The 235,629-nt window shown below is 51.3% G+C and overlaps 3 protein-coding genes, 1 long non-coding RNA gene and 1 pseudogene across 9 annotated transcripts; all 5 read left to right on the forward strand.

The window, feature by feature from the left end:
* Positions 1–29,272: 29,272 nt before the first annotated feature.
* RAPGEF3 (Rap guanine nucleotide exchange factor 3) lies at positions 29,273–123,121 on the forward strand. 6 transcript variants are annotated; one of them, XM_037888015.2, is made up of 28 exons: positions 29,273–29,700; positions 29,855–30,061; positions 98,373–98,426; positions 98,785–98,891; positions 99,699–99,820; positions 100,842–101,010; positions 101,890–101,974; positions 102,625–102,685; positions 103,379–103,455; positions 103,842–103,988; positions 106,342–106,457; positions 106,938–107,026; positions 107,991–108,069; positions 108,893–109,043; positions 109,561–109,643; positions 110,287–110,326; positions 110,594–110,675; positions 113,250–113,396; positions 114,041–114,138; positions 114,643–114,768; positions 114,897–115,078; positions 115,244–115,418; positions 116,160–116,210; positions 117,743–117,830; positions 118,575–118,639; positions 119,255–119,309; positions 120,975–121,101; positions 122,590–123,121. In XM_037888015.2, exons 1-28 carry the CDS (start codon positions 29,695–29,697, stop codon positions 122,594–122,596), a joined length of 2,796 nt encoding a protein of 931 aa, XP_037743943.1. In that variant the 5' UTR covers positions 29,273–29,694; the 3' UTR covers positions 122,597–123,121. The 6 variants fall into 6 exon arrangements, with proteins under 6 accessions (XP_037743943.1, XP_037743941.1, XP_043389168.1 ...); XM_037888013.2 differs by having other exon boundaries at positions 29,275–29,700; positions 120,975–121,046; XM_043533233.1 differs by having other exon boundaries at positions 29,275–29,700; positions 115,244–115,334; positions 119,255–119,418; positions 122,590–122,609.
* A 29,190-nt stretch (positions 123,122–152,311) lies between these two features.
* LOC114021623 lies at positions 152,312–157,515 on the forward strand (annotated as a pseudogene).
* Positions 157,516–157,843: 328 nt separating this feature from the next.
* LOC122461354 lies at positions 157,844–160,851 on the forward strand. The gene is made up of 2 exons (XR_006286777.1): positions 157,844–158,991; positions 159,096–160,851. It is a non-coding gene; the product is annotated as an uncharacterized LOC122461354 (long non-coding RNA).
* Positions 160,852–190,904: 30,053 nt separating this feature from the next.
* LOC119564810 (maestro heat-like repeat-containing protein family member 2B) lies at positions 190,905–194,699 on the forward strand. Its single transcript, XM_037888042.2, has 3 exons — positions 190,905–191,019; positions 193,705–193,856; positions 194,398–194,699. Exons 1-3 carry the CDS (start codon positions 190,962–190,964, stop codon positions 194,563–194,565), a joined length of 378 nt encoding a protein of 125 aa, XP_037743970.1. The 5' UTR covers positions 190,905–190,961; the 3' UTR covers positions 194,566–194,699.
* Positions 194,700–194,921: 222 nt separating this feature from the next.
* LOC119564811 (maestro heat-like repeat-containing protein family member 2B) lies at positions 194,922–200,403 on the forward strand. The gene is made up of 8 exons (XM_043533165.1): positions 194,922–195,119; positions 195,997–196,089; positions 196,565–196,634; positions 196,752–196,865; positions 197,607–197,680; positions 197,950–198,072; positions 199,316–199,399; positions 200,063–200,403. The coding sequence occupies exons 1-8, from the start codon at positions 194,922–194,924 to the stop codon at positions 200,213–200,215; spliced, it is 909 nt and encodes a 302-aa protein (XP_043389100.1). The 3' UTR covers positions 200,216–200,403.
* Positions 200,404–235,629: the final 35,226 nt, after the last annotated feature.

Here is a 235,629-nt window from a genome sequence, read left to right on the forward strand (position 1 = left end):
CCCCACAGTTCTGGCACCATTTAGCTGAGTTGCTCTGGCATCAGCATGCACAGCCTATCCCTGGCTTGCCCACCTGTGGGACTTCTCCTTCTGCTGTGTGAGCTGATGCTAGAGCAACTCAGCTAAGGGATGCCAGAACAGGGGGAGCCAGGGGGCTGTGGCCCATCACTTTTTTCCTGACTTAAGGGCGAGTGATTGGGGGAAGGATGGAGAGGAGCAAGTGGCTGGCAGAGGGGGCAGGGTCGCTGGAACAATTTGTATAGTGGGGGTGCTGAGAGCCATTGGACCAACCTGTAAACCCTGTACATAATGGAAACCATTCAGGCCAAGGGGAGCTCCCGCACCCCCAGCATCCCTAGTTCCAGCACCTATGGAGGGGGGACTCGGGGAAAAAGGCAGAGCCTCTTGGGTCTTGGGGGGGAGCACGGGCAGAGCCACAGTCCGGGTACCAGGGCCCCTCTGCTTCTAGGGAGCTTCCGGTGGTGGCGTTCCAAAGGTGGCAAGCCGGCATGCCTCCAGAGGAGGTGACCCGCACCCGCATCTGGCATTTCTTGCCCCCTGCATGGCCAGCCTTTTTGGGGGAGGCTTAGCCTCCTCAAGCCTCTTATACGTGCCACCCATGCTCGAGTGTCCCTAAACCTCTGACCGCCAGAAGCTAGAAGTGGGCAACAGGGGATATATCACTCGATTATTTCCCCTTTCTATTCATCTCCTTCCGACTGGACACTGTCGGAAAACAGGACGCTGGGCTAGATGGACCATTGGTCTGACCCAGTATGGCTGTTCTTATGTTCTGGGAAAGTTCCTTTCCAGTCCCATTAGCTCCCAGTCTACTCATGCCCTGAAGCAGGAGGTTTCTAGCTCTGGCAGAGCTTTTGTTTATTTCAATATTGACTGTTTTAAATGGATATTCATGTCATCCATCCAAATGTCCAACCTTGTGTGAACCCTGCTAAGGTGTCCCAGTGATTGCAGACTCTCTTTGCCTCTGCGTCACCATTGCCAGTTCTTATACATCTCACTGAGAGCCATTCCCTGCTGCCACACTATCATGCTGTAGCACTAACACATGGCATTGGCAGGTCATCCCTGTGACAGAATATACCCGTGTCCACTGTTGTGATAATCTTTATACAAGTATGCCTTATGAGGTATCATTTGAAAACTCATAATTTCTGGTCATTATTGTCCTGGTAAAATATGTGTGGTAACTGTGTCTGGAAAGTTATAAGTTTCCACTGTGTGGTGTTACTAACACATGTTCCAAGTCTAGGGAGTGACCAAACCAGTTCCTCAGAGACAAAGGGCAAGCTGACACCCCAGCCAGATGTAAACAAGGCCAATGGGCCATTACCTTCTAAATGGCCATTCTTTGGCAGAAAAAGGGGCATGGGTGAAAAATCTATATCTTAGCAAAGAAACAGCATGGAGGTCCCATCCACACAGCCTGTCGCCATGCTCCCAGCTGGAAATGCTTCTCAGAGAGGGAACAGGACTATAAAAAGAAGGGGCAGACACCCTAACACTCTGAAGCATGAAGGGGCATACAAATGTTTAGCATAACTGGCACATAAATACCTTGCAAAGCCAGCTATAAAAGTGCCATGCAAACACCTGTTCTTACTTTGAGGTGACATTGTAAATAAAAAGCGGGCAGCATTATCTCCAGTAAATGTAAACAAACTTGTTTGTCTAAGTGATTGGCTGAACAAGAAGTTGGACTGAGTGGACTTTAGGTACTAAATTTTACTTAGTTTTGTTTTTGAGTGCAGTAATGTAGCAAAAAAATTCTACATTTGTAAGTTGCATTTCCATGATAAAGAGATTGCACTAAAGTACTTGTATGAGGTGAACTGACAAAGGAGGTGCTGTCGTCATCATGAATAGGTCGGAATGTGAACAAGAGGCTGCTAGGCAGCTTTCCAACACCACTTTCTACAAGCCATTACCCTCTGATCCCACTGAGGGTTACCAAAAGAAACTACAGCATTTGCTCAAGAAACTCCCTGAAAAAGCACAAGAACAAATCCGCACAGACACACCCCTGGAACCCCAACCTGTGGTATTCTATCTGCTACCCAAGATCCATAAACCTGGAAATCCTGGACACCCCATCATCTCAGGCATTGGCACCCTGACAGCAGGATTGTCTGGCTATGTAGACTCCCTCCTCAGGCCCTACGCTACCAGCACTCCCAGCTACCTTTGAGACACCACTGACTTCCTGAGGAAACTACAATCCATTGGTGATCTTCCTGAAAACACCATCCTGGCCACTATGGATGTAGAAGCCCTCTACATCAACATTCCACACAAAGATGGACTACAAGCTGTCAGGAACAGTATCCCTGATAATGTCACGGCAAACCTGGTGGCTGAAGTTTGTGACTTTGTCCTCACCCATAACTATTTCACATTTGGGGACAATGTATACCTTCAAACCAGCGGCACTGCTATGGGTACCCGCATGGCCCCACAGTATGCCAACATTTTTATGGCTGACTTAGAACAACGCTTCCTTAGCTCTCGTCCCCTAATGCCCCTACTCTACTTGCGCTATATTGATGACATCTCCATCATCTGGGCCCATGGAAAAGAAGCCCTTGCGGAACTCCACCATGATTTCAACAATTTCCATCCCACCATCAACCTCAGCCTGGACCAGTCCACATAAGAGATCCACTTCCTGGACAGTACGGTGCTAATAAGTGATGGTCACATCAACACCACCCTATACCGGAAACCTACTGACCACTATTCCTACCTACATGCCTCCAGCTTTCACCCAGATCACACCACACGATCCATTGTCTACAGCCAAGCTCTACGATACAACCGCATTTGCTCCAACCCCTCAGACAGAGACAAACACCTACAAGATCTCTATCAAGCATTCTTACAACTACAATACCCGCCTGCTGAAGTGAAGAAACAGATTGACAGAGCCAGAAGAGTACCCAGAAGTCACCTACTACAGGATAGGCCCAACAAAGAAAATAACAGAACACCACTAGCCATCACCTTAAGCCCCCAACTAAAACCTCTCCAGTGCATCATCAAGGATCTACAACCTATCCTGAGGGACGACCCATCACTCTCACAGATCTTGGGAGACAGGACAGTCCTTGCTTACAGACAGCCCCCCAACCTGAAGCAAATACTCACCAGCAACCACATACCACGCAACAGAACCACCAACCCAGGACTTCCAGTCATCCGGGACTTCCCCCGTTCGCCACGAGTTTTCAAAGATAATGGCCAATGGCTCTGCAATCACATCCGCCAATTCCTTTAGCACTCTCGGATGCAACTCGTCTGGCCCCATTGACTTGTGCACGTCCAGCTTTTCTAAATAGTCCCTAACCACCTCTTTCTCCACAGAGGGCTGGCCATCTACTCCCCATGTTGTGATGCCCAGCGCAGCAGTCTGGGAGCTGTCCTTGTTAGTGAAGACAGAGGCAAAAAAAGCATTGAGCACATTAGCTTTTTCCACATCCTCTGTCACTAGGTTGCCTCCCTCATTCAGTAAGGGGCCCACACTTTCCTTGGCTTTCTTCTTGTTGCCGACATACCTGAAGAAACCCTTCTTGTTACTCTTGACATCTCTTGCTAGCTGCAGCTCCAGGTGCGATTTGGCCCTCCTGATTTCATTCCTACATGCCCGAGCAATATTTTTATACTCTTCCCTGGTCATATGTCCAACCTTCCACTTCTTGTAAGCTTCTTTTTTATGTTTAAGGTCCGCTAGGATTTCACCGTTAAGCCAAGCTGGTCGCCTGCCATATTTACTATTCTTTCGACTCATCGGGATGGTTTGTCCCTGTAACCTCAACAGGGATTCCTTGAAATACAGCCAGCTCTCCTGGACTCCTTTCCCCTTCATGTTAGTCCCCCAGGGGATCCTACCCATCCGCTCCCTGAGGGAGCCCCAGTTTTGGGTCCCATACTACAAGAAGGACGTGGATAAATTGGAGAGAGTCCAGCGAAGGGCAACAAAAATGATTAGGGGTCTGGAACACATGACTTATGAGGAGAGGCTGAGGGAACTGGGATTGTTTAGTCTGCGGAAGAGAAGAATGAGGGGGGATTTGATAGCTGCTTTCAACTACCTGAGAAGTGGTTCCAGAGAGGATGGTTCTAGACTATTCTCAGTGGTAGAAGAGGACAGGAAAAGGAGTAATGGGGAAATAGGTTACTTTGCATAATGACTTAGCCACTCCCTTAGGCTTGAATAGAGACTGGGAGTGGCTAAGTCATTATCCAAGGTAACCTATTTCCCCTTGTTCTTTCCTAACCCTCCCCCCCCCCCCCCCCCAGTCATTCTTGTTAAACCCTGGATTTGTGCTGGAAATGGCCCACCTTGATTATCATACATATTGTAAGGAGAGTGGTCACTTTAGATAAGCTATTACCAGCTATTACCAGCTTATTACCAGCTTATTAGATAAGCTATTACCAGCAGGAGAGTGGGTTTGTGTGTGTGGTGGTGGTGGTGGGGTGAGAAAACTTGGATTTGTGCTGGAAATGGCCCAACTTGATTATCATACACATTGTAAGGAGAGTGATCACTTTAGATAAGCTATTACCAGCAGGAGAGTGGGGTGGGAGGAGGTATTTTTTCATGCTTTGTGTGTATATAAAAAGATCTTCTACACTTTCCACAGTATGCATCTGATGAAGTGAGCTGTAGCTCACGAAAGCTCATACTCAAATAAATTGGTTAGTCTCTAAGGTGCCATAAGTACTTCTTTTCTTTATACTCCTAATAGAATCAAAATTAGCTCTGATATTCCACAGTGGAGAAAGGAAGAAGTACAATTAGCATGTAAGGCCCTCACCTAGGGGCCCATGGCACCAAATATTAATACTTGTCCCCAGCCTTTCTCAATTCACAGAGTTTTGGAACCCATGACCCTTGCCTAGCGAGTGCTACTTAGTTGATGGTGAATCCCTCCATCATAACAAAAGGCCAAGTACAGTTCCAAGCACGGTTCCCATAATCAGGGAATAACAATTTATTCTTCCTGCCCCAATAACAGAGACACTGGGGATCCCACAGCAGCCAAAGTGACCATTTGGGCAGCTATGGCCTCATTCTAGGTGGGGTGGTGTGCCTATGCAAATGAGATCGGCCCCTGAAATTCTTTTCCACAACTTGCCACACCTCACCACCAGATGTCAGAGTGGAGCTCATCCTGACATTGCTTACACTCAGATATTCCACATTGGCTTGTGAGCTGCGATCACAGTAACACCTCCTGTGCACACCCAGCCACAACAGAGGTAAATGCAGGTCCTTACCACACTGCTAAGAGATGAGATGTCTCCCTCTTGTCATGGAGAGTGTGGAGGCTTCAAAGAAAAGCCCAGAGGTGTTAGGAAATGGGGCCCGTCAGCAAGTATTCACAGTTAGTTCCTTGTCACACTCAGTTCCACCCACGGTTTTTCCGAGCAATAGATTGCTGTTGTGTGACATATAGACATGCCCTCTCGCTGATTCTGGTCCCACTCGCTCTGTCTAGCTCCTGTCACATCAGTGAACTTACTCCTGCTTCACCCCAGTGTAAGTGAGAGCGGGACCAGGCCCTGAGTGTTTTGCTGCCCCTAGAGCAGAGCCAATGCTGTTGAAGTTTCTAATAGACTTAGACTTGTAGAATCATAGGACTGGAAGGGACCTTGCAAGGTCATCTCGTCCAGTTCCCCTGCACTTTCTCACCCTCCGGAGCTTTCTCTTGGTCTCTGCCCACATGCCTGACCTTTTAATCCAGCATTTCCAAGATGTGGAGTGCTCACAGATCTAATCCAATGCTCTCTCTTGGGTACCCACCAGACTTGTGTGGGAACCAACCTCTAGATCCCATGTGCTTTAAGCATCCAGAATCTGAAGAGAATCCAGGCACTGCCCCATCTTGGAGTCCCTAGGCACACTCTTGTGGTATAGACCCTCTACCTACCACCCTCTTGAGAACTTAGACCCTGAGATCCAACTTCCTAGTACTCGGGACTAATGCTGACTTTTCAGATTCCCTATAGCTTAAACACATGCCCTCCCAGAACTCCAGACGTGAGGGTGTTCTGCATTCACAAGGCAACTCTTCAACGGTGTGTGGTAGTGTAAAAGGGTGCTGGCCAGGAGGTTCTGAGCCAGGCCCCTGTTAGCCCAGCCCCAATTAAGGAGTATTAATTGGTGCTGGCTGGGTATAGCTCGCCTAAGGGCTTCAGCAGAAACGCCTGCTGGCCTGCTCAGATAGGGCGCTATATAAAGCTGGCAGAAAGGAAGCTAAGAGGGGAATTGGAAAGGGAGGAGTCTGTGGCTGTAGTGCCCTGCTAGCTGAAGAAGCTAGCTGTTCCCTAGGGAGCTGTGTGGAATGGACTGTATGTAATGGTGGTGGGAACTGACACTGTGAATAAAAGGGCACTGGTGCTGGCATGCTAAGCAGTCTCTGACTGATTTGTGGCATGAGCAGTGAAGGGCTCTGTTACAGGTAGGTGTAGTACATAAAATGCATGGATGCTTTGCACAGGACTAACAACATTGCTCTTTACTTAACTGCACAAGAAATATACAGACCTAGACAAAAATAACAAACTCTACATATGTTCCCCTGGTTAAGTTTCCTCACCATTCCAGAGCATTCTTTGGGCTAGAGCCAGGGTCCTCTGGGGCAGCCAGGGCCCTTCTGCTGCAGCTCATGACTTATCTTCCCAACCATGGAGCCTCTTCTCTCTCTCCAGGTCACCTGGCTTTGACCTTGGTTGGTCTCGCAGCTAAACTAGGCCCCCTCTTAAAAAAGAACTTGCCTGTCAGTGGGACAATGGGGCCTGTGACCAGACCCTCCTATCAAGTGGGGGGCCCTGGAAAAATGGGTGCCCCAACACCCTGACCCACTCTGCCTGCCTGCTAGATGCTCCTGCTGTGGAGTGGGGTTGGGGTGCAGCAGCTTGCCCTGCTCTGCCTGGTACTTGTCAGGAAGTGGGGAAAGCCCCGGTGCCCTGACCCTGCTCCCTAGCAGGAGCGCCTGGTGTGGGGCAGGGCAAGCCCTCACACCCCAACCCCATTTCCCTGGCAGGAGTGCAGGGAGGTGCAGAGGTGCCCCCTTCTGCTCTGGCCTAGGGCCCCACAAAAGCTTAATCCACCGCTGTCTCTTCCCCTCTCCTGCCTAAAACTTCTTGTGTGGCTCTGAGTCTTTATCTGACTCATCCCACTTCTGTGGTATTTGAAGGCTAGCATCAACACCTTGCTTTCTCTGTCCTGCTGTTGGTAATTTTCCACTCCTCAAATGCCAGCCCCTACTGAGGGGTTGGGTAAACTTATTTCTCCTGGTTTCAGCCAACCTCCTTAGCACACCCATTGTGTGGTTAGAGTTAACGTCTCTGCATTGTCCCTAGTCCAGTGGGTACGTGCTTACAAGCCATACCAGCATTCATATGTTGTACAGAGATTCCCCAAATCATCACAGGGTGCTGTCCTTAGGGGGTGCAAAGGACTAGCTGGGCATTGGACAGGCCCCTCAGTTAATCTCCAGAAGGTTCATTTTCATTTTAAAAATTACTCTAGCTGTTCTGGTCGCAGAGAGACCTTGAGAACATGATCCAAGTCTAAAGGATGCAGTGATGGCTGCCTGAGTTTGCAGAGCCTGAATGATATTTAAATTTCAACATTGAAGAGTCATGAAATAATTAACAAAGCATGTGAAAAAGAAGAGGGAGGGTGAGATTGCACACTCCACTCTGAAGGAGCCCTCATTTATTCAGCCCTTTAACAATTCATGGCAGGCCAGATGGGGGCTGCATTGTTTCATTTTTCTGTTGAGGGGGTGTCAGCTTCCAAAACTTTGGGAAAGGCAGTTCTTACACTAATATCATCTTCATAGTCCTTCCCTGGATTTCTTTAGGACTAGTACCTTGCTGCGAATGTCCACTGTGACAATTGCCTTTCCCAGGCTTGCTGCTAGCAAACAACAGTGCTCGTGGAGATGCACAGGAACGGTGACCAGGGGATACAAGAGTGCTATTACTATTACTGCTGTTTTCCTGTGAAGAGGGGCTGGCAGCCACTGGAGGCTGTCGCTCTCTGCGAAATGCTGGGAAGCAACTGCTCCCTGAATAACGTAACCACTACCTCTAACTCCCCTCCTTGAAAAGGCTGTTAAGAAGCTCGTGTTGGCCCAATCCCATCAGCACTTGGCTTCTGTGGGCAACGTGGAGGCTGTTGCTTTTCTTAGCTAACAGAGATGTGATGAGAAATACAAAGCCGCTCTCCTGCCCCCTCCCCCCATGTCTCTCTCTCACCCTCAAAGCGGGGACAGCGGGTGAATGCTCTGCCTGCGAGAGGGGCCACATCAAAGCAAGAGTTGCAGGTCTTCCTGCTTCAGAGAGCCTGCAGCAAGAGCCTGCAGTGAGAGACACAGAGCAGAGAAGGGGAGGCTACCAGCATTTTCAGGGGTCCTGGCCAGGCTCACAGGGCCCCCGTAGCTCTCAGAAACAACCAGCAGGTATGTTGGGTTTGCTTGGGGGGTTGCAAACTGTGAATGGAAACTGCAGCTTGACTCTGGGGTCAAGACAGGTGCACCAGTGGCTCCCCTCAGTACTAGGCGCACACACTGCAGAGGGGCAAACGCGACACCTGGGAGCCATCCCTCTGCCCCAATCGCTCTGCAGCTAGTGGGGGGTGGTCTGTGCCAGGGAATCCTAACTATTTGGCATGCAGGTTCGCTGCCCTCATCCTGGTCAAAGAGCTCTGGGGCATACATTCCTGCCTTTGGAGCAGTTTCTGAGAAAAACAGGGGATGTGAAAAGCAAGGCAGGCTATTGAGATCAATAGTAGAATTTCCCTGAACAAACTCAAAGTGGGGAGGATCTCCCTGTCTGCCTGGTCCCACTGTCTGCCACTGCACTCAACCAGCAGCCAAAAGCCTCAGTGATTTTCAACAGGCTTTGTGGATACGCTTTTCATTATTCAGCAATTATGGATGATTTGAGAGGAAGAATGGGCTGACTTGGGAGAGCAGGGTTCTGTTCCTGGCTCCAGCACAGACTCCCTCTGTGACCTGGGCCTCTGCTCCCCATCTGTGCAATGGAATGCCCTGCCCTGCCCTGCCGCACAGGACATGGGAGGACAAATGCATTAAATATTGGGAAGTGCCCAGCCACTGTAGTGATGGGGGCCTGATAAGTGCCTTAGATTAATGGTTTATTGATCTTTCAAACATCCAAAAATGTACTAGGTGCGTCACAAAAACAAGTTGAAGACTCAGTTCTTGTGCTGAAGAGTTGCTAATCTCTGTCTGACCTGACACAACTAGCAAGGACCATAAACAGGCAAGAGTGATGTATGGAGGAAGGACAAGGGGGGATAATAAAACAAGGAGGATGATCTTGGGCTCTGGAATGCGACCCTGGAAATCTAGGTTAAATTTCTGGTTCTGCCTTAGACTCCCGGTGGAATTCTGGGTATGTCTGAAAATCTGGCCCTTAAGGGGGAGGGAAAAAAAAACCCTCCATGTGCTTCAGTTTCCCCATTTGTAAAATGGGGATCATGTCTTCAGTCTAATAAGAGAGTTGTGAGGGTCCAGTCACCAATGTCTGGGAGGGACTTAGAGTTTAAGGCCAAAAGGGACCATCAGATCATCTATTTTGATCTAGATCGAATAGCGACTCTTGCAGTGAAAGCAATAACTTGGGTTTGTCTAGAAAAGGAAGATGGCCTCAGCGGCCTTGGCAGTGGTGGAACACGAAGTACCTGCATAGACAGAGCTCTAGGGGCCCCCAGCGCCTCAGGACAGCATAGGCTTATATTACTGCTTCTGGTGGCATTTACGATATTTTTTGGTATTTTGCTATCTTTTTGCTGAAAACTTTATATGAAAATTCCAGCCTAGTGGTTGTTTCACAAACTGTTTTTGTTTTACTTGCTCATTACTTTTCATTGTCACTGGGGAGCTCATGATTGGTCACTTGTCACATGATGTTTCCATTTTAGATGGCCTGTGTGACCCAGGAGCCAAAGTGCCCTGGTCTGAATGCTCAAGGAGTGGGGGACTAGCAGTTTCTTGAACAGACCAGATTGAAGTGGGGGCTCATCTGTGCACGGCCAGCGTGGCTGGCTCAGTTTGCGCATGGCCCCATTCTTTCTGCTGCGGGACTCTGTCCTGCCATTAAACGTCTCCTCCCACCAGCTCTGTAATTGTCCCTCCAAAGAAGGACAGATTCATAAGAAATGTCTGGGCCACACATCAGAGATTTGTCCGGCCTAGGATGTGCAGGGGTTGTGTGTCAGAATGAAGTAGTAGCTAATGCTTTCTAACAGGTCCTTAAACAACGTAGGGCGAGACAGAGGCTTTGACTAGCTGGACAAGTTGAAGGATAGACTCCCACTTCTCAGCTCCAGCTCACTCAGGTAACCCACGTTAAAGTTTCTGCTGCCTTGTCTCCACTAGACCTTCAGAACAGGGCAGTTTGAGTGCGGTACTAACCCTTCCTACCAGCTAGTCAGGGCAAACCTAGACAGCCACACAACGGGCAGCCCTCTCCACAGTGCACAGAACACTATTATGGCACAAGACATAGCCCTGATGGCATGGATCCATTTGCAAGTGGAATGGGTCCCCTGGGAGCTGCTAGCTAGGGCTAGTACCAGCTCCTGGTTGTGGGAAAGGCCAGGTCTGGAGCTATAAAAAGAATTCACTCTGACATGTCACAGGCTTTATTCAGTGTTGACAATGCGTGTTTGCTGCTTTTCCCACAGAAAGCTGGGACCAGCCTGCTGTGTTCCTGGGAGGTTATTTTATCTTGGACTTGATTTATGAAAGGGCCCAAGAGAAAGCTAGAAGGCTTTAAAACTGGTTGAAGAGATCTCACCATTCAGAGGGTGAAACACAGGGGAGGGGCTGGGCAAACTCTCCAGAAAGGATAGTCTGGCTTATCTCTTGTGGGGCTCAGAGGAGCACTCACTTCCTGCCAAATTGCCTCTTCAGTGCTCCCAGGAGTCCCAGCGTGAAACAAACCCAGAGTTTATTTAGGTCTCTGGTGGTGGCAAAGGGCAGTACCCAAAACCTGTGTGAAGTCAGGGTTCAGCTTGTGTGCACTCCCCTGCAAAGGCAAGAGAGTTTGGGACTGCCGTGTGAATTGGCTAGGCAGAAGAGTCCTGCTGACAGCAACTAGTCTGGAATCTCAGAAAGGGTGAGAGGTTCTTCTCTCTCCCACCCCAGCATCAATCAGAAGTAGCTCCCCTGCCACCTGTGGAGTCACCCTGGTGTAAGATTGGTTCAAGTGAGATTGGATTCAGGCTCAGTGGGTATGCCTACACTGCAATTAAAGGGGCTGTTTAATTGTGATGTAGATCATAGGACTGGAGGGGACCTTGAGAAGTCATCTAATCCAGTCCCCTGCACTCATGGACTATATTATCTAGACCATACTTGACAGGTGCTTGTTTAACCTGCTCTTAAAAATCTCCAAAGATGGAGATTCCACAACCTGCCTAGGCAATTTATTCCAGTGCTTAACCACCCTGACAGTTAGGAAGTTTTTTTCCTAATGTCCAACCTAAACTGCCCTTGCTGTAACTTAAGCCCATTGCTTCTTGTCCTGTCCTCAGAGGTTAAGAAGAACAATTTTTCTCCCTCTTCCTTGTAACAACCTTTTATGTGCTTGAAAACTGTTATCATGTCCCCTGTCTTCTCTTTTCCAGACTAAACAAACCCAATTTTTCAATCTTCCCTCATAGGTCATGTTTTGTACACCTTTAATCATTTTTGTTGCTCTTCTCTGGACTTTCTCCAATTTGTCCACATCTTTCCTGAAATGTGGCATCCAGAATTGGACCCAATACTCCGGTTTTTATAATAATCAGTGCAAAGTGGAGCGGAAGAATTACTTCTCATGTCTTGTTTACAACATTTTGTTAATACAGGCCAGAATGATGTTTGGTGTTTTTTTGGCAACAGTGTTACCCTATTGACTGATATTTAGCTTATGGTCCATTCTGACCCCCAGATCCCTTTCCGCAGTACTCCTTCCTAGGCAGTTATTTCCCAGTTAGTATGTGTGCAACTGATTGTTCCTTCCTAAGTGGAGTACTTTGTGTTTGCCCTTATTGAATTTCATACTATTTACTTCAGACCATTTCTCCAGTTTGTCCAGATCATTTTGAATTTTAATCCTATCCTCCAAAGCACTTGCAATCCCCCCTGGCTTCATATTGTCTGTAAACTTTATAAGTGTACTCTCTATGCCATTATCCAAATCATTGATGAAGATATTGAACAGAACCAGACCCAGAACTGATCCCTGTGGGACCCCACTCAATATGCTCTTCCAGCTTGATTGTGAACCACTGATAACTACTCTCTGGGAATGGTTTTCCAAACCGTTATGCATCCAGCTTAGATGTTCAGGCTCATGCTGGAGACCACACTGTAGGATCCTGTGAGGAGGGAGGGTCCCAGAGCTTGGGCTGCAGTCCGAGCCCAAACCTCTACACTGAAATTAAACACCCCTGCTGCAGCCCAAGCGCCACCGTCACCCCGACCCCAAGTCAGCTGGCATAGGCCAGTTGCGGGTGTCTAATTGCAGTGTAGATATACCCAGAGTTTTTCTCTGTGGGGGTTTGAAAAGTACTTAGCTGTCCTGGGAACTCCTCTCTGGTCAGCTACTCCAATCCTGTTGGAAGCTGCTGGTGTCCCATCCCTGCAGAGCTCCTTGTTTCCCTGGAGAGGAACACGGAAGTGATGCATGCTGTTCAGCACAGCCGTTCTGTGTGTTGGAGTTTCTCGTGCGAAGAACAGGGAGGGTTTCTGGCTTGCAGGAGAGGGCGTATCCTCACCGCAGCTAGGTCAGGGATGTAGGCTCTGTTCATAGCAGGACTGTGGGCTGGGTTCTGAATACTGCAGCTCTCTAGTGTCAGTGTCAGTGTGTCCTGCTCACCTGGACCCTCTTCCAACCCCCATGCTGGCAGGGCCTCAGCTTCCCTATTGGTGGAATGGCCCAGCTGAGGGCTGGGCTGCACATGGGAGCTGGTTTGGGTGACTTTATCCCCTTTGCCTATTTGTCAGACTCTTGTGAAAGCTGGAAGTGACATTTCTTCCCCTGGTTTGGTTTCCCCACTTGGCAAACAGTCCCCTCTCCATGCCTGCCTCCCCATAGATCTGGATGCTACATTATTGTTTGCTTTCTTTTGGGGAGCGCTCAACTGGCACTGCCAGATATGAGAACGGGCCCCACATGGCATCGTGGAGTCCTGAGTTAGACTCCTCTCCTGGAAATGCATGTTTCCTCCTGAATACAAATAGAGTACGAGATAATGGTGTTGTAGCGTGTCAGTCCCAGGATATTAGGTCTGGTCTACACTACAGCATTAGTACATCAACCAAATTCTTGTAAGCGTCAACACTAAAATGTAGCTCCCACTGACAAAAGTAACCCACTGCACCGACCTAATAACTCCACCTCCGTGAGAGGCGTAGTGCTTAGGTGGATATAGTTAGGGTGCAATGTCCGTGTAGGCACTGCACTACTTACATCGCCTGTTGGCTGTTGCCCTTGTTCAGGGCTCACAGCTGGAGCCCCCCCCCCCCCCCCCCCTTGCTCTGGGGCTGACAGCCCAAGCTCACTGCTCAGCCTGTCAGCTCCTGGTGGCAGAGCTCCAGCTGTCAGTGCCCCACACAGTTAAGTCAGTGGAAGCTCCTGGTAGTGATGTGCATCACCAAGGGAGGGGATGTAGTGTGGATGTGATACAGCGCTTTAATTACTGCAGGGGTTGTACATCCAATTAACTTTTTTTTTAAGGTTTTTTAAGGTCAGGCTTGACAAAGCCCTAGCTGGGATGATTTAGTGGGGGATTGGTCCTGCTTTGAGCAGGGGGTTGGACTAGATGACCCCCTGAGGTCCCTTCCAACCTGATATTCTAAGATTCTATGATTAACTTAATCAACTTAACTTTGTAGTGTAGACATGCCCTTAGAGAGACAGGTAGGTGAGGTAATATCCTTTTATCTTATGATATCTTAATAATGATACATATTTAACCCAAGCTGTGGGACCTCCCACTTTGTACGGTCCTAGAGCCTGGGCACCAGCCCGAGCCTGAACATCTACATTGCAATTAAACAGCCTCTTAACCTGTGTCAGGTGGCATGGGCCAGCTGTGGGTGTCTAATTCCAGTGTAGACATACCCTGTAAGAAAGGCCACTCCTGGTCCCACCATTCTGGTGCAGCTACAATGAATTGGGTTGGCAGCATTCGCTTTGACTCGGAGGCAGAGAACCTGGCGGGGGAGACAGGGCCCTGGTGGTTCAGGCCTCGCTGCCTCAGGCTGCTGTTGAGACTTACATGGCCTTGCACTGGCCTGAGAACGTGCCCTGGGGCTTATGCCCCCCACCCTCCCTCTGCCCCCGTCTGTATGGCATCCTGGGGGAGGGGCAGTGCGGGGTGTGTGTGCTGCGGGACAGGCAGCGTGGAGGGCGTATGTGCTGGGCAAGCGGTGGGGGGCGGTTCTGGGGAAAGGCAGTGTGGGAGGGCATGTGCTGGGGAGGGGCAGTGGGGGGGGTATGTGTGCTGGAGTAGTGAGGGTTGCTGGGGGAGGGTATGTGCTGAGCAAGGGGCACTGCAGCGGTGACCATGAGGGCCAGGTTTTGAGCCACATGGGCACATTCTGTAAGTCACAGACAAGAGACTTTCCAAGCTTGGTTTGTGCCCTTGTGATAAAGTAACTCATGTGCAGTGTTCAGCATCCCACCCCTGTGGAGCAAGCAGCTCCCCTTCCCGAGATCCAGGCAGTCCAGGGCAGATGGGATAAGGCACAGGCCCCAGGTGCAGTCACCAGGTAGCATATCACCTTCCTCATCCTCTACAGGGAAGGAATGGCCTCCTTATCTGACCCCCAGGGCAGAGGGCACCCCCACGTTGGGTGCTGAATGGCCTGCCCTGTGTCAGAGACCAGCTATCTCCTATCTCGCTCCTCTGGTGCAGAAAGCTCCTGGGCATGGCTGGGCCAGAGGAGGCTGAGGGTGGTTTGTCACCAGGAGGGTGATCCAGGCAGGGCTCAGTCCGAGCATGGCTCCCACTCACCTTAGCACCTGACGGAGACAAAAGGGGTCACCCCTGTGAAAACCCTACCCCCTGTGGTACTGCACTGGTGGCAGACGGGAGGGCTCTGCCCAAGACTGGGCCAGCCCTAGGAGCAATATCAGCAATGGAAGCGGAGTGGCAGTCAGATGGGGAAAGGGCACAGGCTGGGGCACCCCTGCAGCTTTCCCCTGACCTATCTCATTAATGGGGCATGCAAGACTCAGAATAAGACAGGCCCTTTCACAGGGTTCCCGGGACAAAACCAGGACAACGCTGGCAGGCTGGGGGTTACCCTAGTGCCAGCTTTCCCTGCAACACTCCCTGCTCAGGGCTGTGTCTTCAGTGTCATCAAACCCTCACACCAGCTTTCCCCCAACAGCCCTTCGCACCCTGCCGCCCTCCGCCACATTTGCCTTTGCATCACCTAGTGACATCAGAGGGGAACACCTTTAAAATTGGTCAAAGGAAATACTTTTCACGTCACACAATTAGCCTGTGGGACTCTCTGCTACCAGATGTCATTGCGGAAACAAGCTCAATAGGGTTAAAAGAAGAATGGATGTTGTATCCCCGTTTCATTGGAGAGGGTAGAAAGGGTACAAGGGCTATAAACCCTACTGCCCCTTAGGTCACTAATGGAGGGGGTTAAGGAGCCATGGACAGGTTATTCCAGAATTGCCCACTAGAGGGTTTCCTTCAGCTTCCTCTCAAGCAGCCAGCCCTGGCTTGTGTCCCAGACAGGAGCTGGATTAGATGGACGCTGCTCTGATTTGCTACAGCAACGCCTGTGTTCCACGGCGGGTGCCAGGGCATTGTGTCTACCTGACCATATGGGGAGCTTGTTGTGTGGTCCAACAAAAGCCCCTGCTGGACACAGGCTTCCTCCTCCCCCTCCCGTGGGAGGAAGAGGCAAGCAGCTTTAGGGCCAGACTGGAGCCACACAAGGAGCCTCATTCTGGGTAAGATTCTCAGGTTGGGGGCAGGAATTTCAAACTTTTCTCTGGGAGAAAACTGATCTCTTATCTTCAAATCTCAACTCAGGCAGGGGCTGCAACTGTGTCTGGACTTGGGTCAGCAGCTCCCAGCCAGCAAGGCTGATTGTGACGAAGTGGGACTGTTCTTAATGTTTCCTCTGAATAGTGTGGGGGTGCCTCAGTTTCCCCTATGCAGTTCTTAAGTATCTAGGGGGTGGGATAAGGGTGTATGATCACTGCAGAGCCCTAGAGGGCAGGTGTGTGCAGGAGTCTGGACACAGAGAATGGCCGACACCCTGTTTCCTGGCAACTGATGGCCTGGCCCTTCCCCCCTGCAAGGTGAGAGCTAAAGGGTTGGAGAACAAAGGAATCTGGTCCTGGGAAAGGGACAAAGCCCAGAGGAGGAGGGGCTGGAGGGAGTTTCAGTTTGGGGCTGGCTGGGACATGGAGTGAAGGGCAGACATGGTTGTCTGGCTCACTGCCCCCAAAATGGACCCAGCTGAGGGGTCCCGTTCTCTGCACCTACAAGCTCTGTGATAGACCATGTTCCTGTTGTCTAATAAACCTTCTGATTTACTGGCTGGCTGAGAGTCCAGTCTGACTGCGGAGTTGGGGGGTAGGACCCTCTGGCTTCCCCAGGACCCTGCCTGGGCGGACTCGCTGTGGGAAGCGCACGGAGGGGCAGAGGATGCTGAATGCTCCGAGGTCAGACCCAGGAAGGTGGAAGCTGCATGAGCTTTGTGTCCTGAAGACAGGCTGCTCACAGAAAGGAGTCTTTCCCAGAGTCCTGCCTGGCTTCGTAGGGAGCAGTTCCAGAGCATCGCCCGGGGACTCTGTGACACTGATATCCACAATCCCCTATGTTTTCCAGGAGCTCTGGTCCTCTGGAGCCGGTCCCGGCTCCTCCATTGCAAATCTGTGTTACCACCTGCGGGTCAGTATACCATCACCATGCCCCGGCAGGCTCCGAGGCGAGGGCAGTCTGACACAGAAGACACCCCCAGCTGAGGTGAGGGGGTGGCAGGGAAGAGCACAGGTTACAGCTATGTGCTGGCTGGCGAGTAGAGGGCATCTCTGCCTGTTCACTGACCCAGCCACCCCACGTGCTCCCCTGTGATTGTCTCCTCTCCTAGAGATCAGCTGCCCCTGTGGATCAAAGTCCCTTCCCAGAGGCCTCTGGGGTTGGTGCTGATGATGAGTTTGCCTTGACATGTCAGTGGGTGCTGGGGCTATTGCCCCATAATCGTTTCAAAGCTGAGGAGGAATTTCTCCCTCTTCCAAGGACTGCTCATCTGCTACAGCTTGTGGGAGGGCTGGTTAAAGCCAGACAGACCAGGACCCACCCGCCCTGGCCTGGAAGTGCCCAGAAGACTTGGCTGTGCCGCAGTGAGATGGAGGTGCTGCTTCCACGCAGTCAGGACGTTTGCTGGTTTATGGCTGTGAATGCCATGATCAGCCAGATGTGACAGTCCAAGGGGGCTGGCGTGACTCACTGCCTGGAGCAGGATCCCACAAGGAGCAGGAAGCCCCTTGTCTCTGAAGAACATTTTCTTATCCCCACTCTGTGCTGCTAATAGGAGCGAACTGACCAGCCATCGGCCCTGAAGGAGGATCCTCCAGAGTTGTGCACAAGGCGGCTGGATAGGGAGAGTAGGGAACCCACAGCCTCTATTACTGAGATGCTGCTGCAGGGTTAGCAAAGCCCTAGAGAGCAGAGAGCACCTACCTAAGTGCCTTTGTCACTGGGTGGCTGCCCTTTGAGGGATCTTAGACCTGCCTCACCTGTGTCTGATCAGCTATTTCCAGCTGAGATGCTAAAAACCAGGGATGAGCTGCAGGAAGTGGCCTGCCCTGGAGCAGCAGGAGGGGTGCGAGGGTAGAGGCCCCTGGGCCTGCACTTTGTGCTACTTGGTGAGTTTGTATTTGAAGAATAAAACTGCCTTGCAGGTAGGGCCTGAGCAGACTCTGGGTCTGGGGTAGTCCTTCCGGGGCTCAGGAGCCAGGCCAGCAACTTCCAGCCTTGTCGTTAGGGTAAGGAGGGTCACTGGTCCATGTATGCTCAGCCATGCCCACAACAGATTCCTTGGGTGCCCTGCCTATGTACAAGGTGAGGAGGCTGGTCGGCAGGAGGTTCAGATCCCCCCTGCTCAGGTTTGCTATGTTCATCAGCTGCCAGGACCCTAGACTGTGAGCTGCGTATCCGTGCAGCGCAGAGCCTGCTGGGGCCTGATCTCTGCTAGGGGCTCAGGCTCAGCTACAACCCAAATTGCTGCCAGGAACCAGCGCCCATGAAATCCTCATGCTGGAGTGTAACAACTGGTGTTCCCCATGGTGTGATCCCACTCATTGCTGGCTGCTGCTTTGTAACTGGAGCTTACTGTGAATGGATTGAGTGTGACCTCCTGGGCAGTTGTGCAAGGGGGTCAGGGGAGTCTAGACACAGGGAGGAACTGCTAGTCCTGCTAGTGTCTCAGGCATACAGGAAGGGCAGGCAAGTCATGCATTCCCCACCCCCACCTTGAGAGTTGCTTACTGGAACACATGTACTCAGCCTCCGCTTTGGCCATCTCTCTGTTACTGCTCAGCGAGCCCCCAGCCCACTGCTGTTCCATCCCCCCCACCCTGCTGCCAACAGTGGCTGTGGAGAGGCTGGCAAGACAGGTGCCTGCCCAGCAGCGTAACCTCCCGATCCACATACAGCACATGAACCACAAGGTATGTTTAGATGAGAGCCTCAGATCTGAGTGCCTGTTGCTTGGGATGAGAGATGGGACTGAGAGACTTTCAGCCATGCAGCCCTGGCCTGGTTACCTTCCCTTCGGTGCTGATCCCAGGGCTGCTTCAGAGATTAGCAGCTGGGGTAGCCATGACCCACCGCGTGCCCAGACAGTCATGGCTCCCCTGCATTAGCTTGGCTGGTTTCAGTATTGACTGCTTTGCTGCAGTAGTTATTTGCATTTTCCAAACACCCCTCTAGGTGCCATTCAGTGTGTGGGCACCAGTTCCATCACTCTCAGTTCACTCTGTGAGGACTGACCACAGGTACCCCCGCTGCCCACACGCTCTTCAGCAGCCTCATCCAAAGGAAAGATGAGCTTGCAGGCATGCCTGGAAGGTAATAAATCAAGGTGCAAGTGAAGCTAGGAGCAGTGAGTTCCTAAATTGATGAGCCCCTCAGCCCAATGTGAGCTGCCCCCAGCCCTCTCTCATTTATGCTGAATGAATGCAGTGGTGTGGATTCACACCAGCTGAGAATCCAGCCTGCAATGTTTCCCCTCTAATGCTTGCAAGAAATAAAGACCAGCAACGTTATAGCCCCTGGAAACAGGCCTGTGTAAGGCTTCTCAGGTCTTCTGGTAATACACTCTTCTCACCTCAGCCCTGCGGCTGCCCTTTGCACTGCTCGGGCAGCACAATCCCTGGTACTGCAGAGCTCGGCTCCTAGCCCCCAGCCCAGCATAGGAGTTGGGGGTGTAGCCAGGGAGAGGGGTGTGGCAGGAGTGCCAGTGCTGTCTGGAAATCCCCTGTTGCCAGAATGGCTCTTGGGGACTGACACAGCTGGGCACAATTTGGAGGAGCCCTGAAACTACTCACTTGTGCCCCTCCGATATGCTGAGAATGACTCTGCCATGGCAGACCCTCAGTGTGCTGCACAAATTACTGGGAGCAAAGGCAAAGCTGGTGGGGGGGGGGGTGAGATGGCATGGGCTGGTATGGGGCAAAGAAGGGACAGAGAAGTATCATAGAATCATAGAATATCAGGGTTGGAAGGGGGACCTCAGGAGGGATAGCTCAGTGGTTTGAGCATTGGACTGCTAAACCCAGGGTTATGAGTTCAATCCTTGATGGGGCCATTAGGGATCTGGGCCAAAAATTGGGGATTGGTCCTGCTTTGAGCAGGGGGTTGGACTAGATGACCTCCTGAGGTCCCTTCCAACCCTGATATTCTATGATTCTAAGTCATCTAGTCCAACCCCCTGCTTAAAGCAGGGGCAAGCCCCAGTTTTTGCCCCAGATCCCTAAATGGCCCCCTCAAGGATTGAGTTCACAACTGTGGGTTTAGCAGGCCAATGCTCAAACCACTGAGCTATCCCTCCTCCTCAAGTAGCTCAGTCCAGAACGGGTCAGAAAATGGGAACCTGTTTTCACAAAAAAAAAGATAAAAAATTGAAAATTTGGAAGTTGTTACCAAAGGTTCAAATCAGATCCATTTTCTGTTCAGTCAACATTTTTCAAGCACTTTTTGAGTTGTGTAGAGTTTGGAAAGCATTTGGATAATAATTGCAATAATATTGTGGGGGGAATCTCAGAAGCATGACATTTTTCACGTAAAATATCAACAATCCCTCATGGAAAAGTTTTTTTTAAAAACGTGGCCATTTTTCAATGAAAACCATTTTGTTCCAGAACCATTGACAGACCGCTACACTTTGGCAATCCAGAGGCATTGGAACAATTCCACAGAGCAGTAAAGCTTTTTCATTTTCTGGGTGGGGGGTGTGTGTGTGTGTGTGTGGGGGGGGGCAGCACCAACTCATTTCCCGCAGTTCACAGCCCAGCAGGATGGAGAGTTCCCAAGCAGCAGGTCCCAGAAGAGGGAGAGAAATTCCAATATGTACTTCAGACAAAAGGCAGATTAGTCTGGGGCCAGGCCCGGCTGTTTCAGGAGATTAATTATTAGTCAGGTGCAGATAAAATGAGCAAGTTAAATATGGTGATAAAGATTTAGATAAAGCAGAACCATTATACATGTGTTTTATGGCAGGGCAGGAGCTCTGCGTAATGGGGTACCTAGAAGTAACCAGCTTTTGCAGCTGTTCGTGCTCTAAGCCTGTTTATAACTGAGTGTATGAAACCTGAATTTGGTGACAACCTGAGCATAAGGTGAGCTGCAGTGGCTTCAGTGCAGTGTCTGTGCCCTGACACCATCACAGCCTGCCCCACCTAGCACCTAAGGTAGGCTTGCAGATGTTACCATCATGGGAATGCTGCATCTTGTGCCACCTCACACCTGGCACTGAACTGCTAGGGAGGCCAAGGGCTGGATTTTCAAACCAGTTCAGGTCCATGGAGCTCAGAAGTATGCACCCCCAGCAGCTCCAGCTGTGCTGTTTATGGGCAAGTTTTCCAAAGAGCCCAGCACCTGATGCGCTTGGTCTCAGCACTCTGAGCTCTGGCAAATCTGGCCGTGACTGGGGTCTGAGGAGAATTCTGTCCTGGCTGCCCAGACGTTTGGAATAGACCAGCTGCCAAGAGGACATGGCCATGCTGTTTTGTGCGTGTTTCAGGGGCTCCCTCTTCACCAGCACAGCTGCACCAGCCCAGGCCGTGACCTTGGAAATGTTTACAAGCTAAGTACCGCTCAGGCCTGCTCTGTTCTCAGAGAAACGCCCAGGAATGCATGAGGTGGGGCAGAGTGGGGGTTGGTAAATTAGGTTCTTCTCTTTGATTGTGTCGAAATTAGGGAATTCAGGAGCCGTGATTCCCCACTGGTGCAGGCAATGACAAAGGATTCAGGTATTTTGTATCCCTGCTCAGAGCAGATCTGGATGATGTCAAGGTAAAAGCATCAGTGGCCAGTCCTGCTTTCATGGTTGCTAGCTTGGGGAGAGAGAGCTGGGGATGGGGATGCCTCCAATCCCCAAGGGGATGGGATGCCTCCAATCCCCAGTGCAGCCAAGCCCCTGTATCAGGGCTTTGTTAGCATGTTGCATTTGACCTCAGCCTTCAGGATAGATCCCCTAAGGGCAAATGCTTTTTTGAGTTACCTCACAATAGATTAGCTTCTTTCTGCCTTTTCCTCCTTTAGTATGTGTTTGTAATTGCTGTCAAATGCATGGGTGTGTATCTGTGAATTTCAGTGCTCTTGGGCACATATCAACAGTAGCCAGGTGCCTGGCTAAGGTAGGAGAGCCCTTTATGTGTGAACTTGGCACATCCACATGCATTATACAGCCAAGAGTATTTACTTTCAGGGACGGGGAGTTTTCCAGAGGGGTCATCCCCAGCAATATCTGTGCAGCATCGTCCTTCAGAGCAAGCTAATGGTAGGCCCTGCAAACATGAGTCACTCACGTTGTGCAAGTGGCAGCTTCTATTAAACTGTGAGGCACCAGACCTACGTGGGCAGAGTTCCCCCTGCTCCCCTGGGCGATCTCTCGGTGAGGGGGTTCCTCTGGAGACAGTGCTGCATGGCTATTTTCTAAGGCCCGCCCATGGTGCAGGCTGGAGGCAGGGCTTTCTGACATGGCAAACACACCAGGGGAGGAGGCCCCCTCGCCATGTCTTTCATGTTGCAACAAATACGGGTGCTGTTGGTTGCTGCAGAGCCTTCCCTCAGCATGTCTGTGCCTTTGAGGCTGAAGCAGAGCCAGGAGAAGAACAGCATTAAAGGTTTCCTGTACAATGGGTGAGGGCTGCAGGAGGGTCTGCCTGGAGCTGGACGGTGCAGCTAGTTCAGTGCAATGTTCGGGGCTGTTGCACACCTGACACCACAGATAATAGGAACTGAATAAACAATAATCAGGTAATGAATGCTTTAGTGTATTTCTGTACTAATGTCTGAGTCAGGCTTTACAAATCCCTCCCAGCTGCTACAGGGTTATGCTGGCGGTGCTGGGGTGGGGAAGGATTCTGCAGAGATTTAAATAGAGAGAAGGCAAGAGGTGAACAAGACTCTGCTAGGAAATGTGTTTGCTTGATGCCTAGTGGAGAGGACACCTGCTGGCGGCACTCACAGCACCACTGGCACGACAGTGATTTACACTCAGTTGGATCCATCCGGGAAGGATGCCAGTTCCCGCACGGGAGAATGGAAGGAGGTTTGTGCCTCCCTTACTCATGGGCTCCTAGGGACCAACGTGACTCCTGGTGCAGGCCCTATGGACCATTTCAGGGCACAGAGTCACCAGCCTGCAAGAATATCCTTGCTATGCCCCTGGTCCATGCCCTCCCACATAACATACCCTGCACTTGGGGCAGCTGTGGAGTGGGCAGAGCTGGCAGAGCCAGTTCTTTGCTTGGCATAGAGGCCCCAGCTTGGAAGGCTGGAGGTATTCCCTGAGACCTGGCCTACACACCCGATTCACCAACCTTTGTGTCACAAAGGAGCTGTGAGGCAATGCTGGCCCTTCCCAGCCCTGCACCTCATGTGTAATTTACACCAGTTTACAGTGGGTGTAAAATACAACTCAATCAGAACTCTTCCCTCACACCTGTCCATGTGCACACTGGATTCACCTATGGCTTGCACTCCACTGGTGTCAATAACATAGCAGGTGCCAGGTAGGGGGACTCAGGCCCATCGTTACAGGGATTGGGCCGAAGCAGACAGGGCAAAGGTTTGCCAAATTGCCGGGGCTGGGGCAGGGAGGCCTATATTAAACAGGCTGGATTTAGAATCTTGCTCTCTGCACCTGGCATCTAAAGGGCTCTCAAGGGTGGCAATGCCAGGGGCCATCCCATACTGTGCTGAGTCACTGGGGCAGACAGCACGTGCTTCCAGAGCCGCCTGCTGAAGCTGATGACATGCAGGGGTAAAGCATGGTGATGTGCTGCATCCCAGGCCTGCTGGTGCGGCAGCCACCTCCGCTTCAGTCCCTAGAAGGTCTCCTTCCAGTGCAGCCCTGCCCCACGGGGCTCAGTCCCAGCAGCAGTCCTTCTCCAAGGCTGCTGCGGTTTGAGGTGACTGAGCTGTCCGCTTGCAAGTGGAGGGCGTATCCTCACCCCAGCTAGGTCAGGGATGTCGGCTCTCTTCACAGCAGGACTGTGGGGCTGGGCTCTGAATGCTGCAGCTCTCTAGTGTCAGTGTCAGTGTGTCCTGCTCACCTGGACCCTCTTCAAACCCCCATGCTGGCAGGGCCTCAACTCCCCTGCTGGTGGAATGGCCCAGCGGAGCCCTAGGCTGCACTTGGGAGCTGGTTTGGGTGACTTTATCCCCTTTGCCTGTTTGTCAGACTCTTGTGAAAGCTGGAAGTGACATTTCTTCCCCTGGTTTGGTTTCCCCACTTGGCAAACAGTCCCCCCTCCATGCCTGCCTCCCCATAGATCTGGATGCAGCATTATTGTTTGCTTCCTTTTGGGGGGCGCTCAAGTGGCAGGGTCACAAATCAGATACCCCCAGTGCTGATGTTCTTAAAACCTGCAAAACACCCTGCCCCACTACAAAGAATTCCCTCTCTGTGCCCAGGGAAGAGAGAGAAAAACACCTATTTGTGCCCAGCCTTTGTGACAGGTGTCACAAAAACAGTGAACCCCCAGAGACGGCTGGAGCATGCAATGCTGAGAATAACACTCGGTGCAGCTTCTGAGCCCGCAGGGGCGCGCACAGCAGTTCCAGCACTGGTTTTATGGAGGCCCTAGGGAAACCTTGCTCGTTGTGCCATTGGTTTCTGTGCTGTCAGGACTGTAGTAGCGTCATTTTCTGTTTACTGTGAGTGTTACAGGGTCTGATTCCCCTTTCCAGTTTTACAGGGGTAACAGTAGTTTGAATGAAGTTATTCTCAATTTACACCAGGAGAATTAAGACCCTTGATGTCAACAGAATCACTCCTGATTTACACCAGAGTAGGTCAAAGGTGAATCAGGCCCTTTGAGTGCAGGGACCAACCCTGCAGCAACTCCCTGTCAAGGTGGCTCTCTGGCCACATCCCAGCAGAATTCAGCCGGGCACTAAGGGATTTGTATTTACTAGACCCTGTGAAGCAGGGAAGTATCATGCCCATGATGCAGCTGGACACCGAGGCTCAGAGAGATGCAGTGACTTGCCCAGCCCAGCACCTTTCCACCAGAATATCCTTCCCATCATCCAGGCTTGCCACCTTGGACTCCTCTCCTCCATTCCTGTCTCAGCCCAAGGCCCTCCCCAAATCCTGCCTTTACCCTTGTTGCTAAGACAGGGGTGGGCAAACTTTTTGGCGTGAGGGCCACATTGGGATTGCAAAACTGTATAGAGGGCTGAGTAGGGAAGGCTGTGCCTCCCCAAACAGCCTGGCCCCCGCCCCCTATCCACCCCCTCCCACTTCCTACCCCTGACTGCCCCCATCAGAACCTCCCACGCATCCAACCCCCCTGCTCCTTGTGTCCTGACCACCCCCTCCCGGGACCCCAGCCCCTATCCAACCTCCCCTGCTCCCTGTCCCCTGACTGCCCCGACCCCTATCCACACCACCACCCCCTGACAGGCCCCCCAGGACTCCCACACCTCTCCAACCCCCCCTGTTCCCCATCCCCTGACCGCCCGCCCAGAACCACCGCCCCATCCAACTGCCCCCTGACAGGCCCCCTGGGACTCCTACACCTATCCAACCGCCCCCTGCTCCCTGTCTCTGGACTGCCCCCCGGGACCACTGGCCCCCTTACCATGCTGCTCAGAGCGGCATGTCTGGTAGCCGCGCCGCCTGGCCAGAGCCAGACACACTGCCGCGCTGCCCTGCAGGATCACGCAGCCCCACTGCCCAGAGCACTGCCTGCAGGGCGGCATGGCTGCGGGGGAGAGGGGGAAGGGGCTGGGGGCTAGCCTCCCTGGCAGGGAGCTCAAGGGCCAGCCTGTGGGCCATAGTTTGCCCACCTCTGTGCTAAGATGAGAGTCCATACTCAGGGAATTTCCCACCTTCACTATCACTGGCTTCTCCTGATCAGGGCTAAACCAGTGCTCAGGCTGCTCGGCTGCTCTTGGCCTGGGGTGGGGGCAGAGAGTTTGTGGGGAGGAGGTTTTCAGAGTTGGCGAGTTTCCGGGGCCAGAGAGTTCAGGGAAAGAGGAACATTTTGTGTGGTTAATAACGTTGTTTAATGCTCCATTTATAAGATTGGGGGAAAACATGAGTTACAGTCCATGGGTGGGAGGGGGACTGCCACCACCCATGCACACTGCTGGGAGATCAACTGGATCTCTGGGGGTGGGGTGGGGGGGGTACCCAGAGTGTGTGTGTGTGTGCGCGCGCGCATCCCAAGGGTCCACAAGCGAAGATACAAGTGTAGCACCAAGAAATTGGGACTTTTGTGCCAATTCCTATACTGTCCTCCACTCTCACCCTTTTGCTGTAGGGGCTTCAGTTTAACCCACACCTCCTGTGTTCCTCATGGGACTTCAGCCAGGGACACATTGAGAGCTGTGTGATCTCCTCTGCTTTCACCTCAGAGCCTAAATGCCAACAACGTTCACAATTAACTGTGAGACAAATTGCCAGCTGCCTCCAGCAGGCACCCGTGTCATTGTGCAGATTCCAGCTCCATGGCAGTCTCTCCCACCCCTGGGCTCTGTTATGGCCCACCCAGAGCAGCGGCCACATTCTGCCCAGACGTTGCTGCAGGGGAGTGGTGGGTGAGTGATAGATGTAGCCTATGAAGTGCTCTGAGATCCAAGAAGCCTTCAGGACTACTGAAGGGTGCCAGGAATCTGCATGGATCTGCTCCTTAAAGGGATGCACAGCGAAGACAATTACATGGCAGGCTTGGGCTTTTGACTCAGATGTTCCAAGCACACTGACAGCACACAAGGGCAGACTCCAGGCCTGGTGTAAGAAGGTGTCTTTGGGCAAGGTTATGGAGAGGCTGTTATAAATATAAAGGGAAGGGTAAACACCTTTAAAATCCCTCCTGGCCAGAGGAAAAACCCTTTCACCTGTAAAGGGTTAAGAAGCTAGGATAACCTCGCTGGCACCTGACCAAAATGACCAATGAGGAGACAAAATACTTTCAATGCTGGAGTGGGAGAGAAACAAAGGATCTGGGTCTGCCTGTGTGATGCTTTTGCCAGGGACAGAATAGGAATGGAGTCTTAGAACTTAGTAAGTAATTTAGCTAGATATGCGTTAGATTATGATTTCTTTAAATGGTTAAGAAAATAAGCTGTGCTGAATGGAATGGATATTCCTGTTTTTGTGTCTCTTTGTAACTTAAGGTTTTGCCTAGAGGGATTCTCTATGTTTTGAATCTAATTACCCTGTAAGGTATTTATCATCCTGATTTTACAGAGGTGATTCTTTTACTTTTTCTTCTATTAAAATTCTTCTTTTAAGAATCTGAATGCTTTTTCATTGTTCTTAAGATCCAAGGGTTTGGGTCTGTGGTCACCTACGCAAATTGGTGAGGATTTTTATCAAGCCTTCCCCAGGAAAGGGGGTGTAAAGGTAAGGGAGGATTTTGGGGGGAAAGACGTTTCCAAACGGGCTCTTTCCTAATAATAATAATACCGGTTAGACGTTTGGTGGTCGCAGTGGAAGTCCAAGGGCAAAGGGTAAAATAGTTTGTACCTTGGGAAAGTTTTAACCTAAGCTGGTAAAAGTAAGCTTAGGAGATTTTCATGCAGGTCCCCACATCTGTACCCTAGTGTTCAGAGTGGGGAAGGAACCTTGACAGAGGCATAATTGACAACATTGATGGTAGTGGTTGTTACTTCGTATCGTAGTAGTACTTCGAATCTTCAAACAGGATGGGGACCCCCTGGCATCAGGTGCAGCACAGACAGCGAGAGGCAGTCCTTGTCCCAAAGAGCACACTCTCACTAGACAAGACCGAGGGTGGAAGCAGGAAGGTCAGAGCCCCCATTTCACAAAGCCATTCAGGGACTGGTCCAGGGCACACAGGGAGTCTTGTCGCAGAGCTGGGAATTGAACCCAACTCTCCTGAGCCCAACATCTGGTGTAAACTGGGGTGGAAAGGACTGTAAGCAGCAAAGCAGAGTAATGTGCTGGAGATGGACTTTGGATGTGCAAAATGACCATAAATCACATGGCAGGAAAACAGAAGGGCACAGCAGGAACAACAGGAAGGAGTGAAATTTGGCAGTTCTCATCCAGACCATGTACTTGGGGCTGTATGAGCTAGTGTCTGCCCAGGGGAGGAGTAGAGACAGTCCCAAAGTCCAGCCTCATCACACATCCAGAGATCGACAAGGCTTCAGTGCCAGCCCATGGCCCCACATGCTGGCCCTTCCCATTGCCCTACATGCTGGCTCAGTGATTTGTTCTGCTGCACTCTTGGGGCCCAGCCTCCTCCCACTCCCACTGGTGTCCAACGGGAATAGCAGCGCTGATGTCACTGACTGATTCTGATGTAAAACAGGTGTGAATGAGATCAGAAGTAGGTCCTTGGCGTGTGCATTGCACTCATTTGGCAGGAGGCCAAAGCCAGCATCTGTGTCCAGTCAGCATCTGTGTCTGGTTCTTGGGAGACCAGGAACCAGAGAGTAGCATCTCAGCACTGGGTTCTAGATACTGCAGTGATGGGGGCCAGGTCAGCACCATGGATGGGGTTCCTGCATGGCAAGGAGGCAGGGCTGCTGGCTGCTATGCTCCTAGCCTTGGGCTTAAAGGGCACACTGGGGTTGTTACCAGGAGCAAGGGGACATGATCTAAGAATCTCTCTCACAGAACTGGCTCCCTCCAGGATTAGAGAGACACAAATGGAGCCTTTGTCCCACAGCTGAGAATCTGGGTCTTAATGTCACTTGGCTATTTTATCATGTCAACGGTTAGCTCCGCACTCCCATTTGTTGTCATTGGTACAGTCCCACCTGTGTAAAGGGCAGCCAGCCAGCGATGAGAGCCTTGGAGCACTCTGGTGAGTCCAGGCATTCAATTCACAGCACTGGATGGAGTACAATAGCTTTAACCAGTGAACTGTCCCGGGGGGTGCTGCTTTCGCTCAGCCCGGGAAGCACTCAGTCTCTAGCCCAGCAGCCAGTTTTGTTTCATGGGACGCTGGATATTTTGTTTTTAAATTTCCAGAATAAAATTAATGGAAACAAAGTTTCTGGATTTTGAAAAGTGTTTTTATACATTTCAGGTTTTTGTTGATTCACCAAAACACAGGAACATTGTGATCCGGATGAAGGTTCACTTTGGCTGAAAGGGCTTTTTAAAAATTTTCCTGGTCAAAAAAAGGTAGAGGGAACAATGGAAGTGACCCCTAGCTCTGGGGTCATTTTGTATCCTGCAGGGCACGTGCAGCTCCAGCTGCTTTTAAGTTTGGGCCAGAATTTCACCTGCACAAACTTTAGAGCGAGGCTCCCACCCCTGGAGCCCGACAAAGGGAGCTCGTTGGCTTCTGCTCTGGGCCCCAGCCGCTCGCAGAGGGGCGCGGCGTCCTCCCCATCCCACTGGGTGAGCCGGGGGCAGCCCCACCCACTCCTGACCCCTGGTGGGGAAAGGGAATCCCCGGCCCTAGATGGGGCCATGGCAGAAGTCCCCTCCCCCGGCCCGCTCAGCCTGCCCCCAGCGCCCGGTCCCTCGGCGCGCTGCGCAGGGAGGGTTTACACGGGCTGGGTGCGCACCGCCCCGGAGGCGTGGCGCTCGCAGGCCGGGCTGGAGGCTTTTTCAGCTGAGGAGTTTCGGGTCCTGTGCCAAGCGCTGGAGCGTCTCCTGCGCTCGCTCCCAGTTCCCCGCAGAGGGGAGGCGCAGCAGCCCGGAACGGAGCGTGTCTCCAGCCTGAGACAGGGCTCAGGGAGCAGGATCCCGGCCCCCACTTGTGCCCGAGAGCCATGGCTTTGCCCAGGGCATCCCCGGGGTCCTAAGCACTCTGACCCAAAAGGCGGGAGTGGTGGGGCTCTCCGCGTGCCAGTCCAGCTGTTCCTGGCACCCCCCTACTGGCTGGGGCAGCTGGCGGGACACCTGCCGGAGCCGGACCCTATGCCAGGCTCAGCCGCGGGCCATGCAGGTGGGTGAGGCACCGAGAGGGGACGGGATACAGAGCGAGTTCGCTGCTGGCTGCGATTCATGCTGGGGTGGTGGAGGGCGGGGAAAGCGGAAAGCCTGGGGGGTTGGCCAGAGCCTGCCCCGGCTGAACTCCAAGGGTTTCTCTCTGCACACAGGTGGCCTGGGACAGGCAGGGCAGATGGCATGTCGGACCTCTCCTCGAGGACTTGCCAACACCTCCAGGTGGGCTTGGAGACCCCACTGCTGAAGGGCATCTGCTGTACCTGCTCTTGAGGAAGATGCACTTGTTCCGGAGCTACAGCTACCAGATCCAGCTGGAGGGTGAGGCGGGCAGCCTGCCCAGGATACAGGGCATCCGATGGGTAACTACTGAAGCTGCTTCACGTTGCCTTGCCTGGTGTTTGTGAGAGCTGCAGGTGTCAGTGCCAAGGTGCTAGCAGGGCTCTGCTAGTGGGGAAGGGCGGGGAGGGGACGGTTTCTTGTGACAGGCTCTGGGTGCAGGAAGCTGGCACGGAGTAATGAAGGTTAGTCAGGTTGGAGCAAGGTTTTGTTTCATCCCTTGAGCCAATCGTGTAGCAATAACTCACTCGGTAACTGACTAACAGAGCAAATTGACCTGGACATTGGCAAGTGCTTGGTGCCAGACAGTGGAAAGCAGTTTCCAAGGACTCTATGGACAATTGTCGTTTCTGGGGTTTAAGCAGCCAGGATTCTCTGAAACGTGTTTGACTGTGATATTCCCCTAGGATTCCGAGTCTAGCCTAATTCAGTCCAGCAGGTAACAGGGCAGAGTTAAATGGGAAAGGTGCAGGAATGCCACCTCTGCACCAATCCTTCCCCCACTCCTCTCCAGAACAGACACAAGGGCTGCAGTTGGGTAGACTGTCTCCATGCATGAATCCTTCCCTGGGGTGTGATTCTGTGTTTTCCTGCAGTTTGGGGAGCCATTTATACTGTCAGCGCACATTCTAATTTGGTGGTATTTTACATCCACATGGCACTCGCTTTGCATGGCTGCACCTGACTGCACCAGGGCCAGGCAATGGGGAACTGGCCCCAATCCAGAGGGGAGAAGGGAGTTAGTCTCCGTGGCCCAGTCAGGGCTTGGCCCCTCTGCTGAGACAGTTATTAGTGACACCCAACTGAGACCCAGCAAACTTAGTGAACAGAAAGAAAAGGAGTACTTGTGGCACCTTAGAGACTAAGCTAGTGAACAGAGGGGCCTTCAAATCTGGAGTCAACAGTAATTTGTGGCAGTTTCCACTGCACTTCTGCTACATCCTTCATAGTGTGTTGGGGGTCTCAGGACTGGTGCCTGAGGGCAGAGAGCGTGGGCTGGGGGTGGCACGAGGCTGATGGGAAGCAGTCAAGAGGCAACGTGTGCTGGGCGCAAAGGGAATAAAACCTCAGGGAGGGAGCCTGCAGAGTGATGTTCATGTGTGAAAGGTCAGCCATGCCTGGGATCCCTCAGCCAGGTTCAATGCTTTCCCATGTTAACAGCCCCTTCTCAGCAGAGTGTTCCCGCCCAAGCTGTTCCTCATGTCTGTCAGATTCAGGGGGACTCTTGTGCTTGCTATTCCTGGAAGCCCTGCGGAGCCCTGACTCCAGGGGAGGAGGAGGGGTGGGAGTGGGGTGGAGGGGTCTGTCCAGCACCATTACCAGGTCTGTGGTGTGCCAAGCCAGCAGTATAGGGGTGGGGGGGATGCATGGGGGTCTCTGAGGGCAAAACTTGGCCTGCGGAACCTTAATTCCTGGTGACAGCACAACCAAGGGAAGATCCCTGGCGTGACTCTCTGGTCCCCGGATGGGGGGCTGCAGGGTCAGCAGTCAGAGAAAACAGCCTTCCCTTGTACACCTAAGCAAGGAGTCCTAAGGTGTCCCTTTTCAGCACAGAACTGCACTGACATTTCCAAAGACAGTCTGATCTCCATGTGCGAGTCTCCAAATGGCCTAGGCCCTGGGCTGGGCTGGGAGAGCAGCATGGTACTCACTCCCTGGTGCTTCTTTCATGTTGGGTGATTTGGGGCAGGGCAAGGGACACCTCGGCAGACATGGCCTTAGCTGTTAGTGAAAGCATTTCCCAGGCGATTGCCCCAGCTTGTTCTCCAGGTTCAGCTCTCACTGAGGCATGAAATCAGACCTGTGCTATTGTGCTTCAGTGCACAGCGGCTGTAGTGAGTGTTTAAGCAATCTACTTGACCATGTCTTAGAGTATGTGAACAGGAAACACCTCTACACCAATCTCGGCACCAGCAAATAACCCACACTGTCTCTGCCACACAAGACATTTCATGGGCAGGATTTCCCTTGAGTTTCTGCTTCTTCCCCCTTAATTTTAAAACTGCTCTAATTTATGCTGTGCCTCTTATTATCCTCTTTGTGCCCTGGGAAGCAGAGAATAGCCATAGTGCAGTTCACCTCTTCCCCACCCTCCTCACTCCTGGCTGGTCCCTCTATGCCAGCGGCTGGGACCAGGGCTGTACTCTGGCAGGGAGAACCCCTGTGCAGGTGGCATTCCTGGTGTACATGAGAACTGGATCCCACAGCTTGAACACTGACTCAGCCAGGGCTGTCAGGTGCTATCCTGAGCACAGATTCATGGTGGCCTGGAAGGGTGTAGATATCAGGGATGCTCAGAACACATGCTCTGTTAACTGGCCCGTCTCTCAAGTGTATCCATGTCTGAATTTCTTTGCTTCAGTTTCCTCCCCCCGTGGTAAGAGGAAAGTAAGAGCTAGTGACATTTTTCAAACAAGTTTTTCATTAAAAAAATGGCTATTTTTTTCCCAAATATTCTTTTTTGTGGAAAATTGCCCACTTTTGTGATTTTAAAAAAAGTCATTTAAAATATTTTTGTTTCTTGTTTCCTTCCCCCACCCCCCAGGTCCTTTAGAAAATACATACAAAATGATGGGTCTAAATTAGCTGTTAACACTCAAGAAAGAGATCGTTGAGTCATTGTGGATAGTTCTCTGAAAACATCTGCTCAATGTGCAGTGGCAGTCAAAAATGCTAACAATGTTAGGAACCATTAGGAAAGGGATAGATAATAAGACAGAAAATATCATATTGCCTCTGTATAAATTCATGGTATGCCCACACCTTGAATACTGTGTGTAGTTCTGGTCATCCCATTTCAAAAACGGTATATTAACATGGAAAAGGTACAGAGAAGCACAACTTATATGATTAGGGGTATGGAATAGCATCCATCTAAAGAGACCGTAAAAAGACTGGGACTGTTCACTTTGGAAAAGAGACGACTAAGGGGGGATATGCGAGAGGTCTATGAGATAATGACAGGTGTGGAGAAAGTCAATAAGGAAGTGTTATTTATCCCTTCACATAACATGAGAACTAGGGGTCACCCAATGAAATTAATAGGCAACAGGTTTAAAACAAACAATAGGAAGTCCTTCTTTGCACAACACACACTCAACCTGGGGAACTCATTGCCAAGGGAGGTTGTGAAGGAAGTATAAGTGGGTTTAAAAAAGAGTGAGAGAAGTTCATGGGGGACAGGTCCATCAATGGCTATTAGCCCAGATAGTCAGGGACACAACCCCATGCTCTGGGTGCCCCTAAATCTCTGACTGCTAGAAACTGGGAGTGGACGACAGGGGATTGATCCCTTGATAATTGCCCTGTTTGTTCGTTCCTTCTGAAGCATCTGGCACTGGCCACTGTGGGAACACACGATACTGGGCTAGATGGACCATGGGTCTGACTCAGTATGGCCGTTTTTATGTTCTTAAAATCATTCGCCATGCACCCCTGAAAATGCCTAGGTGGGAGAAGAATGGCAAAAGGAGGGGAAAAGATGGTGCTTTATAAGTTTATGAAGGGGCTGATATGGCGGGGTTGCCTGTGATAGTAGGGGACTGGATTTGATGACCCCGTCCTGTGTTCCTGCAGATGTGGAGGTGGCAGGGGGAGAAGGCAGCCATGCTGCCTAAGGAGCTGGCTGGGCCTGGCATGGGAGCAGCAGCTTCCCCTGTGTTCTCTGTTGCTCTGGGAGACCCATCCCTTTGGAGCTGCCCTCGTGGCTCTGGGTAAACACCACAATCTTACCCTCTCTCTCAGCCAGCTTTTCAGCTTTGAGCATTTGCAGTTGAACATCAACCTATGTGCTTTTCTCTGCCTGTCATTGTGGGGGGTGGGGAGGGGAAGTCATTTCAGAGCATCCCGTCAGGCTCTGGGGGTCTGAGATTCCCCTTGCCCCCACATGTATTTTGTCATGGCCTGGAATCCCTGAACTCTGGGATCTTAAACAGCTCCAGGAGAGGCGCAGAGCCCTGGTTGAAGGTTCTGGGGAGGGTCCCATGGCCCAGGGCTGCAGAGGAAGGCACCCCGCATGAGTGGGCCTTACGCTGATTTCTTGCCATCCTGTTTGAGGCTGCGGAAGGGCGAGGGCCTTCACAAGAACCTTAAGGACTGAAATAGCTTTGTTATTGTCCCTGGGATCCCAAACAAAGGCCAGCGCGAGAGCAGAGCCGCGGTCCCAGGGCCTGGCCAGGTGCCCAGAGCTGCCGGATTTCTGGAGACAGACAGGATCTCGAGGCCCTTGCAGCCAGGCAGCAGGAAGATGGAAAAGGGTGACTCCTTAGGAAGCTGCCTGGAGACAGCAGCTGAAATGCTGGGACAAATTGGGCAGGGGCCAGGTGGGGATGCTCAGCAAGTCAGGGAGGGAGTGAGGTGAGCAGAGCAGGAGTCCTTGCAGAGAAAGCTGGGGCGGTGGCAGTGGCGGGGCAGGCAGGGCTGGGCGGGCGGTGGCCGGGCGGCTGGGGGCGGGGCAGGCCAGCTGGGCGGGCGGTGGCTGGGCTGGGCGGGCGATGGTGGGGCTGGAAGGGCAGTGGTGCGGAGAGCCAGCTGGGCGGGTGGAATTGGAGCACCCAGGCACTGGGTAGGGGTGTTTGGTAAGTGCTATGGCAGCAAAAGGAGAGTGGCACAAACCTGCTTTGGACACAAAGGTCCCTTTGGGCGTCCAGGGAAACCACTCACTGGGAATGTCACTAGAGTGAATGGGGGACAGTTCTAGAGCTGGTTGAATAATGAGAAAATCCTGGGTCTTCTGTGAATTAAAGCGCCCACTTCTTTTCCTTGTTCCTCACTGGATTCCAGGTGGCTGCTGGGCACTGGTCTGGTGAATACATTTGTGAATCTTGAAAAGTTTCTCTGGTTTTAGTGCAGTGCGGAGTTATGTGAAAACCCATGCTGGAAAGTGTGTTAGTTGCTCTTCTTTTTAAAATGGTTTCAGCTGGTTTGGAAAGGAGGAAGCGATTCGATCAGGGACTGGCAGCCAGGACTCCTGGGTTCCATGGCTGTGTGCCTTTGGGGAAGACACTTGTACTCTCTGTGCCTTGGTTTCCCCATCTCTAACATGAGGATAATGCTTTCCAGCCTCACAGGAGGTGCTATTTCTGAAGCACTAGTGGCCTTCTAATGAACAGCACTAGCACAAGGCAGGGCATTGTTCTGTGTTTGTGGAGAGTTGACCCCAGGAGCTTAGCTACCGCTCCTTATCCCTCCAGCTGCCCCAGGGGGTAACTCCTGCCCCATCGCAAGCCTGCCTCTTATTTGTAAACATTTGCTTTATAATTAATTACAGGTGCGTTTCCTGCTCCATAAACCAGTCACGAGCTCAGGAATGTTTGTACAGGGAGTGACAATCTTGGTACCCAGAGGGCGACTCAGAGGCTTGGGAGAGCTGGAGGGTTTGGGGAGCTGCTGAGCATGGGGGTGTTTGGGGGCTTGTTCCCAGGTGCCTTGCCCAGGCCAGGTGGGAGGGGAGGTGAGGGGTAGAGTTAGGGTCCCCCAGACCTTGTAAAACATTTTTTTGAAATCTCAGTTTTTCACTCTCCATGAACGCTTTCCTCCTCCCCCACTGAGCAGAAACAGCAAGGGCCATTTGGCTCCTATCTGAGGATTCCCCATGGCTCACTGGAGCAGTGGGCTCAGTTTTTGCTGCATTCATTGACACAGCATTTGTGGACCCCAGCCATGGGTCAGGCGGGGGAGGACAAGAAGAAAGGAAAGGTTCTTTGGGTAATTATACTTGCCTCTTGACATCATTAATTGGAGGGTCCTGTAACCCCTCTCCCCCATCTGTCTGCTGCTTACTTTCTCTGTCTCTCCCTCTCCCCTGTCCTTTAGGCACCCCCATGACAGTCTAACACAGTGGTTCTTAACCTTCTGGGGTCAGGACCCATTTGTCAGTGTTGATGATCTGTTGCGACCCAGTAAATAGTCTGTGGGTGGAGGCCCTGGGATGGTTTCAGTGAGATCCTGGGGGGTTGGGTCCTGCCTGCCACTCATCCCACAGTGGCGGCTCCTGCAGCTCCTGTGCTGTGGGGCTGGGCTTGGCTCTCAGCTCCAGGCATTGCAATCTCCGGGGCTGGAACACCGCTCGGCTTTGGCCCCATCCCCCTGACTGGACCCAATGTGTGTGAGTGGAGTTGTGACCTGGCTCATGGGGTTGCAGTGCCACTTACTCACATTTGGCCTACCCGGACTTCCGTCATCATGACAGCTGGGCCAAACCTGAGTGGTGCCGGGACCCTGGAGGTTGCAGTGTCTGGAACAGGGAGGCGAGCCCAGCCAGCCCCATGGGACAGGAGCCACCGGAGCTGTCATGCCACTCCTTGAAACATTCTGGCGACCCAATTTCAGGTCTCCACCCCGGGGTTGAAGAACCCGGGTCTAACAGGTGGAGTGAGGGTTGGTGTGTGTTGCTCTCCATGGAGGCTGGGTCTGGAGAAGATCAGAACAATGCTTCCCTCCGACAATGGAACTGCGGGGGATGTGGTGGAGTGGCCATGGGTGAAAGGGGACCAGATAGGGGCCGGGGCCTTTTAGCCTCTCCAGCACTGTCCTGTCAAAGGACTAGATGGGCCAGGAGCTGCTCACCCACCCTGGAGTTCATCGCAGACACTGGAGATGGGAAAGTGCCAGGAAGCTGTTTTCTCCTTCCTCTAAATCAGTGATTCTCAACCTGCAGCCGAGAGGCTGCTTGTGGCCCAATCAGCACAGAGCTGCGGCCCATGTGACATCCTCAGATCCATAGAGATAGTATTGGATGCGGCCCACATAACACATTGTGGGCCATATATGCAGCCCACAGTGGTAAATAGGTTGAGAATCACTGCCCTAAATGATGTTTCTAAGTGAAGTTTGAACTTGCAATACAATTTTGAAGGGCGCTCCAGATTCTGCCTAGCCCAGTGCCTGTGCTGTGTGCTGCCGGCACTGCCTCTGTCATTAGCATGAGAGACAAGGTGGATGAGCACCAAGGAGTTAATGAGGAGGCCAGTGCATAGCCAGTGTGAGACCCCCATCCTGGGTTGGGGATCCCTCTTGTGCTCTCTGGGTTAATGTTAGAAGCTCACTCCAGTCTTGTCTAATACAACACATAGAAAACAGGTCTGACAGGTCCCTTCAGCTCTGCTTCAGGCCCTGGTTTACTCAGCGCACGTTGGCCCCAGCTGGCGGTAGATGAAAGGTGGTATTTTTACAGGACACACTGATGTTCAGCAGGGATAAGTTAGTGCAGTGGTCCCCAAACTTTTTAGGGTCGTGCATCCCCTTCCCCCCGTCTGCGGCCCCCTGCAGCCAGGACCAGGAACAGGGCTGTGGCTCTGGGGGAGGGGAGGCATGGACAGGATGGGATAAGGGGGCCTAGGCTGGGGCCACAGCTGGGGATGGGTCTGGGTCTAGGACTGGAGTCATGTCCAGGGGCCAAGGCTGGGGGCAAGAGCAGAGTCACAGCCGGGCTGTGGTGGGGGCCTGAATCGTGCCGAGGCTGGGAACGGGATCAGGCATGGGGCTGGGAGCCGCAGCTGGGGGCAGGGCGGAGTTGGGTGGTGCTCATAGTTTGGGGGCCTCTGCATTAGAGACTGGAGACATTGGTGAATGAGTGCACCAGGGCCCCTGAGGAGCTACACAATGGCCTCGCCTCTGAGCCGGGTTCAGAGGAGTTCTTGAAGTGAACCTGAAACCAAAAATACTTGGGGCTGTATTGTGAGCTCCCTGTGCACGTGGATGAGCACTGCCTTCTTCGCTGGGTCTCATGGTGTGAATAACTGCTCCCCCTTGGGGCCAGACTGTGCCCCACAGCTCAGCCCTGTGTAGGCCAGCACAGTTCCAAGCGCTCCCCGCTCCCATTTGCTTAGGGTGACCATATTTTCCCAAAGGGAAAATGGGACAATCCTGGGCTGGCCCGAGGCCTCCCTTCCCCCGGCGGGCGTGAGGCTGGCCTCATGGGACTGGTGGTCCGAGCCTCCCTGCTGCCCACCCACGTGTAGGGCCACTCCGAGCCAACCCCCCCCTTCCCCCCCCCGGCCTGCTGCCTGACTATGCGCAGGGCCGTCTGAGGCCCCCCTCTGTACACGGGGTGGGCTGGCCAACCCAAGCCGCTCTCCCTAGCCTCCAGCGTGCTCCCCCTCCTCGCCCCAGTATGTTCCTCCACGTCCCACTAGGGATGATCAGGTGGCAAGAACAAATGGGACAAATGTCCCATTTTGTCAAAAAAGTTGGGACGGCTGTGACGGCGCCTAAAAAAGGGACTGTCCCGGCCCAAACGAGATGTATGGTCACCTGCTCTGCTCTGGGGCAGGAGTAGGTCACTTCATCCTTTCCAGGGCACAGTTTACTGCCCCTGCAGGCCTGGACAGGGAGGAGGGATAGCTCAGTGGTTTGAGCATTGGCCTGCTAAACCCAGGGTTGTGACTTCAGTTCCTGATGGGGGCCATTTAGGGATCTGGGGCAAAAATTGGGGATCGGTCCTGCTTTGACCAGGGGGTTGGACTAGATGATCTCCTGAGGTCCCTTCCAACCTGGATATTCTGTGACAGCTCTGGCAGGGGAGGGCTGCTGTGGGCACCGACTTTTATTTTTCCCAGTGGGGGCTCCACCCCTACTCTGCCCTGAAGCCCCATCCCTACTCCGCCTCCTCCCGTAAGGCCCTGCCCTCGCACCACCTCTTCCCACACCTGTTCTGCTCCTTCCCCCGAGGCCGCCTGCCCTCTGATTGCTGCTCTCCGCCCTTCCACGAGTGCCTCTCACCGAACAGCTGATGGGTGGTCCTGCCGAACAGCTGTGGCTTGGGGGGTGCCTAGCACTCCCCCCTTTTTTTTTCTGAGTTGGAGTCTGAGCCTATGGCTGTGGGAGAAGGTCACAAGTGTGAAGATGGCCTCGCCCACGGGGGATGGAGAGAGCCTGAGTTCCCCTCAGTAGTCCTCCCACCATATGTTCCCACAAGGATCTGGAGCCTGGGCATGGCTGGGGGACTCCAGCATGGCGCAAACTGCATAGAAGCTATGCCTGTATTGCAGCCACGACCTGCAGTGCCTGTGGCAGATGGGAGGCACGTCAGGTGATCACAGATAACGATTTCTGAGTCATCAGGATGTTCCTGGGCCACGCCCGCTCTGCTCATAAAGGACTGGCACATGATGCTGCTTGGGCAGAATCAGCAGAACCGATGCTGTCATGCCACGCATGGGGCGGCGGGATCAGGAAGTGCAGCTGCAGCTGGGAGCCTTGGTGCTTCAGCAAGGAGTGAGGGATGAAGCCGCGCCTGATGCTGGTTGCAGGGATTTGCAGTTAGTGGGGATGGTCAGAGTGAGCTCGATGGAGCTGTGTGTGCAGAGCCTGCTCCTGGAGTGGAAGCCCACCCCAACTTGGCTTGTTCTACATGTTATTTCAGTGCAGCTGGAGAGGCACCATTTCAGATTTGGAGGAGAGGGGCAACTTTAACCGTGATTCCAGGGGCTACGTAGGCACCTGAAAACTCCAGTTGTTTTTTCAGATAATAACAGAAATAAGCTGACAAGAGCATTGTATCTAATTCCTATATAAGGAAAGAAAAATAAATATTAGACCCACTCAGTTCTAATACTAACATGGTCTGACAGCTTGTGTCAAGTTACTTAAGGGTCACTGGTTAGGTTTAAAATTGTAATGTATATTCTTACTTTGTTACTACCTCTTGAATACAGTAGTTGAAATAATTATAGAAAAATCTAGAAGACTTTCTATCACTTTTTTGTAGTTCACAAAGCTTGGAATAGATCATTTAACTTTTGGAAACATCCTACTAGGGCAAGGCCCCGTGAGTTTAGATTGCACCTGCCTGGGGCTCTAGGGGTGCTGCCCAATACAAATAATACACTAGAAATTCACTTTAAACAGGAGTGAAACTGACACTTTAAAGTCATTTTCAAAGTATTGTCAACCCAAATGTTCAAAATCATGAGTCAGGCTCACCAAAATCATGAGATTGGCTTTAAAATCATGAGATTATGTAAAAACAATAAATCTGTTGAGGGGCCACAGGGACGTGCCAGCTGCTTTCAGGAGTGGTGCAGGGCCAGGGCAGGCAGGGAGCCTGCCTTAGCCCCACTGCGCCGCCAGACTTTTAGCCCCTAAAATCTCCCAGGTTTCAGAGTAGCAGCCGTGTTAGTCTGTATTTTCCACTGAATGCATCCGATGAAGTGAGCTGTAGCTTATGAAAGCTTATGCTCAAATAAATTTGTTAGTCTCTAAGGTGCCACAAGTCCTCCTTTTCTTTTTGTAAAATCTCCCAGTTTGGCTTCAGTAGGAGATAGGGCCTGATTCCAGGAGACTCCCGGTGAAGCCGGGAGGGTTGGCAACCCTACACAGGGACATCACAACCAGCCATCTCTGGAATGTAAGAGAAGTTCACAGTCTGTCCCTCACATGTCCCAGGCCTCCTGCCCAGGCCCTGGCTGCACTGCAGGGATGCTGCAGGTTCATCACTCACTCTGGCTGTGGCCACACGCCTTCAGGTTCTAGGTGGCAGGACCTTCTTCCCAGCATGCCCCCCCCCCCCCCGTTGGGGTTACGACCCACCCCCAGTCTGGCCTGCAAAGCCCTTTGGCTAGGGGCATCTCCCTGCACTGGGCCCACTGCCCAGGGTCCCCCCCTTTGCTCTCCCCTGCTGCTCACTGCACCCGGTTCCAGACTGCTCCAGCCCCAGCTCTACTCTGCCTCCAGCTCAGCTCCCTGGGCTGCTCCTCTGGCCCTGGCCGGTGCAGCTCTGCTTCTCCAGCTCAGCTCAGGCTGCTACTCTCTCTTTAGCTCAGCTCTGCTCTGTTCCAGGCAATTCCAGTACATACAGAGGACGGCCTCTCCTGACTGCCTCATTAGCCTGCCCACCCTGTCAATCAGGCTGACCTAGAGCACTGATCTCTCCCCATTGCCCCTGGGGACTGTCAGTCTCAGGGTCCTGGCTTCCCATTGACCCTTCCCCTTTCTTTTGGTACTGGAAGATCATAGAATCATAGAAGATTAGGGTTGGAAGAGACCTCAGGAGGTCATCTAGTCCAACCCCCTGCTCAAAGTGGGACCAACCCCAACTGAATCATCCCAGCCAGGGCTTTGTCAAGCTGGGCCTTAAAAACCTCTAAGGATGGAGATTCCACCACCTCCCTAGGTAACCCATTCCAATGCTTCACCACCATCCTAGTGAAATAGTGGTTCCTAATATCCAATCTAGACCTCCCCCACTGCAACTTAAGACCATTACTCCTTGTTCTGTCATCTGCCACCACTGAGAACAGCTGAGCTGCATCCTCTTTGGAACCCCTCTTCAGGTAGTTGAAGGCTGCTATCAAATCCCCCCTCACACTTCTCTTCTGCAGACTAAATAAGCCCAGTTCCCTCAGCCTCTCCTCATAAGTCATGTGCCCCAGCCCCCTAATCATTTTCATTGCCCTCCGCTGGACTCTCTCCAATTTGTCCACATCCTTTCTGTAGTGGGGGGCCCAAAACTGGATGCAATACTCCAGATATGGCCTCACCAGTGCCAAATAGAGGGGAATAATAATTTCCCTCAATCTGCTGGCAATGCTCCTAGTAATGCAACCCAATATGCCGTTAGCCTTCTTGGCAAGAAGTGCACACTGTTGACTCATATCCAGCTTCTCGTCCACTATAATCCCCAGGTCCTTTTCTGCAGAACTGCCGCTTAGTCAGTTGGTCCCCAGCCTGTAGCAGTGCATGGGATTCTCCCTTCCTAAGTGCAGGACTCTGCACTTGTCCTTGTTGAACCTCATCAGATTTCTTTTGGCACAATCCTCCAATTTGTCTAGGTCACTCTGGACCCTATCCCTACCCTCCAGAATATCTACCTCTCCCCACAGCTTAGTGTCATCCATGAACTTGCTGAGGGTGAAATCCATCCCATCATCCAGATCATTAATGAAGATGTTGAACAAAACCAGCCCCAGGACCGACCTCTGGGGCACTCCGCTTGATACCAGCTGCCAACTAGACATTGAGCCATTGATCACTACCCTTTGAGCCTGACGATCTAGCCAGCTTTCTATCCACCTTACAATCCATTCATCCAATCCATACTTTTAAAATTTGCCTGCAAGAATACCATGGGAGACCATATCAAAAGCTTTGCTAAAGTCAAGATATATTACATCCATCGCTTTCCCCATATCCACAGAGCCATCTCATCATAGAAGGCAGTCAGGTTGGCCAGGCATGACTTGTCCTTGGTGAATCCATGTTGACTGTTCCTGATCACCTTCCTCTCCTCCAAGTGCTTCAAATGGATTCCTTGAGGACCTTCTCAATGATTTTTCCGGGGACTGAGGTGAGGCTGACCAGTCTGTAGTTCCCCGTATTCTCCTTCTTCCCTTTTTTAAAGATGGGCGCTATATTTACCTTTTTCCAATCATCCAGGACCTCCCCCGATTGCCACGAGTTTTCAAAGATAATGGCCAATGGCTCTGCAATCACATCAGCCAACTCCCTCCGCACCCTCAGATGCATTAGATCCGGACCCATGGACTGGATCACCTTTGAACCTGCTGCACTTCATCTGTAATTTCCAGGAAAACATTATAAAATAGTTATTTAAAACCCAAATAAAACGCTGATGCCAAACAAAGTGGTGTCCCTGGAGCTGGCTTACAGAGCACAGGCAGTGCTTACTACCAGGCAAGGACTCTGGATGTTTTAGTGTCTTGGGGAAACTGCAGGGTCCCTGCAGCTTCCTGCGAGAGGAGTGGGTGCCGTTCTAGATGGTGTCTCTTGCTCAGTGACCAGCTGGTGCTGGCTCTCCCACTTTCAGTAACCGACGTACATCCAGCAGTGAGTCTCAAACCAGACCTCCAGGAAACGTGAACTTTTCCTGAAAGAAGTGGGCTGTGCCATCACCAGGCATAAAGGATGCACAGATAGAGCTAAATGGGGAACACTTTCACTAGCAAGCACAGGGGCTCCATGGATCTGTGGCATCTTGTCCCCACTACTGCCCATTCTGTACAGTGCCAGCGCTTTGGGCTACCTCACTGAAAAGGGACATCTCTGGACATGAACCAAAGGGTGGGAAAATGCTTTCCAGCAATTGAACTCACTCAGTGCTTCCTTCGCTAGCTATCTTCTGACCCCCACTGCCATGGTCAGCACTCTTGGAAACCAGGAGGACGAGAGAGAGAGTATTTGTACCAGTGGGAGCTGAAGAGGGACATGGTGTTGTCACATGAGGAGATATCTTGGCCACGAGTCCTCTTTTCATTTCCTCTTTGAGGAAGAATGTATCTTTCAAATCGTCCATGCAACTTGGGAGCAACTCAGGGCCCCACAGGATAATTGGCTTTGCACTCACATCATTTCCTCCTCCTCCTCCCAGGAGCTCTCGGAAACTCCGATGCTGTGTGGAGTCTGGCTGCAAGCCCTGCTTAGGGACGGGGCAGTGAAAACATCTGCATCATGGCAGCACTGCCAAGGGGCTTGCCGAGATCTGGTAAATCAGAGAACTAGGAGATCACGTTATCACTTTCTCTACCGCTTCTGAAATGCACCCTTTTGTGGGGTATTTGAGAACTTCACGATGATGAGAGTAAATGTCCTATAGCATTGTTTGCAGCCAGATGGAAAGATGCCAGAGACAGAGCTGAGTTCCTTGGAGCAGAGTCATTCGTCCCAACACCACTCTACAGGCTGCAGGACCAATGGGCCAGATCCTGCACTGTGGTGCAGTGGCAGTACAGATTCTGGATGGCCCTGGTGATGTGCCAGGTCTAGGCTGCTGAGTCCATGAACTGACTAAGTCACTTCTTTCTTATGCTGGTTTTCCATTGGGCCAGACCAGGGGTGGGCAGACTTTTTGGCCTGAGGGCCACATCCATCCTCCCCGTGGAAGGAAAAGGACGGGGCAGGGACCGTCGAATCGTGGAAGTCAACGAATGGCTACGCAGGTGGTGTCGGAGAGAAGGCTTTGGATTCTTTGACCATGGGATGGTGTTCCATGAAGGAGGAGTGCTGGGCAGAGATGGGCTCCATCTTACGAAGAGAGGGAAGAGCATCTTTGCGAGCAGGCCAGCTAAACTAGTGAGGAGGGCTTTAAACTAGGTTCACCGGGGGAAGGAGACCAAAGCCCTGAGGTAAGTGGGAAAGCGGGATACCAGGAGGAAACACAGGCAGGAACGTCTGTGAGGGGCGGGCTCCTGCCTCATACTGAGAATGAGGGGCGATCAGCAGTTTATCTCAAGTGCTTATATACGAATAAGCAGTGGGGGAGGTTTAGGTTGGATATTAGGAAAAACTTTTTCACTAAGAGGGTGGTGAAACACTGGAATGCGTTACCTAGGGAGGTGGTAGAATCTCCTTCCTTGGAAGTTTTTAAGGTCAGGCTTGACAAAGCCTTGGCTGGGATGATTTGATTGGGGATTGGTCCTGCTTTGAGGTCCTCATGACCTCCTGAGGTCCCTTCCAACCCTGATATTCTATGATTCTATGAATGCACAAAGTCTTGGAAACAAGCAGGGAGAACTGGAGGTCCTGGTGATGTCAAGGAATTATGACGTGATTGGAATAACAGAGACTTGGTGGGATAACGCACATGACTGGAGTACTGTCATGGATGGTTATAAACTGTTCAGGAAGGACAGGCAGGGCAGAAAAGGTGGTGGAGTGGCACTGTATGTAAGGGAGCAGTATGACTGCTCAGAGCTCCGGTACGAAACTGCAGAAAAACATGAGTGTCTCTGGATTAAGTTTAGAAGTGTGAGCAACAAGAGTGATGTAGTGGTGGGAGTCTGCTATAGACCACTGGACCAGGGGGATGAGGTGGATGAGGCTTTCTTCCGGCAACTCGCAGAAGCTACTAGATTGCACGCCCTGGTTCTCATGGGTGACTTTAATTTTCCTGATATTTGCTGGGAGAGCAATACAGCGGTGCATAGACAATCCAGGAAGTTTTTGGAATGCGTAGGGGACAATTTCCTGGTGCAAGTGCTAGATGAGCCAACTAGGGGGGGAGCTTTTCTTGACCTGCTGCTCACAAACAGGGAAGAATTAGTGGGGGAAGCAAAAGTGGACGGGAATCTGGGAGGCAGTGACCATGAGTTGGTTGAGTTCAGGATCCTGACGCAGGGAAGAAAGGTAAGCAGCAGGATACGGACCCTGGACTTTAGGAAAGCAGACTTCGACTCCCTCAGGGAGCGGATGGGTAGGATCCCCTGGGGGACTAACATGAAGGGGAAAGGAGTCCAGGAGAGCTGGCTGTATTTCAAGAATCCCTGTTGAGGTTACAGGGACAAACCATCCCGATGAGTCGAAAGAATAGTAAATATGGCAGGCGACCAGCTTGGCTTAACGGTGAAATCCTAGCGGATCTTAAACATAAAAAAGAAGCTTACAAGAAGTGGAAGGATGGACATATGACCAGGGAAGAGTATAAAAATATTGCTCGGGCATGTAGGAATGAAATCAGGAGGGCCAAATCACACCTGGAGCTGCAGCTAGCAAGAGATGTCAAGAGTAACAAGAAGGGTTTCTTCAGGTATGTTGGCAACAAGAAGAAAGCCAAGGAAAGTGTGGGCCCCTTACTGAATGAGGGAGGCAACCTAGTGACAGAGGATGTGGAAAAAGCTAATGTGCTCAATGCTTTTTTTGCCTCTGTCTTCACTAACAAGGACAGCTCCCACACTGCTGCGCTGGGCATCGCAACATGGGGAGTAGATGGCCAGCCCTCTGTGGAGAAAGAGGTGGTTAGGGACTATTTAGAAAAGCTGGACGTGCACAAGTCCATAGGGCCGGACGAGTTGCATCCGAGAGTGCTAAAGGAATTGGCGAATGTGATTGCAGAGCCATTGGGCATTATCTTTGAAAACTCGTGGCGAACGGGGGAAGTCCCGGATGACTGGAAAAAGGCTAATGTAGTGCCAGTCTTTAAAAAAGGGAAGGAGGAGGATCCTGGGAACTACAGGCCAGTCAGCCTCACCTCAGTCCCCGGAAAAATCATGGAGCAGGTCCTCAAGGAATCAATCCTGAAGCACTTAGAGGAGAGGAAAGTGATCAGGAACAGTCAGCATGGATTCACCAAGGATAGGTCATGCCTGACTAATCTAATAGCCTTCTATGATGAGATTACTGATTCTGTGGATGAAGGGAAAGCAGTGGATGTATTGTTTCTTGACTTTAGCAAAGCTTTTGACACGGTCTCCCACAGTATTCTTGTCAGCAAGTTAAAGAAGTATGGGCTGGATGAATGCACTATAAGGTGGGTAGAAAGTTGGCTAGATTGTCGGGCTCAACGGGTAGTGATCAATGGCTCCATGTCTAGTTGGCAGCCGGTGTCAAGTGGAGTGCCCCAAGGGTCGGTCCTGGGGCCGGTTTTGTTCAATATCTTCATAAATGATCTGGAGGATGGTGTGGATTGCACTCTCAGCAAATTTGCGGATGATACTCAACTGGGAGGAGTGGTAGATACGCTGGAGGGCAGGGATAGGATACAGAGGGACCTAGACAAATTGGAGGATTGGGCCAAAAGAAACCTGATGAGATTCAATAAGGATAAGTGCAGGGTCCTGCCCTTAGGACGGAAGAACCCAATGCACAGCTACAGACTAGGGACCGAATGGCTAGGCAGCAGTTCTGCGGAAAAGGACCTAGGGGTTACAGTGGACGAGAAGCTGGATATGAGTCAGCAGTGTGCCCTTGTTGCCAAGAAGGCCAATGGCATTTTGGGATGTATAAGTAGGGGCATAGCGAGCAGATCGAGGGACGTGATCGTTCCCCTCTATTCGACATTGGTGAGGCCTCATCTGGAGTACTGTGTCCAGTTTTGGGCCCCACACTACAAGAAGGACGTGGATAAATTGGAGAGAGTCCAGCGAAGGGCAACAAAAATGATTAGGGGTCTGGAACACATGACTTATGAGGAGAGGCTGAGGGAACTGGGATTGTTTAGTCTGCAGAAGAGAAGAATGAGGGGGGATTTGATAGCTGCTTTCAACTACCTGAGAGGTGGTTCCAGAGAGGATGGTTCTAGACTATTCTCAGTGGTAGAAGAGGACAGGACAAGGAGTAATGGTCTCAAGTTGCAGTGGGGGAGGTTTAGGTTGGATATTAGGAAAAACCTTTTCACTGGGAGGGTGGTGAAACACTGGAATGCGTTACCTAGGGAGGTGGTAGAATCTCCTTCCTTGGAAGTTTTTAAGGTCAGGCTTGACAAAGCCCTGGCTGGGATGATTTGATTGGGGATTGGTCCTGCTTTCAGCAGGGGGTTGGACTAGATGACCTCCTGAGGTCCCTTCCAACCCTGATATTCTATGATTCTATGATTTTATGATCTGGGTATGGAAATTGTATGGCGGGCCATGAATGCTCCCAAAATTGAGGGTTGGGGGGTGGGAGAGCCCCAGCTGAGGGTGCGGGCTCTGGGGTGGGGCTGGGGATGAGGGGTTGGGGGTGCAGGAGGGTGCTCTGGGCTGGGACCAAGGGGTTCGGAGGGCGGGATGGGAATCAGGACTGGGGCACGGGGTTGGGGCATGGGAGGGGGCCAGGCTCTGGGTGGCGCTTATCTCAAGCAGCTCCCAGAAACAGCAGCATGTCTCCTCTCCGGCTCCTACGTGGAGGTGAGCCCAGGCAGCTCTGTGCGCTGCCCTGTCCGCAGGCAGTACCCCTGCAGCTCCCATTGGCTGCAGTCCCAGGCCAATGGGGGCTGTGGGGGCAGCATGTGGAGCCTTCTGGCTGCCCCTACACATAGGAGCCAGAGAAGGGACATGCGGCTGCTTCCAAGAGCTGCATGGAGTGGGGCGAGCTCCCAACCCTGCTCCCCAGCTGGAGTGCTGGAGCAGGGCAAGCCCTAGACACTGCTCCCCAGCGGGAACTTGAGGGCTGGATTAAAATGCCTGGAGGGTCAGATATGGCCCCGGGGCCGTAGTTTGCCCACCGCTGGGCCAGACCCTCCTTAGCTGAGGTAAATAAGTAAAGTCTAGTGAGGACAGGGGAGCTAGAGGGCCTTACACCAGCTGGGGATCGTGCCTGCTGTTTGTCTTTATGAGATGAGAATCAGGCAAACTGAAGCAACTGCTCAGGCTGGTTATAGTGCAGGAATCTCCCCCTGCCCCCCCACCCCAGTGAGCGAAAAGCAGATAAATCCTTGTCGCTGGATGATGTGACCCAGCAGAGACCAAGAGCTGATTGTGCAAAGATTGAAGTCAGTGTCTGAAGTTGTTGCGGGGTTGCCATGGGAACTTGGGATTGACTCTCCTTTCTCTGCTCTTTCCAGTTTGCTCCTCATGCCGGTTATGTGGGAGGCAGGGTGTGCTGTGCCAGGGTGTGTGCTTTGCTGTCCTTTGGGCCCGTTATAACCGGAGGGTCGTTTGGATGCACTGTGTAGCCAGGGCTAGGCTGCTGTGTTATGCCTGGTTTGTTCAAACACGGAGGGTCTGTCTCCACTGCAGCTGCGTGTGAGCCATGAGCCTGGGTAACAGACGCATGCTAGCTCTGCCTGATACTGAAAACAGCAGTGTGGATGTTGTGGCATAGGTGCTGGCTCGGGTTAGTCACCCGAGTACGGAGCCAGGGAGTCAGGTAGGCTTGGCTCAGACGGCTAACCTGTACCGCAATGTCCACACTGCTGTTTCTAGTGCCCTAGCTCAAGCAGAACTAGCGTGTGGCTGTCTACCCAGGCTGGGAAGCTCATGCCCATGTGCAATGTAGACATACATGGGGGGCTCCTAGCATTGAGCTATACCAAGCTCGCCAGGCTAGAACATGTCATCGGCTCAGTCCATGTTACTTCAGCCAGAAGTGCTGGGCTGGGAGCAGGGACCCCGTGTTAGATTCTCTGGGCTGGGGGAGGGAGAGGGAAGACAGTTCATTGAGGCTGGTCACTACAGTCCTTTTCAACCTCAGACTTTGCACGTCTGTGCAGAAATGCAGTTACTTCAGTACTGCAGCTTTGCGTTACTTTGCACTGTGCACATTGTGGAAAGTCTTTGATTATTTGTCAGCTTGGAATGTAACCCTTCTGTCAGGTGGAGTCAGCAACTACAAGGGCCGGGTTCAATAACTAGGGGTTTGTCCTAACAATACAGAACAGAACTTGTTTGAGCCTCCACCCAGAAATCTGGGAAAATTAAACCCCACCTGTGGGTGTCTCTAAGGCCAGGTCTACACTATAGAGTTTTGTTGACCAAAGTTATGCTGCTTTAATTAAACCGCTGTTGTATCTCCTTGTGTCAGCAGAGTGCATCCACACTAGCAGCTCTTGCATCGATACAGAGAGCAGTGCACTCTGGGTAGCTATCTCACTGTGCAACGGGCTGCAGGGTGCTTTGGGAAAGGTTTACAATGCCTCATGGGGCATTACAATGCCTCACATGATGCAGTGAGAGACAAAAATGCATCCTTTTAAAAAGTGGAAGTTAAATCTTGGGGAGGAAAATAGAAAGGAGTGAAATGTAAAAATATAATTAGGAAGGCCAAAAAAGAATTTGAAGAACAGCTAGCCAAAGACTCAAAAAGTAATAGCAAAATTTTTTTTAAGTACATGAGAAGCAGGAAGCCTGCTAAACAACCAATGGGGCCACTGGATGATTGAGATCATAAAGGAGCACTCAAGAATGATAAGGCCACTGCGGAGAAATTAAATGAATTCTTTGCATTGGTCTTCACAGCTGAGGATGTGAGGGAAATTCCCAAACCTGACCCATTCTTTTTAGGTGACAAATTTGAGGAACTGTCACAGATTGATGTGTCATTAGAGGAGGTTTTGGAACAAATTGATAAACTAAACAGGAATAAGTCACCAGGACCAGATGGTATTCACCGAAAAGTTCTGAAGGAACTCAAATGTAAAATTGCACAACTACTAATTGAAGTTTGTAACCTATCATTTAAATCAGCTTCTGTACCAAAGGACTGGAGGATAACTAATGTGATGCCAATTTTAAAAAAGGGCTCCAGAGGTGATCCTGGCAATTACAGGTCAGTAAGCCTGACTTCAGTACCGGGCAAACTGGTTGAAACTATAGTAAAGAACAAAATTGTCAGACACATAGATGAACATAATTTGTTCGGGAAGTGTCAACATGCTTTTTGTAAAGGGAAATCATGCCTCACCAATCTACTTGAATTCTTTGAGGGGGTCAACAAGCATGTGGACGGGGGGAACCAGTGGATATAGTGTACTTAGATTTTTCAGAAAGTCTTTGTCAAGGTCCCTCACCAAAGGCTCTTAAGCAAAGTAAGCTGTCATGAGATAAGAGGGAAGGTCCTCTCATGGATTGGTAACTGGTTAAAAGGTAGGAAAAAAAGGGTAGGAATAAATGGTCAATTTTCAGAATGGAGAGAAGTAAATAGTGGTGTCCACTAGAGGTCTGTACTGGGACCAGTCCTATTCAACATATTCATAAATGATCTGGAAAAAGGGGTAAACAGTGAGGTGGCAAAATTTGCAGATGATACAAAACTACTCAAGATAATGAAATCCCAAGCAGACTGCAAAGCGCTACAAAACTGGGTGACTGGGCAACAAAATGTCAGATGAAAACATCCCAACTATACATATAAAATGATAGGGTCTACATTAGCAGTTACCACTTAAGAAAGAGATCTTGGAGTCATTCTGGATAAATCTCTGAAAACATCCACTCAATGTGCAGCGGCAATCAAAAAAGCTAACAATGTTGGGAATCATTAAGAAAGGGATAGAAAATATCATATTGCTTCTGTGTAAACCTATGACATGCCCACATCTTGAATACTGCTTGAAGATGTGGTTTCCTCATCTCAAAAAAGATATATTGGAATTGGAAAAGGTTCCAAAAAGGACAACAAAAATGATTAGGGGTATGGAACAGCTTCCATATGAGGAGCAATTAATAAGACTGGGACTTTTCAGCTTGGAAAAGAGACGACTAAGCGGGGATATGATAGAGGTCTATAAAATCATGACTGGTGTGGAGAAAGGAAATAAGGAAGTGTTATTTACTCCATCTCATAACACAAGAACTAGGGGGGTCACCAAATGAAATTAATAGGCAGCAGGTTTAAAATAACAAAAGGAAGTATTTTTTTCACACAACACACAGTAAACCTGTGGAACTCCTTACCAGAGGATGTTGTGAAGGCCAAGACTATAAACAGGATTAAAAAAAGAACTACATAAGTTCATAGAGGACAGGTCCATTAATGGCTATTAGCCAGGATGGGCAGGGATGGTGTCCCTAGCCTCTGTTTGCCAGAAGCTGTGAATGGGCGAGAGGGGATGGATCACTTGGTGATTACCGGTTCTGTTCATTCCCTCTGGGGCACCTGGCATTGGCCACTGTCTGAAGACAGGATACTGAGCTAGATGGACCTTTGGTCTGACCTTGTATGGCTGTTCTTATGTAGGTTTCTCAATCCCATTGTTCCATGGGCATCCTACTAGATTGGTGCCAGCTGCTTTTCAACTGAAACATATGTTGGGGGGGAGAGTGTGTGTGTGTGTGTGAGAGAGAGAGAGACCAGAAACAGGGTGTGTGTTGGGGAAGTGTATGTGTTGAGGGAGAGTGTGTCAGCATGCTGTCTCTAAATTCAGACAGTAGCCTGAGCAACCAATCCGGGGGTGGAGGGAGACCTCCCCCCTACATCAGCCCCCAGCTCTGCACAGCACAGCACTCTCCCCCCACCTTCCCCGCAGCAGCAACCCATTCTACCTGCCTGCTGCTGTGTTCCTAGTGCTGGGAAGAGCAGGATTCCACATTATTGTTTCTTTGATTCCCTCCGAGTTCTCCCATAGCCTCCTCAGCTGCCAGGAGCGGCATCTTCAGTAGCTCTGTGAGCTCTCCTTGCTGAGGAATGTCAAAGCTTCCAGCAGTGAGCAGAACAGTCACAGCGGGCATTATGGGATACTGGGGGAGGCCAGTTATGTAGACATAATGAACGGCAGCATCTACACTGACATGTTGTCACTCTAACTTTGCTGCAATAAGCTCTATGCCTCTTGTCGAGGTGGTTTTATTTTGTTGGCAAAACAGCAGAGTTTTGCCACCAAAAGTAGCTTTGTAGTGCACTCACCTCCCCTGTTTTGTTGGCAAAAGCTGCCTTTTGCCGACAAAACTGTGTAGTGTAGACAAGGCCTAAGGGGCAATACTTCCCCACTCACAAGTCTGTGAAAAACAAAAGAAATCTTCTATTAAAAAGGGAAACATAGTGACAGATGATGTGGAAAAAGCTGAAATACTCAATGCTTTTTTTGCCTTGGTCTTCACAGACAAGGTCAGCTCCCAGACTCCTGTACTGGGCAGCACAGTATGGGGAGGAGGTGAGCAGCCCTCTGTGGTGAAAGAACAGGTTAAGGACTATTTAAAAAAACTGGACATGCACAAGTCCATGTGTCCAGGTCTAATGCATCGGAGGGCGCTGAGGGAGTTGGCTGATGTGATTGAAAAGAAAAGAAATCTGATGAGGTTCAATAAGGATAAGTGCAGGGTCCTGCGCTTAGGACGGAAGAACCCAATGCACAGCTACAGACTAGGGACCGAATGGCTAGGCAGCAGTTCTGCGGAAAAGGACCTAGGGGTTACAGTGGACGAGAAGCTGGATATGAGTCAGCAGTGTGCCCTTGTTGCCAAGAAGGCCAATGGCATTTTGGGATGTATAAGTAGGGGCATAGCGAGCAGATCGAGGGACGTGATCGTTCCCCTCTATTCGACATTGGTGAGGCCTCATTTGGAGTACTGTGTCCAGTTTTGGGCCCCACACTACAAGAAGGATGTGGATAAATTGGAGAGAGTCCAGCGAAGGGCAACAAAAATGATTAGGGGTCTGGAACACATGACTTATGAGGAGAGGCTGAGGGAACTGGGATTGTTTAGTCTGCAGAAGAGAAGAATGAGGGGGGATTTGATAGCTGCTTTCAACTACCTGAGAGGTGGTTCCAGAGAGGATGGTTCTAGACTATTCTCAGTGGTAGAAGAGGACAGCACAAGGAGTAATGGTCTCAAGTTGCAGTGGGGGAGGTTTAGGTTGGATATTAGGAAAAACTTTTTCACCAGGAGGGTGGTGAGACACTGGAATGCGTTACCTAGGGAGGTGGTAGAATCTCCTTCCTTGGAAGTTTTTAAGGTCAGGCTTGACAAAGCCCTGGCTGGGATGATTTGATTGGGGATTGGTCCTGCTTTCAGCAGGGGGTTGGACTAGATGACCTCCTGAGGTCCCTTCCAACCCTGATATTGTATGATTCTGTGATTGCAGAGCCATATGCCATTATCTTTGAAAATTTGTGGCGATTGGGGGAGGTCCCGGACGATTGGAAAAAGGCAAATATAGTGCCCATATTTTAAAAAAGGGAAGAAAGAGAACCCAGGAAACTACAGACGAGTCAGCCTCACTTCAGTCCCCGGCAAAATCATGGAGAAGGTCCTCAAGGAATCCATTTTGAAGCACTTAGAATCATAGAATATCAGGGTTGGAAGGGACCTCGGGAGGTCATCTTGTTCAACCCCCTGCTCAAAGCAGGACCGATCCCCAATTAAATCATCCCAGCCAGGGCTTTGTCAAGCCTGACCTTAAAAACTTCTAAGGAAGGAGATTCCACCACCTCCCTAGGTAACGCATTCCAGTGTCTCACCACCCTCCTAATGAAAAAGTTTTCCCTAATATCCAACCTAAATCTCCCCCACTGCAACTTGAGACCATTACTCCTTGTTCTGTCATCTGCTACTACTGAGAACAGTCTAGAGCCATCCTCTTTGGAACCCCCTTTCAGGCAGTTGAAAGCAGCTATCAAATCCTCCCTCATTCTTCTCTTCCGTAGAGTAAACATCCCCAGTTCCCTCAGCTTCTCCTCATAAGTCATGTGTTCCAGTCCCCTAATCATTTTTGTTGCCCTCCGCTGGACTCTTTCCAATTTTTCCACATCCTTCTTGAAGTGTGGGGCCCAAAACTGGACACAGTACTCCAGATGAGGCCTCACCAGTGTCGAATAGAGGGGAACGATCACGTCCCTCGATCTGCTGGCAGTGCCCCTACTTATACATCCCAAAATGCCACTGGCCTTCTTGGCAACAAGGGCACACTGTTGACTTATATCCAGCTTCTCATCCATTGTAACCCCTAGGTCCTTTTCTGCAGAACTGCTGCCGAGCCATTCGGTCCCTAGTCTGTAGTGGTGCATGGGATTCTTCCATCCTAAGTGCAGGACTCTGCACTTGTCCTTGTTGAACCTCATCAGATTTCTTTTGGCCCAATCCTCCAATTTGCCTAGGTCCCTCTGTATCCTATCCCTACCCTCCAGCGTATCTACCTCTCCTCCCAGTTTAGTGTCATCTGCAAACTTGCTGAGGGTGCATTCCACACCATCCTCCAGATCATTTATGAAGATACTGAACAAAACCAGCCCCAGGACCGACCCTTGGGGTACTCCACTTGATACCGGCTGCCAACTAGACATGGAGCCATTGATCACTACCCGTTGAGCCCGACATCTAGCCAGCTTTCTATCCACCTTATAGTCCATTCATCCAGCCCATACTTCTTTAACTTGCTGGCAAGAATACTGTGGGAGACCATATCAAAAGCTTTGCTAAAGTCAAGATATATCACATCCACCGCTTTCCCCATATCCACAGAGCCAGTTATCTCATCATAGAAGGCAAACAGGTTGGTCAGGCATGACTTGCCCTTGTTGAATCCATGCTGACTGTTCCTGATCACTTTCCTCTCCTCTAAGTGCTTCAGAATTGGTCCCTTGAGGACCTGCTCCATGATTTTTCCAGGGACTGAGGTGAGGCTGACTGGCCTGTAGTTCCTAGGATCCTCCTTCTTCCCTTTTATAAAGATGGGCACTACATTAGCCTTTTTCCAGTCGTCCGGGGCTTCCCCCGATCACCATGAGTTTTCAAAGATAATGGCCAATGGCTCTGCAATCACATCCGCCAACTCTTTTAGCACTCTCAGATGTAATGCATCCGGCCCCATGGACTTGTGCACGTCCAGCTTTTCTAAATAGTCCCGAACCACTTCTTTCCTCACAGGGGGCTGGTCACCTCCTCCCCATGCTGTGCTGCCCAGTGCAGTAGTCTGGGAGCTGACCTTGTTCGTGAACACAGAGGCAAAAAAAGCATTGAGTACATTTCCTTTTTCCACATCCTCTGTCACTAGGTTGCCTCCCTCATTCAGTAAGGGGCCCACACTTTCCTTGACTTTCTTCTTGTTGCTAACATACCTGAAGAAACCCTTCTTGTTACTCTTAACATCTCTTGCTAGCTGCAACTCCAGGTGTGATTTGGCCTTCCTGATTTCCCTCCTGCATGCCCGAGCAATATTTATATACTCATCCCTGGTCATTTGTCCAATCTTCCACTTCTTGTAAGCCTCTTTTTTGTATTTAAGATCAGCAAGGATTTCACTATGAAGCCAAGCTGGACGCCTGCCATATTTACTATTCTTTCTACACATCAGGATGATTTGTCCCTGTAACCTCAATAAGGATTCTTTAAAATACAGCCAGCTCTCCTGGACTCCTTTCCCCCTCATGTTATTCTCGCAGGGGATCTTGCCCATCAGTTCCCTGAGGGAGTCAAAGTCTGCTTTTCTGAAGTCCAGGGTCCGCATTCTGTTGCTTTCCTTTCTTCCTTGTGTCAGGATCCTGAACTCGACCATCTCATGGTCACTGCCTCCCAGGTTCCCATTCACTTTTGCTTCCCCTACTAATTCTTCCTGGTTTGTGAGCAGCAGGCCAAGAAGAGCTCCACCCCTAGTTGGTTCCTCCAGCACTTGCACCAGGAAATTGTCCCCTACATTTTCCAAAAACTTCCTGGATTGTCTGTGCACCGCTGTATTGCTCTCCCAGCAGATATCAGGGTGATTGAAGTCTCCCATGAGAACCAGGGCGTGCGATCTAGTAGCTTCTGCGACTTGCCAGAAGAAAGCCTCGTCCACCTCATCCCCCTGGACCTGGGGGTCTATAGCAGACTCCCACCACGACATCACCCTTGTTGCTCAGGCTTCTAAACTTAATCCAGAGACTCTCAGGTTTTTCTGCAGTTTCATACTTGAGCTCTGAGCAATCATACTGCTCTCTTACATACAGTGCAACTCCCGCACCTTTTCTGCCCTTCCTGTTCTTCCTGAACAGCATATATCCATCCATGACAGTACTTGGAAGAGAGGAAGGTGATCAGAAACAGTCAACATGGATTCACCAAGGGCAAGTCATGCCTGACCAACCTGTTTGCCTTCTATGATGAGATAACTGGCTCTGTGGATATGGGGAAAGCGGTGGATGTGATATATCTTGACTTTAGCAAAGCTTTTGATATGGTCTCCCACAGTATTCTTGCCGGCAGGTTAAGGAAGTAGAGCTGGATGAATGGACTATGAGGTGTATAGAAAGCTGGCTAGGTTGTCGGGCTCAACAGGTAGTGATCAATGGCTCAATGTCTAGTTGGCAGCTGGTATCAAGCGGAGTGCCCCAAGGGTTGGTCCTGAGGCTGGTTTTGTTCAACATCTTCATTAATGATCTGGACGATGGGATGGATTTCACCCTCAGCAAGATCGCGGATGACACTAAGCTGTGGGGAGAGATAGATACGCTGGAGGGTAGGGATAGGGTCCAGAGTGACCTAGACAAATTGGAGGATTGTGCCAAAAGAAATCTGATGAGGTTCAACAAGGACAAGTGCAGAGTCCTGCACTTAGGAGGGAAGAATCCAATGCACCGCTACAGGCTGGGGACCGACTGGCTAAGCAGCAGTTCTGAAGAAAAGGACCTGGGGATTACAGTGGACGAGAAGCTGGATATGAGTCAGCAGTGTGCCCTTCTTGCCAAGAAGGCCAACAGCATGTTGGTCTGTATTAGTAGGAGCATTGCCAGCAGATCAAGGGAAGTGATTATTCCCCTCTATTCGGCACTTGTGAGGCCACACCTGGAGTATTGTGTCCAGTTTGGTCCCCCCACTACAGAAGGGATATGGATGAATTGGGGAGAGTCCAGCGGGGGGCAATGAAAATGCTTAGGGGGCTGGGGCACATGACTTACGAGGAGAGGCTGAGGGAACTGGGGTTATTTAGTCTGCAGAAGAGAAGAGTGAGGAGGGATTGGGTAGCTGCTTTCAACTACCTGAAGGGGGATTTCAAAGAGGATGCAGTTCGGCTGTTCTCAGTGGTGGCAGATGACAGAACAAGAAGCAATGGTCTCAAGTTGCAGTGGGGGAGGTCTAGGTTGGATATTAGGAAACATTATTTCAACAGGAGGGTGGTGAAGCACTGGAATGGGTTACCAGGGGAGGTGGTGCAATCTCCATCCTTAGAAGTTTTTAAGGCCTGGCTTGACAAAGCCCTGGCTGGGATGATTTAGTTGGTGTTGGTCCTGCTTTGAGCAGGGGGTTGGACTAGATGACCTCCTGAGGTCCCTGCCAACCCTATGATTCTATGAAAGGGAACCCAGCATTAATTTGGCAAAACACAACAGCCACATTCAAAAGCCCATAACCATAAGCAAACACTCATTGCGGAGTATGTTCGGGGGTGTTCTTTGCCTCAATTTCCCACCTTGTGGTGTGAGAGTCCAAACAAATGGCCCTTTAACATGCCGCTCCCCCTTCCCTCAGCTGCTCCCCACTCACAACTGGTTGTCCTTTGCCTCCATTGCTGCTGCTGACTCTGCAACTATCCCACTGGCAACTCACTGCTACTTCTGCCACTGTTGTCTCTGCCACTGCTTGACGCTCACTAACACTTCCGCAATGCTGCATTTTGAGGTTCCCCGTTTAGGCCAGCTCTTAGTGATTTCACTGGATAATGGGGAACCAGCCCTGTGCTGCTGCCTCTTCATTGTTTTTCACTGCAGCACTGTCCCCATCCCAGATCTAAGGCTTAGTCCTGCTTATCAGCGATCACAGTACTGGTAAACACTGAACAGAAACAAGGGCTCTCCATTGAGTCCGAGCAGTTCTATCTTCAAACACTAGAGAGGGATGAATCATAGAATATCAGGGTTGGAAGGGACCTCAGGAGGTCATCTAGTCCAACCCCCTGCTCAAAGCAGGACCAATCCCCAACTAAATCATCCCAGCCACGGCTTTGTCAAGCCTGACCTTAAAAACCTCTAAGGAAGGAGATTCCACCACCTCCCTAGGTAACGCATTCCAGTGTTTCACCATCCTCCTAGTGAAAAAGTTTTTCCTAATATCCAACCTAAACCTCCCCCACTGCAACTTGAGACCATTATTCCTTGTTCTGTCATCAGCTACCACTGAGAATAGTCTAGAGCCATCCTCTTTGGAACCCCCTTTCAGGTAGTTGAAAGCAGCTATCAAATCCCCCCTCATTCTTCTCTTCCGCAGACTAAACAATCCCAGTTCCCTCAGCCTCTCCTCATAAGTCATGTGTTCCAGTCCCCTAATCATTTTTTTGCCCTCCGCTGGGCGTTTTCCAATTTTTCCACATCCTTCTTGTAGTGTGGGGCCCAAAACTGGACACAGTACTCCAGATAAGGCCTCACCAATGTCGAATAGAGGGGATCGATCACTTCCCTCGATCTGCTGGCAATGCCCCTACTTATACATCCCAAAATGCCATTGGCCTTCTTGGCAACAAGGGCACACTGTTGACTCATATCCAGTTTCTCGTCCACTGTAACCCCTAGGTCCTTTTCTGCAGAACTGCTGCCGAGCCTTTCGGTCCCTAGTCTGTAGAGGTGCCTGGGATTCTTCCGTCCAAAGTGCAGGACTCTGCACTTGTCCTTGTTGAACCTCATCAGATTTCTTTTGGCCCAATCCTATAATTTGTCTAGGTCCCTCTGTATCCTATCCCTATCCCTTGGAGGATTGGGCCAAAAGAAATCTGATGAGGTTCAATAAGGATAAGTGCAGGGTCCTGCACTTAGGATGGAAGAATCCAATGCACCGCTACAGACTAGGGACCGAATGGCTAGGCAGCAGTTCTGCGGAAAAGGACCTAGGGGTGACAGTAGACGAGAAGCTGGATATGAGTCAGCAGTGTGCCCTTGTTGCCAAGAAGGCCAATGGCATTTTGGGATGTATAAGTAGGGGCATAGCGAGCAGATCGAGGGACGTGATCGTTCCCCTCTATTCGACACTGGTGAGGCCTCATCTGGAGTACTGTGTCCAATTTTGGGCCCCACACTACAAGAAGGATGTGGATAAATTGGAGAGAGTCCAGCGAAGGGCAACAAAAATGATTAGGGGTCTAGAGCACATGACTTATGAGGAGAGGCTGAGGGAGCTGGGATTGTTTAGTCTGCAGAAGAGAAGAATGAGGGGGGATTTGATAGCTGCTTTCAACTACCTGAAAGGGGGTTCCAAAGAGGATGGCTCTAGACTGTTCTCAATGGTAGCAGATGACAGAACGAGGAGTAATGGTCTCAAGTTGCAATGGGGGAGGTTTAGATTGGATATTAGGAAAAACTTTTTCACTAAGAGGGTGGTGAAACACTGGAATGCGTTACCTAGGGAGGTGGTAGAATCTCCTTCCTTAGAGGTTTTTAAGGTCAGGCTTGACAAAGCCCTGGCTGGGATGATTTAACTGGGACTTGGTCCTGCTTTGAGCAGGGGGTTGGACTAGATGACCTTCTGGGGTCCCTTCCAACCCTGATATTCTATGATTCTATGATTCTATCCTCCAGCATATCTACCTCTCCTCCCAGTTTAGTGTCATCTGCAAACTTGCTGAGGGTGAAATCCACACCATCCTCCAGATCATTTATGAAGATATTGAACAAAACTGGCCCAAGGACCAACCTTTGGGGCACTGTGCTTGATACTGGCTGCCAACTAAACATGGAGCCATTGATCACTACCCGTTGATGCTCAAATAGTTTCTACGATTCTTTCAGCAGCATCCATCAGGTGCAGGCCCCCTCCTGCTGTTATCCTTATTGGCCTCTGGCATCCCTACCCTCTGCTTAGCAACTGAGATTCAGTTTAGGGGGAACCCCTCCGGGACAGGCTAAGTAGAGTCCTGTTGCCCTTCACTCATTCAGTCAAGATAATATTTCATTCTTCTGCATTCAACATGCTACTGTGAATTGTAACCCAGCGCCAGACAACATTGATCACTTTGCTAAGCAGGTCTGAAGAGCTCTGTGTAAGCCCGAAAGCTGATCTCTCTCACCAACAGAAGTTGGTCCAATAAAAGATATTACCTCACCCACCTTGTCCTGCTGAACACCTCGACAGAGTAGGTGTGTCTGTGCAAACAGGGTCTGTTCCTGAAGTCTTTTCCCCCAGTGTCTCAGTTGCTGTCAGGGGAGAGCTTTTCAGGCTCTGCTTACAGAAAGAAACCACTAAGGATCCCATCAGTGTCCCCTGCTTGTCAGATTCTGTCCTGGTCATGCTGGTGCCCCAGTGACAATGGGGTGAGTAGCAGAGGAGCGCTCTGTGAATGCACGTTGCCCTATTGACTGGGAGATGTGGATGTTTGGGTGCCAGACGGGTGTTGCTATCAGCCAGGCCATGAGGCTGGAACTGCTGTGTACCTCGCTTAGCCAGACATCTGCACACAAGGCAGGGTAACAGGGCTTGTGAATCTCCTGGCAGAAAGGGAAGTTAGAGTGACCGTCCATGCGTCTCTGAGCTGGCTCATAAAACCAGCTTTATGACCCAGACCCTGGCCGATGGTACCCATGGGCTAGTCTTACTCTGGCAGGAAGGAACCTGTGTGTGAGGGGGAGCCGAGCAGAGGAGCTCCACTGCCCCACAGTGGAACAGGCCAGGGCTTTGCTGACCTGTCCTAGCATTGCCCATGCTAGGGCGGCGCTGCCTCAGCCTAGGAGCAGCATGGCCTCAGCAAGAGTGTTTGCTTGTGTAACCCTTCTGCCCATCAGAGTTGGCAGCAACAAGGGCCGGGTTCAGTATCTAGGGGTTCCATTCCAATAACAAAATGCAAAACCGGCTCGAGCCCCCACCCAATGACCTGGGACAAATATATACCACCCCCGCTGGGCGCCTCCAAGAGGCAATACTTCCTCTCTCGCAAGCACAGAGTCTGAGTGTAGCAAAAGCCTTTTAATAACAGAGAGAAACAATGTGGCATTATGTTGGGGAAACACCACCAACAGGATTCATAACACAACCCATGAGGCAAAACCCACCCCAAGCAAATTGGGCCGTCCTTTCCCTTTGGTTCTTGAGTCCAGCAACCCAAAAGTCCCCAAAAGTCCCCGAACCCAAAAGTCTCTGTCCCTGGTCAGTGCAGCCCCAGAGTTCGAAAGTTTATCTGCAGAGTTTTACCTCCCAGCCTCGGTGGAAATGAGGGGGGGAGTTAAGGGGCACCTTACATGGTCCGAAGCCGATTGCCCCACCTCTCCGTGGGGCTCTGCTCTACTCCGCTCTACCAGCTGTCCCATGAATTGCTCTGCTCTGCCAGCCGCTCCACTCCACCAGCCGTCCCGTGAGCTGCTCCAGCCGTCTCACAAACTGCTCTGCTCCACCAGCCATGAGCCGCTTTAGCCATCCTGTGAACTGCTCTGCAATATATTTTCACGCCCCCCCACTACTTAACACAACACTCAGTGATTTCAGCTTTTTGTAATTTTAGCTCTTTTGTAATTTCAGCTTGTAGTAGGGGAGCCTCAGTGCTGGTGCACCATAGGCCCAAAGTGAATTCAGCTCAGCAGCCTGTAACTAGACTAGGGGCTAAGATTCGCGATGTGACGGAGAGTCTACCGAGACTCATCAAGCCCTCAGACTGCTACCCCTTCCTGCTTTTCCACGTGGGCACCAATGATACTGCCAAGAATGACCTTGAGCAGATCACTGCAGACTACGTGGCTCTGGGAAGGAGGATAAAGGAGTATGAAGCGCAAGTGGTGTTCTCGTCCATCCTCCCCGTGGAAAGAAAAAGCCGGGGTAGGGATCGTCGAATCGTGGAAGTCAACAAATGGCTACGCAGGTGGTGTCGGAGAGAAAGCTTTGGATTCTTTGACCATGGGATGGTGTTCCAAGAAGGAGGAGTGCTAGGCAGAGACGGGCTCCACCTAACAAAGAGAGGGAAGAGCATCTTCGCGAGCAGGCTGGCTAACCTAGTGAGGAGGGCTTTAAACTAGGTTCACTGGGGGAAGGAGACCAAAGCCCTGAGGTAAGTGGGGAAGCGGGATACCTGGAGGAAGCACGAGCAGGAGCGTGTGAGAGGGGAGGGCTCCTGCCTCATACTGAGAACAAGGAGCGATCAGCGGGTTATCTCAAGTGCCTATATACAAATGCACAAAGCCTGGGAAACAAGCAGGGAGAACTGGAGGTCCTGGCAAAGTCAGGGAATTATGATGTGATTGGAATAACGGAGGCTTGGTGGGATAACTCGCATGACTGGAGTACTGTCATGGATGGGTATAAACTGTTCAGGAAGGACAGGGAGGCCAGAAAAGGTGGGGGAGTTGCACTGTATATAAGGGAGCACTATGACTGCTCAGAGTTCAAGTATGAAACTGCAGAAAAACCTGAGAGTCTCTGGATTAAGTTTAGAAGCCTGAGCAACAAGGGTGATGTCATGGTGGGAGTCTGCTATAGACCCCCGGGTCCAGGGGGATGAGGTGGACGAGGCCTTGTTCTGGCAAGTTGCAGAAGCTACTAGATCGCACGCCCTTGTTCTCATGGGAGACTTCAATCACCCTGATATCTGCTGGGAGAGCAATACAGTGGTGCACAGACAATCCAGGAAGTTTTTGGAAAATGTAGGGGACAATTTCCTGGTGCAAGTGCTGGAGGAACCAACTAGGGGCGGAGCTCTTCTTGACCTGCTGCTCACAAACCAGGAAGAATTAGTAGGGGAAGCAAAAGTGGATGGGAATCTGGGAAGCAGTGACCATGAGATGGTCGAGTTCAGGATCCTGACACAAGGAAGAAAGGAAAGCAACAGAATGCGGACCCTGGACTTCAGAAAAGCAGACTTTGACTCCCTCCGGGAACTGATGAGCAAGATCCCCTGGGAGAATAATATGAGGGGGAAAGGAGTCCAGGAGAGCTGGCTGTATTTTAAAGAATCCTTATTGAGGTTACAGGGACAAACCATCCTGATGTGTAGAAAGAATAGTAAATATGGCAGGCGACCAGCTTGGCTTAACAGTGAAATCCTTGCTGATCTTAAACACAAAAAAGAGGCTTACAAGAAGTGGAAGATTGGACAAATGACCAGGGATGAGTATATAAATATTGCTCGGGCATATAGGAATGGAATCAGGAAGGCTAAATCACATGTTGAGTTGCAGCTAGCGAGGGATGTTAAGAGTAACAAGAAGGGTTTCTTCAGGTATGTTGGCAATAAGAAGAAACCCAAGGAAAGTGTGGGCCCCTTACTAAATGAGGGAGGCAACCTAGTGACAGAGGATGTGGAAAAAGCTAATGTACTCAATGCTTTTTTTGCCTTTGTCTTCACGAACAAGGTCAGCTCCCAGACTACTGCACTGGGCAGCACAGCATGGGGAGGAGGTGGCCAGCCCTCAGTGGAGAAAGAAGTGTTTCGGGACTATTTAGAAAAACTGGATGTACACAAGTTCATGGGGCCGGATGCGTTGCATCCGAGAGTGCTAAAGGAGTCGGCGGATGTGATTGCAGAGCCATTGGCCATTATCTTTGAAAAATGGCGATCAGGGGAAGTCCCAGAAGATTGGAAAAAGGCTAATGTAGTGCCCATCTTTAAAAAAGGGAAGAAGGGGGATCCTGGGAACTACAGGCCGGTCAGCCTCACCTCAGTCCCCGGAAAAATCATGGAGCATGTCCTCAAGAAATCAATTTTGAAGCACTTAGAGGAGAGGAAAGTGATCAGGAACAGTCAGCATGGATTCACCAAGGGCAAGTCATGCCTGACTAATCTAATTGCCTTCTATGATGAGATCACTGGTTCTGTGGATGAAGGGAAAGCAGTGTTATTCCTCAACTTTAGCAAACCTTTTGACACAGTCTCCCACAGTGTTCTTGTCAGCAAGTTAAAGAAGTATGGGCTGGATGAATGGACTATAAGGTGGATAGAAAGTTGGCTAGATTGTCGGGCTCAACGGGAAGTGATCAATGGCTCCATGTCTAGTTGGCAGCCGGTATCTAGCGGAGTGCCCCAAGGGTCGGTCCTGGGGCCGGTTTTGTTCAATATCTTCATTAATGATCTGGAGGATGGTGTGGATTGCACCCTCAGCAAGTTTGCGGATGACATTAAACTGGGAGGAGTGGTAGATACGCTGGAGGGTAGGGATAGGGTACAGAGGGACCTAGACAAATTGGAGGATTGTGCCAAAAGAAATCTGATGAGGTTCAACAAGGACAAGTGCAGAGTCCTGCACTTAGGAGGGAAGAATCCAATGCACCGCTACAGACTAGGGACCGAATGGCTAGGCAGCAGTTCTGCAGAGAAGGACCTAGGGGTGACAGTGGACAAGAAGCTGGATATGAGTCGACAGTGTGCCCTTGTTGCCAAGAAGGCCAATGGCATTTTGGGATGTATAAGAAGGGGCATTGCCAGCATATCGAGGGATGTGATCGTTCCCCTCTATTCGACACTGGTGAGGCCTCATCTGGAGTACTGTGTCCAGTTTTGGGCCCCACACTGCAAGAAGGATGTGGAAAAATTGGAGAGAGTCCAGCGAAGGGCAACAAAAATGATTGGGGGACTGGAACACAGAGTTATGAGGAGAGGCTGGGGGAACTGGGATTGTTTAGTCTACGGAAGAGAAGAATGAGGGGGGATTTGATAGCTGCTTTTAACTACCTGAAAGATGGATCCAAAGAGGATGGATCTAGACTATTCTCAGTGATAGCAGATGACAGAACAAAGAGTAATGGTCTCAAGTTGCAGTGGGGAGGTTTAGGTTGGATATTAGGAAAAACTTTTTCACTAGGAGGGTGGTGAAACACTGGAATGCGTTACCTAGGGAGGTGGTGGAATCCCCTTCCTTAGAAGTTTTTGAAGGTCAGGCTTGACAAAGCCCTGGCTGGGATGGTTTAGTTGGGATTGGTCCTGCTCTGGGCAGGGGGTTGGACTAGATGGTCTTTAGAGGTCCTTTTTAACTCTGTTATTCTATGATTCTAGACTCTTAGTAAAAATCAAAATTAGCTCTGATATTCCACAGTAGAAAGAGAATTAAGTGCAATTAGCATATAGAGCCCTCACCACCAGGCATTAATATCTATCCCCAGCCCTTTTCTCTAGTCACTGAGTTTTGAAACCCATGACCCTTGCCTAGCAAGTGCTCCTTAGGTGATGGTGAGTCCCTCCATCATAACAAAAGGCCAAGTACAGTTCCACTGTCCTTGAGTCACATATTCAGGATAATAAGAGTTTATTCCTGCCCCAATAACAGAGAAACTGGGGCTCCTACAGCAGCCAAAGTGACCGTCTAGGTGGGGTGGGTGTGCCTATGCAAATGAGATCAGCCCCTGAAGTTCTTTTCCACAACCCACCACAACTCGCCACCAGATGTCAGGATAGAGCTCATCCTGACTCTGCTTACACTTGTGCTCCTTGCGCTACCTAGTGCAAACCAGGACATGGCATATGGCTCCTGGCCGGAGGAGCCAGACTTTAGCCCTGAGATAACAGAGCAGGGGGGATTCTGGTTCCTGGGCCTGCAGGATCCAAGCTGATCGTGTGGGTTTGCCCGCTCTGAGTCACAGGCCCTCACTCCGCGGCAGACACCACCTCTGAGATCAGAGCCAGGCAGGGGCTGTACTCCTGGGAGGCCTTAGTGGGAGCTGGGGCAGGGACAGTGTCCCTAGGCCCAGAGGGGAATCTGGCCCTACACTGACCTGCAGCAAAGAGTTCAGTGTGAGAGCCTACGCTGGGCTTGCAGCCAGACTCCACATTTTAAAATGGATGTTGAAAAATTGGTGAGGATGCAGAGAAGAGCCATGAAAACAATTCAAGGCCTGGAGACCATGTTTGACAATGGTCAAGCTCAATCTGTTGAGCTTATCACAAAGAAGATGGAGAGGTGTCTTGAGGGCCATCTATGTACCTTCTGGGGGAGAAATAGTGGGTACTTGAATTTAGCAGATAACGGCAGAACAAGAACCAGTGGCTGGAAGTTGAAGCCAGACAAATTCAGATGAGAAAGAAGGCACAACTGTTTAACAGGGGAGGGTGAATAGCCATAGGAACAAACTTCCCAGGGCAGGGCGAGGGTGACCAGATGCCCCGATTTTATAGGAACAGTCCCGATGTTTGGGTCTTTTTCTTATATAGGCTCCTATTACCCCCCAGCCCCTGTCCCGATTTTTCACATTTGCTGTCTGGTCACCCTAGGCAGGGCTGGAGTCTCCATCGCTCACTGTTATCCCATCCAGACGAGAGACCTTTCTGGAAGGGGCTTTGAGCAAACACAAATCATTGGGCTCAGTGCAGGGGGACTGGGTGACCTTCTCTGGCCTATGTGCCACAGGCCTAGACCAGGGGTCTAGACCAGAGGTATCAAACTCAAATGACCATGAGGGCCCCATGAGGACTAGTACATTGGCCCAAGGGCCACACCACTGACCACCCCCTCCCCGCTGCCCCGGCCCTGCCCCCACTCCACCCCTTCCATGAGGCCCCACCCCTGCCCCGCCTCTTCCCACCCCTTCCCTACCCCCATTCCAACCCCTTCCCTGAAATCGGCACCCCAACTCTGCCCCCTCCCTGCCCCCAGGGGGTACAGGAGGGGTGCGGGGTGCTTCAGGGGGCTCAGGGCAGGGGGTCGAGGTGCGGGGTGCAGCAGGGGGCTCAGGGCAGGGGTCACAGTGTGGCAGGGGGCTCAGGGCAGGGGGTTCGGCTGCAGGAGGGGCTCGGGGGTTGGGTCCGGCCCGGAGCGCACCGGGGGCAGGCCCTGCCCCCGTGCCACTCCGGGAAGTGGCCGGGACCTGGGGGAGGGAGGGCACAGGGACCCCTGGACCCCCACCTCCCCTCCCCCCCTTTCCCTCCCCCAGGTCTCAGCCGCTTCCCAGACCGGCATGGGGGCAGGGCAGGCAGGCAGGGAGGGAGCCTGCCCTTGCTCCTGGTGCGTGCTGGGCTGGAGCCGCTCTAGGTAAACGCTGTGAGGGCAGGGGGAGCTGGCGGGCTGCAGAAAATAACCCCGCAGGCTGCATGCGGCCCGCGGGCTGCGTGTTTGAGACCCCTGGTCTAGATGATCTAATGGTCCCTTCTCACCTTACACTCTCTGCAGGGCAGTGCCCTCAGCGTCACCTTCTGGGGGTGCCACACTGCTCTGCACCTGGCTGGCTGTTGGTCTGGGTGTGGAGGGCGCCAAAAACTCTTCTCCGCCTTGGGTGTCAAAAATGGCGAGACACCTTGGGCCAGTCCTGAATCTGTGGATCGACGAATGAATCCACTTTCCTGGAGTGTCTGAATGTTGATCGGGTCTCAGGTTTCATCAGATCCTGGCTATGAGCCTGAGCTCAGGTGCAGCCCACTGGGACGTTGGGGGAAATGTCCGTAGTCAGGGGAGCGGGTGCAGAGCCCAGCCATGCTCCATCCACCCTAGACAGATGTCTCCATCCATTCATCCCAGCTGGCCAGCCTGCCCTCAGTCTCAGCCCCTAGGCCAGTGTGTGTTGTCACGCTGCCACTACTGTCCTGTTGTGGTGCTGCCAGTGGGTGACAGGCTTTGTGAGGCCAATTCCTCAGCAGAGGGTGCTCTGTGGGTTGCAGCAGGCTGGCGGCTCTGTGCAGGTGGCTGTTCTGTGGTCACTCCCAGGCCACGCAGCTGCGTCTGAGCCACTGCCAGACTGGGCTCTGGCACAGCTGTGAGCTGGTCACCTGCAGAGCTGACAACAAATGGTCAAAAGGGCCTCCCTCCCTCTCACTACAGTCTGACTCCCCCCAGCCCCAGGACGGGCCCCTCCCCCTCACTACAGTCTGACTCCCCCTATCCCCAGGATGGGCCCCTCCCCCTCACTACAGTCTGACCCCCCCAGCCCCAGGTCAGGTCTTCTCCTCCTCACTACAGTCTGACTCCCCCTATCCCCAGGACGGGCCCCTCCCCCTCACTACAGTCTGACCCCCCCAGCCCCAGGACGGGCCCCTCCCCCTCACTACAGTCTGACTTCCCCTATCCCCAGGATGGGCCCCTCCCCCTCACTACAGTCTGACCCCCCCAGCCCCAGGACGGGCCCCTCCCCCTCACTACAGTCTGACTCCCCCTATCCCCAGGATGGGCCCCTCCCCCTCACTACAGTCTGACTCCCCCTATCCCCAGGACGGGCCCCTCCCCCTCACTACAGTCTGACTCCCCCCAGCCCCAGGTCAGGTCCCTCCTCCTCACTACAGTCTGACTCCCCCTATCCCCAGGATGGGCCCCTCCCCCTCACTACAGTCTGACCCCCCCAGCCCCAGGTCAGGTCCCTCCTCCTCACTACAGTCTGACTCCCCCTATCCCCAGGATGGGCCCCTCCCCCTCACTACAGTCTGACTCCCCCCAGCCCCAGGTCAGGTCCCGCCCCCCGGACAATCACAGGCAGGGACGGCCCTTACTCTGGGATGCAGGCATCTAGCTCTTGCTGTTGCTTGCAGTGCCCTTTGCCCAGTCAGCGTCAGTGCTGAACTCCCTTGCTGCCATTTTCTGACCCTCCCCAAAGCTAGTGGGGCCTCGCCTGTCTGCACAGGAGTGCTCTGACTGCTCCCCTGCCAGGGGAGTGCCTGACTCCCAGCAGTGTTCCTGTGGCCCCGTGCTCCCTGCTGCTGTGTGATTAGCCCTCCATACCTGTCACTAGGAACAATGCCCATGCAGCACCTTATACTGAGTACCTCACAAATCAGCGCCCCTGCACACTGCAGCCCCTCCCCAGGATCCAGCACCCACAAAATCATAAAGTCCTAGAAATGTGGGGCTGAAAAGGATCTTGAGAGGTCGTCAAGTCCAGCCCCTGTGCTGAGGCAGGGCCAAGTAAACCTAGACCATCCTGAATAGGTGTTTGTCCAACTGTCCTTAAAAACCTCCAATGATGGGGATTCCACAACCTCCCTTGGGAGCTTAGTTCAGAGCTTAACTCCCCTTACAGTCAGGAAGCTTTTCCTAACATCTAACCTAAATCTCACTTCCTGCAATCTGAGCTTGTTCCTTCTTGTCAGTGCACATGGAGAACAATTGATCATCATCCTCTTTATGTAAGCAGAGTCAGAATGAGCTCCACCCTGACATCTGGTGGTGAGGTGTGGCAAGTTGTGGAAAAGAACTTCAGGGGCTGATCTCATTTGCATAGGCACACCCACCCCGCCTAGAATGAGGCCATAGCTGCCCAAGTGGTCACTTTGGCTGCTGTGGGATCCCCAGTGTCTCTGTTATTGGGGCAGGAAGAATAAATTGTTATTACTCTGATTATGGGAATCAAGGACAGTGGAACTGTACTTGGCCTTTTGTTATGATGGAGGGACTCGCCATCAACTAAGTAGCACTCGCTAGGCAAGGGACATGGGTTCCAAAACTCTGTGAATTGAGAGAGGTTGGAGACAGGTATTAGTGCCTGGTGCCCTTTTCTGCTGTGGATGTCAGAGCTAATTTTGGGTCTATTAAGAGTCTAGCTGCAGGTACTGAGCTGAATTCACTTTGGCCTTAGGGTGTACCAGCACTAAGGTTCCCACTACTACAAGCTGAAATCACTGAGCACTGTGTCAAGTAGTGGGGAGCAGTTCATAGGATGGCAGCAATTGCTTGAGTGGAGCAGTTTATGGGATGGCTGAGGGAGCAGAGCAGAGCTTGTGGAGTGGATCAGAGTGAAGCCCTGTGGGGCAGTCAGCTTCAGGTCACATAAGGTCCCCTTTACCTCTCTTCCTTCCCCCTCTCCCCCCCACACGCACATTTTTACCCAGACTGGGGAGTAACACTCTGCAGATGAACTTTTGAACTCTGGGGCTGGACTTTTGGGGTTGTTGGACTTTTTGGACTTTGGGTGATTTTTGGATTGCTGGACTCGAGACTTTTGGGTTGTGGGACTCAGGAACCCGAGGGAAAGGATGTGGCCCAATTTGCTGGGGTGGGTCTTTGCTCATGGTTTGGTTGATGAACCCTAGTTGTGGTGTTTTCCCAATTTAATGCTGATGTCGTTTACCTCATGTTATTAAAGATGCTCTGCTACACCGAGACGCTGTGCTTGTGAGAGGGGAAGTATTGCCTCTTTGAGGCACCCAGGGGTGTGTGTGTAAGATTTTCCCAGGTCACTGGGTGGGGGCTCGAGCCAGTTTTGCATTTGCTTTGATGAGAGGGAACCCCTGTGTAGTGAACCTGGCCCTTGCTGCTATCAACTCGGCCTGGCAGAAGGGTTACATTTATAACAGCCCTTAACAGATTTGATGACTGTTATCAGGTCCCCTCTCAGTCTTCTTTTCTCAAGACTAAACAGACCCAGGTATTTTTCCATCTCTTTTCTACAGTGTGGCACTGTCATGAACTGAGAATGAGTACTCTAATATTTTTATGAATCCTATAAGTGCCTCAGTTTCCCCTGCTGCAGGATTATTCTAGGGGGTAGAAAGGGTTGTTTGCTCTCTGTAGTGGGTCAGAGACTCTGATGTGAATGGCTTCTAGCTGTCTGGGCCTTAGCTCCATATCAATAGAGCTTTGGAGAAAACAATGGCAAATCCAGTCACTGGGACTTTGATACCTAGCAACCAATCACCATGGCGGCCCACCTCCCTGCAGCAAGCCAAGCAGTGTTTGCCCAGCTAGAGAGCTAAGGGAGTGGTTAAGGGTTGGCTGCTTAGCGCATCTGGGCACACCTCCTCTGGGACAAAAAGAGGTCAAAGGGACAGGGCTTTGGGCTCTGTGCTGACCAGGATGGACTATCGTGTATCTTTTCTCTATGCTAACCAAGGATTCCTATGCTGTGCTCCAGTTGACTAATAAACTCTTCTGCTTTACAACGCTGGCTGAGGGTCACTGCAAATGCTGATGGAGGAGATGCACTGCTCCCTATGATTGTACACGTCTCCCCCAGGGGTCTGTCTCAGGTGAACTTGCTGAACAGAGCTCAAGGAGTGAAGCAGGGGTGCTGAGGGCACAGACGTCCAGCCTAAGGAGGCAGTGAAACCGCATGGCTTACCCTGAAAGAAGAGTGAGACCCCTAGGCAGTCTGGCACACTGACGGGTTCCTCCTAGAGGTTGTTGCAAACCTGGGGCTATAGCACTGGTCCTGTGGATCTGTGACAGGCACCCAGAACTGGACACAGTTCTCCAGCTGAGGCCTCACCAGTGTCGATTAAAGCGGGACAATTACATTTTGTGTCTTACATGCAGCACTCCTGTTAATACACCCCAGAGTGATATTAGCCTTTTTCACAAGTGCATCACGTCGTTGAGTCATTCAGTTTATGGTCCACTATAACCCCCAGATCCGTTTCAGCAGTACTACCACCAAGCCAGTTATGCCCCATTTTGTAGTTGTGCATTTGATTTTTCCTTCCTCAGTGTAGTATTTTGCACTTGACGGTATTGAATTTCCTCTTTTTTATTTCAGTCCAATTCTTCAATTTGTCAAGGTCATTTTGAATTTTAATCTTGTCCTCCAAAGTGCTTGCAACCTCTCCCAGTTTGGTGTCATCTGCAAATTGTATAGGCATACTCTCCACACCATGATCCAAGTCATTAATGAAAATATTGAATACTACTCAGCCCAGGACTAACCCCTGCAGGACCCCACTAGATACGCCCTCCCAGTTTGACAGCAAACCATTGAGAGCTATTCTTGGAGTACAACCAAACAGTTGTGTACCCGCCTTATGGTAATTTCATCTAGACCACATTTCCCTAGTTTGCTTATGTGGGACTGTGTGAAAAGCCTTAGTAAAATCAAGATATATCATATGTACCTCTTCCCCTCTATCCACTAGGTCAGTAATCCTATCAAAGAAGGAAATTAGGTTGGTTTGCCATGATTTGTTTTTGACTAATCCATTCTGGCTATTCCTTTATAATCCTATTGTGCTCTAGGGGCTTATAAACTGATTGTTTAATATTTTGTTCCAATATCTTTCCAGGTATCCATGTTAGGTTGATTGGTCTGTAATTCCCTACATCCTCCTTGTTCCCCCTTTTAAAGACAGGTACTATGTTTGCCCTTCCCCAGTCCTCTGGGATCTCACCCGTCCTCCATGAGTTCTCAAAGATAATTGCTAACTGTTCTGATTGTTTCAGCTAGCTCCTTAAGTACCCTAGGATGAATTTCCTTATCTAACGTATCTAAGTATTCTTTAATCTGTTCTTTCCCTGTTTTGGTTTGTGCTCCTTCCCCCTTATTGTTAATAGTGTTTTGTTAATATCTGGTCATCATTAATCCTTTTAGTGAAGCACAATAGACATTAAACCCTGAGCCTTCTTGATGTCATCTGTTATTAGCTTTCCTTCCCCATTAAGCAGAGAGCTTTCCTTCATTTTTCTCTTGCTCCTAATGTATTTAAATATTGCCTCTTCTTATTGCCTTTTATGTCCCTTGCTAGATGTAACACATTTTGTGCCTTAGGCTTTCTGATTTTGTCCCTGTGCTATTCTTTTGTACTCCTCCTTAGCAATTCAACCATGTTTACACTTTTTGTAGAATTCCTTTTTGATTTTTAGGTAATTAAAGAGCTCATGATGCAGCCAGGAGTGCTAGAAAAGGGGGGGTTAGGGGCAATGGCCCATCGCTTTTTACCTGCCTTAAGGGTGATCGATGTGGGGGAGGGAGCAGAGAGGAGGGAATGGGGGACAGAGCCTCGGGGGAAAGAGGCAGCATGGGGGCACGGTCTTGGGGGAAGGAGGTGGAGTACAGTAGGGTCCTCAGGGGGAAGGGTGGAGTGAGGGCAGGGCAGAGCAGGGGGAGGAGTGGAGCAGGAGGCAGGCTTTTGGCACTCTTGGATGGAGCCATATTGGCTTCTTACTATTTTTCCAATCTTTCCTTTGCATTGGCATAGTTAGCAGTTGTGTGTTTAATATTGTCTCCTTGAGAAACTGCCAGATCTCCTCAACTCCTTTATCCCTTAGATTGTCTTCCCATGGGACCTTACCTACCAGTTCTCTAAGTTTGTTACAGTCTGCTTTCTTGAAGTCCATTGTCCTTATTCTGCTGCTCTCACTCCTTCCTTTCCGTACAATCATGAAATCTATCAGATAGGCTTCCACCTTCGCATTCACAACAAATTCCTCCCTGTTGGTGAGAATTACTTCCTCCATTTTCTGAAACAAAAAGTTGTCCCCAATACATTCCAAGAGCTTATTGGAAATTTTGTGTTTTGCCAAATTATTTTCCCCAGATGTCTGCATAGTTAAAGTTACCCATTACTACCAGATCTTGTGTTTTGGATATTTCTGTTATTTGTCCTAGAAATGTCTCGCCCACTTCCTTTTCCTGATTGGTGGTTGTCATAAATATAAAGGGAAGGGTAAACCCCTTTAAAACCCTCCTGGCCAGAGGAAAAATCCTCTCACCTGTAAAGGGTTAAGAAGCTAAAGGTAACCTCGCTGGCACCTGACCAAAATGACCAATGAGGAGACAAGATACTTTCAAAAGCTGGGAGGAGGGAGAGAAACAAAGGGTCTGTGTCTGTCTGTATGCTGCTTTTGCTGGGGATAGAACAGGAATGGAGTCTTAGAACTTTTAGTAAGTAATCTAGCTAGGTATGTGTTAGATTATGATTTCTTTAAATGACTGAGAAAAGAGTTGTGCTGAATAGAATGACTATTCTTGTCTGTGTGTCTTTCTTGTAACTTAAGGGTTTGCCTAGAGGGATTCTCTATGTTTTGAATCTAATTACCCTGTAAGGTATCTACCATCCTGATTTTACAGAGTTGATTCCTTTACTTCTATTTAAAGTCTTCTTGTAAGAAAACTGAATGCTTTTTCATTGTTCTAAGATCCAAGGGTTTGGGTCTGTGGTCACCTATGCAAATTGGTGAGGATTTTTACCAAACCTTCCCCAGGAAGTGGGGTTCAAGGGTTGGGAGGATTTTGGGGGGAAAGATGTGTCCAAACTACGTTTCCCAGTAAACCCAGTTAAAGTTTGGTGGTGGCAGTGGAAATTCCAAGGGCAAAGGGTAAAATTAATTTGTACCTTGGGGAAGTTTTAACCTAAGCTGGTAAAAGTAAGTTTAGGAGGTTTTCATGCAGGTCCCCACATCTGTACCCTAGAGTTCAGACAGGGGAAGGAACCGTGACAGTGGTCCATAATAGAAAGACCCTATCCCTACCCTCCAGAATATCTGCCTCTCCCAACAGCTTAATGTCATCCGCGAACTTGCTGAGGATGCAATCCATCCCATCATCCAGATCATTAATGAAGATGTTGAACAAAACCAGTCTCAGGACTGACCCTTGTGGCACTCTGCTTGATACTGGCTGCCAACTAGACATTGAGCCATTGATCACTATCTGTTGAGCCCAACGATCTAGTCAGCTTTCTGTATAGTCCATTCATCCAATCCATACTTCTTTAACTTACTGGCAAGAATACTGTGGGAGACCATATCAAAAGCTTTGCTAAAGTCAAGATATATCACATCCACCGCTTTCCCCATATCCACAGAGCCAGTTATCTCATCATAGAAGGCAATCAGGTTGGTCAGGCATGATTTGCCCTTGGTGAATCCATGTTGACTGTTCCTGATCACCTTCCTCTCTTCCAAGTGCTTCAAAATGGATTCCTTGAGGACCTTCTCCATGATTTTTCCAGGGACTGAGGTGAGGGTAACTGGTCTGTAGTTCCCTGGATTTTCCTTCTTCCCTTTTGAAAGATGGGCACTATATTTGCCTTTTTCCAATCATCCAGGACCTCCCCTGATTGCCACGAGTTTTCAGAGATAATGGCCCATGGGTCTGCAGTTCCATCAGCCATCTCCCTCAGCACCCTTGGATGCATTAGATCCGGCCCCATAGACTTGTCTACGTCCAGCTTTTCTAAATAGTCCTTAACCTGTTCTTTCACCACTGAGGGCTGCTCACCTCCTCCCCATACTGTGTTGCCCAGTGCAGCAGTCTGGGAGCTGACCTTGTCTGTGAAGACAGAGGCAAACAAAGCATTGAGTATTTCAGCTTTTTCCACATCATCTGTCATTTGGTTGCCTCTCCCATTCAGTAAGGGTTCCACACTTTCCCTGACCTTCGTCTTGTTGCTAACATACCGGTAGAAACCCTTCTTGTTACCCTTCACATTCCTTGCCAGCTGCAACTCCAACTGTGCTTTGGCTTTCCAGCCCATTTCCCTCCTGTTGGTTCTATGACCCTATAAAAACAACGAGGAGTCTGGTGGCACCTTAAAGACTATCTGTTAGTCTTTAAGGTGCCACCAAACTCCTCGTTGTTTTTGTGGATACAGACTAACATGGCTACCCCCCTGATACTTATGACCCTACAGTAATTTTCCATGTCCTCCCCAACATATTTTGTTGGCATCCTTTCATCTATGAGAGATGGTGGGAATTGCAGCCTATGATGTAGATGGTTTCCAATTTGACTGAATAGTCCAATCTGAGATTTGCATTATCTGTGGCAGTTATTGCAAATGTATGTATCTTGGATGGGAGCTGCTTGCTTCCTAAGGGCTCTTTTCTCTTCAAGCTGTAGGAGCCAGCTTCTGTCATGGGCTTTGATACCTTGATGGAGACAAAGGCACCACTTGTTATGATCACTTGCCAAGATTCCCAGTGGTCAGGATCAATTCCAAATTCCTTCATATCTCGCTTGCATGTGTCATTATAGTGAAGCTTGGGACATCCTGTTGTTCTTGTTCCCTCTGATAGATCCCCATATCGCATGTCCTTGGGTATGCATCTGTCTTCCAACCTACTCAGATGGCCCAGCTAGCATAGTTGTCTTTGCTTGAGTAGGGCTGTCACACTTGGTAAATTTGCTCCTAGAAGAACCTCTGCGCTGATGACTTTATCTTGCCATTTGATGTTGAGTATGCGGCGTAAACAGTGTAGGTTGAAACTGTTTAACCTTTTCTCCTGATGAGCATAAGTTGGCCATGTTTCCCCACCATACATGAGAGTGCTGAGGATGCAAGCTTGGTACACTAGCATCTTGGCCTTGATGGTAAGCTTTGAGTTGTTCCATGCTATTTTAGTTAGTCTGCTAAAGGTGCTGGCAGCCTTTCCAATGCAAACATTTAATTCTTGATCCAGGGAGAGGTTGCTAGTCACTGTACAACCTAAATAACTGAACTTTTGGACTACTTCTAGCTGGTTTGCATTTAAGGTGATTGGAGGATCTTGTGGAATCTCTGTCCTAATACAACTGTTTTCTTAATGCTCACAGGATCATAGAATCATAGAATATCAGAGTTGGAAGGGACCTCTGGAGGTCATCTAGTCCAACCCCCTGCCCAGAGCAGGACCAATCCCCAAATAATCATCCCAGCCAGGGCTTTGTCAAGCCTGACCTTAAAAACTTCTAAGGAAGGGGATTCCACCACCTCCCTAGGTAACGCATTCCAGTGTTTCACCACCCTCTTAGTGAAAAAGTTTTTCTTAATATCCAACCTAAATCTCCCCCACTGCAACTTGAGACCATTACTCCTTGTCCTGTCATCTGCTATCACTGAGAATAGTCTAGATCCATCCTCTTTGGATCCACCTTTCAGGTAGCTAAAAGCAGCTATCAAATCCCCCCTCATTCTTCTCTTCCATAGACTAAACAATCCCAGTTCCCTCAGCCTCTCCTCATAAATCATGTGTTCCAGACCCCTAATCATTTTTGTTGCCCTTCGCTGGACGTTTTCTAATTTTTCCACATCCTTCTTGTAGTGTGGGGCCCAAAACTGGACACAGTACTCCAGATGAGGCCTCACCAATGTCGAATAGAGGAGAACGATCACGTCCCTCGATCTGCTGGCAATGCCCCTACTTACACACCCCAAAATGCCATTGGCCTTCTTGGCAACAAGGGCACACTGTTGACTCATATCCAGCTTCTCGTCCACTGTCACCCCTAGGTCCTTCTCTGCAGAACTGCTGCCTAGCCATTCGGTCCCTAGTCTGTAGCGGTGCATTGGATTCTTCCCTCCTAAGTGCAGGACTCTGCACTTGTCCTTGTTGAACCTCATCAGATTTCTTTTGGCACAATCCTCCAATTTGTCTAGGTCCCTCTGAATCCTATCCCTACCCTCCAGCATATCTACCACTTCTTCCAGTTTAATGTCATCCGCAAACTTGCTGAAGGTGCAATCCATACCATCCTCCAGATCATTAATGAAGATATTAAACAAAACCGGCCCCAGGACCGACCCTTGGGGCACTCCGCTAGATACCGGCTGCCAACTAGACATGGAGCCATTGATCACTACCCGTTGAGCCCGACAATCTAGCCAACTTACTATCCACCTTATAGTCCATTCATCCAGCCCATACTTCTTTAACTTGCTGACAAGAATACCGTGGGAGACCGTGTCAAAAGCTTTGCTAAAGTCAAGGAATAGCACGTCCACTGCTTTCCCTTCATCCACAGAACCAGTTATCTCATCATAGAAGGCAATTAGATTAGTCAGGCATGACTTGCCCTTGGTGAAACCATGCTGACTGTTCCTGATCACTTTCCTCTCCTCTAAGTGCTTCAGAATTGATTCCTTGAGGACATGCTCCATGATTTTTCCAGGGACTGAGGCGAGGCTGACTGGCCTGTAGTTCCCAGGATCCTCCTTCTTCTCTTTTTTAAAGATTGGCACTACATTAGCCTTTTTCCAGTTGTCCGGGACTTCCCCCGATCGCCATGAGTTTTCAAAGATAATGACCAATGGCTCTGCAATCACATCCGCCAATTCCTTTAGCACTCTCAGATAAAACGCATCCGGCCCCATGGACTTGTGCACGTCCAGCTTTTCTAAATAGTCCCAGTAGTAGTCTGGGAGCTGACCTTTTTCGTGAAGACAGAGGCAAAAAAAGCATTGAGTACATTAGCTTTTTCCACATCCTCTGTCACTAGGTTGCCTCCCTCATTCAGTAAGGGGCCCACACTTTCCTTGACTTTCTTCTTGTTGCTAACATACCTGAAGAAACCCTTCTTGTTACTCTTAACATCTCTTGCTAGCTGCAACTCCAGGTGTGATTTGGCCTTCCTGATTTCCCTCCTGCATGCCCGAGCAATATTTATATACTCATCCCTGGTCATTTGTCCAATCTTCCACTTCTTGTAAGCCTCTTTTTTGTGTTTAAGATCAGCAAGGATTTCACTGTGAAGCCAAGCTGGTCGCCTGCCATATTTACTATTCCTTCTACACATCGGGATGGTTTATCCCTGTAACCTCAATAAGGATTCTTTAAAATACAGCCAGCTCTCCTGGACTCCTTTCCCCCTCATGTTATTCTCCCAGGGGATCCTGCCCATCAGTTCCCGGCGGGAGTCAAAGTCTGCTTTTCTGAAGCCCAGGGTCCGTATTCTGCTGCTTTCCTTTCTTCCTTGTGTCAGGATCCTGAACTCGACCATCTCATGGTCACTGCCTCCCAGATTCCCATCCCCTTTTGCTTCCCCTACTAATTCTTCCCCGTTTGTGAGCAGCAGGTCAAGAAGAGCTCCACCCCTAGTTGGTTCCTCCAGCACTTGCACCAGGAAATTGTCCCCTACAGTTTCCAAAAACTTCCTGCTCATGGTGAGAGCAAATGCCTGACAGGCAATTGAAAGGCGGTCCATGAATTCTTGTAGTAGATCATCATCATGGGCTATGCGGGCATCATCATCAGTGAATAGAAGTTCCCTGATTAGCACCTTTTTGACTTTTGGTCTTTGACGTAAGTCGTGACAGGTTGAAGAGTTTCCCATCCGATCTTATGTGGAGATACATTCCTTCTTTCATGTCCTTAAATGCACAGTTAAGGAGTACTGAGAAGAAGATTCCAAAGCGTGTAGGGGCAAGAACACATCCTTGCTTTGCTCTGCTTTTCATCTCAAAGCTGTCCAAAGTGGACCTCTCGAACTGGACAGTTGCTCTCATGTTGTGATGGAATGAACATATAACACTCAACAGGGTTGGTCGGCATCCTATCTTTTCTAGTACTGCAAATAGACCCGTTCTGCTGACTGTGTCAAATGCTTTGGTTAGGTTCACAAAGGCGACGTACAATGGCTGATTTTGCTCTCTGCACTTTTCTTGGAGTTGACGCAGAGGAAATATCATATCTGTAGTTGATCTTCCTGCCCTGAATGCATACTATGATTCAGGGTAGACATGATTTGCCAGCTGTTGTGGGCACACTAAGATGACTTTTGTGAAAACTTTTCCTGCTACACTTAGTAGCGAGATACCCCTGTAGTTGTTGCAGTCACCCTTTTCGCCTTTATTTTTATACAGAGTGATGATGTTTGAGCCACGCATCTCTTGTGGTACCTCACCCTCTTTCCAGCATTTAAGTAGCATCTGATGAAGAGGAGGGTAATAGGCTGTCTTTCCTGTACTTGAGGATTTCCGTTGGGATGCCATCTTTTCCAGGAGCCTTGTCATTTGATGGCAAATCAATGGCCTTGCTTCGCTCTTCTACAGTGGGCTCCACATCTAGCTCTGGCATAATCTGTAGGGTTGGCATTTGCCCAGCGATTCATTGGTGATGTTTCTTTCTTCTGCATATAACTCTGAATAGTATTCAACCCAATGAGACAACTGCTTGCTTTTACCTGTAATGGTTTCACTGCTTTGCGATTTGAGAGGGGCAACTTTGTTGACAGTGTGGCCTAGAGCTTTCTTCACGCCATCATATATGACTTTGAGGTTTTCTGTGTCTGCGGCTGTCTGTATCTCTTCACAGAGCTTGGTCCAGTAATGATTTGCGCAGCGTCTGCTTGCTTGCTGTACCTTGATTTTTGCATGTCAAAGTCTCACTTTGGTGCTCTCTGTTGGCTTCTTGTTGTGTTCCAGATAGGCTGTGTTCTTAATGTTGATGAGAGATAATAGTTCCGCTTCATTTTCTTCAAACTAGTTCTTTTTAAAATCTACCCCAAATTCCTCTGCCTTCTCTGGTAGTGACTTCCCATACTAAGTTCAAAAGCCTTCACCAACTCCTGGCATTTCCTCTGGTTTTTGGTGTTAAGATGATTTTGGGCTTGCTCCTAGGTTTTGCTCTATGTAACTTCTTGGCTGTAATCTTTACTTTGCTAATAATCAAGGAGTGGTTAGTGTCACAATTGGCACTATGGAACTGTTCTGCATTAAGGGTAGGCCTTTCCTCCTGTTGATAACAATGTCTAATTGGTGCCAGTGGCCTAATCGTGGATGTCGCCATGACACTTTGTGGCGATCTTTTCCTGTAAAATATGAATTGGTAATGTACATTTGGTTTTGGGGACTGAATTCAAGAAGTTGTTGGTCATTCTCATTCATCTTGCCGATGCCAAAATGCCCTAGCCAATCTGGCCATGAGTTGTTGTCTGCGCCGACTCTTGCATTGAAGTCACTGAGTGAGGAAAAGTTGCTCAGTTGATGGTATTCTTTTGATGACTTGATCCAAATGTAAAATGTAACCTTCTCCTTGGGGCTAGATTTGAGTGTTGGTGCATAAGCACTAATGATGTTCATAGAGCTGATAGTTGTCTGAAGTTTAAGTGAGATGATACCCTTTGACTTCCCAATGGGTGTTTCTAGGAGCTTTACCCATTTGTTTCTCACAGCAAAACTGACACCGTGCTGCTTTTACCTTGCCAAAATAAGGTGTAATTGGCCTCTTGAACAGAACCAGCATCTGCAAGTCTTGTTTCCTGGAGTGCTGCAATGTCAACATTGAGTTTGTACAGCTCATGGTCTAGCAAAGCTGACTTCCACATGCTGCTTGTGTATTGTAGGTTGTCATCGTCTGTCAGTCCCAGACATATGGTCCTGACATTCCAGCTTCCAAGCCAGAAAGTTCTTGGTTTCTTATTTTTGCCAGGTGCAATGTTTCCATCTCCCTTTCAACTTTTGGTCTAGCCCCACGCACACCATGAGGCAGACAGACCATGGTGGGTCAGCACCTAACTGTCCAGGAGCTGCCCGGCTTTGTGGTGGGTGTGGCTGACCAATGGAACGCAGTGATTTCTCCCACTGTTGAAGGTGACCCATGGCGCCATCCTGTATGCTAATCAAGTGAGAGCGTATAACCCGTAACTGCCACCTTCCGTGGTGTGTCCATGTTGCCAGCAAGGATGGAGTGTCCTCTCTGTGTGATGTGGCTGCAATAGCTTGGGCAGTTGATATGGAGGCGCTGCTTTGCCCATGTGTCAGCACCCCCCTTTCGACTTCACTGATTTGGACCAAAGAAAGGACGGGAGTCGATACATTTGGAACCAGTTACATTGCAGGAGTTGCCAGTGCAGAGGCGATCTCCCATCTGCCTGCCTTTCGGGGCTCCACTCCTAGATTGGTTATCAGCCGCAGCTGAAGGGCCCAATCTGTCATGTGTGGATGTTGTTGGCAAAAACACTGAGTGAATTTGCTCATCCACCTTTTGATGGCATTTCCTCCATCAAGGGTTCCACTACCCTTGTCAGGTGCTCATCGGCCCAAAGCTGTTCGCGCTTCCTGAGGTTTCTGGGTTAATTAACTGCTGCCCAGCATTTGGCATTGACCAGTACAGGTTGTACCGCTTATGGTCATAACGGTAGCAGGTTTTCAGTTCTGACCTGACAGAAATGCATAGAGCCCCATCATATAGCCCTTTGTTAAGGTTGCCTTTTTTAATGATTACCTGTGGGCTTTTGTCACTTGTCCCCTTTGAACCTAGTACAAAGCCTTCCTCATTGGGTTGGTGAGTCAGTGCGTGAAGATGCTCTTCCCCTTCTTGGTCAGGTGAACCACATCCTTTCCCAGCAGACCTCCATCCCAGAACAGCACCCCATGGAGATCCTGGATGACTGGAAAAAGGCTAATGTAGTGCCCATCTTTAAAAAGGGGAAGAAGGAGGATCTGGGGAACTACAGGCCAGTCAGCCTCACCTCAATCCCTGGAAAAATCATGGAGCACGTCCTCAAAGAACCAATTCTGAAGCACTTGGAGGAGGGGAAAGTGATTAGGAACAGTCAGCATGGATTCACCAAGGGCAAGTCATGCCTGACTAATCTAATTGCCTTCTATGACGAGATAGCTGGTTCTGTGGATGAAGGGAAAGCAGTGGACGTGTTGTTCCTTGACTTTAGCAAAGTTTTTGACACTGTCTCCCACAGTATTCTTTCCAGCAAGTTAAAGAAGTATGGGCTGGATGAATGGACTATAAGGTGGACAGAAAGCTGGCTAGATTGTCGGGCTCAACGGGTAGTGATCAATGGCTCAATGTCTATTTGGCAGCCGGTATCAAGTGGAGTGCCCCAAGGGTCGGTCCTGGGGCTGGTTTTGTTCAATATCTTCATAAATGATCTGGAGGATGGTGTGGATTGCACCCTCAGCAAGTTTGCAGATGACACTAAACTGGGAGGAGAGGTAGATGCGCTGGAGGGTAGGGGTAGGATACAGAGGGACCTAGACAAATTGGAGGATTGTGCCAAAAGAAATCTGATGAGATTCAACAAGGACAAGTGCAGAGCCCCATGCACTGCTACAGACTAGGGACCGAGTGGCTAGGCAGCAGTGCCGCAGAAAAGGACCTAGCGGTTACAGTGGACAAGAAGCTGGATATGAGTCAACAGTGTGCCCTTGTTGCCAAGATGGCTAACAGCATTTTGGGCCAGCATATTGAGGGATATGATCATTCCCCTCTATTCGGCATTGGTGAGGTCTGACCTGGAGTACTGTGTCCATTTTTGGGCCCCACAAGAAGGATGTGGAAAAATTGGAGAGCGTCCAGTGGAGGGCAACAAAAATGATTAGGGGGCTGGAGCACATGATTTATGAGGAGAGGCTGAGGGAACTGGGATTATTTAGTCTGCAGAAGAGAAGAATGAGGGGGGATTTGATAGCTGCTTTCAACTACCTGAAAGGGGGTTCCAAAGAGGATGGATCTAGACTGTTTTCAGTGGTAGCAAATGACAGAATGAGGAGTAATGGTCTCAAGTTGCCATGGGGGAGGTTTAGGTTGGATATTAGGAAAAACTTTTTCACTAGGAGGGTGGTGAAGCACTCGAATGCGTTACCTAGGGAGGTGGTGGAATCTCCTTCCTTAGAGGTTTTTAAGGTCAGGCTTGACAAAGCCCTGGCTGGGATGATTTAGTTGGGGATTGGTCCTGCTTTGAGCAGGGGGTTGGACTAGATGACCTCCTGAGGTCCCTTCCAACCCTGACATTCTATGATTCTATGGTGGAGGAAGATGAAGCCCTCCCATCAACACCATCTGCTCAGCCTTGCATTCATCTCCAAGCTGCATGTGTCCCTGCTTGGGCTCTTTCCCTTAACTGGGAGGATGGACGAGAACACAACCTGTGTCCACAATTGCTGCACCATGGAGGAGCCCAGCCAGTCTGTGCCACTGGAAATAAAATACTTGCTCTCTGCACATCCTGCCTGGGCCTTTCTCAGGCTGGACTGGGAGGAGACTTCATCTACTCACACGGGCCTCTGCATGGAAGGATGGTCCAGTGGTCAGGGTACTAACCTTGGGTAAGCCCCTTACTCTATCTGGCCCTCAGTTTCCATCTGTAAAGCTGGGACAATTGCCCTGCCATACACAGAATGCCAGGATAAGAACGGGCAAACTGGATCAGGTCTATGGTCTTCCTAACCCAGTCGCCTGCCTCTGACAGTGGCTGGTGCCGGATGCTTCAGCGGAAGTGAACAGAACAGGGCAATTATTGAGGGATCCATTCCCTGTTGTCCAGTCAGAGGTTTAGGGACACTCAGAGCACAGGGTTGTGTCCCTGCCCATCTTGGCTAATAGCCATTGATGGCCCTATCCTCCATGAACCTATCTCATTCTTTTTTGAACCCAGTTATACTTTTGGCCTTCACTTAGCACAGGGATTGGCAACTTTAAGGTAGTAGAGGGGACAAACTCCACTAAAACCCTTTGGCACGCCCTACGTGGGCAGTGGGCCAGAGTGGGAATGCAGGGGTGGCTGCTCTGCATGAGGAGCCAGGTGAGTCAGACACAGCAGGTGGAGGCTTGGGTGTCAGCGATAAGAGGGGACTGGGGACAGTCAGGGTGTCAGAGATGGGAGGGGGAGAGAGGTGAGTGCTCTGTACAGACAGCGGAGGACAGTTGGGGTATCAGGGATGAGTTAGTATTAATGGGGTATTTTAACTTCCCTGATATCTGTTGGAAGACTATTACAGCAAAGTGTAATATGTTCTGCAAGTTCTTAGCATGTGTACAGGACAACTTTCTAATTCAGAATGTTGAGGCAACAACTAGGGGGTCATCCATTTTGGATCTGGTGTTGACCACTAGGGATGAATTAGTTGAGAACCTGAAGGTGGACAGGAGCTTGAGAGGAAGTGATTGTGATCTGATAGAATTCAAGATCCTAAGGAAAGGAGACATGAAAAAAGCAAAACAAGGACATGACTTCAGAAAGGCAACTTTCAGCCAACCCTGAGAAATAGTAGGCAAGGTCCCATGGAAAGACCAGTAAAGAAAAGGAGTCGAAGGGGGCTGGCAGTTCCTACAAGATGTAAAATAGAGGCTTAGCATCAAGCTGTTCTGACACAGAGGAAAGAGAAGAAGAGCCACAGGAGGCCAGTGTGGCTGCACAAGGATCGTTTTAGCAATCTAAAACCCAAAAGGGATACATATAGGAAATGGAAGGAGGGGTATGTCACCAAGGGAAGTATCCACGGGAACAGCGCAAGGTGTAGGGACAAAATCAGGAAAGCCAAGGCAAAATACGAGTTACAGCTGGAAGGAATGGTAGAGACAACAAGATGGGGTTCTACAAATATGTCAGGCAAAAAAGAAAGATAAAGGCTGTTGTGGGTCCGTTACTCACTGGAGAAGGAGAGCTGGTAACAAGATGATACGAAGGCCGAGCTGCTCATTGCCTATTTTGCTTCAGTCTTCTCACAAAAAATACCATGTGACCTGATGACTAGCAAAGTTACCATAGATGATAAAGAGGAAGGGATGCGGATCAGGATAAGTAAAGAAAACAGAGATCTTCTGACTAATTTGAATGAATTCAAATCAGCGGGGCCAGATGCTATTCAGCCGAGGATACTGAAGGAATTAGCTGAAGAAATCTCAGAGCTACTGCCAATAATATTTGGAAACTCATGGAGGACAGGAAAGGTCCCGGAAGACTGGAAGGGTTAATGGTGTGCCTATCTTTAAAAGGGGGGAAAGTGAGAGGCAGGGAACTTTAGACCAGTCAGCCTGACCTCGATACCTGGGAAGCTACTAGAGCAATGTATAAAACAGGTGGATGGATCTAGACTGTTCTCAGTGGTAGAAGATGACAGAACAAGGAGCAATGGTCTCAAGTTGCAGTGGGGGAGATTTAGGTTGCATATTAGGAAAAACTTTTTCATTAGGAGGGTGGTGAAGCACTCGAATGCGTTACCTAGGGAGGTGGTGGAATCTCCTTGCTTAGAGGTTTTTAAGGTCAGGCTTGACAAAGCCCTGGCTGGGATGATTTAGCTGGGGATTGGTCCTGCTTTGAGGAGGGGGTTGGACTAGATGACCTCCTGAGGTCCCATCCAACCCTGATATTCTTTGAAATATTCTATGAAAACATCCCTTGGCAATGAGTTCCACAGTTTGGAAGTTTTTGGAAAATGTAGGGGACAATTTCCTGGTGCAAGTGCTGGAAGAACCAACTAGGGGCAGAGCTCTTCTTGACCTGCTGCTCACAAATGGGGAAGAATTAGTAGGGGAAGCAAAAGTGGATGGGAACCTGGGAGGCAACCCTGGACTTCAGAAAAGCAGACTTTGACTCCCTCAGGGAACTGATGGGCAAGATCCCCTGGGAGAATAACATGAGGGGGAAAGGAGTCCAGGAGAGCTGGCTGTATTCTAAAGAATCCTTATCGGACAAACCATCCTGATGTGTAGAAAGAATAGTAAATATGGCAGGCGACCAGCTTGGCTTCACAGTGAAATCCTTGCTGATCTTAAATATAAAAAAGAAGCTTACAAGAAGTGGAAGATTAGACAAATGACCAGGGATGAGTATAAAAATATTGCTCGGGCATGCAGGAGGGAAATCAGGAAGGCCAAATCACACCTGGAGTTGCAGCTAGCAAGAGATGTTAAGAGTAACAAGAAGGGTTTCTTCAGGTATGTTAGCAACAAGAAGAAAGTCAAGGAAAGTGTGGGCCCCTTACTGAATGAGGGAGGCAACCTAGTGACAGAGGATGTGGAAAAAGCTAATGTACTCAATGCTTTTTTTGCCTCTGTCTTCACGAACAAGGTCAGCTCCCAGACTACTGCACTGGGCAGCACAGCATGGGGAGGAAGTGACCAGCCCTCTGTGAGGAAAGAAGTGGTTCGGGACTATTTAGAAAAGCTGGACATGCACAAGTCCATGGGGCCAGATGTGTTGCATCCGAGAGTGCCAAAGGAGTTGGCGGATGTGATTGCAGAGCCATTGGCCATTATCTTTGAAAACTCATGGTGATCGGGGGAAGTCCCGGACGACTGGAAAAAAGCTAATGTACTGCCCATCTTTAAAAAAGGGAAGGAGGAGGATCCTGGGAACTACAGGCCAGTCAGCCTCACCTCAGTCCCTGGAAAAATCATGGAGCAGGTCCTCAAGGAATCAATTCTGAAGCACTTAGAGGAGAGGAAAGTGATTAGGAACAGTCAGCATGGATTCACCAAGGGCAAGTCATGCCTGACTAATCTAATTGCCTTCTATGACGAGATAGCTGGTTCTGTGGATGAAGGGAAAGCAGTGGACGTGTTGTTCCTTGACTTTAGCAAAGTTTTTGACACTGTCTCCCACAGTATTCTTTCCAGCAAGTTAAAGAAGTATGGGCTGGATGAATGGACTATAAGGTGGACAGAAAGCTGGCTAGATTGTCGGGCTCAACGGGTAGTGATCAATGGCTCAATGTCTATTTGGCAGCCGGTATCAAGTGGAGTGCCCCAAGGGTTGGTCCTGGGGCTGGTTTTGTTCAATATCTTCATAAATGATCTGGAGGATGGTGTGGATTGCATCCTCAGCAAGTTTGCAGATGACACTAAACTGGGAGGAGAGGTAGATGCGCTGGAGGGTAGGGGTAGGATACAGAGGGACCTAGACAAATTGGAAGGTTGGGCCAAAAGAAATCTGATGAGGTTCAACAAGGACAAGTGCAGAGTCCTGCACTTAGGATGGAAGAATTCAATGCACCGCTACAGACTAGGGACCGAATGGCTCGGCAGCAGTTCTGCAGAAAAGGACCTAGGGGTTACAGTGGACGAGAAGCTGGATATGAGTCAACAGTGTGCCCTTGTTGCCAAGAAGGCCAATGGCATTTTGGGATGTATAAGTAGGGGCATTGCCAGCAGATCGAGGGATGTGATTGTCCCCCTCTATTCGACACCGGTGAGGCCTTATCTGGAGTACTGTGTCCAGTTTTGGGCCCCACACTACAAGAAGGATGTGGAAAAATTGGAAAGAGTCCAGCGGAGGGCAACAAAAATGATTAGGGGACTGGAACACATGACTTATGAGGAGAGGCTGAGGGAACTCGGGATGTTTAGTCTACGGAAGAGAAGAATGAGGGGGGATTTGATAGCTGCTTTCAACTACCTGAAAGGGGGTTCCAAAGAGGATGGCTCTAGACTGTCCTCAGTGGTAGCTGATGACAGAACAAGGAGTAATGGTCTCAAGTTGCAGTGGGGGAGATTTAGGTTGGATATTAGGAAAAACTTTTTCACTAGGAGGGTGGTGAAACACTGGAATGCGTTACCTAGGGAGGTGGTGGAATCTCCTTCCTTAGAGGTTTTTAAGGTCAGGCTTGACAAAGCCCTGGCTGGGATGATTTAGTTGGGGATTGGTCCTGCTTTGAGCAGGGGGTTGGACTAGATGACCTCCTGACCTCTCTTCCAACCCTGATATTCTATGATTCTATGACTGGGTGTTACGTGAAGAAGTAATTCCTTATGTTAGTTTTAAACTTGCTGGCTGTTAATTTCATAGGGTGACCCCTGGTTCTCGTGTTATGTGAAGGGGTAAATAACACTTCCTTATTCACTTTCTCCACACCATTCATGATTTTATAGACCTCTATCATATCCCCCCTTGGTCATCTCTTTTCCAAGCTGAACAGTCCTGGTCTTTTTAATGACTCTTCATATGGAAGCTCTTCCATACCCATAATAATTTTTGTTGCTCTTCTCTGTAACTTTTCCAATTCTAATATGTCTCTTTTGAGATGGGAAGACCAGAACTACATGCTATATTCAAGGTGTGAGTGTATCGTGTATTTATATCGTGGCATTATGACATTTTCTGTTTTATTATCTATCCCTTCTTCTTCGAGTGATGGTACCTATGTGTATTCCATATAGGGGTGTACATGCATGCCATCCACCTGAGTCTAAAAGTTTTTCCAAGTAGTGTCCATTGACCCACCCATGCGCGATATGTCTCCTCATGCTCCTGACTGAGGGTATAAGGGGCAGTGCAGCTTGATACCACTCCAGTTGCTCCTCAACAGAACTACAGTTCCACATAGCTAAGTGTGACTTCAACGTGTACAGTAGGCTGGCAGAGTTTACAGGCAAGCTCCCTGCAGGCGACCATGCCCAGTTCCAGGCCTCAGTGGATGAGAGGAAATTGGTGGTGAAGGTGGCCCTTCAGGCCATGGTGGATGCAGCTGATACTGCATCTCATTCCATAGCCACCAGGCTTGTGATGCACAGGACTCATGGCTTCAGTCTTCCAGTTTCCTGAGGGAGATTCAAAGCACCACCTCCCTTTCGATGAAGACAATCTTTTCGATGACACAGTGGATGAGCCCCTGCACTCCCTGAAGGACTCCACTCTGTGATCCCAAGGAATCTATACCCAGCACCCAGGAGGAAGCACCAGATGCAGCCTACTGCCTATCAGCCCTACTACCAATGGCCACTGAAACTCCCCTGGAAATGACAGAGGTCCCAGAGGCCCTGCTTTCCAGTACCAGCCACCTCCTCAACCCTCTTCCAGCCACAGGCTCAGGGTCACTTTTGACATGGGGGTCGAGACCCACGGGCCACCTTCAATGCCAGCTACCTTGCCAGCTGTCATCTTCAGAAGCCGCCTTGCCCTCTTTGTCCACAATTGGGCCAAGATCACCATAGGCAATTGGGTACTAGAGATCATCCATTACAGGTACACCATAGAATTTCTTTCCTTCCCGCCTCATCATCCTCCTACCCGACCCCCTTTGGAGGATCCCTCTACCAGTTCATTCTTCAGCAGGAAGCCAACTCCCTGCTCCTCAAGGGTGGGGTAAAGGGCATCCCGCTGCAATACCATGGGAGGGGATTCTACTCGCCATATTTCCTGAGCCCAAAAAAGGGCGGAGGACAGAGACCCATCCTGGCAAGCAGTAGGAAGTGTAAACGTGTCACACTTTCAATTGACACAAAGCTAGAAATATTAAAAAAACTTGACAGTGGCGTTAGTCTCAGCAACATAGTGGGAGAATATGATATTGGGAAATCAACTGTCACTGATATTTGGAAAAGCCAGAAAAAATACAGCAATTTGCAAAAGAAGCCAAAGACAGCAGAGCAGTAAGAAGCAGGTGTATTGTACACGAAGCTACTGCTGCTGATTTTGATAAGGCAGTGCGTCTGTGGCTTGCACAAGGGAGATCAGAATGCACTTCTATAAACAGTGTGATGGTTACAGAAAAGGCAGGGTTAGTCTACCGAAAAATGTATCCAGACAAAGGTGAGGACCATTTTAAAGCTAGCACGGGGTGACTCTGTTAGTTCAAAAATTGGCACGGAATACAGGATGCAAGAAGATCCCTGACAGCTGACTTGAATGCCACTTGTGAATTTAAAACCACTTTCAAATCATTTATTGAACAGCACGAACTTACCCAGGACCAAGTGTTTAACTGCAACGAGACAGGCCTGTACTGACCCCTGCTTCCAAATAAGACTCTGGCAGACAGTTCAGAAAAACAGGCGAAGAATTTCAAATCCAGTAAAGATGTGGTCAGGCTGATGGCTACTGCTAACACAAGCGGGGATTTCCATCTCCCATTGACATTCATTCACAACAGTGTGAAACCTGGCTGGCTAAGCTAAGCAGCAGTTCTGCAGAAAAGGACCTGGGGATTACAGTGCACGAGAAGCTGGATATGAGTCAGCAGTGTGCCCTCGTTGCCAAGAAGGCCAATGGCATATTGGGCTGTATTAGTAGGAGCATTGCCAGCAGATCGAGGGAAGTGATTGTTCCCCTCTATTTGGCACTGGTGAGGCCACACCTGGATTATTGCGTCCAGTTTTGGACCCCTCACTACAGAAGGGATGTGGACAAATTGGAGGGAGTCCAGCGGAGGGGCAACAAAAATGCTTAGGGGACTGGGGCACATGACTTACGAGGAGAGGCTGAGGGAACTGGGGTTATTTAGTCTGCAGAAGAGTGAGGGGGGATTGGATAGCAGCCTTCAATTGCCTGAAGGTGGTTCCAAAGAGGATGGAACTAGGCTGTTCTCAGTGGAGGCAGATGACAGAACAAGAAGCAATGGTCTCAAGTTGCAGTGGGGGAGGTCTAGGTTGGATATTAGGAACCACTATTTCACTAGGAGGGTGGTGAAGCACTGGAATGGGTTCCTTAGGAAGGTGGTGAAATCTCCATCCTTAGAGGTTTTTAAGGCCTGGCTTGACAAAGCCTTGGCTGGGATGATTTAGTTGGTGTTGGTCCTGCTTTGAGCAGGGGATTAGACTAGATGACCTCCTGAGGTCTCTTCCAACCCTAATCTTCTACCTCGCTTCTTTGCAAACATCACTAGGTCAGCTCTGCCTGTCCATTACTACAGCCAGTGCACTGCTTGGATGGATCAAGGTCTTTTCTCTGACTGGTTTTTTAAACACTTTGTTCCACTTGTGAAAGACTACCTTATGTCAAAATCTGTACCTGTCCAAGCTGTACTACTGATGGGTAATACTCCATTTCACCCTGCCATTTAAAATCTATTGATGGAAGATGGAAGCATTTGATATTTGTTTTTGCCACCAACTGTCACATGCCTCATTCAGCCAATGAACTGAGGCATTCTGGAAAACATGAAATGTTGATACAAGCAAAACCTTTTATGGCAAGTGTGACTGGGATCAATGCAATTTGAATCTTACAGATTTTTGTAAACAGCTGACAAAACATGCTGTCTACATGTGAGCTGAGTCCTGGAGTGAGACTGGCTCGGAGTCTTTGAGATGCTCATGGAATACACTTTGACAAGGTATTGACAACACTGAGAGATAATTTGGAAAACAGAAATCAGATGGAAATAAATCAATTAATTATTTTTTTCTTAAGAGTGACAGCTTTTGGATATCACCATGGAAGAACAGGAGGAATGGCTAAATGCAGATTAACGTGAGAATGAACCCCGTATTCTCAGCGACCATGAGATAATTGAATTGGTACGAGAAACAGCACAACCAGACAGTGACAAGAAGGAGGGGGAGAACGCCAAGAAGATCCCATACATGCAAGCAGAAGAGTGTTTCGCTACCTGTCTGCAATGGCTTGAACAACAGCCTGACGCCACAGCAATGAACCTAATGATACTTCAAGAGCTACATACCTTGGCAGCAAAAAAGCGTGTTAGCAATCTCAAGCAGAGTACCATTAAAGATTTTTTCAACTCTACTTTGTTTATCCTGTAGTACTTACGCAGGAAAGTTAAGTTTGGATAGGTTTTTTTTTGTTGTCATTATAAAGACTAGGGCTGGTACATTTTGCTGCAGCATTTGTTTTTTCAGTTCTATTTGAATGGACATTTAAATCCATGGGCTTTTGTGTTTTCTTTTCATGGATAACAAACACTAAAAAGAAGCAAGAGAAATAACTTAAAATTGAAATACAGTACTGTGTTAAACATAAACTACTAAAAACAATGGGAAGGCTTTAAAAAAAGATTTGACAGGGTAAGGAAACCGTTTCTGTGCTTGTTTCATTTAAATTAAGATGGTTAAAAGCAGCATTTTTCTTCTGCATAGTAAAGTTTCAAAGCTGTATTAAGTCAATGTTCATTTGTAAACTTTGGAAAGAACAACCATAATGTTTTGTTCAGAGTTACGAACATTTCAGAGTTATGGACAACCTCCATTCCCGAGGTGTTCGTAACTCTGAGGTTCTACTATATTTAGACTTCCAGCATTTGTATACAAGTACTTATAAAATATGTCAATATTTAATTGTCTGCCCTCATGTGATGTAATTGGATGGGACTCTTTTTCGTTTGACTGTTTCTCTTCAGTTTCTGCCTGTACTATATGTATCCTCTCCTCTTTACTAGGATATAGAGTATCCCCTTTAATGTCCACCCCTGCACACCTGTCAGCTTTCCCCCAGCCCTTAGTTTAAAAACTCCTCTAAGACCTTTTTAATTTTCCATGCCAGCAACCTGGTTCTATATAGGCTCCTCCATTCCTAAGAGGTTCCTAATAAACCAAAATCCCTCCTCTGAATGCCATCATCCCATCCATGCATTGTGACCCTGCAGTTCTACCTGTCTTCCTGGCCCTGCGCGTGCAACTGGAAGCATTTTAGAGAATACTATCATGAAGGTCCTAGATTTTGATCTCTTATCTTGCAACCTAAACTTGGCCTCCAAATGCATTAAAGATTGCAAGGTGCTCAGATACCACAACAGTGGGGGCTGGACAGAGAGGTCCTGTGATAAGCAGAAGAGCAGGAGCTGGCATGTACACCATAGCTGATGCTCATGAGAGTGAGGGAAGCTATAGAGCTTGCCTGTTCCTGTGCAGACTCTGTACAGCCGTAGCACTGGGCAGTGGGGTCACAGCTGCACCAGACAGCTCAGAGTGGACTAGCTTGGGGGGGCGGCTCCCAGAACTTGCTGTGCTGTAAGGATGGATCTGCTGCAAGCCCCAGGTTGGGGTTGAACCTTATGGTAAATGTGTACTAACCAGGTAGGGATCTGTGCAGGCAGCCCCAGGCACTAACCCCGTGGCATTAACAGGAGGATGCTGAGTTAATGTTTGCAGAGATCTGTGGCTGCAAAGAACTGTGTCCATTCCTCTGCCCTGCAGCACTTGTGCCTCTTATTCCTGTGCAGGGAGGTGTCAGCTCAGGCCCTACCGTGGTTTGCACCTGCTCTGCCCAGCTGGAGAAGACACTATGTGGTCTCCAACAGGCAAGAGTCAGGCCCTGACCATTGTCACCTGGTCTCTGGAATCCCAGTGCAGGGGCCAGGAATATTCCCACAGACTCACGCTGCAGTGGGGTTGGCTAATCCAGCTGCCTTTGCTTTGCCCAGTTGCTGCCGGCACTGTGTGCTGTTAATACAGGCTCTGCCAGGGAGGAGCAGCAATCACTCTAGGGCTCCAAGTACAAGGGACAAAGTCTTTGCTGGTGTAAATTGGCACAAACAGAATTTGTCCCAGAGAGTTTCCTGCCACTAAAGAGTGAGCTGGTCCCATAGATTTGAGCCTTGCCATCCCCAGCTGGCACTGACAGATGCAGCTCTGCAGAGGGATGTGTTTGTTCCTCCCTGCTAGGCCAGGGTCTAGAGATGCCCTTGTGGCCCTGAGACCGCTCTGGAACCACGTCAGAGCAGCATGCTGGGATCGGGCCTTGTCTGCAGTCTGTTTTAGGGTGAAACTCTGGACTTTACTCCATGAACGGGGGACCTTCACCCGTGCTGCCCAGGATGGCTGGGCAGGACCAGGCTGAGGGGAGGCCTGGGGAGAGACTACTGCGATAGTGTGTGTTTTTTATCCCTTGCCCATCACTGTGGTGTCTGCCTTGCAGGGCTGGGGTCCTGGTGCTGCTGTCCCTTCTGCAGTCCTGGTATTCTGGAGGGAGAGGCTGCCGTGGACCCTCTCCAAGTCCACACAGGGTGTGATGTGCTTACTCTAGGGTGCCGAGGAGCATCCAAGCCTCTGTGGCACCTTGGCTTTCTTCCCCGGGGCACTGGCACCCACCCAACACCACGTCAGTGCAGCTAGTTTTGCTCTTTGATAACAAGCACTGCAGGGTTGGCTCTGCAGATCTGGGTCCCACTTCATTCCCAGTACCTGTCCGGCCTGTCTCCCTGTAGGCACTGGGAGGCTAGCTCAGACTGCGACACCCTGCACTGGGTCTCCATTGCCATGAGCTGAGCACACCAGGCCCTCAGCACTCCTTGCTGCCCTGGCAGCCAGTGCACTTGTGATGTTTGCTGTGTAAACACATTGGTGGCTGGAGGAAACGGGTGCCCTTGCGAGTGACCTTATGCAAGGCTGGGAGGATTTGTGAGACCTCCTCTCAGCAAAAGAATGCTGAGCCAATTCCTTCCTACCCATTCCCTCGAGTGGGGACAAACTGTCCAGCAAAGGGATCCTCCTCTCCATATATTCACATGGAAACAGATGGGGAACACTATCCTTCAGCAGCATGGGGCTTCTATGCCTGGGTCTGGCTGGGCACAGCCCCTCTGGGCCATCCTGGGTGTGGCTGAGCACTGCCCCTCTGGGTCATCGTACTACCCCCAAAGGCCCTTGCCCTGTTGGTTCCTGAAGGTTCCAGCTCCCCAGATACTGTTTATCTGATTGATGTCCTAAGTCCCTCAGCAAACCCTTGTGAGCAGTGCAAACACAGGCCTGGAGGGAGGCTGCACTTCCAAAGCACTTCCGTGAAGCATTAACCCTTCAAATGCTGACACTTTCCAGCGAAACCAGTGCTCAGAACCACAGGATGAGGATGGGGCAATGTTTCCCAGGGTCTGTACAGCACCCAGCACAGCAGAGCATGGATTTCATTGGGCCCTCTAGGCACCACCATAAGACCAATATACCAGATAAGAATTCCCCTGCTTGTGCAGGGTTGTTCCCTACAATCTTGTCCTGCTATGTCTCTGGCTGGCTTTGACCAACGGGGAACAACACTTTCTAGTCCATTCCAGTGACAAATAGACGATAACTCAGCAAATGTTTCCTGAATCTGGGGCCAAGACAATTTAAAGAGCCAGGGAATTCGCTGAGACCAGCGGGCAGGGATGCTGCAGGGCAGGGAGTTGGGGCGGGTGCAGAGCCAGATGACTGCCTGGGATTAGGAGAATTCCCTCTGTGGGAAAGTTACTGCATAGCTGGAGGTTTCCCTCCCTCTGTGGTTCTGATGGTGCTCAGGAGCTCCTGCACTGTGATGAATCTGCTCTGCAGCCCTGCACAGGAGATGGGGCCAGATGATGAGTCTCATGCCGTGGCTAGTGGAGGTGAGTCGAGCCTTGAGAGTCGGCAGGGAGCTGGTTGACCATGGGATTCTGGCTCCTCTCCTGGTTTCCCCCACCCCAACCAAATGCGACTTGAGGCAGGGCTGCTTGGACATTTGCTGTTGAAACGTTTTTCAATGAAAAATTGGTTTTTTCACTGAACAAGAATTTGTGAGGAAAGCATCTGCTATGGGAAAGCTGAGCAGCTGAACCCAAGGCCAGGTGTTGTAGGCAAGGCAGAGGTGCCGTGGTGCACATGGGCATTTCATCCTTCAGGATTATTCAGCGATTTCCAGGTCTGCATACAAACATTGCACAAATACACAGTCTGCAACACCCAATGTGTTGGTTACTGTGGTTATATAATCAACCAGTCAGGGAACAGAAACAATATCATGTGACATAGGGAGGTAATGGGAATACCATAACCAAATAGACAGTTGAAAATGGGCGCTCCATTGGCTAGGGACACAAGTCACATGTTTCTGCTTTCTGATTGGCTGTCTCATGTAATTTACTGGCCTTCTACAAATTGCAAATTTTAAAATCAAATGTGCAATTTCCCTGTACTTTCTGTGAATGAGATTGGCAGAGACCCTGTGGGGTTTTTTGTTTTTTGCCTTCCTCTGCAGTATGGGGTATGGGTCACTTGCACGTTTAAACAAGAGTAAATGGTTGATTCTCTAACTGTAAGTCTTTAAATTGTGATTTGAGGATTTCAGTAACTCAGCCAGAGGCTAGGGGTCTCTTCCAGGAGTGAGTGGGTGAGGTTTTGAGCCCTGCGACGTGCAGGAGGTCAGATTAGACGATCATGATGGTCCCTTCTGTCTATGAGACATCAGCATCCAGCCTGTAGTAGTGTGAGAGAAGCCTACACGCTCAAATGCTCATGGAAAGCGTGTGTGAAAGACCACAAATGTTGGGGAGGCACCACTCAAGTCTGAACCCCAGCAAAAATAAATATATGTGGGAGGTGGGGGACTTGAGGAGAAAGGGTTAGGGAGAGGAACAGCAGGGCTTTGATCGAGGTACACATGCCTCTTGTTCAGGATAAGAGGGCTGGTGCCAGGCTCTGCTTCAATTGCTGCTTGTGCGGCTGGGATCCTTCCAGAGCTGAACGAGCTGGGGCAGGGCCAGGGGGTTGGAAAACAGAGATGCTGAGTATTCCCTCAAGGCCTCATCTCCAGAGAATTGCCTGCCCTTTCCATGCTTAGCCATGGGAGGAAGCTCTCTGATCCGCAATGCTTGCAACTGGTAGGCCAGGCTCAGCTGAGATTCCTTGGCCCCAACAGTACTGTGTATTGCAACCCGGTTTACCTTTCTGGCAGGTTTGGAGGCTGCCAACACTAGGGGGACGGAGCAGCTGGACCACAAGAGAGATTGGTTCTGCCCTGCCTGATCAAAGCCTTGACTTGGTGCCAGTTTGCAGCACCCTGGCTGCAAGGGGTCAATGTACTGCCCCAGCTATTGTTCTGAGCTCTGAGCACTGGGACCTATCACAGATCTTCCTGCTGTTTCTTTTTCTTCCTAGAGATGTATGGGAGGCCGATAAGCCTGGCCAGATCCCTCCCTGCACAGCTGGGACATCTGTGAGCCAGCTGGAAGCTAGGCTTGGACCCAGAGGTCCCTTGGGCCCCTACACTGGCCAGCAGCAGCAATAAACCCACCCAACTCTAACCATGGCCGGAGGAACTTTCTTCCTATTGCCAGACCCATAGGTGTGGGAATTAGAATAATAGAATATCAGGGTTGGAAGGGACCTCAGGAGGTCATCTAGTCCAACCCCCTCCTCAAAGCAGGACCAATCCCCAACTAAATCATCCCAGCCAGGGCTTTGTCAAGCCTGACCTTAGAAACCTCTAAGGAAGGAGATTCCACCACCTCCCTAGGTAACGCATTCCAGTATTTCACCACCCTCCTAGTGAAAAAGTTTTTTCTAATATCCAACCTAAAGCTCCCCCACTGCAACTTGAGACCATTACTCCTTGTTCTGTCATCTGCTACCACTGAGAACAGTCTAGATCCATCCTCTTTGGAACCCCTTTTCAGGTAGTTGAAAGCAGCTATCAAATCCCCCCTCATTCTTCTCTTCCGCAGACTAAACAATCCCAGTTCCCTCAGCCTCTTCTCATAAGTCATGTGTTCCAGTCCCCTAATCATTTTTGTTGCCCTTCGCTGGACTCTTTCCAATTTTTCCACATCCTTCTTGTAGTGCGAGGTGCTGGAGGTGCTGCCGCACCCACTGGCTTGAAATAGTGTCCATTAGATACAGGGTTTCAGTTTGGTTCACTGACTCACAGCACCCCCCACTATACAAATTGTTCCAGCACTCCTGCGGCCAGGCCTCACATACAGGGTCTGGCTAAGCCCTGCTCACAGGTCCCCAGGCAGCTCCCTGAGCTGAGAGCAGAGCCGGGACCTGGTTGGGACTACAGACAGAATCCACCGCTGGCTAATGAGCGAGGCTCTGTCAGAGCTGTGATCATGCGGAGGGCCAGCTCCTACGCTGGGTGGTCTAGGTGGACTGTGTTTGGGGTCAGGAGGTCATGAGTTCTAGTCCTGATTTTCCTCAGGTAAATCACCTAACTATCCTGTGCACCAGTGCTCCAGCCCATGGGGTGTGTAGCCCAGGAAGCAGGTGCTGGCTGGGCAGTGTGATGAGGATGGGCTTGTTACCACCAATTACTTGTATTTAAGTGGGGAAAACCCCCACAAGGGCTGTTTACAAAACTGTTACCAGTAGCAGCACATTAAGCAAAGGGGCAATGATGGTTGGCTGACTAATCTGATACTAGTAACAATGGGCTGGTTCGAAAGGGCCTCATATCCAGCTGCCCATGCTTTGCTCTCATTCCAGTCCATTCCTCTCCAGTCAGAATTTTACACTGAAAAAAACTGCCCAATGCACCCACCACACATGCAGCTGCTGTTGAGGTGGGAAATGGCAGCTGTTTGACAGTGAACAACTGCTAGGGGGCATCCTTGCTTCGCATCTGAGTTGGACTTCTGCAGGCTGGGGGCTTGCAGGCCTGCCTCTCCCCATGTAATCCAGGAGTCATCCCGGAAAGGCCCCTCTCTCCCGCAGGGTAGGACTGAGAGAGCTCTGCTGTCACCACATGATCCCTGCCCTTCACAGTGAGTGGCTGCAGGCTGTGCTGAAACCCCGCTGGCCTCTTTAGCAAAAGGGTTCCCCCTGCCACTGCATGCCTCAAACAGAGGGCGTGGGTGTGGAGGGGCCCCTGTTTGCCACTAACTGAGGAATGCCTCTGTCCTGTTGCTTTCCAGACGCCGCTCCCTGACAGCGAATCAGCCCCAGACTGCGGGCAGAGCCTTACGCAGGTGAGTGGGGTAGTCCCTGCCTCGGGAAGCCACCCCCCATCACTGGAGGGCAATTTGCTCCCCTGAGCAAAGAAAGCAACTTAAAAGGCCGTTGCTGCCTGTTGGTCTCAGAGTGCCCCTCCAATGCGCAGGGCATCCCATGGCATCTCTGGACGCTGGCTGGGTAGCTCAGGGGGCAGGAAGGGGAGAACGAGCTGGGGGATAGTTTTATCTTGCCCGTTTCCCGTCCAAATTGTGAGCAGGAGTGACCCTGCTTAGCATGGGACAGCCAATATGGAGCGAGCCATGCCAAAGGCTGATACAGGGCTAGGGAGGAAGTGCCCAGCTTCCTGACTGCTGATGCTTGTTCGTCCCCCAGGCACCTACAGAGAAGATTTGGAGAGCAGGGAGACTCCTGTACAGCCACCTCGTGAGCTCCCGTCCTGGCCTCATCCGTGATCACAAGTACCACCTCAGGCACCACAGGTGGGACGGCCCCGCTTTGTGGCCATGGCAGTACATACCAATGAGGGAGCCTCACAAGGCAGCTCCTGTGTGCCTGGGTATGGACCCTCCTGGGGGCCAGGCCTGGACAGAGAGGTGGGAAGTCACAGCCCCATCCCCAAAGCCAGAAAGGGAGAGACAAGCATGGACCCCCACAGGCCTGGTGCTTCCTACCCGAGAGAATTTAATGTCGCTAAATGTCAGTCACAAAGCAGGGCAGGTGTCCTCCTCCACACAGCCCTGCCCTCTGACCCACAGCCACTGCAGTACCTACTCTGGGTCTCCCCCTTCGCAGCTTTGCCAGAGCCCCTCGGTCTGACCCTCAGCCCCTACTATCCCTGCCCTGAGTCCCCCTGCTACTCTGCTGGTGCCCCTCAATCCCCACCCACAGCCCTCTGCTATTCCAGTCTTGGGCTCCCCCCCCTCCCAGGCCCCAGCTCTTCTGGTGCCCTTCAGTCCTGACCCTCAGCCCCTGTTACCCCAGTCCTGGGTTTTCCCTCTTCCGCAGCTCTGCTGGTGCCCCTCAGTCCTGACCCCTGCAATCCCTGCCCTGGGTCCCCCTGTCTGCAGCCCTGCTGGTGCCCTTCAACCCCACCCACAGACCCCCTGCTATTCCACTCCAGCACTCTCCCTGCCCCAGCTCTGCTAGTCCCCTCAATCCCCACCCACAGCCCTGATATTCCACACAAACCCTCCTTGCACCTTTTCTCCTGCCCCGCTGTGTCAGCCCTAGATTCCCCAGGTCACTAGTCTTGTCTCACCCATCCATCGCCCTTTCTCTCCCTGCAGGCATTGTTGCTCCGGGAAGGAGCTGGTGGACTGGCTGCTCAGCGCAGGGCTGTCCATCCAAACGCGGGGCCAGGCCATTGGGGTTTGCCAAGTGCTGGTGGATGGAGCAGTCCTGACTCATGGTGAGAATCACAAAGGGTCTGGGTGCTTCCAGGACTCTGGCCACCTCTGCAGTGCCAAGCTGGGAGGAGCAGGCTGGAGAACCTATGGAGTGTGGCAGGGTGAACTGGGCTGGGGGCTGGGCATGTCAGGGCCTGTGTGGGCACAGGGTGGGGCTGGGAACCATGTGGCGTTTGTCAGGTTGTGGTGGGCCAGGACCCAGCAGGGCAGGATAGGCCAGGGTTTGTGTGGGGCCTGGTGGGGCATGCTGGGGGCCGTGTGGTGAGGTAGGCTGGGGGATGCATGGGGCCTGAAGTCACAGGGTGAGGTTGGGAACCATGTGGAGTTGTCTGGGTGTGGTGGGCCAGGATGCAATAGGGAGGGGTGTACCAGGGTCTGCCAGAGTTCTGGTGGGGTGGGGTGGGACTGGGCCACATGGTGTCTGCCAGAGAGGAGGGGCTGGTGGTTGTGCCAGGTGCAGTGGGCCAGAAAGGACCCAGTTGGATGGGGTGGGGTATGTCAGGAGCTGCTAGGGAATGCACAGATCCTGGAGGTGAAGGGTAGTCCAAGGTCTGCCAGGGCCAGGGGCAGGCTGGGGGGCCACATGAGGTCTGGCTGGGCAGGCTGAGGGCCCCGTAGGGCCTGGAAGGGTGGGCTGGGGGCTGGGCCAGGTATGAAGAGTGAGATGTGCCAAGGACTGCCAGGAGCCTGGTGGGGCAGGCTGACGTCACGTGGGGTCTGGTAGGGTGGGCTGGAAAGCACATGGAGTTTGTTAGCATGTGCTGGGCCAGGACCTGCTGAGGTGGGGTCTACCCATGACAAGGAGAGCGAGGGGGGATTGCCTGTGCTCACCCTCTCCCCCATGGCACACGCTGATAGTGCCCACTGTGACCCTGGTGTCTATTCCTACCCCATCTCATGCTGGCCCGGCTCTCTCACGGGCTCACAGCACCTCGTGACCTGGTCCAGGCACTTTGCCAGCCAGGCTCGTGCCACGCACGGTGTCACACACAGGCTGATGCTGCCATGTGGCTCTTTCCCCAGTGAAGCAGGAGTGGCATTTCCAGGACAAGGATGCCCAATTTTACCGCTTTGCCGAGGGGGAGCTGAGTCTGGAGCCTGGCACCTGGGACACTGAGGAGCTACTGGAGGCATTGGCCTTTCTGGCCCAGCTGGGCCCTGATGCACTGCTCACCATGGCCCTGCGCAAGCCGTGAGTATGCCACATGTGCCACCATGGCTGGGGAAGGGCTGGGCTGCCCACCAAGAGACCCGCCCCTGTGCCATGCCCCCCCATGCCTGGGCTGCCCACCAAGAGACCCGCCCCTGTGCCATGCCCTCCCCCACGCCTGGGCTGCCCACCAAGAGACCCGCCCTCCCCACGGCTGGGCTGCCCACCAAGAGACCCGCCCCTGTGCCATGCCCCCCCATGCCTGGGCTGCCCACCAAGAGACCCGCCCCTGTGCCATGCCCTCCCCCACGCCTGGGCTGCCCACCAAGAGACCCGCCCTCCCCACGGCTGGGCTGCCCACCGAGAGCAGCTGTGCTCAGTGGGCCTGAGACCCTGGGGAGGGTGTAGAGAGCGCTGAGTGGGCCATCTCCCCACATTACCACAAGGGCTCTGTGGTCTGCCTGGATCCTGGAATTGTCCTGCCAGGCTGGGGTACATGTGGGTGGTCAGTGCCCTCAGCTCCAGATCCTAGACAAACAGACCCCCCCCCCAGACAGCACCTCAGGAAGGGGGCTGTGAGACCCACCCTGCTGCCTGGCCAGAGGCTGCCCTCTGCATGGGACCATGCGCAGCTCAGGGGGTTGCCTTCATGTGGGGTCATGCCAGGGCCGGGGGAAGCTGCCCCGTGTGAGGCCAGGCCTGAGTTGGGGGGGGCTGCCCTCATGGGGGTTTTGCCCAGCTCAGAGGGCTGCCCTCATGTGGGGTCATGCCTGGGCCAGGGGCCAGCTGTGAGTTGGGGGGGGCTGCCCTCGTGGGGGTTTACCCAGCTCAGGGGGCTGCCCTCTGTGTGGGGCCATGCCTGGCATGGGGATCTATGCCCCAGGCAGGGCCAGTGCCAGGGTAACAGCTCTCTCTCCCCAGCCCTGCACAGCGCACAGAGGACGAGCTGGAGCTCATCTTTGAGGAGCTGCTGCACATCAAAGCTGTGGCCCATCTTTCCCACTCGGTGAGTGCCAGCTCTCCCTCTCCCCACCAGCCCCGCTTCCCGCCGCCTGCCAGCCCCCATTCTCCTTCCCCCACCATCCCCCACTCCCCTCCCCGGTCAACCCCTGCTACGACCCCCGTCAGCCCTTCTCCCCACCAGCCCCACTGACCTCCGCCTGCCAGCCCCCATTCCCCTTCCCCCACCAGCCCCCACTCCCCTCCCTCCAGTCAACCCCTGCTCCCCGCCTGCAAGTCCCCGGTCCCCTCTCCCTCCGCCTGCCAGCCCCCATTTCTCTTCCCCCACCAGCTCCCACTCCCCTCCCCCTCACCACCCCTGCTGCCTTCCACTCCACCTCTACCCCCACTGCTTCTACCCAGTCCCAGCCTTGTTCCAGCCATGGGGCACCCTCTGCCGAGCACCTCTTGCCCTCTGAGTATCCTAGACTGTCCATCCTGACACCCCAGCTCTCTCTGATCTCTTGGCCCCATTGGAGTTCCCCTATCCAACACCCCAGACATCTCACTGGACTCCACTGGGCCCCCGCTGTTGCTCCTGCCCTGGTCTGCCAGTCAAGCCCAGTCCAGCAGCGCACCCTCCCTCCCACTGACCCCCTGCCCCAATAGGCTCATGACCTGTGCCAGGGTAGCGCTAAGGGGTGTCTCTCACTGCAGGTGAAGCGGGAGCTGGCCTCTGTGCTACTGTTTGAGTCACACCCCAAAGCGGGCACCGTGTGTGAGTATCACAGCCTGCCCCAGCCAGTGACTCTGTGAGCGTGCTCCTACCAGCCTGGGTCCAGACGGGGGTGTCCTGTGCTCTGCTAGTCTGGTTCCTGGGGCACCATCGTACCCAGCCTGGTGCCTGGTGTCCTCTGACCAGGAAGTTACACCTTGGAGATGCAGGAGCAACCCAGTGCAGCACCAGGCACTGCCCCGTGGTGTGCCATTGCCTGGCACCACACAGCAGACTGACCAGCACCAGAGAGGGCAGTGACCTCCCCTGGCACTCACTGCAGGGCTCCGATCCCAGGGACCCTTGTGCCACCAGACCCTGCAGGAAGGGAAGGCAGGAGCCCCAGGGCTGTTTGCTGGGGTGTAGAACCTGAGCCTTGTGCTCGCTGAGTTCCTGGGCGGTCAGCGTGGGAATGGCTGGAAATGGTGGCATTCAGAGTTTGGCACATCCCAATCCTGCTGTGCTGCCCCGCAGGTCCTCACAGCTTAGGGGACAGAGCTGGCCAAAGCACCAGCCCTGAGAGTGCTTGTCCCATGCTCCCCAGATCTCCGAGCTCCCCAGGGCAGGGCAGGGCTGGGCAGCTCCCCTGGAACGCTCAGCCTCTGTGAGGCTGGGATGTGCGGTCCAGACCCTTGACAAGGGCTGCCCCGTCTGCAGTCTCTTGGGCTTCCTGGACAAACCACATCTTCTTTGCAGTGTTCAGCCAAGGAGACAAAGGCACCTCGTGGTACATCATCTGGAAGGGCTCAGTGAATGTGGTCACTCATGGCAAGGTATGTGCTTCCCTGCCCTCTACGCTGCCCTGCCCCTACAATCCCACTGGACCCCACTGCTGGGATGGAATCAGGACCTCCTGACTTCTCCCCCTGCAGGCCCACTGGGCCTCGGGTGACCAGATAGTGAGGGTGAAAAATCGGGATGGGGGGAGGGTATAGTTGCCTATGTAAGACAAAGCCCTTAATATTGGGATATCTGGTCACCTTAGCTGTGCTCCACTGCTGGGATGGAACCTGGACCTCCAGGCTCTGCCCCTTGAGAGCAACCAGTGGAGGTGGGGGTTGAAGGGCCTGTGCCCCCTGGGCCAGCACGGTGCTCCCTCTAGATTCCAGGGGGTGATGGTGTGGGAGTCTCTGGTTTCTCACCCAGCTGCCACCCCCAGGGCCTGGTGACCACCCTGCATGAGGGTGATGACTTTGGACAGCTGGCACTGGTGAACGATGCCCCCCGAGCCGCCACCATCATCCTGCGGGAGGACAACTGCCATTTCCTGCGTGTGGACAAGCGAGACTTCAACCGCATCCTCAAGGTGGGCCCAGACCCTGAGCCATGGGGCCCAGTCACCAAAGTTCCCTCTAATTTTTGACAGGCCATGTGCGCAAAAAAATTTCTTCTGTGCAAATTGTTGTGCTTCTGTGCAAATGTTTGTGTGCGCAGTGTTTCACTGTGTGCGCGGGGTTTAGGATCTGTGTGCGCGGGCACACAGCTTAGAGGGAACAGTGCCAGTCACCCCTAAAGGGCAGTTCTCCTGTGTTCCCCTTCCTGTTGCCCCTGCCAAGCAGGCTGTGGGCACCGGGACTGCTGCCTCTTTGGTCTGTGGGTCATCTCACATCACCAGAGCCACCTGGCCCTGTGTCCATTTTGAACCAGGCTGGGCACGCTGTGCAGCAGGAGGGAGCTTTGGAGGGGTGGGGGGCTGGCTGACACATGGCGATCCCCTGAGCTCTGTACTGTCTTGCTGAGTCCCAGCTGCAGGCACATCCGCAGTGCAGCCCCAGCTGCAAGGAGGCTGTGTCCGTTTCCTGCTGTGTGGCCCCTGCCATCTGTGCCCGTGTGCCCTGGGCCTGGTGCCGTGGTGCCATGGATCCTCAGGCCCGGTGCTCTTGTACCACCCTAGAATGGTCCCTGAGAGGAACCCTTCAGTGTATCAGCCCCATTAGGGTCACACTCTCTTACTGGGCTAAGCCCTTGGCTTCACCACCTCTGGGTCCGAACCTTGGAGCCTTCAGCGCTCCTGCCTCACACCATGAGCTCCCTGCAGCTGGATTGGTCATGGAGGGAGATTTACACACCCAAAGGGAGCAAGGCACCCCCAACTTTCTTAATCTGGAGTGACTCAGCCAGCGGTGTGAATGCAGGAGGGTTTAGTAGCTGTCTGGAACGCAGCGTAGAAAGTCCTTAGTAAACACAGAGAACAGAAAGTTACAGCAAAGTCCATCTGGGTCAGACCAGAGCCAGAGCCGTCTCCAACACCTCTTAGTCCCAGGCCAGGAGCTTCTCCCCCTCCAGCAACCCACACTTAACACCACTGCCTGGCCCCTCCTCAGGCCTTTTGTCCTTGTTCCCAAGCAAATATTGTCACCGGCCTCCTCCCAGCCCTTTGTAGTCCAGCTGGTCTCACCCAGCTGGCTTCCTGCGGAGGGGTCTGCTGTCCATGGTCGTTAGTTGCTAGGTACCAAATGTCTGGGGCAATTGGAATGGTCATTGCCTTCTCAGCCCAGGCCCCAGGTAGCCACACCTGGATCTTTCCCCCCACCTAGTTAACCATACACACGTAGGGGAAACTGAGGCACAGGCAGTCATCCAAAATATTATGAAAAATTCCCACTCTGTCACACATGGGGACTGATGCATGGTGCCCTCCAGGCAGCCTGCCAGCTTGCCTGCGACCCCACCTCTTTGGCTCTGTCCATCATCGCTGATATTCTCCTCTGGGCTGGGACGAGCCGTGTCCAGCCATGGGCCCTCTGGAAACCACCTGCATCTTCTCTATTATCCACATCGTGCAGTCAGGCATCTTGGCCTCATGGTCCGGTTTCTGCTGACTGGGGCTCTCTCTGGCCCAGCACTCACCGGACTCAAATCCATGGAGCTCCTGGGCCTGATGACGGTGTCACCAGGACCCTCTGCCGGCCGGCTGAGAGAAACAACCAGGGAATGGAACTCGGTGCCTTTCCTCCTGGGGCTGCCTGGAATCCAGGCACTTCATGCTCCAGCCCACTGTGCTGCTGTCACCCACTGCCCCACCCTCCCCTGAGAGACACCTGCCCCGGGACGAGTCTGCAAAAGCAGAGTCACAGGGCAGCCACTAGCATGAGCAAATCCCAATGCAGGGACCAGCAGTCACTGTGGGAGCGGGAGGGACCTGGTGCATCTCCTGCCTAGGAAGGGAGTGGACTTTCTGCCCCCACCCCCACTCCTTGCCCTGTCCCAGCCCTTGCTCTGCCACCTGGCCTTGCCCCGCTCCTTGCCCTCCCCCTAGCCCTGCCCCTGCCCTAAACCTTGCAGTGCCCTATTCCTGCCCCAGTCATTGTCCTGCCCCTTGCCCTGATCCAGTCCTTAGAATCATAGAATATCAGGGTTGGAAGGGACCTCAGGAGGTCATCTAGTCCAACCCCCTGCTCAAAGGGGGACCAATCCCCAATTTTTACCCCAGATCCCTAAATGGCCCCCTCAAGGATTGAACTCACAACCCTGGGTTTAGCAGGCCAATGCTCAAACCACTGAGCTATCCCTCCCCCCTTGTCCCCTCCCAACCCTGCCCCAGTTCTTGCTCTGCCCTACCCCTTGCCCTGCCCCAGTTCTTGCACTGCCCTGCCCCACCCCTGCTGACCCATCTCATGGAGACAGTTCAGCAGCAGCACTGATGCTGGGTTCTCTAGGATGTCGAGGCCAATACCATGCGCCTGAGGGAGCACGGGAAGGTGGTGCTAGTGCTGGAGAAGAACCTGCAGGGCAGCGGCTGCAGCAACCAGTCACCGTCTGCGGGGAGCAGTAGGTACAGCGGCTTCTACCCCCGCGGCCAAAACCTTGCCAGGCCTGGGACCAGCAGCACCCCAGGGCCCAGGTGGCACTGAGACAGATTGGGTTGTTCCCAGGGAGACCTCACTGCGACCCCAGGCTGCCCCATGCAGCTCCCCACCATCACCCCATCTCCTCCCTCTGATGGGGTCTGATGCAGCAGGGTGGGAAGCTGTTGCTTCTGCTTCCCTTGGCCTCCCAGGGTCCGTTGTGGGAGGCAGCTGCAATGTTTCAAAGGAGCCATGGTGCTTGCTGCAAAGGATGCTGGAACACATCTCAACTATGGGCCGCAGCTTCCAGATTCGGAGGGTGTGTGGGGCAGGTAGAGGCATTTCTGTAGTTGGCCACCTGGTGGCTCTGCTGAGCCTGTGTGGGCTGTGGTTCGGCCATGTGTCTAGGGGATGAGGATTATGACCCTGCGGGAGTCTGATGTGCGTGGGCGTGCTCTGTCCTCCAGGTACTCGGTGATGGCCGGGACCCCTGACAAGATCCTGGAGCATTTGCTGGAAGCCATGAGGCTGGATGCGACGTTCTCAGACCCCCTGGGTATGTGTGGGCTGGCTGGGCCCCTGGATACACGCTCCCACGGATACATGTGCACTGACACGCACAGATACACGTGTTCCCAGATACACAGGCGCAGGCATGCCTGTGCGCAGAGATACACACGTGCATGGACGTGAGCCCAGGCACACATGCACACAGATACACGCTCCTGGGTACATGCACATGCAGAGCTTCTTTGAGCTGGGACATGGTGCCAAGCTCCTGCAGCACTAAAGGGAAGTGCAGAGCAGAGACTGTCTGGCATCCTCCACACGACGCCCACAGCTAGAGCCTTACCAAATTCATGGTCCAGTTTGGTAAATTTCACGGTCATAGTATTTTTAAAAAATTGCATTCATGGTTTCAGATATTTAAATTTTAAATTTCAGTGTTGTAACAAAGCATGATTATGTATTTAAAAACACAAACATATAAAGCCCTTAAGTCTCCATTTCTCAAACTGGGGGTCCCGATCCAAAAGGGCAGCTGGAGAGCGGCGGCTGCTGGCTGGGCGCACAGCTCTAAAGATAGAGCCACCATCAACAGCGGCACAGAAGTGAGGGTGGCAACACCAGACCAGGCCACCCGCACTTCTGCGCTGCTGCTGGCCGTGGCGCTGCCATCAGAGCTGGGCGGCCGGAGAGCGGCGGCTGCTGGCTGGGCACACAGCTCTGAAGGCAACGCAGGGGACTGGGATGGCTGGGGAGATGGTGGGAGCACAGGGGCTGGGATGGTTGTGGGCGTATAGGACATGGAGGCTGGGATGGTTTGAGGGAGCTGGGATGGTTGGGGGGTGGGAGTACAGGGGCTGAGGTGGTTTGGGGGCGGGGGACTGGGATGGTTGAAGGGATGGTGAGAGCATGCTGGGCCAGAGCCCCTGCCTGGGATTGCTGCTGGGCCCAGAACCAGTGGGTCCTGCCTGGGGTGAGGACCCTTTAACACATGCTGGGCTGGTGTTTTTCAGATACCTTGATTGGGGATTTCCTGCTGACCTACAATGTGTTCATGCCGACCACCCAGCTCTGCAGAGCCCTGCTGCACCAATATCCTTCTAGGGCTGCAGGGACCGGCACCTCGCGGGGCAGCCGGGGAGGGGGTGGGTCACAGGGGTTTTCTCCTGACCACGAAAGACAGAGAAACAGAGAGAATCTGTGAGGAGCCCTCCAGAGAACCGCTAGGGGGTCTGTAGCTCTGCAGCCTGTGTGTTCTTCACTTGGGCTCTGCTGTCTGAAGAGACAGGCCCATTCTCAGGGCCCACTGGCCTGGCAGTGCCACCCCCTCCACACTTTCACAGGGAGACCCAGATCCTGGCTCATTTTGCTGGTCTCTCAGTCTATGTCTGCACTGCAAAGAGAGCATACACCAGTGCAACTGCATTGCTCTGAGCTCTCTCGTGTGGCCATAGTCTGCGCCCCTCTGGCTCAGAGCACCTGTGGCCTGGGCCAGTCTGCACCGAGCTGCACACTGCACAGGGGCCGTATGCAGAGAGCAAAGGCATCACAGCTGCCGAGCTACGGCCTAGACAGAGCTCCTTGCACATGGCGGGGAGGTGGGTCTGGGATGTGGAATGGGGTAATTGTCAGCAAAAGGGCAGTGCTGCTAAAGCTAGCAATGTGGGGGTCCTACTCCCCACCACTGCCCATGCAGTGGGTCTGATCGCCTCTTGCTGTCCCTGAGGCACACTCCCCACATGCCTGTGCTGTGGGGCTGATTGTTTCTGCTGGTCTCTGGGTGCACACTGCAGGGCTCGCCCCGCTCTGTGCGGTGGGGCCAATTGCCCCTGGGCACGCCCTGCAGACTTGCTGCCTGATCCCATTACTGCTCCCAGCACACACTGACCTAGTGGCTTCCTTGACTGGCCCCCACTTTCCATGCGGAGCCATCAGAGGGCTCGGAGCAGGAGAAGGCTGTCTACTCCCTCAGCAAGCGGCAGAAGATCCTGAGGCTGGTCAGCCAGTGGGTGCTGCTCTATGGGCACCTGCTGCAGGCTGACCACAGTGCCATAACCCTGCTGCAGGTACTGCCGGGGGGGGGGGGGGGGGGCAGGGGAGGAGCTAAGCAGCACATGGGTGGAGTGTGGTGAGCAGTGGGCTGAAGGGGGCTGACATCCAAGGGAATAATGAGGCTGGTCCTGGCCCTGGAGTTGCTGAGCTCTGTGCCCTGCCACCCGTGTCCACCGTTCCTTGCACGTGCCTTGCCAGTGGGGATGCAGCCCATGAGGACGCAATTCCGTAGTCCAGCACCAGGGGTGCTACCCTAGGAAAGATAAACCGCCCCTGGCAACTGCACCCTGCATAGCAGGACTCCATCCTTTTTGCCTCAGGCACTCAACCTGCCACAAATCATGCTGGCATTGCCAGGGGTGTCATGTGGGGGCATTGCTCCCCATGGAGCCAACCCCAAATACCACCCCCGCAGGGAGAGATTTCCAGGTCCCTGCATAGGGTGACCTCAGGTGTCCCAGCACATGCTCTGGAATCACTACCCTGTACGGTGCAGCTTGGCACTGACCAGCCAGAGCCCTTGTCCTGCAGAACCTCTCAGACTTTGTGAGCCGGGATCCTCGCCTGTGCAGCCTGCTCCGGGACCAGACACAGGATCGTCGGAGGAACAGAACGTGAGTCACCGCCCCACCCCATCTCCTTAACCCCCTGAGGCCCCGTCCGTGCCTAGACGGCCATCTCTCACGGCAACTCAGCCGTAACCGGAGCCATGCCTGTGCCTCATGCGGGCCTGAGTCCTGGAGAGGCTGCGGTGTAACCCGTGTGGCAGTGACTGGAGCGCTGGACTACTGGGTCCTAGTCTCAGGATGGATGCGCAGGTGTGTGGGGTTAGAGTGGGGGTGGGGAGTCAAGAGGTCTGCCTTCTACCCCAGCCCTGCTGCTAACTCACGTGGCTGGGCCAGGCCTCTGTGCCTCAGAGGGAATGGACTTGGGAGGCTTAGGACTCTTGGACATGCCAGGAGGACACACTCTGTGGAGGAGGAAACTAGTCAGTATCATTCAGACCCTCTCCCCATCCAGGTATCTGGGCTTCCAGCTGAGAAGGAAGGGTTTAAACCTACAGGAAGCTCTGGGGGCTCAGTGCTCTGGTGGAGGAGCCCCAAGCTGAACTGCCCAAATGAACTCGCGGCTGCCGGCTCTGCTCTGGGCGACGTGGTGCCCCCCAGGTGCTGTGACTGCAGGGAGCAGCGTGCTGATTCACGCCTGGGAGGTGCCAGCTCTAGGGCTCTCACCCGTGTGTGTTTCTCCTCTTTGCAGACTGGAGAACGGTGGCGGAAGCACATCTCCACAGCCCAAGGTACTGGCAGCCCGGCAGCGCCACGGGGCATCTGCTGCCCCTCTCCTAGGGGCATGATGGGTGGGCAGGGAGCCAAGCAAACTCCCCGAAAGGGAATGGCCCTGACACAGGCTGAGGGCGATTGTGTGGGGCTTTGAGGGCCTGGCTCACCTGAGCTGCCCTGTGTGTCTCCATGTGAGTGCTGTCCCCTTGGGCTGTGAGCGTGGCAGACGCCAGTGTCTGCCATTCAGCACCCCATGAGGACTCTTCTTCGTTCCCCCATCCCAGGTTCGGAGCACAGTGAACTGGATCGCCAGCCTGGAGGATGCCACACTGAATAACAGCTGTGCCATCGGGGCCCAGGACAAAGGTAGCAGCTCTGCGTCAGCCCTCTCACCCACACACATGCACGCCCACACAGACAGACAGACAGGCTGCTTCCGCCCCCTCACCCACACACACGCACACAGACAGATTGCTTCTGCCCCCTTACACATGTGCACGCATGCGCGCGCGCACACACACACAGTTTCCACCCCTTCTCACACTTCTCACACATCACACAGAAGATTGCTTCTGCTCCCTCTCTCACACACATGTACAGATTGCTTCCGCTCCCTCACACACAGACCCACGCACACCACACAAGACTGCTTCTGACCCCTCACACGCACAGACTGCTTCTTCCCCTTCTCACTCACTCACACACACAGACTGCTTCTGCTCCCTCACACACACCCACACCAGACTGAGTGCTTCTGCTCCTTCTCTCTCACACGCACACACATGCACGCGTGCCCACACACACAGAAACACACTGCTTCTGCCCCCTCACGCATGCCACACACAAGACTGCTTCTGCCCTCTCTCTCACTCACACACACACACACACACACACACACACACACACACACACACACACAGAGATTTCTTCTACCCCCTCACACACACACCACACAAGACTGCTTCTGCCCCTTCACACACAATACACACACAGAGACTGCTTCCGCCCTCTCTCTCTCTCACACACTCACACACTCACACACACACTTACTTCCCCCGTTTATAGGTTCCTCCAGCTTGCTGGAAAGATCTTTTGCTATGATGTGAGTCAAAAAGTGTCCATTGTTTACCTGTCCCCTTTGAGAAGGCTTCATTGTACACAGATAATGGTAACGTGGATTCTAGGGTTGCCAACTTTCTAATTTCAGAAAACCAAAGACCCATGCCCTGCCCTCTTCCCCACGGCCCCACCCCCACTTACTCCATCCCCCCCATCTCCATTGCTCACTCTCCCCCACCCTCACTCACTTTCACTGGGCTGGGGCAGGGGGTTGGGGTGTGGGAGGCACTCCGGCTGGGGGTGTGGGCTCTGGGGTGGGGCTGGGGATTAGGGGTTCAGGGTGCAGGAGGATGCTCCGGGCTGGGGCCAACCCGTTCGGAGTGTAGGAGGGAGGTGCAGACTCTGGGAAGGAGTTTGGGTGCGGGAGGGGATGCAGGGTGCAGGCTCCGGGAGGGAGTTTGGGTGTGTGAGGGGGCTCTGAGCTAGGGCAGGGGGTTGGGGCACGGGAGGGGTTCGGGGTGTGGGCTCTGGGCGACTCTGGCTGGTGCAGTTTGCAGGGGCTCTGGGAGGTGCTGATGTCAGGCGGCTCCTTAAATAGTAGCTGCACCAGCGCTGCCCTAGCATTTCCTGGGCCTCAGAGGCTGCTCTGTCTGCCAGGAATCCTGGACACATGGCTCAGGGAGGACAAAAGTTTTTCCTGTTCTCTGGGGACAGGAGCTTCAACTTCAGCCCCATGCTTCCGCGCAGCCCATTCATCCCCAGGAGGAGACTGACCAGCCACAGCCCCTTACCTGCTGGCCGCATGATCCCGAGTGAGGCCGGCACAGCACCCCCGCAGGAGCAGGCTACTGGGCCCGGGGCAGGTGGTGACGGCTCGCCCTGGCCCCCTCCCCTGCTGCTAGCTGCATAAAGCCCCTGGGAAGCCGGGGCAGCTCCTCTCTCCACTCTCGCCGGCCGGGAAGCAGTGGGCCAGGTAGGGAGGGGGCTGAAGGCACTTCCTAAAGGCCACAATGCCCGCTCCGCAGGGAACCCCCAGCCACTGTGGGGCCCACTGTGTCTGGGGTTAAGCCTGCCGGCCCCAGAGTGCAGCCAAATGCCTTTCCCAGCCTCTCTGCTGGGATCCACGCCCTGCCTACTGGGGCTTGCACAACCCCCGAGCTCCACAGAGAGAGCTGGTGCAGGCCCCCTCCTCATCCCCCCCACCACCGATCAGACTTTTAACAGCCCAGTTGGCAGTGCTGACCGGAGCTGCCAGGGTCCCTTTTTGAATGGGCGTTTTGGTTGAAAACCAGACGCCTGGCAACCCTAGTGGATTCCCCTTACTGAGCCATCAACACTGTCTGGCTTCTCCATTATTGTACCCAAAAGGCTGCTTGTGGGTGTTCCCAAACTCACAACATATTTCAGTAACGCACACATAGCAAAACTTCATAACTTTGCATACAATGATTGCACGTACAATCCATCAGGATATTAATGCTCAACAGATCAAGACTTTTAAAATAGTACCTCGCAAGGCAGACTTTTTACAAAACACATCATAATTATATCACCATGGTAGATATGGGGGTGCCAGGGTGTTGCTTTGGGGTAAAGAGTGTCACACCTCCCCTTAGACACAGTCACCCTGGGAGGTGTGTGGGGTGCAGACTCCCCGACATGGTGGCCCCCACACCCCAGAGCCCGGGCCCTGCTCAGAGCCCACAGGGACTTGCAGTCAGGGCTTGTGCTCTGGGGCCCCAGACTGCCTCCCACGGAGTTCACAGCTCAAACCTGCCACCAAACTGGGCTCCCTGCCCAAGGAACCTGGGTGACTGCTGCCCTCAGCTGGCTGGGTCCTGGCCATGGGGGTCTCACTAATGTGCCCCCTGCCTTCCATAGTGCCCTATGATGTCTACAGAGCGGACCACTCCTGCCTCACCGTGGTGCTGCCAGTGAACGCCTCCGTGCGCGATGTGCTCCAGTCCCTCGCCCATCGGGAGGGCGGGCATGGTGAGCGCATGCTGGTCAAAGTCAACTCAGCAGGGGGTGAGTGAGCGGCGTGGCGTGGGCGGGGAGCTGGGAAGTGTGTTCTCCCCACTCCCCCCACCAGCTGCACTGGAGCAGCACGTCCCCCCCCCAACCTCCCCTGCCAGCTGCACTGGGGCAGCACGCCCCCCCCAACCTCTCCCGCCACTGGACTGGGGCTCCCCCGACCTCCCCTGCCAGCTGCACTGGGGCAGCATGTCTCCTCCCACCTCCTCCCCGCCAGCTGCACTGGGGCAACACGTCCTTGCCCTACCCCCGCCCACTGCACTGGGGCAGTGTGTCCTCCCGCCTCCCATTGCCTCCCCGCACCAGCTGCACTGGGGCAGGATGTCCCTGAAGCAGCTGGAGTGAAGAGGGGCAGTAATGAGGCTGGGGGAGTGGGATACATTCCTTTTAGGCAGTGGCTGCCTGACTGCTCCCCCATCCCCTCCCTGGCATCTCCCAAGCATCTGGAGGCTTGTTCACCTGCACAACCCCTTTTCTGCAGCAGCGACACCTGGCCCCTCTCCCCATGCTCGCCCTGCGCTCTCTCGGGGAACGTGCCCGTCCCTGCTGGCTGGTGTGTGTGCAAACACCACCGCCTGGTGGCCACTGCAGGAGTAGCTCTCCAACAGGCTCTCTCTCTCTCTCTCTCTCTCTGACAGATAAAGCGGGGCTGCAGATGGACACCATCAGCGTGTACACGTCTCTGGGCCTGAACGAGAGACTCTTTGTTGTGAATGTCCAGGAGCTGCACACCCTGGTGAGGGCTGGGCGGGGGGAGTGGGGTTCTAGGCTGGGGTCAGGGGAGCCTTGTGCCCCTCTCTTTGCCAAGGGCTGGAGACCCCATCCCACAAGCTCTGAGACTGGGGATAACTGGTCCAGCACACATGCCACCTGGGGGCTGCTGCCCGTTACCAGAGACAGGGAACTCAGAGCTGGGAATTGGTTGTTACAGGACATGGAGACCCCAGGCCCAGCACTGCAGCACACAGGCCCTGGACAGCAGTGCCTCTGCCCCAGGGACTGCCACAATCTGCTCCCAGTGGCAGGAGCCGCACCTTGACCTGTGGTGTGGATGGCTCGGGGTCTGGCCCCTGTGGCTGGTCTGCCTGGGCATTCGCTGTCACCTGAGATCTTCTACCAGCTCCCTGCTGAGCTGGGCAGGGCTCTGGCCCAGGGCTGCCAGGCTCACCAGCAGGCCATGCAGAGCATGCAGAGCGAAGGAGATGGCGGCGTGTGACATTCTCTCTCCCCCTCTATCCAGACCCCTCATCCTGAGCAGTTGGGACCCACCGTTGGCTCCTCGGAGACCCTGGACCTCATCAGCTCCAAGGACTTGGCCAGTCAGCTGACAGATTATGACTGGAACCTCTTCAGCAGCGTCCACCAGGTAATGGGCAGTGTCTAGAGCAATAAGCCTGGGGTCAGAGTGGAGGGGCTGTGGGCCAGGCGCTGGGCTGGCTCTCAGGAGATGTGGGTCCACTCCCAGCCCTGAGCTCTGGCTCTTGTGTTTTGAAGGTGGAGCTGATCTATTACACCTTTGGGCAGCAGACGTTTCCCAGCGCAACCACGGCGAACCTGGAGCGCGTCATGCGGCGCTTCAACGAGCTGCAGTACTGGATCGCCACCGAGCTCTGCCTCTGTGCGGAGCCGGGCAAGCGGGCCCAGCTGCTCAGGAAGTTCATTAAACTGGCTGCACAGTGAGTGACTTGCGGGCAGGGAACTCGTCCTCCAGGAGTCCCAGCAGCACCCAAGCCCAGCCCTCTCCATGGAGGCAGCCTGGCGCTGGGCCCTGCTGTGCTAGCTGTGTCATGCAGGCCCAGTGCTGGCCCCTAGCCCCCGAATAACTGTATCTTCCATTTCAGCCTTAAGGAGCAGAAAAACCTGAATTCCTTCTTCGCAGTGATGTTCGGTCTGAGCAACACGTCCGTGAGTCGCCTCTCCAAGACCTGGGAGGTACAGACCAAGGCACAGGCCCTGCTGCCCCAGGTCAGATCCAGCCTGGGAAACTTCCCCCAGGCCCTGGGACCAACTCCAGTGGTAAATCAGCGTCTCTCTGCTGGGCCCTGACAGGCAGAGGAGGAGCCTGTCCTAGGAAAGAGGCCATTTGGCATGTTCAGCTTGCCATGCCATTGGGCTGAGATGTCAATCCAAGCCCTAGGACGTGGGAAATGATAGCATGGCCCTCAGCTCCTAACAGACTTGGTGGAGTTCACCTCCTGCTGGGCGATGGGCTGGAACCAGAGCCCCAGGCTCAGTTATACCAAGCGATGGGCTGGAACCAGAGCCCCAGGCTCAGTTATAAGGAGCCATGCATGGAACCAGAGCTCCAGGCTCAGTGAATGCGAGTGTCCTGGCCAAAATCCAACTGCTGCTCACCCCGCTCAACTCCCTCCTATGTCGTCTCATTCAGATACAGACTCCTTTGCTTCCTTCCCTTTACCCCGTGTTCCATCCCAAAGGTGACTGCAGCTCAGTGCTGGCTGAAACAATCCTTGTGTCTAGTTTCTGGGCTGGGGACTGCCTTCTTCACTCCCAGAACTCCCTCGGGAATGAAGGCAGTTCTGGGTGCACAGGGCCTGGCTGAGGAGGGTCCATGGGGGGTCAGCCTCCATGCAGGCCCCAGCGTGGCAGAGGCTCTGAGATTTATGTTGTGATTTATGATGATCAGGGAGGAGACGTGGCACCTGTGTGAGGTTCAGGAGAGGGTCCCGGTGCAGGGGGCTGTATGATCCCCCTAGGGTTCGGGGGACGCTCTCACCTGCTCTGTCTCTCACACAGAGGCTGCCGCATAAAACCAGGAAGCTGCACTCGGCACTGGAGCGGATGCTGGTAAGTTGGGCTCCCTTTGTCAGCACCTTCACGTCCCCACACGATTCTTGCAGACAGCAGAGACACCCACAGGCAGGTTCCCGTAGCCCAGCCCACCCAGCTGTGGGAGCTAAGCCATGCTGGGCTGGGGCAGTACCTGGGGTAGGGGTCCTTTGGGGGAAGGAAGTGGTGATGCAGGAAGGGGAACCCCCTGTTAGAGAGCTTATTCCTTCACTCTCCCACTTCCCTGGTCCTTCCCGCATGAACAGAGAGCAACAATACCCGAAGTCCGAAGGTGCAAACAATTCGATGTTTATTGGGGTGAACTTCCAGCAAGCTTAAATCCAAGTTTCTTTTTCCTTATTTTCGAATCCCAACTTACTTCCTGTTTGCCCCTAATTTATATAGTAATATTCTTAGCTATACCTTAACCAATCATTCTACTGAAATTTAACTTAACCAATCCTAACATATTGTAACATGATTAGCTAACCAATTATATCCCACCACCTTAATTAGTTTACAGCCAGCAAAATTAATTATACAGCAGACAGAAACAATCACAGAACCAGACAGAGACCATGCCAATAAACAACAGCAAAGTGGGAACTATAATGACAAAACAATACAGAAGTGAGGATTTCACAACTACTTCTATAAAGGCATAAGGGTTTCCCAGCTGTGTCTATTGATAAGTGAGTTCTTACCAGACAGAAAACTATCAACCTAAATTTCCTTTTACATCTTCTAGGCACTTCCCTTTCTCTGGAGGTGATAGGCACTCTCAGGACAGGAGTGTATTCCTAACAGCCCAATAGCACCTTCTTTCAATGTGACTAGTTTGGAATGTGGGGAGGTGACCGGTCGCTTCCCAGCTTATGGCTGCCTCTGTTGCTTAGCCAAAGGCCTTAGCCTAAGAACAGGGCCTCAGACTGTCACAGTAAGAGAAGGACCTTACACTGGCAGACAGTGATTTTGATTCTTTCTTTTATACCTCTAACTAGCCAAGTGATAAGAATACACCTAAATTCTTAAAGTACAGGCCTTTGCAGACAGGCCTGAATATCTATATCCTAATACCCCCACCTTCCGTGCTGCATGCAGCCCCCATGCGGTGCTAGAGGCTCTGGCTCTGGCTCCATCTCAGGCTCTGGCTCCATGGTGTCAGAGCACTGCGGGAGGAGCTGTGCTAAGCCCCCTGGTCACGGGCAATCCCAGGTACTCTGGGTGTGAGCTGGGGTGCTGGCCCCAGCGTCATCTGGGTGAGGACTTTCTGCTTCTCTAAATCCCCCGCAGCATCCCCTGCCCTTCCAGCCCAGAGCTACTGCTAAATAGCTGCTGTGCTCCACCCCAGCAGTGGCAAGGTGACCCTCCAGCTGGGGGCTCCCTCAGGCTGCGCGGGGCTGCACTGGCCTGGGGAGTCACAGGCTGCTTGTGGCCGGGGGAGCTGAGCTCTGGCCTGCTGGGGGCCTTGCCTGCAGCCATGGCCTTGTGAAGCCACCGCCCTGGGGCCAGGAAATGGCTCCTGCTCTGAAATCCTCTTCTCTTTCCAGGACCCCTCCTGGAATCACAGAGTCTACAGACTGGCCATCGCCAAACTGACCCCGCCCATCATCCCCTTCATGCCCCTCCTTCTCAAAGGTACAGGAACAGCTCAGGACTTTCAGCCTGGGAGGGTGAAGGAGCTGGAACTGCGAGGGCTGGGCAATAACTCTGTTTCCAGAAGTGATCCCCTCCTACAGTGGGTTTGCAGGGACCCCACCCCAGCACCGGGTCCCCTTCTTCCCAGGGAGACCAGTTCCCCTGGGCACTAGCGCCCTAGAGAGGGCAGGCAGTGGGGTACTCCTGGGTCCAGGCACATGCCCTGGAGAAGCTCAGGAGACTCCTCACTTGGCAGGGCAGTATGGCTACTGAAGGGGACAGCGTTGCACTGCCTCACAGTGACACAGAGCACATTCTGCAGGACCAGGGCTCCATCCTGTGGGGCTGGGGGACCGGGGCTCCATCCCACAGGGTGGAGGGACTGAGGAATTCAATTGTATGCAGTTAGCTCCAGCCCCCAAGCCTCTGATCTCTTTGGCCATGGGTCCAAGCCTCCAGAGGACACTGGATTTGGCTACTGTCGGGCTGCTCCTTGGGGACGTTCTGAATCCACCCCTCCATTAGCAATCGTGGGGTGGAGGGAGGTGGGGGAGTCCCTGCGGGAGCCCTGCCCTGCTGGACGGAGGAGCATTGGTGGGATGGGCCAAACACAGGTTCAGTGGCAGCAGCCTCCCTGCTGCAGAGAACCCCCATCTCTGTTGATGGTCTGAGGCATTAGCTGGCGCCTGTGAAAGGAGGCTGAGCCGCGGGGCTCAGCACTGACTTCGAGGCTTCCCCTTGCAGACATGACCTTCATCCATGAGGGCAACCGCACGCTGGCAGAGAACCTCATCAACTTTGAGAAGATGGTGAGCCAGGCCGATCCTGTCACCCCTCCCGGCAGCTGGGCGGGTCTGGCGAAGTGAAGCGCGGCACAGACACTAATGCTCATGAGCTCCATTTTTCCAGGGAGGCAGCTGCAGCGCAGTGAGAACCCAGGTGTTCTGGCTCCTGGCCTCATGCTCTGACTGGCCTGTGGTCGGCTGACCACAGTGCTGAGAGTGCCTGTGAGCCCGGGCCAGATGGGGCTGGCTGGGGCCGCTCCCAGCCCACGGGCTCCTCCACCCCACGGCAGCGCCCCAGCAGGGCATGGCTGGCCCCACCTGCCCATCCTGCAACGCTGCCCCAGCTGAGCAGAGGGGATGCCCTGCCATGGTGCCCCATCCCTGGGCCCATGGGATTGTGGCTGCTCCGCACGTTTTGCCCCTATTGCCCATGGCCCTTTGCTGGGGTTGCCTGGATGAGGGACAGGCCGTTGGCAGAGGGTATGTGCTGGACGAGGCAGCTGTGCCCCACACCCCTCACAGGCACTTGGTTTCCAAAGGAGTGGGAGGGGGAAGAGCTTTCCTTGGCCTGGGAGGGAGACGGTGTGTGCGCCGGGCCACGCTCCCTGGCCAGTGAGTAACCCTGTGCCTTGCTTGCAGCGAATGATGGCCAAGGCCGTACGTATCATCCACCACAGCCAGAGCCACACGTATGGTGAGTGCGTGCCAGGGCCTGTGAGCAGGGCCAGCACCCAGCCCTGGGGAAGGTCACCCTCCAGCCAGCATCACACAGGCAGCGTGTCGGGGCATGGGGGCCGTGGCAGGTAGCACCTCCTGTGGGTCGAGTTCTGGCTCCTGTGGGAGCAGGCACTTTGCCACCCGCCCCCAGCACGGGGATGTGCCCTTCAGGGTTACAGCTTAAACAGGGCTCAGGGCAGCCAGGGTGGGGGTCCTACAGAAATAGCCCAGTAGGCACTGCCAGTAGAGTGGGATTTAGGAGGAGAGGGTTCCTGGGGCATGTAGGGGGCAGGGAGGGCACTGTACAGGGGACCTGGGGGGCATTGGAGAAGGAGGGCAGAGGGTGTTGGGAGACAAGGAGGGGGAGTGCCCAGAGCTGTTAGGCACCTTGCCGCCACCTGTCCTAGTGTAGAAAGCCACGTCTGTGCCTGCCGGGCTCGGCTCCCTGGCTCCACCAGCCACAGGCAGCACAAGCATGACCCCCTCGGCCCACACAGGCCTCGCTGTCCCCCTGCAGCTTAGTGACAGACACGCGCCAACCCCCCGGTCCTCCAAGTGTTCCTGGGCCTGCCCGGAGCCCACAGGACACTCCCAGAACTGCCCCCCAGCTTACCCGTTTCACCCCGGGGCGTTGCTCGACTCAGCTCACAGCACTTAGATTGCTTGTAGTACAAACAAGTCAGAGTCAATTTAACGAAGATCAGAGAAGGCAGTGGAATTAATGGAAACAAAGGGTTATGTATAAAATAACTAAAATGGCATTCTCCTGCCTCCTGAAGGTTAGCTCACCCAAAGTTTAACAGGGATCCTCCATTCATAGGACAGGCTTGCTGGCAGCTTGCCCCTGGGGAACCTCTGCACCCCCAGATATTGTTCCAACCATCTATTTTCTTCACTTGTAAACAGGGTACTCCCTCCCTGCTGCTTGTGTTTCTGAACTAGAATCTCCCCTGGAGACTTTGCAAGCATTTGATTAGCATTTTGCTTGGATTGTAAGTAGGCGTCCATTGTGAAGTGTACAGTGATCACTTTACATACAGCCAGACAGGCGTCTCCTGCCTGACAGAAACATACCATCTTCTGGGCCGTATAGACACACAGCTCCTGGCATAGGACCTGCACATACATTCTGCACTGATTGCAATGATCAATGTGACACAGGCTTTCAGTAGGGCCTCACATGACACCTTATGCAGAAATCAGACAGGGGAGCTCTGTAACCTTCTGTGTCCTCTGCCAGTTGGATCACAGATGTGTAGGAAATGCATTGGGGCAGGAGGGCAGAGGTTGGGGGGCAGGGGAGAAGGGGGCCCATGTGGGCAGGAGAGCAGAAGTTGGGGGAGGGGGTGTAGGAAAGCAGGGGGCCCATGGGATAGGAGGGCAGAGGTTGGGGGAGGGGAGTGTAGGGAAGCAGGGGGCCCATGGGGGCAGGAGGGCAGAGGTTGGGGGAGGGGGTGTGTGGAGGATCAGTGGCCCCATGCAGGAAGGAGGGCAGAGGTTGGGGGAGGGGGATGTAGGGGAGTAGGGACCCCATGGGGGCAGGAGGGCAGAGGTTCAGGGAGGGGGGTGTAGGAAAGCAGGGGGCCCGTGGGGGCAGGAAGCACGTGCTGTGAGTGCCTAACGTCCTGTTCTCCCCTCCTAGGTCCCATCTCCCCGCTGCGGAGTCGTCCCCCCCAGCTGCTGGAGGACCCCCAGGCCCTGCGGATCTCCACCTGTACGGAGCCCCACTCTCCTTACCCCTCAGGAGGCCAGGCTGCTTGGAGGGATGAGTAGGAGCACAGGGGGAGGGGAAAGGGGGGGGAAGGAAGGGAAGAGGCTAGGCCAGTGCTGTCCCTTCCCCATTCATGGCCTGTCCTACAGCTCCACTGCCTGGTCCAGCTGTACCCACTGTGGCGTCTCTGCCAGCACCAGCCAAGCCAGAGGCCTCGTGTGGGCATGCCCTGCCCCCTAGCTGTCCCCCAGTGGGGCTCCCACCTCACACCTGTGCTAGCGAGAGCACATCAGGTCTGGGGAGTGAGTGTATGCAGGGGCCTGCCCACAGCCCACAGCAGTTGGGGGGAGATTCTAGGGTGCTCCTGCCTCTAGCCATAGCTGGGGAACATGGCCAGCCCCTGAGCTGGGCTGGTTGCGTTCTGTCCAGCCCACCCTTGTCCCCTCCAGTCAGGCACCGCCCCGCCCAAATTCTCCATTCACGTTCCCGCCCCCCGCCCATTGTCCCTGCACTAATGACCCAGGGATCTTCCTGCAACATCAGTCAAAGGCTGGCTTCCCTGTACCAGCAGGAGCTGTGTCTGCCACTGTGCCATGGCATGGCACGCCAGTGCTGAGTCATGGCACCATCGCACTTATTCTCGGTGCTCCCTTGGGCAAGGGGAGAGCAGTGCCCCCAATCACAGCTGGCAGCTCGCCCTTCAGCACCTGCTCACAGAGCACCTGCCCTCCTGCTCAGGAAATGACCCCTCTCTGCTTGCCCAGGAGCAGCCCCACTCCATACTCTGATCCCAGGGTGAAAGGGTTGGAGTAAAAAAGGATGGCAGTCCTGCCTGGTGGGCATGAGCCACATGCCTCCAGGGCAGCTCGGGGGGCATAGCCAGAGGCTGCCTCTCCTCCTGTTGTGAGGGCCCAGCCCCTGTGCACGTAGTGCCCTGTTCTGCTTGACTGCGATTCCGCTGGCTTCTTGACTGTAGCCCAATTCCCCACTTACCCACCTGACACAGCCCCAGGAGGGACAGAAGCGGCTGCTGGAGCCTGGCAGTCATTCAGCCTCCCAGTCCCCTCCTGCACTCGCTCCTCTCCTTGCTGGGTTCGGATGCGTTAAGCATGGGCCAGGTAAGCAGGTGCTGTTTCTGTCACTAACTCGCTCTGGGACCTTGGGACTGTCCTGGCATCAGTCTGTCAGGTGGGAATCAAACACAAGATCTCCTGGCTCCCAGTCCTGTGCACATTCCAGCCTAGTGGGTACAGAGGCTGCACTGCCCCTACCTTTCCCACTGGTCAAGTGTAGGAATGCACCTGCAGACCTGGCATTGAATTCCCTCCTTGCTCAGCCCAGCAGAATCTGCTCTGTTGGAGCAGAATCCAACAGAGCCAGGCATGAGCTGGACTGCCAGCTGTCGCTGCCCTTACCCAGCACTGGGCTAACACTGCAGCCTTGGGGCTCAGTGTCAAGCTGTGGGGCTGTGAGGGAACAGCTGCCTGTGCTGAGCTGTGGGCTTTTGCCAAGAATGTCACTCTGATCTGGGGCTGTTTCCTTGCAGGCTCTGAGCAGTCCCTGAGCGGGCGGAGTCCTGCCCCCACCCAGGCCTACCTCCAGCACCTGAAAGTGATCGACAACCAGAAGGAGCTATCACGGCTTTCCCGGGACCTCGAGTCCTGATGTTTGGGACCAGGGGCGGAGCAGGAGGGGCCAGGCTAGACCCTCCAAAGGGAACACTCCTCAGCCCACCATCAGCACAGTGCCCCTGCCTGTCTGCAACTGGGCCATTGTGCATGCCCTCCACCTCCTGTGCAGTGCAAGCGCTGGCCATGCACTCCGACTGTCCCCGCTGCAGAGGGACTCCACTGCAGGCCATCTGCCAGACCGCCTGCCCAGCCAGGACCGGGGACCACTCGGTCTGCACCGTTCCTCTCAGACTGGGAGCCAGCTGGCTAGAGCCTGGAGCAGTAATGGGCCAGCCCCAATGATGGCTTCTGCTATGAAGAGAGACAGGGAGGGGCAGGACCAGGGGAAGAAGGGCTGGACACTCTGGCTTTATCCACCGCCGTCAATAGAAGTATTTTTTGTACACAGGGATGTTTTCCTTCCTGGTCCTGCAGCAGCATCTCCAGCATGGAACTTCCAGCAAGGGGGAGGAGGGAATGCGGCTTCTCTGCTCAAGAGCCTCCTGCACCCCCAGCACCATTGCGGAAGGGGACAGCCCCCAGGCACATCAGAGCCTGGGCCCTAGCTACAGTGCCCATTGCTGGACCTGTCTGGGTGAGGCTGGGGTGGGTTAAATTGTGCCAGCCAGAGTACCAGAGCCCTCCTGCAGACAAGGCAGCAGGCACTCCAGCCCTGGCTAAACTGGAAGAGGTAGAATACCTTCAGGCCCAGATTTCTCAGGCCTAACTTAGCCCATGCTGGAGAATGGCTCTAATTGCAAGTGTAGACATGGGGGTAAAAGCTGTGCCCACTGGTAACTAGCAAGTGGTGGGTTCAGAAGAGGGCCCATTGGAAGCAGGAGCCGGAGAGCCTGTGCTGACTGCTCCACATGGGGTGGTGGCTGGTGCTCCACTGCCAAGACGGATTGAAACTTCATTCGAGTTCCATGAGTGGGGAATAAAAAGGCCCCTCCCCAGCTGCTGCAGAGAGAAGAGGCAGGATTTCTGGGCACACAGCTCACTGCCGGCCAGGGTGGGCCCCAAGCATGGTGCTCCAGCCCAGCAGTGTGGCTCAGTGGGGCACAGGGGTGCAAAGTTCTGGGGGCCTAGTGCTGAGGGGGCTGGCCAAGGGCACCCATGTGAGCTGCCTGGGGGTCAAGGCCTCAGCCAAATGTTCAGTCACCTCCTTAAGTTAGTACCTGACAGGTGGCTCAGCCCAAAGGCTCTGGGAAGCCCCAGAGAGCAGGAGGGGAAAGAGGAATCCAGTGGCACCAGCCCCGGAACCAGCACCTCCATGAGATAAGTTGAATGCCTCCCTCTCCCCCAGGCGTCACTGGGCACGTGCTTACACCACTCCCTCCCAACACAGCCTGTACTGGGGGCAGCATGTAGGACACAGGGCATCCTGCTGGGTAGCTGGACTCTGCAGCCAAACACACTCTGGGGAAGGGACACCAGGAGGTGTCCCGTGCACCTGCTGCAGGGGGAACGGTCCTTGGCTTATAATTCCTGCCTCAGCTTTGTTGCCCTGCAGCTCCTGGCACGTAGGCAGCAGGCTTCCTACAGCTGACATGGTCCTCTCTGGCTGTGTGAGCTCAAGGCTCCCAGCTAGGAGCAAGGCCCTGGGCCACCTAGCTCAGCAGCCTGAAGGCTCAGGGAGAGCCTGTCTCTGAATGACCTAGTCCACCCCTGGGTCCAGGCCAGTTGGCTGGGACTTAGACGTTGCCAGAGGGGAGGTTTGTCCTTCAGCTCTGCTGGTGATAGGAGCAGGGTGGAGTTAAGGCCCAGGCATGCTGCAGCAAGCAGGACCTGAGCTCAGCAACAGAGTGAGAATGGGGCAGCAGCTGCTGTGCGGCTCTTACGGGTGAGCAGAGCTGGGCTTAGGGCAGCAGCAGGCTGGGAGCAGCTGAGGAGTTACTCTGACCTGGGCACACATTAAAGGCAGTGCTGTTGGCACCTGACCCCCAAGCCTGCTGGCGACAGTTTGAGGGGGACATGAGGGGCTGACCATTTAAAAAATTTATTAAAAACCAGCCAAGCTGTACCACCTGGTGGCCTGTGCTAGCCAGCCACTGTCACAAGCTTCAGAGACCCCACGAACAGCTACAGAGACAGTACTGGGCTGCAGGGGAGAGTGCGGGAAGGGCACCAGGCTGGGTGAGCTGTGACAATGATGCGTTTCATGGGCACTTCCACCTTCCAGCCTGGTAAAAGCCAGCTCCCCTCCCCTCCAGTACAGACTCTGAGAAACAGTCCCTTTTCCCCACCCAGAGCAAGTGACACCCAAGCTCAGTCTCCCTGCAGAGGTGTGAACCTCCCTTAACTGATCCCAATGAGCGGCCTCTCTTCCCAGTTCTGCCACAGGGTCCTCCTGTTTGCACGGTACTCTAGGCTCAGCCCCAGCGCTGCCGTGGTACAGGAGACCGACTTGTCGGCCCCAGCTGCACCCTGTCTCCCCAGACCATCCTCAGGCAGCGCTGGCGTTGCCAGCTGTCCCCCAGCACACTCTCAGCCTGCTCCATCTAAGCCGCTGGGATCTCCTGGGAGCTGCTGGAGTGCAGCCACCTTTGGGGAGCTAGTGCTCTTGGGGCTCATCCCCAGGGGCAGTGTGATTCCCTCAAGCCCCGAACCTGTCCTAGGTGGCTCATGGCACGTGGTCTCCTGCTCCTCTTCAGGCCAGGATCACCCACAGATGGACTCACTTCTCAGGGAGATAAACCAGCCCTTGGCTGGAGCAGGGTGGCCGCGTCAGGGAGAAGCATCGGGAACTGGGCACTGGGGTAGTTGGTGTCCACGCTCAGCCCAGGGCAAGTGCCCAGCACAGGCAAGTGCCCACTGGGAGCTGCCTAGAAGGTGGTCCCAAGATGCTGGTCATGGGGGATGAGCTCTAGGATGGCAGCATGCTCCCAACCCCCAGCCCAGTACAGCGCCTTGGCTGCATGGCCAGCACAGAGCCCCTTGAGTGGCTTGACACGATGGGAGACCCCAGAGCGGGCTAGTCCGCAGGAACCAGCCAACCATCCACATCCACACTGCTCCTCCATGAGGAGCAGAGCTTGCCCTGCGGAAGGAACTGAGCGTGGTCAGGCTCCTCCACTGGCCCCAGGGCACTGCCCAGTGCAGAACTGCCCTCGTAGCGCAGCGTGGAGCTCTCGGCCCCCTCCTCACGCTGCCCCGCCATTTGCTCAGTCCCTGTACTCAGTCCCTGGCTCAGGGCCCCTGCTCCAGGGAGAGCCAGCTCACCCGCGCAGACCGGTGGGACAGCTTGCGAGGTGTCTGACTGAAGCCACAGGCTGGTGGGTTCCGTCACGCACTGGCTGTGCCGGAGAGGACAAGGCTGAGTCTGTGCACAGACGTGGCCTGGTCTCTGGTTAGTGCCTCAAACTGAAGAGACTGTCCCTGGCGGCTCCTGAAGCACTTCTGTCTGGTACAGAGAGAGACTCCAGTTGAGCAGCAGTGAAGTAATGCCCGGACCCACCCTGTTAACACAGCCACTGGAAACAAGAGCTGCCCGCAGCTGAAGACCTGCAGCCCTGCAGGCACCATCTCCAGATACATGGTGCGAATGGGAGCTAGACCCTCCAGTGCTGTAATAACTCCTCCAGCAGCTTTGCTGCGATCGCGCTGGAAGCAGTGGATCTATATGCACCATGTAGATCATGGGGGATGCCATGGATACCATGTACCTGCAGGGCCAGTGCAAGGATATTTTGCGCCCTAGGCAAAAATTCCACCTTGCCTCCCCCTGGAGCCTGGCAAGGCACAAAGCATCCCCCCCCAACCTCCCCCAAAACCCAGACCAGCGCACTCCGTCTTGCTCCACAGCCCCCTCCCTGGCTGGCTTGGCCTGCTGGTCCGCCACCACCCCACCCAAAGCCTAGTCCAGCACACAAAGAGCTCCCACAGCCGGGCACACAACCCCTCTTCACAGCACCCAGCCAGACACGCAGCCGCCCTCAGTCCCCCCTCCATCTTCTACCCCCAGCACACAGCACCCCCGCAGCCTTTTCCCCCCTGGCACACCCCCCCCCCCGCCGTCTCCCCTCCCCAGCCCTGCTCGGCACACAGCACCACCACCCCTCCACCTTTTCTCCCCCGGTATACAGCAGCCCCGCGGCACACAGCATGGTCCCCCCCCCCCCCCGCAACAGCCCTGCCCGGCAGACAGCTGAGTCCTGCTCCCGTCTCCAGAGCGTGGCACGCAGCCCCCTCTGACCCAGCTCACCCGTGCCTCAGCCTGGCCAGCCCACAGGACCCTGCCCCCTGCTCCAGAGCATAGCATACAGCCTCCCCCCCGCACTTCTCCCCCCCGCCGCAGCCTGACCAGCCACGTCATGCCACGTCACCCCTCCCCCAGAGCCTGGCACACAGGGTCCCCCCCCAAGCCCCTGGCACCAGCAGGCCCCTGCCTCCCCCCGACAGGGAAGAGCCCCCCAGGCAGCACATGGAGCCCCCTCCCCAGCAGCCTGAGCCTTCCCCCTCACCCCGCCCTTACAGCCTGGGTGCCCAGTGCTCCCTCCAGACCACCCGCCTCACCTCCTTGGGTCCAGGGGAGCCGGGGCTGGGCACAGGGCTGGCACCTGCAGGGGGAGAGGTGGGGCAAGAGCAATCAGCGGGGGGGGCGCCCCCAAGCCCGCCCCCATTCCGCCAGGCCGCCGCCCACCTGCGAGCTAGTCGCCGCTCATCCCGCTGGAGCCTTTTTTGACGTCCCCAAATCTTGGCGCCCTAGGCGGCTGCCTAGTTCGCCTAGTGCTTACACCGGTACCTGGCTGGGCACATCCAGGATTCATAGAATCATAGAATATCAGAGTTAGAAGGGACCTCAGGAGGTCATCTAGTCCAGGGGTCTCAAACACGCAGCACGCGGCCCCCCTGCCCCCCCAGCATTTACCTAGAGCGGCTCCGGCCTGGTGCACACCGGGGGCAAGGCAGGCTCCCTGCCTGCCTCCCTGCCCTGCCTCCGCGCTGCTCTGGGAAGCGGCCGGGACCTGCGGGGGGAGGGGGGCACAGGGGGTCTGTGTGTTGCCCTGGCTGCTCCTCCAGGTACCTCCCCCGAAACTCCCATTGGCCGCGGTTCTGTCTGCAATGCTGGGCCTGGCCATTCTTCAAACATGGAGCACAGGTGCCTCAAGAAGCCACACGTAGGCACCTAGAGAAAAGCTGGCCAGTTTTCAGAGGCACCAAGCACCAAGCCCCTGGGGCAGAAGCCCTGTTTGAAAGTGCAGGGCTGGGTCCCTATGGTGACGTTCAGCAAAGCTCTCCAGGCAGCTGGGGACTAGAGGGGCCATCACTGGGGGCTGACAACACACCACAGCTCCTGCTAGTGAGCCGTGGTGCCTATGCGGGGCCCAGCAGAAATGCAGCCCCGGAAGGGTCAGACTGAGGCTTGGGGACCCCCTCCCCCTCCCCTTGAAAGACACCCCTGCCAGCTGGTGGTGAATACTGGGAGGTGCTGCAGAGTGGGGAGGCCCATTACCATCACTCCTGCATGGGGTTGGGGCCATTGTGTGGGGACAGGGCCAAGGTACACCTAGGGTCCCATATTGCCTTGCGTGCTCTTGCACCGAGGGCGGAGTCCCAAGGAGTCACATGTGGCATGGAGAGCGCATGATTCCACCCCATTGGGACGAAACACCAGGGGCAGATGCCCTTGCACTGTCTCTGAGCAGCCAGCAGACAGCCCAGGAACTGGCTTGGGGGCCCATTGCCCTGCTGGGGTCTGGCTGGTTCAGCCTTAAGGCTCAGAGCAGGGAGCCGCTCCCTCACTCCTGGGAGTCCAGGGCAGGTTTCTCCAAAGAACAGAGCTGCTGGACATACCAATGCAGAGACCTAGTGCATCCCGAGAGTCATTCACGAACGGGTCAGAGAAGGCTACAACCCTGCCCCTCCCTTTGAGAGTGGGAAGGCCCCTCTACAGAACAGATGTCTCAGAGCCTTGTTAGAGAGGGGCAGGGCCTTGGCTGGCGACATCCTGCACCACACCACAGGCCCTTCCCTCATTCGTCTTCACAGTGACAAGCCTGCCTGACTGTTAAAAGTTTCACAAGATGTAATGTGTGTCTGATGTCACCCTCTAGTGGCTGATCCACAGAGGATAACAGCCTACTACTGCTACCACCAAACAGAGTTCCCTCTCTAGTTCAAGGGAAGCAGCCTGTGCTTTGGCATGGAAGATCTCAGGTGCAAACCCTGTTGGCAGCCCATAGGGACTGGGGGTCATCATATGTTCAGCCCCAATTGGTATCTTTATAGGCAGGAAGGAGTACAGAGAGGCCATCCAGTGACTAGCAGGCTCTCTGCACAGAAAGTTTTCAGCCTGAGGGGTAAATACAAAGGCACCTTTATAGGACGCTGCACTTAGGCTACCACAGGAATATCTTTGCCCATTCTTAGGCCAGGAGAAGCTCCCCCCCCCCGCCAGTCTTGCCAAGTTCACAGGCTCAGGCTGGGCACCAGTTCCGCCCCCACGGCCATGTTCAGGGTACAAGCAAACTCAGCCGCTTCCTTCAACATTCGGCCCCTCTTTTCCCTCCCATTGGGGCCAAGCAGCAGGAGAGGCCAGGCTAGCACCTACACCCTGGCAAGAGTGAGGAGCTGCATGTTCTGCTGAGCCAGGCAGAAGCTGGAAACATGCTACCCCCATAGACATCCCCAATGTTCAGGGAGTCCTGGAGCAGGGCTTTGGCTCAGTCCCATCCACATACAATAGCAGCAAGCAGGGCCGACCTTAGGGGTGGGCTACCCGGACAACCGCCCAGGGGCGCCATGGTCAAGGGGGTGCTGTGTGGCAGTGCAGAGGAGCACGTTGCCAGTGTAGAGTCAGAAGCTGCTCCAAGCTGGCAGGGGAGCACTGTGTGTGGGGGGGGTGCCCCGGTCTCTCCCTGCTTCCTCCTGGTGGAAGAACATGGGGGTGGGGGGAAGTGGTGATGCACAGACACTGCTTGCCCCCCACCATGTTCCTCCATGCCCCCCCAGGTAGCTGTGAGGGTGGGAGCAAGGAGCAGCACCAAGTGCTCCATGCAGCCGGGTCACTTTTCCCACCTGGGCTATGCTGTGAGGCGAGCATCAGCAGCTGCTGCTCTCCGGCCCTGCCCACCCCTTACACCGCCCAGGTGGGGAAAGTGACCTGGATGTGGGGAGCCCTGATGTCAATCCTTGCTCCCCCTCTCACAGCCCCTAGGGTGGGCATAGAGAAGCAGTGTTTGAGGGAGGAGTGAGCAGCAATGATCGCTGCTCCATGCATCCAGGTCAATTTCCCCATGTGGGCACAGGAGTGGAGTGCAGGGGTTAGGGGTGAAGAGGGCACAGTGCAGGAGTTCGGGGGTGGGGAGCCTGGGGAGCCCAAGGGGGTCAGGGGCACCAAAATACAAGTTTGCCCAAGGCACCATTTTCCCTAAGGCCAGCCCTGGCAGCAAGTGTCACCTTACAGAGGCTTCAGAGCAAGCATCAGGCACCACTGAGCACTGCTAGGGGCATAGCTTCCAGCCCTATAAATACTGGACTCCTGGTTGCCAGGCACTGTGGGCATGAGGGGCTCTCTTGGCCAGGTTTGTCCCATACCGGCAGTACCAGAGGAGCAGAGCAGAACGAGGAGAAGGATAGGTCAGTGGTTTGAGCATTGCCCTGCTAAACCCAGGGTTGTGAGTTCAATCCTTAAGGGGGCCATTTAGGGATCTGGAGCAAAAATTAGGGATTTGAGCAGGGGGTTGGACTAGATGATCTCCTGAGGTCCCTTCCAACCCTGAGATTCTATGAACAGCCAGTCAGCAGGATCCCAGGGAGGAGAGAGGACTGGTAGGTGGTGTTCATGGCACAGCCTGCCAAGGGGGAGACAGAGGTTTTAGACCACAGCAGAGTGAGAGAGCTCCCAGGTGCAGCCTCAGAGCTGGCAGCTGGGCCACTAGGGAGAAGGATCTACCTTAAACCCTGGGACCAGCTGCACTGTTTTACAGCCCCCAACCAGCATGGTGGATGGTGCTGGGGCCAGCCCCCTGCAGCCCTTGCCAGGGACAACGGCCCCTCTGCTGCTGACACTGTCACCTTGGACCTGTCACTACCCCCATGCCTCAGTTTTCATCTAACTGGGAAGGGGGTTGTGATCCTCACCAAGCTCAGTGCCGCTCTCTGAGATCTCTGGATGAAGAGCCCCAGGCAGCACGTGGCGAGAGCAGTGAGGGAGTGCAACATGCCCTGTGAAAAGGCCTGTGAACACCAGCTCTCCCCTGCAGCGAGCTGGAATTGAGGTCGTTACCTGAGAAAGGAGACCAGCAAGAGGGGACAGGATAAATGTCTAGAAGGTCATGACTGGTCTACAGCTGGGAAAATGGAGCTTCTGTTCCTGCTGCCTCACAGAACTGGGGTTTCTGTCCTCTCTGTCCCTCAGCACAACCAGGGGCTCTTTGATTACAATAAAAGATGGGGAATTCAAAACCGTAAGAGGAAATGCTATTCCATGCAATGTGCAATAATGGGACTGTGGAAATCCCTGCCCCAGACATTGCTGAGGCCAAAAGCTTTGCAAAAGTCAGGGAGGGACTGGACAGTTGTATGGAGAAGATTATCCAGAAACAGCATCATTAGTGACAAGTTTTAGACAGGGTATTGCCCTTCCTTCTGCCGGGCTTAAGCCAGTCTAAAGGCTCGGCTACACTTGAAAGGCTACAGCAGCACAGCTGCAGCGCATCAGCGTAGATGCTACCTATTGCCGGTAACACGCTGCCACAGAGATGGTACCTCAGTTTACAGAAGAATTCTGTCTACACCAGGAGTTAGGTCGGCTTAACTATGTCACACAGGGGGCTGCATTTTTCACACCCCTGAGCGAGGTAGCTGGCTCGACCTAACTTTTCAGTGTAGATCAGGCCTCATTATTAGAGACCAGAATGAGATCTAATGTGGTGGGGAGGGTAGAGTCTCCCCTTTCTGCTACCTCAGGGTCCTCGCTCCTTCCTCTTCCATGCGTCTGTCAGAAAACAATTAGAGGGACCTTGGTTCTGAGCCCGTTAGGCCATTCCTACATTCCTAATGGCTGCCCAAGAACCTGCTGAGGTGCAAAGAAGTCAGACACCACCCCTCCCCGACAGGGCAGCATTCTCTCAAGGGCAGTGACCATCCAGCGGCAAGATGTCCAGTAAAGAGGCAGCTCTACCAACAGACTCCAGGAGACTCAGGCCCAGTTACAGACCCCACTCCTCCAGAGAACAGCCACGTGCACCCCAGGGATCATCTCTGGCAGTGCCTCCAGAACGGACCATTATGATCGTCTAGTCCGACCTCCTGCACAACGCAGGCCACAGAATCTCACCCACCCACTCCTGCAATAAACCCCTCACCTATGTCTGAGCTATTGAAGTCCTCAAATCGTGGTTTAAAGACTTCAAGGAGCAGAGAATCCTCCAGCAAGTGACCCATGCCCCATGCTACAGAGGAAGGCGAAAAAACGCCAGGGCCTCTTCCAATCTGCCCTGGAGGAAAATTCCTTCCCGACCCCGAATATGGCGATCAGCTAAACCCTGAGCATATGGGCAAGATTCACCAGCCAGATACCCAGGAAAGAATTTTCTATAGTAACTCAGAGCCCACCCCATCTAACTTCCCATCATAGGCCATTGGGCCTATTTACCATGAATATTTAAAGATCAATTAATTACCAAAAATCATGTTATCCCATCATACCATCTCCTCCATAAACTTATCGAGTTTAATCTTAAAGCCAGATAGGGCTTTTGCCCCCACTGCTTCCCTTGGAAGGCTATTCCAGAACTTCACTCCTCTGATGGTTAGAAACCCCTTCATCTAATTTCAAGTCTAAACTTCCCGATGGCCAGTTTATATCCATTTGTTCTTGTGTCCACATTGGTACTGAGCTTAAATAATTCCTCTCCCTCTCCGGTATTTATCCCTCTGAAATATTTATAGAGAGCAATCATATCTCCCCTCAACATTCTTTTAGTTAGGCTAAACAAGGCAAGCTCCTTGAGTCTCCTTTCATAAGACAGGTTTTCCATTTCTCGGATCATCCTAGTAGCCCTTTTCTGTACCTGTTCCAGTTTGAATTCATCCTTCTTAAACATGGGAGACCAGAACTGCACACAGTATTCCAGGTGAGGTCTCACCAGTGCCTTGTATAACGGTACTAAAACCTCCTTATCTCTACTGGAAATACCTTGCCTGATGCATCCCAAGACCACATTAGCTTTTTTCACGGCCATATCACTTTGGCGGCACATAGTCATCCTATGATCAACCAATACTCCAAGGTCCTTCTCCTCCTCCGTTACTTCTAATTGATGCGTCCCCAGCTTATAACTAAAATTCTTGTTATTAATCCCTAAATGCAAAACCTTACACTTCTCACTATTAAATTTCATCCTATTACTATTACTCCAGTTCACAAGGTCATCCAAATCTTCCTGTATGATTTCCTGGTCCTTCTCTAAATTGGCAATACCTCCCAGCTTTGTATCATCCGCAAACTTTATTAGCACACCCCCACTTTTTGTGCCGAGGTCAGTAATAAAAAGATTAAATAAGATTGGTCCCAAAAGTGATCCCTGAGGAACGCCACTGGTAACCTCCCTCCAGCCTGACAGTTCACCTTTCAGTAGGACCCGCTGTAGTCTCCCTGTTAACCAATTCCTTATCCACCTTTCAATTTTCATATTGATCCCCATCTTTTCCAATTTAACTAATAATTCCCCACGTGGCACCGTATCAAACCCCTTACTGAAATCTAGGTAAATTAGATCCACTATGTTTCCTTTGTCTAAAAAATCTGTTACTTTCTCAAAGAAGGAGATCAGGTTGGTATGGCACGATCTACCTTTTGTAAAACTATTTTGTATTTTGTCCCATTTACCATTGACTTCAGTGTCCTTAACTACTTTCTCCTTCAAAATTTTTTCCAAGACCTTGCATACTACAGATGTCAAACTAACAGGCCTGTAGTTACCCGGATCACATTTTTTCCCTTTCTTAAAAATAGGAACTATGTTAACAATTCTCCAATCATACGGTACAACCCCTGAGTTTACAGATTCAATAAAAATTCTTGCTAATGGGCTTGCAATTTCGTGTGCCAGTTCCTTTAATATTCTTGGATGAAGATTATCTGGGCCCCCCGATTTAGTCCCATTAAGCTGTTCGAGTTTCGCTTCTACCTCAGATATGGTAATATCTACCTCCATATCCTCATTCCCATTTGTCATGCTACCATTATCCCCAAGATCCTCTTTAGCCTTATTAAAGACTGAGGCAAAGTATATGTTTAGATATTGCGCCATGCCTAGATTATCCTTGAACTCCACTCCATCCTCAGTATTTAGCGGTCCCACTTCTTCTTTCTTTGTTTTTTTCTTATTTATATGGCTATAGAACCTTTTACTATTGGTTTTAATTCCCTTTGCAAGGTCCAACGCTACTTGACTTTTAGCCTGTCTCACTTTATCCCTACATGTTCTGACCTCAGTAAGGTAGCTTTCCTTGCTGATCCCTCCCATCTTCCACTCCCTGTATGCTTTCTGCTTTTTCTTAATCACCTCTCTGAGATGCTTGCTCATCCAGCTTGGTCTACAACTCCTGCCTATGAATTTTTTCCGCTTTCTTGGGATGCAGGCTTCTGATAGCTTCTGCAGCTTTGATTTAAAGTAATCCCAGGCCTCCTCTGCCTTTAGAGCCATAAGTTCTTCAGTCCAATCCACTTCCCTAACTAATTGCCTTAATTTTTGAAAGTCAGCCCTTTTGAAATCAAAAACCCTACTTGCAGATTTATTTTTGTTAATCCTTCCGTTCAGTTTGAACTGAATTAGCTCATGATCACTTGAACCAAGATTGTCCCATACAACCATTTCTTCTATGAAGTCCTCACTACTCACCAAAACCAAATCTAAAATGGCATCCCCTCTAGTCGGTTCAGCAACTACTTGATGAAGGAATCCATCAGCTATCACATCTAGGAAAATCTGAGCCCTATTATTATTACTAGCACTCGTCCTCCAGTCTATATCTGGGAAGTTAAAGTCTCCCATGATGACGCAGTTTCCATTAGTATTTACTTCATTAAAAACATTAAAGAGGGCTCTATCCATATCCAATTAGATATTAGATCAAATTAGATCCCGGCGGTCTATAGTACACCCCAAGCACTATCCCAGGGGAGGCTCTAATAGTTTTCTTCCCCAATGTAATTTTTGCCCAGACAGACTCTGTCTTATCCATTCCATCGCTTCTTATTTCTTTACATTCTACCTCCTCATTGATATACAATGCTACTCCACCACCTTTACCCCTTTATTTCTGTCTTTCCTAAACAGCACATACCCTTCAATACCTGTAGTCCAGTCCTGACTACTATTCCACCATGTTTCTGTTATCCCTATAATATCTGGTTTCACTTCCTGCACCAGTAGCTCTAGTTCCTCCATTTTGTTACCTAGGCTCCTCGCATTGGTGTACAAACATCTTAATGTTTGCTGTTTGGCCTTGCTCACGTTCTGTACCCTATTAGGCATGGTGATTCTACAGCCAGTATAACTTATTTGACTGGTTTCCACACTGCCCTTCCTCCTTATGTCCATTCTCCTACCCACGGCTGTATCCTTTCTTACTACGTTTTTTTCCCTCTCAGTGCTAAAATACGGTGTGGAGATTACCTGGACATCTACCAACCATCTCCCCCAAATTCCTAGTTTAAAGCTCACTTAATCAGTTGTGCCAGCCGCCATCCTAGTAGTCTATTTCCTTCCCTACTCAGATGAAGTCCATCCCAAGAGAACTGTCTTCTGTCCATGAATGCCTCCCAGTGACCATAAATCCAAAAGCCCTCCTTATAGCACCACTGCCTAAGCCATCTGTTGATAGTCATAATATTGTCACACCTTTGTTGCCCTTTTCTAGGAACAGGCAGAATCCCACTAAAGATCACCTGAGCCTCGATTTCCTTAAGCGTCTTCCCCACCCTAGCATAGTCTCCCTTAATATTTTCCACTAGGAGGCTGCACAAAGGATGTCCAGAATCACTGCTGGGCTGATTGGGACCTTCAGAGCATTGTGCAGACCGACAGGTGTCAGTACCAGCCAGAGCTACTCTCCCCGCAATGGGACAGCCAGTGCAAGCTATACCACACCCATTGCAACCAGCATGTCCCAAATCCTCAGCAGTCTCATGCCAGCGATCTAGAAGCTGAGAGTCCAGAAGAAGCTGGAACAGTCTTGTCAGTGTGGCTTCCACCCAGTCTGGAAGTAAAACCTCCAGGCACTTGTTTTAGGATAGCGGGACTGAAAGTGAGGGGTTGGAGCTTTAGTTTGAGAGCTCACAGCGTGAGTTAGCACATAGGGGGAAGGGTTGATCTGTCTGGCCAAAAACCAGCACAGCCTAGGTAAGGTAACGAAGATCAGGAACCCCTCCGTTAACACCTGCTCATCTCAGGACCCAGATTTCACTGTTAGCTCTGCCCAGGGGAGAGGCTTTTCCAGCTGCAGGAATTCTAAGGCCCTGAACTGAGCAGCATAACAGAGACTGTGGGCCAAACGCATTGTAGGACAGTATGATAGAATGTACCTCTGTAGTCACACCCTGCACACTATTATAATAATCTTTGTGCAAAGTATGCCATGTGAGGTATCTTGCTGATCAGTATCTTCCTGATAAAATATGAGTGGCAACATATATGGGAAGTTATAAGATTCCACTGCAAGGTGTTATTAACACATGTTCCAAACAGAGATTGCCAAACAGGTCTGTCCTAAACAAAGGAATGTGTGTTCTGCTTAATTTGCATTTAAGCAGTAAATAGAGTCAAGTAGGAAGGGAAACAAAGGAATCTCGAACAGGTGAGGAAAAAGCAGCAGGGAACATCCTTCCCCATAGATTTTTTTCTCCTGGTACTCAGCTGGAAATATTTTTTCAGGAAGGAGACTGAAACTATAAAAAGGAGGGACAAACACCTGACAGCAACCCTTTCTATCCATCACATTGATAACAACAAAGGAAGTAGGTAAATTTGGTCAGTAAAGCTGCTGAAAGCATGTGGTGAGAAAACTGCTTTGAATTTAACAGTTTATTAAGTTAAGCACAAGTAGCATTTTATCTTTGTTTTTCTTGTAACTGTTTCTGACTTTTATGTCTCATTACCTGTACTCACTTAAAATCTCTTGTACTTAATAAACTTGTTTTATCTAATCCCATGTGTTTGAATTGAAGTGTTTGGGAAGCTCCATTTGGGGTGGCAAGTTATGTGCATATTGTTTCTAGTCAAGAAATAAGACTTTATATAAACTTGTATTGTCCAGGAGAGGGCTGGGCAGTACACGTCACACACGTCTGGGGGCAAAAATCTGAGCCTGGGGTGTGTTGGGTCACCCTGCAGTATAACTGAGGCTGGTGAGAGCCAGATAACCCAGGTTGGCTGGCAGGCTGCAGTTATACACACAGACACTCTGGGTGTGACCTGCATGCTGGAAGGCTGTTTGTGAGCAATCCAGGTGGGAACTCCTTCAGACAGGCATTGTAAGGCACCCAAGGTTGCGGGTCCAGGGTGGTACAGCAGCTCATTAGTCCAGATTATACCCTGGTATGTCACAGACAGGTGTAAAGGTCCCCAGGAAAGATGGCAACTCTGTGCTAGCTGCCCAGCAGCCCAGAGCCCTGCAGACAGAAAGGGGAAGCCACAGAGGAAACCCTAAATGTCACTCCCCTGCTCATCTAGATGATGGAGCGATGGATGGCGGATGTTCATTTTCGTCCATTGTCCCTCGCCATCCTCCTCACTTTCCAAGCCCAAGGCAGGCTGGAGGGGGTGGTGCCCTGGGGCGTTATCCTGCCCAGCCAGCAGGTCCTGGGACCTGCTCCCATAATAGTGGGACCAGGTAAAATGTACTTTGTTGTGGGTGGGATTGGGTGGGCAAAAAACAGAGTGCAATAATCTGCAGGAAAACACTAAATCTCTCATCAGTTTACCAAGGAAATTGTGTCTAGATTCCATTTATATACCTCACATATTAACTGACCCCCCCTTTTTTGTAGGCATTTGGGGGGAATCTGTGTCTCTTGTGGGATTTGCGGGATCTAAGGTTTTTGTGGGTGGGAGTTGGATAAAAATGCAAGAAACAATGCAAGAGTGGATGGGAGCAGGATTAAAAAAATAGTCCCACGCAGAGCTCTAACACTGGGAGATCAACTGGCTGTGAAAACTAGATTCTGTCATATTGCCAAGGGACAGAGAAACTCAGCCAGCAGCAGGGGGTCCAGAACACTGTCCCAGACAATGCCTCCCCTGACATCCCAGCACTTTACACACATTCATGAAGCCTCTCAATCCCCTGGGCTGTAGGGACTGGGACCTCAGCCCTACTGATGGGAAATGGGTCTGGGGAGGGGAAACTATGAAGTTCAGAGCCATGGATGGGACCTAGCAGTCCTCATTTCCAGGCCCCTTCACTAACCACTGCTGCACACGCCTTCCCAGAGCTGGCAATTACAACCAGCCCTCATGTCCAGTCCCCCTGCCTTTGAGAGGGAGTGTGATCTGCATCCGATGAAGTGAGCTGTAGCTCACGAAAGCTTATGCTCAAATAAATCTGTTAGTCTCTAAGGTGCCACAAGTACTCCTTTTCTTTTTGCGGATACAGACTAACATGGCTGCTACTCTGAAACCTGATCTGCTGTAGTGACTGGACCGGGGGATTGGGAGTCAGGAATCCTGGGTTCCATTGCTGGTTTTGCTATTGATCTGTGTGACTGTGGGCAACTTGCTCCCCCTCCGAATGGCTCAGTCCCCAGCAGTCAAATGGGGATCTAATCCTTAACTGCTATTGTAAAATGCTGGGAGAGTTGCCCAAGAAAAGCTGCTCTGTCAGTGCTAAGCAGCATTTGACCACTGAAGCTCAGAACGCACTGCCCAGAATGAGGAATGTTTTGGCTCTGAGGGTTCAGTTCAGCCCAGTATATAAAGAGGGGCCCAGCCATGGAGTTTGGATGAAGGACTATCAGCCCGTCCTGGGCAGAGAGATGAGCTAACAGGCTTTTCCGACTCCAATGTCTCGGATTCTGGGCCTAGGAGGCTAGACTCAGACCCTCGTCACCTAGACACCCAAAAGCCAGGAACACTGTAACAACTTCCAATCCTGTTAGCATCTGAGCATCTAAATCCAGGAGACAACACAAGGAAGGAGAAGGTCACTGGGAATTTACAACCCTTGATTTCCAACCCAAAGACGTGTAATTGCCTTCCGGCAGGAAATCAGTATGGATTCTTGCCCCAAACAACAATCCTCCATTGTCATAGAATCATAGAATCATAGAATATCAGGGTTGGAAGGGACCTCAGGAGGTCATCTAGTCCAACCCCCTGCTCAAAGCAGGACCAATCCCCAACTAATTCATCCCGGCCAGGGCTTTGTCAAGCATGACCTTAAAAACTTCTAAGGAAGGAGACTCTACCACCTCCCTAGGTAATGCATTCCAGTGTTTCACCACCCTCCTAGTGAAAAAGTTTTTCCTAATATCCAACCTAAACCTCCCCCACTGCAACTTGAGACCATTACTCCTTGTCCTGTCCTCTTCTACCACTGAGAATAGTCTAGAACCATCCTCTCTGGAACCACCTCTCAGGTAGTTGAAAGCAGCTATCAAATCCCCCCTCACTCTTCTCCTCTGCAGACCAAACAATCCCAGCTCCCTCAGCCTCTCCTCATAAGTCACGTGTTCCAGACCCCCAATCATTTCTGCTGCCCTTCGCTGGACTCTCTCCAGTCTATCCACATCCCTCCTGCAGTGTGGGGCCCAAAACTGGACACAGTACTCCAGACGAGGCCCCACCAATGTCGAATAGAGGGGAACGACCACGTCCCTCGATCTGCTCGCTATGCCCCCACTTATACATCCCAAAATGCCACTGGCCTTCCTGGCAACAAGGGCACACTGCCGACTCATATCCAGCCCCTTGTCCACTGCCACCCCCAGGTCCTACTCCACAGAACTGCTGCCTAGCCATTCGGTCCCCAGTCTGCAGCGGTGCACCGGGTTCTTCCGTCCTAAGTGTAGGACCCTGCACCCATCCCCACCGAACCCAATCAGACCTCCCCTGGCCCAACCCTCCAATCCGTCCAGGTCCCCCTGCATCCCATCCCCACCCTCCAGCGCATCCACCACCCCTCCCAGTCCAGCACCATCCGCAAACTCGCTGAGAGTGCAATCCACACCATCCTCCAGACCATCTACGAAGACACTGAACAAAACCGGCCCCAGGACCAACCCCTGGGGCATTCCACTTGACACCGGCTGCCAACTAGACATGGAGCCATTGATCACCACCCGTCGAGCCCGACAATTTAGCCAACTTTCTACCCACCTTATAGTGCATTCACCCAGCCCATACCTCCCCAACCTGCTGACAAGAACACTGTGGGAGACCGCGTCAAAAGCCCCCGCCAAAGTCAAGAAACAACACATCCACTGCTCTCCCCCCACCCACAGAACCAGCAATCCCACCACAGAAGGCGACCAGACCAGTCAGGCATGACCCTCCCCTGGTGAATCCACGCTGACTGCTCCTGACCACCCTCCCCTCATGCAAGTGCCTCAGGACCGATTCCTTGAGGACCTGCTCCACGATTCCTCCGGGGACCGAGGTGAGGCCGACTGGACTGTAGTTCCCAGGATCCTCCTTCCTCCCTTTTTTAAAGATTGGCACTACACTAGCCTTTCTCCAGTCATCCGGGACTTCCCCCGTTCGCCACGAGTCCTCAAAGATAATGGTCAATGGCTCTGCAATCACAGCCGCCAACTCCCCCAGCACTCTCGGATGCAACTCGTTCGGCCCCATGGACCTGTCCACGTCCAGCTCTTCTAAATAGTCCCTAACCACCTCCCTCTCCACAGAGGGCTGGCCATCCACTCCCCATGCTGTGATGCCCAGAGCAGCAGTCTGGGAGCTGACCCTGTCAGTGAAGACAGAGGCAGAAAAAGCATTGAGTACATTAGCTCCTTCCACATCCTCCGTCACTAGGCCGCCTCCCTCATTCAGCAAGGGGCCCACACCTTCCCCGGCTCTCATCCCGTCGCCAACACACCCGAAGAAACCCCTCCCGTCACTCCCGACATCTCCTGCCAGCCGCAGCTCCAGGTGCGATCCGGCCCTCCCGACCCCACTCCCACATGCCCGAGCAACATCTCTATACTCTTCCCTGGTCATATGTCCAAGCTTCCACTTCCTGTAAGCTTCCCTTTTATGTTCAAGATCCGCTAGGATTTCACCGCCAAGCCAAGCTGGTCGCCTGCCATATTTACCACTCCTCCGACTCATCGGGATGGCCTGTCCCTGTAACCTCAATAGGGACTCCCCGAAATACAGCCAGCAACTCCCCTTCTCAGCTCAAAGGGGGAAGGGGGTAAACCTCACTCTAGATGCAGAAATGGTTAGTCATGCAATTATTATAATTTTTTTCTGGTGCTAGGTCATTACAAACTTGGCTGAGCCTTTACTAAATCTGAAGAAATACTCGCAAGTATTTTTCTATACGTGGAGCTTGGAGAATAATAGGGAATAGATTTATGGGTTGAGTTGCTTGTTTTCATAAATGAACTGTTCCAGCCAGTTAAAGAAACTCCTAGGAACTCTTTGCTTTCTCCCAATAAGTGACAGGCACAGAAATCTTTAAGGAGACACATCAATCTGTAATTATTCCCTCTAGGACCAATGGCAGACTCCAAAATGGTGCTTTTTGAATGGCATGTCTTGTATGTTGTTGCACTATTCTATAGTTTGTTTGATGTAATATTAGAAAGAGATATGTCAATATTAGTTTATTGTAAATTGTTTGTGGTATCATGTTTGGTAGGAGCTTTGCATTCTGAATTGAAGGTGAAGCTACTGCTGAATGTGATCTTGGGAACTGTTTGGTTTAAAAGCAAACACTCAACACCAATAAGAGTGTCCTTTCTAAAAGGAAGGCAACCCTCCACCCACATCTCTCTTATAGAATCATTAGAGATGTTTGGCTGGAAGCGATCTCATAAGCTCAACAAGTTCATTTCCCTGCACTGAAATAGGATCAAGTAAACCTAGCCCATCGTTGACTGGTATTAGTCCTGTTCTTAAACACCTTCAGTGCTGGGGTTTCCACAACCTCCCTTGAAGCCCATTCCAGTACTTAACTGCCCTAATATTTAGAAAGTTTTTCTTAATATCTAACCTAAATCTCCTTTGCTACAGATTAAGCCCATTACTTCTTGTCCTTCTTTCAGTGGACATGAAGAACAATTGATCACTGTCTTCTTTGTAGAGCCCCTAACGTATTTGAAGACTGTTATCAGGTGCCCCCTCAGTTTTCTTTTCTCAAGACTAAACATTCTCAGTTTTTTAAACTTTCCTCAGAGGCCAGGTTTTCTAAACCTTTGATCATTTTTGTTGCTTTTCACTGGACTCTCCAATTTGACCACATCTTTCCTAAAGAGTGGCATCCAGAATTGGATACAATACTCCAGCTGAGGCCTCCCTGGTGCTGAGTAAAGCAGGACAATTACCTCTCATGGCTTATATAGAACACTTCTGTTAATAAACCCCAGAATTATATTAGCCTTTTTTTGCAAATGCGTCCCATTGTTGACTCATATTCAATTTGTCATCCACTATAACCCTAGATCCTTTTCAGCACTGCTATCACTTAGCCAGTTATTGCCCATTTTGTAGTTGTGCATTTGACTTTTCCTTCCTAAGTGAAGTACTTTGCACTTGTCTTTATTGACGTTGATTTCAGGTTGATTTCACCATCGGATTGATTTCAGACCAATTCTCCAATATGTCAAGGGCGTTTTGAATTCTAATCCTGTGCTCCAAAGTGCTTAATTTGATCTGCAAATTTTATAAGCATACTCTCCACTTCATTATCCAAATGATTAATGAAAATATTGAATATTACCAGATCCTGGACTGACCCCTGCAGAAACCCACTAGATACGCTCTCAGTTTGACAACCAAATATCGATAATTACTCTTTGAGTATGGTTTTTCAACCAGTTGTGCACCCACCTTATAGTATTTTCATGTAGGCCATATTTTCCTAGTTTGCTTAAGAGACTGTCATGCTATACTATATTACTAGTACTTATAATATTAAATGCTTACAAACTGTTTAATAATTTGTTCCAGTATCTTTCCAGGTATCAAAGTGAGGCTGTCTAGTCTGTAAGTCCCCGGGTGCTCTTTGTTCCCCCTTTTCAAGAGAGGTACTATCTTGTTAATGGATGTGAAGAAATTCTTTTTCTGGGCTCTCAGAAGAGAACTGGTGTATAGCACTTGGTTTGTTAAGACCACAAAATCTGAGCCAGGAACCTCTTCTCTCCCCCTGGCAAAGAACTCCAGGTGCCTAAAATAGTGGGAATCACAACCCTGAATGGGCTTTAAGAAAGAAAATGGTTAAAATTTGGCCCCAACCATTTCTTGTTTCTCTTGACTAGACATTTTAGCGAATTTTTAGAATTCCTTGGCACTCAACTCTGTGAAACAATCCTTTCTTCTCCACAAAGGGCTTTAATACCCATTATCTCACCAAGGCTCACTACTGCCAGGATTTAGAGAAGTGTCCCAATTCCCACTGGACAGATGGGGATACTGAGGTACAGAGAAGGAAAGTGACCTACCCAAGATCACACAGCAAGATGGTGGCAGAGCCAGAAAGAGAAGCCAACCATCTTGACTCCTGCTCTAATTAATATACAGCAAACCCCCCAGAGGCAAGGATGGAACCCAGGAATTGAGATGGTGGGAAAATTTTGATTGAAATGGTTTTCTGTCAGAAAATCCCATGAAGACTAAACCAGTTTGTTTCTTGAAATTGTATCGATTTGGATTAAAATTCTTTGCAAAAATATTTTTTTGTAAAATGAAAGCATCTCCTGTTTGTCACAAAGTGTTAAATTGTCTCATTGCACACAAAGAGGCAGAACTTTGATCTAAAAAATTAAATAAGATGCTTCAGTCTGTGCTAAGCAGTTGCTGCTCTTAGTGATTTAAAAATAATAAAATACAGATAGAATACTTCAGCTATTATATTATGTCAAAGTCTGATATGACTTGGTGCGATAGGACTCCTCATATTATGCACTGCTACTAGTGACACTCTCAAACGGATCCTCTCAGCTCCCCTACCTCTACCTGCCATGAGGTAGGGAGGAGAGGATTGTTATCCCTAACTGACAGAGGGAGAAACTGAAGTCGATGTAACTTAGGTTGACTTACAGCGGCGTCTACACCGTGCTATGTCTAAGGGAGATGCTCTCCTGCCAACTTACCTCCCGCCTCTCGGGGAGGTGGAGTACAGATGTCAATGGGAGAGTGCTCTGCCATTGACTTAACTTGTCTTCACCAGACCGGCTAAATCAACACCGCTGCATCGATTGGAGCAGTGCCGATTCAGCCAGAAGTGTAGATATGGCCTGAGAAAGGTGATGTGATTTGTCTTAGGTCACACAGCCAGTCAGTGGCAGAGTTGGGAATAGGACCCAGGAGTCCTGACTTTCAGACTAACCATCACATCTTGAATTTCATACATTGAAAAATCAGAATGAAGTGCTCTCAAATGAGCTACAGACCAACAGCTGTTCATAGTAATTATTCAGCAAGTATTTTAGAAGAACTAGAACATTAGAGAGAATCATGAACTGCTTAGAGACAATTAATGGAGAGAAGCAGCAAAATTAACGAAACATTCTTGCTCATGGCTTATTTCCTTAGTCTTAAAAGAGAACAAAAGTTCCTGAGTCTCCTCCCTGGCAATAGTCCCCAGCTCAGCCAATCAGCATTGAGGGTTCTCACCAGATGGCCCAAAGGATGGCCTATCCTGTGGGGATCACTGTCAGAGCACTATTCCAGCCCCACCTCTTTGTGAGGGCCTCCCACAATGAGGGCTGGAGAGCAACCCCCTCCTTGCCAGTGGAGGGAAGAAAGCAGGGGAAAGGGGAAAAAGAAGCTAGAGAAAGGAGGGAGGGAAGGGGGAAAAGAGAAACAAAAAAAGACAAACCCCAATATTCTCAGTGATTCTAAAGGGCTACGGCCCAGGTGGGGAGAAAAAAAACCTCTGCTACCTTAACCTAGTGTTTTCCATGCCTAGAATTCGCCTGGCACCTGAGGCTCTTACCTTCTGAACAGGAGCGTCTGCCTTCCCGCAAAATCAGTTATAGGAAGGGGTGAAAGTAAGTTGAGTGACTTACCGGTACGCTGGGGCCCCCGGAAGGGGCAGGGCCAAAGGCGGAAGGGGCAGGGTTGAGGGGGTCAGAGCCAGACCCAGCCCACCCTGTAAGGTAAGTCCCCCCTCCACTGGGGTAGCAGCAGCAGCCCGGGGCTCCGGGGACTATTTAAAGGGCTCGGGGCTCCCCTCTTCTACTGCCTCGGCCCTTTAAATAGCCGCTGGAGCCCAGGGGAAGCTTATGGAGGAGATGGTATGATGGGATAACATGACTTTGGCAATTAATTGATCTTTAAATATTCATGGTAAATAGGCCCAATGGCCAGTGATGGAATGTTAGATGGGGTGGGCTCTGAGTTACTACAGAGAATTCTTTCCTGGGTATCTGGCTGGTGAATCTTGCCCATATGCTCAGGGTTCAGCTGATTGCCATATTTGGGGTCAGGAAGGAATTTTCCTCCAGGGCAGATTGGAAGAGGCCCTGGGGGTTTTTCGCCTTCCTTTGTAGCATAGGGTCACTTGCTGGAGGATTCTCTGCTCCTTGAAGTCTTTAAACCATGATTTGAGGACTTCAATAGCTCAGACATAGGTGAGAGGTTTATCGCAGGAGTGGGTGGGTGAGATTCTATGGCCTGCATTGCGCAGGAGGTCAGACTAGATGATCATAATGGTCCCTTCTGACCTTAATATCTATGAATCTATGAATCTATAAAGGACTGGGGCGGCGGATGCAGCTGGAGCCCCGTCCCTTTAAATAGCCCCCGGAGCACCCCCCACCCTAGGGCTCTGGGGGCTGTTTAAAGGGCCTGGCGCTCCCTTGCTTCTACTGCCCCAGCCCTTTAAATAGCCCCCAGAGCCCTGGAGTAGAGGCTGGGCTCCAGCGGCTATTTAAAGGGCTAGGGCGGTAGAAACAGGGGAGCCCTGGGCCCTTTAAATAGCCACTGGAGCCCTGCCACCGCTACCTCAGGGCTCAAGCAGCAGGGCTCTGGAGGCAATTTAAAGGGTCACTGCTGGGAGCCCCAGGCCCTTTAACTTGCCCCTGGGGAAGCCAGCCTGCCCCACTATGGTGCACCGGCTCTTGCCGGTACACCGTACCGGGGCATATCGGCTTACTTTCACCTCTGGTTATAGGAAAGGAGAAAACTCCAAAGAAGCTCCTCCTCATGCTCTCATACGTGAACCTGAATTCCCTCTCAGTCCTCAAGGACAGACCTCAAGAAGGAGACTTGCTGCAGCAAAGCTATGGGGGTTTCCGAGGTTGCTCCTACCCTGCCTGCCTGTCCTGCCTGCCTGACATCAGGGTCTCTCTGTGAGGTCACCGCCTCCCCACCACCTTTGACCAATAACCTGAAGTCCTGCCAAGGCCCTTGTGATGTCACTGCTGCACCCACCCCTCCCCTTCAGGGCTAATGTCCTGGCCCTGGCCAGCCCCTCTGGATGTTTGAGCTGCTCCCTTTGAATCACCCCCACTCACTCATTGTTGGTTCTGAGGATCAAGCAGGCTACACAGTAAAACATCAAAGGCTGCTCCCCATGCCACACTCAGTTTTTCATAGATCTGTAGACTTTAAGGCAAGAAGAGACCATTAGATCATCTAATCTGACCTGGTGCATATCACAGGCCTCCTGTATAGCACAATAGTTAGTTTTTGACCAAAGCACAGTCCAGAAAGACATCTAGTCTTCATTAGAAGACATCAAGAGATGGAGAATCCATCACTTCCCTTGGTAGTTTGTTCCAGGGGTGAATCATCCTCACTGTTAAATATTTGTGCCTTATTTCTAATATGAATTTGTCTGTTTTCAGCTTTCAGCCACTGGGTCTTATTATGCCTTTCTCTGCTAGATTAAAGAGCACATTGATACCCGATATTTTCTCTCCATGAAGGCACTTAAATACTTCAATCAAGTCACCTCTAAATCTTCTTTTTTTATAAATTAAACAGATTGAGCTGTTTCAGTAGCTCACCAGAAGGAATTTTTCTCCAGCACTCAAAACATTTTATGGCTCTTTGCTGCACCATCTCCAATTTTTCAACATCTTTTTAAAATGTGGACACCAAAACTGGCTGTACTATTCCAATTTCAGTCTCACGGATGCTGTATCTCCTCCCTACCTTACTCCCGACTCTGCTCATACATCTAATGATGGCTTTAGCCCTGTTCACCACAGCATCTCAGTGGGAGCACATGTTGAGTGGCTTGCCCAATATGATCCCTAAATCATTTTCAGAGTCACTGCTTTCCTGGATACAGTTCCCCATTCTATAGGTGTGGCCTGCATGCTCTGTTGCTAGGTATATGACCTTGCATTTTGCTCTGTTAAAACTTGTGTTTGAATTGGTCCAGCTTACCAAGAGATCCAGATCACTCTGCATCACTTCCCTGTCCTCATCATTATTTATCACTCTGCCAGATTGTGTTCCATCCACAAATGTTATCAGCAGTGATTTATATTTACTTCCAGTCCATTGAATAAAATGTTACTGTAACACTGGATTTAGAGATGAGTGGTTCTTTACAACCAGTCTCATCAAATAATAGGTTCTTCTGATCCCAAAGGACCAGCCACACACCTAGGTCAATATATAACTTAGACCTTACCCAAAAATCATGCTGGTGCCAATCCTTTAGTATCTAAAATCTAAAAGTTTATTCATAGAAAGAAAGAAAGAAAGAAAGAAAGAAAGAAAGGCGAGAGTTAAAATTTGTTAAAGGAATCAATTACATACGGTAATGGCAAAGTTCTTGGTTCAGGCTTGTAGCAGTGGTGGAATAAACTGCTGCCTTAAGTCAAGTCTCTGGAGTACATCCACAGCTTGGATGGGTCACTCAGTCCTTTGTTTAGACCTTCAGTTTGTAGCAAAGTTCCTCCAGAGATAAGAAGCAGGATTGAAGACCAAATGGAGGTGTTTCCAGGGCTTTTTATAGCTTTTGCCATGTGGAGGGCATCCCGTTGTTCTTACTGTGTAAAATTACAGCAGCAAGATGGAGTTTGGGGTCAAATGGGCAAGTCACATGCTCATGCCCAATTTCCCTCAGTCATTGCAGGAAGCCATTACCTACACTCCAGACAGCACGTTTACATGACAGTCCACTCAGTGTAGATGGGCATCTCCCATGGTCCATTGTCAACCAAGTGTTTCTTGATGAGCCACTTAATTTGAATAGTCCCTCCAAGATCTGCTGGGCATTACCTTGTGGGTGTTATCCCAGGAGCAAACATTTGAAATCCAAGTATAGAGCCAATACTTATAACTTCATATACAAAAATGATACATGCATACAGATAGCATAATTATAACCAGCAAATCATAAATTTTTCATAGACACCTCACTCAACAGCCTTTGTAAAATATTTGCTGCAAATATATAGCAGTGGTTGCAACAATGAGCTATATGGTTATATTTTAATCAGATAATATCACAGTTAATTTTTGAGCGCTTGTTCAGACCTGAGGCACCAAGTACCTGCTCCCTCCTGCACAGCCGGAAAAGGGTGTCTAGGCCTGCTTTCACATGGGGTGAAGCAAGGGACACACACATGCTAAGGAACCATGTCAGTTGGGGTATGAACCAAATATGAGGGAGGGGCCACCTGCTTACAAACACACTACAGGTCTGTAGTGTAGACAGGGCCCACATCTCTGTCTCATTTTCTCACCCTGTAAAATTAACATAATAAATCCCATCCCGTTGAACTCCGTTTTATCGTTGGGGAAACTGAGGCAGACAGTGGTGAAGTGACTTATTTGTGGTCACAGTGACTCAATAGCAAAGCCAGAAATAGAAAACGGCAGGTCTTCCTGATAGCCAGTCCTGGGCCCTTGCTCTTGTTATCCTGACTTCTTTTTTTGAACGTCAGTCACAGCCTCTCTACAGATTTTTCTTTATCTCCATTTCCCTTAATTCCATGTGGAAAGATTTTCTCTTATCCAAATTGGCTCTAATGCCTGTGGATGTCTGTCTAAAAGATGTGCTCTGCCTCAATCAGAAGGTATGGGCTTGATGGAGGAACCACTACAGCCTGTGTTATACAGGAGGTCAGACTAGATGGTCATAATCATCCTTTCTGGCCTTAAAATCTATGCATCTATGCATTTTTCTGCTACTATTGAAAGAATTCTGGACATATTTTCTGTCATTCACTTGCAGTTGGAATAATTTAAATACAGTAAAAGGATTTCTTCTTCCATTGTGTCCTGAGCACTTTTGATTGCAAACAATGTATGTTAAACCAACAGGTCATAATTTCAGATTGTCACAGAGTGAGGTGGTTCTTTACAGAGGTGGGGCTCAACTGCACCTGTGCAAGGTTTAGCCACCTCTCAAAGAAGAGGGAATGAGTATAGGGGTCACCTGACAAGGGGCAGCATGTGATTAGGAACCAGGCCTTCTGGGAGATATACGGACAGCCTGTGCTGAGCCTGGACTGAGATCCCAGGGAGTTCAGACTTGGTCCAATCTGTTAAGGGCCAGGAAAGAGCCACAATGAGCTCACTGGAAAAGGCCCTGTGAGGAAAAGACAGAATAATTTTGGGGATAGGGCAGATGACCCAACTGGTTTAGGCTCTCAGGGACAGACACCCACAGGGGGTTGTGGGGGCTTATGTTCTCCTTCCGCAGGGTGGGTTTTCTGGAGGAGGAAACTGATGCAGTGAGGGGAAGGGAATTGACCCCAAGGCCACACTTGTGAGTCTGTATCATAATACATATGCACAAAGGAACTGCACTAAGGTTGTACTGACACCAGAGAAAGTCCATTTTGAGGTCCCCAGACTTCATTTTGTATCCCTGGCTTCCATTTTGAATAAGCAAGAGTCACTCCACCATTAGATGGAAGCTGCAGGTCACATAGTGCTAAATATAGAATTGGCGGGAAAAAGGTCGTAAAAACAATGACTCAGCAGATCATAACACCGTCAGATAAATAATGGTTGCAAGTCTAAAAACAGAATTGGCAGTTAGCAAAAGAAGAGAAACAAATAGGATGATGCCATGTGTCTAAAAATAGAATTGAAAAAGGTATAAAAGTCAGTGTGTCAGAACAGACAACATGGATTCACCAAGGTCAAGTCATGCCTGACCAACCTGATTGTCTTCTATGAGGAGATAACTGGATATGGGGAAAGTGGTAGACATGATATATCTTGACTTTAGCAAAGCTTTTGATACGGTCTCCCACAGTATTCTTGCCAGCAAGTTAAAGAAGTATGGACTGGATGAAAGGACTATTGCCAGCAGATCGAGGGAAGTGATGATTCCCCTCTATTCGGCACTGGTGAGGCCACACCTGGAGTATTGCGTGCAGTTTTGGTCCCCCCACTACAAAAGGGATGTGGACAAATTGGAGAGAGTCCAGCGGAGGGCAATGGAAATGATTAGGGGGCTGGGGCACATGACTTACGAGGAGAGGCTGAGGGAACTGGGCTTATTTAGTCTGCAGAAGAGAAGGGGGGGGGGGAGGAGGGAGTTGATAGCAGCCTTCAACTACCTGAAGGGGGGCTCCAAAGAGGATGGAGCTCGGCTGTTCTCAGTGGTGGTAGATGACAGAACAAGAAGCGATGGTCTCAAATTGCAGTGGCGACGGTCTAGGTTGGATATTAGGAAACACTATTTCACCAGGTGGGTGGTGAAGCACTGGAATGGGTTCCTGAGGGAGGTGGTGGAATCTCCATCCTTAGAGGTTTTTAAGGCCCGGCTTGACAAAGCCTTGGCTGGGATGATTTAGTTGGTGTTGGTCCTGCTTTGAGCAGGGGGTTGGACTAGATGACCTCCTGAGGTCTCGTCCAACCCTGATATTCTATGATTCTATGATTTTGGTTAGGACTGTTTATTTATTTATTTTTATCAAAATAGTTGTCCTGGCAAAACTTCTATTGCAGACAGTTGCATCTTTATAAAAGTGCCTTAAATCAATATAGCTTATTTCCCTCCCTGTACTGGAATAGCTATACTAGTGGTATAAAGCACCTTTATACTGATCTGTGTCTGCTTTGTACTACTTTAACTATACTAGTAAAGCTCAAGCAGTACAACTTCCTAGTGTAAACAAGCCCCTGCTCACCCACATCTGTGCACCTTTATATTAAATTTTAAAAAAGGTCAGGTTCTTGCTAACAGGGAAGAGAGATTGCCTCCCAACAGGAAAAATGACACTCAGATACGTGGCCCTCAGATACTGTGCGGACAGGCACCCATTGAAAATGAACCAGATGCATAGTTATGACAGCCACACTGCCATTCATCTGGTAGCATCAGCATTAGGTGCCAGAGTATTTGTAATCTGAAATTAGAGTCGGTCAGAACACAGAATTTCCAGGCTGTGGGAAATTCTGACATCTTGAAATTTACATTTTTGTCCTGCATAGGGACAAAAAGTTGAAATCTTGAAATATCTAGCAGAATGGAAATTCTGAAATATTTTTATTTTGAAATACCAAAGCATCCCTATCAAAAAAATTTTATTTGAGAATGTCAGAACACTGATATAAAATATTTAATATATATTAAATATATGCATAATAAATTTAATATTAAAATTAATATATTATAAAAGACAAGATTAAACGAAAAAATCAGAACAAAACAAAATACCCTATTTTCATTTTGCATGGTTTCAAAACTCTTCTGTTGGAAACTATGCTGATTTGGCATGTTTCTATGAAACATTTTGCTTTTGTCAAAACACCATATTCCAGAGGAAAACTGTCCCATCTAATTTTTTTGACCAGTTCTACTTAAGTGATTTTTTTAGTTTAGCTTCGGTCTGGACTATTTTAGTAACAGTGTGAATGAGGACAAACTAAAAGAGTTCCACTGGCCATTCTGCTACTGTCCCACAACGCACCAGTGGCCTTTCAAAATCTCCCACAAAGCACTGCGTCTGAGAGCTGAAATAGTAATTGTGGGATAGGTATCCAGAGAGTGTTGATAATGCAACAGCTTAAGAGCAGAACTATGCAGATGTGATGCAAAACTGCAATGGTTCTTGAACTGATCCAGTGTGGCTGGGGTGGGAGCACTGACATGGGTCGGTTCCAGACGGTTCAGTCCCCTAGTGCGAGGTTAACCTCGCACCAGCAGCAGGAGTGTCAGAGCACTCCAAGCAGAGCTGGGCACCAGGGATGGGGTGAGACAGAAACCCATTAATCTGGTTTGCGGCTGTCCGGATGGTGAACTGCTCTTGACTTAGCTGGACAAGCACTGAAGCCTAAATTCCCTGCATTGCCAGAGCTGTTTCCCTTCTGATGCCTTTGCGAATCTGGAGAGGAAATTCCCAGCAATAAAACCCACTGAGGGCTTCCAAGGGGGAAATTGCAATCAAAAACAAATCCGCAGTGCTCAGCAGCTTCTAGTCCCTCCCCCACTCCCCAGTGCCCGTCCCTCCCTGTTCCAGCCCCTCCTGCTGCAACCCTGCTAGAGAAAGCCAGGAAGGAGCAACTCCTGTTGCTGACTGGCTGGCACTCCTGCAAGTGGAAATATTCTGAATGCAGCAGCCATGGCCTCAGGAAATAACCTGATGGAGAAGCTCCAAGACGAAGTGTCCTGCTCCATCTGCCTGGAGTATCTGAGGGACCCTGTGACCAGCGACTGCGGGCACAACTTCTGCTGTGTGTGCATCACCGACTATTGCGAGAGGTGGGAGGGCTCCACGACTGAGGTGTTGTTCTGCCCTCAGTGCAGAGGAGGGTTCCTTCAGACCATGTTTAGGCCCAACAGGCAGCTGGCGAACATTGTGGAGGGTATTGAGCAGTTGGCACTGCAGCCAGGCAAGGAGCCCAAGGAGAAGTTGTGTGAGAAGCATGGCAAGAAGTTGCGTCTCTTCTGCGAGGATGATGGGGAGGCCATTTGCCTGGTGTGCGACTAGTCCCGGGTGCACTACTCCCACACTGTGATCCCCATCGAGGAGGCTGCCCAGGACTACAAGGTAGGAGCAGTGACAAGCAACCAACTAGCCAGAGCCATGAGAGGGGTCGGGGCTCTTGGGCAAAGCCCCAGGGATGTGCTCCACCCCCATTCCCAGTCCCCTGAGTTCTGGGCTCTTAGGAGGCTGGGCTGTGGTTCCTGCCTGGGGTTTTAGACAGGGAAGGTGCCTGTCTCTGACCTGGGCCCTGGTTAGGGGATCCCATCTGTAGCCATGGAGTTCTCCATTCTCCAGAGCCCATGAACAGAGTTCTCTCAGCCAGAGAGGGCATCCACGGAGCGGCTGTGAGGGGCTCTCTCCCCAACACAGAGCTTCCCAGGCTGCAACCCCACCCCCTGCTTGAGCAGGTTGGGCACCCAGCCCAAGAGCATGGGAATAAACTGATGGAGGACATGGTTCTACACTGCTACTGGCCCTGGAGCTGGGCCCCTCACCACTGCTGCCACAGAGCTGGGCACTGGCTGTCTGCCCCCTTACCACTGCCTTGTGAAGCCAGGCTCTGGCCTCCCCCTCACTGCTGTCCTCCAGAGATGAGCTCCATCTGGCCTCCCCCTCACCGCCGCCCCCTGGAGGCGAGCCCCGTCTAGCCACCCCCTCACTGCCACTCCCTGGAGGCGAGCCCCGTCTAGCCACCCCCTCACCACTGATCACCGGAGACAAGCCTTGTTTATCTTCCCCCTCACTGTGGTGCTGGAACAATTTGTATAGTGAGTCATTGAGCCACACTGTAAACCCTGTATAAAATGGAAACCACTTTAAGCCAGGGGTGCTGCCGCACCCCAGCACCAGCAGTTCCAGCACCTATGACTCCCTCCCTGGAGACGGGCCTCATCTGGCCTCCCCCTCACCACTGCTACCTGGAGGTGAGTCCTGTCTGACCTCCTCCTCACTGCTGCCCCCTGGCGGGGAGCCCTGTCTACCTGACACTTCACTGCTGCCTCCCAACCCAGAGCCGGCCCCCGTCTAGCTGACCCCTCACTGCTGCCCCCCCGGCAGAGCCAGACCCTAGCTGGCTGCCCACTCACCACTGTCCCCTGGAGCTGAGCCTGAGCCCTTGTTTTGGAATGGATAACTGCCGAGAAAAGGGGAGCAGGCCCCCTGCCCAGTCACCTGTGACAGCCCTGGGGTGCCAGCCTCTCTGCTTCTTCCCCTGACTAGTTCAATGGTTGCTATGGGAGTGAAGGATGCTGTGAGGGACCCATGCCCTTGCCCAATGCTCCACAGCTCGAGGAGCGGTTCTCTGTAGCCATTGGAGCCCCGTTTCGGAATCCTTCCTTGAGACCTAGGGAGGTGGTGGAATCTCCAAGGCCCGGCTTGACAAAGCCCTGGCTGGGATGATTTAGTTGGGGTTGGTCCTGCTTAGAGCAGAGGGTTGGACTAGATGACTCCCTGAGGTCTCTTCCAACCCTGATATTCTATGATTCTATAATTCTAAGTGGGCACTGGGAGGATTCAGCCCCATTTTCTCCCCACAGATGAAACTGCAGGAAGCTTTGGATCTTTTGAGACAAGTGACGGGAGAGATTGCAAAGCTCCAGGCCTAAGAGGGGAAGAAAACTGCCCAGTGGAAGGCAGGTGTCGTGAGTGTGATCCCACCACAGCCTCCCCTATGCCATGGGACTGGGTGCCCCAAGCAATAGCATGAGGGTCTGGCACATTTGCTAAGGGGGGACATTCACACTGAGTACCTGATTTTTTGCTCACATTGGTTTTACATCAATTTAACTCCAGTGGCTCCTGATTTTTCTCTGTGTAACTGAGATCAGAATCAGGCCCCGAGACTATGATGGAGCATCCCGGTGGGACACGAGCGGAAAATTCCCTCCAGAGGGGACTATGACATAAGTCTGGCAGAGCGGGGGAGGGCACCGTTGCTGCATTGTTCCCAGGAGAAGAGCATACAGCAGAATGACATCACAGTCACACTCCTCAGCCTCTGCTGCCAGCCTGAGGCCAGCTTACCTCAATCACAACAGTTTGTCATAATGGGCCCCTCTGGCAAGGTGCGAGGCCTGCTTGGAATGTGTGTGTCCCCCAAACCCAGCTCTGTTAATAGTTGGAGCCCCCCACATTTTGCAAATGAATCTGTTTCCCCAGTATCCTGGAAACTGATTGAGTCACTTTCAAACTGTCCTGCCCAGGCAGTTGTGCAAGCTCTGCCCATTGCACAATCCGAGGGACCAGGAAGTGCTGTGTCACCGCAGAGTCTGAGCAGCTCTTGTGCTGGGCTTGCTCCCAGCTCTGCTCCGTCCGAGGGGGGGCAGGGCCCAGCTTCGTGGTGCATGGCTCAGTCTGACTCCCTGCCATGGCGTTCCTGAGGCGTTCCTGGCCCTGTTGGCATGGCATGGAACCAAAGTACTGCTGCACCAGGCCAGCCGGACAGGCTTAGCCAGAGCCAGCCCATTAGTTACACATAGCTGGGAGGGGCTTTGTAGATCCCATGGCACACTGTAGTGGGGACTGCATGGCTCAAGGGCTATGATAGGATATGGAGTCTTTCACCCCTTTCCAGGTCCAATCCAGCAGTGACTGAAAGTTGTTTCTGGCTGATGATCTCTTTAGTGACTCATGGACTGAGTTTGGGGGGGTTCTCAGTCCACTTGCCAGCAGACAAATGTCCACGACACAAAAATACCCACACCTGCAACTGACATCAGTTGGCGTCTTGTTGGCAAACAGACAAGGGAGGGTAGATCTCAACCTTTCAATCCCGCCCACAGGTTCCATAATGTGTGTGTGGGGGAAGGGGGGGCGCAGGGGGATGTGCACTGCCCCTGCCCATGTAGAGTGGACCTTACCTCTGGCTGGGTCATCAGGCTGCGGAGCTCGTGGCTGTGCAATCACTGTGCTCCATTATCCTTTGGCTGACATTCCCTCCTGCCCTGCTGCGGGGCTGAGGTGGCACGCCAGTGCAGATGAGCCCAGAGGATTCTATGTGCCCAGAGCTGGAACTGCAGGAACTGTGTGCCGAGCAGGAGCCATTCCTGCCCACTGCCTGTGTAGCCTCACCCACCAGAGCTGACCAAACAGCCATTTTCTGGGGGAAAACCTCTAGCACAAACAATTTCCACCAGCGCCATTAATAGCTCAAGAATAGAGGGTGGGGAGGGTTGAGGCTAAGGGGCATGGTGGCATGATGGCAGGGACAAGTGGGGAGGATAGAATGAATGGGGGGGCACCCTAGGGGCAAGGGGGACAACAGCAGGGACAAAGGGGCAGTTTGTTACAATGTGCTAGGAGCATATTATTATAGCATGAAACAGGGGTGGCCAAACTTACCGGCCCTCTGACCCGCATACGACAATCTTCAGAAGTTCAAGAGCTGGGGCCCGGGGCTCAGGGCTTCAGCCCCACTCCTGCTGAAGCCCTGAGACCCCGCTCCCTGCTGTGCAGAAACCTCTACCCCACCACCCCACTGCAAGGCAGAGGTCCCAAGCTCCCCACCGAAGTCTGGTAGGTGAAGAATGGGGGGGAATGCGGGGAGGCTCTGTGAGCCACACTTTAATGCTAAAAGAGCCACATGCGGCTCATGAACCACAGTGTGGCCACCCCTGGCATAAAAGATCCCACAGGGCCCAACCCTTCTCCTTTAAACCCCCAGCAAATGTGCCACGGTTCCCAGCCCACCACCTATAGATCCCCAGGAAACAGCCTGTGAGGCCCAACCCACCTCCTCTAGCCCACCAGCCTACTACCTACTACCCCATAACCCTCAGCAAACTGCCCTGTTGTCAAATTTGGCCTTACCCCGGGTGCCATATGGAACTGGGATACCACTGAGCCCGCCTATCCCACCAGCTTGGGTTCCCCTTACTCTGTGCTGCTGTGACAGGCTCTCAAGCCCCCTTCCAGCACACACACGGGTAGGAACACACCCAGTGGCGGCTATATTCACCCAGATGCTGAGATCTGTCCTGCCTGGGATGCTCAGCTAAGGAATTGCCCAGCACTCAAATGTACACCGCCTCTGGAGTGTAGACCCAAAATTGTATCATCTTGTGCTGCGCAGAGAACTGTACAGTGTAAGCTCATTGAAATCTGCTCCCTCCCTCAATGTGGAGTAAGATATGCACAGCTTTTTGCCCCCCACCCCAGTTATGAATTCCACGAACTGGTTTTAGAGAAAATAAAATAAAATGAAAAAAAGTTTATTAAGTGATTATAAGGGATAGCAAACAGATCAAAGCAGATTACCTAACAAATGAAACCAACACACAAGCTAAGTTTAATATACTAAAGAAACTGGTTTTAATTAGCAAATTCTCACCCTAAAGGTTGTTTTAGGCAGATTGCAGAGGTTCTTGAAGGCAAGCTGCTCTTGCTTTCATCTTAAAACTCCAGGTATTTCTTTCACAGGCCAGACACCCGCTAGCCTGCGTTCAGGCATTTCTTCCCCAGTTCAGTCTTAGGTGTTTACAGCAGTCATGTTGGGCATAGGCACCAACTCCATGGGTGCTGCGGGGCTGGTGCTCAGCACCCACCGGCAGCCAAGCTCCCCTCGCCCCGCATCCTCCCCCTCTCCCAAGTGCGCCGTGTCCCTGCTCCTCCCCCTCCCTCCCAGTGCTTCCTGCCGGCTGGCTGCCCACTCACTGGGGGGAGGTTTGTAACAGGGAAGGGGAGCAGCCACTGGAGCAGCCTCCCAAGGCCCTTTGGGGCATAGGTGCAGACTTCTGCTCCTGCCGGTGGGTGCTCAACCCCCCTCTGCCCCCAGCCCCACCCCGACTCCACCCCTTCCATGAGGCCCCGCCTCTGCCCCGCCCCCATTCCAACTCCTTCCCCGAAGTCCCTGCCCCAACTCCACCCCCTCCCTGCCCCTATTCCTACTCCTTCCCCAAATCCCTGCCCTGGCCCCGCTTCTTCCCTGCCTCCTTCCCTGAGCACACCACGTTCTCACTCCTCCTCTCCCCCCCCCAGAGTGGCCAAACAGCTGTTTGGTGGCAGCTGGGTGGGAAGTGCTGGGAGGTAGGTGGAGGAACGGGGACGCAGTACGCTCAGGGAAGTAGGCGGAGGAGGAAGTGGGGCAGGGGGGAGGGGAGCTTGGCTGCCAGTGGGTGCAGAGCACCCACTAATTTTTCCCCATGGGTGCTCCAGCCCCAGAACATCCATGGAGTTGGTGACTATGCTTTGGGGTCACGGTGGGGAGCCTCTGACCTGGGTGATGCTGGATGGTCAGAATGGTCCCTCCTGGCTGTGACCTCCGTGGGTCTAAGAACGTTTAATTTTCAGTAACACCCCCGGTCTCATGGGCCGTTTTCAGCTACTTCAAGCCAGCCAGCTGCCAGTCCCAAGGGCCCTTCCTGCTTGCTTAGCATCGGAGTGACTCGATGAGACCATTGGCTGGGAGGATCAGTAACACTTTGTGTTCCAGCAATACCACTGGAAATCCTGAGACTCCCGAGACTCTTTCTGCGCTTGCTGGAGACCGCCCCCCTCACCTCCTGATTAAGTCCAGTTTCAGAAAGGCATGATCTGCTGAAGCCACAGCAAGGCACAGTGCTGTGCAAGACAGGGCTGGGAGCTGGGTTGCTGCAGTTGGTGCTTCACGCTGCAGTTAAGAGCCCGCTCTCTCTCTCTGTGGCACTTATCTGGCTGCCATGGTGTCAGAGCCTCACAGTCTTCAATGCATTTATCCTCACATACCCTGTGAATAAGGCAGTGCTGTTATCCCCATCGTACAGACACTGAGGGCCAGAGAGACTCAGTGACTCATCCAACCAGTGAATGGCTGAGCCAGAAACTGAACTTCAATTTCCTGAGCCCAAGGCTGGTACCCCGACCACTCACCATCCATCCCCTGGTGGCTGTTTTCTACCAGGTACATTTCCAAGCCTCTTTGCAAGAGAAGAAGAAACTGAACGTTTTAAAAAAATGAAAGTCAAGCTTCTTCTTTATGTTCCCAGGCCCAGATTTTCCAAGGTATTTAAGGTATTGAAATCAGTGGGAGTTAGGCGCCTAAATACCATGGAGGATCTGGGTCCCAGGCCCTGTACATTAGGGAAGTCCTTAGCCATGGGCTTCCTTGGGCTGCAAAGGCTGGAAGAGTGAGAGAGAGAGATGAATCTGGAGGAGGCAGGATGCTGGACTGGCTGGGCAAAGATCTGGCTTGGCATGGAAAATCCTCACTAAGAGGCAGACCTTTAATTGATTTGTGTTTTCTCTCCCTTTAGGATGTGAAAAGCACGTTGATCAGGTAGGAGACACATTTCAGGTCCCCATTGTGTTCCTGTTAGAGGCATCATAGATGGGCCCTATGGCTGGCTGTTGTATGCTAAATAGCTAACGTCTTCTCCTTAGGAGCCACAGTGTGAAGCTTCAGGAGCCAGAGGCCGTTCACACGGAGCTACAGGATTCCTATGAGGTCCCCAGGGTGATAGAAACACTGCAGAAATACGGAAGTAAAGGAGGGCAGATACAAAGGGGGCAACCAGGAGCTGGGCATGGCAGTCTATGGCAAGGGAATGCAGGGGAGCTCAGGGGGCTGTGTGATTTGGGGTTCGTGGACAGGGGTGAAAGTAAAATTGATCTCTTCCGATTATGGGGGGGGGGAGGGCGGGCGTGGCTTCGGCCCCCACCAGAAGGGCTGGGGCCTTGGGCAGAAGGGGTGGGCCTGGGGCTCAGCATCCCCCAGCCCATCTGCGCTGCCTGGCCTGCACTGACCGGGGCTCCGGCCACTGATGTGGAGCCCTGGGCCCTTTTAAATCGCCAGCCCCGGGGCAGCTGCTCCTTTTGTGCCCCCCTCCCCCCGCCGTCGGTGGCCCAGGGGGATGGAAAAGGGGAGACGACATTAAAGTGTTGCCACGGCAGCGCTTTAAGCAGGGTCCTTTGCCGCGGCAGCGCTTTAACGTCGCTGCCCCTTTTGTGTCCCCCTCCCCCCCCCCCCGTTGGCAGTCCTGATGGGGGGGCGCAAAAGGGGCCACCAATGGGGGTGCAAAAGGGGCAGCAACATTAAAGCGCTGCCATGGCAGCGCTTTAAGCAGGGTCCATTAAAGTGGTGCCATGGCAGTGCTTTAAAGTCAGCTGTAAGGGCTGGTACCGGCAGTCACTTTTTACCGGTGTGCCGTACCGGCCCTACCGCCTTACTTTCACCCCTGCTCATGGGTCTCTGGGTCAAAGGCTTGAGCCCCCAGAACAAAATGCTCAGGTGCAGGTTTATTTAGTGTGTCGATGAAAGGGGCAGAGGCCCCGGGGAGGAAATACAGGGCCAGAGAAGAACCACAAGTGCCAAGCACAGAAGTGTGTCTGTGTGTGAGTGAGAGCATGTGTGCTTGTGGGTGTGACTGCATATATGAGTCTGTGTGTGTGTTTGTGTGTGTGTGTGTATGTGTGTGTGTATTAGACAGATGTGTAGCTCATCAGCTCTGCTCGCAAGGGCCTGTGTGCATCTCCTAGATCTGCCTGCAGTTTTATGCTTGGACAGAGCCCCAAATCCAGAGCAAAACCATCATGATTTGCCTGGATCCAGGGCCAATCTGGGTTCCCCCACCTACCTCAGCCAGGGATTTTTAGAGAAGAAGCTCCTAAGCCCAGGAGACATAGGGCTGATTAGCCCCTACCAGAGACAGGAGGCACAACAGTGTCCTTTGTGTAGTAGCTGAGGTCCCAGGTGCAGACCCCTCACTGCCCAATGCAGCCCTCCTGCCCAGAAACCAATCCAGCTGTGCTGTGTGGAATCCCCTGTGTAGATGCCCGGCTGGTGGGTCATTCTCACATGCTCAGAGTCACAATTTGGCGATTTGGGATTGAGGAGGATTTTGCCCACATCAGACTGGCAGATACCTGATGGGTGGGGCAGGTGTTCACCTTCCTCTGCAGCAGGGAGCAGGGATCACCTGCTGGGATCATCTGGGCAGATCCTACTTAATTAATTTCCTGCCCTGGCAGGGACCTTGGGCATTGGCAGCACCTCGGTCTCTTCTCTTCTCTGCCTGTGGCCCACAACAATGGAGTCTCCTGGGGACTGGAATGCTTTGGTCTGACTGAAATCATTGGGCTGTTTTAGACATGTTCTTACTGTCCAAACTGAGAAATAAAATCTCCCTTTGTATAAACAGTGTGGTTGTGTTCTCTGCTTCCAGAAGAGGCAGACCTTTAATTGCTTTTGTGACCATGTCGATGGCCTGACAAGTGCCCCAGTGCGCTTCTGAAAAGTGCATTTCCTATCTACTCTTCCTACCCAACAAAGATGGTTTGGGTGGAATGAACCCCTCATTGCCTATGAGGAGTGATTAATAAGACTGGGACTTTTCAGCTTGGAAAAGAGACGACTAAGGGGAGATAAGATAGAGGTCTATAAAATCATGACTGGTGAGGAGAAAGTGAATAAGGAAGTGTTATTTACTCCTTTTCATAACACAAGAACTAAGGGTCACCAAGTGAAATTATGAGACAGCAGGTTTAAAACAAACAAAAGGAAGTATTTCTTCACACAACAGTCAACCTGTGGAACTCCTTGCCAGAGAATGTTGTAAAGGCCAAGACTAAAACGGGGTTCAAAAGAACTAGGTAAGTTCATGGAGGATAGATCTTAAGAGGCATAAGAACAGCCACCAACAACTATTAGCCAGGATGGGCAGGGATGGCATCCCGAACCTCTGTTTACCAGAAGCTGGGAATGAGCGACAAGGGATGGATCACTTGATGATTACTGGTTCTGTTAATTCCCTCTGGGGCACCTGACATTGGCCACTGACAGAAGACAGGATACTGGGACAGATGGACCACTGATGTGACCGAGTATGGCCGTTCTTATGCCTCCTAAGATCTAGTGACCCCTTATAGCCTGACCTAATTATCACAGCCCAAGAATTTCACTGTTACCCCCATATCAAGCCGAGTAACCTGTTTGACTAAAGCATCTTCCAAAAGGCCTCCAGGCTGGATTTGAAGACCCAGCCCAAGAGAAGGATAATCGATCCCCTTCCCCTGTGTCTGTCTGCTTTCACCTTCAGATACAGCTTCTTGCTCTAACTTTCTCCTCTAGACTGAAGAGCCTTTTAGATCCCAGTATTTCTCCCAAGGGAGGTACTCCGATACCTCTCAATTGTGTTGATAAACTGAACAGCCTGAGCTCCCTGTGTCTCACTGGAAGGCACTGAAGGCATTCTCCAGCCCTTGAACCATTTCTAAACCCCTTTCTGCACCCTCCTTAATTTTTCAACACTTATTTAAATTAGGGCTCTCAGTTAATTGCAGTTAACTCCCACAATTAACTCAAAACAATTAATTGCAATTAAGTGCACTGTTAAACAATAGAATGCCAATTGTAACATATTAAATATTTTGGATGATTTCCTACACTTTCAAATATATCAATTTCAATTACAGCATAATACAAAGTAAACAGCACTCTATTATTTTTTATTACAAATATTTGCTTTGTAAAAATGATGGAAAAAATAGTATTTTTCAATTCACCTCATACAGGTATTGTACTGCAATCTCTTTCTCATAAAAGTGCAACTTACAAATGTTATTTGGGTTTTTTGTTGCATAATTGCACTCAAAAACAAAACAATGAAAAACTTTAGACCCTACAAGTCCACTCAGTCCTACTTCTTATTCAGCCAATTTGTAAGAGAAAGAAGTTTGTTTACATTTACAGGAGATATTGCTGCCCACTTCTTAAATACAGTGTCACCTGAAAGTGAAAACAGGCATTCAAATGGCACTGTTGTAGATGTCTGTGATGCTCTGTACCTCAGGGGAACACCCTACATCCCCATGTTCATCTTTATAAAATGATTACGTGGTATCCAATTCAAAGTTTGTCATGTTGGGTGTCTTCAGAAGGCTCAGAATGCACTGAGCATGGTTGTTACAGTAATGTTATATTAAGGTTATAATTTCATGTTTCTAGTTATGAGGCTGAAAATGTATCCTCATGGCTTAAAGCAAGCCCGGGCAAAAACATGAACAGAGAGGCAGTTCGCACCTTGTGAGGGCAAGGATGGGACCAGCCGAGCCCAGCCTCACAGGAACAATGGATACTGGCTCAGGCAGCAACAAAATAATCTGTTAGACCAGGGATCTCAAACTCAAATCACCAGGAGGGCCACATGAGGACTAGTACATTGGCCCGAGGGCTGCATCACTGACAGCCCCCCCTTCCATAAGGCTCCGCCCCTTCCCCACCCCCATTCCAACCCCTTCCCCGAATCCCCACCCCTGCCTCGCCTCTTCTCCGCCTCCTCCCCTGAGTGCACAGCTCCCTGCTCCTCCCCACTCCCTTCTGGAAAGCGCTAAGCACCACCAAACAGCTGTTTGGCGGCGGGAAGCACCTGGAGGTAAGCAGAGGAGCAGGGATGCGGTGTGCTGGGGGGAGGAGGAGCGGCAGGAGGGGAGCTTGGCGGGCTGCAGGAAATACGTGGGGGAGCAGGGCGGGGAGCTTGGTGGGTTGCATTAAATAACCCTACAAGCTGCGTGTTTGAGACCCCTGTGTTAGACCCTGGAGGGAGTCACCCCCTTCCTTTGTGCAGTTTGGGACTGCAATGAGGTAATGCTCACTTGACTCTGAAGGTGGCAGGAGGAAAGAGGAAAGAAAGGACATGATAAAAGGGAGAGACATTTTGCCATGCTCTCTGTCTTCCACAAACATTGACAGACACCACCAAGCAACTGAAGAGCTGATCAAAGAGGAGAGCCTGAATGAAAAGTAACCAGCCAGGCTGTGGTGAGAAGCATCTAGGTTTGTAAGGACATTGAAAGTGTTAAGATCAGCTTAGGATGCGTTTTACTTTTATTTCATTTGACCAAATCTGATTTTGTTATGCTTTAACTTGTAATCACTTAAATCTAGCTTTATAGTTAATAAATCTGTTTCTTTATTCTACCTGAAGCAGTGCAGTGTGTCCGGAACTCGCCTTGGCAGAACAAGCATGGTACCTATCAATTCCTTTGTTAAACTGATGAACCCATATAAGCTTGCAGCATCCAGCGGGCATAACTGGACATGGCAAGGAGGTTCCTAGGGTTGTGTCTGGGACCGGAGATATTGGCTCGTGTCATTCAGTTGCACAATCCAAGGAGCAGCTTCCATGCCAGAGGCTCTGCGTGAACAGCCCCAGAGTGGGGGTTGTCACAGCAAAGCAGGGTAAGGCTGGCTCCCAGAGTCAAGGATTGGAATGACCTAGCAGATCACTGTTCCAGATAACACCAGGGGAATGTCACAGGCTTCCACTCTTCCCTAAAGGTAAGTCCTATGCCCTCAGTGCCTCAGACTGAGCCTCTGGGCTCCAGCATGCCTGCTTCATACCGTGCGCTCTGCCCAAGGGCTCCAAGTGAGATAGACGCCTCTTCAGACCCTGCCCTTGGCAGGGATCGTTGCACCTCAGCATGTCTTTGTCATAACACTAGGCAGCCTTTTCAAAAGAGGTCAGAGCTTCTTGTGTGTTGGAACACAACAGCAGGAAGCCTTACGGTAGCACAGCGAAGCCATGGTAAAGAAAGGTCAGAATTCAGGCAGGCTGCTGTTATGGTGGTACCTAGCCAAGCTCCTCTCTCTGTGTCAGTCCCCTGGGACAGCTAGTATGTCTCTCCAAAGGCCAGCTTAGATCTGTGTTTACAGCACCTTTGGTCACATGAAGTGTCATTTTGATGGGCAACTGAAATCCCAGGACATGGTGCTGCTGAATCTGTACAAGTGCATCTTCCCTAAATGGACTTATGACCCGCACATGCTGGAGTCGGTACCGTGGGTGAGAAATGAACAGCAGCTCCCAGTGCAGGAGGTGGAGATGGAATAACCCTCCAGGCTTAGCGTGGCTGCTGTGGTTCGCACCTTCTGCACCCCACATGGGTGCCTGGGTGTTCCAAGCCCTGTGAGAACTAGGGAGAACTGCCCTGGACTTGTTAATGCTGTGTCTTTCCTGGGGTTTGTGTCCAGCATTCACGCTGGCTGCTGCAGCATTAAATCTGGCTCACAACTGCCAATGCCCTGGCCACCAATGTCAGTTCATTTTAATGGCAAATATATCTTCACTTTAATTAAAGTCCAAGTCCCCAGCTTTCTTGAGCGGGGCAAAGGGGGTGGCTGGATCGAGTTATTGTGTACAGGGTATTGTGCACATTGGGCCTGCAGGCTTTGTTCATTCCCTCCTGCCAGGCTAGAAGCTCCTGAAGGTGCATGAGGGATTGTGTGTTTTGCCCCCTCCCCTGCCATTTGTGTGTAACTTGAGAACATAAAAACATAGACAGCCATATGGCGTCAGACCAGTGGTCCATCTCGCCCAGCATCCCTGGCAATGTGGGCATCATGGTGCTAATGGGGCAGGTTCATGCAGTGGAACGCCGATTCTGGGCTCGGGAAACAAGCATAGACTGGTGGGACCGCATAGTGTTGCAGGTCTGGGACGATTCCCAGGGGTTGCAAAACTTTCGCATGCGTAAGGGGACTTTCATGGAACTTTGTGACTTGCTTTCCCCTGCCCTGAGGCGCAATAATACCAAGATGAGAGCAGCCCTCACAGTTGAGAAGCGAGTGGCAATAGCCCTGTGGAAGCTTGCAACGCCAGACAGCTACCGGTCAGTTGGGAATCAATTTGGAGTGGGCAAATCTACTGTGTGGGCTGCTGTGATGCAAGTAGCCAACGCAATCAAAGATCTGCTGATATCAAGGGTAGGGACCCTGGGAAATGTGCAGGTCATAGTGGATGGCTTTGCTGCAATGGGATTCCCTAACTGTGATGGGGCCATAGACAGAACCCATATCCCTATCTTGGCACCAGAGCACCAAGCCGGCGAGTACATAAACCGCAAGGGGTACTTTTCAATAGTGCTGCAAGCACTGGTGGATCACAAGGGACGTTTCACCAACATCAACGTGGGATGGCCGGGAAAGGTACATGACGCTCGCATCTTCAGGAACTCTGGTCTGTTTCAAAAGCTGCAGGATGGGACTTTATTCCCAGACCAGAAAATAACCGTTGGGGATGTTGAAATGCCTATAGTTATCCTTGGGGACCCAGCCTACCCCTTAACGCCATGGCTCATGAACCCATACACAGGCAGCCTGGACAGTAGTCAGGAGCTGTTCAACTACAGGCTGAGCAAGTGCAGAATGGTGGTAGAATGTGCATTTGGACTTTTAAAAGGGCGCTCATGCAGTTTACTGACTTGGTTAGACCTCAGCAAAACCAATATTCCTACTGCTTGCTGTGCGCTCCACAATATCTGTGAGAGTAAGGGGAGATGTTTATGGTGGGGTGGGAGGTTAAGGCAAATTGCCTGGCTGCTGGTTACGCACAGCCAGACACCAGGGCGGTTAGAAGAGCACAGGAGGGCGCACTGCGCATCAAAGAAGCTTTGAAAACCAGTTTCATGACTGGCCAGGCTACGGTGTGAAAGTTCTGTTTGTTTCTCCTTGATGAAACCCCCCGCCCCTTGGTTTACTCTACTTCCCTTTAAGCTAACCACCCTCCCCTCCTCCCTTCGATCACCGCTTGCAGGGGCAATAAAGTCATTCTTGCTTCACATTCATGCATTCTTTATTAATTCATCACACAAACAGGGGGATAACTACCAAGGTAGTCCAGGAGGGGTAGTGGAGGAGAGAAGCACCAGGAGGGGTGGTGGAGGAGGGAAGGACAAGGCCACACAGCACTTTAAAAGTTTAAACTTTAAAACTTATTGAATGCCAGCCTTCTGTTGCTTGGGCAATCCTCTGGGGTGGAGTGGCTGGGTGGCCGCAGGACCCTCACCGCGTTCTTGGGCATCTGGGTGAGGAGGCTATGGAACTTGGGGAAGAGGGCGGTTGGTTACACAGGGGCTGTAGCAGCGGTCTGTGCTCCTGCTGCATTTCCTGCAGCTCAACCATATGCTGGAGAATATCAGTTTGATCCTCGAGCAGCCTCAGCATTGATTCCTGCCTCCTCTCATCATGCTGCTGCCATCTTTCAGCTTCAGCCCGTCACTTACTCTCTTCAGCCTGTCATCTCTCCTCCCGGTCATTTCGTGCTTTCCTGCACTCTGACATTGTCTGCCTCCACGCATTCGTCTGTGCTCTGTTAGTGTGGGAGGACAGCATGAGCTCAGAGAACATTTCATCGCGAGTGCGTTTTTTTCGCCTTCTAATGTTCGCTAGTCTCTGGGAAGGAGAAGATCCTGTGATCCTTGAAACACATGCAGCTGGTGGAGAAAAAAAAAGGGACAGTGGTATTTAAAAAGACACATTTTATAGAACAATGGGTACACTCTTTCACGGTAAACCTTGCTATTAACATTACATACACAGCACATGTGCTTTCGTTCCAAGGTCGCATTTTGCCTCCACCCACCGCGTGGCTAGCCCCTCCACCCTCCCTGTGGCTAACAGAGGGGAACATTTCTGTTCAGCCACAGGCAAACAGCCCAGCAGGAACGGGCACCTCTGAATGTCCCCTTAAGAAAAGCACCGTATTTCAACCAGGTGACCATGAATGATATCACTCTCCTGAGGATAACACAGAGAGATAAAGAAAGGATGTTGTTTGAACGCCAGCAAACATACACTGCAATGCTTTGTTGTACAATGATTCCCGAGTACGTGTTACTGGCCTGGAGTGGTAAAGTGTCCTACCATGAAGGACGCAATAAGTCTGCCCTCCCCAGAAACCTTTTGCAAAGGCTTTGGGAGTATATCCAGGAGAGCCACGAATGCCAGGGAAAATTAATCATTAAACATGCTTGCTTTTAAACCATGTATAGTATTTTAAAAGGTACACTCACCAGAGGTCCCTTCTCCGCCTGGTGGGTCCGGGAGGCAGCCTTGGGTGGGTTCGGGGGGTACCTGCTCCAGGTCCAGGGTGAGAAACAGTTCCTGGCTGTCAGGAAAACTGGTTTCTCCACTTGCTTGCTGTGAGCTATCTACAACCTCATCATCATCTTCTTCTGCATCCCCAAAACCTGCTTGTGTTGCCTCCATCTCCATTGAAGGAGTCAAACAACACGGCTCGGGTAGTGGTGGCTGAACCTGCCTAAAATGGCATGCAGCTCATCATAGAAGCGGCTAGTTTGGGGCTCTGACCCGGAGCGGCCGTTGGCCTCTCTGGTTTTCTGGTAGGCTTGCCTCAGCTCCTTAAGTTTCAAGCAGCACTGCTTCGGGTCCCTGTTATGGCCTCTGTCCTTCATGCCCTGGGAGATTTTGACAAATGTTTTGGCATTTCGAAAACTGGAACGTAGTTCTGATAGCACGGATTCCTCTCCCCATACAGCAATCAGATCCCGTACCTCCCGTTCAGTCCATGCTGGAGCTCTTTTGCGATTCTGGGACTCCATCATGGTCACCTCTGCTGATGAGCTCTGCATGGTCACCTCTGCTGATGAGCTCTGCATGGTCACCTGCAGCTTGCCACGCTGGCCAAACAGGAAATTGAAATTCAAAAGTTCGTGGGCCTTTTCCTGTCTACCTGGTCAGTGCAACTGAGTTGAGAGTGCTGTCCAGAGCGGTCACAATGGAGCACTCTGGGATAGCTCACGGAGGCCAATACCGTCTAATTGTGTCCACAGTACCCCAAATTCGATCCAGCAAGGCCGATTTCAGCGCTAATCCCCTTGTCGGGGGTGGAGTAAGGAAATCGATTTTAAGAGCCCTTTAAGTCGAAAAAAAGGCTTCGTCGTGTGGACGGGTGCAGGGTTAAATCGATTTAATGCTGCTAAATTCGACCTCAACTCCTAGTGTAGACCAGGGCTAAGACTGTAACTTGTGTATGTGTTTCAGAGTAACAGCCGTGTTAGTCTGTATTCGCAAAAAGAAAAGGAGTACTTGTGGCACCTTAGAGACTAACCAATTTATTTGAGCATGAGCTTTCGTGAGCTACAACTCACTTCATCGGATGCATACTGTGGAAACTGCAGAAGACATTATATACACAGTTTCCACAGTATGCATCCGATGAAGTGAGCTGTAGCTCACGAAAGCTCATGCTCAAATAAATTGGTTAGTCTCTAAGGTGCCACAAGTACTCCTTTTCTTTTTTCGTGCATGTGTGTTTACCTGCTTTAAGCCTGTAAATAACTCTCATTTCTTTTTCTTAACTAATAAATCTTTAGTACATTTATTATCAGATTGGCTACAAGCATTCTTTGATATAGAATCGGAAATGCTGTTGACTTGGGGTAAGTGATTGGTCCTTTCGGACTGGGAGCAACTTGAATATTGTTGTGATACTTTTAGTGTGAGGAACCATCGATCACAAAGGCAAGCTCTGTGATGGTTAACCCACAAACCAGACTGACCACATGTCAGGAGACCGGGTTGTAGGCGGTCAGGCATAGTGGTCAGAGTGGGAGTCATGCCTGGTAGTGAGTGTCCAAATGCCAAAACCAGGGATTGAGACAGGGCCAAAACCAAGAAGCAGGTCCAAAGATTAGAACTAGAGTCAGAATTCAAATGCTAGAGCCAAGAATCAAGTAGGGTGACCAGACAGCAAATGTGAAAAATTGGGACGGGGTGGGGGGTAATAGGAACCTATATAAGAAAAAGACCCCTAAATCAGGACTGTCCTTATAAAATTGGGACATCTGGTCACTCTAGAATCAAGACAGAATTGGAGTCAGGAATCAGAGCCAAGGGTCAGAACCAGATCACCGGGGGCAGGGAAGTTGGGAGCAGGGCTGGTTCTGAGGCAGGAGCAAGGCTGGGCGTAGGACAGGATCTGGGCTGAAGCTGTGGAGGAGCAGAGCAAAAGCAGGGCTTGGCAAGAGCTGAGCACAGGGAGGCAGAGAATCACTGAGCCCCCAGCGAGCGACTGCTGCTGCTGAGTTTAAGCACCAGACAGCTAACTTCTTCAGCCAATCTGTCAGGGTGGTCCAAGCAGGACGGTGTCGGAGGATGGTGCCATGGGGAAGGCGAGCAGAGCTTCATCATCATGGGCTTGCTTCTGGACGGCGCCGTGCCTTGTGGTGCCAGAGGTCTATCTTGCCTGGTGGGAAACTGCAGTGCCATCATGGCAATCAAGTCCCTGGCCACCTCAAACTCCTGCTCCTCCACCTGGCACTCTCTAGCAGGAGAGTCCAACGGCACCAGACTTGACAAATCCCTCTGCAGGCCCAGAGTCGACGGTGCTGATCCCTGCGCAGGATGCATACCGCTTATGCTGTCAGACCCAGTGCTCTGACCATGGGTGAGCGCCCTCTGTTCGTCTTCTTGTGCTGCTTAGGTGGCACCGGTGAGTGCGAGCCGTAGTTTCTCTAACAGAGGCCAGAGCGCTGCGCACAGAGGTGCTTAATGCCAAGTCCTGCTCGCCCAGAGCCGGCAGGGGACGGAGGGCTGCCTCCATAAGGAGTTCTTTGAGCGTGAAGTCCCTTTCTTTCTTTGTTCTCGGGCGGAGAACTTTGCAGATCTTGAAGTGATCTGTTTGATGTGCCTCCCCCAGACACTTTAGGCAGGAGTCGTGGGGGTTGCCCATTGACATGAGCTTGTAGCAGGTCCCTCATGGCTTAAACTCTTGGGATGGAGGCATGTGCCAAACCCAAAGAGGGGAGGGAATTGGGGTTGGGGGAACCCCCCACTTCTATCTAACGAATTACTGAAAACTAACACTAACTAATTAACTATTTACAGGTTAACAGAAAGCCCAATCACTAGGGCAAACGCTTGCGGAGGCAAGAGAGACACACAGCTCCAACGACCGTCAGAGGCAGTAAGAACGAATTGAAGAGGTGGCGGGTCGGCAGGGACCTATATACACTGCCATGAAGGCGCAGCTCCGGGGGCTCCACAGCTGACCCGACGGGTACTGCTTGGGGAAAAACCTTCCGACGACTGTGCACTCGGCATACGCACACCTACTTGGAATCGACATGAGCAAGCACTCGAAGAACTTGGCAGATTCCCCCACAATGAAACCCGAATGCAGGGCAGCTTTACCGTTAATCTGTGTGTTAGATTAGGAGTCAGCAAGCACCTGACAGGGCTGTAGCCATGGGTGGGCCTGAGTGGGCTGCGGCCACCCACTTAGTATCCAGGCCCACCCAGATAGGGGCTGGAGCCCCCCAAATCCACAGGCTGGGGCTCCCAACACCGGGTCAGTGTCCATCCGTGTCCCGCTCCCGCCAGCGCCACATGCTGCTGCCCTGGTCTCCAGCCCTGCCCCTGCAAGGTACACCCCCGCCTCCCCCAGGCAGCCTCATGGTCAGGTGCCTGCTGAGCAGTAAAGGACGGCTGGAGATGGTGGGGGAGGCCGGTCTCCCTATCCCCAACCGCCCCATCATTGCCCGCCCAGTTTCCCTGTCCTAGCTACGCCACTGCCTGTAAAGCTTTTCCTACAGAAGGAAAGTTCTCTCTTCAAATCACCACTCTGCCAGCAAAAATAGCTGAAGGCTGGTTCTTATCAGCCTTCCCTTGAAACTTCAGCAAAGCCTTAAATACAGGCCCTGGCAGAATTCATCTGAAAGGAGATCCCGACAAAGGTGTGGTGAAGTCAAGGGGTAGTCAGTCCGTATAGCAGAGGGTACAGTTTCTCAACCAAGAAACAGGCCTTCTATCCCCAATATTCAGCTAAGCTCTATTCACGGTACCTCTACCACTACCCGACCGCAGAAAACGTCTCGTTTAAAAGAGGCTCTCTGAAAAGGCCCCCTTTGTACACTGGAAAGTGATCTCAGCAGGATTAGAATTAAATCCCATTTCCTTTACCCTTTTTAAGAACACTAGTACAGCTGCTTTAGTCTCCAGAGTGCTTTAGAAGCATTCCCAAGAGCACCTGTGTGAGACAAATCATCCCGTCGTACTTGTGGGGAAAAAAGCGGGCACACACAGCCTGACACATTTCAGGCAAGTCACTTAATACTGAGAAAACTCTCAGGAGTCCTGCTAGAAGCTGCCATTACGCCATAATGCTGAATTTACTACATTTTCTTTTCCATGACAATAGTGTGATGCCACAAACACAGGATAGCAGGCTCAAGTTCAAAGAGAGGAAGAACTGGGTTACAACCATGCATATATATGCAGAGACCCAGTAACAACAATCATATCCAACATGCAAATGCAAGCTTTTGCAGCACTGAGTTCCAAATTTATATACACCCAGAGACAACAGTAGCAGGGACATATCTAAATGTAAGTAACATTTAATAGGGTTTTAAAGAATGCAAATGGTTCAGTTCATAACCAGCATTTCCAAAAGCAAGTAAAATCCCATCACCCCTTCTAGAAGGGGAAAAAAGATGCAAACTATTAAGATAGTCCGTAGGTTTTTCACAGCAGGGAAAGAATATCCCGGATACAGTGATTTTATCATTTGTCCGTGATGTGTCTTTGTATCTGTGATTTTAATAAACTCACCGTCCAGTCATGGCTCCTGCCCTGCGGAGCTAGACCTGGCTCCCTGCTCCCCATTGTGATGGAGGGGCTGCTCGGCCAAATGTGAGCACTGCTGCAACCCCATGCACCAGGTTGCAGCACCCAGGAAGGAAAACCAGGCAGGACAGGAGCATGGGCAGTGAGTTCTATGGGCCTGTGGTGCCCGGGCACCAGGAATATTCCTGTCCCAGGGGCCCAGCTCCAGCAAAATTTCCCACCTCCCCCCACCCCACACACACTCCCCCTGCACTTCCCCTAGCCCCACCTGCCGCCCCCAGGCGATTTAAAACAGCTTTGGGGCTCCCACCACCACACAGCAGTGCAGCGGGGCTGAACAGCTTCCTGTGCGCTCATTCCAGGTGGCTGCCGGCAGGTTCTTGCAGCCCATGTGAGGGGGTTGTGCAGCTGCGTGCTGCCCCCGACCCAAATGCCCCTGCGGCGAATGGGAAGCTGCAGGGGTGGTGGCTGGAGACAGCAGCGTGAAGAGACCCCCCGGCCTGCCCCGCCTAGGAGCTGCTGCCGGAGGGGATGCCCCAGGTAAGCATCAAATGCCCCCATCCACTTCCAGAGCCAGCACCCGTACCCCCTCCACAAACACACCCTTCGGCCCCCAAATTTCCTCCTGCACCCCCACCCCTGCACCCCCAAACTTCCTCCCAGAGCCCAATCCCTCACACCCCCTGCACCCAAACTCCCTCCCAGAGTCTGCATCCCCACCCCCTTGTGCACCTCAATCACCTGAACCCCAGACCCCTCCCCCAGAGCCTTAGGCAGGTGTGTGTGTGGAGTATGCGGTGGGGGGGTTCTGGGTACCACCAAAATTTCTACAAATCTGCCGCCCCTGGACAGGAGCTGCCACTGCAGGGTGAATGTGGGGCAGGCTTGTTCTCCAACCCCATCACCACCTCACTTGGGCCCCTCCTCCTTGTTTGTCATGGCATTTTTGTTTTAAAATATCAAAAATCAAACCCGTGACTTTACTAAATTTAGCATGATTGCGCCGTGATTTTTGATAAAAAATGCTATGACAAATCTTCAGCACGACTTATCATCTGAGATGTAATGCCCCCTCTGAAGTCTGCATATTTTTGAAGATTTTATCTACTGAGTTTTCACACAAGTAGGTATTACTCATGCAACTCTTTCAAGAAATTGCTTTAGGGAGCAAATAATTAATTTAAGTTGTTCCTATCCCCAAGAGTATGAGTCCATAAAATATTGAAAAATTAAAGATTTTTAGAAACCAACCTACTCAATGACATCAGAATTTTCCAAATAAAAACAAGAAACACTGCATCATCCTTTTCAAATGAATTTAATGCCATTGGAAGAAAATGCATTGCCAGCACTAGAGAGTAAAGTCTTACTTAGCTATAGAACAGGTACAGCACAAATGAGTTCCATGTAACCTTGTGCATGTCTTTGTGAGGAAAACAAGTATCACCAATAATCAGTGCATGTTATAGCACAGCGGTTCTCAAACTGTGGATCGGAATCCCTTTTTAATAGGGTCGCCAGGGTTGGTGTTAGACTTGCTGGGGCCCAGGGCTGAAGCCCAATCCTGAGCCCTGGGCAGCAGGGCTCAGACTTGGGCTTCAGCCCTGGGATCAGGTTATAGGTCCCCCCACCCCCTGCCTGGGCCTGAAGCCCTTGGATTTTGACTTTGGCCCCTTCTGGCCCAGGGGAGCTAGGGCTTGGGCAGGCTCAGGCTTCGGTTCCCCCTCCTGGGGTTGCATAGTAATTTTTGTTGTCAGAAGGGGGTCGTGGTGCAATGAAGTTTGAGAACCCCTGTTATAGCAAGTGCTTATCTTTCTCTTTTATCGTTTGCCATCCTAATGCCATGTGGGAAGTAGTTTTGTTTTGCTGTATAGGGTGGCTTGCTGCATCAGGGCCTCTAGTGGTGGAGCACATACGGGCTCTGGCTGGGAGTTCAGATGTGGCTCCCGCCTTTCCTTTTTAGAGGCATAGGGCTGGCTATGCTGGCTACACCCACCAGCCTGTGCAGAAAGGCATCCGGCCTAATTCAGGCCTCTTTGGATTTTGTATTGGTACTGGTGGTGCTAGCACTCCTTCAGCCCTTGCATTTGAGGAATAAGTTTTTGGCTCTTTCAGCTGTGCTGGTAGATACACGAGAGGGAGGAAGGGCTTTTTATATCCTCTGTTTCCATTGCACACCCACACAGCCAGTCATGGGGCCTGATTTTCCCACCCTTCTCTAACCCAGCGGTGAGTGTATGTGTTACAGGTCCTACTTTACTGAGCCACAGAGCATATGAGCTGTGACAGGCCCCAGCTACAGAGCCTTGTTTCTTTAGCTTAAGCTCTAGCATCTTGCGCTCTTAACTCTGGAGGTCCCCAAGATGGTGGCCATCACACTTACATGGAATTATCTTACTACATGAGCACTACTCATGAAATAAAGTACTAAGTGATGTAAATGAGCGTGGCAGAATCAGGCGTCTAATAAGTAACAGCTTCGGGATTAAAATAATTTAAGTATTGTCAAATTTCCGTTCTGATCACTCTGTTCAGGAAGACTCTGCCAGCCTCTGTTAGGTAGGGCTCACTTTCCTACTACAGGAATCCATATGGTTTTCAAAATGGAGTTTTGCACTGTAGGTCCATTTTCCCGCTCTTTTAGTTCTCCTGGAAGTTGTAAACAAGTTCCAGTCAGAACGAGTTTTCCTCGGGGTTTTCAGGAGGGGCTTCCTGCCTTTTCTAAGGGGTTTTCTGGGCAAGGTTATAAAAGGCTGCCCTGGAGTGGGGCTGTCCATCTGAGTAGCAGCCAGGGACGGTCATGGGTCACAGGTCTTACCTGCAGCCTCATCTGTAAAGAGAAGAGAGAGAAGGAGAAGAAACAACACTGACTGTCAGAGAGACAGATGTTTATCTTCAACTTATTGCTTCGAACCACTGATTGAGGCAAGGGTGGCGAATAACTATTTAATTTAACATGCAATTGCTTTGGAAGATATCCATGTAGCAATAGCTTTACTGATACCTGCAAGCACGCTCTATTTGACTTGTTGAATCCAAATCTGTTGGAACTTAAGTGCTATAGAAAGAGCCTCCTCATCACTTTAATACCATACGATTTTCTTTCCACTAAATTCCTGGAGCTGCCCCTTCTGAATGCCCCTTACCTTTTCGGGCTATAAACATTACTTGTTGGGCTGGTTAGAAAATGGGGGAAAAAATTTTCACCAAGTATTTAATTTGCATCAACATTTTCCAACCAAAAATGATGATCTCAATTCTCTGGGCTTGTGATAGGTCTGTTATAACAATTATCAAAAAGTGTCATGTTTTCTCAAGTGACTTGCTAACATATTTTGCCACCAGGATAAATATGGAATAATTCTAATGAATTACCACAGATTTACATTGGTGTAACTGAAATTATGCATTCAATATCCTGTTTCAGGTTAGTAAAAATAAAAGAATGCTCTGGGTTTTGCGGAAGTGTACAAGATATAGATTTATAAAAACAACATGAAAACAGGTAGTTATGCTGGGGAAAGGGGAAGCCTTATTGAAGCTGGTGGGCATGCCAGTTGTCCTTTATTCAGGATCAATGTAAAAATAATCAGGTTTTTTTGTGGAATAGATGGCTGACTTAATAGAAGTCACCATCAAGTAAAGCTGGAATAGGAGTTGAGCCATACAGTGGAAGGGGCTTTTACTGGGGTCTGAATGCAAATGCAGGGTGATGGGGTTCGGGGTGGGGGGAGGAAGAGAGGGAGTGTGACACCGCAGAAGCACAAAGGAGCCCCAGAGAAGTATTTGTAGGGTGATCTCAGAAAAAGCTGATAAAGAGAGCAAGAGAGAGCTTTTGGGTAGACTGCTGGATAGAAGGAGGCTTGGAATTTGTGAGTCAAGAAACTATTCCTGCTGTCGTTAGGGAAATAGAACTTTCTGTATGTAACCCTTCTGCCTGTCAGAGTTGGCAGCAACAAGGGCCGGGTTCAGTATCTAGGGGTTCCATTCCAATAACACAATGCAAAACCGGCTCGAGCCCCCACCCAGTGACCTGGGACAAATATATACCACCCCCGCTGGGCGCCTCCAAGAGGCAATACTTCCCCTCTCGCACATAGTCTGAGTGTAGCAAAAAACATTTTAATAACGGAGAGAAACAATGTGGCATTATGTTGGGGAAACACCACCAACAGATTCATAGCCCATGAGCAAAAAACCCACCCCAAGCAAATTGGGGCGTGTCCTTTCCCTTTGGTTCTTGAGTCCAGCAACCCAAAATCACCCAAAGTCCCAAAAGTCCAACTACCCAAAAGTCTCTGTCCCTGGTCAGGGCAGCCCCAGAGTTCGAAAGTTTATCTGCAGAGTTTTACCTCCCAACCTGGGTGGAGATTGGGGGGCGGGGCATTAAGGGGCACCTTACATGGTCCAAAGCTGATGGCCCCACCTCTCCATGGGGCTCCACTCTGCCAGTCGCCCCATGAGCTACTCTAGGAATCCAACAAACTGCTCCACCATATATCTTCAGGCTCCCCCACTACTTAACACAACACTCAGTGATTTCAGCTTTTAGCAAGTTTAGCTATTTTGTGATTTCAGCTTGTAGTAGGGGAGCCTCAGTGCTGGTGCACCATTATCCCAAAGTGAATCCAGCTCAACAGCCTATAACTAGACTCCTAATGGAATTGAAATTAGCTCTGACAGTCTACAGTAGAGAGAAAGGCAATTAGCACATAAAGCCATCACCAGGGGACCCATACCACCAAGTATTAATACCTGTCCCCCAGCCTCTCCCTCTTTCAATTCACAGAGTTTTGGAACCCATGTCCCTTGCCTAGCGAGTGCTACTTAGTTGATGGCGAGTCCCTCCATCATAACAAAAGGCCAAGTACAGTTCCACTGTCCTTGATTCCCATAATCAGGGTAATAAAAATTTATTCTTCCTGCCCCAATAACAGAGACACTGGGGATCCCACAGCAGCCAAAGTGACCATTTGGGCAACTATGGCCTCATTCTAGGCAGGGTGGGTGTGCCTATGCAAATGAGATCGGCCCCTGAAGTTCTTTTCCACAACTTGCCACACCTCACCACCAGATGTCAGGGTGGAGCTCATCCTGACTCTGCTTACATGTACATTCTTTGTAAGTAAACAGGATTGCGTCAAAAAAAATACCTGACTCCATCATCCATTTCTCCCCCTAATGGTAACAGCTCACAAGACCCAAAATATTCACTAATTGCTCAGGTCAAAAGGGATAACAATATTGTGAATTCTTTTGTTTTCGTGTTCTCAGATAAAGAATAGACCTGCTTCAGTAAAGAACCATAAACACTGAAAATACTGTTTTGTTCTCTCAGAGCTAGCTCTCAGTAGATCTAGAAAATAAGAGTGTTTGTTGTTACACAATCCTTAGAATTCAATTATTTGCACAAATCATTTTAATTTTTCTCTGATTAGGATTTAAAAATAAGCCATTCGATATTCTGTATAGTGTTTAGGAAATTTGTAGGATTAAAATCAGCATGTATTCTGTATACATGGCTTTACCATATATGCAACCTCACATCTACACTTGTAAGGGGACCACATTTCCTGAAGCAGTTTCAAACCACTTCAAGCTAGGACAGTTTTAAGCTACTTTATGTTTCAAATGTGAATGGTGTCCAGCTGTGTCTATTAATTTTTTTAAATTATGACCATGATCTAAGATCCACATTTTCAGAACTTTCTTACATCATTCATATGCTGCGATGAATAAGGCTGCTTTCCTGAACTGTGGTCCATATTTGGAACTGTCTTTGTAGTTTAGACTCAACCGCCCTTCTTAAACAGTTTTAACATATCTGGGCCTCCAAGTATGTTAACTTGAACCAGTTAATCTTTGTTAAACACATTTAGGCCTTGGCTACACTTGCGACTTACAGAGCAATAAAGCCACCCAGAGCGCTGTACCTCAGTCCCAGTCCACACTGGCAAGGCACGTACAGCGCTGTGTCTCCGCGGCTACAGCGCTTCTGGTACTCCACCTCCCCGAGAGGATTAATAGCTGTTGCGCATTGGCTGAGACGCTTTCCTGATCACTCTTGTTACAGTTTTTTCCACAGTATGCATCCGATGAAGTGAGCTGTAGCTCACGAAAGCTTATGCTCAAATAAATTGGTTAGTCTCTAAGGTGCCACAAGTACTCCTTTTCTTGTTACAGTGTGTATGGTAACACCCATTGTTTCATGTTCTCTGTGTATATAAATCTTCCCACTGTATTTTCCACTTCATGCATCCGATGAAGTGAGCTGTAGTTCACAAAAGCTTATGCTCAAATAAATTTGTTAGTCTCTCAGGTGCCACAAGTCCTCCTTTTCTTTTTCCAGCTCCAGTGTAAACAGAGAGTAACGTTATTATGCACTGATTGACCTCCGGAAAGTCCCCATAATCCTTTCAACTGAAGCGTCCTCTCTTGTTTTGTTGTGAACTCCGTTTCAAAGCTCCGTTTCGGGGGCTGCTTATCAAAAAAACAAACACAGCCACTGTTGGCTTTGAATGAGTGAGAGGCAGGCAGGGGGGCTCCATTTGGAGTGCCGACAGCTAATGTTTGCTTGAAGAGAGAGTCGGCGGGGAAGGCGATTGGGGTCTGTTTAGCAAGCGGCTGCTTAACTCATCTATGAGGAAAAAAGAAACAGCTGCCATTTGCTTTCAGTGAGTGAGAGAGAGGTGGGGGAGTGAGGGGGGTCTGTACTTACAAGACAGCATGCTGACACACTCTCAGCACCCCAAAAACCCACTCTCTCCCCCCCACTTGCTCTCTGTCACGCTCCACCCCACCCCCATTTGAAAAGCACCTTGCAGCCACTTGAATGCTGGGATAGCTGCCCATAATGCACCGCTCCGAATGCAGCTGCAAATGCGGCCACGCCAGTGCACTGTCAGCTGTCAGTATGGACAGACAGCAGCGCTTTCCCTAATCTGCTGTACGAAGGCCGGTTTAACTCACAGCGCTGTACATCTGTAAGTGTAGCCAAGGTCTAAAACTCGAAATGATTTGACATCAGATTTAAAATCATTTGAGGAAACATGATTCTATATAAATATAGAAGGGGATTAATTAGTATTAAACTGCAAAGATCAGATTTTCAGGTGAGGTAAATTGGCAAAGTTTCCTTGACTTTAATGAAATGATATGACTTACATTAGCTGAGGGGTTGGCCCTGATAACAAATATAAAATTGTCGTAGAGCAAGCCAAAGTCAAGGAAATGTAATACAGCTACAGCATGAACAATGCTATTGACCTGCACCACCATCTGCTGGAAGACACAGAAAATAAAAACAATTGGAAGTTGTTCGATACTCCCTCGGGACCAGATTTACTCTTCTTTACACAGATTTGGGCCCCAGTCGCGGGGCGACATACTCATGTAACCGAGGAGCAGAATGTGGCCCTAATATGGGTTCAGTCTCTCAGTTAGGCCTGTCTTTTTATCTTATCTATTGATATGGCATCCATCCCGAGAGTAGAAGAGCAGCTGTCCCATTTCAGACAAGATACATCAATATCTATATTGTTTATTCACAATGTTTTTAACTTTGTTGTACTGTCCCTTTTGAGAAATAAGAAAATAGAGTAAAAGTAAAATGTACTTTTTCTCCCAAATCTGTGTGCCATTCCTGATCTTGATTGAACAGGAGAGAGCGTCTTTCCTCTGGATTAAGAATCCAGTTGAGACAACTACCCCAGTCCCACACATTCTACAAGGGAATCCAAAGTCAGAGCAGTGGCGTTCAGTGAAGGGTAGCTGCTCTCTTTGAACATCCTGATAGATGAAATAAAGGACTGGGGGTCATCATTAAAAGTACCTTAAATGGGAGCTCAATCCCCAGAGCTATGATTGCCGAATCAGGAAAAAACAAGAAAGTATGTCCTCTCAGGGATTGGCATATTCAAGTTTACAAGAGAGACGATAAAGTCTGGCCATGATGTAGAAAAATCAAAATTCAAGTTCGCCAGTAAGAAAATAGCCTGAATAATAGTCAACTAAAGAATGGAAGGGACCAGTTTACCCAGGAAGTTACAAGAGCCTTTATTAAAATGGAGAGCTACTTTTGTCCTTCTGTCTGCTTGCTTCTGGCAAAGGTTGACTCAGGAATAGAGGGGGAATCTCTTGGGGTCCAGCAACTCTACTGGCTTGGGAAAGTGTGCACTGCATCACCCACTCCTCCCTGTGTGAGACAATCTCTGTGCCTCTGTTTCAACAGTTCAAAACCCTTAAAAATATCTTTCTTTACACTTGTCATAAATATAATGGGAAGGGTAAACCCCTTTAAAATCCCTCCTGGCCAGAGGAAAAATCCTCTCACCTGTAAAGGGTTAAGAAGCTAAAGGTAACCTCGCTGGCACCTGACCAAAATGACCAATGAGGAGACAAGATACTTTCAAAAACTGGGAGGAGGGAGAAAAAACAAAGGGTCTGTGTCTGTCTGTATGCTGCTTTTGCCGGGGATAGACCAGGAATGGAGTCTTAGAACTTTAGTAAGTAATCTAGCTAGGTATGTGTTAGATTATGATTTCTTTAAATGGCTGAGAAAAGAACTGTGCTGAATAGAATGACTATTCCTGTCTGTGTGTCTTTTTTGTAACTTAAGGTTTTGCCTAGAGGGATTCTCTATGTTTTGAATCTAATTACCCTGTAAGGTATCTACCATCCTGATTTTACAGAGGTGATTCCTTTACTTCTATTAAAAGTCTTCTTGTAAGAAAACTGAATGCTTTTTCATTGTTCTAAGATCCAAGGGTGTGGGTCTGTGGTCACCTATGCAAATTGGTGAGGATTTTTACCAAACATTCCCCAGGAAGTGGGGTGCAAGGGTTGGGAGGATTTTTGGGGGAAAGATGTGTCCAAACTAAGTTTCCCAGTAAACCCAGTTAGAGTGTGGTGGTGGCAGTGGAAATTCCAAGGGCAAACGGTAAAATTAATTTGTACCTTGGGGAAGTTTTAACCTAAGCTGGTGAAAGTAAGCTTAGGAGGTTTTCATGCAGGTCCCCACATCTGTACCCTAGAGTTCAGAGTGGGGGAGGAACCTTGACACAGATCAATATAGAAATTGCCAGAACCTAGTCCTGTACTTTTTTCTTTAAAAACAAACAATGAAATGGGGATGTTTGCACGACAATGATATGAATCGATGTCTGTATTTTTATATCTTTATACGCCCAACAAATATATAAAAATCTGCCTTAAAATAACGATTAGTAAGTTTGCAAAACTGAGCAATGGAAAGTTAGGAAATGCCAGGATTCAGGGAGTCTGAGTACTGTGTACGTGCATTTTGACACAGTCTTTAATTGCACAATTGTGCTATTTTTTTCCACAGGCCCCGCATTCAGTGACCATTGAAGTGTTGTTTTTTATTTGCCTTCAGACACTGTGTACATACTTCTGCAACGTGAACACATCAAGTCAGGTTCCAGGTCACAGTCCTTCTCTTCCAGGGGCTCAGTGGCCAGGGCCCAGTATATCTAAAATATCAGGTAAATCCCTGGGATTAGGATTGTGACTGACAGGGTCTATTTTGCAGGCACCATGAAGTTTTCTACTGTAAGGATGAGGCTTGTCTGTGCAGGAGATAGAGCTTTCTCAGGGGACAGGAGAACAAACTCCCAAAGGAACTAAGGACCATCACAAACCTTCCCACCTTTCCCAGAGCAAGGTGCATTTCTTCAGCCTGGCTTCTCTAATATGAATACAGAGGAATGTGTACACATAACCTCACCCCCGAACAAACCAAACACGAAAGCCCTACCAAAACAAAACGGCACACACAATTCTCCCCAGGAGAACAGGATGAGAGAGAATGAAGTGGACAATGACAAATGTTATTTGCAACTGTCTTGTAGCCATGTCATTCCCAGGATATTAGAGAGACAAGGTGGGTGAGGGATAGGGTGACCAGGTAGTAAGTATGAAAAATCGTGATGGGGGTGGGGTGGGATTGATAGGCACCTAAACCCCGAATATCTGGAGTGTCCATATAAAATTAGGACATCTGGTCACCTTAGCTGAGGTAATATCTTCTGTTGGACCAACTTCTGTTGGTGAAAGAAATAACCTTTCAAGGACCTGAAGGAGAACTCTGTGCAGTTCTTTCACCAACAGAAGTTAGTCCAATAAAAGATATTACCATGACAGATGTTAGTCATATTATTAATGTACTAGGGGAAGCTGCTCAGATACTTCATTGATGAGAACAGTATAAAAACCTATATAGAATAAAGTGAAGGAGAAAGAGAGAGCCTCTTTCTGAGATTATCCTTCTTCTTCTCCCTAATGATCCTATTTGCTAACAAATATGTACATTCTTAGTGCTGTTGTGGCTTTGTGCAGAAGTGTGAATTGTCTCAGTAGATTCTGATGCATTTTATCTTTTAGGCAAAGATATCAAAAACAGGGAATATAAATAACACGTTATGCAAACCCGCACCACTAGGTGGAAGCAGACATTTTGAGTTGTCATTTATTGAGAAACTATTTCAAAAAGCGAAGTAATGTTCTTGGAATTCTGCTTTAAGCGATAAGGCCCACAGCTAAGCAGAGTCATCTGTAGAGTGCTGGATCCTTATTATTTTTTCCGTACAACAACCTACTTAAAATCCCATTAATAAACTGTGTTATCTTCAGTCTCCTATTTGTCTGTGCTGTGACGGAAAAATAGAATTGTCTGTCAATAATAGCTTTTATTTGAAGCAGAGAGTTAGAAAACGTGTGTAAAATGCTTTGAAGAAGAAAATCTCTCTAGAAATGCAAATGATTATTATTGTTGTTATCGGGTCAAATTCTACAGTCCTTGCTCAGATCCTAAGAAGTATTTAGGCTCCTAGCTTCCATTGATTTCAGTGGAAGTTAGGAGTCTAAAGACCTTTGAGGATCTGGGCCTCATACCCTACTCAGACAAAACTTTGACTGACTTTAAGTCAGGCTAGCACTGAGTTGGGTTAAGCCCACTATCTTACTGTACATTGTACAGAAGCTTCTTGCTAGCAGGAGTCAATCTGCTAGCTGTTTTTGCAGTAATGCATTTTCTGTATTTACCAGCTTTGTTTACTTGCATCCTCAGACATTTTGGGCCTTGTACATAATGTGTATAAATGGAGTATTTATCATCCTCTCTGACTGTAATGTGTTTTAAGTGATGGTATATTGTCAAGCTGCATTCAGTATGGGTTGATCTTTGATCCTCATTAGTGAGAGAAGTGTATGAATTACGAGCCCAAGCAGGATCCCACTGCTCATTGCTGCAGCTCAACTTGCACTGCTGCAGAACACTATTTGTGTGTGTGCACAAGGCTTGTGTTGTGAAAACCTTGCCCCCTGTAAATACACTCAAAGTCAACCTATAACCCAGCTCTTGTAAAATGCAGCCAATTAACACCACAGTGACCATGGGTGTAAAGCTGTGGCCTCCTTTTGAGGGTCTACTGTTGCCCAAGATCTAAGTCAAGCTGAGGCAGTGTTTGGGTGGTGATGTGCTAATTTATGAGCTCCCTGATGCCTGCACAGTGTTTGTCATGGCTTTGCCACACATAATTTGTTGTTCTGTTATTGATCTTAATTTGTTCTGTGGCATTACATAGTTCATGGTGTTGTTGGTGACACTGGGCACTACTCTAGGTAACTCGGGAGGGTGGAAGACCACGAGTGTCAATGAACCCCTCTTGCTCTAGGTCCAGACAAACTGAAGCCCCTCTGCTCCTTGAGGCCCCTCTGCTCCTTGAACTTTCGGTGACCCTGCACAACTATGAGGAAGCTAGCACACAAACAGACAGGTTTGCACACGGCTCACCAGCCAAGGCCAGCTTCAGCCTGGAAAACAAATAAATAAGGCAGAAATGTTTAGCAAAAACCAGTAACAAATAGACCCAAATAAGGCAAGGCTCGGGCAATGCTACTGAGGAAAAACACAACTGGCTGCTTTAGCTGATTGGCTACGGTATTGTACAGGGCAACAGGTAATTGGTTGCATAAGCTTGTATAGTAAAGTAGGCAAAGGTATAAAATGTATACTGGAATCTGCTGCACTGGGACAGGATTTGAGACAGCTCAGTCTCCCTGCACCCTATTTGGAGCTCCAAATAAATCTCTCTGCTTCTCCACCCCGTTGTGGTCATTGGCGCGACGCATACCGGGCAACGAACCCAGCTGTTGCTTGCCTCGGGCACTCTGTGCCGGCAACAGTTCTTGGCACCCCAGATGGGCCTTGAGGCTGCTATTTAGCCTTGCCCGGACCCCTCCTGGCGGCCGACAGATGCGGTGACAACCGACGCCCAGTGCGCACCGGTGAGTTCATCGGGAGGCCTCGGAGGAGACGCGATTTGCTCGACCCCGGAGGGCACAACGGTGCAGCGCGCCCCTATAGTGGAGAAGCAACTGCAGGCGATGGTGAGGAACTGGTCCTTTGAAAAAGGTAGGAACATTCCAGTGGTCTGGACTTTCTCTGTTAAGACCCGGGGACGCCCAGAGTCATCTGGGAATATGGGATAGGGGCAGAGTACTACAGGCAGGGCACAGTGCACGCCCCTAGAATGCATTCTAGCAAACTGGAAAGTGTTAGGATCAAATCCAATAACTAAGAGCAAATGGAAAAGGTTTTGTACAGTAGACTGGCCTCAATATCGGCTAGAGGACCAGGAACGGTGGCCACCGGGAAGGTCAGTCAATTATAATACAATCCTCCAATTAGTTCTGTTTTGTCAGCGAACAGGTAAATGGAATTAACATCTGTATGCACAAGCATTTATGGCTTTAAGAGATAGAACAGACATTCTACAGAGCTGTAATTTGACTCCAACAGGAGCGGTAGTAGCTAATGTTAGCCCCCAGACCCGCCCCCGCTGTTGTAATGGCAGATTCGGTGTCCCCTTCGGCCCCCACACCCCCACCTTATAAGGGTAGGACGCCTCGGGTTACAGAGATTGCCCCCTCGGTGGGACTCTGTTCTTTGATTACCGAGACTGTTATGGCTCGCCCAGGGGCAGACAGATGCCAGGCCACCACTATGCAAGTTTACACCCATGTGCCATTCAATCCAATAGACTTAGCAGCTTTTAAAACACAGGCTGGGGAATTCTCAATGAACCCAAGCCGGTTTATTTCAGTCTTTGAGGGGTGCCTCAGTAGTCACAAGCTGGATTGGGACAACTGTAATATCCTCCTGAGAACCCTGTTGTCTGAGGTAGAGCGGAATCAGGTTACAGCTAAGGCAAGGAAGGAGGCACGGCAGAGACATAAAAAAAATCCAAATAATGTCCTCACTGCCATTTCAATTATATATACATGAACGAAAAGGGGTGGCCCTGGGAGTGCTAACCCAGTTGTTGGGGACCTGGAAACGTCCCGTGGCTTATTTTTCTAAACAACTGGATCAGGTTGCAAAGGGTTGGCCAGCATGTTTATGGGCATCGCAGCCATTGCGCTAGTGCCTGAGGAAGCCGAGAAGCCGAGGGGTTATGCAAATCTATACTCCCCATATGGTCCGAGCCCTGCTAGACACCAAGGGTGGGCTCTGGCTCACCCAGGCTCGGATTGCTCGGTATCAGGCTAAGCTGTTAGAGAACCCCGAGGTCTCCCTGCAGTCTTGCCCCACCCTTAACCCAGCCACCCTCTTGCCAGAAACAGAGGAACAGGAACACAACAGTTTAGAAATCATAGATGCCCAATACTCCAGCCACCAGGATTTAAAGGATCAGCCGCTCCCAAATGCAGATTATGAGTGGTACACTAATGGCAGCAGCATTGTCATGGAGGGGCAAAGGAGGGCGGGTTATGCTGTTGTGACCCTCCATGATACCGTAGAGGCCAAGGGGTTGCCCACCGGGACCTCTGCCCAGCTGGCTAAGCTGGTAGCCCTGACCTGTGCACTCGAACTGTCAAAGGGAAAGCGGGAATTTTCACCAATTCAAAGTATGCTTTTGGGGTGCTACATGCTCATGCTGGCCTGTGGAAGCAAAGGGGAATGCTAACGGCCCAAGGCTCCCCAGTCAAGTACGGGACCCAAATTCTCCAGCTCCTAGAAGCCTTACAACTCCCCTCGGAAGTAGCGGTGGTCCACTGTAGAGCCCATCAAAGGGAAAATCAGGACGTGGCCAGGGGCAATGCTGGGCCGGACAGAGAAGCCAAGCATGCCGCCATCTTGACTTCACCGGAAGCTGAGGATGCGCACATGTATACCCTCATCCCATCAGTGGGGGAGCTTCCAACCCCTCAGTACTCTAAAAAAAAAAAAAAAAAAAAACCTGGCTAACAAACTCGGTCTTCAGGAAAAAGAGGGATGGCTTCATTCCCCGGAAGGGAAGATCCTCCTACTGAAGGGCCTGATCCGGCCAGTACTGCAGCAACTACACCAAACCACTCACGCCGGCAGAGAGGCCCTTATCCAGCTAATGGGAAAATACTTCTTGACTTCTGGACTCCGATCCCTGGCTACCCAGATACCAGCTGACTGTTTAGTCTGCCAAAAGAATAACCCTCGGCCAGGACTCCAGGACTCCAGAACCCACTCCAGGCCCCGGACTGGTGTGGCAAATAAATTTCACTGAGTTTCCCCAAACTCAAGGGTTCAAATATCTCCTCGTCTTAGTGGACCGATTCAGCGGATGGCCTGAAGCCTTCCCATGCTGTAATTGCACTGCCAAAACAGTGGCCCTCAAGTTCATTAGGGAAATTATTCCCCGCTTCGGACACCCCCAATAAATGGAATCTGACAATGGGACGCACTTCACATCAAAGATCGTTCAAAACATCTCAGACGCCTTATAGATCCCTTGGAAACTCCATACGCCATGGAGACTGCAGGCCAGTGGAGTAGTGGAGGATACCAATCAAATCCTTAAGCGACACCTCTCAAAAGTGTGCCAAAAAGCCTCCCTGCGAGGGCCCGATGCTCTAGCCCTTGTCCTGCTCCGTGTCCGCGCTCTCCTGAAGGGTAGATTAGGGCTTAGTCCCTTTAAAATTATGTTTAAAAAGGCATGGCCTATAAATGGGACACCGGTTCTGGCAGAGGAGTGGGAAATGGGGTGTGGTTTTTTGTCTCAGTACATGTGCTCTCTGTCTGCTGTTCTCTCTTCTCTCCACAGGTATACCAAAGACTTCCAGCCTCTTCCATTGGATGCCACTCCTTGCAGCCAGGTGACTCCGTGCTTGTTCGTACCTGGAAGGACAAGCCTCTCCAAGAGAAGTGGAAGGAACCCCACACCGTCCTGCTGGTTTCCCACACGGCGGCAAAGGTCGAGGGACACAAAAACTGGATCCATCACTCTCGCCTGAAGGCAGTGCCTGCTCCTCCACCAGTGGAACAGTGAACCGTCCAGCCCATCACCACGTCACCCTCCGACAATCTTGAACTCAAATTATTATTTAAAAAACATAAGCACAGAAGGGAATTGGGGGCTACAAGGGCATATACACCATGAACTCTCTCATAATGGGTGTCATTTGCCTAGTATTCCCCATATCTCTCTCTCTTTAAAGAAGGGACGGATGGGGACCGTTAATTTAAATATCAATACCTATAGGGCCCTCAAAATCACCTTTGCCCGGGAATTTAATCTTTCCAACCGCTGGATATGTTCCCAGATCCCCTACCATGCAGCCAGCTTCCCTTGGAGGGCAACCCCCCACAACTGGTCAGACCTCTGTAACAAGTAAATAAAAGCAAACGCCACTCCCTTTGGGTCATGGCTCACCTCCCATCGGGCCGTCCCCGGCATCAGCAGTCCCTGTATGCCACCCCCAAACCCATTAATAAAAAAAATAAATTCGGTATGATCCTTCTCCCAGCATATGGGGTGGGTAGATTGGCCAAGCTCTATTGCCAGCTCTCTGTATTCCTCACCAAGTTTGCCAATAATACCTTAGCCATAAAAAAAAAGCCTTAATTCAAAACTTTATCAACTCCTGTTGTTGTCCCTGCAAAACCGCCAAGCCCTAAATTACCTTTTGGCTGCACAGGGCGGGGTGTGTGCCCTAATTAAAAATGAATGCTGTACGTATGTCCCAAAAAATGCACAAAATATTAACAAGCACATCCTGTCAGCCAAACAGGCTCTTAACCAGTAGAAAGCCCAGGAAAAAGAGCCTACTATCTGACTCACTCTGGGGATGGCTGCCCGACCTGCGGGGAGGCATTGTTCATCTCCTGTTCACAGGTGCCGTGTTGTGTATTATCATTCTCCTCTTGCTTTCCTGTTGTAAAGCACTCATATACAAAATACGTGCCTCCCGCTCCTCAGACACCCCATTATATCCTCTTGTTGAGAATTCTAACTCCTCAGCACTTAATCACTTATCCTTAAAATATAAAAAAACTCAGTTGCAAGCTTGTTCAGTGTTCTCAAAGGAGGGAGTCGTTGGTGACACTGGGCACTACTCTAGGTAACTCGGGAGGGTGGAAGACCACGAGTGTCAATGAACCCCTCTTGCTCTAGGCCCAGACAAACTGAAGCTCCTCTGCTCCTTGAGGCCCCTCTGCTCCTTGAACTTTCGGTGAACCTGCACAACTATGAGGAAGCTAGCATACAAACAGACAGATTTGCACATGGCTCGGGCAATGCTACTGAGGAAAAACACAACTGGCTGCTTTAGCTGATTGGCTACGGTATTGTACAGGGCAACAGGTAATTGGTTGCATAAGCTTGTATAATAAAGTAGGCAAAGGTATAAAATGTATACTGGAATCTGCTGCACTGGGACAGGATTTGAGACAGCTCAGTCCCTGCACCCTATTTGAAGCTTCAAATAAATCTCTCTGCTTCTCCACCCCGTTGTGGTCATTGGCGCGACGCATACCGGGCAACGAACCCAGCTGTTGCTTGCCTCGGGCACTCTGTGCTGGCAACAGTGTTACCTGTCACATGCATGAACACTCTTCCCATCACTGGTCCATCCGTAGTGGACTTATATGTGGATGCCTTGCCCTGATGTTAACTTGCCCTGATGTTAACAGCTGCAATGAACAAGCATTCTTACAATTACCTGTGCTCCTACCTGATGCCGCATTTTGGAAAGGCCCGACTTTATGGAGCCAGGTGTAGACAGTGAGGGGTGCAGAACACCAGCCCAGAGACAGGCAAACTCTCTGTGCTGACCAGGCCCTTAGCTTCTTGCAGAGTGGCCTGCTGTTTATGTACTAAAAATGGAGTAGGCCTCAACGGTGTGCCACTGGATACTTTCCATCTTGTGCAGATGTACGAGTCCCCAGTTTACACAATGGCATGGAACAGGGGCTGAGTCACATCAGACCCTGAATCAGGAAGAAAGTTCCCGAAATAGGTAGCATTATATTAGTTATCTGCTGGTACCTGGTCAAAAAAGGACTTTTTTGTTTGCTTTATTATCCTGTTGTCTGTTTGTTGTGCGGTTAATATGTGTTAATTAATGACAGTTAAGGACCATCTTGTTCTCTGTTTGTACAGGTCCTAGCGCAATGGGATCCTGGTTTGTGACTGGGACTGTGAGGCAGTACTGCAATACAAATAATCACATGCTGATCTCCAGAAATACTTTTGTACTGTGGCCATCCTCACTGGCTTAAGAGATTAGTCACGGAAAATGGAAGTATGTGAACCTGACTTCTGCAGTTTAACTCAGTCCCCTTGTCTCCTGCACTGAGTGTTCTTTCTGCTCAATACACACTCAATGGTAGGCACGCCCACAGAATAGGGTTATGAAGATGGGTCTCTGGGAGGGTTTGTCTACCATGGGATGCTATTGCAGGAAGGAGGTTTGCTGGGAAGAGATGGGGTCTGATTGACCAAGAAGGAGAAGAACATCTTCATGCACTGACTCATCAACCTTAGGAGAAGAGCTTAAAACTAAGTTCAGAGGGGGCAGGTGAAAAAAGTCACCAGGTAAAAAAAGGTGGCCTTAATAGAGGACTAGCTGTTTGGGGAGAAGTAGATGTGGAAAATTGCAGTAGAATTAGAGAAGAAACAAGAGGGAAATCCATGGGGGCATCTGCTTAACATCTTAGATGTCTGTACACACATGCAAGGAGTAATAATAATGGGGAATAAACAGTATGAACTAGGAGTTTTAGTACATAAGTCATAACTGAGCTTAACTGGCATCACAGATACTTGATGGGATAAATCTCATGACTGGAATATTGGTATAGAGGGCTATAGCTTGTTCAGGAAGGACAGGCAGGAAAAAAAGAGAGGACGTATTGCATTGTAAACTTGTTCTGAGGTCCAGAAGGAGGTGAGAAGCAGACCAGTTGAAAGTCTCTGAGTAAAGATAAAAGAGGGAAAAAACAGGGGTGATGTCCTGGTAGGGGTCTATTACAGACCATGAAATCAGGAAGAGGAGAGAGATCAGGCATTTCTAGAATAAACAACAGAAATATGCAAAACACAAATCCTGATCGTAATGGGGGACTTTACCTACCCAGACATCTGTTGAAAAAGGAATATGGCACAACCCAAAATTATTTTCCGATAAAACCAATATAGGAAAGTGTGGCAAACTGAGAGAGGGACGGAACCAAAATTCAAAATGATTTAGAGAGAATGAGAAATTCTACACTGGAGCAAATTTAGCCACATATTGGACTGTGTACATGGATGGGCCCAGATATTGAAATGTATTTAGGTTCCTCACATCTATTGATTTCAGTGCGAGTTAGAAGCCTTAATACCTTTGAGGATCTTGTCCATGTAATTACAGCACGGCTGCTTTAAAGCCATTCTGCTCTGCTTACGCAGCACAAATGGCCTAGGAACCCATAGCATCCTGCCCCACGGTGTTTCTAAGTGTGTTGTAAGAAGGCAGAGAGCAGCTGATTGTCTGTCTTCCTTCTCTTCTGGCCTTTCTCTGCAGCACTTAAGTGTATCCCTTTTGTGGGAGTGATCCTGAACGACATGATCTCCATGTTGGAGTTAGTCAAGGACAGCAGGATGAGACAAGCATTTTGTGGTGGTAAGTGCCAGCACTTCCTGTAGGTGCCCCAAATGGATATTTAGGGGGTCTTGGTACAGATTTAAGTGACTGACCAAGTTTGCAAACAGGCCCTGAACTGTGCTCCCTTCCCTGGATTGCACCAGGTGCTGCGTTCCTTGGCTCCTGTGGCACTCAGTGAAGTTGAGAGTGCTCCTTACTTTGCAGGAGGTGCTGAGCATTTGTAAGTTCAGGCCCTTTGTGACTCACGCATATCGTTTAAAATAAACAGACACAAAGGCTGAAGCTGCCCCTCTGCCAGGAGGCTCCTGGGGGAGGAGGTAAAGGGAGCAGATTTCATTACTGTACATTTAAAAATCCCCTGTTTCCCACTCCTCCACCCATTCTCTCTCCTTAGTTTCTTCCTCATCATCATCTCCTTTCACCCTTTCTCTGTCTTCTCTTCTTCTCCACTTCTCTCTTCCTTTGCTTTTCAGGTGATGCTCAGTAAGGGGTTAATCCTGTGCCCTTGAGGGAAATGGGAATTTTGCCATCCACTTCATAGAGAACAGGATTGGGCCCTAATTCGTCTTAGCAAGGACACTAGATACACCTACTTTTAGGGCAAAGTGCTCCCCACTACCTTCAAATCCCAGGAAAGCCAATGGCAGTTAGGGGCACTGAACATCTTTCAGACAAACTGTAACTCAAGATGAAATCATACAGTGTTCGGGTTGAATAAACAACAACTGCAGAGGACGTGAGTCTTCAAATGATGGTAATTGAAAAAAGATGGAGAGCTGTACAAAGAAAAAAGCCTTTTAAGTGTAACCCTTCTGCCAGGCCAAGTTGATAGCAGCAAGGGCCGGGTTCAGTACACAGGGGTTCCCTCTCATCAAAGCAAATACAAAACTGGCTCGAGCCCCCACCCAGTGACCTGGGAAAATCTTACACACCCCCTGGGCGCCTCAAAGAGGCAATACTTCCCCTCTCGCAAGCACAGAGTCTCGGTGTAGTAGAGAATCTTTAATAACATGAGGTAAACGACATCAGCATTAAATTGGGGAAACACCACAACTAGTGTTCATTAACCAAACCATGAGCAAAGACCCACCCCAGAAAATTGGGCCACATCCTTTCCCTCGGGTTCTTGAGTCCCAGAACCCAAACGTCTCTTGAGTCCAGCAATCCTCAAATCACCCAAAATCCAAAAAGTCCAGCCCCAGAGTTCAAAAGTTCATCTGCAGAGTGTTACTCCCCAGTCTGGCTAAAATGTGCCTGTGTGTGGGGGAAAGAGGTAAGGGGTACCTTACGTGTCCTGAAGCTGACTGCCCCACAGGGCTCTGCTCTGCTACGCTGTCTCACGAACGGCTCTGCTCCACCACGACCGGCTCCGCTCTGCACAGCTCGCCGTCTCACGAACAGCTCTGCTCAGCTCGCCATCTCACGAACACACCGCTGTCTCACGAACGGCTCCGCTCCACCACGACCGGCTCTGCTCTGCACAGCTCGCCGTCTCACGAACAGCTCTGCTCAGCTCGCCGTCTCACGAACACACCGCTGTCTCACAAATGGCTCCGCTCCACCACGACCGGCTCCGCTCTGCACAGCTCGCCGTCTCACGAACAGCTCTGCTCAGCTCGCCGTCTCAAGAACAGCTCCGCTCTGCACAGCTCGCCGTCTCACGAACAGCTCTGCTCGGCTCGTCGTCTCACGAACACGCCGCCGTCTCACGAACGGCTCCACTCCACCACGACCGGCTCCACTCTGCACAGCTCGCCGTCTCACGAATGGCTCTGCTCTGCACAGCCCGCCGTCTCACAAACAGCTCTGCTCAGCTCGCCGTCTCACGACCACGCCGCTGTCTCACAAACGGCTCCACTCTGCAGAGCTCGCCGTCCCACGAACAGCTCCGCTCTGCACAGCTCGCCGTCTCACGAACAGCACCACTGCACTCTAGATCTTCTGGCTCCCCACTACTTGACACAGTGCTCAGTGATTTCAGCTCATAGTAGTGGGGGGCCTTAGTGCTGGTGCACCATAAGGCCAAAGTGAATGCAGCACAGTACCTGCAGCAAGACTCTTAATAGACCCAAAATTAGCTCTGACATTCTACAGTGGAGAGAGACAGAGGTACAATTGGTGCTTCAGGCCCTCACAAAGGGGCCCACACCACCAGGTACCAATACCTGTCTCAAGTCTCTCTCAATTTACAGAGTTTTGGAACCCATGTCCCTTGCCTAGCGAGTGCTACTCAGTTGATGGTGAGTCCCTCCATCATAACAAAAGGCCAAGTACAGTTCCAAGCACAGTTCCCATAATCAGGGTAATAACAATTTACTCTTCCCGCCCCAATAACAAAGACACTGGGGATCCCACAACAGCCAAAGTGACCATTTGGGCAGTTATGGCCTCATTCTAGGCAGGGTGGGTGTGCCTATGCAAATTGAGATCAGCCCCTGAAGTTCTTTTCCACTACTTGCCACACCTCACCACCAGATGTCAGGGTGGAGCCCATCCTGACTCTGCTTACATAAGAAACAAGAAATGGAATGGGGGAAAGAGAAATAGCTCCAAATTGATATGGGATTTCAGCATCTAGTCCTGATAGGAGCTGCCATGGAATTGGAGTAAACGATAGGCCTGGGTGTCTTCTCTGAGAAAGCAACTTCTCCTCATTATTACTATGTCCTTTTCACATTGCCTGTCTTCTCTCCTTCCGTGCAGTTCTGGAAAAATGGTCAAGGGCAGTGAATGGATATTTTACGAACTGGGAAAAGTGCTCATTCCCCAGAATTGGTGAATCACAATTCTGCAATCAAATTCTTCCCTTATATTGTCATGTGACCAGCAACTGGCTGACCTGTGAGGAGCTGGAGGTGAGAATTGCTGGCTTTCTAAACCTTTAGCGGAAATTGTGATGTTACATTCTGTGTGTCTGGCACTCTTTGTGATGATGGCATTTAATGGTAGGTCCTTTTGGATGGAACAGATTGTCATGTAAAACATCGAAAACCCATACGTTTATAATGTCACCACATCATGGAAATTCGGTCTGTACCCAGTGTACATGGATTCTAGTTTTGTGCACCTAATGTGCAGATGAACCCAGGATAGTGGGCTAAATTAATTCCTGGTCTAAGTCCATTCAGCCCCAGTGGAGTTACAGCAGGGATGAGTTGGCCTAGAATGCATACTAATCTGGGGAAATATTTTACCTGGTCTGGTTGTGAGGTGCATTAGAATATAATCCTGACACCAACCCTACGAGTCCTGGTTCTTTACCAGGAAATATTGGGATAGGACCGTTCCGACAGTGGAACAAGGGAAATTGCACTCATTAGAAGTAGAAAGGGTGTGCCTATTGGAAGATATTGAATGAATTCATAGGAACATAAATTCTGTGTCTCATCTATGCAGCTCAAGCAGGCCATCATCAAAGCCCTTGGTCCCATGATGGGCATCCTGCTACACAAAAAGGAGCCGCAAAATCCGATATTTAAAGAGATCTCATGGCTCCTTGAGCAATATAAGGAGGAAATTGATGTTTTTCACGTCACCAAGGTGAGGTACCACTCATTAAGGTAACTGTCTCTGTGTGTGCATGTATGAACTGCAGGAGGAATTTGCTGCCAGTGGGGTTTCCTGGTCTAGATAGTGACTTGTTAGATAATAAATATGCACACAAGTTCTGGGTTTATACACATGGTGACCCAGGCAACAAGATTTGTAGGTAACTGCCTCTTATGAAAAGCATCCTCTGTTTCCTGGGGAGGAGGAGAAGGAGATAAAAAACAAAACACCTGCACCCCCTCCCCAACAAGATACTCCCTCCTTGTGATTTCCCAGTACATCCTGTCAACTCTGTGTCTCTCTTTGAGATCATAAGCTAAGGCTCTGCAACATGATTCCTTACAGAAGAGAGCCGCTCAGCTCAGGCTGGGATGGCTGCCGAAGGGAGCAGAGGCGCATTGCAGGCTCCAGTGCTCCAGGATTCAGAGGCCAGCCGGACTGTGGCTGCAGCTGACCCCCAGCCACCCAATGCCAGAGATGGAGGAGAGATCCCAGAATCCCTGAGACTCCCAGCTGCGGAAGAACGGGTGGGAAGCAGCCTAGGTGTACGAAGCATTGATCCAGCTGAGGTAGTGGGCTTTGACTCAGCATGTTTTGAAAGGATCCCCACTGAGTTGGTGGCAAATACCCCTGTGGCAAGACAGGGCCCTGGGCTGGGACCCTGTGGAACAGGTAGGACCCAGTGGAGAAGGGCTCGCCACTAGGCAACACTTCCCTGCCGCAAAAGGTGGTTCTATCAACTCTGGCCACTAGGCCGCATTGCCCTGCTGCCAAGCGTGGGTCTATTGACTTTGGCCACTAGGCCGCACTGTCATCCCTAGAAGGGCAGCCCGAGTGACTCAGGCTGTTGGGCCGCGGACCCTCACCCAAGGGCTGCTGCACTGATCCCGACCATTAGGCGATGCTGCCCTAGGAGCCCGGACTGCTGTGGTGGCTAGGGAGACTAGGCCAGTTGGGCCGCTCCAGATCTACTTCAATTCCTCCACAACCTGATACCACCCTGACGCGGTGGACCTATCCTGTGACAGGGTGACTTAATTACAGTCTATAATATCTTACATGAGGGACTCCTATTATATAGTGGGCTCTTCCGTCTAGTAGAGAAAGGTGTCACTTGATCCAATGGCTAGAAACTGAAGGTAGACATATTCAGACTGGAAATACGGCGTACATTTTTAATGGTGAGATAATTAACCATTAGAGCCATTTACCAAGGGCCGAGGCGGATTCTGACCATTTTTCAATCAGGATTGGTATGTTTTTCTAAAAGCTCTGCTCTGGGAATTATTCTTGGCAAGGTCTGTGGCCTGTGTCATACCGGAGGTCGGACTAGATGATGGCAAGAATCTGGTCCGGCCTTGGAATCTAGAATCCCCTGAATCTGCTTCAGTCACTACATATGGATCCTTTGTGTGCCCACCATCTGACTTTCGCCCTCTGTTGCAGAGCCTGAGCCAGGTCTTGGAGGTCTCTGGTGAATATAAGATCCCTCTACCTCAAGGGAAGTTTCAAGCCATCTGCAGTGCTCTGCACAACCAGGTGAGGGGTGGTTTTGCTTGGATCCCTTGAGCTTAGGCACAGCAGATCTGAAGCATATTAACACTAAAAAAATCGCTGGAATGCTCGTGCAGAGCCTGGGGACCTCCTCATGCCCTACTGATTTCTGCAGGCTCAAGAGTAAGCAGGGAGCGCTCTCATTTTCTTAGCTACTATCCAGCTCAGTTTGTAAAGCAATTTCACCATAAGCCGATTACCAGGGGGAGTCAGAGTCGTAAAGTAAAAACTGTGGCTGTGTCTTGATTAGGTCAGCTCTGCTGCTCAAAACACTTTAGCTTCTCTTATCTAATGGATTGGTCATTGTCTTTGAGTCTTGCTGTGCATGCAGGACCATCTCCCTGGGGTTCAGACCTCTAGTTGGACAAGCAGGAAGTGGAAGCTTAGAAATTAATTGAACATTTTTCTTTTCCATTGCTTCTGATTAGTTTTTCTTTGACCATTTCCCTTCTTCCCACAGATCTGTTCTCCAGCTAAGCAGCTCAGCATAGAAAACCACAAAGAGCTGTTCCATTGTGTACTTCTGCTAGGTAAGGGGAAGAGACTCTGAGTTACACAGTGGTTTCTTTGTAACTTCCTTACCTTTGTGAGGTACGGTAAGAAGAAGAGTTCTGCAGACAGTGAGGATGTGATTTCTTCCCTTGCAGCCCGTTCTTCTCCTGATGATCTGCTAGCATTTCTACACGAGCAGCTGGAGATTGAGCATGAGGCCGTTCGTGTGGCGTCTTTAGATCTCCTGAGAGCTATTGTTGGTGCTGACTGTAAGTAACACAGGAGCAACTGTGCCAGCTGCCCTCTTGGCCAACATGCTGAGGGTTGAGTTGAGGGCATCCAGAGCTAAAAGCTTGAGCTACTAGAGATTGAGCTAAAGAACCAAGGCTCTGTAGGCACGGTAGGGCTGCAACAGACTCATCACCTCTGCACCTGGGGCACAGAGGCTCTAGAACACACAGTCACCAGTGGTTTGGAGATCCACTAAGGGACCAAATGCTGCCCTAAGTTACTCCCATATGGCCCCATATGGAAATCAACAGGTTCAACTAAGTGCTGAATGTAGCCCAAGATATTTGTCAAGGTCTTTTTCAACTTCAAATACAGAAGTTAACTTGGGGCTAATGCATGTTAACAATAATCAGATCAAAATAGAATAGTACTCCTGACTCGAGAATCCTAAGTATTATACACTATAGACTAGATTCTGAGTCCTGTTATGCCGGTGTAAACACAGATTAACTTCAGTCACCTCAGTCTATCAAACTCCTTTATAATATTTCCATCATGGTAGTAGGATGGCACTATTTAGAGAAATGGAATTACTTTAGATTTACACTGGTGCAACTGAGACCAGAATCTGGTCCTATGTTTTCCCCACTGATTCTGTAGAGGAGAGAAGCTTGGTACTATTCTTAACTAGGGCCCTTTGAAATCCAGGATTAATTCCAATGTGGAAAGTGAGTGTGTGTAGAACAAAGACGTACTGTACACCTCTCCTTATCTTTCAGTGCCTGAGACAAGAGTTAAAAAGCTTCTGATTGTGAAGGCAGTGAAATCCAATCTCAGTGATCAGAATGCTACGGTAAGATTGTGTGTGGAACAGTGAAATTTATTTCATTTTTTTCAATGTTATGGGATGAATGGATATCTGGGTGGAGCTTTCATTCCGATCCAGATGAGAGACTGCAGAATAGAGAAGGCATGTCATTCTCCTGCCGGTGTTAAATGTATCCATGCTTCTAATCCAAGGAGACAAAATCAAAAGCATAAGGACTCTCATATCATATCCTAGCTCCTATTTCAGGCAGAAGGGCTAACAAGAAGTGCTGTGTGTAATCTCTACCCTTGCAGGTGAGGAAGGCAGCTCTTCATTTCATCAGGACGCTGCTCAGTTCAGGAAGTGTGGAGAATTGTGCAGCATGGGATCTGGTAGCATATGTTTTCAGCGAGTTCAGTGTGTCCACCAGCAAACTGGTAAGGAGAGTTCTTAACACTTAGGACTCGGTCCTACCATTCTTGCATGCTGATTGCTCCCCTTGACTTCAGTGGGAGTTTTGACTCCAGGACAGCTGGACTGAATGAATAGAGCCAGAATCGGATCCGTGATATTGGTGTAAAGTCAAGGTAACTCCACTGACTTTAGTGGTGTTACTCTGGATTTATACTAGTGTAACAGAGACCAGAATCTCACACTGGGTATTTCCATCTAACAGAGTTATCTATGCTGCTCCAACCTCTGATGAGTCATTGAACAGTCAGAAAACACCATTTTTCAGTGCAATGTTCTTGTACAAGGAAGCACATCTTTTTGTTTTAAATAGACTCTCCAAAAAACAGAACGATGCCCCGTTCTGTGGCTGTCAAAGCAGACCTAAACTATCAGCAAAACACTCAGGTTATGCAGGCTGCATCGCAGACTGTCTCAGGAGCCTGGAAAAGCTTGCTGCATCTTTCACTCACTACATGCTCTACTCTACATGTACTAGTTTAAAAATATCTTCAATCCGTATTTCTATCCATGGACACAGCCCCGGGCTCCAGACACTTTGTGCTCCATGACTGAATCCATGATATGTATGAACATAAACAGTTCAACTTGACAGTAAGTTGTTGAAGATCTTAGCTCTGCCTGGCCCCTTTTCTACAAAGCTGGAGCTTGTGGCAACACACACACACACACACAAACACACACACACACATCTTAAAGAAGGCTGCTTTTTCTCATCAGGCCAGTTTTGGTCTCCTTTAAACTGAAATCAGTAGAGAATTAGGCCCATTGATAGAATCACACTCACTACACACAGAATGACCAAGCTGGTTGGGGCATCAGAACAAAGAGATTGGATCCCCCTGGTTCTGCATATTTGTTTCCCCTGGGCAGAGTCTGAATGTTTTTCCTCAGAGATCAAAAGATGAAACAGTTTTTCAAATTTTAAAAAATTGAACACTGTTGGGGGAACTCTTTTGTGTTCAGTGAATCATTCCCTTCATTTTAGGGTTTTCCTATGCCTGGGATCTGACCCACCAGTTCAGAGTTTCTATTATTCTCTTCCCTTCAGATGTTTGTGCACTTCCAGTGCAGTATAAAAGCAGGCGTAGGTCAATGCTCAAGATGGCTTTGTAAGAGAAGGACGCTGGTTCTATTGCCAGTGTCTTACTACTAGCGAATAAGTTCTATGTAGCTATCTCACAGCAGGGAACGACACTTCTCACCCAGAGTGTTGAGGAAGAAAGCACGATCCAAACCCTGTGCATTGACATCCTGCAATGTCTGGACACCTCAGTCAATGGAATGACCCAAGTAAGTGACCTCTTGCTACTGCTTCTTGAAATAGGGACGTTCTTCCTTACGTTCCTTGTATCCCTCCACAAGGAAGCTTTCTGCACAGTCAGCATAATGGAGGATCAGCATGTCAAATTCATGCCAGGGATGATGTGACCCCTTCATCATGGAGTAAGCGGTTCACATTAGAGAAAAGATATAAATCAACTTAACTGGAAGGAATCATGTTGCAGAGATCGTCTCTTAATTCTTTCCACTGTCTGAGTGCAACTTCCCCTTAGATCCCCCATGAATACTTCTGAAATGTAGAGTTGGTGATCCTGGATTTGAACAGATAATGGGGCTGGGACTGTGCCTTATATAGGTCTGTCAAGTTCTTGGTGAGCTTATGGCACTATCTAAATGTCTCCATAATGCTCTAATGCAGGGAAAGAGGATTCATCTCTGGGTGAGAGCCCAATTGCTCACCAAACAAGGTAGTGTCTTTAAAAGACAGAGTGAGGGGGCACCGGTCAGGTAGAGTGAGATAATGGGGAGAGAGAGATGAGGTGATAGGTTAGGGAAGGGTCCGTGATGAATCAAAGGAGAAGCTACATGACAGGGAGGGATTCAGACAGCAGGATACTGGAGGTGGGGGAATGGAAATAGCTCTGTACTGAACAGTCTCGCTCTTCCCTGCAGGTGTTATGGCCAAGGCTGCTGGAGTATGTGGTGCCAGCTCAGTACACTGGTACTTTGAAGCCTCTCTGCAGATGCCTTAGGGAACTGGCTGAGAAAAAGCAGCAGGAAGGAGAAGCAGCTGCTTGCCTCGACTACAGTGGACAAGGTTTATAACGGAAACTCTTTCATTTCTTCTCTCCAGACACTATGAAATGAACAGGTTCAGTCTGCTCCAGTTCTCTCATCTGCAATCAGGAGGCTAAAATGAATGAGGGATGGTCTTGTGATTACAACACGGCCATGGGAGGGAGCTAGGAAATGTGGGTTCTGTTCCCAGCTCGCCACCAAAATTCTGATGTGACCTTGGGGAAATCACTTGATCTTTCTCTCTCAGCTTCCCCACTTGTGAAATGAAGGAGTAATTCATGCCAACCTCACAGAGGTGCTCTGAGGCAGAATTCATACATGTTTGTAAAGCATTTTGAGATGCTCAGACTGAAAGCACTATGGAAATGCAATTTATTATCAGCTGTATTCAGTGTTGGTGGGCACGTTGGAAATGGATAGATGAAGAACCTCAGCAGGACTCTCTGCAAAGCCTGGCATAATTAACGCTATTCTGTTTCTTTCCGTAGTGCAACTCCCTACACCCCAGGGGCTGCTGGTGCGACTCCTGGTGAGTAGACCATGAAAATAGGTTTTCTGTGGAATGGGACAGTTAACTATACATATTGGTTTTATAGCTAGATGCTTGACTTAGGCTGAGGAATGTGTATGATTAGGTCTGTCCCTCTCCGCCCTCTCCTGAGACACACTGTTCTGCATCCTCCTACTAGCTAGAATGCTTTCTTCTTCAGGAAGGCACTGCAGTAGAAGCAACAACTCTATTGCATGGTCTCCACAATGAGAATCCCGGAACTATTCCCTCCTTCAGGAACAAACTGGTATTGTGCCGACAAAACTTAGCCTGTTCTTTCTCTCTCATTGACAGGTAGTAGCCTCATCCCCTTATGAAAGAGAAGGACACGGATGTGCTGCCTTACAGTTACTAAAGGCCCTGCACCAAAATATCCATGCAGCAGTGGGTGAGATGTGGGGAGTAAAGATCCCATCTCTGCTGCAGTACATTGAAGGTAAAGTGCTAGTTAGGAGGAGTGTGGTCCATGGAGACAGAAGGAAAGCCAGAAAATGCAGCTTCGTATTGACGTGTGTTGTGCCATTCCTGTTGCAGAACGTGGGAACAGTGGGGAATTGAAATTGACCTTCTAGGCCCACACTTTTCCTTCATCTGGATAACTGTGAACCACTGGGGTAAATCCGGAGTTGAACCACTGAGGCCAATTCAATCAGGGCAGAATCAGGCCAGGAAGGTTTCAGCTGAATGGAAATTTCACAGCAATTTCACCCACACCTTTGCTAGGTTATTATTTGGGAAGGTCAATACGCATGGAGCTGGAGGTTAGTGAAAGATTTTGGGGTTACATATAGAGTCTGGTTTTGCAAATTGACTTTTTCTGAAAATTAACCCCCATGTTTACTTTCAAGGGGGATTCAATTAAAAAACCCAGAGTTTGTCTTTCTGTAAGGAAACCTGAGCCATAAAAGCTAGGTTGGCCAAGTGGGTGCCCTAGGGAGAATCTAGGTATTGTGGGCCTAATAATGTCTTTCACCAATTTTACAGTGGTATGAATCTATTGACGTCCATGGAAAAAACCCTCCAGTCAGTATAGGCTGCATCTACACAATGGGGTTATGCCAGCAGAGCTCCAGTGACGTAGCTGCGGCTGTCTAGTCTCTGTGGAGTAGGACAGACCCTAAGTGCAGCACAAGCCCGATATGTTTCTCATGAATGTCGAACCCCACAATGGACAAGTGGGTTTGATATTCCGAAAAAGATTTTAAAAAAATGAGCTGTATCTTCCCTCCTTGCTGTGGCTGTACAGAGTCCCCAGCACTACATTGTGCCGACATTAAAGAAGGCTAGGTTAGAGCTGGACACTCAGAAACAGGGCCAGATTCTCAGCTGATGTAAATCAGTATAATTGCATTGACTTCAGTGAAGCTACACCAATTTACACCCAGTTCGGATCAAGTCCAGAATCTCTTATTCTGCTGGAAAAGTTTGTATTCCTATTAAACCCAGTCTTCTGATGTGCTGAACAGTTTTGTGAGGTGCTCAGCACCCTCAGCTCCCATTCAAGTCAAGAGGAATTGGGAGTGCTCAGCATCTCACTCCTGGTGGGTTGACGGACCCTGAATAAAAATGCCAGCAGGGTACGTAACATCCGACGGAGTGAGCTGTAGCTCACGAAAGCTTACGCTCAAATAAATTTCTTAGTCTCTAAGGTGCCACAAGTCCTCCTTTTCTTTTTGCGGATACAGGCTGACCCAGCTGCTACTCTGAAACAGGACACTTTCTGTTGGCCCAACAAAGAACGTTGGTGCAGGTCCCTGTGACGGCGCAACGACTCACCCCTGCAGCGCCTCCTGCTGGCCATCTGGGAATTAGCTCTTTCCAGCATGGAGTACCCTCTGCAGGCCCATGTCGCTCTCAGACCCCGGTACCCTTTTTACCCAGGGTGCTGCCCCCTGGCAGTACCCCCTCAGTCAGTACCAGGCAGGGGATGAGGAGAACAGACTGAAGAGCTGACCCCAGCAGGACTGAAAGGCTCAGAGGCCGGACCCCGAGGGGATTCTGGTCTGAGACCTTTAAACTAGTCCCAGGGTTGCTTGGGCCCTGCCTCCCGAGTTTGGCAGTCAGGGTGGGCGGCACTGCGCTCACCTGGTCCCCAGATCCGAGGGACCCATGGCGGGGCTGACCTGCCTGTGGATTTGAGGAGGGGAAGGGCAACATTGGAAACAGCTGCGACTGGCGGGACAGGAGCAGAGGCAGGAAGGCAGCAGAGCCCCCTGGAGAGAGGTGTCCTCACCCCTTCCTCATGGTCCTCTCCGTGTCGCAGGGCAGGAAGAGGCCTTGGGGAGATGCATATCACCTCCTCCTTTTCCCCACTGGCAAAGGTGCTCAGGGCTACACGTGGGAAAACAGGGGGCTTCCACTGGCCCTCCCCCATGCCCTCCTCGGTGCTCGCCCAGCTCAGGGGACAATTCTCATTCACAGACTCCAGCTGTGAGTCACACCCGGCCTGGAGAAAATCAGGAATCTTCTCTTCCCACCATGGGCCCAGGCCCATGGGCTGCTGGGCTCTAGGCGAGGGGGAGATCACATAACAGAACATCTGGGGAGGAGACAGCTTCCAGGGGCCGGGCTCCTCAGAAGTAGCTGCCAGCTGCGTGCTCGGTCACAGTGGAAGCTGGTTCAGTAGAGGCCCCTGTTGCAGCAAGATTCTCTAATGAGTCGAGCTGGGCAGGAAAGGGGCTTTTTCCCCCATGCAAAATTGAGATGAAAATGATCGTTTTTACCTCGCCCCTGTCCCCACCAGCCCCATCGGCTCCATGGGGGTGGGGGTGGGGGGAAGGGAAGCACTTCCCCGGCTACAGAAGAACTGAGGCTCAGGGTGGATGAAGGGACTCACCCAAGGCTGCACAGGAAGCCTGTGGCAGAGCCAGATGCTGAGCCCAGCTCTCTGGAGTCCCATTCCTGTGCCCTGCCCACTAGGCCACTTTCCCCACCTGTCTGCTTGTGAGAGGCATTGGGGTTGGGTGTAATTAGTGCGTCTGCAGCTACGCAACTACTGGGAATGTGTTTTCCATGTGCTCTGCCATTTTGTGAAGCCAAGTTGATGCAGTGTTACAGAGGAAGTGCATGCATCGCACACACACACACACACATGCTGAGAGACAGCATGTTACAGAACAGGTGCACAAACATACAACACACCCACTGCATTACACAGGAGATGCGCCCACCCACACGCACGCCCTGCTCGTTCTCAAGGAGACTTTGGATTCTGTTGATTTTTTCCCCAATCTAAAAAAAATTTGTTTATACTGTGAGTCTCTTGCCGCTCCCAGTGTCTGGCCTGTGTGTGTAACCAGGCCAAGGTGTGTGGGGATGTGTAAGAGGACCAGGTTGTGTGTGTGTGTGTGTGTGAGAGAGAGAGAGAGAGAGAGACGGGTCTGGGCTGTGTCTATGCAACAGCTCTGGGCTTTGTGTGTGTGTAGCAGGTCTGGGCTGTGTGTGTGTGTGTAAGCAGGTGTAGCAGGTCTGGGATCTGTGTGTGTGTGTGTGTGTAAGCATGTGTAGCAGGTCTGGCTCTGTGGGTGCGTGTGCACATGTATAGCAGGTCTGGCTCTGTGTGTGTGTGTGTGCGCACTCATGTGTGTAGTGGGTCTGGCTGTGTGTGTGTGTGTGTGCATGTCTAGCAGGTCTGTCCCTGTGTGTGTCTATGTGTGTGTAGCAGGTCTGGGCTCTGTGTGTGTGTGTGTGTATGTGTGCATGTAGCAGGTCTGGGCTCTCTGTGTGTGTGGAGCAGGTCAGCTGTGTGTGTGTGTGTGTGTGCGCGTGTGTGTTGCAGGTCTGGCTCTGTGTGTGTGCACGTGTGTGTAGCAGGTCTGGCTCTGTGTGTGTGTGTGTGTGTAGCAGGTCCGGCTCTGTGTGTGTGTAGCAGGTCTGGCTCTGTGTCTGTGTGTGTATGTGTAGCAGTTCTGGCTCTGTGTGTGTGTGTGTAGCAGGTCTGGCTCTGTGTCTGTGTGTGTGTGTGTAGCAGGTCTGGCTCTGTGTGTGTGTGTGTGTGTGTGTGTGTGTGTGTGTAGCAGGTCTGGCTCTGTGTGTGTGTGTGTGTGTGTGTGTGTGTAGCAGGTCCGGCTCTGTGTGTGTGTAGCAGGTCTGGCTCTATGTGTGTGTGTGTAGCAGCTCGGGCTCTGTGTGTGTGTGTGTAGCAGGTCTGGCTGTGTGTGTGTGCACGTGTGTAGCAGGTCTGGCTCTGTGTGTGTTTGTGTGTGTGTGTTTGTGTGTGTGTGTGTCACAGGTCTGGGCTGTGTGTATTTGTGTGTCTAGCAGGTCTGTCCCTGTGTGTGTGTCTGTGTGTGTGTAGCAGGTCTGGGCTCTGTGTGTGTGTGTATGTGTGCGTGTAGCAGGTCTGGGCTCTGTGTGTGTGTGTAGCAGGTCAGCTGTGTGTGTGTGTGTGCGTATGTGTTGCAGGTCTGGCTCTGTGTGTGTGCATGCATGTGTAGCAGGTCTGGCTCTGTGTGTGTGCGCGTGTGTAGCAGGTCTGGCTCTGTGTGTGTGTGTGTGTGTTTGTGTGTGTGTGTGTCACAGGTCTGGGCTGTGTGTATTTGTGTGTCTAGCAGATCTGGCTCTGTGTGCGTGTTTGTGTGCGTGTGTAGCTTCAACCTCCCCCCCCACCCCAGAAGTTCAGACTCGGGGACACTTACAGCGCTGCTGCTCCAGCACTTTGTGAGGACGCTGCCTACACTGGGGCGAGGGCTCCCCCTGTTGGCGCAGTGAACCCATTGCCCCGAGAGGTGGCAGCTATGGCAGCGGGACAGGCCCTCCTGTGGCACAGCGCTGTCTCCCCGGGAGTTAGGGTCGCTATAACGGGTTTGTCCCCACCCCTGAGTGAGGTGGTGACACCGATGCAGGTTGGCAGTGCAGACCAGGGCCCAGTCCGTGCTCTCTTGTCCAGCCCCAGGGTTACACATGCCCTTCAGTAACAGACTGGCAGCTCTGCTCCTTTGACAGTGCAATTGAAAACCAGACGAACGCCTTTGCGGTCTGCACACGACTTGGTGCAGAGCAGAATATCGCCACTAAACTGTTTCACACAGAGTTGCAGCCCACTTACCCCACCAGCTGGGAGAAGCCGAACATGCCACTAGCAGGCTGGTGGGAGATGGGAGCCGGGTATGGAGAGCAGAGGGGGACAAAGCTCAGCGAGCGGCCGCACGCTCAGGATGGGATAGTCAGATCCCGTTTTGTTTCCCTCTGGGATTGGTCTCTGCTTTAACCATGTACAATCTGTTGTGTGGCGCGAATACACAGAGCGTGCCGGGTGCACTGTGAATGCTGGCAGATTATCAGACAATGTGTTTGTGCAGTGCCTGGCACAGCGGGGCCTTGGTCCCTGGCTGGAGCGGCTGGGCGCTACCATAATACAGCTAATAATGTACCGCACCCAGCACAATGGGGTCCTAGTCCAGGATTGGGGCTCCAGGGCACTACCGTAATACACCAGTAATGTACAGAGAGAAATGGATAGAAATTCCATGCTTGAATAATAACAATATAGCTGTAGGAATATACTACCGACCACTCCGGAAGGTGACGGTGGCTGTGAAATGCTCAAGAAGATTAGAGAGGCTACAAAACAGAAAACCCAATAATAATGGGGGATTTCAACTACCCCCATATTGACTAGAACATGCAATCTCAGGACTGGATGCGGAGATAAAATTTCTAGATACCATTAAAAAGAAAAGGAGTACTTGTGGCACCTTACAGACAAATTTATTTGAGCATAAGCTTTCGCGAGCTACAGCTCACTTCATTGGATGCAAAAATTGAAAGCTTATGCTCAAATAAATGTGTTAGTCTCTAAGGTGCCACAAGTCCTCCTTTTCTTTTTGAGGCTACAGACTAACACGGCTGCTACTCTGAAACCCATTAGATACCATTAGTGACGGCTTCCTGGAGCAGCTAGGCCTGGAACCCACAAGGGAAGAGGTGATTCTTGATTTAGTCCTAAGTGGTGCACAGGATCTGGGCCAAGAGGTGAATATAGCTGAACTGCTTTGCAATGGAGGCCATAATGTAATTAAATATAACATCCTTGTAGGGTGGAAAATACCAAAGAAACCCAACCCAGGAGCATTTCACGACATAAAGGGGAACTACACAAAACAGAGGAGGCTAGTTAAATGGAAATTAAAAGGAACAGTCACAAGAGTGAAATGCCCACAAGCTGCATGGGAACTTTAAAAAAACGCCATAATAGAGGCTCAAACTATATGTATATCCCAAATAAAATAATAATAAAAAAACAGTAAAAGGAACCAAAATATGTCACTATGGCTAAACAATACAGTAAAAGAGGTGGCGAGAGACAAAAATATTTCCTTTAAAATTTGGAAATCAAATCCTACTGAGGCAAAAAGAAAGGCATATAAACTCTGGCAAGCCAAGTGTAAAAGTATAATTAGGGAGGCCAAAAAAGAGTTTGAAGAGCAACTAGCAAAAGGCATAAAAAATAACAACCACACCAAAGGCTCTTAAGTAAGCAGTTATGAGATAAGAGGGAAGGTCCTCTCATGGATCAGTAACTGGTTAAAAAATATGATACAAAGGGTAGAAATAAACTGTCAATTTTCACAGTGGAGAGTAGCAGCCGTGTCAGTCTGTATTCGCAAAAAGAACAGGAGTACTTGTGGCACCTTAGAGACTAACAAATTTATTTGAGTGTAAGCTTTCGTGAGCTACAGCTCCTTTTCTTTTTACAGTGGAGAGGTAAATAGCAGGGTTCCTCTTGGAACTTTACTGGGACTGGAGCTGTTCAATGTATTCAAAATGACTGGAAAACGGGATAAACAGTAAGTTAGCAAAGTTTGCAGATGATACAAAATACTCAAGATAATTATCTCCAAAGCTGACTGCGAAGAGTTGTGAAGGGATCCCAGAAAACTGGGTGACTGGGCAACAAAATGGCAGATGAAATCCAGAGTTGATAAATGCAAAGTAATGCACATTGGAAAACATAATCCAACTATACATGTAAAATAATGGGCTCTAATTTAGCAGTTACTATTCAAAAAAGAGATCTTGGTTTCATTGTGGATAGTTCTCTAAAATACCATAATATACCTAATTGTGGCACTCTGTACCTCAAAGCTGCACCCTGGAACCCCCATATTCACTCCTGTCATATGATTATGATAAACTTCATACAAAGCATGCAATGTAAGATTTTATATGAAAGGTCATGATCTGCTGAAACCCATTGTTCTGTCAAAATGTGTTGAGCATTAGTGTGCGTGAAGTTGTGAGATTTTGCTGTATGGTTGTTACTGAAATATGTTGTAAATTTGGGAGTTGTCCACTGCTAGTTCTACAGTGACAACAAAAGAGGTGATCCACTCCCAGGCAGGTTTTAAGTGACGAGTAATCAGCAGGGGAGTTGTAAACAAGGGATTTACAATGCTGTAAGTACCACACAAGGGGGATTGCTCGACTCTGTGACTCAGCAAAGCTCACCAGGACACGTCTGGGCTAGTGTCTTCCAGGCACATGGACTGAGAATAATAGGGGACAGTGGCATCATGTTTTTACCTTTCTCCTCCCTCACCTATGCTGGAAGCAACAAGAACGCTAGGAAGACAAAGACTTGAACTGAGGAGACTGGTCCAAGGCTTAAAGGGGAAACCTGTGTATGAAGAACTATAACCTACTTGCAACATCCAGTGGGGTGAGAAAAACTGCTTGATCCAAATACTGCCTAGTGTAATAAGGTTTAAGATTTAGACCACGCACTTACCTTTTATTGTCTTTGATAATTATCTCTGACCTTTTGTGCCTACCACTTATAATCACTTAAAATCTAGCTGTCTGTCGTTAATAAATCTGTTTTATATTTTACCTAAAACAGTGTGTTTTGCTTGAAGTGCTTGGGAAATCTCAGCTCAGTTTACAAAGGCTAGTATGTGTCTTCTCCACATCGAGGTGGAGATTAGGAAATAAATTTACACTGTTCAGGCTTCCGACCAGGGCAAGACAATATATTCCAGGGGTGCATGGGTTGGGGCTTGGGAGATTTGCTGGTTCGTGTGATTTGTGAGTGACTCAGGAAGAATTCATGCAATCTAGCTGGGTGTGGGGCTCCATCTGCTGTTGTGCTGAGTGGTAACAGCACCTGGAGGGGTTTGCTGCTTGTCACTAGCAAAGCATTGTGAGAGACAGCCCAGGCTGGAGACTTAAGGGGTATCCCAGTTCCAAGTTGTACCCCGGGGATCACATCACTCTAATAATGTGTAGCACACAGCACAATGGGGGCCTGGTCCATGAGTGGGGCTTCGAGGCACGACCGTGATACAGAAAATGAATAGCACTAGAAATCACAGGACCACAGAGCCAGCCTCTCCCAGGTTTGGAGTCACAGACAAACAAGTGCATCATCTCTCCACTGTCTTTCAAGGGCTTCCAGAGCTCTGTGTAGAATGCTCACATGAACCTCTTACCTGCAGCTGAAATACAGCCAGTGCTAGGGAGCAGCCCAGCAGTGCTGCACAGCAGGGCAGGATAGAGAGGCAAGAGGAATCCTGTATCCAGCTGGCACTGCAATGGGAATTTGAAGGCGGAGGAACATGACAAGCAGTGTGGACATCAGGCCAGGGCTCTGAGTTAACACCCTGGCTTCTGGGAACGGTGCCATGACATTGTTAATCGTTGTGAGTTTGCCAGGACTGGAGTTTTCCATCCCTCCCAATGGAGGCAGACCACTGCCACTGCACTGACCTCTTCCTGCCCGCCCCCCAGCCGAATGGGGATAGTCTGCAACTCCTCGATCATCTCTGTCTCCTGCACCCTCCAGTGAGGACACCCCCAGCCCCTGCATCCCCCATTGAGGACAGCCTCATGCCTCTCCCATTGAGGACAGCCTCATGCCTCTGGCCCCTTCCACTGGGGACAGACCCTGGCCCCTGCACCCCACATTGAGGACAGACCCTGACTCCTGCACTCCCTGCTGGTGACAGCCCCTGACTCCTGCACCCCCCATTAGGGGCAGCCCCTGTTCCTCGTGGCCCCTCCTTTTGCCTGAAACACTATTCCAGGCTCACAGAGAAATCCCTTTTTGTGAACCCAGGAGGAAATATCTTCCTGCTTCGGCTCAGTGTCTAGACAAGTTACAGATGTAACCCTTCTGCCAGGCGGAGCTGGCAGCAACCAGGGCCGGGTTCAATATCTAGGGGTTCCTTTTCAACAATATAACACAGAACCGGCTCGAGCCTCCACCCAGTAACCTGGGAAAATTACACATGGCCCCTGGACGCCTCTGTGAAGCAATACTTCCTCACTCACATGCACAGAGTGTGAGTGTAGAAAAGAAACTTTTAATGAAAGAAGGGAAGTCACCCAACATTAATTAGGGAAAATGCCACAACCAGGATTCATAATCGTAAAACTATGAGCAGGACACCCACCCCGGAGTGCGTGGGGCAGAGTCTTCTGCCTCATGTTCTTAAGTTCTATAACCAAAAGTTCCTTTTCTGTGCCCCCCTCTGCTCCCTCACCACATCCCACTCATAGTGGTTGTCCTTGGTCAGTGAGGACCCAGGGTTCAGAGGTGCACCTGTGTGAGTTCACCTCCTACCCAGGGAAGAAGGCACATTGTTTGCTCTGCCATCTAAGCACTTGCGCTGGCTGGCTACCCTGCCAGCCACTGCTCCTTGCTGCTGGCCTCCCGACCAGCTGCTCCCAACTGCTTGCTACTTTTGCCAGCTGCCCATCAGTTACCTTCTGCTGCCACCTGTCTCTCTGCTATGACTTCCGCACATCAGTCTCTTAGCAATTTTTAAAACTCATCAGTCTGAGCGAAGAAACACTGCGGCCTCACAAGTGTTGTCAGCTCTTATTGAGGACTTGAAACAACAAAAGGCTCCTAATGAAGCCTATTTAGCTCTATCTCTGAACAGTGGGAAGAAAGAGATTAAACCAGACCAGGGACCTTTAGGGAAGAGTCCACACCTCCTACCTCACACAGCTGTCCCTACCCTTCTTTCACAGGGCTCTGGCATTCGAGCCCCTGGCTTAACGAGGTTCTTTCAGCTGAGGGTGAACCCTTCATTTGGGACAAATTAAGCCAGTAGTTCTCAAACTTTTGTACTGGTGACCCCTTTCACATAGCAAACCTCTGAGTGTGACCCCCCTTAGAAATTAAAAACTCTTTTTTATATATTTTACACCATTATAAATGCTGGATGCAAAGCGGGGTTTGGGGTGGAGGGTGACAGCTCACGACCCCTCAAGTAATAACCTTGCAACCCGCTGAGGGGTCCCAAACCCCAGTTTGAGAACTCCTGGGTTAAGCACAGTTCTGTTCCCCTTTATTCATACAATAAAGACAACAACATTGGTAACAGCATTTCACTACCTCTGCATTCAGTACTAAAGTGATTTGTAACCCAACACTAGCCAAAGTTGATCACTTTTGTGCAACACAGCTCCTGTCTGCTGGACACCTACGCAGAGTAGGTGTGTTCATGCAAATACAGTTTGCTCCTGAAGTCTCTCCCCCTCCCAGCTCGCTGTCAGGGGAGAGTTCATTCAGACCCTGCTTACACAGAAAGCAGGGGTGCGTCTGTGTTCTGCTTCTCGCTGTCGCTGGGAGGGGCTGCAAGTCTGCACTGCAGGACTCTGGGCATCCCCCTCCCACACCCCACTCCCCCCCTTTAACAGGGACAAACAGGGAATAGAGAGTGAGTGCTGCAGCAGGGGGAGACGTCATGGACATGCACACACAGACCCGTCCCAGACAGCTACACACAGACACCCAGCAATACAGGTACACACATGCAGAGGTGCACACACAAAGAGGCAGATAATCACACACAAAGACATGTTCACAAACATGCCAACTAGCACACTCAGCCATACTGCACCCCCGAAGGCAGAGGGGCAGACCCACAAAGACATGCCCCGCTAGAGCTGGGAGGCAGCAAACCTGCTTTCCTCCATGTGGCATTTCCTAAAGACCCGGTTTTGTTTGTTTCAGTCCAGCTTGGAGAGGGGTTCTGGGAAGGGGAGCAAAGTCGGGGGAGCGGAGTGAGGGGTGGCTGCTGAGGCAAATCTAGCATTCTCAAGGACGAGCTGCCTAAACTGTGCCTGACACAAGTGGGGAAAGTCAAAGCACAGAAACACTGGGAACTGGCCTATTGGATAATACAAGTCTGGCTGTGAGGCATGAAGGCCTCGGTTTGAGGGAGCAGGGACAAGCAACCCCAAAGGGGGGAGCAGAGGGTGAACCAGAGCTCCAAATGCATCCGCAGCCCCTTTCTTACTGACTCAGGAGAAGAAAAATCCTCCCTGCAGGGTTTTCTCATGGAACCCTGCAGCAGAGCAAGTGTCTGCATTTGCACAGCACAAAGCCAAGCCCCGGGAAAGAGTGGCAGGTAGAAGCAGAAATATCTGGCAGGAGGATGTAATTAGTGACGTGGGTACGGGAAATGTAGGTTGTCTGGGGCAGGCTGTTCCGGAAACATGTGAAGTGAGATTGGACTTGTTTACATTGCGGGTCAAATAAAGGCACTTCGAAGGCAATAGGCTATTTCTATGAATGACCTTGATCAGTCAGTGGTCAGCTTTTATAATGTTTTCTAAAATTCACTGAACATGAAGATTCAATTATTTGCTGTCACAATCTTCACTTCCATTTAACAGAATTTTTTGTCTGGGAATTTCCTGTTTTCTTTCCTGAGAAGCATTGCGCAGTCTGTAAGGGCCAGATTCCCAGGTGGTGTAAACCAGCAAAGCTTCACTGAGCAGGAAGACACAGACGGATTAGGTATTTCTGGGGGGCAGGGAAGTTTATGCTCTGAAAACAGATGGTACAAAAGGTGCACTGGGCACAAGTGTCTGTGTATTGGCTGGAGTTTATATGGCAAATGCAAATGCCACATTTTTAGAGCCGTACCAAATTCAGGTCCATGAAAAATGCATCACAAACCGTGAAATTTGGTCTTTTTTGTGCTTTTACCCTAAAGTTTCCTAAACTATACAGATTTCACAGGGTAGACCAGCATTTCTCAAATTGGGGGTCCTGACCCAAAAGGCAGTTGCAGGGGGGTCACAAGGTTATTTTATGGGGGTTGAAATATTGCCACCCTCACTTCTGCAGTGCCTTCAGAGCTGGACGGTTGGAGTGTGGCAGCTGTTGGCCGGGCATCCAGCTCTGAAGGCAGTGCCCCCCCCCACCGCCAGCAGCAGTGCAGAAGGAAGGGTGGCGATACTGTACCATGCCATCTTTACTTCTGTGCTGCTGCTGGCAGTGGCGCTGCCTTCAGAGCTGGGTGGCCGGACAGTGGTGGCTGCTGACTGTGGGCCCAGCTCTGCAGGGAGCAGCGCAGAAGGAAGGGTGGTGATACTGTACCATGGCATCCTTATTTCTGCGCTGCTGCTGCTGGTGGCGCTGTCTTCAGAGCTGGGCTCCCGGCCAGCAGCTGCTGCTCTCCAGCTGCCCAGCTCTGAAGGCAGTGCCACCCCCACCAGCAGGGCAGAAGTAAGGGTAGCAGTACTGCATCCCTCCCTACAATAACCTTGCGACCCCCACCCCGCCAACTCCTTTTTGGGTCAGGACCCCTACAATTACACCAATGTGAAATTTCAGATTCAAATAGCTGAAATAATGAAATTTATGATTTAAAAAATCCTATGATGGTGAAATTGACCAAATGGACCGTGAATTTGGTAGGGTCCGATACATTGTGTTCCCTATGGCACCAAACTCCTAGGGATTCCCCTGGACATGTGATATTCCTGTCCCCAAGGGCTTGGGGTGCCTGAGCCCCCTGCACTTTAGAGGGGTTAGAGAGGAAGGCCAGGCATGGGGCTAAGGGACAAGGCTGGAACTTTGCCTGGGTCTGCCAGAGTCCCTGCGTGATTCTGGCAAAGGCATTTGATGCTTCAGCCCCTCATCTGTAAAATGGGGATAATCATCCTCCGTGTGGCTGTCTTGTTTAGTCAGACTGTAGCACTTTGGGGCAGGGACTCTCTCTCACTGTGTCTGTGCAGCACCTGGCACCAGGAGGTCATGATTCTGCTCAGGGCCTGCAGGTGCTGCTGTGTTGTAAATGGGGGCAGGGGGGCTGGAGGAAGGCCCTGCAGCTACTGGTGCCCTGTGGAGCCGGCATTTTTCGCCAGCAAGAAGCTGACTGTAAAAAGAGAGAGTGAGCGTTAATTGACTGTATCCCTTTAAGGAAGCAAAATATGGGCAAAAGCTGCAGCACCTGGAGCCCAGCTGGGAGCCATAAGTCCTGGAGCTCTGTGTGCCCTTCTGGGAAGGGAAGGCAGCAGCTGGTGGTACGGACGGAGCTGTGGCCCCAAGCACCCGGCTGGGAAAGCACGCTGCCGAGCTGCTCCGTTCTGGGGAGTCACGAGACAGGAGGAGAGGAGCCAAACGACTCCGAGTGAAATTCCTGAGCGCGGCCTGCGTGCTGAACAGAGGGAGCCGCGCACTTTTCATTGGAGGCTTCCACATGCACATCTGCACCTTGGGCTGGGGCCATAAAGCTAAAACTCCAGGAGGGGCAGAGGAGGAGGAAGCCCCTTCGAACAGCTCCAGCTGGCCAGGCTCAGACACAGCAGCTTAGCTCGGGCTGCACTCCACCTCTTTGGCCTGGCCCTGCACGCCACGCTGAGCATCCTGGGTAACAGCATGCAGCTCTGCCACATCTTGTGTCCAGTGGAAGAGAGAGGGAGATGGGGAGAGGGTGACAGTAGGCCTAGTAATTGGCAGGGCATCAGGCTCTGATTTTCTGATCAATCAGGAGCCCGTCCCCTTACGGTCACTTTACTGAGTGGAATTCAGGCAGCTGCTGCACAACAGCGCCCCCTGCCCTCTGGTCCCAACACAACGCCACCGCATAGCCTCACCTCTGCACCCCAGGGATGCCAGCACCTGGCTGCGTTGCTGTTTTAGGGCTGGGGAGCATGGACAGATCTTTAAGGGTAGTTAGGCACCTAAAGATCCAGAAAATAGGTGCTTTTGAAAATCCCACAAGGTGCCCATCTGTATCGTTCAGTGCCTGAATATCTGAAAAGCCAGCTCCATTTGCCTAAACTTCAGGAAATTAATTGTGGGGGTCCTCTAACGCCTTGCAACCCTGGCAAATTGGGGCTGGGCAGCTGGGAACAAGGAGATACATCTTGGTGTGTGCGGTGGGATCTATGCCAGTCGGGAACAATTAATCCCCATGCCAGTGGTATTACACAGACCCTGCTGGAGGTCCCACCGGGCCATATGGGTCAGAGCCCCGATCTAGAGTTGCAGTGGGCATGTACTCTGTGTACATGGCATTTTTATTAGGAAGGGTGAGGGGAGATGTTCCCAGGACCTCACCAAGAACTTGCCTGCTGCAGCTTGGACACATGGGCAGGGCAGGCAAAGCGGCAATACACAGGGGCAGCTTAACCTTCGCCACCCAAGGCAGAGCTCTGTGGTCTCAGGGGAAGGGGATGCCAACAGACCCCTGGCCGGCCAGGGAACACATGGGAGAGGCTGTTGGAGGGCCAGGGCCAGCACCAGTCCCCTAGGGAGGGCCGTTCACCCAGGAGTAACCTGGCTCCAGTGCTGGATGTGTGTGCTCAGACCAGCTACTATTCAGGGTGAGAAAGGAGCTTGGACTCTGGGCCCACTGGGGAAATCCATTTTAGCCCTTCCCCCGTCCCAGGGATTGACACAGCAGAGGCAAGAAAGCATCAGGATAGTGCCCAGCAATGTGTCTGGCAGCCAGGGCTGAGGAGCAGGGGCTGCTTGGTGTGCAGGCTTTGGGAGGAGGAGCCCAGGCATGTGTCATGTTTTCAACCTGGGTAACTGAAGTTGTGGGAACTGACTCCTGGGAACCCCTCACCCCCTTCCACTCGCAGGAGATTGTGCAAGAAAGTTCAGCCCCAAGGCACTTCCTCAAGGGCTCCAGGAGAGGAAATCCGAGCAGAGCCATAGCCACAGGGCCAGCCGGCCAGGCCCAGGGGGTCCCACACTCCCCCAGGTTGGGGATCTGGGCTGCACGGCCGGGGCACTGTGCAGAATGCAGACCCCTCAGCCATGGGAACAATACCCGTCTCCCTGTGCCCCAGCCTCTGTGATGGGATGCAGTGCCAACGCCTTGGAAAGCTTCCCCTGTGAGCTGCTCCCGGGTTCGACCGGGCTGCACCCAGTCCATGCAGCAGAGTTATTCCCCACCCCTGCTCCGCTTTCTGCTGTTTCCTGGTAAGTTCCTGCCAGCCCCAGCATTTAACACAGAGCTGCAGGAAGGAGGCCCCACACAGTTAGCTACCAGCTGGACTCCTCCCTGCGCTGGCCTCCAGCGCTAGTGGACCCGCAGACTGCAGCGGCTGCATGGGAGGGGGAAGGGTCAACAGGAACCCGATAAAAGCAGCCCCCAGGTTCAACCAAGAGCTGCAGAGCCAGGACAGAACAGTGGGTGCCTGCAGAGACCCAACCCCCACTCCTTGCCCAGAGGGGCTACAGCCCATGCACCCCCCTTGTCGTCAAACCACCCCACCCCACCCACAGAGTCACTTCCTTTGCCCAACTCAGCAGTCCCAGGTCTCAGCAAGTTCTACCCCCCACCCCCCGCCTTCCCCGCCCCACTACACACCCTCCCTGGGTCTGGGTTCCCAGAACAGGGGAGCATTTCTCCAGGGATTGCACTCAGTTACCCCTTTGCCTCTGGGGCTTCCTCCAGCTTTCCATCCCCTCACCCCACAAGGCACTGCCCGTGGACAGCCCACCCTTACCAGTCATGTGCTGGTAGCTCCTTCTGCAGGCATACCCTTCACCCCACGGCCCCAGGGTCTCACCCAGGAGTTGTGCTCCTTGGGCGAGGTCAGCTGTGGGCAAGGCAGAGAGCAAAGCACTCCCAGAGCTGCAGACATGCCAGCATCTCTGCATCCCTCTTGCCATGTCAGGGCTCCCCATCCCCTGCTCCAGTTGGGCAATACCCCTGTGCAGGGGGCCCTGCTCTGGGGGTCCCATCTCAGCTTGCCACCTCTGGCAGCTCCTGGACCCTGCACCTTTGCATCCTGGCCCCATTTCTCCCTCAGGCCTCTCCTCCACTGGCCACTCACTGTCCGGTTCACCCTCACCCTCATTTGTGGTTTGGTCCCAACGGCGGCTCAGGAAATGCCTCAATGATGGACATGTGGTCAGCCCTGCGTGTTCTATCAACCCAGCCCCTTTCTGGGCAGCACATGGGCAGGGCTAACGCAGGGAGGTGGTGCATGGTACCAACCACAGAGTCTGCTCAATACCCTGCCCCAGTCCTGTGAGACCTGTGGACATGCCACCCCCTTTCAGCAATTCCCCCACTCCCCTCCCAAGCTTCGCCACCAAGGTTACAGGTTCGCTTGGACTCTCATCAGTGAATGTCGCCATGTCAGATCCTACGGAGCGCTGGGTAATGGGAATATCTCCAGAGCACGGATACGGCAACCCGGGTGCTACGTTCATTTAGCTCTGGCTGGACTTGGTTTAGGATGAGCGCTCGCAGCCAGCACGTCGCCAGCTCCGTCTGCCAAGGCCCCCACCGTCTAACTGCAGCACAATGCTGGTGGGCTCCACCCCAGCCAGCGACAGAGCAAGCGCTTCCCACCGCACACAGAATTTGCTGCCTGCAGTTCACCACAGGAAACCTCGGTGGAGGAGTTGGACGTGCCAAGCCCTGGGAGCTGCAGCAGCTGCTGTGTTAGGATCAGCAAGGTTTCCAGCTGGTTTCCCCAATCAGCCACCTGCCTCCTGCAGGTAGGAGCAGCACAGCGAGCATGAGAAGGGGACTGGGGCTGGCCCCTGTGCCCTTTGAATCAGCCACACAGCACCCACTGAGCTCAGAGGCAGAATCAGGGCCTCGCTGAGCACAAGCAGCACCAAGGGGCCATGGAGACATAGGCGTGGAGTAAAATGGGCCCGTGGTGCCTTGGCACCAGCAATATTCAGAGCCCAGGGACCCAGCTCCACCAGTATTTGGGGCTGGGTGTCCCCCCCCACGGCCCACCTGCCGCCACCCCACGCCTCCTAGGAGTGTCCCCCGGCCTCCCCTTGCTGCCCCCAGGCACCGGAGCAGAGCGTCCCTGCCTCCATGCTGCCTCCCTGCAGCAACTGCTGCAGCAGGGTCCTCGTGCCCCCCCCCCCACTCCCTTGCCAGGGCAGACTGACTCTGAGCCTGCCCTTCCACCTCAGACCCTGCCCTTTTCCGGTGGGACCCTCCACCAGCACAGGGGGCCCCCCGGCCGCAGTCACCGCTCCTGCCCCATGCTGGGCAAGGAGGCAGCCCCATCCCTCACCCCCAGTGAGGCTACAGTCAGGGGCAAGGGCAGGGGAGGAGGCGCACGCAGCACCCCCCAGCACCCACCCTGGGGGAGGGGAGGGAGATTCCTGGACCTGAGAGGGGCCCTAGGAGCACATGCAGTGACAGTGGTGGGGGTGAATGTACTGGGGGGGGGCGGGGCGGGAAAGGGGGGCTCCTCCCTCAGATCTCGCTGCTGCCAGCAGGGAAAGGACTGGGGGGAGTCCTCCGCTCTGGCCCCTGTCCCAGAGCAGCCTGTCTGCACCCCAGACTCATCCCCAGCTCTGCTCCACCCCAGAGCCCACACCCCCAGCCAGAGCTTTCAGCCCCCCCACACACACTCAACCCTAGCCCTGAGCCCCCCCAGCACCTCAAACCCCTCATCCCCAGTCCCAGCCAGAGCCCTCATCCCCCCGTACCCTAACCCTCTGCCCCGCCCTGAGCCTCTCTAACACCCCAAATCCCCAGCCCCAGACAGAGCCCTCACCCCCCACACTCCTACTCTCTCCCTGAGCCCCTCCCACACCCCAAACCCCTCATCTGCAGCCATACCCCACAGCCCTCACCCCTGTACCCTCTCCCTCTGCACCCCCTCCCATCCCCAAACTTGCTCCCTGAGCCTGCACCCTGCACCCCAATCACCTGCCCCAGCCTAGGGCCTGCACCCCAGACCTCCTCCCCCACCCAAACTCCCTCCCAGAGCCTTGGGCAGGTGGGGGAGGAGTTTGGGCAGGGGGGGGTTCTGGGCACCTGTGACGAAGTGGGACTGTTCTTGATGTTTCCTTTGAATATTGTGGGGGTGCCTCAGTTTCCCCTATGCAGTTCTTAAGTATCTAGATGGTGGGGTAAGGGTGTATGATCATTGCAGAGCCCTAGAGGGCAGGTGTGTGCAGGAGTCTGGACACAGAGAATGGCCGACACCCTGTTTCCTGGAGACTGATGGCCTGGCCCTTCCCCCCCTGCAAGGTGAGAGCTGAAGGGTTGGAGAACAAAGGAATCAGGTGACCTCCTGGCCAGGGAAAGGGACAAAGCCCAGAGGAGGAGGGGCTGGAGGGAGTTTCAGTTTTGGGGCTGGCTGGGACATGGAGTGAACTGCAGACGTGGTTGTCTGGCTCACTGCCCCCCAAAATGGACCCAGCTGAGGGGTCCTGTTCTCTGCACCTGCAAGCTCTGTTTTAGACCATGTTCCTGTCGTCTAATAAACCTCTGTTTTACTGGCTGGCTGAGAGTCACGTCTGACTGCGAAGTTGGGGTGCGGGACCCTCTGGCTTCCCCAGGAGCCCCGCCTGAGTGGACTCGCTGTGGGAAGCACACAGAGGGGCAGAGGATGCTGAATGCTCCGAGTTCAGACCCAGGAAGGTGGAAGCTGTGTGAGCTTTGTGTCCTGAAGACAGGCTGCTCCCAGAAAGGAGACTGCCCCAGAGTCCTGACTGGCTTCATGGGGAGCAGTTCCAGAGCATCGCCCAGGGAGTCCGTGACAGCACCACCAAAAATTATACAAACCTGCCACCCGTGCATGGAGAATAGGCCCACCAATAGCTATTAGCCAAGATGGTCAGGGAGGCAACTTCTGGGTGTCCTAAGCCTCTAACTGCCAGAAGCTGGGAGTGGAGGATGGGATGGATCATGCGGTCATTGCTCTGTTCTGTTCATTCCCTCTGAAGCATCTGGCACCGGCCACTGTCAGAAGGCAGGATACTGGGCTGGATGGACCATTGGGCTGACCCAGCATGGCTATTCTTATGTTCTTAAGATACAAAGTCTGACTTTAGAGAACTGGCCTGGAGAGCAGGCCCCCGCTGCCCCAGCGGCAGAGCCCTTGCCCCACCCGCAGAGTGCATTCTCCACATCACAGCGTAGAGACCTACCTTGTGGGACGCAAACAGCTGCACCGATTTAGCTCAAACATTAAAAGAAAACCACTCGCACCGTCAGGTGAACGCCAGGTGGCGAAGCTCCCGGCCCAAGGTGACAGCATGAAGCAGAGTTCAAATCAGAGGTCTGGTGTTACCGTAACACTGGCATGGCAGTCGGTGGCAGGTTGCCAAAGCTCAGGCTCCAGGCCCAGCCCTGCCCTCACCCTGTTGCCCTCTTATCGGCCAGGAAGAGACTACAGATAACGAGAGTGAGGGATCAGTGAACAGCAGTTGCCCTCTATCCCGCACAGGCTCACAGACGAGCCCGTGATGCTGTTAACAGCCACCCAAGGGACAAAGGGTGTTGGATCAATGGGATCAATGGGACCCAGATTCCTGCCAGGGCAGCCATCTCCTCTCACCCCAAAGCTCTGGCACAGAAGGAAAGGCTGCCTGGGAGAACCCCTTGGCAGGGAGCTTTGCTCAGGACGCAAGGGTCCCTCTGCCGGCTCTCATGCAGGGTGCCCACTGAGGCATGGGGCAGAAGCAGTCAGGTTAATCCAGCTCTTGATTACCTTTGCACTGCAGCAACAGCCTCTGAAGACTGATCGACAAGCGAGGCCATGCCCTGATAACAGGGCTGGACAGACAGATGCTGTGTGGAAAGGCCAAGCAAAGTGCCCGTGGCCTTCCCCACCCCACCAGCCCAGCCTTCCCTGCCCAGTATCTGCCAATCCCAGCCTAGCCTTTGCCCCTCCTAGCCCACCATCCATGCCCCCCATGTCCCAGCCCCCCAACTTTTCCCACCCAGCACCTGCTTCCCCCAACCCAGCCTCCCGCAACCAACACCCCCTCAATTTCCCACCCAGTGCCTGCCACCCTCCTTCCAGCACCTGCTGCTGCCGCCGCCCCACCCCCTTCCCCACAAGCCTTCCCTGCCACCCTCAGCCAGCCTTCCCTCCCCCAGCCCAGTCAGTCTTCCCCACTTGCCACCTCACTCTCTCCAGCCTGCCCTGCCCCACCCAGCATCCCACCCCACAACCCACCCTTTCCCACCCAGTGGCTCAGCTAAGCCTTGCAGCTCCCCTCATTAACAGTGTCAGCTACTTCAGAGGAGATCTCTGTGCTGGTTGTTACTAGCGTACTTTGGAGCTCATAGGCACATAGAGCCCACCATCTATGCAGCGTCACCAGCTTCAGAGCTCAGAAGTGAGGCCCCCAAAATCATGGGATTACAAAACCGATCAGTTTGGGTTCTTTACTCATCCCTCCATGGAGCTGCTGGACTGTGCTCCCCAGCCATGAGCGCTAGACACTGATTTCATTGGCTAAGCAAAAGCTGGAATTCTCACAAATTCACAAGACTCCAAGAGCTGGGCCCTTAAGAAAGGCACCAGTTCTCCTGAGAGTCAGTGACCTTGGCTGTGCTCAGGGGAGGCTCAGCTCTGTTCCCAGGTGCCCAGCTGTGCCCTGCTTGGGAGTGCTCTCTCACAAGTGTGATGTTGGGGAGAAAGGAGCACACAAGGGGTATGGCCCATGCCTGAGAGACAATTGGACACGTTTCCATGTGCAGCATCAGGTTTAAAACTACCAGAGCGAAATAAAGTGGGAATTTTCTGTAATATTTTTAATTAATCCTATGCATGCCTCAGTTTTCCTCTGTACTTCACACTGTTACCCAATGGGTCCAGAAGCGTTAAAAGGCTCATGGGACAAAGCAGGAGACATGAGGTTCCTGGACTTTCAGAAAGCCTTTGACAAAGAGCCTTTGGTGGGGGTCCTAAGCAAAGTAAGAAGTCATGGGGTAAGAGGGAAAGTCCTGTTATGGATCAGTAACTTAAAAGACAGGAAACAAAGGATAGGAATAAATGGTCAATATTCAGAGTGGAGAGAGGTAAATAGCGGTGTCCCCCAGGGATCTGTACTGGGACTAGTGATGTTCAACATATTCATAAATGATCTGCAAAAGTGGGTAAATGGTGATGTGGCAAAAAGTGCAAATGATAGAAACTTACTCAAGACAGATAAGTCCAAAGCAGACCGTGAAGAATTACAAAGGAATCTCAGACAACTGCGTGGTTGGGCAACAAAATGGCAGATGAAATTCCATGTTGGTAAGTGCAAAGTAATGCTCATTGGAAAACATAATCCCAACGATACATATAAAATGAGGGGGGTTTATCATATCAATGATGAGCTGTTACCACTCAAGAAAGATCCGTGGGGTCACTGTGGATAGTTCTCTGAAAGCATCTGCTCAATGTGTAGCAGCAGTCAAAAAAGCGAACAGAATGTTAGCAACCATTAGGAAAAGGATAGATAATGAGACAGAAGATACCATAATGTCTCTCTATATCGTATGGTATGCTCACACCTAGCAACCGAGGAGGAGATTTCCCCCATCTCTCTGCAGGGAAGCAGAGCACAGGTCCCCCAGCCAGCAGTTTTATAGCCCCTCAGCCCAAGTCAGCTGACCCAGGCCAGCTGTGGGTTTCACTGCAGTGTAGACATACCCCCCCACACCCACCCACCCACTCTCCCTGCCCGCTCCCAGAGCTCAGTGCAGAGTCTGACAAGTGCAGCACACCCAGCCTCCTGAACCTGCCCCTGCTGCTGTCTAGGGCCACAGGAACTGCCAGGTGGGATCAAAGCCAGGGTCCCTCTTGCCCAGCAGCAGGTGCGAGTCCCACACTGATGGCATCTCTTCAATCATGGCCTGGCCTGGAGCTGCAGGGTCCAGGTCTTTGTTCACATTAGGGGCTGTGTCCACACACAACACATTAGCTGAGAAGGGCAATGCGAAAAAGAAACTCCAAGTGGGGAGCAGCGACCTGTGAGGAGAACTGCTCAGGGAGCGACCTCACCCCTGCACAGGATGGCAATGCCCGGTGGGAGGCAGTGAGGTGTCAACTTGCTCCTGTGCACAAGGTTTGTGCCTTCGGCTGCAAGCTAGATGCAAAGGAGGATGCTCCAGAGGGCCAACAGCCTTAGTGAGAGCTGGTGCCTGGCAAAGGAGGGAACTCAACACCCCAGTGAAGCAGCCCCCACGCTGGGCAGATCAGCCACAAGACAACTATGAGATGGACGCTGACTGCACCCCCAGAGGGGCTGACAGCATTGCATGCCACTGTTCAGACAGAAGCGGGAGTTGGCCACAGACAGGCTTCTGAAGGCAGGAGATCTGCCACCCTCCTTAGCTGGAGTTGGGGGCCCAGGCTGGCATTCCCAGAAGCACTGGTATCAGGCTTGGCATTCATTCTGCCATTTTCTCTTTTCAATTCTTTGCCAAGTACACTTTGCCCTGGTGACTGGCACCAGCAGGACAGGCACTGCCAGATGCTCCCCACCAGGAACCAGCATCTGACCTTACAGCAGCAGCAGGAGCAGGAAATGCAGCTGCAGCACGGTCTAAAGGCAGGGCTCCTGCTGAGAGCTGCCACAGGGCGTCTGGCATGGGAAGTGTCAGGCATGTCTCTCGCATAGCAAAGGAGGCAGCGTGTCCACACCACCTGTGAGCAGCAGCCCTAATACCCAGGCTATGCTCTCACCTGGCTGTCAGTGCATCCGCATTGCTGCACATGCACTAAGACACAGGGGGCCTGGCACAGCCAAGCTGGGCTCCTCACACACAGCCGCCCCTAGGTTAGCTCCGCGGGCTGCACGAGTGCCCGTTCCCTAGCATGTTTCCTGGCCCTGGACCCACAGCAGAGCTAGGCAGCAGCACTCTTGTGACGCTGGCACTCAGGCAGCTCGCCAATATGGTGGGCACCTATTATTAATACTTGGCCTTTCATCAGAGACGCCACGCCCACCACAAACCAGCTACTCAGCCCCAGTGCCCCTACTGAGGGGATGACTGGCCCCATGTGACAGAGGGGAACAACTCAGCTGAGGTTGCCCGGGAGTCAGTTGGTGCTGCAGAGCCTGTCTCCTGGGCACTGTCAGCTTAGATGAGGGTTTTCATCGCATCACACACCCGTCGCTCGCCCAGCCCTTGCAGAGTGCAGAACTGGGTGCAGCTCTGCCAGACCTGGCCCAAAGCAACACGCTCAAGGGGGAGAGTTAGCAGTGGACACAGGGGAGCAGCCTCTCGACTCTCACCTCTCAGGCTCTGGCCTTCAATCCCCTTCTGCCCCACCATTACCCAGGGTAACAGCTGCACCTCCGAGGCTCAGGGAATCCTGGCCTTTCATGCACATTGCCCCTACAAAGGCAGGTGAACAGCCAGGCCTTCATTGAAACCATGTAGGTCAAACCAGATAAGATACTGGGGGTTGCGGAGCACCATCTCCCCTGGTGGGCAGGGGACCAGGACTCCAGCTTTTCATGCTCAGCTCTGCCACCAACTCCCTCTGTGACTTTGGGAGAGTCATTTGGCCTCTCTGTGCTTCAGTTTCACAATCTAGAAAACACGCCTAATACAAATCCGGGGAAGCATGCTTTATGGGTCAGCTCCCAGGCAGGAGAGGGGAGAGCCGCATTGAGAAGGCCAGAGGTTGTCCTTCTCTGCAGCAGAATCACGGGGCACAGCAGGGGCTTGGTGCTCTCCTAGGCCTACAGGACTCAGAGCGGGGGTCATGCTGGCGTGTCTGAGAGCTGATGATGATCAGGAGCCACATGGCTCAGAGAAGCACAGAGATCTCATGGACCAGTTTCCAACTGGCCAGGCTGCTCCTTTACTCTCAGAGCCACAAGCCAGGCCCACTTGTCACTAAGGCAGGGGTGGGCAAACTTTTTGGCCCGAGGGCCACATGGGGTTGTAAAACGGTATGGAGGGCCGGGTAGGGAAGGCTGTGCCTCCCAAAATTGCATGGCCCCCACCCCTATCCACCCCCTCCCACTTCCCGCCCCCTGACTGCCGCCCTCAGAATCCCCAACCCATCCAACACCCCCTGCTCCTTGTCCCCTGACCGTCCCCTCTAGAGACCGCCCCCACCCTAAATGCCCCCGGGACCCCCCCACCCAACCCCCCCCGCTCCCTGTCCCCTATCCAGACCCCCGCACCCTGAGAGGCCCCCAGGACTCCCACGCCTCTCCAACCACTCACTGTCCAGTGACTGCCCCGACCCCTATCCACACCCCAGCCCCAACTGCCGCCCGCGACCCCCTCTCACCTGACCGCCCTCCCCCCGAGTCCCCACCCCATCTAACGCCCCCTGCTCCCTGACTGCCCCCCCAATCCCCTACCCCTTTCCAGTCCCGCCCCCCCCGCTCGCTGGAGCCGGTCCCGCCGCTGCAACACTCCCCGGCAGGAGCAGCGGGCGGAGCGCGAGTGGCGTGGCTGCAGGGGAGGGGAGGCAGCGGGGGAGGGGCCGGGGATTGGACAGGACGGTTCTGCGGGCCAGACGTAGTTTGCCCACGTCCTGTCCGGCTGCCTGAGCCCCCTGCTGGGGGAGTCAGGGAGCAGGGGGCGTTGGATGGGGCGGAGACGGGGGGAGGGCAGTTGGGGGAGGGGCTGGGGCTCGCCTCCTTGGCCGGGAGCTCAGGCGGGCTGGACAGGCAGGTCCCACGGGCCCTAGTTTGCGTGTGTTGGTCGCAGGCCGTGACTCAGAAGTGAGGGTTCCGGGTGCAGGGGGAATGGGACTGTGCAGGGGGTCCAGAAGAAGGTGGTTGGGGGTCAGCAGGGGAGTCTGGGTGCTGAGGACTCAGCACGGGGGTCCAGGTGCTGGGGGGCTCAGCGGGATGGTCCAGGTGCAGGGGGTTGGGGCTAGTCAGGGCACGGGTCTGGATGCAGGGGGGAGGAGCTCAGCACAGATGCAGATGCAGGGGGTGGGGCTCTGTGGGGGTAGGTCTGGATGCAGGGGGTCTCCATCCCTGCTGAAGGCAGCACAGAAGTGAGGGTGTCAATCAGCAGGGCTCAGACTTGGGCTTCAGCCCTGGGATCAGGTTACAGGTCCCCCCACCCCCTGCCTGGGCCTGAAGCCCTTGGGTTTTGACTTTGGCCCCTTCTGGCCCAGGGGAGCTAGGGCTTGGGCGGGCTCAGGCTTCGGTTCTCCCTCTTGGGGTCGTGTAGTAATTTTTGTTGTCAGAAGGGGGTCGTGGTGCAATGAAGTTTGAGAACCCCTGTTATAGCAAGTGCTTATCTTTCTCTTTTATCGTTTGCCATCCTAATGCCATGTGGGAAGTAGTTTTGTTTTGCTGTATAGGGTGGCTTGCTGCATCAGGGCCTCTAGTGGTGGAGCACATACGGGCTCTGGCTGGGAGTTCAGATGTGGCTCCCGCCTTTCCTTTTTAGAGGCATAGGGCTGGCTATGCTGGCTACACCCACCAGCCTGTGCAGAAAGGCATCCGGCCTAATTCAGGCCCCTTTGGATTTTGTATTGGTACTGGTGGTGCTAGCACTCCTTCAGCCCTTGCATTTGAGGAATAAGTTTTTGGCTCTTTCAGCTGTGCTGCTGAGTACACGAGAGGGAGGAAGGGCTTTTTATATCCTCTGTTTCCATTGCACACCCACACAGCCAGTCATGGGGCCTGATTTTCCCAGCCTTCTCTAACCCAGCAGTGAGTATGTGTGTTACAGGTCCTACTTTACTGAGCCACAGAGCATATGAGCTGTGACAGGCCCCAGCTACAGAGCCTTGTTTCTTTAGCTTAAGCTCTAGCATCTTGTGCTCTTAACTCTGGAGGTCCCCAAGATGGTGGCCATCACACTTACATGGAATTATCTTACTACATGAGCACTACTCATGAAATAAAGTACTAAGTGATGTAAATGAGCGTGGCAGAATCAGGCCTCTAATTATTAACAGCTTCGGGATTAAAATAATTTAAGTATTGTCAAATTTCTGTTCTGATCACTCTGTTCAGGAAGACTCTGCCAGCCTCTGTTAGGTAGGGCTCACTTTCCTACTACAAAAAGAAAAGGAGGACTTGTGGCACCTTAGAGACTAACCAATTTATTTGAGCATGAGCTTTCGTGAGCTACAGCTCACTTCATCGGATGCATGCACGAAAGCTCATGCTCAAATAAATTGGTTAGTCTCTAAGGTGCCACAAGTCCTCCTTTTCTTTTTGCGAATACAGACTAACACGGCTGTTACTCTGAAACCTTTCCTACTACAGGAATCCATATGGTTTTCAAAATGGAGTTTTGCACGATAGGTCCGATTTTCCACTCTTTTAGTTCTCCTGGAAGTTGTAAACAAGTTCCACTCAGAACCAGTTTTCCTAAGGGGTTTCCCAGAAGGGCTTCCCGCCTTTTCTAAGGGGTTTCCCAGAAGGGCTTCCCGCCTTTTCTAAGGGGTTTCCTGGGCAAGCCTATAAAAGGCTGCCCTGGACACAGCCTCGGGGCTGTCCATCTGAGTGGCAGCCAGGGACGGTCACGGGTCACAGGTCTTACCTACAGCCTCATCTGTAAAGAGAAGAGAGAGAAGGAGAAGAAACAACACTGACTGTCAGAGAGACACATGTTTATCTTCAACTTATTGCCTCGAACCACTGATTGAGGCAAGGGTGGCGAATAACTATTTAATTTAACATGCAATTGCTTTGGAAGATATCCATGTAGCAATAGCTTTACTGATACCTGCAGTGGTACAGTGGTTGTCATGACCCCTTCGACTCCCTCTGGACCTGGCTAGCTTTGGTCTTGTGCTGGTCAATTGCAAGTTTCTCAGGGCTAAGCCAGCTCCTGGGAGCCTACGGGTGGGTCTTTGCTCCAGAGTCAGCCAGGCTGATCAGCTCCCTGGTAGCCTAGTCTGGGTCTGAGCAGCCACCCTGCAAAGCCATTTGAGTAACTGTGTCCTCACTGGCTCTGCAGTTGTTCCGGGGGAAAATCCCAGGGCTCTTTGTGCTGAGACGCTCAGATTCTTTCCCTGGCCATCACGGGAGAAGTCTGCCCTGAGGAGGAATTGTAGGAAGGCCTTGGGGGACTGTCAGCACACGAGGGTTTAGTCTCTGCAGAGTGGGTGGGTTCCAGCCCGAGTAAAAGCAGAGCCTAACCCCTACCGTGCCCCCAGCTAGGCCGGCTGGCCTCTGGGCTCCATCTCCCACCCCCACTTGGCCGGCTAGCCCCTCCCAATTGGGGTCAGAGGTGTTTGTGTGTGGAGAGTAGCCGGGTTAGGTCAGGTATGCCTGCCATGCTGCTCCAGGCAGGAATTTAGGGGAGACCCCTAGTGGTGACACCATGTATTGCCGGCTTGGCAGTGGCAAGCCAGAGAGAATTCCAGGGTGTCTCTGTCAAGTAGCCTGGATAAAGGATCCATGTTTAGCATCTCTGCTTTGTGGGGTGCCCTATAGAGGGGCATGATCTAGTGAGTTAGAGCAGGAAAGGGGTGGGGGGCTTAGAAATAAGACTCCTGGGTTCTATTCCTAGCACGAGGCAGGGAGGTGTTGCCGGCACCCAGTGCCAGAGGCGAACAACAGCAAGGTTCGTTGCCCGTTGTGCGTCACCCAATAATCACAACGGGGTGGAGAAGCAGAAAAGTTTATTTGCAGCTGCAAACAAGGTACAGGGAGAATAGAATCTCAAATCCTGCACACAGAGCAGGAAGTTACACAGGCTTTTATACATCCTTTCTTCAGCATACTTATCCAATAGCAAGCTGCCCTAAGTATCCATATAGCCAGCCAATCCAGTTACCAGCTAGATCCCTTGTTCTCTGTACCATCTATTAAACTATAGATATAAAGCTTCTTTGGTTCAGCATTGTTCTGCCATATCTGCCCTGTTTGGCCTTGTTTAGTTTCAGGCAGTCTGACTTTGCAACATATTGTTGCAGATCCTCAGCACAACTGCTGCGAGTGCCTCCAGGCGGGCGGGCCAAAGTCACTTGGGCCTAGTGCAAGGGGGCTTCATCGACACTCGTGGTCTTCCATCCCCTCGAGTTACCTAGTGGCCATGCCCAGTGTCCCCAACAGAGGGGTGGTGTATTGCTTAGCGAATGTGTGGAGAACCAGGATTCTGTTCCCCTTTTGCCACTGTTCTGCCATGGGACCTTCAGCAAGGCTCCTTCCCTTCTTTCTGCCTCAGTTTTCCAACCTGTAAACTGGGGTTGATTGTATGCCATGGGAGTTCTGCTTTGAGATCCTCAGGGTGGGAGGATAAAGAAGGGCTTTCTTAGGTCATCGTGGGATAAAGAGATACAGTGAGGTGGGTGAAGTCGGGGGGGGAGGAGTTAGGGGATCCTCTCTTCCTCCTCCAGTAGTGGATCAGGGTAGTGTCCAGATGCCCCAAGGGATTATGGGTGATGGGGTATTGGCTAAGAACCCAGTTAGAGCCACCCAATTTGGGAGAATCCCCGACCCATCTAACACCCCCTGCTCCTTGTCCCCTGACCGCCCCCTCCGGAGACCCCCCCCACCCTAACTGCCCCCGAGACCCCAACCCCTACCCAACCCACCCTGCTCCCTGTCCCCTATCCACAGCCCGGGGGAGGGGAGGCAGCGGGGGAGGGGCCAGGGATTGGACAGGACGGTCCTGCGGGCCGGACGTCGTTTGCCCACGTCCTGTCCGGCTGCCTGAGCTCCCGGCCAGGGAGCGAACCCCGGCCCCTCCCCCGCAGCCGCTCGCACTCTGCCCGCTGCTCCTGCCGTGGAGCGTTGCAGCGGCGGGACCGGCTCCAGTGAGCGGGGGGCAGGATTGGATGAGGGGCAGGGGTTTGCGGAGAGAGTCAGGGAGCAGGGGGCGTTGGATGGGGCGAGGGCGGTCAGGGGTGGAGCCGGGGCTCGCCTCCTTGGCCCGGAGCTCAGGCAGGCTGGCTAGGCCGGTCCCATGGGCCCTAGTTTGCGTGTGTTGGTCACAGGCCTGTACTCAGAAGTGAGGGTTCCGGGTGCAGGGGGAATGGGACTGTGCAGGGGGTCCAGATGAAGGTGGTTGGGGGTCAGCAGGGGAGTCTGGGTGCTGAGGACTCATCATGGGAGTCCAGGTGCTGGGGGGCTCAGAGGGATGGGGGGTGGTTTGGTCCACTCATTTGGAATGGTGCAGGGGGCTAGTCAGGGCATGGGTCTGGATGCAGGGGGGAGGAGCTCAGCACAGATGCAGATGCAAGGGGGGCTCTGTGGGGGTAGGTCTGGATGCAGGGGATCTCCATCCCTGCTGAAGGCAGCACAGAAGTGAGGGTATCAATCCTGCAATGCCCCTAGAGCAGCCTTGCAACACTCCCCCATCCCCTTTTGGGTTGGGACCCCCACTATTACAACAGCCTGAAATTTCAGGGGTAAAATTCCAAAAATGTGAAATTATCTTATTTTCAAATCCTATGGCCGTGAAATTGACCAGAATGGACTGTGAATTTGGTAGGGCCCTAGTAATAACAGAACGTTTATCACTGGTGTACTCAGTCTCATAGTGTGCTCCATCGCAAACGTGACAAAACCCAATACAAGAATACACCAACAATTATGGGTTTTGCTCACAAGAGTGAAACAAGCCAAATCGAGGAAAACATACACTCATGCCCACACAGCAGTCTCAAATAGATAGATTACTCTGCGCTTCACCCCACATGTAGTGAAGGTTGACGGACATGTTCCATCCAAGGGCTGGCTGCAATTCAGCAAAGGATAAAATAATACCATGTGTAAAGCACTGAAATCCTCCAGGATAAAAGGCACCATATGATCATAAAGTGTTATCAATAGTCAAAACCACACATCTAATAACCAGAGGACTAAACCTACTAACCAGAGTTTGCTTCAAATGATTCCTTTCCTACTCAGTGGAGTCCAAGGGCTGTGTTATGGTGGGAACGCCAAATCCCACCCCCTTTACTTCACTACTGGTGGAGGAGAAGGGCTTCCTGCTCAGGTGTTGTCCTTGAATGTTATTTGAGACTCACACATTTTTCTGTTAGACTTGGCTACAAAGTGCCTTTTTAATTTGATGGTTTCCCAGTCTGCTGAGAAGAATGGAAACCTTCTTCTCTCCAAGACACAAACCCATCCCTGCTGTCTAGTTAGAGGGAACCAATACCATTCTCCCCATCCGTCCATCCCCATTCTCTCCCATCCCTATCAGCTGCTTCTTCCCTTCTCTCTGAGTTTTCTTTTTCAGGCTATAGATACATTACAGCTCAGTGCAGATGGACAGAGTCCCTGCGTGTTTCTGGAGAGGCTCCGCCCTGGCACTGTATCAGCGGTGGGTGCAGCCTCACCTCTGAGTCCATGTCTCAGGGGAGGTGGGGGGCTTCAGGGTGATCTCCCACCTCCATACAGCCAGTGCGCGACTCTTGCCCCCATTGCTGCGCCCGCCCTGCAAAGATGTGGGGATGACACAAGCAGCTGTGGGGAAGCCGTGGGAGCCTTGGCTAGGGCTGCCATTTAGGGAGGGTGGAGGGGCACCCCCATCTCGAGTTCCGTACCAGAGGTCTGCTCGTGGCACATACCCACCTCCAGTCGGAGCTCTTACCTGCTGCACCATGCAGGTGCCCTCCTCCAGCTCCTGCGGTCAATTTCCTCCACTGCACTAGGGTGTCTGGGGGTGGGCAGGCAAGGAAGGGGTCAGTCGGGGGGGGTGGGGGGTGGATAAAAGTTCCTATTGGTTCAGCTGGAAAGTTAGGCTTTGCATTTATTTTCTTTAGTATTCTAGAAAGGATTTTTTCAAGTTGGCATCTAAATTGTTTCCTCAATCAAAGGTGATCAGGTTGGGGGGGGGCTTAATTTGGTTTTAAATTATGAGACTAGTGATGAGCATTCAATGTAGATTATTAGTTTAGGGCCCAGTCCACTTCCATTAAAGTCAATGACAAAAGAGTGGGAACAGAAATGGGTATTTAGGCAAACTCTCGAAACTGGAATGTGCTTTATGCTAGATCTCATTTATGCTGATTCGGAAATAAATGTCTAGGTTTTGGAAGGGGGTGGGGGGAAACAATCTTCTGCATACTGTAGAAAGGAAAATGAGGTTGCTTAATTTATATCTGTAATTGAGAAATAGTCTCTTGAAACAATTGTATGCATTTTGATGTCCATGCTTTTAAAGGGATTTGTAGAGAAGGGGCCTAGTGATAACTGGGACTAAGTGTCACATAGAAGGAGGCTAGAAAACAAGTTTTGTTCTCCTGTGTGGCTGTGGAAAGCACCATGAGTAGGGCTATCACATCAGCTCCGGTGAAATCCTTTTGTTGTACAGCTGAACACAACAATTTGACAGTGTGTGAATCTGTAATAGCAGAAGTGGACCTGCATCATGGCTGCAGTACCTTTAGTTGGAGTGCTCTGTTTCAGCCATGGTACTGCCTTGTCGGTGTGAGCCCAGTACTGCTAAGGGCATTCTACACCCAACAATGAAAAATTCTGTGCACAGTATTTTAAAATTCTGCAAATTTTATTTGTTAATTAAATGTGGAGGCTCCAGCATGGCATTGGAGAGCACAAGCCACTGGCTGCACAGAGGTGGGAGATCATTGTGCAGCCGCCCCATCCCCCCACCCCGCCCCCAGGGGACAGGGACTCACCGGTGAGGCTGCACCCAACCCTGACACAATGCAAGGATCGGGTCTGCCCCAGAAACACCCCAGAGTCCTGCCCCACCATGCCAGGTGCACCAGGTGTGGGCAGGGAGGTAGCATGAGCAGAGCTTAGCCGAATACTGGGGTAGAGGGTCCCTGTTTCTTGGTTGAGAAGCTGTACCCTCTGCTATATGGACTGACCTACCCCTTGACTTCATCACACCTCTGTTGGGATCTCCTTTCAGATGAACTTTCCATGGCCTGTATTAAGGCTTTGCTGAAGTTTCCAGGGAAGGATCATAGAATCATAGACTCATAGAATATCAGGGTTGGAAGGGACCGCAGGAGATCATCTAGTCCAACCCCCTGCTCAAAGCAGGACCAATCCCCAATTAAATCATCCCAGCCAGGGCTTTGTCAAGCCTGACCTTAAAAACGTCTAAGGAAGGAGATTTCACCACCTCCCTAGGTAACGCATTCCAGTGTTTCACCACCCTCCTAGTGAAAAAGTTTTTCCTAATAGCCAACCTAAACCTCCCCCACTGCAACTTGAGACCATTACTCCTTGTCCTGTCATCCGCTACCACTGAGAATAGTCTAGATCCATCCTCTTTGGAACCACCTTTCAGGTAGTTGAAAGCAGCTATCAAATCTCCCCTCATTCTTCTCTTCTGTAGACTAACAATCCCAGTTCCCTCAGCCTTTCCTCGTAAGTTATGTGTTCCAGTCCCCTAATCATTTTTGTTGCCCTCCGCTGGACTCTCTCCAATTTTTCCACATCCTTCTTGTAGTGTGGGGCCCAAAACTGGACACAGTACTCCAGATGAGGCCTCACCAATGTCAAATAGAGGGGAACAATCACGTCCCTCAATCTGCTGGCAAATGCCCCTACTTATACATCCCAAAATGCCATTGGCCTTCTTGGCGACAAGGGCAACACTGTTGACTCATATCCAGTTTCTCGTCCACTGTAACCCCTAGGTCCTTTTCTGCAGAACTGCTGCCTAGCCATTCGGTCCCTAGTCTGTAGCGGTGCATTGGATTCTTCCATGCTAAGTGCAGGACTCTGCACTTAGAATCATAGAATATCAGGGTTGGAAGGGATCTCAGGAGGTCATCTAGTCCAACCCCCTGCTCAAAGCAGGACCAAACCCCAATTTTTGCCACCAGATCCTAAATGGCCCCCTCAAGGATTGAACTCACAACCCTGGGTTTAGCAGGCCAATGCTCAAACCACTGAGCTACCCCTCCCCCTAAAAAGACATAGAGAAAGTTCTTGTCCTTGTTGAACCTCATCAGATTCTTTTGTGCCAATCCTCCAATTTGTCCTAGGTCCCTCTGTATCCTATCCCTACCCTCCAGCATATCTACCACTCCTCCCAGTTTAGTGTCGTCTGCAAACTTGCTGAAGGTGGCAATCCACACCATCCTCCAGATCATTAATGAAGGTATTGAACAAAAACCGGCCCCAGGACCGACCCTTGGGGCACTCCGCTTGATACTGGCTGCCAACTAGACATGGAGCCATTGATCACTACCCGTTGAGCCCGACAATCTAGCCAATTTTCTACCCACCTTATAGTACATTCATCCAGCCCATACTTCTTTAACTTGCTGACAAAGAATACTGTGGGAGACAGTGTCAAAAGCTTTGCTAAAGTCAAGAAACACCACCAACATATAGTCTATTTAATCCCCCTACCAATACATAGCACCATTATATTGTACCTCAACTTTCTAAACTCTTCTCCAAAAGTCGGGTGGGGGGTAAGGTGTTTCCACTCAGAGACCTCACTTTGTCAGGCTCTCCTAGCTTTTTGTCTTTCTGTTTCTCTTAGGGTGACCAGACAGCAAGTGTGAAAAATCAGGACGGGGGTGGGAGTGTGGGGGGGAATAGGCACCTGTATAAGATAAAGCCCCAAATATCGGGACATCTGGTCACCCAAGTTTCTTTCTCTGTCTGTTCCCCTCAAAGGGTTCCTGCCCATGTCCTTTTATACAGTTTTCCTTGTAATGGAATGATTGGTTCCTTGACTCACTAGCCCCAATCTGACCTCGTAATCAGGTACACCTCTATCCAATTAGGCCTTCTGTGAGGAACCGAATTAGTAGGAATAGTGACCAGAGTGCTGACTCAAGTGCAAACCCTCAGCACTCTGTCACCTCATATCTGGAGATATGACCCCAAAATGTCCATTAGTGATCACCACACTCTATGCCCCCTGTTTTTGGGTCCTGATCATGTATCTTTTCCATATCACTGTACAGTAGATTGTAAGGTCTTTGGGGGCAGAGGCCGTCTCTCAGTGTGTTTTTCTGCAGACAATGGGGCTCTGATCTCGGTTGGGGGTCTGTGCAGCACCTGACACAATGGGGTCCTCATCTGGGGCTTTCTGTACAGCACTGGGGACAAGGAAGCCCTGATTTCAGCTAGGGCCTCGAGGTTCTGGTGTGTTATTAATAGCTCATAGTTTGGGAACACGTGACAGGGAGAATTATTCAGATGATGGGTTGGAATCCTGGTTGGCTTTCCGTGCTCGAGCTCAACCATCAGCTATGGGCTGGAGGCAGGAGTAGCTGGGTGGATTCTCGGGCGTCTGCTATACAGTGAGTCAGCCTGGAGGGCCTGAAAATCTAGAAATCTATGAAAGTTGCAAACAGAAAGAGAAGGGAAATTCCTCCAGTACATTATTTGTTGCAAACTTTTGGCCCCTTTCTATCAAGGACCCTGTTACCCCCTCCCCCCCCCGACCACCCCATTTCTGGGAGCAGGATGTCCGTTTTATGATGCATATAAAAGGCAGCACTGCTACTCCATGTTAGGCCATTGGGGTCAGCGCTGACGGAGAGGGGGAGGAGGGCCCCCCTGCTGAGCCCACACCCTGCTCCCTGCAGCACAGCGCCCCCTAGTGCTTCACTGGGGCATTGGGGCAGTGCTAACTGAGAGGGGAGCGCCCCCTGCTGACCCCTCACCTCGCAGCAACAGCACCCCCCCGCCAATTCTTTTCCCTGTCTGTGCGCCCCCTGTGGCCAGGCATCCCCTGTGTAATGGCCGATCCACAGCGGCACTGGTGCCTCGGCTTGTTCGGTTCCCCTCCTCCACCCATGCTTCTGTCTTATTTTCCCTCTATTTATTCTTCTTTTTTCCCCCCCTCGAGAGAAAAAACGTTGCTCTCAGCAGGAGAAAAAATAAATAGCAGTGAGCAGCATCGGAGACGGATGCCGGGAGCGGGGCGGCTGCAGAACATCCAGGGGAAGAGCTTAATGATATGGATGCTTCCTCGCTAATGAACTTCTCCTTGTGTTCACGCGCAGCCTGCTGTTCTAGCTCCCTCTCCAGCCCCCCCCAAGCAAACAGCCAGCCCTGCCGAGGGGCTGAGCGAGTCCCCATCACCCC

Source organism: Chelonia mydas, chromosome 20, assembly GCF_015237465.2.
Source record: "Chelonia mydas isolate rCheMyd1 chromosome 20, rCheMyd1.pri.v2, whole genome shotgun sequence".
NCBI lineage: Eukaryota > Metazoa > Chordata > Testudines > Cheloniidae > Chelonia > Chelonia mydas.

Excerpts from the sequence above, each read along its gene's own strand:
- RAPGEF3 (XM_037888013.2), top strand. Across the intron at positions 30,062-98,372 it reads GGATACAGGGCATCCGATGG|ACGCCGCTCCCTGACAGCGA; the intron begins GTAACTACTGAA and ends GTTGCTTTCCAG. Across the intron at positions 106,458-106,937 it reads CCGTCTGCGGGGAGCAGTAG|GTACTCGGTGATGGCCGGGA; the intron begins GTACAGCGGCTT and ends TCTGTCCTCCAG.
- LOC119564810 (XM_037888042.2), top strand. The coding sequence starts at position 190,962 with ATGATCTCCATGTTGGAGTTAGTCAAGGACAGCAGGATGAGACAAGCA. Across the intron at positions 191,020-193,704 it reads GAGACAAGCATTTTGTGGTG|TTCTGGAAAAATGGTCAAGG; the intron begins GTAAGTGCCAGC and ends CCTTCCGTGCAG. Across the intron at positions 193,857-194,397 it reads TGACCTGTGAGGAGCTGGAG|CTCAAGCAGGCCATCATCAA; the intron begins GTGAGAATTGCT and ends TCATCTATGCAG.
- LOC119564811 (XM_043533165.1), top strand. The coding sequence starts at position 194,922 with ATGGCTGCCGAAGGGAGCAGAGGCGCATTGCAGGCTCCAGTGCTCCAG. Across the intron at positions 198,073-199,315 it reads GTGTGTCCACCAGCAAACTG|AGTGTTGAGGAAGAAAGCAC; the intron begins GTAAGGAGAGTT and ends CTTCTCACCCAG. Across the intron at positions 199,400-200,062 it reads CAGTCAATGGAATGACCCAA|GTGTTATGGCCAAGGCTGCT; the intron begins GTAAGTGACCTC and ends TCTTCCCTGCAG.